General features: G+C 31.8%; 9 protein-coding genes and 2 long non-coding RNA genes across 14 annotated transcripts; 6 read left to right on the forward strand and 5 right to left on the reverse strand.

Moving 5' to 3' along the window:
• Nucleotides 1-1,203: 1,203 nt before the first annotated feature.
• On the forward strand, nucleotides 1,204-60,019 carry LOC115877749 (PDZ domain-containing protein GIPC3). 2 transcript variants are annotated; one of them, XM_030894052.1, is made up of 6 exons: nucleotides 1,204-1,491; nucleotides 21,879-22,126; nucleotides 40,360-40,456; nucleotides 48,076-48,209; nucleotides 52,565-52,813; nucleotides 58,946-60,019. In XM_030894052.1, the coding sequence occupies exons 2-6, from the start codon at nucleotides 21,893-21,895 to the stop codon at nucleotides 59,180-59,182; spliced, it is 951 nt and encodes a 316-aa protein (XP_030749912.1). In that variant the 5' UTR covers nucleotides 1,204-1,491; nucleotides 21,879-21,892; the 3' UTR covers nucleotides 59,183-60,019. The 2 variants fall into 2 exon arrangements, with proteins under 2 accessions (XP_030749912.1, XP_030749913.1); XM_030894053.1 differs by lacking the exon at nucleotides 1,204-1,491 and adding an exon at nucleotides 7,715-7,875.
• A 47-nt stretch (nucleotides 60,020-60,066) lies between these two features.
• LOC115877750 (putative leucine-rich repeat-containing protein DDB_G0290503) lies at nucleotides 60,067-66,931 on the reverse strand. The gene is made up of 17 exons (XM_030894054.1): nucleotides 66,691-66,931; nucleotides 66,479-66,639; nucleotides 66,179-66,419; nucleotides 65,934-66,119; nucleotides 65,703-65,874; nucleotides 65,580-65,641; nucleotides 65,444-65,526; nucleotides 65,309-65,391; nucleotides 64,990-65,255; nucleotides 64,755-64,940; nucleotides 64,361-64,697; nucleotides 62,430-62,699; nucleotides 62,049-62,333; nucleotides 61,453-61,624; nucleotides 61,080-61,269; nucleotides 60,891-61,013; nucleotides 60,067-60,266 (listed from the first exon to the last, which is right to left on the reverse strand). Exons 1-17 carry the CDS (start codon nucleotides 66,799-66,801, stop codon nucleotides 60,192-60,194), a joined length of 3,003 nt encoding a protein of 1,000 aa, XP_030749914.1. The 5' UTR covers nucleotides 66,802-66,931; the 3' UTR covers nucleotides 60,067-60,191.
• Nucleotides 66,932-67,133: 202 nt separating this feature from the next.
• Nucleotides 67,134-68,227, reverse strand: LOC115877751 (tetratricopeptide repeat protein 1). Its single transcript, XM_030894055.1, has 3 exons — nucleotides 67,681-68,227; nucleotides 67,382-67,630; nucleotides 67,134-67,324 (listed from the first exon to the last, which is right to left on the reverse strand). Exons 1-3 carry the CDS (start codon nucleotides 68,123-68,125, stop codon nucleotides 67,200-67,202), a joined length of 819 nt encoding a protein of 272 aa, XP_030749915.1. The 5' UTR covers nucleotides 68,126-68,227; the 3' UTR covers nucleotides 67,134-67,199.
• A 521-nt stretch (nucleotides 68,228-68,748) lies between these two features.
• On the forward strand, nucleotides 68,749-69,880 carry LOC115877752. 3 transcript variants are annotated; one of them, XM_030894057.1, is made up of 5 exons: nucleotides 68,749-69,008; nucleotides 69,087-69,324; nucleotides 69,387-69,457; nucleotides 69,523-69,648; nucleotides 69,701-69,880. In XM_030894057.1, exons 1-4 carry the CDS (start codon nucleotides 68,867-68,869, stop codon nucleotides 69,639-69,641), a joined length of 570 nt encoding a protein of 189 aa, XP_030749917.1. In that variant the 5' UTR covers nucleotides 68,749-68,866; the 3' UTR covers nucleotides 69,642-69,648; nucleotides 69,701-69,880. The 3 variants fall into 3 exon arrangements, 2 of the variants coding, with proteins under 2 accessions (XP_030749917.1, XP_030749916.1); XR_004049399.1 differs by having other exon boundaries at nucleotides 68,762-69,033; nucleotides 69,523-69,880; XM_030894056.1 differs by having other exon boundaries at nucleotides 68,762-69,008; nucleotides 69,523-69,880.
• LOC115877754 lies at nucleotides 69,459-70,278 on the reverse strand. Its single transcript, XR_004049400.1, has 3 exons — nucleotides 70,129-70,278; nucleotides 69,886-70,068; nucleotides 69,459-69,823 (listed from the first exon to the last, which is right to left on the reverse strand). It is a non-coding gene; the product is annotated as an uncharacterized LOC115877754 (long non-coding RNA).
• Nucleotides 70,279-72,480: 2,202 nt separating this feature from the next.
• On the forward strand, nucleotides 72,481-81,164 carry LOC115877786 (transient receptor potential cation channel subfamily V member 1). The gene is made up of 20 exons (XM_030894100.1): nucleotides 72,481-72,625; nucleotides 72,822-73,044; nucleotides 73,405-73,500; nucleotides 73,868-74,085; nucleotides 74,285-74,384; nucleotides 74,450-74,638; nucleotides 74,768-74,951; nucleotides 75,093-75,198; nucleotides 75,254-75,405; nucleotides 75,466-75,682; nucleotides 75,828-76,055; nucleotides 76,168-76,290; nucleotides 78,225-78,337; nucleotides 78,390-78,588; nucleotides 78,659-78,728; nucleotides 78,783-78,919; nucleotides 79,151-79,424; nucleotides 80,329-80,614; nucleotides 80,806-80,934; nucleotides 80,996-81,164. Exons 1-20 carry the CDS (start codon nucleotides 72,551-72,553, stop codon nucleotides 81,162-81,164), a joined length of 3,288 nt encoding a protein of 1,095 aa, XP_030749960.1. The 5' UTR covers nucleotides 72,481-72,550.
• Nucleotides 81,165-81,352: 188 nt separating this feature from the next.
• Nucleotides 81,353-136,587, forward strand: LOC115877755 (vacuolar protein sorting-associated protein 13D-like). The gene is given in 65 exon segments (XM_030894058.1): nucleotides 81,353-81,593; nucleotides 81,832-81,928; nucleotides 82,063-82,204; nucleotides 82,264-82,454; nucleotides 82,722-82,901; nucleotides 84,066-84,314; nucleotides 86,295-86,468; nucleotides 86,541-86,758; nucleotides 89,051-89,174; nucleotides 89,273-89,449; nucleotides 89,983-90,107; nucleotides 90,167-90,312; nucleotides 91,090-91,246; nucleotides 91,310-91,490; nucleotides 94,901-95,090; nucleotides 95,147-95,374; nucleotides 96,270-96,395; nucleotides 96,454-96,625; nucleotides 97,978-98,198; nucleotides 98,257-98,516; nucleotides 100,200-100,377; nucleotides 101,025-101,200; nucleotides 101,456-101,751; nucleotides 102,011-102,267; nucleotides 104,632-104,822; nucleotides 104,880-105,064; nucleotides 105,066-105,111; nucleotides 106,097-106,292; nucleotides 106,408-106,714; nucleotides 108,191-108,376; nucleotides 108,479-108,803; nucleotides 108,862-109,077; nucleotides 109,079-109,330; nucleotides 109,425-109,985; nucleotides 110,301-110,496; nucleotides 110,550-110,721; nucleotides 110,781-110,994; nucleotides 111,048-111,274; nucleotides 111,393-111,636; nucleotides 111,979-112,199; nucleotides 112,496-112,863; nucleotides 113,371-113,513; nucleotides 113,720-113,884; nucleotides 117,575-117,777; nucleotides 118,017-118,203; nucleotides 118,258-118,437; nucleotides 118,541-118,756; nucleotides 119,525-119,749; nucleotides 119,806-119,987; nucleotides 120,615-120,784; nucleotides 120,897-121,071; nucleotides 121,126-121,259; nucleotides 121,912-122,029; nucleotides 123,831-124,036; nucleotides 126,021-126,169; nucleotides 126,272-126,385; nucleotides 127,556-127,741; nucleotides 127,808-127,945; nucleotides 128,000-128,172; nucleotides 129,098-129,317; nucleotides 130,563-130,811; nucleotides 131,702-131,943; nucleotides 134,542-134,661; nucleotides 134,723-134,860; nucleotides 136,111-136,587. Coding segments are annotated over 63 exon segments (12,516 nt in total). The 5' UTR covers nucleotides 81,353-81,593; nucleotides 81,832-81,928; nucleotides 82,063-82,110; the 3' UTR covers nucleotides 136,367-136,587.
• Nucleotides 136,588-138,499: 1,912 nt separating this feature from the next.
• Nucleotides 138,500-199,432, reverse strand: LOC115877756 (hemocytin). The gene is made up of 71 exons (XM_030894060.1): nucleotides 199,322-199,432; nucleotides 196,764-196,826; nucleotides 196,530-196,702; nucleotides 196,032-196,217; nucleotides 194,818-194,977; nucleotides 194,361-194,488; nucleotides 194,174-194,269; nucleotides 193,785-193,976; nucleotides 192,110-192,291; nucleotides 190,946-191,106; nucleotides 190,704-190,870; nucleotides 190,459-190,619; nucleotides 190,232-190,376; nucleotides 189,188-189,318; nucleotides 188,957-189,125; nucleotides 188,776-188,904; nucleotides 187,745-187,887; nucleotides 187,450-187,642; nucleotides 186,556-186,716; nucleotides 185,277-185,596; nucleotides 184,458-184,579; nucleotides 183,439-183,615; nucleotides 182,820-183,033; nucleotides 182,547-182,722; nucleotides 174,947-174,976; nucleotides 174,645-174,897; nucleotides 174,096-174,250; nucleotides 171,846-171,996; nucleotides 171,633-171,788; nucleotides 170,708-171,063; nucleotides 166,385-166,581; nucleotides 165,127-165,375; nucleotides 164,829-164,933; nucleotides 164,009-164,264; nucleotides 163,525-163,810; nucleotides 163,116-163,272; nucleotides 162,841-163,018; nucleotides 162,422-162,710; nucleotides 162,103-162,206; nucleotides 161,313-161,478; nucleotides 161,083-161,259; nucleotides 160,734-160,918; nucleotides 160,445-160,591; nucleotides 160,224-160,391; nucleotides 159,676-159,952; nucleotides 159,167-159,308; nucleotides 158,785-158,990; nucleotides 158,450-158,620; nucleotides 158,289-158,384; nucleotides 157,942-158,156; nucleotides 155,327-155,464; nucleotides 154,979-155,160; nucleotides 151,280-151,516; nucleotides 151,145-151,217; nucleotides 150,998-151,091; nucleotides 150,795-150,924; nucleotides 150,567-150,728; nucleotides 149,541-149,690; nucleotides 149,310-149,485; nucleotides 147,421-147,479; nucleotides 147,161-147,364; nucleotides 145,177-145,378; nucleotides 145,032-145,120; nucleotides 142,307-142,563; nucleotides 141,384-141,554; nucleotides 141,163-141,309; nucleotides 140,683-140,808; nucleotides 140,407-140,548; nucleotides 140,231-140,350; nucleotides 138,909-139,058; nucleotides 138,500-138,794 (listed from the first exon to the last, which is right to left on the reverse strand). The coding sequence occupies exons 1-71, from the start codon at nucleotides 199,384-199,386 to the stop codon at nucleotides 138,625-138,627; spliced, it is 11,865 nt and encodes a 3,954-aa protein (XP_030749920.1). The 5' UTR covers nucleotides 199,387-199,432; the 3' UTR covers nucleotides 138,500-138,624.
• A 4,349-nt stretch (nucleotides 199,433-203,781) lies between these two features.
• LOC115877757 (nuclear pore complex protein Nup107) lies at nucleotides 203,782-210,755 on the forward strand. The gene is made up of 12 exons (XM_030894061.1): nucleotides 203,782-204,085; nucleotides 204,140-204,440; nucleotides 204,496-204,618; nucleotides 204,675-204,816; nucleotides 204,875-205,075; nucleotides 206,025-206,230; nucleotides 206,290-206,550; nucleotides 207,465-207,711; nucleotides 209,795-209,996; nucleotides 210,050-210,251; nucleotides 210,303-210,534; nucleotides 210,586-210,755. Exons 1-12 carry the CDS (start codon nucleotides 203,782-203,784, stop codon nucleotides 210,691-210,693), a joined length of 2,529 nt encoding a protein of 842 aa, XP_030749921.1. The 3' UTR covers nucleotides 210,694-210,755.
• On the reverse strand, nucleotides 210,690-211,548 carry LOC115877758 (selenoprotein M-like). Its single transcript, XM_030894062.1, has 2 exons — nucleotides 211,259-211,548; nucleotides 210,690-211,211 (listed from the first exon to the last, which is right to left on the reverse strand). The coding sequence occupies exons 1-2, from the start codon at nucleotides 211,349-211,351 to the stop codon at nucleotides 210,960-210,962; spliced, it is 345 nt and encodes a 114-aa protein (XP_030749922.1). The 5' UTR covers nucleotides 211,352-211,548; the 3' UTR covers nucleotides 210,690-210,959.
• Nucleotides 211,549-212,161: 613 nt separating this feature from the next.
• On the forward strand, nucleotides 212,162-213,974 carry LOC115877787. Its single transcript, XR_004049402.1, has 3 exons — nucleotides 212,162-212,280; nucleotides 212,769-212,885; nucleotides 213,057-213,974. It is a non-coding gene; the product is annotated as an uncharacterized LOC115877787 (long non-coding RNA).
• The last annotated feature ends 4,565 nt before the right edge of the window (nucleotides 213,975-218,539 follow it).

Below are 218,539 nucleotides of genomic sequence, written 5' to 3' on the forward strand. Positions count from 1 at the left end.
TTTTTTTCCATCCTAGATATACCTGCACTTCTTCTAAGGTAGTCCATTTCAACAACTTGGATTTAGCGCTTCGCGTCTGCACTCAGAGTCCATAGCTCTGAACCATAGCAAAGAACTGACTCCACCAACGTTCTTCCAAGTCTCTTTTTAGTTGTTGCAGATAAGTTTCGGTCCCACCAGAGGCTGTTAAGACATCCAATAACTTGTTTGCTCTTCTGAATTCGGGTTTGTATTTCTTCTTTTCCCAAACCCTCGTTGTTGATAGTAGCACCCAGGTATTTAAATTTGTCTACTTGTTGAATCTGGACGTTATCATTAATGAAGACTTCAAAACGAGCGTTGGAATTGACAGCTAAGTATTCGGTCTTCTTTAGACTAACCTGAAGTCCCCATTTGTTGTATTCTTGATAAAGCCTCTTAGTCATGAACTCTAGATCGTATGAGTCCTGCGCAATCACGACCTGATCGTCTGCAAAGCTCAGGGTAAATAGTTTGTTGTCCCCAATGAGTATTCCCATACCTTGACATTTCGTCTTCCATTCCCTAAGGGCTACTTCGACGTAAGCGTTGAAGATCAGAGGAGATAACACACCTTTTGTGGTGTTAATTGGATTAGATAGCCTGTGTCCTATCTTAACGTACGATTCATTTTCTTTATATAGCTCTTTTATTATCTTAAGCAAAGGTCTATCTACTTCTAAAATATTCAAGACTTCCCATATCTTGCTGCGGGGAATAGAGTCGTACGCTTTCTCTAAATCAATAAATGCTAGATGGACTTCTTGATCTACTGCTATCTTTTTTTCCATCACCTGCTGCAGGACAAAAAGGTTATCTGTGCAAGATATAAGGATTTGGGTGCTAATCGTAGAATCTAAAAATAGAATAATATACAGGGTGTTCCGTTTAAAAAAATACAACTATAATATTTTTTACTTATTTGGGACACTCTGTATCTTGTAAAATTATTCTTAAATTGTAGCTCTAATAGTCCTTTAACGAACCCAAAACTTAGAATTTGTAAAAATCTAATCGTTTCACTACAATACACCTTGTCGTATGTGGCGAACAACCCTGTATATTTTTATTCCTTCCGCGTACGCCACTGCCTCATCTATTCCACCTGATTCCTGCCCATGGACCGAACGACCTAATCCGCCGTAGCAGGAACTGTCGACGATTGTCGTACCGTCAGCAGCGCACCGCTGCAACCGCCTCAAATCGGTCAGTTAAAATAGTTAACCGCTCCGAACAGGTCGATCGCGCTACCTCTTACCACTCTTACCACGGTGATCGTCTATCGGTAACTATCCGATCGAAAATCACGCCTTTGCCGCCTCGAGAGAGCGACTCGCGCGATATGGACCCGCTTTGACGCGATTTTCGAGCGGTTGAAAGTCGACGCGAGTGAAAAATCCAGTTGTGTGTTATTAATTTATTTAACGTTTTATTTAGGAGTGCCTTGCTTGTTTATGTATTTATGATTTCCAGGTATGTCGTACGTTATCTTAGGACTTATTTTAATCCTAGTTTATTATTTTAAAAATAGATATAATTTTTTTCTAATTGTATCTAATAAATAACGTAGGTGTTATAAATTACAAGAATTGTTCTTGTAACGCTTATATTGAGTCATTTGTTACTATTAGAATGTGTGTCATGATTTGGATATTTTTGTGGTTTAAAAGAATTAAGTTATTGGGTTTTGAAAGTACCTACCTACTATCTAATTGTTATGAGCGCTATAGGTGCTAATATTTTCTTAAGAATTCTAAAAAGTTGAATTAAATTTTTCAAGTAGGTATTTATAGAATACACTTCTAAATACAGCCAGCAATAAAGTAGGAATCAAAATGAATTTAGCAAAAACTAAAGTAGTGTACGACGCACTAATAGACAGGAAAGACATTCTAATGAATAACACAACGCTGGAAATAGTAGAAGAATATAGGTATGTATATATTTGGGACAACTAGTACACAGCTCGGGATCTTTATTATTGGAAATCAACAGATGAATTAAGTTAGCATGGAGTACTTATGGAAGAATGTTTGGAGTGCTTCTTTTTGAAGAAAACATTCAACCAAGTCTTGACCTATGCATGCGAAACCTGGCGTCATTATAAGGAAACCTTCAGGTCGAACAACGCTCAATGGAACGAAATATGCTGGGAATAACCAAGAAAGACCGTAAAAGAATAGAGTGGGTACGACAAAAGACTCAGGTAATAGATGTCATCCACAGAATCAAATCAATGGGTCCAAATACAAAAAGAGTATCTAAATCAGAATAAGGCCAAAAAAAGTTGAACCAATAGTCCTACACGCTTTTCTTCATTTGAAAAACTCTTATTTACAATTTCTGTTTATTTTAATTCAAAAAGATTGAATGTGACAATTTCATATTTCTGAGAGCAACGACGATTGAACTTGTTTCCATGGCTAACTAAGTGAAATTAGTCAAGAAAGATAAGAATTGGCTATAACTCAGTAATTTTGTGAAAGAAACATATTATAGCTTATATCGCTGAAAAGCTTAAAAACGGCGCTTTTTATGAAGTCATGGCCAACTATGGTTTCCATTTAAAAAAACATATGTTTGTGACATATGTCAAAAATAACAGGCTTTAGAAAAAATCGGAGAACACAAACTCATTAAGAATGTGATTATCTACAACTTTTATCTGAACACTTTTTGTCTAAAATAGCTTATAATGGAATTAGGGACAATTTTTAAAATAGCCAAAATTTGTTTTTTTCGAAATATCTAGTAAGCCATGAACTTTTTCAAAAATCTGAAAGGCGCATATTTATGACCCCACAAAACTGCAATTCTTTCCCCATTTAACCGACTCTCTATCTCCAGTAGTTTCCGAGTTGCCCATAGAGAACATCGTAGGAATCTCACCCTGTATACTATGTGCGTCGGCGGACTCCAAGAAAATCTCCTCCTTGAAAACGATCAAAATATTAATGGCTACAAAAATTATATATACTTGGGAGTTAAAATTTCAAGGGATAACAATCTGGATAAAGCCATTAGAGACATAAACGCTCAGGGAAGAAAAGCAATCTCTATGTTAAATGGTGTCTTGTGGGATAGTAAATCAAATATACAGCAGAATGGTTAAAAGCATCGCTTGCTGTGGCAGCTAAAAAATAAGGCCGTGCCCACCCTGGAAGCGACAGAAATGTCGAATGACGAAACAATTATTATGGTACGGCCACGTACAAAGAATGTCAGAGGAGAGGCTTCCAAAACAGATCCTCAACTGGACACCAACGGGACGACGAAAAAGGGTAGACCACGCAAGAGCTGGAGAGAAGGAATAGACAATGAGCTAAAAGAACGAGAGCTCGAAGACGACCTCTGGCTAGATAGGGAGCAATGGCGACTGGGTATCGGAAGACATCGAAGAACGTTTTAAAACCGATTAGTATATATAAACAGAATATTTAAAACTCATTATTAATAGTAACTTTACTCATTTGTAATATATTTTTTCTACGAGTAGCCCAGGGGGGTGACAGTGAAATAGGAAAATTGGAAACAGTCATTAGTGTCATTCTTGTCATTCTCCTCACGACAAGTATGGCCGCCTAGACAAGGACAGCATTGTTTTTGTATAACTATTGTCTAACTTCACAGTTTAGAATTGACAGATTTCAGTTTCAGAGACAACTTCAGATTTGTTCTAGAACAAATTCGAAAATATTCGACGCCATTTTAATTCAATCCGTTTAGTTTCGTTTTGGAAGTTCAATTTAATATTTCGGCTGAAATTTATAAATATAAAGGTGATAAAGTATATAAAATATATATTACATGAAGAATCCTGGAGAACATGACGTTTCTGCAATAGTAGGTATGTCCTATGTATATGAAAAATAGGTAGTAAATAAACACTGTTTTTACAATTTTTAGATGCAAGAAAATGGTGTTATAATCTCTTTGATTGGCGATTTTTGTGAAAATGGAAACAATTTAGAGCAAGGTAAGATCATTTTTAACTATTGCCAACATTAGTTATCTCCAGTATGTGCGATTTATTGTCAATAATGCAATAAATCGGACTGATAATCTGATTATATTATCCGACTAAAAGTCTCTTTTTGCTTCTTTTTGATATATAAGCCAGGTCTCTTTGAGAATAATGGGCGCTTTTTTAAACAGTATATTTATATTTTATACCTATTGATATTTTTACATTGTTAATTTTAGTATAAAAAAATTTGTTTTTCTGTTTTCAGGTTTTTGTATAAGGCTCCCGTTTTCATGTTCCTGTGTCCGTTTTCTGTTCTTGAAGTCTGCGATACGTGTGTTTATTTACAAATTACTGTAAGTCATGCTTATACCTTAACTAATTTACGTTAAAAGTACATATAATTAACTAATTGGTATTGAAACAATACAATCCTCTATATTTTTATATTTATTTAGTCACGTTGTTCCATATTTCAAATAAATATATGTGAATAAATTATTTTTTGGTTTTATTTATGAAAAGAAAAAATACAAAATACATTTGAACTGAAAGAGGGCCCGCCATTGAATAACCGGAAACGGAAATGAAAATTAAGCCACCATGTCCTTATCATGTCAACCTGTCAATTGGAAAATTAGTTCTTCAGACGACAACGAAGGCTTTCGGTGGCGTATCGTGTTTCCACGATTTAACACAGAGTTGACACTTCTTTCTAGTTAATTATTTTATGGAGTAACCTAGAAAATGCAGTTTCAGACACGGAAAACTCGATCTGAAATTGGCGTTTTGCAAACTGTTGTGTGCTAAGGATTTAGCGCACGACATGTGTCATTTTGCACACGACATGTGCCAATTTTAACATTTTTAACCTCCAATGTTTAGCTGAAACGCCAAACGCAACGCATCCGTCAGAAAAGTGTCATCGTTACATCGCAAATTATTTCACAAAACTGGCAAAAACTGAGTGAGTCTACTGCTAATTTGTAGATTACAGTTGAGAGTTGGAACCTTTGGTGTTACACAGCAAAATAAAACACTAAATCACTACAATATACCAAAACAAAAAACAAAATGATTATAAACTGTTAAAATGTTTATAATCATCTGCTGATGATGCTAACATGGTTAGCGAAACGCGCGTCCAGTGTAAAAGTAAAAGTGTTTTGGTGTATTGTGGTGATTTAATGTTTTATTTTGCTGCTAATTTGTAGTCGTAGAAAAAAATTGCGTAAAAAACTCGTTCGAAAACCTCTTTGTACACTCGTACGACTTGTGGCTGGCTCTTGCCTGCGGCTCGAGCCAAACCAAAACAAACTGTCGAACGTCGTTTTCGAAACTCGTTGTTTAATATACCATTTTGTGACTGAAAACTGACTAACAATGTCAACAAACTCAATTACAATACAAATAAATCAAAGACATCATTCATTTGCACCACGCCAAAATTCAACGCCTATGCATTCTTCACGTGACAAAAATGAACGTATACATTCAAGAACACATAATTAGCTTTCAGTTCAACATATGTACGTATGTATTAGAGCGTAATTTAAATAGTTTACTGCCTCGCTACTCTACCGCGTGTCCTAGAAATATGAAAGTAAAGAAGATCGAAGCAAAGTCTTTGCTTAGATTGCGGACTTCAAGGTGAATTGGCCGCGTATTGTCATGGAAATAAGGAAACATAAACGTAGGTATCACCAGAACAATATTGTATTAAGTATTATTAATGCCAAACACGATGTTTTGTCAGTGCGGCCCGGAGTGTTTTTTTACATCAAACAAATATTTTTAAGATTTCTTCATATGCACTCACCGGCACGAAAAAGGGCACCTTAAAATTTTCATGTACCTCTTTTAAAGGTTTATACTCTGGTTTATATACAGGGCCCATCGAACAAAATCGACAACTATGAAACTATGAACCCTTCCCGTACACAAACGGTACATTTTGAGACAGGAAATTGTAGAGAGAAACAAACCCTATAACACAGGATACAACATTTTAATGAAAAGTGCTTTCCATAAAATCAATAAAATGAAAAATATAAAAAATAATATACATGTACTGATTTCTTTCGAAAATCGACAACTATGAAACTATGATCCCTTCCCCGACACAAACGGTACATTGTGAGATAGGAAATTGTAGAGAGAAACAAGCCCTATAACATAGGATACAACGTTTTAATGAACAGTGCTTTCCATATAATCAATAAAATGAAAAATATACGAAATAATATACATGAACTGATTTCCTTCGAAAATCGACAACTATGAAACTATGAACCCTTCCCGGACACAAACGGTACATTGTGAGACAGGAAATTGTAGAGAGAAACAAGCACTATAACACAGGATACAACATTTTAATGAACAGTGCTTTCCATATAATCAATAAAATGAAAAATATACGAAATAATATACATGAACTGATTTCCTTCGAAAATCGACAACTATGAAACTATGAACCCTTCCCGGACACAAACGGTACATTGTGAGACAGGAAATTGTAGAGAGAAACAAGCCCTATAACATAGGATACAACGTTTTAATGAACAGTGCTTTCCATATAATCAATAAAATGAAAAATATACGAAATAATATACATGAACTGATTTCCTTCGAAAATCGACAACTATGAAACTATGAACCCTTCCCGGACACAAACGGTACGTTGTGAGATAGGAAATTGTAGAGAGAAACAAGCCCTATAACACAGGATACAACATTTTAATGAACAGTGATTTCCATAAAATCAATAAAATGAAAAATACACGAAATAATATACATGTACTGATTTCTTTCGAAAATCGACAACTATGAAACTATGAACCCTTCCCGGGCAAAAACGGTACATTGTGAAACAGGAAACTGTAGACATAAACAAGCCCTATAACATAGGAGATAACATTTTAATGAACGGTGCTTTCCATAAAACAATAAAATAAAAAATATACGAAAAAAATAAACTATCTACAAATTGCTTAAATGTTTCTAACAAGAAAACTGACGCAATAATAAATTTTCAATAGTTTTATATGAATGTATAATTTTTTTACCTAAATAGGCCTGTCTCAGTTTTACACAATTTAAGATCGAATACTAATTCACCACAATACACCAGAACTCTTAATTTTACACTGGACACGCGTTTCGCTAACCATGTTAGCATCATCAGCAGATGATTAAAACTAGAATATTTTAGTTGCAATCTCTGACATTTTGATTTTTGACAAAATTTGCTTGGTCCGCCTTTTGAATTATTTCTAAGAAATTTCAAAAATCAATTTTGCTTATTTTACCACATGTCGTTTTCACTTTTTGTTCTAAAGATATTCGTTGTTAAAAGTTGTGGAAAACGGAAAATGCTCTCAAATTAGTGGAGATCTATTAAAGATACCATAAAATGGATTATATTTATTGACTATATTCTCGGGAATGATGAAACCAGTACATAGACATAGGACATAGACAGCATATTCCTGTATATCAAATATCAACCTGATATAATCTACGATGGCATTCTATTGTTTTAATTAAAAAATGTCTCGTTCATGCAAAAATCATTTATTTTATCTAGTTGGTCGTATCGCAAATGAATCAAGCCATATCTGAAAAATAGAATGTAAAAATAAAGTTTACATCTCTTATCACGAGAGGCTTATTATATCAGGTAGATAAGAACATTACATACGTAATTTAATTTTTTTATCTCGTATCTGCACCATTGTATTTGTGGTTCGATACAGTAAAGTCTGAAAGTGTATCTGATCAGTTTTTGTGAAAAATATTTCGAAAAAGTGTTTAGTGATTATTGCAAGAGTGTGAGTTTTTGTGATTAGAGACTTTGGAGAGGAAGCAATCGTCGTATAAACTTATTTTTTTGGGTATGTTACTGATACAGATGTTACGGCACTGTATAATACTATATCCAGTGAATTACGCACCATTAAATCTTGGCGCGATTCTAATCTCCTATGCCTCAACCTATCAAAAACTAAAGTTTTGTCATATAAAAGTAGTACAACCTTTTGTACTTAATAACACCGCTATTGATGTCGTGGAATCTGTGAAATTCTTAGGACTTGTAGACAACTCGTTAACATGGGACTTGCACATCGAAGCTTTATCAAAGAAATTAAGCGCTGCCTGTTTTGCGCTAAGATCAGTTTCTAAGGAACTTATCAACCTCTAGAATAGTCTATTATGCCCTTTTTGAGTCGCATCTTCTTGTTGCTGCGCGACAAAATTTAATCGTATTTTCCAACTTCAAAAGAGCGCAGTTCGATATTTATTGAGACTGAACAGTAGAACTCACTGCCAGAATTTCTTTAAAAATTTCAAAATACTGACTCTTCCTTCTTTATTCATTTTTGAATCCCTTTGCTTAATCCGCAAGCACATATTATCTGCTATTCCCGAAAGGCCACCTCACAACTATCCACTTAGGAATGCGGAGCACGATCTTTATCTGCCAAACTCCAGCTCAGAACTAGTTAAAAGCTCAATATTGTGATACAGGGTGAGTCAACGATAGAGTAAAGTCCATTATCTCATTTGTTTCGAGGTTTACAAAAAAATATTAAATATAAAAGTTACAGAGAGGGTTAAGATACACATTTTAAAATTATTATACAGTATACAGGGTGCTTCAAAAAAGCGTGGCGAATATAACATGTTTTTTTAAATGCAACACCCTATTTTTTATTTTATTTTTAGATTCTGCGTAAAATTCCATTACTTTTTTATATATAATGTTATATACCTAAAATTAATAGTTTTTGTTATATTTAAAGATTGCAGTGGGTTAAAAAATTGTCAATGATGGCATTGATTCTGAAGTTGGACAACTAAAATTTGGTAGGAGAATTTTATAGAGATATAGAAAAAGACCTATGTAAAGATATTTTAGTTAGATGTTACAGGGTGTTCAAAATATATTTAGGAATTTCAACTAATTAAAATTAAGGAATTTCAATTTTTTTTTCTGATAGATTTTACCAAACTCTTCAACTTTTGTTAAGAATGTCATATACCTATTTTTATTAGTTTGCGATTAATTCCAATTTTTTCTATTTTTACCCATATTTTTAATATAATTGCGCTATAACATCATAGTTGCCATGACAAAAAGTAATAATTATGACAATTTCATGTCTGTTAAGCAAGTTAAGAACAAAATTTGAATGTTAGTTTAATTTGTTGTAATAAGTATAAATGGTAGAGATAACAGATTTTCTTGAAATGAATTAGTCAATGTGATTGATATACACGGACAAACTTAGAAAACCACATTTTTTGGTTCAGTACTATATATTATATAGTACTTTGCTAACTACTATAAGGATAGATGTATATTATCTAGAAAACATCTTCAGTGTGTAATGGGACGGTTTCGCGGCAGTAGTAATATTGGCTTTACTAAATGAATTATAAACCAGAATTACTACGAGAAAAAAACTATACTGTATGTCGAAGAAAATTCATATATCAAAAGTCTTTAGCAATTAGGTAATCTAATATTACCCTAATCTGTGGCTATTCGCCCCGACAAAAAATCCCAAGTGTCATCTTTCATAATATAGAAATACACCAAGAAATTCACTACTGCGATTTAGTTTATTTGAGTAAAGTTAATTAATTTTAACTAATACCAGCAATTGTAACTAATTATGAAGCTACTTGTTAAAGGTAAGTAATAAATAGTTTTGTTTTGTCATGGCAACTATGATTTTGGGTAATTGTATTAAAAATATGGGTAAAAATAGAAAAAAATGGGAATAAATTGCAAGTTATTAAAAATAGGGATACGACATACTTAATAAAAGTTGAAGAATTTTGTCAAATCTATCAGAAAAAATGATATTATATAGGGTGTCCCATTTAAAAAATTGAGATTTTTTAATTTTAAGTAGTTGAAATTCATAAATATATTTTGAACACCCTGTATCATTTAACTAAAATATCTTTACATATATCTTTCTTTTTATCTCTACAAAACTCTCCTACCAAATTTTGGTACTCCAACTTCAGAAACAATGGCACCACTGACAATTTTTTACCACACTGCAATTTAACATTTGTTTAAATAAATTGAAATATTACAAAAACTAATAATTTTAGGTATATAATATTATATATAAAAAAGTTATGGAATTTTACGCAGAATCTAAAAATAAAATAAAAAATAGGGTATTGCATTTAAAAAAGCATATGTTATAGCCGCCACACTTTTTTGAAGCACCTTGTATACTCTATAATAATTTTAAAATGTGTATCTTAACCATCCCTATAACTTTTATATTAAACATTTTTTTGTAAACCTTGGAACAAATGAGATAATGGACTTTACTCTATCGTTGACTCACCCTGTACAATGCCAAAAAAATGGACAATCATCTGACTTTGGATATCAAGTCGCTTTCATTCTTTCCCGCATTTCGCAAAGCTCTGAAATCATACTTACTGGAGAGAGCCCTATATGCGGTAAACGACTTTTTTGTTGATGTTTAATCTTGAACAATTTTGAATTTTAAAATTTTGACCATCTCACACACTGGTTAAAGGTCTAGTATTTAATATTTAATAACTCTTAAATTATTATATCCATGTACAATTTTCCTATTGGAAAATTTTATTGATATGTTTTTTTTTATGTTCTGCAATGTCCATATATGTTCTATTTGTAATTTTAATGACGCAAATTTTTTTGAATTGTATGATTTGTATTGTATGATATTTTTTATTACTTGTATATTTTTTGTTTGTGTTTTGTTTGTTTTTAAATGCTTTGTCGATGAAGCTATTTTGGCTTTTTCTACAATAAAGCGTTATTTATTATTACCTTCCTAAAACGCAAATATCTTGAAAACCGTTCACCTTTTCGAACTAAACGAAGAGCACCTGTTTTGGGTAAAATAGTTCTACTAAAATACTACACGTACTTATCATTTTCTTTTATAAATTACATATTTTTGAATTGTTTTTGAGTTTTTCTCTGAATTTGATTCAGATAAGGGACTATTGTCGTATATTATCAGTGATTTTATATCGAATATGTCAATTTTTTCAAACTATCCGATTAATTTTCCATGTTCTAGACCTGTCACTTTACGCAAAACAATAAATCTAAATTTTGACATTGTTAAATATATCAATAATACTAATTTCTAAGTAGACATAATCGAATTGTGATTTAATCGAAAAATCACTTTCATAATTTCAGGAAAAGATTGATATTTATTATACCTATAAAAGTTTTATAACATAGTAGATGAATTTGGAAAGTATTTTCAATTCTTCCAATTTTTTGACATAGGTACTAGCTATCTACAGTTCATACCAAATAAACTTTTAATCACGTGATTAAGCTTGACCGGCACAGCGTTGCCCTCTTTTATGGATTTTCTTTTAGTCAAAATATTTTAGAAAACAAAAACAAATTAATTATAAATATATAAACAATAATTATTATTTATATTAACAAAACTCACCTTCTTAACAGCACTTAAGGGATATAAAAGGCCATTACTACCGCTTTCCCGTTCAAAATATTCTAATAAAGTTGCTATGAGGTTTTTACGGCTATTAAGTACACTTCGGCACCAAAGACATTATAAAGATAGACCGAACATCTCATTCATAAATACTCGTTGGTAGTGTATCAAACATTGCAATGTGTCAAACAAGGACAGAAGAGACAGAGAAGTCTAAAATTTCCGACCCCGGCAACTAGGAGCATTTGGGATTGTTCTAATGGCCAGTGGCGTATCGTTTTTTGGAACGAATTTAATTAGTAAAGTAAAAGTAAAGTAATTAGTAAAATTTTTACTCCATATTAATATACTACATTAACACTTTTTCGTCAGATGAGTTTTGTTATAAGGTCTAATATAATAATACAATTAATATCCCACATATACTTATGTTGAAACGTTAGTAGTTTTCGAAAATCACTCCAACGTCGATTTTCAATTTAAACTTTCAGTTACTTCTATATAAACTTTCAGTTACTTTTGAATATTTACAGGGTGACTCAGGCTTCCGAAACAGTTCTATATTAGGTTTGTGGTTGGTGACTTTTCTTTCAAGTTTTTTTCAGAATATGGAGGCATTTAGGCACATTTTAGACATTTTTGTAAACATAGGTGGCCGGAACATATTTTCAAACCAAAGTTGTAGATTTGCCATTAAATTTCCATTCCAGAAATACCTAGGGTTGCCACTTGTCCTTTTTGAAAAGGACAGTCCTTTTGGAATAACTTATCCTTTTGACTTTTTTTGACTTAAAAGTCATTTTTTATTTACGTATTTTCCCTGAGAAAATTACCTACAGCAAACAGAAATATTCTTTTCGCCCAAATTTAATTAGGAATGTTATAAAACTTAACTTATACATAAATTTGTCTTGTTTAGAATAGGCAACATTATTTAGAACTTCCCGTTTAATCTCAAATGATAGTTTAGGTTTTAGTTTTACCTTTTTTTATCTTAAAAAGAACTTTTCAAAATTAGTACCTAATTAGTAACGATTTAGTTAGTTCGCAATCGATAGCTTCCTGTGAAGTACAGTGTAATAGTTGTTTAATCTTGTATTATTAATAACTTCCTATACCTAAAATCAATATTTAATGAGAAAATTGTGTTTTTTTTGAAAATATAAGACAAGATTTGACTTTCGGTCTTCTTCTTGTATTATGATGGCTCTGATACGAGGCAATTGCCTTTTAGTCTCGCAATAGAAGGCATTTATCATTAAAAGTATAAAATCTGTGTGCTACAGTATGGGATTTCTGTCGCATAATAATGAATACCTATTACGTTTATTTACAAATCCATTACTTTTAAAGGTAGCTTCATCAGATAATCAAATTTTAGTTAAATGTCCTAATCTTCATGAACTGTATTAAGCATATGTATTGCGGTTTGAATCACTCTGTATGTTGACAAAAAAAAATTGAAAATGTGCGTTACAATGGCCCCCATCTTATGTAAAAAATTGAAATAAAAATCACAAACCAAAAACGTAATAGGTAAAAAGCTTTTTTTTGATATAGGTATGTATAAAACTAGTAGCCTAAGAATTATTTACAGTTCGTCCCATTCTAAAAAAAGTTAAACACACCATACAAATAACTCTAGGAAGATGTATTTGTACGGTGGTAAAAAATTGTCTAAACAAGGCCGAAGGGGCAGATATAATAAAGCAATAAAATGTAAAAAAGGTCGGGTAAACACCTTTGTTTATTTATTGAGCAAAATTCCTTTAGAATATCGTATATAATGACCAAAATAGGACGCAATTTTAAGAAAAAAATGTCACTTTCTGGCTTATAATAAAGTTTCAAATGTAACGTTTATAATGATCTACAACAGTTAGGTAGTAATTGAGACGAATTATAATTCAATTACCGGCTATTACGTTCTTGTTTTAATAGATCAAAATTCAACAAATATAATTAGAAATTATTTTAATTGTGAGACGCTCCCTTGTGGGACGCCTATGTACGATTACGGCGCGGCGGAAACAATACCTACCTGTGAAAAGACAAATTCGGGTAATCTGAGCTTATTTGTCCACACATTTGGCACTGTCGTACCATATTGAAAATTCGCAGATTCAAAAGTACATTAAACAAAAACAAAAACTACTGAAAAACACTGAAAAGTTCACTTCGGACTTGATTCCGACTTCAAACACACCGTAAGCTACAGTACGTCTGTCCGTTCTGTAGCTACGGGGTATCCGTGAGAGGGGAAACGAAATTCTCTGGATGTTTTTCGTAAAAAATTAGGCGACGCGTCCCATCAATAAAAATTCGACAATTTTGCAAGTAGCCAATAAAATGAGCGGGCGGAGCGATTTGCGGTGACGTACTCGTCAAGTCGACGTATAAAATATATTGCTGTTTATTTAAATATTTTTTGTCCGCATTCCTTTCATAGACACAGATCCAGCAGACGTACTTTAAACGTAGTACGTTATAACGGACCATGGGCCGTCGCGAGAGATGGTGGGACGGACGGCTGATTTCATTCTGGAAGACTAGCAGCGACGTTGCCAGTAGTTCTAGACGTTTCAGCACATTAAACAGTAAACATGTCTTTTAATAGTAACGCATATATCCTCTGGTTAATAACATATTATTACGCATGCTTCTTTAAAAATAAATTATTAATTTAATTAAGAAATTGAGATTTATTGATATCCGGTGAAGGTTTTAAAGTCAGTTTTTCTGCAAATCAAACTAAGTAGATAGGCGCAAATTTGATATGTGGCAATGTCGCCTTCTCTATCTCAGTTGATTTTTAAAGTACGTAGTCAACCTCCGAATGTTTGATCGGGTTAAAATTATAATAACTACCAATATACAATACTACTACTAATATACCAACGATCGGGTTAAAATGCATAATGTGATATCTGTTCTTCCTAAATCTATGCTTCGCACTAAAAGAGACAATGTTCGACTTCAAAGTCTGCTAGAAAAAATGTTTTAGCTTAAAATATCATATCACAAATTATTTAAACCAAAAACTAAAGTGTCAAAGCGAATGATAATGTCATGAAATAAATAAATAAATGTGGCAACTTGACATTTTTTACAGCAGAGCTACAACCTAAAACCCCAGCGGGAAATTTAAATTCCAATTAGCCAGCCCGGCGCCGAATATGTCCATGGTTGATTACGTAACTAAAAGTTTAATTGGTATCGAATACATAATTGTTTACTTCAAATATTTTACTATAAAACGTTAATATTAAACATTTAAACACAATTAACTATAGAAAATGTGTTTATCGTACTTTACTGCCAATGAGATTGGCATACTTTCCTGGAACTGAATCATGGAATTTATGAAGCTAAACAAAATAATAATCGCAATCAGCAATCGGAACTATAAAACTTTATAGCTGGTGAATAGTCACCATGTTTGTGATAACCTATTTAATTTTCAAAAATAAATTTGTCATCATGTTTATTTACCGTAAATGATGGATGAATGTCAGGTAAGCACTAGAAATGCACCAACGCAACGTCATCAGTATTAAAGAATGCAAATATACCGTAATTGTCAATTGTTTAGTTTAAGTGCTATTACACCTGTAATCAAATACTATAACGATATTGTACGAATAAACAGCATACGCTGAATGTATTCTACATATCTGATTTTTGATAGTTGGGGTATTTGGGGGTACACCCAAAGTAAATGACTCAGGATGAAATGATCTAGTGCAATTATTCTTGTTTGCATATTTTTCTTATTTTCTAGTTTAGGAAGTGCTTAATAAAATAAAAAGATTAAACAAATAAAAACCTTGTTCGGTTATGATACAAATTCCATTTAAAATAGTGGAAGAAAATACTAATTTAGTTTTGACTCGCCCTGTATACCGAGGTCGTCTCAAAAGTGGCTCACCCCTATAACTTTTTTATTTTTTAAACGAGATTTAGTATGTTAGTATATGCCATAAATTAGGATTGATTGACGTATTCAATGGTTTTTTGTCACTTCCTGTTTCACCGATATTGACTACAACTTTTGATTTTTAAATGACACCCTCGGTAGTTTTTTAATTTATTCGATAGAAAATGACATATCATTTATCAAAAGTTGACACTCTCGCTTAATAAAAAATCGTATTTTAAAATTCAATCTAGAGTGTCATGGCTACGTTAAAAACACTAATTCTTAATCAAGGAGCCTTGGAAAAATAGATTTGATCGTCTAATGTATTTATGTATTTATGCATATTTTTAATCATATCTCAATTTTTTCAAATGGAACGATGGTAGCTCATTAGCACATTTGGAAGTAGCATTCTTTTACAAATAATTTGATACCAAACACTTGGTATTTCGAGTCAAATTTTCATTACGAACCGCAAGTTATAATTTCAAATATACCATATGCGAAAATGTCTAAAGTTGACATAATATGATACGTCATTCTATTCAGAGTTTTATTTTCTATCGAATAAAGTAAAAAAATACCGAGAGTGCCATTTAAAAATCAAAAGTTATAGTCATTTCCGGTGAAACAGGGAGTGACCGAAAACAATTGAATACGTCAATCAATCCTAATTTATGTCATATACTAATATACCAAATCTCGTTTTTTTAACTGAAAAAATAAAAAAGTTATAGGGGTGAGCCACTTTTGAGACGCACCCGGTATATCAAACAACAAAAAGATTGCAAATTTTGGTTGACCGAATTTTGAAAAAAAACACAGATAGTAGACAGATAGTTTCTGTTAAAAAGAATTCTTCGAATTTAGAACACTAAGAGGCCTTTAAATGAGCAGTAAATTTAGTTTAAAAACGGTTATATTTCAAAAACCACTCGGTATAGTATAAGACATGATATATTTTAATGGTAAATCCACTAACTTAAAAAAGTATATAGTATTCCATTTAAAAATATACAACTTTGGTTTGAAAATATCTTTGAATCATCCTGTATCTTGACAAAAATATTTTCAAAATGTTATGTAAAAACCTAGTATAGAGCTTTTTCGGAAGCTTGAATCGCCCTGTAGAGACAGACAAAATTTTTCATAAAAGGTAAATGTTACAGTTTTTGGACATTTTTAATATAAATATTTATATTTTTATTTTGAAAGAGTTTGAAGAATATTCTCTAATTATTCTAAAACCAAAACAAATTTTATCTTATATTGTTACTATGTTAATTCTCTGGCATACAAAATATTTCATCTTTAACTTGATTATTTAAAACTGAATGAACATGAAGGCTGTGCTTTATTTAATATTTCCTTTGACTTAAATAATCTTAAATAATCGTAACGAGTGAGGAAAAGATGACGTATCTTTCTTTTATTGGTATTAACGTTTTACAACTGAATTAGCAACAATTCCTGTAATAACCGCTGACATTATTTAGTGCTATTGCCCCCTATTTGCGTTGTTCTGAGACAAAATTTACACGTAAATGATCACGGGTACTGTCAACTATTTAAATAAATTTTAAATTGTTGTTTGGCTTTACTATACATTTTTTGTTCATTAAAAGTTTTTTAGGAGCTAAATATTAATATAATAATTAATATACAGAAAAAAATCGTTAGCATATTCTGCAGATAAAAATAAGTAAAAAAGATCTAATCTACAATTACAATTACTAATCTACAAAAATTAATTTGGTGGTTCAAGTTATTTTCTGATGTAGGTACTTTGTTTTAAAAAAAATATATAAAATATTTTCCACTTTCTGGCATTTACGGTTACATCGCAAGTTGCTGTCAATTTGCATATTTATGTTTCTTAACTTTTGAATCAAAGGATAATCTAATTTAAAAAGTTTGTTTGTCTACTTTTTTTTGTTGCACCATATGTATTTCCTAAATTTTATTATTTTAATATACAGGGTGGCGCCTCTCATACGCGCGTTATATGGAACACCCAGTATATTATTCCGATATTCAACGGAGAATTCATGTCTCTTCAAAATACTATTAAGCTTGCCTACTCCTCAAACAAAGATTTTCCTAGATATTTTCATTTACATGATTTGATCTGAGTAGATCTTATTTATTTTCATTACTATTTGATAAAATCTAGGTGGCTGGTGATATATCTGACGTTACTTCAACTTGCTTCAACATAGCTGTCTAATTAAAACAAGAGTGTGTCAGTTAAAACAAAAACAATTCTCAGAAATTTGCCGAAAATGCAAACTTATCCTTCATCAGAGAGAATTGGTATTATGATACTTAAATGCTCCTTATTTTATCTAGTCTGTTTTTTTTATTCTAATATATGGGGATATGTTAAAGACAGTGTTACAATACTCGACCAACTATTGTCGACAACATGAGAGAAATTATTGTAGCTGCTTTTTGAGGTAGAACTGCACATATGCCTTTTAAAATGAAAAGATCCTTTTGAAAAGACAATCATTTTATGCAGTCAACAGGAAAGGAAGCATTTTGAGCATTTGATTTCATTTCATCTAGCTAATTTTTGTTACATAATTATAGGTTTATGTCTAGTTTTAATTCTGTAATAATTCAAATATGTTTTAAACGTGTATTTTTTTATTATCGTGGAGTATTTTACTCTACAATCTTTAATTTTTGTTAAATTATTTAAGTTTTCAAATAATAAAGATCTACTGACGCAAAATCATAAAAATTAAAATATCTAGGAAAATCTTTGTCTGAGGGTAGGCAACCTTAATAATAATTTGAAGATATATAAATTCCCCATTGAACACTGGAATAATATACTGGGTATTCCATTTAAAATAAAGGAGTAACTTGCTTTTAAAAGTGACTAATGTTCCATATTAATTTTGTCTCACCCTGTATAACTTTTCGGGTCAAACTTTAATTTGGTTTAACATACAATGGCTACTGTAATTAAATATCAGGCTATACAAGGTCAACTAAAATTTAGGTAGCTGTTATCGAAATTTAAAATTTACTCTTCATTTTCACAAAATGTGAAATATGTCAAAATCCTTAGATTTTAGGTATATGCTTCTTTAATAAAACTCACCTTTATTTTTTTCCTAGAAACCGAAAATCAATTAATATATAAGGTATTCCATTAGAAAAAATACAACTTTTTTTGGGACACCCTGTGTAATTCTATATATTTTTATAAAATACTTTCAGTTAACCTACATATGCTGCCAAAATTTAATTTCGGTATAAACTACCGAGCTTCCACGGCGTATGAGGCGCCACCCTGTACATATTTCATTCCATTCCATTAAAAGTAAAAGTTCTAACATTCTCTGTAGATACGTAAACTTTTAAAACAGGTATTTACTAATATAATTAGTGTTTAAATGATAAATATATGTTTCCTTCAAAAATTTATCAGTGCGTGATATATTTTTATAATTCTCTCAAAATTTATTATATCTGTGTAAGTGAAAACAATTTAGAAATATTTTATATTCTGAAATTTCACTTTTTTAGTTGTAATTTGAAAATTGTATGAAATAATTTTTTAAAAAATATGAATTATTTATTTATTTCCTTTCGATGTATGGTACTACAACAATAGAAAACAGTCCAAAAGTTTTTAAACTAGATTAAAAATAAAAAAAATATTAAGGTAAATCTAGACATAGTATTTGAAGATAAACTAAACTATTTTAAAATGGTTTTTTAATTCAATGCCATCTATTTGAACATTTTCTATTAATACTTGCACAAATATATTATAAAGATTAGATTACAAGCATAGACAAATTACTGAGCCATGTCATATATCTAATACCATTGATCAAAATTAATTGGTATTAGTAGGAAATAGATACGAGAGATTATAAAAACTAAATCTTTTATTAATTATTATAATTTATCCATTCTAAAACAGGATTTTCGAATTCTTATTTTTCTCGACAAAGTTTATACTCTTACAATATCAGAAAATATTTTTGGTTTTCACTCTAATCTTGTTCAGAAACGCTTCCACTCCACTTCTTCGATTCCTTTTTGGTTAGAAAGATGACTTAGTGCCTTCAAATTCTTCTTGAACGGTTTTGGACTAAAAATATCTGATCGTTAGATAAATACCTACAATCAGTTGTACATTACAAGTAGGAGAAAATAAGGTCACTACTAATTTATAATACTTTAGTTCAAAGAACGTAACCCTAATATGACCACACTATTTTGAATATTTCAAATTTATACACGTGAAATATTTTTGCTTGTTTTATTTCATCATCATCAACATCATCATCAGTTTCAGCTTATTCAACCATTTCCAATTATGGTGTAGCCTCCCTCACATATTTAGATACTCCCTTTGTACTTGGGCCCATTGTTGTCTATTGTTTGATATGTGGGCCCAAGTTATCCCTGCTAATTTCCTAACATCATGGTCCTATCTCAAGTTTGGTCTTCCTCTAGGTCTCTTGATTCCTCTATCTACATATCAATGTCAATAAATAAATCATTTAAGTATCATAATTATTATCCATAAGCGCTGTAGTACGTGCCGATATCAATACACAAATACATATTTTTAATAGTATTTACTATTTACTCGTACAACATTTATTGCTGCATTTAATAACAAATTTCCACATAGTGCTTATGGAATTTGAAAAGTTAAACAATATAAAATTGCAACAATAACGAACAGTCTACGTATAACCATTGAAGAATTTTATTTTTTTTTTTAGGTATTTTCTATGAATCATATACAGTGTGAGTCAACAATTATTGCATTAACTATACAGGGTCCGGCAATAGTGCGTCGGGCATCTGTAGCTCCTACAAAAAACTTGAGAATTTTGTTGAAGTGCAAACCTAAAGTATGTACCAGGATGTATTTCCGGAAAATATTTTAACTTCTATAGGGTGGCTCAAAAAAGTGTGAGTGGATCTGGATGACTTTTTTTATGGAACACCCTGTATATTATTGCATTTTTGGCTTCCTTTTAGATCACTTTACATAATCCTAAGACATGAGTAAATCTATTTCATTGGTTTCAGAGATATTAAAAAATAAATCAAAAATATTTATTTTTCAATCCTTCTTAAAAAAATATTAAAAATACAAAAACTGTTCTGAAATCAAAACTTACTTTGCTATAAATATGGTAATTGTAAATCATACAGGATGTTCAATATTTTACTCCAAACTTTCAAAAATATAAAATAATTTTACTTCGTTTTTTAAATGGAACACCCTGTATATTATTTTTTTATTTGATGGAGAATTAAAAAATCAACATTTTTGTATTTATAGTATTTCAAAATTTTTAATAGTTTTCCGGATACACGCAGTATTATTTCATATGGCGCTTTCAATGGTAAAATACCAGAGAAAAATCATTGGGTGGCTTTGATAAAAATTTACTGTGGGAAATGCCATATGAAATACAAAACCGGGAATATCTGCGAAACCGTTAAAAATATTAAAATACTGTAAATACAAAAAATGTTCATTTTTTAATTCTCCATCTATTGAAAAAATAATATACAGGGTGTCTCGTTTAAAAAAAACAAAGAAAAGTTATTGTATATTTTAGAAAGTTTGTCGTAGAATTTTGAACATCCTGTATGATTTACGATTTCCATATTTATAGCAAAGTAAGTACAGACCATCTAAAGTAAATATCTAATACAGTTTTGATTATAGGTACAGTTCTTGTATTATTAATATTTTTTTAAGGAACACTGAAAAATATATAATTTTTATTTATTTATTAATATCTCTGAAATCATCGAAATATATTTGCTTATGTCTTAGGTTTATGTAAAGTAACCTGAAAGGAAGCCAAAAATGCAATAATATACAGGGTGTTCCATTTAAAAAAAATCATCCCGATCCACTCACACTTTTTTGAGCCACCCTATAGAAGTTAAAATATTTTCCTGAAATACATCCTAGTACATACTTTAGGTTTGCACTTTCAACAAACAAAATTCCCAAGTTTTTTTATGCTAGGAGCTACAGATGCCCGACGCACTATTGCCGGACCCTGTGTTTCTGATCATATTATTGAAATCTATGAGGAACAGGTAAAATAATTTAAAGTAATTTAGTAACTGTCATTAAACTAGAGTTAGAAATATTTTATTTATGCAAATCTAACCTTCATTTAAAGAAGGCGTCCATTTTTCTCAAAGAGTCTTTGAGAACGTTGCTTAAACTGTTCGGGTCGCTCTCAGGGGTCGGGTAGAGCGGGTGTGTAGCCGAAGAAAATATATATAATATTTCAGAAATCTGCCTAAGGCTAAAGCCGGGTTGTCACTGCGCGAAACTGTTTCGCGAAACTAGCCTCGCTTCGTGTATACTTCGTACTCACCGAAAGGTTTGAATTTTGCTACTTTTTCGGACTAGTTAAATGGACTCTTAAGCTTAAAACTACTACATTCTATTTATTTGTTTCAGATAAAACCTCGAAAATGTTCAAAAAGCACCGTTCCAAGGCGGTACCGCCGCCTATCCACAACAACCACGAGCTGGAGAACAACAACGTGGTGTCCAACAGGACGGTCCCTGTATCGCCCGTGGCCAATTCCTTGCAATTTTACTGCCAGCTGGCCCACGGCAGTCCCACGGCCTTCGTATCTGGTTTCTCCAACGTCAGAGAGTTGTACGAGAAAATCGGAGAGGCCTTTGACATACCTGCAGCAGACGTAAGGAACATTTTTTGTTTAGTAAGATATTCCAAATGAAACGAATATGCACTGATCAATTTGTAGATCTCCAAAATACTTAAATATGCTTGATTTTTTACGAAAATGGCTAACAAGTGTGGTGGTAATTCTCACAATTTGTCAGAGAATATTTAGATTGTACTCGTTGAAATTTGAATGAAAATCATTATTACACATTGAAGCACTATATACTAACTATATTTTTTGACACAATTTGCTGTTACCAGGCACTATTGTAAACTGGGTAGGGAAGCAGAATTAAAAATGAAAGAATTGCAAGACTCTTGCAGCAAGACCAAGACCAACATTGCGTATTAACTGCAAGACCAAAGGAGTCTTGGTCTTGTATTTGCTTATCACTATATTTCATTAATAACAGCTAGATGAAGTAAGTTATTACGGTATTACATATACAACATACATACTCGTATTAAAACATGACTAAAAACCCTATATTTTGTATGTTCTAGCTTGATAAATAGGCTGTTAAATTATTATTAATTATATACAGGATTGTTCACCACATACGACACGGAGTATTGTAGCTAAACGATGAGATTTTTACAAATTGTAAGTTTTGGGTTCGATGAAGGACTATTAGAGGTACAATTTAAAAATAATTTTACAAGATACAGAGTGTCCCAAATAAGTAAAAAATATCAAAGTTGTATTTTTTTAAATGGAACACCCTGTATATTATTACATTTTTAGTTTCTACGATTAAAATAAAGGTAAATTTAATTAAGGTTTATTACACTTAAACCTTACCGTTTTTGAAATATTTTCAATTTTGTGAAATTGCAGTATAAATTTTAAGGCTTCATTTCTCCGAGGGTATCAAAGTTTTTAATACTAAATATTTACTGAAGTTTATATTATTGATCAGTTATTATGTTGCAATAATAAAAACTTTACTACCTTATACAGAGTGTCTAAAAATGTATTTTAAATAATTACTAGCTTTAAACGGCAATAACTTGTTTAATTTAAAGGGAACACCCTGTATATTTTATGAAAATCAGATGCACAATTTAATTGTCTATTAAATTGTATTATACCATTTTTACCTATCTATTCAAGTTTCCGTAGAAAATGCATTTTCTTGTAATTTAGAACTCATTTATCAATATACCCATGGAATACTGACATTTTAGATTATTTTTAAAGATGTACCAAATTTTTAAAGAGTACATATACTAATATTGTCGATATAATTCGTTTATTTTCATAGCAAAAATAAAGAAACTGTTTAAAAATTTGTTAAAGAGGACCAATTAATATGATTCTAGTATTCAAACTACATTAACTGACTGTTTGCGTTGATTAATAATAATTGCTCCAAATACTAAAAAAACTGAATTTTGTATGGGCAGTATTAGACAGTGTGATAAAAAGTAACACCTTAAAAATGATATTTCATTTTTTAATAAATGCTTATTTATAACAACAGAGACTTTAATTTGATAACTTATTATTATATTGATTTCTGACTCAAATCCACATTTATTTATAATAATTTATTAACGAACACAATTAAGTATGTAATTAATTAGTATATGGGCGGAAATAATGGTGTTATATTTAATTAATAGTACACTCTTTTATAAAGATTTAAATAGTTTTCTTTTTGCATACAAATGGGCTAGTAATATTATCATTTTGCTAAAAACGATAATATTACTAGTCTGTACATTTTGTACATTTGTTGCTTTAAAAACAATCTAAAATGTCAATATTCCATGGATATATTGATAAATGAGGTCTAAATTATAAGAAAATGCATTTTCTACGAAAACTTGAGGGGATATGTAAAAAATGGCATAATACAATTTGATAGACAATTTAATTGTGCATCTGATTCTTCTAAAATATACAGGGCATTCCATTTAAATTAAAGAAGTTATTGCCGTTTGAAGCTAATAATTATTTAAAATAAATTTTTAGACACTCTGTATAAGGTAGTATTATTTTTATTATTGCAACACAATAACTGATCAATAAATAAACTTCATTAAATATTTAGTATTAAAAACATTGATACCCTTGGAGAAATGAAGCTTTAAAATGTTTACTGCAATTTCACAAAAATTGAAAATATTTCAAAAACGGTCGGAATTAAGTATAATAAACCTTAATCAAATTTACCTTTATTTTAATCGTAGAAACTAAAAATGTAATAATATACAGGGTGTTCCATTTAAAAAAATACAACTTTGATATTTTTTATTTATTTGGGACACTCTGTATCTTGTAAAAATATTTTTAAATTGTAGCTCTAATAGTCCTTCAACGAACTCCAAACTTACAATTTGTAAAAATCTCATCGTTTAGCTACAATACTCCGTGTCGTATGTGGTGAACAACCCTGTATAGTAGGTAATTTATTTTAATTATATTACGATTTTTTTAAACATTTTTTTAAGACAAATAAAATATACAGGTAATAGTATTTCATAAACTAACGATTAATAAACACAAATCGATTATAAACAAATACTTATTTGTTTTTAATTCGAGTTCAGTCCACAAGCGTCGACGGAAAGAAAGTTAATTTAAATTTTAAATTACGTTAAATAACCGAATAACAGTATCATATTCGTTGGCATAAATTATATAAAGCAACACAAATTCCAATATGAGTAAGTAGTTCATTTTTACCAGCAAAACAAACAATTTTAAATAAAGATATATAGATAAATAGATAAAGATATATTTTAATCGACCAAGAACTCTTCTGCGGCGCTGCAGAAGCAGTGACAAGAATGGCCACAAAACGGTGGGTAGCCAACAAATCTCTAGGAAAACTGGAAATACCAGGGCAGAAACAGGCGAAAAAGTTCAGTGTAGAACATTCGCCAAAATTCACCAAACCCTGATAAGCAAAGACAAAAAGACAGTCAAAGCTGTAATTGGTCTACTATCAGTGGAAGCTGAATAGGCATCTAAATCTCGGATTTCTGAGTTCACTTGTTCTACCCTCTATACATTATCTACGATCTACCCTCGTACAGTTAATTTATTAATGCGATCAGCATTTTAACGTTAATGCGAAAGAAACCAGCTAACTGTTCGGTCTCGCCTGCTTCCTCAACTCTCATTTTTAAACGCTATTCTTTTACCTTTACCTACTTTTTCTTCGAGGTTTTTTCGCGTCCTGGCATCCAAACCGTTTTCTTTGTTCGCCAATCGAGTCGATTTAAACGTATCGCGTTTCGTAAGGGTACGCTCTTTTTGGTATGATTTTTTTCTGGTATTTGAAGCTTCCAATTGGAGTACCTAATTGAATAACATTATAAATTATAATACATGGACTTTGTTAAAAATAAATAACGTTGTGTGAATGATTTTGGTCTATTTTACACATTCTTTATTACTACTACTACTGCCATTACTCGCTGATGGGTATTTGACACGCATCAGAAAATGGTTACGCAAGGCGTTCTCTTTCATGAGCTTTTCTGTGACTGAAAAGCCCGATACGTGATGTTATCTCTCTTCCGCACTCCGGACATTCAAAAATCTCATTGCTCTGATGCCTCTTTACTGTTTGGTTGTCGCTGTTAGTTGAGTTGCTGGAGCAGGAATTTACTGCAGCAGTCCAAAGACTGAGATCTACTACAGTCTTGGAAAACACACCACGATCTTCCAAGCTGAGCTATATGCTATTGAAACCTGTGTGCAATTGCTGGTAGAACAGCAATACACCGGGAAAACAATATGCATATTTTCGGATAGTCAAGCCGCGCTGAAAGCACTTCTATGACGATTCTGAGACGAGGCAACGAGAAGCACGTCAACTGACGAGGCAACGAAAAGCACGTCTATGACGATTCTTCAATGTAAGAAACTACTCAATATACTGGGAGATAGGAACAAAGTGTCGCTAATATGGATACCGGGACATGTCGGCCTAGAGGGAAATGAACGTGCTGATTCCCTCGTCAAAATTGGTGCAGGCTCGCCATTCGTGGGCCCAGAACCGACACTTAGCGTTCCTAAAAATCTCGCAAGAGACAGGCTCTGTGAATGGGTTAGGAGTGCGACGTTCCGGGACTGGAATGACAGTCCCGGAATGGAACATGCCAAGAAAATCCTAGCAGGGCCATCCAAACATAGAACAGGAGAACTTCTAAAGGCCGGTAGGAATGGAACGCGTGTGCTCACTGCAGTGTACACGGGCCACTGCCGGCTGAGAACTCACCTACAGAGGACGGGACTGGTGGAAGACGCCGAATGCCGACTCTGTATGGAAGATGACGAAACAATGAAGCACGTTATGTGTAACTGCCCCGCTGGGAGCAGGACCAGGTTTGAGATGTTTGGCAAACCCATGCTAGACCTATCAGACCTAGGAGACATATCGCCCTCAGACATAACGGCCTATATTAGGAGGCTGGGTCTTGAGGGTGAACTTTGACGCTCTTGTAAATTAGAGCGTGTAGAAACTGAGCCGCAATAGGCCCTCGCGGCCTCAGTGGAGGGTCCCCCCCATGGGACCCACTCTTAGTCAATACAATACAATACAATACAAATAGTTGAGTTTACAATTCTTCTCCATTGCGTTCTATTGTGAACTGCTTCTTCCCACTCATTCTGCATGTTAATCCCCTTTATGTTTTTGTGGAAAATGTTCTTTACCTTTTGAGTCGTCCACCCGACCTCCTCTTACCGTCCACAAGCTCACCGTAAAGAAGAGATTTTGGTATGCGGTTTCCTTGCATTCTGCATACGTGACCAGCCCATCTTAAGCGAGACTTTGTAATCATGACTTCAATACTCTCGCAGTTAGCTTTTTCAAGGACCAATACGTTTGAGACATGATGGAACCACCGGATTCTTAAGAGTTGTCTAAGGTGTCTCTGTTGCAACTTGTTTAATGCGTTCATGTGTCGGCGGTACGACACCCAGGTTTCGCTTCCATATAACATGGTGGGAATTATTATTGCTCGGCACACTGCAAGTTTCGTTTTTGTGCTCAAGTCATGATTGCAGAAAAACCTGTCTTTTAATTTCCAAAATGTTCTTAAGGCGCTGCTAATCCTGTGCTGAATTTCAGAGTCTATATTGGTCTTGCTATTGGATCTACACATGACTTCGTATGTTAATCCACCAACTTAAAACAGAACTCAAGAACCTGGAAGGCTCCATCCGTAACCTGAAATGGGAATCCTCCAACGGTTTAAAACGCTTGATAAATTGATCCCCTCACAGCTGTAAAAGTTCATACATAAAGCCCCATACTCACACTTCGCTCCTTCCTCGCCTTACTTCCTCGCGTTTCTTCTTCGCGTTCCTTCGTCGCTTCGCTTCCTTCCTTCGTCCATTCGATGCTTGGAAATTAGTCAGTTATGCAACAACACACCACAAAATATTTTTAATATAGCAGCTACATGTTATACGAAATATCTAGTAACCTCTAAAATTTTTAAAAAATCCGAAAGGCGCATAATTTTTATTTTATAAAACTGCAATTCTTTGTCGTGTCAAAAATAAAAATTGAATTTTAATAATATATTTTTTTAATAAATCCGAATATTTCAGTATCATGTACAAGGTATATCAGTATGAATGTACAAGGCGAGTCAACAATAGAGTAAAGTTTATTATGTAATTTATATCGAAACCATGAAATATGACATACTAATTAAACGTTAATGATGTCAATCCCCATTTCTTCAGATATTTTTGTAAAGGCATCATGCACACTATTTCTATTTTTTTATTTTTGTCGCTACGATTACATAAATATGGACATGCATTTTTTCACAAATATGATTTTTTAGACTACCGTGTGTGAATTATTTTTATATCGACTGGCGATGGCTAGATGTACAGGATGTCCCATTTTTGTGTGTTTTATGGGGTTTCTGATTTATGAGTAGAGATATAAAGATGCTGTTTTCACATCATTGTTCTACTTATTATGAAACTAAATATGCTACACACATATTTATCCTAGCCTTCTTAGTTCTAAGTTATTTCTTATTTCTTTCTTTTATTTTTTATTTTTTAATTAGTAGAAATTTTTGCATTTTTCGATAACCTTTGTATCTCGATTATCTTATAACTTATCGAAAAGGTGAAAAGGGTCAGTGATGGGCGGTGGGTAAGTACCCAATTTGTAGATAAATAAAAATCTGGGTATATATGTATATACCTGTAGATTTAGATGAACATCCTAATTTTAATAAAAGGAGTTTCCGACGACCGCATAGTAAATACCCGGTATAATACTGGGAATAGAAATATACTAATATATAATATCTACAATATATATAAGAAATATTGTAGATATACTCGTATTCCTGATATTACTGGTATTATATCGGGTATTTACTATGCGGTCGTTGGAAATACCTTTTATAAAATTTGATTGTTCATCTAAATGTACAGGTATATACCGGATACCCTGATTTTTTGTTTTGTTCTACCCATTGAGTAGGTATTTACCCACCGCCCGTGTCTCGTTTTTCAGGTAGAATGGCAGTGACGAAAGTGGTGCTTCGTTGGGAGCTGTCTATTTCGAAAAATGACTCAAACTTATGTTCTTTTTTTAAACAGGACACTCTATATATTATTTTTTATTTTATTTGCCTTGTTATGAGCTTTCGAAAATTATAATATCATCTATATTTATTTATTTAGGTACTGCTAAACTGCTAAATAGCTCTTATTTTATTTAACTTAATTTTACCAGATAATTTTTCTTTGCATCGTGATATTTTGATAAACTACACGGAAACTGAACTTGTGCTGCTTTTAAATAACATGCCAATAACCAACATTTTACGACGAATAAATTAGTTGATTGTTTTGATTACCTAATTTAAACCGGCCGACTATGTAATAAAGTTAAATAATGCATTTTTACCCGTTTATGAAAATAAGTATTTTAGAAAGCTCGTTAACAAGGAAAATAAAATAATATACAAAATATTGTATTTAAAAAAACATATAAGTTTTAGTCAATTTAAAAAAACACAGATTCCAACGAAGAAATAGTTACGTCACTGCATTCTACGTGAAAAACTGTACGGGAGACCGTTTTCACCTTTTCGATAAGTTTGATACAAGGGGATCGAAAAATGCAATAATTTCAGATTCGCCCTATATTTTAGGAAGTAAGACAGCTAGGACATATCTGTATGTAGCATCTTTAGTTTCATAAAAAAGTAACAGCGTAATGTGAAAACCGCATCTTTGTATTTCGACTCATAAACGAGAAACCCTGCAAAACACACGAAAATGGGACACCCTGTACAGACGTACTGCCAAATCAAGAAATCAACTACGAATGAAATCCAAGATCGATTTATATATTTTATATATTTTAATAGTTTTTTGTGTTCGTGATAATTCCTTTGCTACTTCCGCGAAAAACCGACAGTACGTGGAAGGAGCGTTTCGAGGAAGTAAACGGACGAAGTAGCGTTTTGACGGAGGAAGGAACACACAGTCGCATAAAATCGACATTTTCCCATAGTAAATATATGATTTTTGGACGAAGGGACGCGAGGAAGGAACGAAGTGAAGTAGCGAAGTGTGAGTATGGGGCTTAACTCAATAAAAAAGAAAAAATCCCAAGAAATTTAAAAACTGGTCACTAAAAAAAACATGAAAAATACTACCTTATCATGTATAGGAAATATTTATAATTATCTTATAAGTATTTCTTTTTCTGACACATACCTACAAGTAACAAATTAACTAACCACTGGCGTGTAATCAAGGAAAATATACTTGACCCCATAATCATCCACATGGCAATTTATAATTAAAATAAGTTGAGAAATAGGCCTAGTTCAGTAGGAAAAAATTATAGGCAGATGCTATTTTGTATGTATGTATATATATATCCTGAACTGCAGTCGAGCGTATATCCCATGGTCGATGTCCACCGATAACTAGTTTTATAAACCCATATTGTACACACTACACACCGTTCTTTTTTTATTCAAATGCAGGCGCAAAGCTGTAATTTTTACCAAAGTAGCGACAATTAAAAAATATATTTTAGTTTAAAAATTAAAAAAAAATGTATTTTATATGTTACTGGTCTTAATTTTTATTTTTGGCTTATTACCCCAGTCAAATTAAAAAAACAAAAGTCCATCGGTGGGAGAAATTCCTACAATTCCTCTAGGCTTGGGCTGATTATATGTGTCAAAAGTCCCCAGAGATAGAGTTCGAATACTAAAATCGTTGCATCATAACTTTGAAACGCAAATATCTTAAAAACCGTTCACCGTTTAGAAGTACACGAAGAGTACCTTTTTTTACGTAAAAAGTCCTAACTAAGTAAGGAAAGTAGGTACCCTTTCAGGGCTGTTACGGAGTTTTAAGGCATTAAAATGTATAGAGTATATACCAAATTTCACGGTTTACCAATGTTCTTAAAAATAAACAAAATACATTATTTTTAATTATCCTTTCGACGACTCATAAACTAACCTCGGGAAGCATTTTAGGGTATACCGGGTGCATCTCAAAAGTGGCTCACTCTTATAACATTTTTATTTTTTCAGTTAAAAAAACAAGATTTGGTATGTTAGTATATGACATACATTAAGTTTGATTGACGTATTCAATTGTTTTCGGTCACTTCCTCTTTTACCGGAAATGACTACAACTTTTTATTTTTAAATGGCACCCTTAGTATTTTTTTACTTTATTCGATAGAAAATGACACTCTGAATAGAATGACATATTTTTTTGCATATGGTTTATTTGAAATTATAACATGCGGTTCATAACGAAAATTTGACTTGAAATACTAAGTGTGTGGTATCAAATTATTCGTAAAAAAATGCTTTTTCCGAATATGCTAATGAGCCACCCTCGTTCCATTTGAAAAAATTGAGATATGATTAAAAATACGATTTGGGAATCTTTTAACTGGCCAGGACAAGACACTAAAAACATTAGACGATCAAATCTATTTATCCAAGGCTCCTTGATTAAGAATTAGTGGTTTTAACATAGCCATGGCACTCTAGATTGAAATTTAAAATACGATTTTTTAATAAGCGAGAATGTCAAAAATTGGCATATGATATGTCATTCTATTCAGAATATCATATTCTATTGAATAAAGTAAAAAAATACCGATGGTGCCATTTAAAAATCAAAAGTTTTAGTCATTTCCGGTGAAACAGGAAGTGCCCAAAAACAATTGAATACGTCAATCAATCCTAATTTATGTCATATGCTAACACACCAAATCTCGTTTTTTTATTTAAAAAAATAAAAAAGTTATAGGGGTGAGCCACTCTTGAGACGCACCTGGTATGTTCATAGGAACTTTTTGTTGTATTTTTATCTGTGTAATCACTGTATCACCGAAGTTAGATATACTATTTTTTTGACACCTTGTATTGACATTTATTACAGTAATACCCTAGATCATAACATATGGCATTAAAAAAATATATTATTATATTTTAAATTAGCATTTAATGCCATTTCAAACTTTCTTTCTTGCACTTATGACACGTTCTATAGGTTTGTCTTCCCCGAGGACCTTGCTTTGCGCATACTAAAGGCACGTAAAATGGGGTTACTTGGGACGTCGGGGTTACTTGGGACGCAACTTAGGTTTTTCTAATTTAACTGGCGGGAACAACGCAAATATAAACAAACCCTTAATTTAATGTTTTGGTTCGTTAAAGAACAATGTGTTGATGATTTAATTAAACGAATTCTATATAAAGTGATAGTATTTTACTTATATAAAAAAAATAAATGGGTGGCGGGAAGCAAGCTAAAAATAAGTGGTCGAAAACTTTATCTGTAAGAGGCCGTCAAAAAGTAAACAGGTAAGTCCAATTACATTTCTTAGTTTGTTTTTTATGTTTCATAAATAATACCAATGTCATTGCTCGCGTTTAGATAATTTTTTAGATTGTAAAATATATTTTTTTAAAAAAGTCATGGTTTGGGGTAACTTGGGTCAACAATTGTCCCAAGTTAGCCGTTGGCCCAAGTTACCCCATGTTATTTAATCGATTTTGTTTTCAGTGCTCTCCACATGCCAAGAAAATATATTCGCAAAATTGGCTCTAAAAATATCACGACTTTGAAGAAAAAAAATATGGAAAGTGCCATAGAAGACATACAATCTGTAATGTCCTATAGAACAGCGGCAGACAAATGGAACCAAAACAACTTTACAGAGCAGTGTAAAAATCAGAATTTAAAAAGATAAGGAAGACCTACAGTTTTGAAAAAAGAGGAAGAAGACGAACTTATCAGAGACAGTTTTATGAGAAAATCTACGAAAAACAACAAACATTTTGTGTTCCCAGATTTAGCTCATGAGTACGATATCACAGAGGATAAAATTGTGAGAGTGTTAAAAGCAGAGGACGTGAGCATTACTAGAGGCCGCCATACATTTAATGGATTAAAAAATACTCGTTGGCTACAATAAAGCGAATGCAATCGATCTATTTTTCTTGTGTTTACAAAATGTTTTTTTTAGTTCCCTTTTGTCCTTACGATTCAAATCGTGACTTTGTTCCTATTATGTTTATTGAAGAAATTTTACATTTTCTAATGAATAAATAAATATTTCTAATAAGTTTACGCTAAATCGAGTTTTTCTTTCCTCTAAATAATTATCTGAGAAAAAAATTTCAACTCATGATGTGTGTTAGTGTATTTTTTTATTTTTTCTGCTGTCCCAAGTAACCCGTGAGTAGTTTAACATACATTTTCGGTATAAAACCGTTACAGTCCCATTTAACCCCAATGCGGGGAAACTTGGGACAGTAAATATGTTAGTTTTTTTTTATAAATATTCTTACATTAGGAGCCATTTATGATGCTTTATAGGTTAAATACATGTGAAGGAAATTTTCTACACATAAATTGTTGCTTTGTCTTCACAAAAACATTTATAAATTACCACATGACTAAAAAAATTATAGTGAATTTGTCGCAAGTAACCCCATTTTACGGCACTGTTTTTTTTTACACCCTCGCTATTCTAGAGATATAAGATAAAAATTTATAAAATCGACTTTTAACCTCTTTATTTTTTCAGTTTAAGTTTTTTTTTAACTTAAGGGTCTATTACGCTGTACTGTTCAGGTTGCTCAAAGGAGTCGGATAATATTGTTACGTTTTTCGTCGGTTCCGTGTGGATAGAAAGTCACAATTATTTTAACACTATTTATTTAACGCTAATTAACAAAAACAATAACGATAAAAGACTTATAGAACTATTTACAAACGATTTATAACTAAGAATTTATTTTGAACTTTAGCGCGTCAACTGTACTGTTTATTTATAACTGCCCCCTGTAGGCCACAGCCGCCGGCTTTTATACCGACAGGTAAAGAACTCTAGAATAGTCCATAGATCGTTAGGTGCGTAGAGAAGGTTTTCGAATGTTCTCGTATGTACTAGTCCATTCCAGTGGGTCTCGATTCTTCTCGAACGAATGAATCATTACGGTGTCTATTCTATAATGCGATGTTAAGGTCATCTGAGGGCGGGACATATAGTTAGGTTAGGTCGAGTCCACACGGGTCCGCAACAATATATTTCAGAAATCTGCCTAAAGCTTAGCCCGATCCTGTCGTGTTAAGCCATACCCAAAACTCCAAACATACGTGCTTTGATTCAGGCTTGCAGAGCTTCAGCGTTTGTCATAAAATAGCGAGCAATTTATTACAAAACCATATAAATTATATATCACTGTAATCACAAAACTTCAATCCATAGAATAACTAACTGAAAGAAATGAAAACTCCTATGTTAAAGCCTGGAAACACGCGCTCGACGCGATCCAAGCGGGCTACTGGCAGAACTAAAAGTTCGCGCCATATTTTTAAATGGACCTTTACTGCCAGTTCATAAGTTTTTACTTATATTTGGTAATTTCAATCTAGATTATGAACTTATTTGTAACAAAACATTTTACAAAATAAAAATAATGTATTTTGATACAAATAAATTAATAATCTAGGTTGAAATTGTCCCTGAAATTAGAATAAAACACGAAAAATTTGTAACTTGATTATTTTATTATAACATTGTTAATAAAATTACATATAACACATTCAACACTATACAAGTATATATAAAAGTTATCAGAATTTATACAATCAGTTATAAGTAATTATAAAAAAGGTTATAAATTATAAATAAATAATTCATTATATAAAAGACATATAGTTACCGTGAATATAATTTGGTATAACTTTAATCTCAACTTTAATGACCTATTCAAATAGAAACATCTTACAATTCACATTATATAATACACAAAGCCAAGGGACAAAATTGTTATTAAATCTATTCTCGATGACTCGAAGCATTTTTTTTTCAAATAAAACAGGACATATAGGGCTTATAAATAATACAAGGGTATAGAAAATATATAAATAAGTAAATACAAATATATTTTCAACCTAATGATTAATGATTATACTCGTTTAAATAAATAAATGATCTTTTTAAAATTACTTGTTTGTCTTTGCAAATTTGTATATTTAATATTTATCTAAAAGCGTACACTTACATAAATTACTGCACAACCTTTAAAATTAAGCTTTTAATATGTTATACAAATTCTTGATTCGATATAAATACACTTAAATAAAACTTTAAAATTAATGATCTTCCAAATTTCTGAGACAGCCATTTTGTTGAAAGAATTTGTTTTGATTATGAGAAATTTCATAAAAATTATCACAGGGATTAATTAATCTTATATATTAAACTACTTGGCTTTTAAATTTCACAATCCTATCGTCCAAAATACTCTAAATTCGCAAAAATCCGTAAAATATTCCCATAAAAACAAATCACAATTCACTTCCACTTCACAGAAACTGACAGACATTGCCAAATATGGAATGACGTTTAATTTTCAATTTATTTTACTGATCTAACTGATCCGGGTCACTTAGAAATTAAATTATTTAATTATAATTGTTTCTGGCGAAAGCAACTTCATATCAATGTTTATTCATAGGGTAACGAAGCACATCACTGTTAAATTATCAACATTTTATATAAATATTTATATTTTTCAACTACTCCAACTACTCCAATTACTCCACAGAGAATCAAACGAATTGTTAATTAAACTATACTCTGTGGATGACTTGATAAAATCATGATGAAATTAAAGTCCCTAGATGAATATCTAGGGACTTTAGATGAAATTTCTACGCAGCGCCATCTATCCCTCTACTGGCAGAAACTCCGCCGTGATTCCAAAATTCAAATGGCAGTTTCATCCGCCTGCTTCAATCTTTGTCGGTATTGTACGTGAATTTCAAATTATTTCTTTATTTTCAAGAAAATTTAGTCTAAACATAAGGTATATTTTGTTGATGTTTGACCATCAAAATCTTAAAAATACAGAAGTTATCTAAAAATGTGCTACAATACCGACACAGTATAATCCTTTATCTTTAATTTCCTTCCTAATTTGTTTAAAAATACCTAGCCAGTTTTACATAAAACGTTAAATGCCGAACGCTTATTTTTGCTACTTTTTCGGACTAGTGAAATGGGCTCTTAAGTTTAGAGATAATCTCAACTAAAACCAGGAAAACGCAAACAGCTGTCATTGGTTACGCATGAAATAACCCTATACAATCGATAGTTCGAAAAACAAAACCTAAATATCTGCCTGGCGTGCGATACCCTCCCGCGACAGAAAAAGGTAGAAAGTGAAAAATATTCCGCGTTTACTTAAATCGAATTATTTCTATCTTTGTTAGCTCCTGGTTTTATTTAAACGCTTTCACTTTTTCTTTTTTCATACTTTAGTTAATTCGCCTCGGCAGATGTTTGTTTGAGATAGTCATTAGCGGGAAAAAATCCTCTCAAACGTCAATTTAGATACGGTGTTCTAGTCAAGAGAGCGTAATAATATACCGGACATCGGCCATAACCGTTAGCAGATTATTTGGTGTAGATTTTACAAATGCCATATAATTAAAAATAAAGCATATTCTGCAGATAAAAATAAGTAAAAAAGTTCATATAAATGTATGCCCTAAAATGCTTAGTTTGGGAGATACAGGGTGAAGTACCATCAATAGTTGGATAAAAATTGGTGTCTGACAGTTTTTTTTGACATGAGAAATTTGATTTTGATATCAATACGACTCCTATTTGTACGGGGGGCGCCACCTACATGTGTTGTAATTGTTTTGAAGAGTAATAACTCTTCGTCCGTACCTGTATAAAACTACTGAGTAAAAAATATACATTTCCGTGATCTTTTACGTAAAAAATGTCTCTTGGTAAAAATCGCTACGAGCAACCGTTCTCAAGATATTAAGGATTGAAATAGTCAATACATGTACATATATTGACAAAAAATAAACGTTGAGTAGATAGTTATTTGACTAAAGTGATAAATTTGGTAACTTTTTATTTTTTTAAATTAATCATATACTTTTCTTCGAAAAAATGATGATAAAACAGTTTCTGTTGAACTTTTGGTACAAAAACATATCAAATTTATTATTTCAGTCTGATAAACTATTTAGTCAACCTGTTTAATTTATGTCAATGATGACAGGTATCGATAATTTGGATTCCAAATATCTCGAGAACCATTACTGGTAGCAATTTTTACCAATAGACTTTTTTTACGTAAAAACATCGTAGATGTATATTTTTTTACTCAGTTGTTTTATACAGGTACGGACAAAAAGTTATTACTTTTCAAACCAGTTAAAAAATATGTAGGTGGCGCCCTCTACAAGTAGGAGTCATATTGACATCAAAACCAAATTTTTCATGTCAAGAAACTCCCAGACACAAATTTTCATCTAAATATTGATGTTACTTCAGAAATTATTTGAAAAAAATTGAAATAAAAATGAAACTTCTACACCCTGTATCTCCGAAACTAAGCTTTTTAAGATATACATTTATACGAACTTTTTTACTTATTTTTATCTGCAGAATATGCTGCCGAAATTTCCGGGATACATTTCGGACCACCCTGTATAACAAATAATATGTGGTATGTGGGATACTTATATTCTACTTAACCCTACTAGTTGTAGGCTTAAGTAGAATAAGGGGAACCCACCGAAGAGGAACTCAAAAAATTGGAGCACACGCAACTCGCTCTATTTTAATATTGTTTCATTGTTGTTCTACAACAAACTAAAGTGATCATTTTTTAAATTCCCTGAAGTTTTATTTTAAAATTTAAAATGCATTTTTTTCTTGATTTTTATTGAGTTATGTATGAGCTCTTATAGCTGTAAGGGGATCAATTTATTTTATATAAGCAAGACGTCTAATTTGATAAGTCGTCCGTTTTAATAGGCATACGACAGTCTTAATTTAAATCCGTTACTGAATCAATTATACTTAATGATACATTACAAGAATGAATGAATATATTAGGTATATATCATCAGCTTTACAGTATTACTTTATAATCTTCTTCAGAGGATATACATTTAGTTGCAATTTAAATTATAACAGGAAACTGTGATAAAGCAATTTAGTTTAGCTTTTGTTTCAATGTCGTATTAATCCCAAGTAGCATTTTCACGACTTGCGACCACATGTTTACTAAACACAACGTTGGATTAGTTACAAAAAATAGTTAGCTCCCTACCTTGGGTATTAAAATAAATTTAAACGTTTTTATAACGTTGTGCCGACGTTGGACTAGTACTACAGCAAAGTAGAAGCTTCTGCGACGTCGAATAAACGTTGTCTTGTAACCTTTTTTGCTTAAGTGATCTTTGGGTGATTCGGACAACGTAGTTACAACGTTGGACAATATAGAGTTTTCCGACGTCAGTTTCAGGACCTATTCCAACGTTGTGCAAACGTCGTCTGTTTTACTAATTCCAACGTTGTTTAGATTTCCTTATTCTTACGTTGGTAGGACGTCGAGTCACTACCTTTTTTGCAACTGTATTGAACCATAACCTTAAATTTTAAATTTTCACTTCACTGTTCTGTTCAGTCAAACAGTTCAGTGCTGTTTTTGTTTTTATAAAAAAAACTTAATTAAAATGGGACATAAGAAAGGTACATATAAAACTAAATTTAAATAAACATCGACATATATTACCGATAGTTTATCCACTCCCTCGTTTATTTATATTATAGAGGGCGGCACAAGCTAGACTCTAGGATGACTAAATTAGGCAATCTTGCGACTATTATACTACTTGTTAAGGCCGAACTGCGACTTTATTAGTCCAGTATGCGACTACTCGAACTACTCCATCTTAATCTCCAATACAACAAAGTGAAAGCCGCCATGTTGTTAAATAAGAAAATGTTTCGTTCCTAAAATAGCAATTCCTGCTTTTTGAATACATTAACTTGAAATTTTTGACCCTAAAAAACACGCGGAAACAATTTTTTCGACTGCGAATAAATTATTCTCATTTTACTAAAAAAAAAATTGAAGAAAATTTTTAAAACTTCTTTAATTTTAAGGCCCATTAGTATTTTTCAAAGTAGAAACAATACATTTATCAATAAAGTTGTTTGCGTTTAACTCTTTTGCCTTGGGTAACGAGTTACAGAGTCGGTTAAAGTGTTTCAATAATTATGATCTTCAAACATCCTCCACACTTAAATACTTTTGTTTTGTTTTCCTTCACTGCCATCTGACATATGTCTCTAACTAAATCATAAAAATAATATTTTTACTATAATTATCCCAATTTAGGATAAAACGCGACTTAGACGCCATATTAGTTTTGTATTTCTGTGAATTAGGATTTTAAACAACGTTGCAGTTTGTACTAAATTAGGCTTCTAGCCAACGTCGGTATCCAACGTCGTTTCGACCCAAAAATTTTTCTCCAAACTAGTGCAGACTAGGGTTGGCACGAGGTTGTGCCGACGTTGCGCCCCGACGGTGGTCGCGTGACACAACGTTGTCCCGACGTCCAAATGCTGCTTGGGATGTTCGTATTAATTAATGTAAAGTAATGATGAATTATGAAAAAAGAATATCTACTTCTTGAAAATTAAAAAATGAACATTTTTTGTATTTAAAGTATTTCAAAATTTTTAATGGTTTCGCAGATACACGTAGTATTATTTCATATGGCTCTTTCAACGGTAAAATACGAGAGAAAAATCACTGGGTGTGGCTTTGATAAAAATTTACTATGGAAAATGTCATATAATATATAAAACCCCACATATCTGCGAAACTGTCAAACATTTTGAAATACTATAAATACAAAAAATGTTCATTTTTTAATTCTCCATCTATTGAAAAAATAATATATAGGGTGTTCCATATAAAAAAACGAAGAAAAATTATTTTATATTTTAGAAAGTTTGGCATAAAATTTTGAACATCCTGTATTACGATTACCATTATTTACAGCAAAGTAAGTACAGACAATCTAAAAGAAATACTTAATATAGTTTTGATTTCAGGACAGTTCTTGTATTTTTAATAAATTTTTTTCAGAAAGGCTGAAAAATGTATATTTTTATTTATTTATTAATATATCTGAAACTATCCAAATATATTTACTCATATCTTAGGATTATGTAAAGTGATCTGAAAAGAAGCCAAAAATGCAATAATATACAGGATCTTCCATTTAAAAAAAATTATCCCGATCCACTCACACTTTTTTGAGCCACCAGAAGTTAAAATATTTTCCTGAAATACATATTAGAACATACTTTACATCTGAACTTGAACAAAATTTCCAAATTTTTTATTCTAGGAGCTACAGATGCCCGACGCACTATTGCCGGACCCTGTATAGCGTAATTTGGCATAATTACTTTTTAAAATAAGACCATTATTAAAATACTTCCAATTTCCAATTAAAGAAACAGATTTTGCTATTTAAAAAATTTGCTATTCAAAAAACATTTTGCCATTTAATTTATTACAGTACCATGACAAAATTTCACAAGACTTTAACGTTTCATGAATTAATGAAAATCATTAATGAAAACTTAGCCAAAACTAAATGCCAATAACCCAAAAGAGAATTATAAGATATTTTTTTTTAATTTTTTAACAATTCACATTAATTACAAACTACGATTTTTTTGTTTTGTTTTCGAAACAAGGTCGCACGCACTTCTTTCGTCATATTTTTCGTCTATAAACAATACAAATTCGTGTGAAACTTCATGCTCTACATAGAATTAAAAAATAAATCAAAAGTAACGTTAAAGGTTTAGACTGAGCAATATAATTTTTACTTCATTTCGGTTTCAGATCTTGTTCTGCACGCTCAACACATTCAAACCCGACATGAAGAAACTTCTAGGCGGTCAAATTGGTTTAGAAGACTTTATTTTTGCACACAGAAAAGGTAAGTGACTAAAATTTATTATAATAATTAACTTAAAAATTAATTGAAAGTGTCAATTGGATTTCCAAGGCTTAACTGATATTGAACATATTTTTATAAACACATAATTTTCTAGAGATTTTGGATATACAGAGTGGTCCGAACTGTATTCCGGAAACTTTGGGAGCATATTCTGCAGATAAACAGAAGTAAAAAACTTCTTATAAATGTATCTCCTAAAATGCTTAGTTTCGGAGATACAGGGTGTAGAAGTTTCATTTTTATTTCGATTTTTTTCCAAATAATTTCTGAAGTAACGTCAATATTTGGATGAATATTGGTGTCTTATAGTTTTTTGGCATGAGAAATGTGATTTTGATGTCATTATGACTCCTATTTGTAGAGTGCGCCACCTACATGTGTTTTAACTGTTTTGAAGAGCAATAACATTTTGTCCATACCTGTATAGAACTGCTGAGTGAAAAAATATACATTTTCGTATTTTTTACATAAAAATTGTCTCCTGGTAAAACTCGTTACGAGCAACCCTTCTCGAGATATTTAGAATGGGAATAGTCAATACATGTCATTATTGACAAAAAATAAACATGTTGAGTAGATAGTTATTGGACTAAAAAGATAAATTTGGAAGATTTTTATTTTTTTAAATTAATCATAAATTTTTCTTCGAAGATATGATGATTGGTGATGATTTGGCACAAAAACATTTCAAATTTACGATTCCCGTCTATTAACTAATTAGTCAACATGTTTAATTTATTTATGTCAAAGATGACAGGTATTGATAATTTCGATTTGAAATATCTCGAGAACTATTACTCGTAGCGATTTTTATTAAGAGATCTTTTTTACGTTAAAAACGTCGTAAATGTATATTTTTTTACTTAGTAGTTTTATACAGGTACGGACGAAGAGTTATTACTCTTCAAACCAGTTAAAAATATGTAGGTGGCGCCCTCTACAAGTAGGACCCATATTCACCAAACCAAACTCTGTATACATGGAGTTATAAATTTGAGAACCCCTGACTCCTGATATAGATGCTTTAAAAACCCCTGTATATTACAGCTGTACTTCCAGCCAGCTATCAGATTGTTCCCCGGTACGACCTCTACGACAAAAACCGAGCAATTTCGTATCATAAAAATAAGCTCATGCTCGAACCCGGTGCGCTCGGTTCTTGTGGGAACCAAAAAAATCGATCGTTCGTACCGATCGATGGGTTCTCGGGTACCACCTCGTGCAGCCGATATTCCCGGCACGAAATCCGAGAAGAACTGGTAATTACGTAAGCAAGGTACCGTCCATTGGGTACCATCGCTCGGTCAGGTCGACGACGCGCTGTAACTTTCAATAATCGAGAAAATTGAATAATAAAGAAACGACATTGGGTGGAGATTGCTTTTGAGAGGTACTGATTGGACCTTTGTATTACTCTGTGTGATTATTTATTAGTAACATTTATTCATATAATAGAGGATTTGGTTTTATAACAGCAAAATAAAACACACGTTCACCACAAAAAACCAACAAAACTTTTTGGTTTTTATCACATCTTTATACATGACTATCGCGTACCCGCGACTTCGTTCGCGTCGAAAATCATTTGTAATGGTGATGATAAAGCAAAGCAAAAATTTCCATTAACATACAAACTGGATAAAATTTTCTCACATTTATGTCAGCACGAGAAAAACCAATATGGCGATATTATTATATAACTTGGTAATATTTGAGGGGTAGTTTCGTCTCGTTGGAATTTGACTTTCAAGAAATCCATTTGCCAAAAATAAGCTTTTTACGTCAAGCAGTTTAAGCAGAATCGTGATTAATCAATTATCCAACTTTTTGAAACACCCTGTATGATTTTTTAAAAAATTTCAAAATATATAAATAACAAAATAAATTATGCGTGTCCAAGCGTTTTCCCGAAAGACTAACCGTTTTTTAAATAACAAATATTGTAATATTTGAGGGGCGTTTTCACCCTCTTGGAATTTGAGATTCGAGAAACCCCTCCTTATCGAACCTCTACACCCCACAGTCAATCTGTTTGCCAAAAATCAGCTTTAAACGTCAAGCAATTTAAGCAGAATCGTGATTACTCAATGGTCATATTTTATGAAACACCCTGTATACATTTTTAAAAAATCTTAAAATATGTAAAACAACAAAATAAAATATACGTGTTTAAGAGTTTTTCCGAAAAACTCACCGGTTTTTAAATAAAAAATACTGTAATATTTGAGGGGTGGTTTCACCCCCTTGGAACTGGAATTTTGAAAAATCCCTTCTTATCGAACCTCTACACCCTAGAATCAACCTGTATGCCAAAATTGAGCTCCTTACGTTGAGTGGTTTGAGCAGGATCGTGATTAATCAGTGAGTCAGTCATTTAAGGATTTTATACATTAGTATAGATTAACAGTGAACATTGAATGAATTGAAATTTTTGATGAATTGAGTGAATCTATTGAAAGATACGTTCAATATATCTTAGATAGGAACTATCGGCGACAAGAAATAGCTATCTTATCCGATAGCCAAGCATCATTTAAGCTTGATTTTCATGCGTCCGTTATCCGTTGATACGATGGTCCGACGGCGCTCTGATTGGTCATAGCGTTTTTGCTCCACTTTTCATGTGTAATTTTTTTTACTCCAGCCCGTCAACGGCGAAAGATCGCACGATAACGGACGTTTCAACAATTTTTTGACAAATTTAATCTAATCTTAATAAAAATATAATAGTAATAGTACAAGAGCTAACACCGTCGGGAAAACGAGAATTTTAAGAAAGCTGGTTCTTTAATATATCTTTTGCTATGCTCTCCTGTGCTCTCCTGGCCACAGTGCGGGCCGTCTGGCTGCCCGTAGACTACTGGGCATCATATATGTACAGGGTATCCCATTTTCGTGTGTTTTATGGGATTTCTCGTTTATGAGTAGAGATACAATGATGCGATTTTCACATTACTTTGCTACTTTTTTATGAAACTAAATATGCTACACATATGTTTGTCCTAGCCTCCTTAGTTCCAGAAATACAGGGCGAATTTGTGATGCGCAGTACTGAACAGATGTTGAATACAGATATAATAGTGTATGTAGTGAATAAGTAATAGTAGTGAACGCAACGTCTACCGATAGCCAGACGGTCCGCACTCTGTTCAGGAGAGCATAACAAAAGATATATTAAAAAACCAGCTTTCCTTAAATTCTCTCTCGAAAACGTTGCTAGCTCTTAGACTATAAGTAAAACAGCGAAATCGTTATGGAAATGAAAATATAAAATGACACCAATCACAAGCAAATCGTATATCCGATGAACGGAGGCATGAAAATGCAATAAATTTGAAAACTGCCTAATTTTCTGACCAATCGAAGTCTTTAAATTCAACCAGTAAAATTAATATCGCATCATCGTATCGTCGGATTTACGGATGCATGAAAATCAAGCTTAACAGAGCCATTTTCAGTGTTAAAGACATCTACAAACTAGATATTAACATAACATTACAATACACTTACAAAAGAACCAACACACGCTCTTTTGAGTACCAAGTACCAACCAATGCGGGTACTCTAAGCAAACACAAAAATCGAATAGCAAATATAAAGTGTGCGACGAGAGTACGACTAAAATATTTCTCTCGAGTACCGCTAAACTTTCAGAACCTACTCGATACCAGTTGTACCGTTTTATTTTGATGCAATTGGAGTCAGTGTGGGAAAAATGCAGCGCATGAGGTACGGAAAGCCGGTATATAGAATCAATATCTTCTTTTATTTTATCGATTTGCTTGTTTTGTAATGGTAGTGGATTAGCTGAAATAAAGTGTATAGTACCTTGTACTTGTTTTTTATTATTATAATAGTTACTATATATATATTAATCTTTTTTATTATTATAATAGCGGTACAAAAGGCGGTACGAATCAGCTATTTTAGTTTTTTTTTATACAGGGTGGTCCGAACCGTATTTCGGAAACTTTGACAACATACTCTGCAGATAAAAATAAGTAAAAAAGTTCGTATAAATGTATGTTCTAAAATGTTTAGTTTCGGAGATACAGGGTGTAGAAATTTCTTTTATATTTCGATTGTTTCAAAATAATTTCTCAAATAACATCCATATTTGGATGAAAATTTGTGTCTGGGAGTTTTTTGACATGAGAAATTTGATTTTGATGTCGATATGACTCCTATTTGTAGGGGGCGCTACCTATATGTGTTTTAACTGTTTTGGAGAGTAATAACTTTTTGTCCGTACCTGTATAAAACTACCCAGTGAAAAAATATACATTTCCATGTTTTTTTTACGTAAAAAATGTCTCTTGGTAAAAATCTCCATGAACAACCGTTCTCGAGATATTTAGAATGGAAATAGTCAATACATGTCATTATTGACAAAAATTAAACACGTTGAGTAGATATATAGTTGTTTGACTGAAATGGTAAATTTGGGAACTTTTTTTTAAATTAATCATAATTTTTTCTTCGAAAAAATGATGATAAAACAGTTTCTGTTGAACTTTTGGCACAAAAACATTTCAAATTTATGATTTCAGGTTAATAACTATTTAGTCAATATGTTTAATTTATGTGAATGATGACAGGTATTGATAATTTCAATTCCAAATATCTCATGTTAAAAAACTCCCACACACCAATTTTCATTCAAATATTGACGTTACTTCAGAAATTATTTGGAAAAAATCCAAATAAAAATGAAACTTCAACACCCTGTATCTCCGAAACTAAGTATCGCATGATCGAGAAAAGACGGCGTCCAGTTGGCTGGGAAATGACGATCAATGACATCTCCCATATAAATTTACATATAAAATGACAGCGATCTTCATTTCATAGCCATCGCTGACGCCGTTTTTTCCCGATCATGCGGTATTTTAGGACATACGAGTACATTTATACGAACTTTTTTATTTATTATTATCTGCAGAATATAATGCCGAAGTTTCCGAAATACCTATAGTTCGCACCACCCTGTATAGTAGATTTTTAGTTTTTAGAATGTAATTACAGTCGTTAAAAAATCCAATAAAATGGTCATTTGAAAAAAAAATTACGGGCAAGCTGATTGTTTTAGGGTTTGTCAGCGACTGTCTTCTGAGTGTAAAATAAACAAAATCGGAAATTTTCCCCTTGCGGTTTTTGAGCAACGGGTGTTTTTTTTTTAAACTGTATTACAACAAAATAATTAGACGCAAATTGTACATAAGAACATTCTCTATAAGTTCGCCTAATGCATTTTTTATGAGTTTATTATTTCCGGACTTAGCGGCCGTTTCATGAGCCCTTTGGGGTTGTTTTCAAAAAGTTTGTTTTACAGCAAATTGACCCGTATAAAAGTTGTTCATAATAAATGGACAAGCAACATTTCCTCATGATTTTTTTTGTAGCTTGATTATTTTTGGAGATATCCATTTTACAATAGCACTTGTGAATTTCCTGAAAAAAAAAGACATTTAAAGCTACCACCACTTGTTCATGATCTGGGCGCTATCTCCAAAAATAGTGAAGTTCATAAAGCAAAGGTATAATATTTACTCTTATTTTGAACGAGTTTGAGAGTGAATTTGCTGAAAAAAGAGTAACATTGAAAACCACCCTAATTTGTTCATGAACTGGCTATCTCCAAAAATAATCAAGCTACAAAAAAAATTCATGAGGAAAAGTTGCTTGTCCATTTATTATGAACAACTTTCATACGGGTCAATTTGCTGTAAAACAAACTTTTTGAAAACCACCCCAAAGGGCTCATGAAACGGCCGCTAAGTCCGGAAATTATAAACTTATAAAAAAATGTATTAGGCGAACTTATAGAGAATGTTCTTATGTACAGGGTGGGTCAAATTCGACGCTTTTAAATGGAAACACCCTTTTCTATAGGAGATAGACGAAAACTAATATCGGTGTCTGGAGCTCAATTTTCATCAAAAATATGATGGTGAAAACCGCATATCAATATCTGTTACCGTTTCGGAGTTAAGGGGTGTTTTTCAAAAATGTGCATTTTTAACAAATCGCTGTAATTTTTTTGTTATGGAAAATTTTGTATTTCTATGAAAACATTTCCAAAGCACCTTTTTACGTAGAATTTGATGGTTTAAGTATAATTTTTTTAACATTAATAATTTAAGAGTTATGAACAGAAAAATTGATTTTTTATTTGGGACACCCTCTATATATTTAATTAACTGAAAAGAATTTAAAATTACCTTTCCAAAAATATAGCACACTTGATATTTTGTTATAATCCCCTTCGAAATACAGAATTTTTAAAAGTTCGCCACTTTTAATTAGTAGGCTTTGGACCCCTTATTGATGATATGACCTTAATGAAACTCGAAAACATATTTTTCCAGCAAGACGACGCACCGCCTCTGAACGCTGAAGTTATTAGCAAATTTTTGCAGCCAATTTCAAGAATAATTGGATAGCTAACCAAGATCCCAGCCGTTGGCCGTCGAGGCCGCCTGACTTAGAGCCCATGGATCTAATCCTATGGATATATTTGCGAATAAAGGTTCCTTATTCTTCCGTATAATCTAGACAAGAATTAAAAACACTTAGCAGTTATGAAAGGGTATCTTTCACCCCCACTGAGTCAATGAATTCCGCGAGAAATGTTCAAAAACTGCCCCGTCTGTCCATAACATATATAAGGTTGATATGTCGAACACCTGTAGCAAAATCTCATGTCTTGGTTTGCTATTTATGTTTATTGTTATTAGATATAGTTTAAATGTGTTGATGTTGGTTAAATATATTTTAAATTGTTATAAAATTCTGCATCTCTCATAGCAAATATTATTTTCGTTTTAATTGATGCTCACAGCTAGAATTTTTTTGCATTACAGCCGGTGCCGTTCAAAGCCTACTTATTTAAAGCGGGCGAATTTTGATATACTCTATATCTCGAAGAGGAATAGAGCAAAATATCAAGTGTGTTATATTTTTGGAAAGGTAATTTTAAATCCTTTTCAATAAATTAAAAATATTCAGGGTGTCCCATATAAAAAATCAAATTTTCTGTTGATAATTCTTAAATTATTAATTTTAAAAAAATTATACTTAAACCATTAAATTCTACGTAAAAAGGTGCTTTGGAAATGTTTTCATAAAAATACAAAATTTTCCATAGCAAAAAAGTTACAGTGATTTGTTAAAAATGCATATTTTTGAAAAACACCCTGTAACTCCGAAACGGTAACAGATATCGATATGCGGTTTTCACCATCATGTTTTTGACAAAAATTGAGCTCCAGACACCGATATTAGTTTTTGTCTATCTCCTATAGAAAAGGGTGTTTCCATTTAAAAGCGTCGAATTTGACCCACCCTGTACAATTTGCGTCTAATTATTTTGTTCTAGTACAGTTTTAAAAAACCACCCCAATTGCTCAAAAACCGCAAGGGGAAAATTTCCGATTTTGTTAAATTTACACTCAGAAGACAGTCGCTGACAAACTCTGAAAAAATCATTTTGCCCGTCATTTTTTTTTCACTCTCTATACGACGATACAATTTTATTGGATAATAAATGCTATCTAAAAATTCGAAATATTCTTCTAAATGAAATGATTTTGTTACAGGTCGGCCTAAAGAAGTAGAACTAGAAAAATCGGAAGATTCATTAGGATTAACGATAACAGACAACGGTGCAGGCTATTCGTTCATTAAGCGAATCAAAGAGGGCTCCGTTATACACAACATTCCCCATATCAAGGTAATTTATATCAAATTATATAGAGTCGATTGCGTGCGACATTTCAAGAATCCGACCTAATTTGAGAGTATTTAAGAAGAATGCATCAGCTGTCATTGCTGCTAAGTTTGATTTATAAATTACTGCTAATTTTGTATGTCTAGGTAATAAAATTTTTGTTGCATATTGACATGCAAATTGTCGAAAATTAACCGGGTGTTTTTCAAAAGTGTGCCACGAAAATAAATATAACGATGATTTAACTCGAAATACAAAGTATGTGGCACGAAATTATTCGTAAAAAATGATTTTTCCAAATATGCTAATGAGCCACGATGGTTCTATCTGAAAAAAAATGGCGCCGGGAAGCACGTATAGCCGCCGATACTAAAATATGTTAATAAAAAGTTGGTAGGCAGTTCTTTTAGTTTCAAAGTAAAGGAATTTTTCCAATTTTTTTTATCTCAAAAACTGCGACTTTGACTAATTTTGATGTTATTACAAATTTTGTTGCAAATATTATTCCTAATCTTAAATTGAAAACCGCGTTTCGCTAGCTACTGTAATTTTGGAGTTACGATTTTTTAAAATTTTTAATGAAAATTTCACACCTCTACTTTTCAACCAATAACATGCTTTAATGTTGACTAGTTACCATGGCAACTGAAAAAATTTCCGGAAATTTTTTCGAGGCGCCACGAAACTTTAGTGGAAATTTTTTGACAGTTGAAAAGGTAAACATAAGATCTACAATCATAATGTGAATGAACTACAATGTCTATATATTGAAATATTACCCATTTGAGTTTTAGCATTTGATGTAACTAAGGTTGGTAATATTTTTTATTTAAGGAAATATGTTAGATATACCTACATATGAATTTCTTCGAAATTGCCATGTTCTAAAAAATATAGTTCTGCCGCCTTTATTTAACTAAAGCTGGTATTTTTCTATTTAACGAAATATGATGGATATATCTATATGATTTTTTTAGAATTTATTTCATGTTGAATTATCTTCAATGCCAAATCTTTAATGATATCGACTAATATAGCAAAATAATAACGAAACACATTTAGTAATTATAGGTTTTATTAATATTAAAAACACAATTATTGTAACTGTTTGTAGGCTGGCTTGAATTGGTGGTTTGAATCTGGGTATTTTCTGTTTTATTTTGCATTGTGCTCTGATCATGATTGAACTGGCTAGTACTTGATGAAATGCTCCTCATGGATTCAATCATCTGTTGATGATGTTCAGCGTCCAACTGTAAGTAAGGTTTGATCGACTGACTATTACTATGTCCAGTAATTTTAATGAGCTGTTGTTCACCAACTCCTTTCTTGGCCAAATTCGAAACAGCTGTTGCTCTTGCAGAATGATTGGTTATTTTAACTTTTTAGTGTCAATTCCTATATCTGAAGCTGCTGATTTAAACCATGAAGATACAATGTTCTTACCAACTGGGCTATTCTTGTACCATCCTTTCGAATTGGGTTGATTCCAGTATGGGTTTGGTGTAAGAATAGTCTGTCGGTTTGAATAAGATTTCCCCTTTTTTCCATCAACTTTCTAAACAAGCGAACCGGACACATTTGTGGATTTTCGAAATTTCTAATCAACCATTTACTATCCGACAGTTTTTTAGAACCACCTTGTGTGGTTTTAGAGAAAATTGGATTATATTCTATCCGACCTTTTGGGTTTCCGAAATTATCAGTTTCTTCTTTGAAGTATTGGATACAAGCAGAATGTCCTTCCCCTCCTCTCCATGCCAGCTCATGTGAAACTATGTGAAAAAATTTACGCTGCAACCCATGGTACAAAGAAAACAAGGTATGATCGATAGCGGCTCCAATTTCGTTAAGTTTGCGCATACCACCTGTGACGTCATACACCATACAAAAAAATATCCATATTGTTCAATTGCCACTACTAAAAAAAGACCTAAAATAGGGAAGAATTAGGACATAACCCCAAAAGTTATGGCAATCATCGAGCTTGACATTTGAAAAATTATTTTCACATTTATTGTGTCATCTGTTTGACAATTTTTTGACAATTTGAAATTGGCGCGCGGAACTTGCTGACCAATGGTGCCGTTTATCACCTGTGACGTAGTGACCAACCTGCGCAATATCATACCTTGTATTCTTTGTATCATGGCTGCAACCCATCTGGAGTATTTTCATCCCACATTTCAATAATTTTTTTGTATTCGTCACTGGTTAAGGCTGAAGCACTCACTTTTCTTTTTGCTGAATCTCTCTGTAGTATTTTGCGCTTAGCATCGCGTGCAGCTCTGGCGGTCACAAATTCCACATCAGAAAACGGATTAAATTTTATTTTATATTTTTCGTAATAAATTTCTTGCAACTGCTTAGCAGTAGAGTTCCACATCACTTTGACCACACTTTCCTTATAATCTTCAAAAATTTTTCTTTTTCATATTAAATGCGTAGTCCTCCAGTATAGTAGCCAGCTGTACTACACTCATACACTCATGAATATTATACGACTTTTCATCACAAAATTCAACAAACTGTTTCCATACACTTGATTTTGATTTTCGGGTGTTATCTGGTTTTATATTTTCAATTTCTTCTTTAATGACTTGTTGGTTTACTTTTCCAAATCGCGACATTTCGCTATACACTTCTTACTCTACGTACAGACGTTTTAAAACTAGTAAGCTAGTAATAGCTTAATGACAGAATCGCAAACAAAAATGACAAAACACATAATATGTCAAAAACATCAATACCTTGGCCAACTTAACAAATTGAAATTATTTTAAAATGTCATGTTGGATTAATATTTTTTTTTTCAAATTTAGGTGTGAAATTTTCTTACCGAATACCACGCAAGCTTAAATTATTCCTGGAAATTTTCTTTCGGGCACGAATATTTTAGGAAAATTATCCCTCGTCTTCGACTCGGGATAATTTTCAAAATATTCGTGCCCTCAAAAAAAATTCCGAAAATATAATTTAAGCTCTTGTGATATTATAAGTGAAAAAAAGACTTAAATCTTTTCTAATAAGACTTAAGTCAGCTTTCGAAATATGACTTAAAATCAAATGATTTAAGTCATTAAAATGATTTAAGTCAAAAAAAGACTTATTCTATGAGTTTGCAGCTCTGCTAGTAACCAAGACGATATAAGCTTATATTAATTTAGTTTCAATAACTTTACAACCTAATGAAATCAGAGAGACTACAAAGTGGAATGATGCATAAGGTAGAACGTTTATACGTCTAATATGAAGAAATCATTTAAGTGCCAGAACAAATGTTTGAGATGAACTCTAACGACCTACACAGTTTGTGTTGTATTGCGGCTAATTAAACAACTAATTTACTTCGTTAATGTTTATTAACAAACGCCACTCGTAATATGTATGCTGAGACGGCCTTCAATAGGATTTATTACATAATAGAATTTAGGTTTATTTAAGAAAAAACGATAATAAATCCTCTAAACATGGTGTCGCCACCCATTAATTTTTGTTAAATTTACATCAGGCATGTCACAGTCATCTAGATTTTGTCATTATAAGGATCTATGACTGACATTAATTATAAAAATAAAAATATTTAGAAAAATGATTTCTGAAGATTCTGACTTTGACAAGAGAAAATTATTTCTGTTTTTGTTTGCCGTTGTTCTTAGCGACCGCTATAGCAGCGCCAGATCGCGTATAACGGTCGCGACTCAAAATAATTTCGCGACCTAAAATTTTTACGGGCTTTCCAATCTATATGTATGAACCAGAAACCAGACATACCCTAAAACTCATAATTGACAAATAATGATGACGTAACAGTGAAGTATAGCTGAACAGTCAACTACATGTCAGGCTATACAGGGTAAATTACAATTTAAGTAGCTTTTAATGAAATTTAAAATTTGTTAACGCTTAATCAGATTTATTAAACAATATTTCTTATTTTATTATAAATTGTCTTTTGAAATCTTGTAAATGTACTTATAACAATCACTTATACACGTTATGAAATTATTACTCATAATTAGTCAAAGGATAACATGCAAGAAATCTATAACTGGGTCATCGGCATGACCTAGAACCATATTGTTTATTCTGGCTTACCTCGTTACAAGTATTTAACATATTATTATGCAGTCATATTTTACTGCAATTGAATTATATTTGTACACGGTTTTTTTTTACCTACAAGACTATACCTATAGTATATATTATAATATACCACCCTGGACAATTCATCTGCGTGGTCTGTATTTTGATGCATACGACAGAAACAGATATCGGTTGACAGACAGAGAAACAACAAAAACCGGCATACAGTGTTGTTATTTGATGTTAATTACTCTTTATTTTTTCTTTTTTAGGTAGGAGATCACATCGAAAAACTAAACGGAGAGAATATGGTCGGAAAAAGGCATTTCGAGGTAGCCAAGGCACTGAAAGAAATCCCCTTGGGTGCCACGTTCACCATTCGATTGGTGGAACCCATGACGAGCGGATTCGGCCAAATAGCACCCAAAAATTCAACCAGGGGCACGAAAAAAGCAGGATATGGTTCGGGAAAAGAAACCTTAAGGTTTAAAGCTGGAGGAAAAGCAGAAATACAAGAACAGGTAATGATAATTATGTATTACAAATAGTTTACATTATTCTGTAACAAATAGTTTTTTACGTGTAACCAAAAAAAAACAGATTTCGTAATATAGTTTCTAAATATAAAAATAAAGTAATAAATACGATCGAAGACGGCCATGAAAGCGGGTTTTTTAAGGTTCAAGGCCGTAGGGAAAGCTTACACAGAACACAAAATCGACGAAAAAAAGCCAACAGGCCAACAGGTATATCAGCCTAACTGGTTTTCGGGAAACGTTAATTATATATGTCCAAGAAGCAATCAAAATGATAATCCTGTGACACACGAACCACTAATATCTAATGCAGATATCCAGTCCTGTCAATTAGTTTATGTCAAGTTTTTTGTTATACCGTCTCGGTTAATTTTCACTGATTCCTCTGTATACTCTCATGTAAATTTAAAAATAATTATAGATATTTTTAGCCGACCATACCAACAGGTATGGTAGAGGCTATTAAGATCGACAAAAAAAGTTTTTTTGATTTCACTCAAAATTATAATATAAAATTAATAGGTCATAAATGACCTAAATACAAAATATTTTCGTGGTGTCCGTCTGTCCGTCTGTCCATCTGTAACACGATAACTCAAAAACTACTAAACCGATTTTAACCAAATTTGGCACAAAAATACTGTGGCACCCGAAAATCTGGCCATTAGTTTTTGGTGGGGATGGGGGGTTAATAAGGGGGTATGGGAGGAGGATAAAAATTTTAAAAAATCGTAACTCCAAAATTACAGTAGCTAGCGAAACGCGGTTTTCAATTTAAGATTAAATAAATAAATAAATAAATAAATAACGTCTTTATTTTTTACTCGGTGAAATTCAGCAGAGCTGTTAAGTTAACCGAGCATATAAAAAAAAGTAAATAATATAATACATTCTTAAAAAATAACATTCAAAGAAAAAAGAATTAGTAAGAAAAATGAAAATTAACAATATACTTTAGATAAAGAAAAAAATTAGGAATAATATTTGCAACAAAAAATTTGTAATAACATCAAAATCAGTCAAGGCGCAGTTTTTGAGATATTCCGTGTTTCCGTAGTCCGTTTTTGAGAAAATCCGTGTGTAGAACTCCAAACTCCCATCGGACGCGACCCCAGGTGGCGGATAGGGGAAATAACCGCGGACCAAAATTGGAAAAATTCCTTTACTTTGAAACTAAAAGAACTGCCTACCAACTTTTTATTAACATTTTTTTTTAATTAAATTGAAATTTCCTGTCAAAACCGGTTAGGATAAGTATATAGTTTCTCTGATGAAAGTGTATATTATTTAGACAGTCAGAATCTAATAATGAGAGAAAAAAATTACTTTTTTCTATGACTGTTCAAAAAGTAGCTATTTTTTAAACTACCTACTGTATTAAAAGTCAAATTTTTTACACTAGTGCAAAAAAATAACTTATTATTAATAATGACGAGTTTAACTAAAGAGAAAAAATTTGTAAATTTTTAAATGAATTTTTCAAATCCTAAATAAATCAATAAATTTAACTAAATAGATAACGACTAGACAAATATTTGACTGACAAATGGGCTATCAAATCAGTTATTTTTGCTTCTTCCTCGAGAAACAGCTGCTATTGTTTAAAAAGTGAAAAAAAAATCATCTATATCATTAAAGGTTGCTTTTTATTTGTGTAAAATTAAAAAAATGGGTCACTAGTATTGTACCTGGAAAATACAGACACAGAATTGTAATTATTATATCAGACAATAAACTCAAGACCGCGTGTATATTCAATAAACAAAAATGTACAGTTGTACAAGAACAAGAAAAGAGATTATCTATACGTAGAAGGTTTAATGCACACGGAAATCGCTGAAGAACAAAACCAGTCTTTGGCCAGGTATCAACAAATAACCGAACAGCTATTTGTGTGTGTATATATACAGGGTGATCTTCGTTTGAGATTTTATATTTTTTATCACAAAATATGTGGGCAATGATATCTCAAAAGTGGCTCACCCCCAATAACCTTTTTATTTTTTCAGATAAAAAAAACAAAATTTGGTACGTTAGTATATGACATAAATTAGGATTGAATGACGCATTCAATTATTTTTGGTCACTTCCTGTTTCACCGGAAATGACTACAACTTTTCATTTTTAAATGGCACCCTCGGTATTTTTTTTACTTTATTCGATAGAACATGACACTCTCATGAACTTTTGACATTCTCGCTGAAAAAATTGTATTTTAAATTTCAATCTAGATAGCCATGGCTGTGTTAAAAATACTAATTTTTAGTCAAGGAGCCTTGGAAAAATAGATTTGATCGTCTAATGTTTTTCGTGTCTTGTCCTGGACGGTTAAAAGCAGATGCCCAATTCGTATTTCTAATCATATCTCAATTTTTTCAAATCAAACGAGGGTGGCTCATTAGCATATTTGGAAAAAGCTTTTTTAAAGAATATTTTGGTATCACACACTTGACATTTCGAGTCAAATTGTCGTTACATTTATGGCCATAGCACTCTAAATTAAAATTGAAAATGCTATTTTTTTAAATTGAAAATGTCAAAAGTTGACATAATAAAAATAAATTTTAGATAAAAATATTTTGAGATAAAATAATGTAATTCATGTTTGACATTCTCTAAAAATATGTATAACATTTTATTACATTAAAAAGAGCGCAATTTGAAATACTTACTAATCATATTTTGGAAAATCAAAACAAACATCTTTGAATTATTGAATTTATTTCTCCCATAAGTTAGAGAATCGCCCTGTATGCATGCCTCCATCTCTGCTAATTTAAAAAACAAATTCTTCGGTTGTCTTTACCGTTTTCCAACGAACGATTTGTGATGCAACGCGGCGACGTAAACACTCGGTATTCCGCGACGACCTTGTAAGAATTCTTCGATTTATTTCCTTAATAAATACTCCGTATAATAATATTCTTCTGTTTTATACGGCTTCGTGACTGGCTGATTGAATTACTCAGATTTTACAAACTTATATACGTGAGATATTACCACATATTTTACCTACCGCGTAATTTGAATTTTCATTGTTGCGAAAAAAATGCTCCCGATGTTTAGCCTTGGGCTTGAATTACAATGAAATATTAATTTTATTACTACATATTATTTTCTCGCCAGACTTTTGTTATATTAAATAAAAATGATAAGGTGGCATTGTAAGTTGATATTTTTTTTAAAAATGCCACTAAAATATTGTCGCTAAAGATTAGATAACCAGTATTACTCATACCGTGTATTTCTAGTTGCATAAGGCTTTATTTTCTATAAAATTACAATGTGGGAATATTATCATAAAAGATTATGGATCTTATTTTGTATCAGCCATTAAATATATGATTAAATATGAGAATATAACTACGTATTCAAGTAACTGGGTATTAAGAGTCTATTACGCTGTACTGTTCGGGTCGCTCTCAGGGGTCGGGTAAAACGGGTGTGTGGCCGAAGGAAATATATATTATATTTCAGAAATCTGCCTAAAGCCGGAGTCTCATGCATCCGAAATCCGATGGTACGACATCCGAAATTTGAAGTTATCGTGTGAAATAAAAAAAGCCTGTCACATACATCCGAAAGTTCGTTCCGAAATTTGACAGTTTTAACATTTTTCTGCTGCGCTGAATAGAGATTCATGTCATGTTTTATTGGAGAAACACTTATAAAAATAACTTCCTCGCCAAATATCCCGAAATTGCCCACTTCCCACTAAACTTGTTTTTAAAAACAAATGTTTTCAAAAAAAGTGAGGTTAAAAAACACACGATATCGTACAAAAGTTAAACAAAATTTAACTTTATACGACGTCGGATGATTAGTTAAAATTATCGGATAAAAATTGTTGTCAAAATATTTCGACCAATAGGAGCACCGTCGGATCGTCGTGTCATCGGATTTCGGATGCATGAGACTCCGGCTTAAGGTTTAGCCCGATCCTGTCGTGTCAAGCCACACCCAAAACTCAAAACACACGTGCTTTGATTAAGACTTGATTAAGGTTTGCAGAGCTTCAGCATTTGCCATAAAATAGCGAGCAATTTATTACAAAACCATGTAAATTATATATCACTGTAATCACCAAAGTTCAATCTATTTCCGTATTCTAACGGAATTTTAAATTATGTCTTTATTTTCGAGAAAATTTAGTCCAAACATAAGGAATATTTTGTTGATGTTTGATCATCAAAATCTTAAAAATAAAGAAGTTTTCTAAAAATGTGCTACAATACGGATATAGTATTATCCTTTATCTTTAATTTCCTTCTTCATTTGTGTAAAAATATCTAGCCAGTTTTACGTAAAACGTTAAATGCCGAACGCTTATTTTGCTACTTTTTCGGACTAGTGAAATGGACTTTTAAATATTTGTAGATATATGTTAATCTGAAATTTCTTTACAAGCTTTTATAATAATTTCCTAAATTTTACTAAAAACTGTCAATCGTTAAGCTTGGAATTTAAATAAAACCATAAAATTTTATTACCTAATTAAGAAAGTGTGACACTAACAACTAAATAAATTAAAGACATTATTTATATAGGTTTAAAAATAGAATTTCAGAAATGAACGGACATTTTACTTTGGTTGGTCCCTTTTAAAAATAACATCTGTTGTATTTACAGATTTCTCAATTCTAAAGTCCACTATTATGTCCCCAACACATTTCTGTTGAAAATAGCCAAAAATTATCTCAAGCAAAAGTAAAAAAGTGGGTAGTTAGTCAAAGAATACAGTGCGCATATTTTCAACATACAGTCATTTAGAGAAATTTAAGAAAAAGTGACTTAAAAATGATGAAAATATTTTTTGTATTTCTCTACGCATACTAGTCAGACCCTAGCGATCCACTTTCAAACTTTAAAACACTTTACCAGGATTTCTCTTGGTCGATTTACTTGCAAATATGTTTTTTTTGAAACGTCACAAAGTAGTGATTTTTGCGAAGTGATTGACAATTGACAATATAAAAAAGTCATTTTAATGCCTAGGCATAAAAGTAAAGCACTTTTACGCCTATGCACAAAAGTACGAAAATATATTATTAAACTTGACAGACTAGAACCTTTGAAATTCTTTAAAAATTATTTGTGGCGTTTGAAAAAAAATAGCATGTTCTATTCGGAGTAAAAATGACTCTTTGTGCCTCGCCTGTCTGTCGGGCCCTTGTTAAACGTACAACTTCGCCACAAGAAGTATTATTTTTACACCTAATAAAACAATATACTATATTATCTTCAAGTTCTAGCATTAACGGTTCACTAGTTCCTGCCGACGTCCTTTATTATTGGACCATCCTGTATACAGTAAAAAACCTTAAACAGTTTTTTTTATTTTTTAATGAAATAAACGAACTATATCGACAATATTAGTATCTGTACTCTTTAAAAATTTGTTACATCTGTTAAAAATAATCTAAAATGTCAATATTCCATCGGTATATTGATAAATGAGGTCTAAATTGTAAGAAAATGCATTTTCTACAAAAACTTGAAGAGATAGGTAAAAAATGATATAATTCAATTTGATAGACAATTAAATTGTGCATCTCATTCTCATAAAATATACAGGGTGTTCCATTTAAATTAAACAAATTATTCCCGTTTAAAGCTAGTAATTCCTTAAAATAATTTTTTAGATGCTATGTATAATATAGTATAATTTTTATTAGTGCAACACAAAATTAAGCAAATAGAAATACTTCAGTACAATATTTGGTTTTAAAAACTTAAATACGCCTAGAGAAATGAAGCATTAAAATTATTATTTGACAAAATTGTTATATTGACAAAAACCTTTTTTTAAGTATTTCAAATACGCTAAGATTAAAATGCGGTAAACCTTAATCAAATTTACCTTTATTTTAATCGTAGAAACTAAAAATGTAATAATATATAGGGTGTTCCGTTTAAAAAAACTTTGATATCTTTTTATTTATTTGGGACACCCTGTATCTTGTAAAATTATTTTTAAATTGTAGCTCTAATAGTGCTTCAACGAACCCAAAACTTACAATTTACAAAAATCTAATCGTTTAGCTACAATACTCCGTGTCGTATGTGGTGAACAACCCTATATGTTTAATTTTTTATTTATATATTTTTTTACTTCAGGACGATTCAATGGACGCTGGTATAGAAAAAATCAACCTGATCCTGGAATCTTTCATGGGCATCAACGATTCCGAACTCGCAACACAAATCTGGGAACTGAGCGAAGGCAAGAAAAACTCCATGGACTTCGCAGAAGCCATAGATGACTCCGATTTGGCAGCTTTCGGATTCTCCGATGACATCATCATCGAACTGTGGGGCTGTATAACCGATGCCAGGCAAGGAAGAATCAAATAAAAAAAGTGTTCTGTGTTTTGTGTTAAAAAAAAACGCCTTTACAATTTTAAAGTATCGTTTCATCAGAAAATGAAAGTGAAAGAAGACAATCAAAATCAGAACTTTGTTGGTGTCGCCATCTGTATCGTGACAATAGTGAATCCGAACATTTAAATGAGACAATAAACTGTATTCGACTTTTTTATGTTTAGTTTTGTTTGCAATACACCTACAAATGGCATATTCTGGCGTATTACGACATGTCAATATATAGGCTGTCAAACGAGAGGATATACGTCAGTGACAGTTGTGTCAGTCATTTTAATAGGTGTCGTCTGTTGAAATCTTTCCTGACTCATTGGGCAGGCTTTAAATCGGTAATATACCAGTTGTATGTGTTTTAAGGTTGTTATGCAGAGTGAGACATGTTTTTGAATGCGCATATTCGTATTATATCCAAACAGTATAGATCAGTTTCGTTTGAACTTAAGGAAATAAAATATTTAAATCTCTGTGCTATATTTACCAAAAAAAGGTGTTGAATGAATATTGTTCTGTATTTTTGTGAGGCATAGATCAAAAAATACTAAATTTCCTCTGTCCTTTCATTATAATAGAGTATCTATAATAAAAAAGCGTCATAGTGCCCTTTGAAATGGCAGCAATCAATGTTTAAACGAGTTTTTTTTTTCGTTAACCACAAATGACTGTTATGGAACTATTTATTATTTCAAAGATGATAAAATTAAAATATATCTTTTGAATACATTTTGTAACTTATTTACTGTTGTATGTTCGGAAAATTTGTACATTATTGTATGCTATATTTTATTTTTAAGTTAAATAAACGTCTCAAAAGAAACTTGTTTTATTTTTTGATAAATTCTAACCAAAAAAAAAGAAAATATTAGTACTTAAAACTATTTTATTTAAAAATATTTTTTCTCTTTGATACAATAAAAAAATAGACAACGTGTATAGATAACTATAGTGAATTAATAATTGAGCAAATTTAATAAATAAATTAAAGTTAGTCGATGCTGCGTTTTTTAGACGATTTCTTTTTTTCCATTTTTGCGTCAAAAGCTTTTTGTATTTCGGCGATCTAAAAAATCATTAATATGATTGATTACATATTATTATTCAGTTAAAACAACATAAATTTGTCTTTTCAAAATGAAAAAATCACTTGATAGAACACAAACTATAGACTGACCTAGAGAGAATAAGTTTAAATATAAATTTTTAAAGTCTTAGATGATAACTTAGAACAGATTTATATATGGCACAACTTAAATATAATAATAAATAATAACGTGCATTTGATTATTTCAAACAGCATTTGATTATACATACAAGCGCTCGAAAAAAAAAACAGCGTCACAATAGTCTTTGAAATTAAAATCGAGAACAATTTCTGTTACATCGACCTCTATATGAATTTATTAAAAATTGACATAAAAACCTGTCAAAAACTAAGATTTATATGAAAAAAAGTAAAAAAAAAACCATATAATTCACAACCACATCTATTCAGTATATTTTTTGAAAATTGGTTTGTTTTTGTCCGGATATTTTTTACTTTTTTTTAAATGAAATATTACTTTTAAATTTTTTTTAGTCAATTTTTGATAAACGATATAATGATTGAAATTATAATCGTTTGTAATTCCAAAGGTTACCTCGACGCCGTTTTTTTTTCGATCATAAAGTACGAATATCCACTTACCTCCTGATCATAGGCCTTCAAATTAGTCAAAACCTTATCTCGTACTTTTTTATTGGTAGCCTCAATATCTAGACAGCTGGTTACAACTTTTTTGGACCACTTTCTCCAAGCTTCGACTTTTTTCTATAAATTCCGATTAATTTAACAAAATTTAAAACTATTTTATTCAAAATTATATATTTATACTACCTCTGAGACTTTCTCCATCTGTTTCAGCAGTTTTACATATTTCTCCTCATTTCCCAAAACACTTGACTTGTAATTATCGAATTCTTCTTTTAACGATTTTAGTTGAGTGGTTAAATCAAGTTTTTCACTTTCAGTCTCTTTAGTGCATTTTTCGCATTCTTTTAAAATCATTTTCAAATATTCTTTGTACCTAGCACATACTTTTTATATATAAACCAATTTAATTTAAAAATATACAGCTATAGTCTGTCCAGCGAAAGAATATATGAGAGCGACAGTTGTATGGTATTTTCATTTTTATTCAAAGGTAAATTATATTTTCTGTCATTTTTAGATGTTCTCTGTCGAAATCCTATATTCTTTCGCTACTTACTGTTTTTCTTGTTGTTCTAATTTGTCTTCATATTGTTTAGACACTTCTTTGACGTCTTTACACATATTTTTATATCTTTTTTCGATTTCGTTTATGCGTTTTTGGTACTCTATTTGAATTTCGTCTCTTAGTTTTAATTCCGCATTCATTAGTTTGTTATTTATATCACATTCTAATAAAAAAAAGGGTAAAGGTAAGTATATTTGTAAGGAGAATGCCTAACCTAACTAAACGCTTTCACTGTTTAACTAATTTTTTTCTCTGTGTTTAATTGAATTTTACTAATTGATCTACAAAGGGTAAAAATATGACAATTAATACTTAAAAAACAGCCCATATTAAAATAACGGACTACTAGTTAAAGACTACTATACAAAACACACTTATGAGACCGGATATCACGTGAGTAAGAGTTGGTAGGCCATTGACCAAAATATGGCCTAGGACCGCGGTTCGGATTCCGCGTAAACAGAGTAGGCTCCGTCCAGATTAGCCTTAGCAGCAAAAAGGAGCCGTTTACTCATTATTTATTTTACTTTAGTAACATATAAAGATTTTAATATAAATTTTATAGTGTTAACTGGTTTTATACTTACCGTTTTCTTTATTCTTTGAACTATGTCGACCATTTTCTAACGACACTTGTGTTCCCGTCGTTTTAAGCGTCTTTTTACCTTTATTTTGTTCCTTTTTCAGCTCATTGTGCAATTTTATATTTTCGTTTCTCAGTTTATCCATTTCCGGTTTCAATTTGTCAAACCATTTTTTCATTTCCATTTTTTCTTGTTCTATCTGTATCATTTTATCTTTTCTCGCTTTAAGTTCTGTCTCTTTAGATTGTAGGTTTGATATTGTTTCGCCCAATTGATGATTCAAATCATCTTTAAAAAAATATTACTATACAGCAAACTTTTTTCAAAAACTCAAAAACTTTTTGACACACCCTGTATATTAAACTTTAATTTATAAGCACTTACCAATATTTTGACATTGTTCATCATATGCTACTTTCAACATCTTCAATTCATCAATTTCAAGCTCCAATTTTTTACAAAGTCTTTCAGCATTTTCCAGCCTTTTTACATTGTCATTTAGTTCACTACTAAGTCTTAATTTTTCATTTTCAACCACAGCTACAGTACTCTTCAGTTCCAAAACTGCATTTTCCAATTCTTTTAATTTCTTATTAGAAGAATGAAGATTTATTAGAGCCTCCTTGTAGTGTGATTTTAATACTTCGTCAGGTTCTACAATTTATTAACATTCAATAAGTACCATACAATATAAAACGGCGTCACAGTGGTCTTTGAAATGCCAATAGATGATAAGTACTTCGTATCGATCAGACCAACCCTTTCATATCATTTATTAAAAATTGGCATAAAACGTATCAAAAATTATTATTTAAATGATAAAAAATTGTCATTCCCAAAGCCATTTTGACGTCTTTTTTTTATTGTACAGTAGTTCAAATATCAGTTGTCATCTTTGAATAAGAAGACTAAGGAAGGAGCATATCAAAAATCTTAGGTCCACCGCGATGGGCCTCAAATATGGCCGACTTAAATTCCGGTTTATCAGTGCCGTTCTAATTTTATTTAAAAAATGTAAAACTATGATGTAGGGTAGACGTGGGGTAGACTCAATAATATGTTGTTTTATTTGACGTTGTGAATAAATGTTGGTAGTTATTAAAATTGTTATAAAAATATATAATTCTAATAAAAATAGATAAGTTATAATAAGTATTTATTAACACAAACATCCGATACGCTACTGAAGCAGGTAAGTCAAATTAACGTATCTAAATTCTTTGACATCTAATCTTTGACAAGTAATAAATAAAAGCTAAAATGCAAGAAAAATAGATAATTTAGTTAATTTAAGTGAATTTCATAAATGATCGGTTTACTACACGTATGTATATTATATAGTCACTTACTAGCGAAAAGTTGTTCCATTATTTCACTCAATTTTTGCCGAGATCTACCGCACGCTACACAACCAACTATTTTAGAGTCTTTTTCGATAAATCGCGATAGTGTCACTGTTAATTTAAGTTCTGCCACAATTTCCAACTAGATTTACTTCCTTTATACAACTATCAGTAGTAGAATAAATAATAAATAACATAAAATAAGCTCCGTAAAGACTGACAAATCCACAAAATTTCAAATCAAATTCAAATGTGTCAAATGAATCGTCAAACAGAACTGTCAAGGATCCCCACCCTAGAGAGCTTTTATGGTGGCTTTTCCGCCCACCTTGCATGAATACATGGATATAGGGTTCCCAACCGTCCCGGATTGACCGGGATTAACCAGGAATCAAAATCCCGGCGAAAATTTTGCCTTGGCCGGGACCAAAAAAATCACATTTACATATAATATATTTGAATTTCTAATATTTAATGTTTTTTTCAATTATTTAAAAACTTAAAAATAATTGTCCCGGAATCGCCGATGCTCAAGTTGGGAACCTTACATGGATAGCATTATGCTCCTTCCTTAGTCTTCTTATTCAAAGGTTATTCTCAATAACATCAAGCAAATTATTTTTCTATACCTACTGTAACTTAATTTTCATTGATTCTGGATACTATTTTATTTTTTTTGAAATTAAATATTAATATTTGAATAATTTTTATGTCAAATTTGAATAAATGATATAAAGAGATTGACATGAGAGAAATGATTAGCAAATGTCATTCCAAAAGCCAATTTCAACCCTTTTTTAGTACACAGTAGTTCAAATAACTTGGTATCATCTGTCTCTGCTATCATTCTCAATAACATCAAATATCTATGAGAATCTATCAAATATATGTTTCTATGACTAATGTGACTTCATTTTCATTCAAGCACACAGTAAATAACAGAATAAATTTCAAAAAGAAAGAAGTACAAACCTTTTGCTACAATATCATCAAGCAACTTCTTCCAAGAACAAATCTGCTCCTCTAAAACACCTTTCTCGACAATGTCATTCTCTAAATTTATTAAAAACAGATCCATTTGATGTTTTATTTCCTTCACAACACTAGAAGATTCTTTTTGATTCGATTTTATATTACTTTTTTCCAAATGTTGCATAACTTGCTTCAGCTGATCCTTTAACTGCTCATACTCTTTTTTTAAACTATCATCTTCAAGTTTTTTCTCGTTTTTATTTGAATTTTTTATATTTTCTTCTAATTTTTGGTTCTTTATTTTTAATTCTTCCATTTTAGTTTTTAGATTCATCACCTGAAAAAATAATTTAATACAACAGTGAATAGAAAATATAAATTAAACAAAAATTACTTCATTTTTAGTACATTCAAGTTCTTTAAAAATATCTCTATTTGTATTTTTTTCAATTTCAAGCAATTTGAGAGTTTCTTTAAGTTCATCCTGACACATTACTAATTCATTTTTAATCTCTGTTTCATTTTTTTCAGTATTACTTTGGAGTTTTTTTAATAAACTTAACCTCTGTATCTCTGATTCCTGTAATTTAAAAACTTAATAAAAATAAACAGAATATAAAAAAGGATACCTCTAATTTTTCACTTAATTCTTTCACAGTATCCTCTGCTTTTTCTAATTCTTTACTCATTACTTCCAATTTCGGTACATTATACTTGAAAGAGATATTTTGAATCTCATTTCGTGTCTGTAACAGCATTTCTTCAATTTTTTCTTTCAGATCCGTGTTATTCAAATTTAATGTTAGTATTTGCTGATCTTTATCGTCAATTATTCTCCTGTAGTTCTGGAGATCATTTTGTAATATCAACAAGTCCTTTGTATGACTTGAATTATCTTAAAGAAATACACATAAAAACAGTGCCTTTAATATTACACAAAATATTTACCACATTTTTGGAAGTCCTTATTGTATATGTCAGCTTTTAGTTGTCTATATTCTAGTAATTCCTTAGCATCTTGCTCATAACATCTAAAAAATGTATAAATTATAAAACAATAATAAATAATAATCAAATATCTACCTTAATTTTGTATTCAAAGTATCTAGTTCTATTGACTTATCTAATAACATTTTCTTTAGCTTCTCTTGATGAGTTGTATTATGCTAAAATACATAAAAACAATATTTTTTTCAAAATTACATACAAAAGAACTTACACCTGAGCTAACATCAAAATCAAAATTCTGAGATCCATTTTCACCTAGCTGTCTTATTCTTTCTAAAAATACATGCCAAAATATTAAATTTCTGTTTAAATAGTAAAAAAATAAAATATTTACCTTTGAAATGTTTATTTTCCTTTTGAAGTGATTCAATCAAACTTATCAAATCCTTGCACTGAGACTGGGCGCTATTAAAGTTGATTAATATGGCACCATTATCTTTCTCTAAATCCAGTTTTTCCACAACCAGTCTTTGAAGTTCCTCTTGTAATACTTCCCGCTCTTTAATCTAGTAATTAAACAGTATCATACCTACCTCAAAATATATAAAAGAATAAGATATATTACCCATTGCTCAGATTTCTGTCTTTCTTTTTCCAAACATGTTTCCAGTTTGCTTATTTTTTCCTGAAGAGATTTTCGATATTCTTCAGAAATAAATTTAGCATTTAAATTAAAAGGTCCTTTTTGGGAACTTAGTTTTAACTCTAGCTCTGTTAATTCTGATTTATAAGTGGCTAATTCTGTCTCATTCTATAATTTAAAGAAAAAATTATACTTAAAATTATATACTTCTTTCTGATAAAACTTACCTCCTTCAGAATGGCGGTTAAGTGTTCAATTTTCTTATCTCTTTCAGCTAAATTATTAGTTAAATTATTAATTGTTTGTGTCTTCTCAACCAGTAAAACTTCAGCATTGCTTAAAGAAACTTTTGTTTGTCTTAATTCAGCTTCTAATAAAATGTTTTTATGCTTTAAGGAGTCAATTTCTTCTTTTGATTTTTCTTTGTGTTTGTTGAATTCCTCCTTTAAACTTTGAATTTCCCTCACCCTGAATGGAAATCAATGAGTAACAAAGCTTTACAAATATATTTAACAAGTAAAATTTACCTCACTTGATATAAAACTTGCAACTGTTCATTTGGAGTAATTGCATCTTTATAGGTCTGTTCAAAATTGTCAACAGAAGCTAGTGAAATGTTGGCAGAAGAATTTATTGTGCTGTCATCGTATTTAAAATCATCTAAATTTGCTTGTATTAAATTTTGCAACTACAAAATTAGTTAAAGGGAGAACAAATAACAAATTAATTCAAAACAAACCTCTTCCTTTCGTCGAATTTGATCTTCCAAATCTTCCTCCTCTTCATTGTTTTGAGAGTTATTAATATTAATGTCTGCTCCTTGAAATAAACTTATTCCTGGATTATCCATTTGCCTTTTATCATCTAATCATTGTTTTGTAAATAAATACTTTTTCCAAATTTTTTAATGTTTTCAAATTTGGCCGATGTAGTTGACATTGACATTACCCTGAAGTTAGTCAATAAAATTTTGATCTAAGGGTATGACCAAAGAATATTTGGGTCTGTCATGTTTGGTGACTCCTAAAATTTGCCTAAATCATATATAAGTTCGAGCAAATATATATGATTAACGTTGATGACTAATAAAATAAGGAAAACTTTGGAAAAACACCAATATTTTTTTTTATAGCAGTATAGCAATAGATGTTATAAATCAATTATAAATAATAAAACGACTGATCATAAATTAACAAAATTAATAATATTATACAATAAAGTTACAAGTTTTAGTCAAAATATCTAATTTTATCCAGTTCCTTGTTTAAAATTTATAGAGTATCCGCCAGTATTAGGATCTTGTTGTAATTGAAAATTCTCTGTAGACAGTCCAAAAGGTCTTAATATAACATTGCCTAAATCTTTTAATTTTCCTAAAAAGTAAACAAATATAGTAAACAATTCCAGAAATACCTATACCGATTTAATACCTAACATTTCTGTTTTTAATTTTTCATTTCTCTCTTGGATTAATGGTGGCAATCTAATATTAGCAGCCGCAGCATCTTTATTTCCTGGATCAAACTCAAGAACTTTTTTATAATCCTCTAAGCTTTCATCAAACTTCTCAGTTTCTTCATAAAAATTTGCCCTTCTCAAATAAGCCTTGACGTATTTGATGTTAAGTTCTATGGCTTTAGAACAATCATCAATAGCACTTTGTTTTCTATCTAATTTTCCTATAAATAAAATTAAGTAATTTATTAAATTATGATTATTACTAGAGTACCTTTTGAAGCAGCTCTGTTTGCATATAGAACAGCTCTATCAGTATCATATTCAAGTGGGCATATTCTTAATCCTTCTGTATATAATAATACTGACTCCAAATAATTTTTATGTTTAAATTCATCGTTCCCTCGGTTTTTAAAGTCAAGAGCTTTTTCATGTCGTTCTTTCTTTTCCTCTGCGGTTAATTCAATTTCTAAATCTTTAAGCTTCTCTTCATCTACAAAATCATCAGGAATGGTATTTTCTAAGTTCTCTGAATCTTCCTGTTCGAAATCTGAAGGTATTTCTGAACTATTCGAAGGATTATCTGAGTTTCTAGATTGAAAGTCTTTGTTTTCTGATTTATTTGAATCGTCTACATTAAAATTATTGAAGTCTTTGGTTATTTCATTAATAATGTCTTCGTTACTTGGTATATCACTTGATTTAGGTAAATTAGACATTGTTAAAAAACAAACTAATCACTAATCACAATCACACAATAAATTTCTCAATAATTTTCAGAAAATCAAAAGCAGAAGATAAAAGATAACCTACCGAAAAATCAGACAGTCCAACTAGTGATGGGCTAATAAAAATTTACAGGTTATTTCTTTTCAAAAAGCTGATCCTTAATAATTTAATATAGAATAATGAGTATCAAAAATCTGATTACCTAGTTATTATTACGTGTAAGCGACATACACCTATTTAACTATTTATTAAAATCGTAAGATCTATTAATTTTTGTTATCAATCAATCATTATTTGTTTTTTATATGATTTGGAAAAATAACTGATTATGATTTTTTGCCCATCCCTATTATTCTTCTTTTCCTTTCTGCAAAAGACAATTAGCCAGTTCCAAAAAAGAAGACAAAATGATGATTTAAAGCCTTTTTTTAAAGAAGATATGCTGCTAACTTCACATCTTTTTTCCTCTTCTTTATTGTTTAACGGCTTTAAGCCTAATCATTTCTTCTTTAAAAAAAATGTTTCATTATCTGTCTTCTCTAAACTTTTTTTAAAGAAGAAAAGTCTATGATTTTAAGCCATCTTTTTTTAAAGAAGATATGTTGCCAACTTCATTACAAAACAAATTTAAAATTAATTTTGTAACGATCTGATTAAAACGGTATTGAAATTTTGAGAAAGTATTTACATCTGTTTCTATAAGAATTCTAATAAAGTAAATACCGTACGATATGGATAGTGATAATGATTTTACAAGTGCAACTGGAGCGATGATGGAAAGTATGAAATGCATTGTAGGCGAATTTAATGAACGATGTTCGAATATGTCGATTCTTTTTGATACCTTTTTATCAGAAACGTTAAATTATGGAGGTAATAGAATAAAATAGCTTAAAAAGTATTGTATAATATAAACCTAGCTGTATACGTAATTAATACAATAAAATTTAGGCATAGAGGAGGCGATTTTGCACGAAAAAAATCATGAACAGTCTAAACATAAATCTATTGAAAGTCGCATTAATAGAAATACTGAATATCTAAAAAAACGAGAAGTCGAATTAGAAAGAATAAAAGCAGAGAAGACTAACAAAGAAGAAGAATTATCAGAACTGGAGAGACAAGTAAAAAAACAACGAGAAAATATAGCATCCAGATTAGAACTGAAGGAACGTATTAAGGCGAAAAAGTATGATATCTATCAAGTATTTTATTAAATTGATTAAAATTATACTGAAATTTTTGTTCTAGAGATGAAATATTAACATACAAACTTCTAACAAGGACCAGTTTCGATTATTCAGGAAAAAAAGTTACAGGATGTATCCTTTTTTGTTATAATCTAGTTCTATATCAACTTATATATAATTTTCTTAATGTAAACTAGTGGTGTCTAATGAGAGATTGAAATATTTTAAGTTGGATCCTGAAAAGTTAAGTCAAGACGAAATAACTCAAGCTTTGTGGCAGTTGATTATTGACGATGAAGACAACACTAAAAAATAACATTTTGGTATTTTTAAGTTAAGTCTAATGTCATTAATATATTCAATTTTTTCTTTTAGAGCGATAGGAGTGAAATAAATTTGCACTTGTCACTGTTAAAAATGATACGGTAAATAATATACATAACACAACAACTAAGAACATTCCCTGGCCAAATATAGCACTGAAGATTGTAAATATTCCTAAAAAAACAAACAAACTAATGAAGTTTACAAATAAATGTTATATTAACGATTAAACTGACCTTTTGATTCTAAAAAATGTCCGATATTAAATATAGCTACTACAGGAAGTAATGATAGGGCACTGATGAATGGCAATATACTTCCCGTTATAATAATAACAATTACAAGGGCTAAAACAGGTCTCTGGGCTGCCCATTGCAGAGTATTTGATTTTATATTCCTCAAAAATAACAAACAAGGTTCTGAAATGAAACAAAAACTTGTCATTAAAATATCTTAGTGTCTTTGAAACCAGATTTTACCTACTAATGTTCCCATTTTTTACATTCAAGTAGAATAATAAGGATATATAAACAAAAACAACCTATATTTTGATATTAATAAGTTAATGTTAAAACTGTTGTAGTTAGTAATGTCAAATTATTAATCTTAGCCAAAACTTGTTTATATTTATTTATCTAGGGACTTTGAACTTTTGTACCGTTGTCCATCTTTGTTTATCAAATATCTAATTAAAACATAATTTGAGAATATTCATATTATAGAATATGAAATTATAATTATGAAAATAAAATAGATTTGTATATTTGCAATAATAAATGACAAATTATTTCTTAATGCATCAAAATTTTGAGAAATAACTTAAACAACTTCATTTTCTTATTATTAAAGATCCTTTTTAGTTATTCGTTTTCCTTATAAAGATACCATACGATTGAAAAAAAAATGCGTCAGACTAGACTTCGAAATGAAGATAACCGTTATTTTATATGCATGATTATATGGTAAATGTCATCAATCGTTTTTCCAAGCCCACTTGCGGCCGCTTTTTTTGTTCAATCATACGGTTGTTCTTCTAACGTTAATTTTCCCCCTTATCCTCCTACTTTTTAGAAAATACCGTATGATCGAAAAAAAACATCGTTAAGTTGGCATGGAATTATAAAATGACAACGCTCTTTGTTTCCAAGCCTACTCTGACGCCGTTTTTATTTCGATCGTATGGCACATTTAATTAGCACAGATAACATATATGTTATCTGTGATTTTACTAGCATTTGGAAAAGTAACAAAAATATAATTTACTAGTTGAAGCCTGGCGCATCCGCCACGACATCAGGAAAAAATACTTTTTATTTATTTTTTTTAAATTGAATGAAAAACAAAAAATCCGGCGACGACAGTTTTTAGAAGACCCAATTAGCTATCTTTTAGTAAAAAAAGCAACTTTCTACAGCAAGTCGTTACTTCAGTAGAGACGACACAGATAAACATTAGCATTTTATACCGTATGATCGAATAAAAACGGCGTCCAGTTGGCTTGGAAATGACGATCGATGGCATTTCCTATATAAATTTACATATAAAATGACAGCGATCTTCATTTCATAGCCATCGCTGACGCCGTTTTTATTCGATCATACGGTATAATTTAGATATTTTTTATTACATAATTGATCCAAATCAAGCTGTTTTTATTGTTTATACTCATATAAACAAATATTTTTAACTGACAAATACCAATTTTTATTACTTTTGATGAAATATTATTATTACGTATTGCTCTATTGGATAACTATATACAGGAAAAAATATAGGGAATAATACCGTAAGACTGAAAAAACGGCATCCAGTTGGCTTGGAAATGAGCATCGATGACATTCCCGGCATTCCCCCCATAAAAGTGTATATACAAAATGACAACAAACGATCTTCATCATTTCCAACCCATCTCCGATACCGTTTTTTTCAATCGTATGGTATAATTTAATATCAACAAAAATAATTGTTAACAAGAATTTATTTGGAATATTTTTTGTTATACACTTTTATAGAAGAATCATGCTTTTTAAGCTTTTACCGACTCGTACCATGCTGTACCAGTACCCGTTTTGCTACCCTTGACACAAAATTTCTTTACCCTGACCCCTTACTTATTGATTTGTATTGTGAATTTGGGCAAGCAGTGGTATATTTCACTGCATAATAATGAAGAAATAAATGATCAAACATATTAAAGAAAATGTCCTGGAAAAATTGACTTGGAATATCGTTATTTCTTGACGAAAAAATTCTTTAACAAACCAAAAATAATGGGGATATGCAGTTGTAAGCCTTGCAAGCGCAAAAGAAAGCATTATTCTGGTGGATCAATTTTGGATAGAGTAATCAGTCAAAGTTCCAATCAAGATCAATGTTTGCTATATCGTTTAGCCAATTATAAAAAAGGTATTTTATAATAATATTTGATTATATTTCTGATAGAGATTTTTTAAAAATAAAACACATCTATACAGTCCTCAGATTCACCGACTTTTTTAACAGCTATGACACACTTTTAATGTGTGTTTGCTCAGTATTGTCTTCGTTCATACATTCAAATACAGGACCTATTATAAAACATACAAATTTTCTGTAAAAATTAATTGACAATAAGGGCCAAATATGCCATTATTTCTTCGGATGAGTTTAAAATTTCAATTAAACAATAAGACATCCTATATTTCATATAATACTTATTAGCATGATGATGAAGTAATTACAGGACCTCGAAACTAGTTGCTTTGTTCATATAAATCTCTATCACAGATTATATATTTATAAGTTTTATCAAAATTTTATAGTGAGTTTTTTCTTTCATAAGGTGGTGAATTGATTGATGCTTATAACACTGGTGGCCAATCAGAATGTGAGAAGCTGATCAGAGAGCAATTTGGTCAGCTCATGTACCAGGAGGGTAAAGGACAGATTATCAACAGATCGGAATATTTAAGATGGAAATTTAGGGACTTGGATCAGGTTTGCAAACTTATTTCCATCAGGAAATAATGCAATTTTTTAAGAGAATAAATTATAAATAAAATGAAATATTCATCAAAACTATTTTTACCACAACCATTTACTATTATTTTGTCATAATCTAAAGAGTGGTCCACACGCAACGACTTACCGTACGACCTGGTTGGGATTAAGGTTTACTATAAATTATTTTTAGGTCATTTTACCTATTGAAGCATCATTGAGCCGTTACGATCCTTTGGGAAAATGGTCAGATCACGAGGCATGCTGGCAGATGCAATACAGAGGATCTTTGGGGGAGACTCTACTTCATGTTTTGATTATTTGCGATACTAAAATTCACACAAAACTTGCCAGAACTTTGATAAAATGTTTTCCAAAACTTGCGTTGGATGTTGTGGAAGGGGAAGAATATTTAGGTATTTACGTGCAGAGTCACACGTGTGTGATAAATGATCCGTTATCATTTCCTGTTTTAAAGTTTTAATTTAATTTTTTTACAGAATATACTCATTGTTTGTATCTTTTGTACTTATTATAAATTAACGGATAAAATATGTATAGCTTTCAATCACCCTGTATACGAGGTGTACTATAGAATGCACACTATAGGGATCTCATAAATCAGAAGAAGTACGAAGGTGATTAAATAAGAGAAAAGTTATAATTAACTTAGAGATACTAAATTAGAGATTATGGTTTAGGATATTCCTATAGTGAGCATTTTTATATGGGACACTCTGTATATTAACATTAATTGGTCATGTTATATTTTTAAGGTGCTGGAGCATTGCATCTGGCCATTGCTTACAATAACAACGAACTAGTCCAAGATCTAGTGGAAGCTGGTGCAAATGTTAACCAAAGAGCAATAGGTAACAATATAAGTATCTTCCCATTTTTTTTCTTAATATGTAAAAAAACTGTGTTCGGAAAGTCATTGAATAATTAGTAATAATGCAGAGTCATTTACAAAATATTTTTTTAAATAAGTTGGAAACTTTTTAAATTCTTAGTTAAAAAAACATAATATCTTGATAATATAACAACATAGTAGATGAAAATTACAAGAGAAAGAACCAAGAAAAAATCCAGTGGTTTCCAAAATTTAAACAAAAAATATATATTTTTTTAATTTCCAATGTACAATAACTCGGATATTTTGAATTTATTTGAAAAACGCCAAAAGAAAATGTGTTTCTTTTGTCGAGATCTACCAGCCCTGAAAATATTTGGTTTCAGGTAGCTTTTTCCTACCCAGAGATCAGCAAAAAACGCGACCTGCCAAACACACAGACTACGAGGGTCTGGCCTACTTAGGGGAATACCCGCTGGCGTGGGCAGCGTGTTGCGCAAACGAAAGCGTCTACAATCTATTGCTGGACAACGAAGCCCATCCTGATCTTCAAGATAGCTTTGGGAACATGATCTTACACATGGTAGTCGTCTGCGACAAATTGGTAAATGTATTTTCTCTTTAAACTCTGACTATCTCGCTGCAAACTATAGTCTGTCCAGCCAGAGAATGTATGAGAGTGACAGATATTGTGTGTGTGACCTTAATTCAAAAGTAGATTGTTTTTTTTACTGGTATGTTTGGATGTCGTCTGTCAGAGCTGCAGGCTTTTTTTATTTAAAACAAAATCTTCTCTGTTTTAGGATATGTTTGGATATGCTTTAAGACATCCAAAACTACCCGCTAGCAACGGTATAATCAACAAAGCTGGACTAACACCTCTTACATTAGCCTGCAAGCTAGGTAAGCAATGAAATTTGTAATATTTTTTCAAAAATAAACCTAATTTTGTATATACCTTTAATCAGGAAGAGCAGAAGTATTTAGAGAAATGTTAGAGCTCTCCTGCAAAGAATTCTGGAGGTACAGTAACATTACCTGTTCTGCTTATACTTTAAACGCTTTGGACACACTGCTACCCGATGGAAGGACCAACTGGAATTCTGCTCTTTTTATTATACTTAACGGAACTAAAGAAGAACATTTAGATATGTTAGGTAAATATTATTTAATAATAATAATTTAACTAAGTATAGTCTATATCGCGAGAAAATTCGGCAGATGACATTCATGCCTCATTTTTTCATTTCATTTTCGCTAGACATGTATTGTTTTATTTGTCTCAGATGGGGGGATAATACAAAGACTGTTAGAAGAAAAATGGAAAGCCTTTGCTAGAAATCAGTTTCTTAAGCGTTTGATAATTCTGATAGTTCATTTGGCAGTTATGTCACTTGCTGTCTACATGAGACCGGATGATCCCGACGAAAACTTGATGGAATGGTCAGAAGATCCCACTGTTGTAGTGAGGTAACTATTTTGTTATTATTTTTATTTAGTGTGGTCGCAAAATTACAAATAGTCAGCTAAAGACTAATAAGTTTGACTTTTTTCCTTTTGACATGAACTATACATATGTAATATAACTAATTATTATATTATGTTTTAAAGGATTGCAGCTGAAATAGGAACATTATTAAATGTTCTGAGTTATCTGATCTTTCAACAAGGGGACGAAATACGAAATCAAGGTTTCTGGTCATTTTTAAAACAACAAGTAATAACCGGTTAAATTAAACAATTAAAAAATTAATAAACCAAATGTTTTTTAGGTCAATTCTGCACCAAAATTGATATTTCTACTATCAAATTTGATGATCTTGGCTTGTATACCTTACAGACTTTCAGGAGATCGCGATACCGAAGAAACTATTTTGATTTTTGCTGTTCCCGGATCTTGGTTTCTTTTGATGTTCTTTGCTGGGTAAAACACTACCAAAACACTGTTTTTTTTTTAAATAATGTGTTGGGTTAACTATTTCAGAGCTGTGCGTTTGACAGGACCTTTTGTAACGATGATTTACAGTATGATCACTGGTGATATGATTACGTTTGGTATCATTTATTCCATAGTTTTGTTTGGGTTTTCACAATCATTCTTTTTCCTGTATAAGGGCAATCCCAGTGTAAATGGGACATTATATCATAGCTATAGTTCAACTTGGATGGCTTTGTTTCAAATAACATTGGGCAACTATGACGTGAGTAACTTTTAAACATTTTTTTTAATATTTCTGTTTTATGAATAAATACAATATTTCTATTTTATGAATAAATACAATATAGAACTTTTGGTAACCTTTAAAAATAATTTATATTTTCTGAATTTCTTTTTCTCTCTTACAGTATTCAGAATTAGCTATGACGACATATCCTGGTGTAGCAAAATCGGTTTTTGGACTTTTTATGGTTTTTGTGCCGATACTTCTTTTGAATATGTTAATCGCTATGATGGGCAACACTTACGCCCATGTCACTGAGCAAAGTGAAAAAGAATGGATGAAACAGTGGGCCAAAATCGTTATTTCACTCGAGCGGGCCATACCTCAAAAGGAAGCTCATAACTACTTGCAGGTAAACAAGGATTTTTTAAAGAATATCATGTGTATTATTTTAAATAAATTGTCACACTGATCTGGGTTTAAAAAACGGTTATTCAAATATAAAATTTTGTTTAAATACATAGGAATACAGCATCTCTTTGGGTCCTGCAGAGGATCCTGCTACAGAGCAGAGAGGTGTGATGGTGATAAAATCAAAGAACAAAACCAGAGCTAAACAAAGAAAAGGAGCTGTAGCCAACTGGAAGGTACAGCTTAAATATATGTTTGATCTATTGCAGATTTATTACAGAAATAACCACAAAAAATACTCATCTTAAGAATTAGAAAACATTAAAGTATAATTCAAAACTATATAGAGAAGACCAGGCTACTAGTAACATAGCAGGTTGCCGGACGAATTTACGTTTACCCGTTTACGTTCGTACTCGAGATTCACTGCCGGCTGAAGCGCAGAAGCGCCTCGTATCTAGTCGGCTGGTCACTGGTCAGGCAGTAAGCAGTTGCAGTTGTGCTTGGACGGGTCTGTCGTGACAGACTAGGAATACGACGCGAGGAGTGCCGGGTATTTATTATTTTCATTTTAAATGTTTACCTTCACTTAACATTTGTGTAACATTTAAAATAAAAATACTTAAATATTTATTATTTGAGTGTGTTTACAAGCCAAAACTTAAAATAAATAAATTCTCTAAACCCAAAACTCATTTCCAAAATTAAAAAATACATCAAAAAAATTAAAAAAAAAAACTAAAATATTACTCTAAATAAAAAAAAGTGATAACAAGTGTTCAAAAAGACCACCTTCTTCTGCTAGACAGAAGCCTAGGCGGTCGTAAAATCCCCGTCTGGCATTGGCTACCATATTGGGGCTAATAGTTTAGAAAGCCTATCGTATTTTTACTTGAAGCGCATCCAGTTTATTAGCCCTATTATGACCATACATTTTGGATTTTACATAACCCCACAAAAAGAAACCATTGAGAGAAAGATCTGGTGATCTAGCGGGCCACAAAATAGTTCCATGTGCACTAATTAAACGGTTGGGAAAAGTATTGTTCAAATATTCTTGAACAATACGGTGTGAGCAGGGCAACCATCTTGTTGAAACTAGACATTGTGGAATCTTTCTCCCAATAACTCACGAATTCTAGGGACAATCTGCTGCTGTAACAAGTCAATACTTTGCAACAGTTAAATTACCCTCTATAAAAAATGGACCAATCGTATGCTCCCCTACAAAACCACCGATACAAATTTTCCCGAGACCAATATCGTACTTTTGTGTAGAGTTATGACGACTCAATAAAGGAAAACTTGATTCGTCGGTGAAAACTATACACCGAATAAAATTTTCATCTAAATTGGCTTTTTCCATTACAGATTCACAAAACGCCATACGCCGAAATTGGTCTTCATGGAAAATTTCTTGAGTTTTGCGCGCTTTATACGATCGGTATCCATTCTTTTTAAGGACTCTTTTAACCGTGCTAGGTGAAGAATCTGTTACCTCAGCAATTTGATTACTTGAAAACGTGGGATTTTGATCCGCAGTAGCACAAATGAACACTTGCTTTAACTCCTGTTCTTCATTAATCAACACATCAGGCTTTTTGTGTTTTTGTGGGGACACGCACCCATGTGTTTCATAATTATTAATAACTCTTGATATAGTAGGTAAAGATGGAATTGGCCTGTTTACAAAAGTTTGTGGAAAAATTGTTTGTATATCTCGATAAAACCTATTTTGGAAATACCATTTTACAATTTGAATTTTCTCACGAACTTCGTAAACATCCATTATTTTGCTTAAAAAATAAATTTTACACGAGAGCTGTCGTGAGAATCTATGTATTCGTTTTGGCTATTAAAACACGAATAAATACAAATTCTGAAACATTGTTATCACATATCTACCTATTTTTATTTTATAGCATTTTTTCGCCTGCTTTTTATCCGGTGGACGGGTATACGCTAATTCGACCGAGTTCTGCCTATGTTACTACTACAGTGGTCCGGTCTGTATACAGTGTCACAGCTAAAGTCCACATCATTTGAGATTTTTTTTATTTATTCTCTTAGGGTGGCAGTATGATGCTGACTTTATTTGACACTCTATAGTATAGGTAGTAATTTTATGAGTATCAGGAGTAAAGAAAAAAATTAACCAACTTAATTTTAGAGGGTAGGAAAAGTGACTATAAACGCTTTAAAGAAAAAAGGTATGACTGGAGAGGAGATGAGATGCCTGATGTGGGGTAGAGAGTCTATAACAACCCCTATCAAGATCAAGGGGTAAATATAATATATATTTTTAAACTATTTTCTGAATATTTTTTTCTGCTAGGGCTAAAAAAGATCCTTTAAGCAAACCTCAAGGTACAGATTTGGGTAATGGCTTCGGAGGTGCCCTTACAGCAGCTTTAGATGTGATGTCGTTCAGCAATGACACTGATTCTAAGACACAAGGAAAAAATTTGACCAAAAATAATGTTCAAAATCCTACTGTTAATTACAGTGCACTGGATAATAATCAAATTAAACAGGTAGATATACTTAAAACAAGACATTAAGTATTTTTATAATCAGTATAAATGTATTATTAATTTTTTAAAGGTTACACCAAGCAATAGTAATGTACAGTTAAACAATCAAATAAATAAAGTTCTATGTGCGAATAATACAGGTAATTTTAAGTAAATTTATTATTTTTTTGGGGGTTTATTTTGATTTGTTTTAGATGTGTCCATGTTGAGCGCTTTTAACCAACTTGCTGCGTCTCAGGATATAAAAGATACAAGACTAAATACTACAGTAAATAATTTCAATATTATTAACCAAGGCAATGCTAACCTTACTATGGTTATATCAGCTTCCGTAAGTATGATCAGAATTAAATTCTCCCATTTTTTATTCCCAGTTACCCCAGTTCTCCCAGTTTTGGTTTAGCATAACTGACTAATGTATGATTATCCGTACATAGATTCTAAACATAATATATGAATGTATGATGGAACTATCTTTTTTAATAATGTCATTGAATAAAAAACTAAAAAAGGAACATATCAACAACAAGGAACATTTATATATTTATTTCTTATTTTTAAGGCAAATGTTGTACCGCAAGATCCTCTACGCGATCTAGTCTTACAATCTCTAGACCAACCACCAAAAAATCCGGAAAATTTGAAAAATCTAGCGATACAAGCAGCTAACATGCCGGAAACTACTGAAGAAATTCCAGTGCAGAGTAAGGCCACTGCATCTGTCAAAAATTTGGCTGGAATTTTTGCTGGAACTGAAAACTTCATCAAGAAAGTTGAAGAGAAAGTTAAAAAGAAATATTCGGTGTTAGAAACAAGCGATTGCGAAGGTTTTGGAGGTAAATATTTACTAGAAAATGTGCCCTATTTTTTCCCTATATTTAAAGACATTATAACATTAGATGATTTATTTAAATGACTAAAATCTACAGTACACTTAATAACACCATAAAAACTACTTTCATTTTTCATAATTTCTCTGTTATAGTTTCCTGTATCTATCTCTAGTAGTCTTTGAGAAAAAATAAATAAAATAATTGTAATACTGACAAAAACTTGATCTTGAATAAGTAAAATCTTGACTTCAGCATGTTTAAAGTTGGAATTTGAGTTGTACAGGGTGTTCCACTAAGAATAGCTCTCGGAAAGTATTAGCCGTAGAGCCTGAGGAAAAAATATTTATAACTAAGAGCTCATGAGAAATTGCTGGAAATTATTCTCAAGTTTGTAGAACGGCCGCTAGAGGGCGCAACTGCTATGGAAAATAAGAAAATGAGAATATTACAAAATTTTACCTAGATAAGGGGTATTATAAATAACAGCTTCACAATCTTCAGTAAATTTTGGATCTTTTTTGTCATAACCATTTTCCCTTATCTGCTAAAATAAAGTGGTGGGGGAAGGTTAGATTTGTTTTTATTTAAATGTTAATATAACATATAACTCCGGACTGGATGATCGGAATTCAACAAACTAGAACTCGTTTGAAAGAGCGTTTCTTAGTCTATATTATATCATATAAATAATTATAACTTTTTATAATTAATATCATATAAATAATTATAGCTTTTGAACGTAGACGCAAGGTGGCTGTCTTGCAATTTAACAAACATTGCGCGTTTTCTCAAAAAAATAAACACGATAGTATATGTAATTTTAGCTGAATTCTAATGATTCTCCACAAACTTCTAACCTATCATCGACAGTGAACCACCCTATTTATAGTATAATTTTGTTTTATAGAAGTGGTCCTTGGCAAAATATCCAGAATAAAGAGGGCAAAGTCAGCGCATCTTAGAAACTCAGCTTCGAAAAAAACACCCGTGGACAAGTACAAACTGATCGTATCCAGTAGTTCCAGTTCTTTGGAATCACCCACAGCAGATAACGCTTCAAATTTGGAATCCAGCAATCTGGAATACGCTGCTGAAAGAATGAAAGCTGTCAAGGAACAATTGAAGAACGATTCGTCTTCAAATGTCAGACCTATTAATATCGATGCTGCTATGAGAGAAGATGAACAAATAATGTAAGATAGGTATAATATATAGGGTAAAAAATTATTTAGTATAGTCCATAGATAAAGGAATAAAAAGTTTAGTCCAAACTATAGTCTGTCAGTTGACTGACAGTGGCAGTTGTGTCTGCCATTTTAATTCACAGGCGTCTGAAGGCTTTGGTGATTCCTTGTATATTTTTTTGACATGTAATAATTTACAGATTAGGAACTATCTCAGAAACTACATTGAAAATTGAAGGTTCCGGAGAAGGAGAAATCCCAGAATCCGCTAATATTAACCGTAAAAAAGAAAAGAAGAAAAAACGATCAAAAACTGCAAAAAATAACAGGTAAAATCTTATCACCTTGTCTGAAAAGCATAAAAGAATCAAATATTCCTTTTTATTACAGGGTTGAACCGGCAACTGTGGAAACAAGACCGTACAAGTCAGCCAGCAATGTAAAAACTGAACAGGAAGAACCATGTAGTTCCCCTGACCCACTTGAACCTTGGAGTACCAAAAATATCACAGATATGAACACAATTCTGGCATGGGAAAGAGAAGAAGACAGTATTTAATATGAATATTTATTTATTTATGAAATTGTTACTTTAAATCTCAATAAAAATCATAAAATAAAACTGTTTGTTTCTGTGTGGAAATAAGATATATCGTTGTAAGTAGGCAACCAGAAAAACACCAAATTAATATAGGTTATGAATGTTTACGTTTTTGAGACATCTGTCAGAAAATCTTTACCTATCTCAAAAAAAGGATAATTCCCAGTAGTTTTTTAAATTTAAAGATATTTGGTTAGGAATTATTTTTATGCTTATTCAACTTGTACTATTCCCAAACAATAACCATTTCGATCTAATCCTGTAAACGAATTTTTGAGGTTTGTTTCCCAATAATTTGAAGACTATTGCTCAACAATAACTGTAAAAGTAAAGGAAGTGTTGGAATCACAATTTAGGATAAAGTTCACGTGAATACTGTTTATTTTGGTATGTTGCACTTTCTCTATTACTCTAATTTGCTCGTTTTTTAGTGCGTAGAAAACTAATTATAGATTTAATTGAACTGTTAATACTTATAAATGTAAATTAGAACTATTTACATCAAATACAATATAGAAACATGCATTTTGTAAATTAACTAAACACCTAAAACATAGAGTAAACAAATTGTTTTAAATTGATGATATTTTTATCATTTGCAATTCATCACAATTTGATTTAATAGATTTTAAATGGTTTAACAAGGCTGTTATATAAGCATGTAATAAAGACATGAATATGGAAAACATGCAATCCTGATTAATATTCTATTTCATAAAAAGGTATTTATTACTGTTATGACTATAAAAAAGATATTCCCATGACTGTGATGATGAAAATATACATTCTTAGAATGTGATCAAACAGTAATTTTATTCTAGAAATAGGTTTTTAAAATTGTAATACTTAATTTTAGGTAATTATGGTCATAAATTTTTGCTGGTTTCAAATAAATAGATAGAAAATGCTTGAAGGTCTAGCGGCATGGATCTTAAATAACTATTTAGGGAAATATGTCTATTTAAATACAGATCAGCTGAGTATTGCACTCTTATCAGGTATTGTATTTATTTAATGTACTATTACAGTTAAAAGTGTTGACACTATTTTTTTTCAGGGAAAGTAGAGTTAGAGAATGTTCCCTTAAAAACTGATGCTTTGAGACACCTTGGTTTGCCTATTAGGATAAGGGCAGGTTTCATAGGAAAAGTAAAACTTCAGATTCCTGTAAGGCAGATCAGATCAGTGCCTTGGGTGATAGTTTTTGAGCAGTTGTATGTTGTTGCAAGTCCTCTACCCTTAGATGAGGTATATTTCTACTTTTATACTCTCTTAATAAATACAGTGACCCAAAAAACATCCATATCAGGTGTCCTATTTGAGATTTTTTTTAAATAAAATATAAAGGGTCATTAAAATACATTTTTTCTGCTAATTCTGCATATCTAATAATTAATTTATTTATTTTTATATATTAAGACACATTGAAATTTATCAAATGTTATCATAAATGGTGTGAGAATTTATTTGATTGATAACTACCTGTAGATAATAGGAAAAATGTTTGTGTTTTAGTGGGATTATGAAAGTGAACAGTCATTGCGTCACGATTTAAAAATAACGGCTCTAGATGATTTAGAAGCCAAGTGGCGTCTGGAGAAAGATTTACAGGGTACTAATTATTATGCATCCAGTTATTCGTCATGGTACAGCTCAGGGACAGGATTTGTGTCTGAAATCATTGAAAACTTACAAGTAAGAAATTATGTAATTATGATTATGTAGTTTTAATAGTGTATTTAGAACAAACAGAGGGATACAGAGCGGTAAGTATCTGTTTCCCGCCAATTTCTGGATAGTGGCGCCTCTCGCGGCAGAATGTCAAATTAAATTTTTTTTTTGCTACATAATAACAATAATAAAAGAACAGAATAAAATAACAATAAACAGCGTAATAGAGAGATATCGCTAAACCGAATAGCGTGCATGGACGTTAATAAGGCCAGGTGTTATTTCCTTTACTTGAGGTGGTATTAACTCTCTTCATTTATAGTTATTGGATAGGAAAGAATTCTGTTCGGGTCGTTTGTCTCGTCCACTATTTAAACTTAACCTAACTTTGAATTTAAAACTTTGAAATTGTTTTGTTTACTAGGTATTTTAAAACTAAAGGGCTAAAGTGCTTATTTCCAGTGCTTTATTGTTCAACGTCTGCCAGTGGGTTTAGGGCAACAAGCAACAAATTCTCTTAGAAGGGCTAAGTCGTCATCTGCTGTAAACCTAAGCCTCTTTATAGGTTCTTTAATATTGGAAGAGGTGGAATCCATATTTTGGGGCATATTTATTTAATTAAAACTAATCCCAGCTACTTAAATATCAAATTACCTAATAAAACTAAAGTAATAATTCAAAACAATTCAAACATAACTTAAAATAAAAGATCTCGCCGGCCGGCCCCAGTTGTCAAATACCCGCACATGCCCATTTAAGCAATTTTTAAACGTTATTTAGAAATAGCGCTTGGTGTAATTGATCCGCAAATTACGTCAGGTGGTAACGTTATTAGCGGGTGTTAAAAATTGACTCGCGCATATCGTAACCAGGATAAGGTACGCCAGGATAAGAAAAAACAAAGTTTATAATCTGTATAATCTGTGACCATACTCTTTGGTCAAACTGTATCTAATCAATTTATACAAAAATCAGGTATTTTAGCAGTGTTATTATGTTTATTAACTTATTTTTCCCTCAGTTAGTGCTTGGAACTAATTTGGTGGTAGTTAAATACAGAGCTCTAAAAAAGACTTTATATGTGCAGTGAACATATAGAATAACATATAGAACATAAGAATCCAATAATTTAGAGTGCCAATAATAAACTAAACATACTTTTTTTACATTGAACTAATATTATTTCAGCTTAAAATTCAAGATGTCCACATACGCTGCGAAGATTCCTTTAGCAATCCCGATAAAATCCTGGCATTTGGAATCACCATTGATTCCCTCACTGCCCAGAGTTGCGACGGGAATTGGCAACCTGGCTTCGTATCATCAGTCAAGGGAGACCATTCCTTTAAGTTATTGGAATTACAAAATTTTGCCATATACTGGACTACCATTAGTAAAGAAGAAACCTATGTTAACTTAACAGTGGCTGAACTTGCTGTAAGTGTATTTTTAAATGATATATTTTTTTGTATATACAGGGTTGTTCACCACATACGACGCGGAGTATTGTAGCTAAACGATTAGATTATTGCAAATTGTTGAAATTGTAAGTTTTGGGTTCGTTGAAGGACTATTAGAGCTACAATTTAAAAATAATTTTACAAGATACATAGTGTCCCAAATAAATAAAAATATCAAAGTTGTATTTTTTTAAATGGAACACCCTGTATATTCTTACATTACATTTTTAGTTTCTACGATTAAAATAAAGGTAAATTTGATACAGGTTTATTACATTTAAACCTTACCGTTTTTGAAATATTTTCAATTTTGTAAATTGCAGTTAAAATTTTAAGGCTTCATTTCTCCAAGGGTATCAAAGTTTTTAATGCTAAATATTTACCGAAGTTTGTTTATTGATCATTTATTGTTTTGCAATAATAAAAATTATACTACCTTATACAGAGTGTCTAAAATTTTATTTTAAATACTTACTAGCTTTAAGCGGCAATAACTTGTTTAATTTAAATGGAACACCCTGTATATTTTATGAGAATCAGATGCGCAATTTTATTGTCTATCAAATTGTATTATACCATTATTTCAAGTTTCTGTAGAAAATTAATTTTCTTGTAATTTAAAACTCATTTATCAATAGACCCATGGAATACTGACAGTTTAGATAATTTTTAAAGATGTACCAAATTTTTAGAGTACAGATACTAATATTGGCGATATAGTTTGTTTATTTCATTAAAAAATAAAAAAAACTGTTTAAATATTTGTTAAAGAGGACCAATTAATATTATTCCAGTATTTAAACTACATTAATTGACTGTTTGCGTTGATTAATAATAATTGCTCCAAATACTGAAAAACTGAATTTTGTATGTGTACTAGACAGTGTGGTAAAAAGTAACACCTTAAAAATGATATTTCATTTTTTGATAAATGCTTATTTATAACAACAGAGACATTGATTTTCATAATTTATTATTATATTCATTTCCGATTCAAATCCACATTTATTTAGAATAATTTATTAACGAACATAAGTATGTAATTAAGTAGTATTTGGGCGGAAATAATGGTGGTATATTTAATTAATGGTATACTCTTTTACAAAAAGATTTAAATAGTTTTCTTTTTGCATACAAATGGGCTAGTAATATTATTATTTTGCTAAAAACGATAATATTACTAGCCTGTGCAAATTTTAATTTTGTAGCTTTAAAAACAATTTAAAATGTCAATATTTCATGGGTATATTGATAAACGAAGTCTAAATTATAAGGAAATGCTTTTTCTACGAAAACTTGAAGGGATAGGTAAAAACTGGTATAATACAATTTGATAGACAATTAAATTGTGCATCTGATTCTCCTCTAAATATACAGGGCGTTCCATTTAAATTAAGCAAGTTATTGCCGTTTAAAGCTAGAAATAATTTAAAATAATTTTTTAGACACTCTGTATGAGGTAGTATTATTTTTATTATTGCAACACAATAACTGATCAATAAATAGACTTTAGTAAATATTTAGTATTAAAAACTTTGATACCCTTGTAGAAAATAAGCCATAAAATTTTTTCTGCAATCACAAAATTGAAAATATTTCAAAAACGGTAAGGTTTAAGTGCAATAAACTGTGCAAATCAAATTTACCTTTATTTTAATCGTAGAAACTAAAAATATAATTATATACAGGGTGTTCCATTTGAAAAAATACAACTTTGATATTTTTTATTTATTTGGGACACTCTGTATCTTGTAAAAATATTTTTAAATTGTGGCTCTAATAGTCCATCAACGAACCCAAAACTTACAATTTGTAAAAATCTAATCGTTTAGCTACAATACTCCTTGTCGTATGTGGTGAACAACCCTGTATAGTGATATTTTATTTGGCAGCATTTGTTTACAATCTAGTTTTTTCGTATTTCTTGAGATAATATAATATATAGATAATACTTTAGGAATCAATGAATACAGCGAAATCAAAAAAGACACTAAGACATTTCATATTACCATCAGTCAGTGCGCAAGCTCATTTGAAAAGAAACAGAAGTACTGAACCTTTAAGGTCGAATACAGAGCCAAGAATTATATGCGACTTATTGTTAGAAGAAGTGCCTCTTACCATTGTAGATGTAAGTGTCTTTTTATTCTGATATTTTCAGTATTATTGTTTGAATAGTTACTAATACGACTGTATTTTTTAGTGGCAATACAATCAAATGGTAACTTGTGTAAAAGGTTTAGAAAATATAGGTAAATTAAGAGCGTATCGACGATATAAACCTTGCTTGTCAGTTAAGGAAGATGCTAGGGCGTGGTGGTTGTATGCTATAAGTTGTTTTTACCCTGGAGGCCAACCGGCCATCTGTAGGCCAACACCAACGTGGGAAAGTTGTTCTAAAAAGGCCAAAGAAAATGTAAAGTAAGTGTTTTTAATTCTTTTATTTCATTTAATTACGTTATTATTTATTTTGTATTTATTTCTTGTTACCAGTTACCGCCATTTCTCGCTGACGAGTATTTGATACGCATCAGAAGATGGTCACGCAAGGCGTTTTCTTTCATGAGCTTTTCTGTGACTGAAAAGCCCGATACGTGATGTTATCTGTCTACCGCACTCCAGATATTCAAAAATCTCATTGCTTTGTTGCCTCTTTACTTTTTGGTTGTCGCTGTTAACTGACTTTACAATTGTTCTCCATTCCGTTCTATTGTGAGCTGCCTCTTCCCACTCATTCTGCTTGTTAATTCCTTTTAAGTTTTCGTGGAAAATATCCTTGAACCTTTTGAGTTGTCCACCCGGCCTCCTCTTGCCGTCTACAAGCTCACCGTAAACCAGAGATTTTGGTATGCGGTTTTCTTGCATTCTGCATACATGACCAGCCCATCTTAAGCGGGACTTTGTAATCATGACTTCAATATTCTCGCAGTTAGCTTTTTCAAGGACCGATACGTTTGAGACATGATGGAACCATTTTATTCTTAAGAGTTGTTTAAGATGTCTCTGTTGCAACTTGTTTAATGCGTTCATGTGTCGGCGGTACGGCACCCAGGTTTCGCTTCCATATAACATGGTGGGAATTATTATCGCTCGGTACACTGCAAGTTTCGTTTTTGTGCTCAAGTTATGATTGTAGAAAACCCTGTCTTTTAATTTCCAGAATGCTTTTGAGGTGCTGCTAATCCTGTGCTGAATTTCAGAGTCGATATTGGCTTTTGCCGAAATCAAACTGCCGAGGTAATTGAATTCCGCCACATATTCCAACAGCTCATCTCCGATTTTTATAGCATTGTTATGATCTTCCGGGGGAGTGCACATGATTTTAGTTTTATCGATGTTCAGCTTAAGTCCCAAGGCCTCGTATGCCCATATATATGTGTTCAACATTTCTTGCAATTGTTGTAACGTATTTGCAACTAGAGCACAGTCATCAGCGTATTGAAGTTCTGTGATGAATTTTGTACGTGTTTTTGCCCTGAGTCTTTTTATGTTAACAGACCGCCGTCGTATCTGTATCTAATGCCCAAACCTCTCTCCTGCAGTTTGATATCCACTATAATGGAGAGCGCTGCCATGAATATATTGAATAGAAGAGGCGCTAAGACACATCCCTGCCTAACGCCTGTGTTTGTTAGGAAGGGATCGCTCAGTGATCCATGATATGACACTCTTGATTTGTTGTTGTTATGGAGGCTTTTACACACTGTAAGAAATTTTATGGGTACTCCGAACTTTTTCATAATTGCCCAACGATGAATGCAACGTAAAGTTTAGACTGCTGCTCTTTTACTTTTTCCTGTAGTTGCCGGATGGAGAATATAGTATGGAGATGGAGAATCGACGGTACCGCGGTTGGTGCGAAAACCCGTTTCTTGTAAAATTTTACCAATTATAAAATAAACAAGAGATAACTTAAAATAAACTCACAAAACGCCACTAAACCTTCTTACATTCTAATCTTCCAAAACTAAAATATATCAAACAAAACTGACAAAAAAAGTATTTAAATGACGACGCCTCTATCTGCGTGAATATAAAAATGGTATTAGATACCTTCCTTCAATGACTAAAGAATACAAGGACCAATAACACCATAGACCAAATTGTTACCAATATCTCCAAACAGTGCCGTGCCACATATTTTTCTTAACTCAGCTACTTGATGTGATATTTATATTTTTGATAAATGTTTTGACTACGCTTATGGTGTATGATGCTTATTTAAGTAGTATCATACTAATTAATTACAAAAAAAAACGTATTAAAATGTTAACAGGAGGTACAGAACTAGTATCGACGTAAAGCACATATAAAGTACATATAATATCAGAAAAATAATTATCAAATTTAATAAGAAAACGCTAAAAAGGTGGAATGGACTGTTTATTTACCTATGAAACGTAACTTCTGGGACTTTCTTATAGTTGGGGCTTTTACATTTGAAAGCTGAACAAATTACCATTGTAATAAAGTTTATACAAAGTTCCCTACACTCAACAAACTATTAAAAATCGCTAAAATTGTCGCTGGTGATACATCCGTTCCTTAAAAAAAATGGCTTCTAACAACACAAATTCTGCTTCAGCCTGTATATAGGCATTATGTGTCCTTGTATTCTTAAGTGATTGCCTTTCTTATTAGTCTTTTATTCAGTGGAGAATACTGTTAACAGGATTTTTTTCTGAATTTATTATACAGATTTTTTTTTTGTAGATATGTTGAAATCTACAAAAAGTTATTGATGACACCAACAGTAGCTTTAACTCCCGACGAGAAAAAGATCAAAGATGATGTTGAATTGGACAGGGAGTATGAAGATTTGAAAATATTAAGAGAGGTGTGTATATTTTTAATAATTAATTAATTACTGTCAAATAAAATTAAAATATTATAAAACTATTAATAATAAAATAAAACATTGCCCATTATTACTAGGTGGCTATGAGTACGGTTGTTTTACCACAAGCCGACAGAGATAAAAGTTCCAGAGGACAAAGTATGCTGGAATCTTGGTTTCCACAGTGGATGGGCTGGTACTCTTCCCCAGCATCTAATGACAGTACTTCCACGTCTTCTGCCGAAGCTAAACAGCTAGAAGGAGAAATTTTACAAGTAAGTTTTAAAAATATATTATAATAATAAGACGCGGCTTATTATAAACTGAAATATTGAAAATACATTGCAATCTTAATGCGCATGCGCCTTTGTCATGCGCAAAGCAAGGTCCTCGAGAAAGAGAAACCTACTGAACGTTTTGTAAGTGCAATAAAGAAGGTTGGAAAATGGCATGTCGTGATGATATTGGAGACATATTTTTTAATGCTAATCGTATGGCGTTTTATGGCGTTTAAGGTTGGAAAATGGCATGTCGTGATGATGTTGGAGACATATTTTTTAATGCTAATCGTATGGCGTTTTATGGCGTTTATGTTATGATCTAGGGTATTACTGTAATATAGTATCTAGATATACAGGGTGTCAAAAAAATAGTATATCTAACTTCGATGGGCGATTCTACATATTAAAAAAAGTTTCTATGAACATATGCCATGCCCTAAAATGCTTCTCGCGGAATTCTCGCTTATTTCTTCTCACTTATTAGTTTGAATAATAATTGTTTGTTAAATTTGGGGAATTTATTTCAGGTTTTAGCCGATACTGCAGAAAATAACACAGTACTTAAACGGGATGCAGTGTTTGGGCAGTTTACGTTTTGTCTTAAAACAGGAACATTAAAGTTGTGTACTGTAGATCAGGATTCGAAAGAAACGCAAGTTTTCCTTTTTTTAGCCCAGACTAAATATGAAATTTATATATTTTAATTTTTAGAGCATCTATGCTGGAATTGGAATTCAAAAATTTGTCTTTAACGTTCGTGAGCAAACCTCGTACTTCGGCTCATACGGTCGAACTATCTTTGGACGCTCTGTATCTCAAAGACAAAATAACCAGAGACACTATGTTTCCTGTTTTAGGTAAATATATGAATTTTACTTTTAAATTACCAAAGAAGATTTAGTTTGTATACTTTTTCAAGAATTAATTACTATACAGGGTGGTCTGAACTGTATTCCGGAAATTTCGGCAGCATATCCTGCAGATAAAAATAAGTAAAAAAGTTCCTATAAATGTATGTCCTAAAATGCTTAGTTTCGTAGATACAGGGTGTAGAAGTTTCATTTTTGTTCCGATTTTTTTCATATAATTTCTGAAATAACGTCATTATTTGGATGGAAATTGTCGTCTTGGAGTTTTTTGACATGAGAAATTTGATTTTGACATCAATATGACTGCTACTTGTAGAGGGCGCCACCTACATTTTTTTTAACTGGTTTGAAGAGTAATAACTTTTCATCCGTACTTGTATAAAACAACTGAGCAAAAAAATGTGCATTTACGACGTTTTTCACGCAAAAAAAGTCTCTTGGTAAAAATCGCTACCAGTAATTAAATGCGTTACCTACATGTGACGCCCCCTACAAATCGCAGTCATATTGACATCAAAATCAAATTTCTCATGTCAAAAAACTGCCAGACAACAATTTTCATCCAAATATTGATGTTACTTCAGAAATTATTTGGAAAAAATCGAAATAAAAACGAAACTTCTACACCCTGTATCTCCGAAACTAAGCATTTTAGGACATAAATTTAAACGAACTTTTTTACTTATTTTTATCTGCAGAATATGCTGCCGAAGTTTCCGGAATACAATTCCGACCACCCTGCACATATTTTGTGATGTGTTTCAGTGGGGCCCCCAGGTCACGATAGGACTGCTATGGCTCGCAACAGAGCCGCGAATATTCCTAGTAGAGTTTTAAGTTCAGGCAAATTAGAAGAGTTGGAACAGCAACTCTTTTATTTGTCCTATGAGAAGAAACCTCTGAAATCTAGCTGTGATTATAGGTAGGGATCTGATTAGAAATCAAAGGAAATAAGTTTTTTTACTATTAATATGTTATATTATAGGTTAACTGTGAAAACGAAATGTTTAGATGTAGTTTACCAAGCGAACGCTGTTAAATGGTTGATGGACTTTATTTGTTTGCCTTATCAACGTGATATAACGCAATCGAGAATAGAGGCTATGAAATCTAGAACTAAGAAAGAATTTATTAAGAATTGGGAACAAATACTTGAAGGTCGCGCTGTAAGCATATCATTATATTATACCGATCTGGTCATCGAAACTGCGTCTGGATTTTAACGTGTAAGACAGTGATGTAGACAGGTTAATGACAAATCAAATGTATTAAAAAGAAATAAAAGTTTGGTTGAAACATTTCTTCTATGCGGTATTGCCGGATTTTGCATCAAAATTTCAAACCGCACAAATAGGCATTTATGAAAAATGTTGCATCTAGGATTGGAACTTAATTTTACTACAGCTGTAATTGATTATATTTAGCTTAGATATATTATCTTCTAGAGATGAGCAGAAAATCGCAAACTGCGATTTAATCGCAGCGATTGTAAATTCGCAATCGCAACCTGTGATTCCTTTCCATAGCAAACTGCGACTTGCGATTGAAACATATATCTGCCGATTTTCGATTTTTAGGCAACCAATATTACACCAGTTGCGATTTGCAATCGCAGTGGGCACGCGAACGAAAATCACAGCATTGCGATTTTCGTTCGCACCGGCATTGCATCGACACGGCACTGAGAAGCCGAACGATGAGCTGCGAACGAAAATCGCAATATTGCGATTCTCGTACGCCCCGGCCGCGGCGGCGGCGTCTTCAACACGGCAGTGGACAGGCGAACGAGGAGCTGAACGAAAATCGCAGCTCATCCCAGCATTGCGATTGCGATTTCGTTGGCACCGGCGCGGCATCGGGAGTGGGCACGCCAACGAAGAGCGGCGATTGCGATTTTCGTTCGCAGCTCCCAACACATCGGCCTAGACTAGATCGCAAAATCACATTCGCAATCAGGGCCCCGTAATTTTTATGAAGCGTTGGAAAATAGGCTTATATATGTTTATATACCGCATAATATATATAATTTATTAGTTTTAAATTTTGATAATAGTTTTAGATTTATAATATAATTATGGATTGAGAAGGTTAAAAAAATTCTTGTTTTCGGTTATGACTAATTATAGTTACAGTTGCTCCCAGGTAATGATTCAGGTAAAATGATTCATAAGGACAGTTTTGGATTCAAATTATAAAAAATTCTCTATTTTTATCCTTTATTTACTAGAAGATATAGAGCACGGAAAAGAAACAGCCCTTTTTATTTATTATATTTTGTTCTATATTATATTATTATAAACATTTTTATAACAATCCATAATATAATATAATTTTCTGAATATACTAACAGTTGTGGATCGGCTGCTATGTTAATTTAAATACATCCTTTACAATCAGTTTTTTTCATTTTAGAGAAATTTTAAATATAATAAAATGTGATATTGTCCTTTTATTTATCTAAAAGTTCGAAAGTTTGCACTTGCACTGGACGGGCCGTATCAAAGCCGTCGGCGTCGGCTTCTTTTGAGTTACATATATAAAGAAAATGTTTTTAAAAAGAAAACAAGATAAAATAAACAGTTTTTTTCTAGTTATCTGAATTAAGGTTGGCGGCAACCTTTTTTATAATAAATTTTTCGTTAGTATACCTACTGTCTAAAAGCACATTCGAATATTTTGAACATTTTATGTATTTTATTTCCCTTTTAAATTTATTTGGTCTGTTATAATCAAAAATGTTTAAAAAAAGAAACTAAGTTATTTGTGGATTTTTTTGGTAGGTAATTGATGAAAATTTTAAGTGCAATATGTGTGCAGCAAAATATCATAAAAAACACGCACTACAAATTTTAAAAGGCACATGGCATCGAAACACCCAACAGTTTCTTTGTAAGTTTTTATTAAAAAAAAATTATTCCGCTATTTATTCTGTTTTTTATTAGAAATTTTGGGATTGAGCTTCCCAGATTACAGCGTACCAATTTAAAAATATCAAAATCCCAATCGCAGGTTACAGTCGCAGCGATTTATATATCACAATCGCAGTTTCAACTGCGATTGGAAAATCGCAGTTTTGCTCATCTCTATTATCTTCCTTTCAATAGTATACACGGAAGTGTTTAAAATAGTTTATATTTTTCTACACACATTTTCCTACACATTTAGAAACCGGCAACACTGTGTGCCGCTTTTTATGTTGTCTCTCTGTCTGTCAACCGGTCATTTATAGTTTTATCTCTGTCGCATGCGTTAAAATACAGACCACGCAGATGAAGTGTGCCTTTAAAATGAAGATGATACAGATGAAGTGGATGGTATAAAAAATATTCTGCTGCTACAGTCTAAATTCTTGTACCAATATTGAAGGATAGATATGTAATATAAATGATTTTCTCACATAAGTCTATCTTTGGATTGTTTGAAATGAAAGGACGAACTTATGTTCCCAAACCATACAAACTCGATTTTCTCTCCTTTAGTACTGGAACATAAATCCTTTATACAGGGTCGCTTTTATGTATGGAAACGGTCGATTTATTAGGTAAAATATAGGAGGTGCTGCAAAAAGTTAAATACAAAAGTTATATGATTTTTAAATATCTATTAGTGATAAATACTTTTAAGTATACAGGGTCGTTCATAAAGTCGTGGCACATGAAAGTTTTATTTTTTTTTAAATAGAGCCCCCTGTATATTATTGCATATTTCAATTCTTCCTTCAATTCTAAGCAAAAATCGAAATACACACAATGTACCTTAAACCAACCGTTTCCGAGTTATTGACTTTTGAAAATATCACTTAAACAATTCGATTTAATTAATTTCGATGTGTTTGGCTTGATTTAATGATGCCATTCGGCCGAAACTGTGATACTGTTGTAAGGGGTTTTAAATTCCTCTTAGCTACTAGTAAATTTAAGTATACAGGGTCGGTCATAAAGTTGTGTCACATCAAACTTTATTATTTTTAAATGAAACCCCCTGTATATTATTACATATTTCAATTCTTTCTTCAATTTTAAACAATAATCGTTATACACAATGTACATAAATTGGAGAATTGAAATGTTAAATGAAAATTTTGTAATTTCCAGACTTGCTATACTCTCATTTTATACATCTATAAATGCTAACTTGAGAACTAATGTCATATATTATTAAGTATCATAATTTCGGCAGAATGGCATCGTTAAATGAAACTGAACAAATCGAAATTAATTAAATCAAATTGTTTAAGTGATATTTTCAAAAGTCAATAACTCGGAAACGGTTGGTATGAGATACATTGTGTGTATTTCGATTTTTGCTTAGAATTGAAGGAAGAACCGAAATATGCAATAATATACAGGGGGTTCCATTTTAAAAAAAATGAAATTTTGATGTGCCACGACTTTATGAACGACCCTGTATACTTAAATTTATTACCCGCTAATAGATATTTATAAACCCTATAACTTTTATATTTAACTTTTTGCGGTATATCCTATATTTTACCTAATAATAGACCGTTTCCATACATAAAAGCGACCCTGTATAGTTCTACTCTTCAAATCGTTATTTCTCTTGTAAATTTAAGGTTGCGCGAAGTACTTGGGATTTGGAATTGAATATTTCCGCCCCACAAATTATCTTTGTAGAAGACTTTACCGACCAAAATTCCGCAATGGCGGTAATAGATTTTGGTAGATTACAACTCAGGAACAATACTACAAATACTATACCTCAATCAAAACCCGAATTTATAGCAAAAGAAAGCGAAGATGATGGTTAGAACATACACAACTTTTTTACAAACATTTTAAAAGCCTCTGTACATTTTTAGAAACATTCTTGACTCCTTGTTCTACACCTCCTGTCAGCGAGGAGAACAGTCCAGATTCTGAAGAACTAACGTTGGAACAAATATCGCAAATTGAAGACTTTTTCGATCATAAACTAAACGAGAGCAACTTGCACAATAAATTGTATGATTGTTATAGCTTAGAAATGAACGATATGCAAGTTTTGATTGGGAAAGCCAAGGAGAACTGGAGATATGCTTTAAATAAAGGTAAGCCAAGGTTTATAAGTTTTAAAAATGAATTAAATGCACTGTGATTATTTGGTTAGACTTTTACTAACCCTTCTTTATATACTAAGGTCTTTATTCAGTTTTGTGACGTAAATATACAAACCTTCTACTACTACTACTGCCATTACTCGCTGACGAGTATTTGACACGCATCAGAAGATGGTTACGCAAGTCGTTTTCTTTCATGAGCTTTTCTGTGACTGAAAAGCCCGATACGTGATGTTATCTCTCTTCCTCACTCCGGATATTCAAAAATCTCTTTACTTTGTTGCCTCTTTACTGTTTGGTTGTCGCTGTTAATTGAGTTTACAATTCTTCTTCATTACGTTCTAGTGTGCGCTGCTTCTTCCCACTGAATCTGCATGCTTTATCCCCTTTAAGTTTTCGTGGAAAATATCCTTGTACCTTTTGAGTTGTCCACCCGGTTTCCTCTTACCGTCAAAACACATATTACATATATAATAATGACGTAACATTGAACTATAATTGTACAAGCTGTATTTTAATTAAGAGTGATACATTGGGAGTGTGTGTGGAATTCTCTTATAGTTTGTCCAACGAGATTATCCATGACAGTGACAGTTGTATCTGCCATTTTAATTCACAAGTAAGTAATTTTTCGAATGATATCTGTCGAAATCTTCCGACTCGTTTGACAGACTTTATACTTTTACAAGAAACGCACCCTGTTAAAAACTATTTTGGACAAAAATTGACTAGAAAAACATTCTTTACTGGGGCCTCATATTTTAGTAGGTGATTCTTTTGCATACTTCAAAAAACTTGGTAACTTAGAACGATAATACTTTTGAATTTTTAATAAAATATTTGTCAAAAGTTTGTTTAAAACATGGTTAACATGATATAATTTTAGGTTCTTCAACTCTTCACGTGTTAGATAGGTTCAACATTTCTTTACAAATAGAACGAAGAGTAGTTCATACAGTTGATCCGCTATATCCAAGTTTGACACTTAATGCCAACTTACCAAAATTAGTATGTGAGTAAAACTTAAATATTTTTAAATCAACAGGTTGTCTTTAACCGATTTTTTTTAGTTCATTTGAACGAAAATAAAATTAACTCTGCCAGGAACTTAATCCATCTTATCGTCTCCAATGGATTACCCAGTCCTTTTAACAACCCTGAAAGTTTTAATGGAGATATAGCTAATGGAAAGGATGAAAACGAAGATAGTATCAGTTACGATACGAATTTTGAGATGTCCAGGTAGGAAAACTGATATTTTTGACGACGATACACATACAATGAGTTGGTATGCTTTAGGAAAATCAACAAAAGCTGGCATTCGTTAATAATAAAAATATTTGACAAATGCTCGGCACAATGTTGGCACGATCTTTTTTTACTTCGATTTTTGACGTTTTGAAATGTCAAATAAAATTCGTAATTTCAGAATATAATTGAAAATGACAAGTATCAAATTTCCAAAGAAAAATCTCATGAGCCGGCAACAGTTGCCTATATTCTCTATACGTATACCGTGCTGGCAACTCTTGCTTTTGGGTCGGTATTTACATGTGTGGCAGTAAATCGCATAGGGATCTTATTAAGTCGGAGTGAGAGAAATACGACGGTGTGCTGTTGCGACGTTGCCACATTTCTCCGGTACGCCTTTCCCTATCAAGTAAAGTAAAATCACGATTGCAAACCGCTTATTTTTAAAAGACTTTTTTTCGAAAAGATAAAGAAAGATAAGCATATAAGCATCTGAAAAAAAAGTTAAGCATCTGAAATGGAATTTTAAGGATATCGTTAGGGTGTCCATTTTTTTATAACGGGAAAACATCAGTAATCGCGATAATTTAAAAACTCAAATTTTAACACATAACACGCGATAACTCAAGAACCACTTTAGATATTGAAACTTTTTTGTTATTTTATAGTTCGGATTTTTACAAGATATTTAAATAAGAAATATTCGATAGGATTGTTTTTTTGTTATTCAAAAATTAAAAAAAAACACCCATAGCAATTTTCAGCAGTCGTGTAACTTTTTTATTTATAAAGATTTTTATATACTGTCTGCGAAGAAAATATAGCAGAAATATTTAGAAAGTTTTTGAAGAAAACTACAATTAATTATTTCTAATAGATTCCGAGATATCGGTTTTTGAGTTCTACTAGCGACCAAAAGTGCCAGTGTTTCTAACTTGCACTTAAAAATTTACAAGCTATAGGGAAATTACATCGACTCGTTAATAAATAAACAAATAAAGTATCATGAGACGTAATTAAATCATGACGCGCATGACGTCCACCCTTTCCTAGAATTTTAAGTACTGATTGGGTCGACCGGTCGACCGCGACGAATCAGCTATACCCCTTCCACGTCTCTTAGCAATGTGCACAGTTTGTTGGTTTATTTCATCCGGTTGGCAACGTTTTTACTGTTCTCTCTTTGTTCAGTACATTATATACTCTTCTTACATACGGAAATCCCGACCCAAAACTAATCTTTGCCAGTCCTTAGAAGAAGCATAGAGTATTAGAGCATACCAGTTTATAAGTGTATCGAGTCTTTTTACATGAAACGTAATGATATCTATGTGCTGTTGTAGACTATTGATGATGCAGTTCACGGTAGATCATATGTCCCTTGAGCTACAAAGTCGAGGTAGATCAGTAGCCGAGTTACAAGTTGCCGGAGTTAAAATTGCATTTGCCAAAAAACCTCTTGACATGAACATAACACTAACAGTTCACAGTCTGCTTTTAGTAGATGCCTTACAGAATTTTGGACCTGATTTTGAACTACTTGTAGCCAGTCATAAGCACGTTGGTATGATCTAAAAACAAAAAAATATTTTTTATATTTTTTTATGATGTTTTTGCAATAGGTATGGATTCAATGTCCGGTAGTCTCCGTGACAGTGACCCTACTTCCCCCACCTCTCCGGCTAGCCCAGATCCAAACGTCACACGTCAGAGTGCTACGTCACCGGTAGCTCTGACGCAGGCGCTGAGCACTCTGTCTAGCGATCCTCCAAAATGGCCTAGTGTGTTAAGAAATGGGTTATTTGTTGATACTGAGGCTTTGATTACTATTGAAATTTGTTTAGTATCTGGTCCTGATCCAATTCACATAGCTTCTATTCAGGTAAGTCTTGAATGGCAACAGTCTTTCAAATAATGTCTGTACCTTTGTGACGTGTAAAAAACTATTTGTTACACGTAAAAAATATTTTTTTTAGTTTATTACTTTTTTAGCATTTAAAACTACACTTTTTCAAACATGTCCTTCTTAAATCCTTCAACATAAATAAAGGAAATAAATTTAGATTGGAAACCCCGTCAAAATATATAACTTCTTTTCGGTCGCGACCGTTTTTTGAATAAGAAGACTAAGGAAGGATCATAATGCTAACCATGTATTCATGCATGGTGAGCGGAAAAAGGACTCTAGGGTGGGGATCCTTGACAGTTCTGTTTGACGATTCATTTGACACATTTGAATTTGATTTGAACTTTTGTGGATTTGTCAGTCTTTACGGAGCTTATTTTATGTTATTTATTATTTATTCTGCTACTGATAGTTGTATAAAGGTAGTAAATTTAGATGGAAATTGTGGCAGAACTTAAATTAACAGTGACACTATTGCGATTTATCGAATAAGACTCTAAAATAGTTGGTTGTGTAGCGTGCGGTAGATCTCGGCAAAAATCGAGTGAAATAATGGAACAACTTTTCGCTAGTAAGTGACTATATGTAGTAAACCGATCATTTATGAAATTCACTTAAATTAAGCATTTTTGCTTTTATTTACTACTTGTCAAAGATTAGATCTCAAAGAATTTAGATACGTCAATTTGACTTACCTGCTTCAGTAGCGTATCGGATGTTTGTGTTAATAAATAATCATTAAAACTTATCTATTTTTATTATAATAATATGTTTTTATAACAATTTTAATAACTACCAACATTTATTCACAACGTAAAATAAAAAAAATATTGAGTCTGCCCCACGTCGACCCTACATCATAGTTTTACATTTTTTAAATAAAATTAGAACGGCACTGATAAACCGGAATTTAAGTCGGCCATATTTGAGTGAATCCATCGCGTTGGACCTAAGATTTTTGATATGCTCCTTCCTTAGTCTTCTTATTCAAAGCGACCGTTGCACGCGATCTGGTGCTGCTATAGCGGTTGCTAAGAACAACCGCAAACAATAACAGAAAAAAAAGTTGTTTAAAGCGCCATTCTCAAAGTGATTATTGCTATATTGTGAGTTTAGTTTAAATTTTACTTACTCAAACCCGTGATAATAATAAACCCGCAAAAGTAGCATTAAAAACTGTGTTGTCAACTGTGAACTGCAAAAACCATTGTGGATCGTGGCATAACGTCGGTTTCCAAGTTTCATAGGTATTTCACATACATGTTCTTATATAAAATAAAGTTTCTTGTATGCAACACACTGTATTTTATTTACAAAATTAAAAGAAAATAATAATAAATTTGAATAAATAATATTTGGCGACATAATTCCGGAAATATCCGAACCGATCCGAAGTTATCAAAAGCTTTGGGTCGCGACCGTTGCAAGAATAGCGCCAAATAGTGTTTACATTGACCTTATGGGCACTTTCCAATCTAAACTTGTTTCATTTATCTATGTCCTTCAATTTTAATAGAAGTTTCACTTCAAATATGTGACTTACGCATAATTTTTTTTATAAAAGAAAGGTATTTTGATTTTTAAATGTTTTGATTTAGTATTTTCATTACCAGAAGATTCTAGTTTTGAATTTGTTATAAAAGTACACATTTTTTTCAGTTTAACAACTTAGATATCATAGCAAACCAGGAAACCATAGTAGAACTAGTAGGTTTCGTGAAAAGGGTATTCCCAAAATCGCAAAGAACGTCTAACGTAAACTTAACCTCTGTTATACCAAGCAGTGTCAGAGAATCAGCAGAATCATTAGAAGAAGATACTTCCACATCCAGTATAGGTAAATTACTTTTTAGATTTCCGTACCCAAAGGGTAAAAACGGGAACCCTATTACTAAGACTTCGCTGTCCGTCCGTCTGTCACAAAGGTCTATCTTATGAACCGTTATAGCTAGACAGTTGAAATTTTTACAGATAATGTATCTATGTTGCCGCTATAAGAACAAATACTAAAAACAGAATTAAATAAATGTTTATAAATAAAAAAGTACTTTCACTAAACGTTATCTTTTAAGTAAGAATTTTACATAGAATCTTTCAAGTCCTCGGTGGCCGCGTGGTTAAAGCGTTAGGACTTTACGCTGCTCTGACGTTGGAGCTGTAGTAAGGCAGGTTCGAATCCTAGTCAAGGTGACTTTTTTTTTAATAATTTTTTTTTAATTTTTACATATTTATTTTTACTTTTTACATATTTATTATTGATTAATACAATTTTTAGTAATGTGTTTCTTTATTTTTTTTAAATTACTTATACGCACATTCAAAATTTCAGCTAAATCGGAAAAAAAGTTTATAATAATATAGTGCCTAATGTTGTATAGATAATGAATGGTACGGAACCCTTCGTGCGCGAGTCCGACTCGCGCTTGACCAATTTTTTTTTATAAATTTCCAGTTTTGAAGGCAACATTATTTATTTTATTTTAGGTTCTACTGAGCTAATTTTTGACTTTCATCGTCTGAATGTTTTACTTCTCAGAGGAGTTATCAAAGATGGCGTGCTTTATGGAAAGAAAATTTGTACTGCTACGATGTCTGGAGCTAAAATCAACGCTACAGTAGCTGATAAATTGGAAGTTGAAGGGTCTTTAGGAGGTTTACAGGTATGTATTTTCGTAGTAGTTCTTCTAATAATAATATAAAACAATTTTAAAAACATAAAAAATACTGTTAAATCAGTGGCATTCTTTAATATATACTGCAAAGATGTTGATTTAAAAACAGATCCTTCTGTTAAAAATAAAAAATTAATAGTTTTAAAGGTATAAACGTATAGCAATATGCCCTAACATTGATGAAAATATTTGTAGTCAAGAGAAAAGGCAAACAATCTTAAGAAAAATGTTTCCATGTTGCAGGTACTAGATTTAACACCAGAGGGCCAGATGCACTCCAGAATCATTAGCGTAGGAAGAGACTTGTTATTAGAAACACCCCATCCTATCTACGCCATGTCTATACCACCAGATGATGACAGGAAAGCTTTCAGTTTCAAGATTGTCAGAAATCTGAACAAGGCTAAAATTGACGGCAAGGACAACGCAGATGTTACTATTAGAATGGCTTCTTTGTGGTACACTCATTCTCCCAAGTTTGTTGTTGAATTACAGAGCTGTGCCACAGAGTTCAAACAATACTTGTCCAACTTAGCAAAGTAAGTAAATTTAGTTTATTTGTATCAATAAGATTTAAGATAAGTTATATAGTGACTTTTTGTTTAATCTATACTGCAGAGGCCACATTGTTCTCTATTGTTGGCTATGCGAGTCCAAGTTATTCCTGTAATTTCTTAATATAGGTCTCTAAATTCAACACAATTACAAATGTAAATGACCCTTAAACTAATCTCTCCACAGAAGTGAAACAGTACCCTACATAATATGTAATATTCCATTACTTGTTTTTTTTTTCAGGTCTATTCGAATGGCAGCTACGGATATGGCTTTGGGTCTTGTCCACGCTCGAGCTGAAGCCTTAGCTCAGTCTTTGAGTATGAATAAGCGCCTTCCTAGTTCAATTTACGGCAGCGCGTTGTCTTTTACGGACAGCGGTTCACCGGGTAGACGTAGGAGGCGGAGTAGTTCAAATGAACCGAGCGGTTTCGTGTCTGCCAGGGATACGATACCGCAGACACCTTATAGTCCGGTTGATGACGATGATTTTGTGATAGGTAGATTAACAACTTATTACTATAATTTATATATGAGGGGTTCAAAAGTGAACTGGATAAAGTCCTAGAAGAGAAAATGAGAGTTAAAGGTTTTCAATGTTACTTAATTAAAATAAAACAAGCTGGAGAAGAAAACTGGACACAATGCTTTATTATATTTTAAATTGAATAATTGCAAACTAAAGTAACTCAAAATACAACTGTGGTCATTTTTAAGAATTTTGGTTTATACTTTTTTGGACTTGAACCATTTTATCTCTGAAAATATTTGAAAATTTAGATATAAATTGGTTCATCGGTACATTCTTCTTTGTCATTAAGGGATTTATTGACTTCACATTGTCTATTAATAGTGTTTTTTTTTCGATTTTTATAAAAATTATGGTATACAGACCGGACCACCGTAGTAGTAACATAGGCAGAACCGGACGAATTAGCGTATACCCGTCTGCCGGATAAAAAGCAGGCGAAATAATGCGATAAAATAAAAATAGGTCGATATGTGATAAGAATGTTTCAGAATTTTTATTTATTCGTGTTTTAATAGCCAAAACGAATACATAGATTCTCGCGACAGTTCTTGTGTAAAATTTATTTTTTAAGTAAAATAAAATGGTATTTCCAAAATAGGTCTTATCGGGATATACAAACAATTTTTCCACAAACTCTTGTAGACAGGCCAATTCTATCTCTACCTACTGTATCAAGAGTTATTAATAATTTTGAAACACACGGGTGCGTGTTCCCACAAAAACAAAAAATGCCTGATGTGTTGATTAATGAAGAACAGGAGTTAAAGCAAGTGTTCATTTGTGCTACCGCGGATCAAAATCCCACGTTTTCAAGTAATCAAATTGCTGAGATGGTTGTCCTGCCCACAATGCCCGTATTGTTCACGAATATTTGAACAATACTTTTCCCAACCGTTTAATTAGTGGACATGGAACTATTTTGTGGCCCGCTAGATCACCAGATCTTTCTCCCAATGACTTATTTTTGTGGGGTTATGTAAAATCTAAAGTGTATGGTCATAATAGGGCTAATAATCCGGATGAGCTTCAAGTAAAAATATGAGAGGCTTTTCTATTAACCCTAATATGTTAGTCAATGTCAGACGAATTTTACGACCGCCTGGGCTTCTGTCTAGCACAAGAAGATGGTCTTTTTGAACACTTGTTATAATTTTTTTTATTTAGAGTAATATTTTAGTTTTTTTTGGGTTTAGAGAATTTATTTATTTTTAGTTTTGGCTTGTAAACACACTCAAATAATAAATATTTACTTATTTTCATTTCAAATGTGACCTTAAGTGAAGGTAAACACTTAAAATGAAAATAATAAATACTCGGCACTCCTCGAGTCGTATTCCTAGTCTGTCATGACCGCCCCGTCCAAGCACAACTGCAACTGCGTACTGCCTGACCAGCCGACCAGCCGGCAGTGACTCTCGAGTACGAACGCAAAACGGGTAAACGTAAATTCGTCCGGCAACTTGCTATGTTACTAGTAGCCTGGTCTTCTCTGTATAGGCGAGATAAAGAGAAGAAGATCTTTCATTCTTCGCCTTCTAGAGTGTGTTTACATTACGTCTATATGAAATGATAAGATTTTTCTTCCTCGTGCAGTTTTATTCAGATCAACAACATGTCAGATAAGTATTTGTAAGAAATTAAGTATTTGTAAGAAATTAAGTATTTGTAAGAAAAACAGCCTAACTTATGCAGTAATAGTGACAATAATGATAAATCAAACTATACTTTAAGAGTCGATAGAATCAAACCTTTCAGATGGCTGATAATCTGGTTCATTGCAAATGGTTCATTGCTTTGTTTCATTTGCTGTCCTCCTTTCACGCAGTTGAGCAGCTCTGAACTCTTCAAGAACGCGATACTCTCACTCCATTCAATTGAGTCATAAAGTTCCAGAACTGTTCCGCGCCGTATGGAGGCACCAGGCTATCGCTCACCGTTCCTTTTAGAACCGTTCTCGAGTAGCCCCAGGGCGTTAAGCCCGGAACTCGAAGTTCGCGAACGGAGGACAGCAATTGCCATCCACTTTATCAAAAAAATATTTTTTTAGCTCTAAACTTTAGCACGTTTGTTAAAATCGCGCACAGCGATGTATATTTTATGGATTTGATCCATTTCACTTCTGAAAGTAATCAACAGAATATTCAGAAACCAAACAGAAACAGGCTATAGCTGCTTAATGCGTGAAGTATGACTTTATTTCTCTACTAGAAAAAACAATATTTTATAAACGTATAAAAACGATTATCTTAAAATAGTAGGAAATTGGACTTGATCCGTTTTAATTCTGACCACTCAATGTATGAAGTGAATAAACTGATATAATTTTTTTTAGATGTTAATTTAGATATTGAACTGGACAGTCCCGTTTTGGTTTTACCTAGATCCCATGCCAGTACAGAGGTTTTTGTAGCTCATTTAGGTAAAATCAAGATAACTAACAGTTACAGCAATTCCAGCGATAGTATTAACGATGGATATTTCTATGATCCGTCTGAGAGTAGGAAAGAACATTACGATTTTGAGGTAAGAAAATTGCATTTTTTCAAAAAATCATGATTATGAAAAAATTGTAATTACTAGGTTAGAGATATGAATATATATTCGTTGAATATCAGTTCGAGAAGAGTTCCTGGTCCAATGATAAGCAAGCCTGAGATTTTATATAGCTGTAAAAATTTAGCCAAACCTATTCTGCATGACACCATGCTTCAATTGAATATAGATAGAGAAATAAGAAAATATAGTAAAGGAAAAATGGATGAGAGTATTATTTTTAGACAACGAAGAAGATTATGATGCATTATTAGAGAAGGTATATTTGAATTTTTTTATTAATATACAGGGTGGTTCGAACTGTATTTCGAAACTTCGGCAGCATGTTCTGCAGATAAAAATATGTAAAAATGTTCTTATAAATTTATGTCCTAAAATGCTTAGTTTTAGGTATTATTTTTTATTTCGATTTTTTCCAAATAATTTATGAAGTAACGGGCGCCACCTACATGTGTTTTTAACTGTTTTGAAGAGTAATAACTTTGCCCGTATCTGTATAAATCTACAGAGTGAAAAAAATATACATTTCTAACCTAACCTAACTGTTCTCAAGACATTTAGAATAGAAATAGTCAATACATGTCATTATTGACAAAAAAATAAACACGTTGATAGTTATTTGACTGAAATAATTTGGGAAATTTTTAATTTTTTAAATTAATCATAAATTTTTCTGCGAAAAAATGATGACAAAACAGTTTCTGTTGAACTTTTGGCACAAACACATTTCAAATTTATGATTTCAGTCTAATAACTATTTAGTCAACATGTTTAATCTATGTCAATGATGATAGGTATTAATAATTTCGATTCCAAATATCTCGAGAAACGAGAGTATATACATTTGCGCGTAAAAACGTCGCAAATGTATATTTTTTTCCTCAGTAGTTTTATACAGATACGGACGAAAAGTTATTACTCTACAAACCAGTTAAAAAATATGTAGGTGGCGCCCTCTATATGTAGGAGTTACATTGACATCAAAATCAAATTTTTCATGTCAAAAAACTTCCAGACACCAATTTTCATCGAAATATTGACGTTACTAATAAATTATTTGGAAAAAATCGAAATAAAAATAGAAAGACAGAAAAGAAATTTCTACACCCTGTATCTCCGAAACTTAGCATTTTAGAACATTTATACAAACTTTTTTACTTATTTTCATCTGCAGAATATGCTGAGGAATTTTCCGGAATATAGTTCGGACCACCCTGTATAACATATTTTATTAATAATTTTAGCCGCCTAACGTTATTGAAGTGTCGGGAAGTATAGTGACAGCTTTAAAAGTGTCATTGTCAAGGTCGCAGTATGAACAGGTTTTGGATACAGTACAGTGGCTTACTTCCTCCCCTACTTTGAATGATTCACAGGGTGTTTCTAGGACTAATATCAGGTCTCAGCCGATACTTAGCGATATTACAGAGGAAGATACGGGTAAATTATTCGTAAATATTCGAACAATTATTTTTTTTTCTTACCGAGAATGACATTAAAATAATTCCAAGATATTTGGATGTATGTATCTCTGGAATAAATTATATATTTTTAGGTGTAACGACACTGAATATGGATCCCCACATCAGAGCAAAACTCTTCTCCCCTAGCTCCACCTCTTTACAAAAAAATACGAAAAACACATCACAAAATATTAATCTTTTAATAAAAGTAAACTTTGAACTGCCCATATTTACCATAGAACTGAGAGGTGATGGGCCCAACGGAGAGCAAGGATTGGTCGATTTAAGTTTTCAGGATTTTAAATTTAACTACGAAAAATCTCACAAATACGAGACAAACGTCTTGATATCTCTGAGGTCGATTTTTATGGAGGATTTGCTTCAACCCGAAGGATCAAGGTATTGTTACGTTTTTCGTCGGTTCCGTGTGGATAGAAAGTCACAATATATTTAAACACTATTTATTTAACACTAATTAACAAAAACAGTAACGATAAAAGACTTATAGAACTATTTACAAACGATTTATAACTAAGAATTTATTTTGAATTTTTGCGCGTCAACTGCCCTCTTTAGGCCACAGCCGCCGGCTTTTGTTCCTACAGCTAAAGGTCTCTAGAATAGTCCATAGATCGTTAGGTGCATAGAAAAGGTTTTGAATGTTCTCGTATGTACTACTCCATTCCAGTGGGACTCGATTCTTCTCTCGAATCTTCGAATGAATCATTACGGTGTCTATTCTTTAATGCGATGTTAAGGTCATCCGAGGGCGGGCCATATAGTTAGGTTAGGTCGAGTCCACACCGGTCCGCAACACTGCCCCTGAATGAAGGTATTTGCAAAGCTGGCCCCTGGTACATTGCGAAGTCTGGTAGAAATAGCAGTCTACAGTTTTCTCTCCCGATCTCAGCTTTGGGTTGTAGCAGCAAACAAGGATCTAGGATTCCCGTAAATCTGAACAAGACTTCAATCATGTTCCGGATTGTACGCCAACTCAAACCATCGAGTCCTCATGCCAGCTTCGGAATGGCTAATCGTGCAATGTTGTTGTTTAGCAGGGCTTCTCTCAGTTCAATCAGGGTTTTCCATAGATTGAGATAAGTCGGCTTACTCGGGGACCATTTCTTGGTGACCAGGTAAAAGATGTGTCTTGCTTGACCATGTGCATTGTCGGTTAGCCTCAAGACGCATCCAACCTCTGGATCCTGTCGGCGTAGTTCTCCGACACGCCCAAACTTCTCATTGAATGTCGCAGCGATTCCTCTGGACATCCGCAAATCTCGGGCCATACAATGAGCGAGCGAATAATCAGGCACGGAAAAGAGGTGTCGTTGATCTTCTTTGGTTACACCATAGCGAGCCTTCTCACTGCTGTTGTATCGGGCCATGAAATCGTCAAAGGACATCTCCGAATCAGGGGGATCAAAGCTGCAGGTTCTCACGGTCCCAGCACGATCTTCTATTTCGCCTTGGTAGGGGCTCAAACGGTTGAAATGGACTACCCTCGGTTTTCCTTTTGGCAATTTTCTGATACGGTATACGACGTCATTAATCCTATCCATGACTTCGTATGGCCCTTCCCACGAGGATTGTAGCTTCGGAGATAACCCACGACGTCTCTGCGGGTTGTATAGCCACACCAACTTCCCTGGTTGGTGTCCTCCATGCTCAGCTTGAATGTCGTAGTGTTCCTTCATTCGGTCACTAGCACTTTGAATATTTAGGCGGACTCGCTGATGGATGTCGTTAGGCCAGAAATGCCAACCCAAATATATTCTTTATGAAATACAAAGCGGCTTACCAACATTATTATCCCTTTACTAACACCTTTGGTGTATAAATAACTATTATTTACTTTAATAAAGTATTTTTTAGGCAACGTTCCATGGTTATATCTTCAAACGGATCGGATCCACCACCAAACACGACTTGCGTGTCAAGATCCTGCCCTGATATAACCTCACATCCTCACATTTCCGGTGTGATGCATGGATCTTTGCCCGATCACTTAGAAACGGGCAACGTCTTCGGGACGGTGCATATTCCCCAAAAAAATACAGAGTAAGTATCATATTATAACTGTGTAATTTTAATTATATAAAAGACACATTTACCGATACTTTTTGCTTTGAAAATTTAGGTGATTAAAAACCATATTTTTAGGAATTTCAGACCTGAAACATCTAATTATCCATCAACACCACCTCCAAGCCCCACTCATGGTCGTACGAGACTAGAAAAGAATCTTGTTCTTGTTTCTTCAATTATCGTGGATCCAGCTGCACCAAATTTCGACACCCAGTATAATTCCACCCACCGATCGACATCTGTGGACTTCAGTTGTCTGGATTTGGTGATAAGCGTTCCGTCTTGGGTTGTGGTTATAGATTTTTTTAGTGGTTCCAATTCATCCAGCAAATATTCTTCTAACACTAATCTGAGCAGCAGCACTGAAGAGAGAAAAGCAAGTTTAGAAAATAAACATAAAGTAAGTATACTCTTTTTTCTTCTAATGGTTTTAACTATTCTTTATTTCTTTTTTTCAGGCCTTGACAGATATTACAGTGTGCTCTCTGACAGTGGTTTTAGTCAAGCCAGACATGGAAATAGCCAGAGCGAACATATCCAGCGTTGAAATTCTAATAAACACTCGAGGATTATACAAAGAAGTCACTGGAAAATTAGGTTCTATGTCGCTGTTAGACATGACATTACACGGTCAAATCTATCGTGAAAGGTTCCTTACATCTGGGAAAGAAGCTTTTGCAGTTTCAATATATACGGTATAATATAAAGATTTATTCTTTAAACAGGGTAGGAATTAAAAATATGATTGTTGCAGGCATGCCAAGCGCTGAAAAAGAATATGATGCGCTATTGAAGTTGGATATGGCGTCAGTTATGTACGTTCACACTAAGCGGTTTGTAGCGGAAATACAGGCGTTTTTTAACAAGTTTATTGAAAGGCAGGCAACAGTGATGAAGGGTATACATGCAGCTACCAGTGGAAAATTAGTAAGTACTGAAACAATTTAGACACTTTGATTCAAACAAATTATAATTATAATGGTTCAACACACTGCTCACAATAGAAAATTATTTTTTGTAGGTTTCAAGTGAACCTTTCCGGTTGTCACTCAATCTCAAGGTTGGTTATCCAATAATCCTACTTCCTGTAAGCTCAAAATCTACCAGTTTACTCATCATTGACCTAGGACAACTCGTGATCACAAACACTTTCAAACTTTCTGGTGACGAAGGCACTATAAGCGTCTTATCCGATACAGAATCCAAAAAGAAGTGTCTCCTTGAGGTGATGCACATTGACTTAGAAAACATGGACCTGTACACAGGTATCAAAGAGAGTGAACTCAGTCCTTTAAAGAAATCTTCAGATAACAGCTTTAAATTTGGTTCGTCGTTTATTATGAGAAAAGGACCGTCTTTGTTAACGAAAAAGTTTGAACTAAAACTTCAGTATGAAAGGAACTTGTACAAAAACTTCTGTCACATCGTTGCTGATTCGAGTATATATGGAAATTTGTCTACTCTAGACGGAGCATTGGACTTACAACAGTACAAATTAATAAGAGGTTTATTGACTTATAATTTGGGTGAAGATACGGAAAGAATATTTCCTTCGGTCTATTTGAGGAGTGCTAGCATTGAGGTTATTGTTTTAATAGTATACATTTAACTCGAATTAAAAGAAAATAACATTACATTTGCATTTTTTGAACTACTCAATCGAATTTAATTATATTTTTTGGTCTTGGCTTGCAGAAGCAATCTAATATTTTTCGTTTGAGCCAAAGCTTTACCTTACACAATGTTAAATGTTTGGTTTAAACGAAATGTTATGTGTAAAAACATGCCATTTAAATCAATAGAGATAATATGAATTACTGGATTTAGGTTTATTTTAATAAATATTTGTTAATTTTGACGACAAATTTATCAATATATTATACTTTATATATTTTAGATGGAATCCAGAGAAGAATGGATTATATCATCCATAAAATTGAGCATGCAAAACGTTTCTTTACGTCTGGTAATGTCTCATGGATACCACTCACCATTAACATGTATCAATTTTATAAAATCTCATTTAACAGTTGAGACATTCAGTAATCTAAGTCAAGATGTTGACCTAGTTTCACAAGAAATTCTAGTTCTTGGTAAAATAAATCGAATACCAAACGTTATTTTGATAATACGCTTTTTCTTACAGATACAAGGTTTGAAGGTTCAGAACACGAGTCTAAAAACAATAATAACGTATTTACGAATATCCTGCAGCCTATAAAGAACTCTACAGGGTCCAGTGATCTTGTCCAAGCCGAAATACACAGCAGGAGACGGCAGGATCACATAAAAGTGACGATTTTACTGAATAACATGAGGTAAACGAAAGTAGTTCAAATGTACCGTTCTATATAATTCAATATTTCGATTGTTTTAGACTGATGGCGATATTTGATTGGTGGGAATCAGTGAGGGAGTTTATTTTCCAGGAGTTTGAGATTATTTATACCAGTCCTGAGCATCAGAAAATAACGAAAACTCTGAGTACTGGTCGAGATATTTCTTTTGAACTTAAACTAAACGTTACCGATTCTGAACTGGTAGTTGTTGAAGATTCATCTCAGTGGGATAGTAACGCAGTTATTTTAAAGGTAAAGCAATTTGAAAACACTAAATGTATTATGATACTGAGTGTTTTTTTTAGAGTACGACAGTGGTAAAATACCGACCAAACCATTTAGAAAAGCCGTTGTCCTGTAGCTTAAATAACTGTGAAATGTTTTCGTGTATATTGGGAATTGAAGATGAAACAGCCTTATCTATTATTGACCCGATCACTCTGAACATTGAAGTGGTTAAAGATGGTCTTATGGAAATACAGTTACAGTTTTTGACAGTTCGATTGTCTTACCATGACATGTGCATGTTCAAGTATGTTTATAACAGATAAAACATGTAATATACATTGACAAGATTTTCTCCTGATTATTGTTTCAAAGTTATAGTATCACCCTGTAGATAGTTTTCTAATAATTTATAAATTTTCTAGACAAATGTTGGACTCTTTACCAAAACAATTCATGACTGGACAGGAAAAAGAAATAGAAGAATCTCCTAAATTAAGAAATAAATTAAAGGTATTAATGGCGCTGGGTTTTAGCAACGAAGATTGTTTGAAAGCCTTGGAAATATGTGAAAATAGACTGGACGACGCAGCAATTTGGCTGACTCAGCATGCCAAAGTTAATTATAACATTAAACAGAAGAAAACTTTAGATATAAAAACCATTGAAGTAAGGACACACAATTATTGCACTTCTAGATGTTGTCTGTCAAAAGCATCTTTCTCCTTTGACAGACAGTTATTATATCATGTGAAATTCAACTAATCTGAACTTAGCAAACAAGAAAAAAAATATATAAATAACAGAAACCCGTTATTTTTAAATAATAGTAACAGTTCCAATACCAAATGTTATTTAGGAACAACAGCTGAGACTGTTATTTCTATAAAATATTGTTTTTAGATAACTTTTTGCTTCCCTTTAGTATCAATGCAGTTGTATGTGTATTGTGACTATTTGAAACACTTTTTGCATTGTATTAAATAATATTTGTTTTATTTTTATTTTTAGCTTAAAGCTAGTTGTATTTCCATCTGTATCATCGACGATTGTGGTGATTCTGATGTGCCCTTAATAGAACTATTGTTCTCTGATTTGGAATTCGTACAAACGTTGCCTGATATAAATTTTACAAATCCGGTTGGTTCTAATGGTTATATACACTGTTCTCTGGCTAGCGATTATTACAACAGGGTTCTTTCTGGATGGGAACCAATCATTGAACCTTGGATGTAAGTAAAATAAATATAAAACAGTAATTCAGAAAAAGTGTTTTTCTTTTATTATTTAGTTATCAAAAAAATATGTTGTACTTGGAAGTGTACACTTGAATGCTACCATATGAATGTACTTTACTTGTATCGTATTATCTGTTTTATCCAAGTTAAGTTGGAAGGCTTTATAACATACAAGTATACAGTATGGCTGCGTCCAAGTACACTTGGACCATGTCAACCAGGCTTAACCCACAACAAACAATTATTATAGTAACCACTGTATAATATTACTATTTTTTTCACAATTTTAGCTGTAAAATATCATGGGAGAAAAACATGCCACAAATGTTAAAGACCCGCCTCAAGCTAAAGGTCCAATCAGATCACACGTTAAACTTCAACATGACCTCCACCTTTATGGACTTGTACAGACAAGTTAAAGAAAACTGGATTAATGATTTCATGAAGAAGTCCAGTGTCGCGCAGAAAGGCACAATGAGTTTCAGAAGAAGGTCTCCTTTTATACCTTTTGCTTTAAAGAACGACACGGGTAGCAGTTTGAAGTTTACCTTGCTCTTGAGCAACTTGAATACTCCAAAACCTCTGATACCGAATAATGAGGATAACTGGATTATTGCGGAAGCTGGGGACACGATACCGTTTTCTTTTACTAACAGAGGTATGTTAAGAGGACACCTTAAAATTTTTATATATTTTAAAGTTCAATATACAAGGTGTTTTTTCAAAGTGTTTCCCTTATAACTTTCTTATTTTTTCAGATAAAAAAACGAGATTTGGTATGTATGTATATGACAAATCAGGATTGATTGACGTATTCAATTATTAGTTTTGGTCATCTACTGTTTCACCGGAAATTACTACAAATTTTGATTTTTAAATAGAACTCTCGATATTTTTTATTTTATTCGATAGAAAATGACATTCTGAATAGAATGACATTTTAAACGTCAACCTTTGACATATTTGCTTAAAAAATAGTATTTTAAAGTGCCATCTAAAGTGCCATGACTGTGATAAAACTACTAATTTTTAATTTCAGTCATTTCCGGTGAAACAGGAAGTGACCGAAAAGAATTGAGATCAATCCAAATTTATGTCCTATACTAACATACTAATTATCGTTTTTTTGTTTGAGAAAACATATTTTTTTTTTGTATTTTCATAGATAAATCAAGGTATCAAAATTCTCATAAATTGGAGCTGCACTATTTGACAGTCAAAATAGATGGATGGCACCCAGTTGAACCTATAACTATCGATAAAGTTGGCACGTATTTTAGGGATACTCCAGCAGATGTTCTTAATAGGGTATGTTTGATACTTCGATATAAAGAGTGTTTCATAAAAATCGTTCATTAAATGATGATTCTTTGATTTTATACAACGTTGAACTATGGTATATTATTTTTGAAATAAACCAATAAAACTGCGTATAAACAATGACACTTAATTTGTGCATGTAAATCCACAGTTTGTCCACATTATTCTTTGTAAATCTTAATATATTTCTGTAGAATATCGATATTCCACCTGGCAGAGTTGTTTTCGATGTGGCCTTGGAAGGATCAGCAAGAAAATTAGTTACAGTGAGGTCCGGACTAAGAATTACCAATAATTTACCTCACGCCATCGAAATGAAGTTGGAAAGTAGATTACCTCATGATTTCATTCCATTATGGGTAAGTATACGCGATCTCATCATATTGTTACGGATTCCGTGGGTCCACTAATTTAAACTCACGATAAAATACTTAACGAATTTATTTTCTCACTTTATACACAATTACTAACTTATAACACACAACAAACTAACTATTTATAAGATTCTTTCACCAAATTGTCCGATTTTCAATTTCCACGCGGTATATTCAAATTTCAAAAACTGTCTCAGTTGTCGATGGCTCCGGCTTATATACTCTAGCTGCGTTCGACATTACAAATCGCAGATGAGGGCGGGCAGAGGCCGAGTTAAATCACGTGATTGCGGAGTACGGAGCAGTGACGGAAGACGAACGTTTTCGAGCTGTCAGAGCCTTCTGTTCAAAAAAAAAAAAAATACTATAAATATAACCTATTTTCTGTGTGGTTCGGTGATATAACTTCAATTAAGAAAAAAGAAAAAGACTTTCCATTTAAATCTGCCTAAAATGGATATAAACACAGACCAGGCAATAGGTCTGATGTTAAATTTTGCGAACAGTATATTTTTTGACAGCAGTGATAGTGAAACAGAAGTAGAAAGAGCTCCAAGGGTACAACAATATGCTGAAGAAATTGTGCCACGACTTTCAGATAAAACATTTAAATCTCATTTTAAAATAAACCTTTGTACATTTGAAGACTTACTTGGCAAGTTATATAGCGTTTCTGACTCCACAGTTCATTGTGGAACAGTGCCTGTGCCACTTGATAAGCAACTTATGGTTACAATTTGGTGTTTGGCAAACTTAGAGTGTTTTCGGTGAGTTCTATTCTCAGAGTTATATCAGAGGCAATATGCAACTTTTATTAACCATGGTAAAATTCAAACCTTGTTTTAGATCTGTAGCTGATCGTTTTGGGATCAGTAGGAGTACTTGTTGGAGCATTTTATACAGAGTTTGTAATCTACTGCTAAAAGTAAATAAGAAATTTAAAATTATTTCTTGGCCAAGTCAAGTAAGGGCAGAAGAAATTGAAAGGGAGTTTAGGGCCATTAATGGATTTCCAGGTAATGTTAATTTCTGTTACAAATAAGCATTTGTGAAAAAATGAAATATCATTTTTAAGGTGTTACTTTTTACCACACTGTCTAATACACATAAAAAATTCAGTTTTTTAGTTTTTGGAGCAATTATTATTAATCAACGCAAACAGTCAATCAATGTAGTTTGAATACTGGAATCATATTAATTGGTCCTCTTTAACAAATATTTAAACAGTTTTTTTTTTTATTTTTTAATGAAGTAAACAAACTACATCGACAATATTAGTATCTGTACTCTTTAAAAATTTGGTACATCTTTAAAAATAATCTCCATGGGTATATTGATAAATGAATTTAAAATTACAAGAAAATGCATTTTCTACAGAAACTTGAAGTTATAGGTAAAAAATGGTATAATACAATTTGATAGACAATTAAATTGTGCATCTGATTCTCATAAAATATACAGGGTGTTCCGTTTAAATTAAACAAATTATTGCCGTTTAAAGCTAGTAATTGTTTAAAATAAAATTTTAGACACTCTGTATAAGGTAGTATAATTTTAATTATTGCAACACAATAACTCATCAATAAATAAACTTCAGTAAATATTTAGTATTAAAAACTTTGATATTCTTGGAGAAATGAAGCCTTAAAATTTTGACTGCAATTTCACAAAATTGAAAATATTTCAAAAACTGTAAGGTTTAAGTGTAATAAACCTTTATCAAATTTACCTTTATTTTAATCGTAGAAACTAAAAATGTAATAATATACAAGGTGATCCATTTAAAAAAATACAACTTTGATATTTTTTATTTATTTGGGACACTCTGTATCTTGTAAAAATATTTTTAAATTGTAGCTCTAATAGTCCTTCAACGAACCCAAAATTTACAATTTTTAAAAATCTAATCGTTTAGCTACAATACTCCGTGTCGTCTGTGGTCAACAACCCTGTATATCGAGAATCTATGGTTACTCTCGTTGAATTTGACACTTTATGCCAGTTTAATAATATATTTTCGTACTTTTATGCTAGGCATAAAAGTGCTTTACTCTTATGCCTAGGCGTTAAGATGACTTTTTTATATTGTCAATCACGTCGCAAAAGTTAATACTTTTATGACGTTTGAAAAATATGTACTTTTTTTGTACGTTTTGTACTCAACCTCACCACAAAAAGTATCATTTTTACTCCTAATAAAACAATATACAATTTTTTCATAATTTTAGCTGTAAAATATCGTGGGAGAAAAACATGCCACAAATGTTAAAGACCCGCCTCAAGCTAAAGGTCCAATCAGATCACACGTTAAACTTCAACATGACCTCCACCTTTATGGACTTGTACAGACAAGTTAAAGAAAACTGGATTAATGATTTCATGAAGAAGTCCAGTGTCGCGCAGAAAGGCACAATGAGTTTCAGAAGAAGGTCTCCTTTTATACCTTTTGCTTTAAAGAACGACACGGGTAGCAGTTTGAAGTTTACCTTGCTCTTGAGCAACTTGAATACTCCAAAACCTCTGATACCGAATAATGAGGATAACTGGATTATTGCGGAAGCTGGGGACACGATACCGTTTTCTTTTACTAACAGAGGTATGTTAAGAGGACACCTTAAAATTTTTTATATATTTTAAAGTTCAATATACAAGGTGTTTTTTTCAAAGTGTTTCCTTTATAACTTTCTTATTTTTTCAGATAAAAAAACGAGATTTGGTATGTATGTATATGACAAATCAGGATTGATTGACGTATTCAATTATTAGTTTTGGTCATCTACTGTTTCACCGGAAATTACTACAAATTTTGATTTTTAAATAGAACTCTCGATATTTTTTTTATTTTATTCGATAGAAAATGACATTCTGAATAGAATGACATTTTAAATGTCAACCTTTGACATATTTGCTTAAAAAATAGTATTTTAAAGTGCCATCTAAAGTGCCATGACTGTGATAAAACTACTAATTTTTAATTTCAGTCATTTCCGGTGAAACAGGAAGTGACCGAAAAGAATTGAGATCAATCCAAATTTATGTCGTCTACTAACATACTAATTATCATTTTTTTTGTTTGAGAAAACAGATTTTTTTTGTATTTTTACAGATAAATCAAGGTATCAAAATTCTCATAAATTGGAACTGCACTATTTGACAGTCAAAATAGATGGATGGCACCCAGTTGAACCTATAACTATTGATAAAGTTGGCACGTATTTTAGGGATACTCCAGCTGATGTTCTTAATAGGGTAAGTCTGATACTTCGATATAAAGGGTGTTTCATACAAACCATTCATCAAATGATGATTCGTTGATTCGATTAGACAACGTTGAACTGTGGTATGTTATTTTTGAAATAAACCAATAAAACTGCGTAAAAACAATGACGCTTCATTGGTTCATGTAAATCCATAGTTCGTCTACATGATTCTTTGTAAATCTTAATATATTTCTGTAGAATATCGATATTCCACCTGGCAGAGTTGTTTTCGATGTGGCCTTGGAAGGATCAGCAAGAAAATTAGTTACAGTGAGGTCCGGACTAAGAATTACCAATAATTTACCTCACGCCATCGAAATGAAGTTGGAAAGTAGATTACCTCACGATTTCATTCCATTATGGGTAAATATAAGCAACCTCATCATATTTTATGATATACTTTGTTTTTTTTTAGTTACCAACAAAAAATTGTACACTAGAACCTAAAGGGTGTCTGGCTTTACCTATAGCGCATGCCCATTCTTTGATAAACATTAGACCAACAGGACTAGCTCATCAATATACGTTTTCTAATACTACCCTGATGTGGAACGAATCTTTGAGTAGTCAAAGAATACAAAGTGGAGCCTGTCATACACACAAGGGAGACAACTACAGGTTATAATTTAAACATTAAATCTGTGGTTATAGATTATATCTTGTTAAGCATAAAGTCTGTCCAACGAGTCAGGAAACATTTTGACAGATGACAGTCCGTAACTGTCATTTTACGACGTCATCTGTCAAAAATTACTGTCAGTCGTGTATTCTTTCGATGGAAAGACTTTGTAACAATTTATTCTTGCTGACCAGAGAAAATCTTCAGTTTTTAATGTTCATTTCATTTAATATTCTAGATTTTGCGCTCAATCGTTGCGGGAAAAAGTCTTGGTTGAAAGAAACATGAAAATTGAACAGCCTATGCACCAGATTGTTTTAATGCCACCACTGATGTTGGTGAATCTTTTACCACTAGATTTACAGTATGCATTAGCTGGAGATAGCAATGTTATTAAACCAGGATGTAGCGCAGCATTGACACATGTAACTCCTATTGAAAATGAAACATTCTTTGTTTTGATTGAGTATAATTTTTAGGTTGATCTAGAGCAAGATATGTATTTAGAAATTAGGTTGGAAAATTTCAAGATGAGTAGTCATTTTGTTATAGTCCCGGGAATAACGCAACAAGCCTATAAAATCAAATTGGAGGATTCTAAACAAAGAAAATTGTATCTAACAGCTGAAGTTTCATTAAATAGGGACGCAAAGATCAAGGTATATCTTATAAATTTTTATACAAACATGTTAAATAAAAAAGAATTACCTTATATTTTTATAACTAAGTTAGTCGCGATATATAAGCGATATATTTTTTTAGATATCCATTCTGGCCTCGTATTGGATTGTAAATAGAACAGGACTTCCGATCGTTTTTAAACAGTCGGGAACCTCCATGGAAGCTGCAGGACAGTTTGATGAGCACGAGCAAGCCAGAATGGTCTCGCCTTTGCTTTTTAGTTTTTTGGAACACGATACTAGTCAAACCATAAATGCTAGAGTCGGTAAAAGAGTCGTCTGGGATGGGACACCACAAGTAAGTGTCATATTCGAAGAATATTTGCAGATAAAGCATTTTTTAAATGTGGTACATTTGAACTACTAGGCTTGAAGTATTTTCTACATTAGTTTGTCACTGCCATATCTTCTGTCTTTAGAAAGACTATTTCTAATAATACACTCACCGGCAAAAAAAAAACGGCCACTAAAAACTAGTCCCAATTTCAAAGTCGGATTTCTCGCGAACCACTCATTAGATTTTGATGATTTTTTTTTTAAATTGTAAATTAATTTCTTCTTAACGGATGCTACGTCAGAAATTTTGATTCCGAATTTATTTTGAGCATATATATATTTACTACCGCTGCTGCACCCTACAGGGTGTTACAAAGTTCGGGCAAAAAACTTCGTCTTATTGTTGTGCTCTGTATATCCTCAAAATAAATTCGGAATAAAAATTTCTGACGTAGCATCCGTTAAGAAGGAATTAATTTACAATTTAAAAAAAATCATCAAAATCTAATGAGTGGTTCGCGAGAAATCCAACTTTGAAATTGGGATTAGTTTTTAGTGGCCGGGTTTTTTTGCCGGAGGGTTTATATTATTTTGTATTTTAATGATACATTTGAACTATTATGCTTGAATTAATAATATAGAAGCAGACTATATCTAATAATAGATTGTTTTGTATTTAATAGTACATTTGAACTACTATGTTTGAAGTATTTTCTATGTTAATTTGTCAGTGTTATACCTTCTTTCTATGGAAAGACTATATCCAGTAACAGAGAGTTTTGAATTTTAGTGGTGTTCAAATTTTCATGTAAGAAAAGGCACACAATATCGCAAGTTATACGTAACTATACGCGAGGATAGGTCAGATAGAGTCTTCATCATAGGAATCGAAGTACGATTTGGTAGAGGCAAATACAGAAATACCACGATCATATTCATATCGCCCAGATTTCAACTACACAACAAAAGTTCCTATAAGTTAGCCTTTGCACAGTCGCATATGGTCAAAAATTCAGTAAGTATTTTTGTAGTTTTTTTTCCTACGAATTACACATCTTTAATTAATTTTAGATCAACAGCCCACAGAGTAGAAAAGCTTTTATGAAAGCTGTGCCAAATTCTCATTTGCCTTTCCATTGGTCTGTCCTAGACAAGCCTTTGCTTCTCAGCGTTTCGATTGAAGATATTCCTGATTGTGGATGGTCAGGAGGATTCCAAATCGACACAGACAATTCAATGCATATAAATATAAGGTATAGTCAGACCATTTTTAGGGTTCCGTACCCAAAGGGTAAAAACGGGAACCCTATTACTAAGACTTCGCTGTCCGTCCGTCCGTCTGTCACAAAGGTCTATCTTATGAACCGTTATAGCTAGATAGTTGATATTTTCACAGATAATGTATCTATGTTGCCGCTATAAGAACAAATACTAAAAACAGAATTAAATAAATGTTTATAAACAAAAAAGTACTTTCACTAAACATTATCTTTTAAGTAAGAATTTTACATAGAATCTTTCAAGTCCTCGGTGGCCGCGTAGTTAAAGCGTTAGGACTTTACGCTGCTATGACGTTGGAGCCGTAATAAGGCAGGTTCGAATCCTAGTCAAGGCGAGTTTTTTTAATCGTTTTTTTTTTAATTTTTACATATTTTTACATATATATTTTTACTTTTTACATATTTATTTTTGATTATATTGACAATTTTTAGTAATGTGTTTCTTCATTTTTTTTAAATTACTTATACGCGCATTCAAAATTTCAGCTAAATCGGAAAAAAAGTTCATAATAATATAGTGCCTAATGTTGTATAGATAATGAATGGTACGGAACCCTTCGTGCGCGAGTCCGACTCGCACTTGACCAATTTTTTTTATAGAGATGCCAATTCGAGAGTATACTTTCTTCGTCTCGAAGTTGTTCTACAGGGTGCTACATATTATGTGGTGTTTACTGATGCTGACACCATGCCGCCTCCTATAAGAGTAGATAATTTTTCCGAAGTGTCTATTATATTTGGACAGAGTGGTTGTGAATTGCTTAGTACAGGTAGATATATTTACAGTCTGTTCAGCAAGAGAATATCACTCTTGACACTTCAGAGAATGCCACGTTATATTATGTTAACCTAAAAAAACACTATATCTCTACCATTTTTTAGCAAGAGCGCATTCTAGTGTGCCTTACGCTCTGGATGAACCCACCAAAGCGAATTACATAAAACTGATAGCTCCAGGAGGCGTAACCCATGCGTATAATCTCAACAACTTAGGCCCGACGGAGGAATTAACCTACGAAAATTTCATATATATTGCTTTCGTGGGAACGTTTAAAAAGTAAATATATCTGTTGTTTAAATAATGTCTAAATTAAAGGTGGGTGTGTTTCAGTCATCAGAAGGTGAAAGATCCTCAAGAAGTGGAATGCCAGGAATTGGTGTTGGATATAGGACGAAACAATAAAGTTATTTTGGCTAGGAAGATACCTGGGCAAAGATCTCAGCTGTGGAAATTTACATCCGAAGGTAAATTTTTGAAATATACCATTCGAAAAAAAAAACGGCATCAAAGACGGCTGGGGAATAATAATCGATGATAATTCTGGCGAGGCTAAGCCCTAGAAGTGATTTACCCCATACTCTTATTTATTTTTTCATGGCGCTTACTGCCAGTTGGCCTTAAGAAGGTTGTAATTTATTTTTATATTGAGTAAAAAGATTTTTAAATGGTCTAATTTAAAATTTGGGAAAACAAATCTTTGGAAATAGATTTGTATCTCTGGAAACGTTCTATCCTTTTTTAATATTTCTATAATTAGTGTTCATTTTTGGCAAGTTTTATATCAATTTTTTGTTAATCACGTCCAGAGATTGACCTCGCCAAAATTATCATCGATTGTCATGCCCAGCCGCCTTTGACGCCGTTTTTTTTTTTCGATCATACGGTAGATTTGGAGCATATTGCAACACTATCTAAAGTATGTCCAGAGAGACATGGGACGCTTTATGCAGACAAATCCAAAAATTGAAGAAAATAAAGTCTAGTCTTTTGAGTTAAAATGACTATAACTGTTGACTGTCATATATTCTCTCATTTGTAAGACTATAGTCATTTACTACTGTTAAAGTCTGCAAAGTCATCGTTCAAACTATATCTTTATTTTTCACTGTTTTCCAGGTTATCTGCAACATGAAGGAAGTAGTCCTCCTACACATCCGAATTCTCCAGTATCCCAGAGCAACATCTTAGTGTTAGATATAGCGGATACTGCTCCACAACCCAGCTTTCTTACGAGGTAACATGTCTGTGCTTTTAAGATCATATTATGACGAGAGATACATATAATATGCTTTCATTTCTTTTACAAATTCGTATTTTAAATTACTACATAACTGCTACTTAAAGACTACTATATTATAATTACTACTACTGTATGATCGAATAAATAAAAAAAAAACGGCGTCAGCGATAGCTATTATATGAAGATCGCTGTCATTTTATATGTAAAATTATATGGAGAATGTCGTTGATGTTCATTCCCAAGCCAACTGGACGCCAGTTTTTTTCGATCATGCTGTATATTGTAATATACTACTATATTATTCAAATATGCTAATGAGCCACCCTCGTTCCATTTGAAAAAATTGAGATATGATTAAAAATATGATTTGGCCATCTTTTAACCGGCCAGGATAAGACACGAAAAACATTAGACAATCAAATCAATTTTTCCGAGGTTCCTTGATTAAAAACTAGTGTTTTTAACACAACCATGGTACTCTAGATTGAAATTTAAAATAAGGGTTTTTAAGCGAAAATGTCAAAAGTTTACATATTGTCATTCTACTTAGAATGCAATTTTCTATCGAATTGTGTATCCATTTTGTGCTCGGATTTGTTCCTTTATTCTCGTTCGTTCTCTGAGAACGTTATACAAAAATAAAATTTTCAGCATTTTATAAAACTATGGTAATCGCAAAACAATTTCCGATGCACGTGATCAAGTTTGAGTGACAAGCTATGGCGACAGCGCTGCCAGATTGTGATGGATTTATGAGATGAATCTTAATTTAAAATTCACAAACATATTATATCATTTTTTAAAGAGTTTTACGTTCTGTTTTTAATTTAATAACTAATATTTTAGTGATTAATTGATTTATCTGTTTTATAACTTTTTTTACTTATTACATATTGGCAAAAACTAGTCCATTATGAAGATTACTATAAGCGTTAATATATTTATTGATGTACATCTTACAACGCCATAAATAACAAGTAAGAGGGTGCTATTAATGCACAAACTAATAATCACAAAATTTAATAAAAACTAACTTTGAAAGTGGTATAATGTGCTTATCAATCAAACTTACTTTTCTGACTGCAGTCAAGGGTAATAAAGAACCTTTATTGTCACGTTCTCGTTCAAAATAGTTTTAAAAAACAGGGAAGCTACAAGCTCTTTGCTTCGGCATATTTTCAACACACAATTTCAAGAAATGCAATACAGAAACTCGAAAATTTAGTTCTTAAAAGAACTGTTTCTGCTTAAAAGTGCAATTTTAAAAAAAAATACTATGAAAATAGGCAAAAAACCACACGATATTATACAAAATAATGACTGACACTAGGATAATTGTCAAATAATAAAGGACAACGTTGCTGAACACGGCGCAATGTGACCAACATAGCGATAATAAAATTCGGTTTAAACTAATTTTTGCAGCTTTAATCTAAATAAAATAAATCTGTATAAAGTAAAATGAAGAGCTGCTCGGTGTCTTAAATTATACAACACATTTAAACATTTTTGCCAAAATTTCATTTAGTCAGGTTGATAGACTTTAGTGTCAATGTCGATATGATTGATGGCGTGCATCGGAAAATGTTTTGCGATTACAATAACTAAACTTTTCAATAAAGTCTATTATAATTATATTTATCGCTCGTCACATGCTATTAAGCTTCATCTAACGCTATATCTGTCTGTGTATACCATCAGACCTGCGCTTGTTCTAACCTACACCGGTGCAGGGTTCGTTCGCAATGTCAGAAAACTAAACCCGCATTGTCCAAGGCGTTTTCTCTGATTTCAGCCATGTTAATTTTAATTCTGGTACTAGTAGTAGTAGGAGATTCCATAGGAAAATGTCTAATTCTGTTAGCAGACTCGCTTTGCGAAAAATAGATCGCAGAAGGTTGTCGACGCAGAGATGGCGCTTTACCGGCGAAGGGAGGTTATGTTGCGACCACTACAACATGTGCGTGCAGTCGGAGGATGGATTCTTCGGACTCAGAGAAGGTAAAGTCTGACTATTTAGAAATCGGTCTAAAACGATCTATTAGAAATATAGTTCATGTCAAATAAACTGTTACGTTAGTTACGTGGTTATGCTTGACCGGCACAGCGTTGCCCACTTTTTCATATTTTCTTTTAATCAAAATATTTTAGGAAACAAAAATAACTTAATTACAAATTATATTATTATTTACATCAACAAAACTCACCTCCTTAACAGAACTTAAGGGACACAAAGGGCCATTACTACTGCTTTCCTGTTCAAAGGGGCCATTTCCTGTGTTTCCTGTGTACACCATAAAATAATTAACTAGAAAGAAGTGTCAACTCTGTGTTAAATCGTGGAAACACGATACGCCACCAAAAGCCTTCGTTGTCGTCTGGAGAACTAATTTTCCAATTGACAGGTTGACATGATGGCTTCATTTTTATTTCCCTTTCCGGTTATTCAATGGCGGGCCCTCTTTCAGTTTAAATGTATTTTGTACACTTTCTTATCATAAATAAAACAAAATAAAAATTTATTCAAACATATTTATTTGAAATATGAGACAACGTGACTAATAAATATAAAAATAAAGAATTGAATGATTTCAGTTTTAACGTAAATTAGTACGGTATAAGCATGACTTACAGTAATTTGTAAATAAATACACGTATTCAGGAACATGAAAACGGGAGCCTTAGTATACAAAACCCTGAAAACAGAAAAACAAACTTTTTTATACTAAAATTAACAATGTAAAAATATCACTAGGTATAAATAAATAATTATTCCCAAAGAGACCTGGTTTATAAATCCAAAAGAAGCAAAAAGAGACTTTTAGTCGGATAACAATCATATTGTATCAGTCAGATTTACTGTATTATTGACAATAAATCGCACATACTCACACATACTGGAGATAACTAATGTTGGCTATAGTTAAAAATGATCTTACCTTGCTGTAAATTGTTTCCATTTTCCAAAAAATCGCCGATTATAAACATATAACAAAATTTTCTTGCATCTAAAAAATATAGAAATAGTGTTTATTTACTACCTATTTTTAATATACATGGGACATACCTAGTACTGCAGAAACGTTTTTTTCTCCAGGATTTTTCATGTAATATATATTTTATATGCTTTATTACCTTTATATTTATAAATTTCGGCCGAAATATCAAATTGAATTTACAAAACAAAAACTAAACGGAGAGAATTAAAATTTGTTCTAGAACAAATCTGTCAATTCTAAACTGTGGAGTTAGACAATAGTTAGACAGAAACATTGCTGTCCTTGTCTAGGCGGCCATACTTCCGGCCATACTAAACTTTTCACTTGCTGTCCTCCATTCACGTAGTAGTGCAGCTCTGAACTGTTCAAGAACGCGATACTCTCACTCCATTCAATTGAGTCATAAAGTTCAGAACTGTTCCGCGCCATATGAAGGCACCAGGCTATCGCGCACAGCTCCTTTCAGAACCGTTCTGAGTAGCCCAGGACGTAAAGCTCTGGAACTTGAAATTTGCGAATGGAGGACAGCAACTGTCACCCCCCTGGTGTACACTTCGCACTAAAAGAGGTTCTAAAAAGAACAATGTTCGACTGCAAGGTCTGATCTCTAAAATTTTTATATGATAACACAATTTATTTAAACCAAAAACTCGTAATACAATACTAAAGTGTCAAAACGAATGACAATGTCAGGAAATAAATAAATAAACCTGGCAATTTTACAATTTTTACAGCAGAGCTACCACCTGAATCCCCAGCGGGAAATTTAAATTCCAGTTAGTCAGTCCGGCGCCGAATATGTCCATGGTTGGCAACAATGAATTTAAAAATCGCGCTCTCAATTACGTAACTAAAAGTATAATTGGTATCGCTTATAGATGCGTTAAGGCTAGAGTTTTCTAAATGTTTGAATTAATTAAGTTATTTATATTATCGGAGTATTAGAATATTAGAATGATTATTATATTTGTATATTATCTCATTAGGTTCTGCGGCGGTTTTGGGTCTACCTCAGCCTGTCTGTCATAAGTTGACGGACAAAGGAATACCAATTGAACAAGCAGTGGAGCCGCAAAGACTGAGGCCTGGTTCTGGCGTCTTGACAATAAACATTAATATGGATGGTCCCACCCAGGTAGTTTTTTAATTATATATCTAACTCTCTCTAAACTTCCAATTTATATTGTTGCTATTATTAACAATATTTTTGTCTCAACTAACTGGATATTATTTGAAGGTGATTACTATCATGGATGTCAAAGAAAAGAGAGTCTATGCTCTGTCCGATGACAGAGAGTGGGGAACTATATCTCAGAGACCAAGATTAACTGTAGGAGAGGACGAAGACACTGTAAGTAAACTTTTAACTTGCTGTGACAATGAAACCTATTCTAGGGAAATAACTGTTAAATAAATTCGGTCCAACAAAGAGGATACATGACAGTGACAGTGCTGTCATTTTAGTTTATAAGTAAATTGTATTTCCTGTCATTTTCTGGATGTCGTCTGTCTAAATCTTTTCTAACTTTTTTGGATAGACTTTATTCATTTCAAGGAGTTTATTTAGAACTGGTGTCATCGCAAAATGACATTTAGATTTAGTTTACTGAGACACAGTTTGTAAATATGCCTTCTTTGTATTACTTCCGACATTATTGATATGGTAATCAACTTTTACACTATATCAACAAATAAATTAAAGTTTATACCGGGTGCGCCTCAAAAGTGTCTCACCTCTATAACATTTTTATTTTTTTATTTAAAAAAGCAAGATTTGGTATGTTACTATGTGACATAAATTAGGATTGATTGACGTATTCAGTTGTTGTGTTGGTCACTTCCTGTTTCACCGGAAATTACTACAACTTTTGATAGAAAATGACACCTGAGTACAATGACATATCATATGTCAACTTTTGACATTTTCGCTTTAAAAAAAATCGTATTTTAAATTTCAATCTAGAGTGCCACGGCTGTGTTAAAAACACTAATTTTTAATTAAGGAGACTTGGAAAAATAGATTTGATCGTCTGTTTTTAGCGTCTTATCCTGACCGGTTAAAAGATGCCCAAATCGTATTTTAAATCATCTCAATTTTTTCAAATGGAACAAGGGTGGCTCATTAGCATATTTAAAAAAAGCATTTTTTACAAATAATTTGGTACCCCACACTTGGTATTTCGAGTCAAATTATCGTTATGATCCGCATTTTACAATTTCAAATAAACCATATGCGAAAATGTCAAAAGTTGACATATGATATGTCATTCTATTCAGAGTGTCATTTTCTAAGGAATAAAGTAAAAAAATACCAAGGGTGTCATTTAAAAATCAAAAGTTGTAGTAATTTCCGGTGAAACAGGAAGCGATCAAAAACATTTGAATACGTCAATCAATCCTAATTTATGTCATATACTAACATACGAAATCTTGTTTTTTTATCTGGAAAAATCAAAAAGTTATGGAGGTGAGCCACTTTTGAGACGCACATGGTCTAGCTAAGCTGAACGATTATTTGCAGAAAAAGGACAACAGCGAGTTACAGTTCAACCTGAATTTGAAGGGCATCGGAATCAGCGTTGTTTCCCGCCAAATTCCAGAAGAGCTGATCTACGCCCATTTTTCGAATATCATAGGCGAAACTGTCATTACACCCCGTAATAAACAGTTTTGTATCAGCGTCAAAGATTTACAAATCGATAATCAGGTAAGGCCCAAGAGAAATAAGTTAACCTAGAGTAGTTCTAACATAATGAAACAACTATATGTTTAGCTATTAGACGCACCTGTACCTGTTGTCTTATACGTCACACCACCAAGAACCACTGAAGAAGCAGAAGATCATCTACCAGCGATAGATTTGAAGTCAGAAATACAAGAGCAACAGAATAACAACGCTGTGATATTTAAAGTAATCTTAATCTCTATTTTTTTTAAATAACTTTCTTAACATATATTTTTTTAGTATTTTATTTTGAGTCTTCAAAAAATCACCGCTATAATCGAGGAAAAGCTTTTATTAAAGCTGTTCGCTTTTGTTGGATTGCATATCGATCAAGAGGAAGTCATAAATAGGGATGAAAATGACTATGAAACTCAGAGGTTGTTATCGGAAGTTTCAGCTGCCAGTGCTAAAAGGTGAATGAAGTATAGACATTTGTTATAATCTGTTTTATTATGAAAAACATAGCAAATTAACTTATTTTTAAAAACAAGTCAAACACAAAATAGTCCAAGAAAATAGGCCTTGAAATAGGAAGATTTGGTAAAAACTTGAATTTTCGAAATTTCGGAGAAATGACTAGGAAAAAAGTTCAAATTGTAGAGCGTTCAATTTTATATAAAAATGGTCTCTATACTTTTTTTTGTTCAAATCAAAATTAACCGAGATAGGGTGGCTAAAAGCTAGGAGACAACTTTCATTGAAACATTTTTAGACGACCATACCAAATTGGAAAAATTCCTTTACTTGTATGGGCGGCTATACGTGCCTCGCGGCGCCAATTTTTTTCAAAGTCCCTACCGTATCTCTGAAATTTGGAAAAAAACACTTTATTTTTATTTTTCACTCCTGCTCGGGGTGAATTTAAAAAAATCTTAATTGGAATTTATAATTTCCCGAACAAATTGAATAAAAATGTTAAATACATGAATTTTTCAGCGACTTATATATATTTTTTTAAATTTAATAATCATCCCCTAGCTTCCAGCCACCCTATCTCTGTTAATTTTCATCTGAGCAAAAAAAGGATAGAGATCAATTCTATGTAAAATCCGACGCTCCATAAATTTTATTTGAACTTTTTTTTTCTAGTTCATACCGTTTCTCCGAAATTTCGAAAAAATAATTTTATTTATTTATTTCACCCCTTCTCGTGGATGAATTGAAAAAGTCTTTCGCAATTCGTTTTTAGATCTTTCAAAGTAACTTATAGAAAAATTAAAGTTTTTACACCAAAGGCCTATTTTCTCGGACTAAAAAACAGTTTACAGCACTTGAACTTATTTATTGTTATCTTCGCTACAACATTTACATTTTAACATGTTTTTTTTACATTTTCAGGTATTATTTTGGTGTATTGCAGCTTAAACCAGGCGAGATAAGGTTAAGTGTGAGAACAGCAGGTAAACTATCCGGTAGTTTACACAAAATCAAGAAAAAACTGGGGCTAACCCTCATAAACTTTGAGGACGCCACTATCACCTTGGACTCTTTCGAGAGAAAGCATCCGTTCGAGACCAGCCAGTTCTTGTACAACAGCATTATCAAGCATTTCAAAGTCGTAAGTAGAGCTGGGAATTCTAGTTCCTTGGGAGGAACTAGTTCCTTAGTTCTAGTTCCTCCAGAGGAATCGTTCCTCGAACTAGACCTTTAGTTCACAATAGTTCCCGACTAACATTGACATCCCCCTTGCTTGCTAATGCGTTTCGTTGTCAGTCAGAACTATTCACAGTATAATCTGTATAATTTTTATAATGTACGGAGATATAACGAGACGTGTAATTGTGTATGTTAAAAACATATATAGGTAAGTTTTATTGCAGATAAAAAAATAAAAAAGAAACTCAAATCAGAGTTTAAAAAACTAAATCACAAATCAATTGGAGCAAATATTACAAAAACTTTACGAAAAATTGCATTTTTCCTCACTTCAAGCTTTTTGTTTTTGTCTAAAAATTCAGAATATCTACTTCGTTTTATAAGATATTTCTTAATTTTAGGGACCTAAAGTGAAACATTCCCATAAAATATTTAAAAACAAACTAAAAATCAAAAACAGTATCCACGACAATTTTCTGTGTGGCGATAGACAAGGCCGAATCCATCGTCGTCGCCTTGTATTATATCTCGGATCTGCCGATTGAATAGATTCCCGTGAACTAGTCTTTTAATTAGTTCCTCTATGCCCGGATCCGATAACATACGGCTGGCACTCCCCACGTCTGCCTAGCATCAATCGCGCTGGCTGATCCATACGTAAACTAGTCTTTTATTTAGTTCCTTTAGGTCCGGATCCGATACCATACGGCTGGCACTCCCCACTCCTGCCTAGCATCGATCGCGCTGGCCCGATCCGTACGTACGTAAACTACTCTTTTATTTAGTTCCTCTAGGTCCGGATCCGATAAGGTACGGCTGGCACTCCCCACAGCTGCCTACCATCGGGCTACGCGCGCTGGCCGATCCGTCGCCGTCGCATATTATTATATATCGGTCACAGTCTCGATCCCGGAATAGGTCCTGAGGAACTAGTTCATTGAAAAACCAGGAACTAGTTCCTTTCATTCCGGGATCGGAATAGTTCATTCGAACTAGTTCGTTCTCGAATTACACACCTCTAGTCGTAAGTACCATACAATCGAAAAAAAAACGGCTGATCGTTTTTGACGTCGTTTTTTTTCGCTCATACGGTAGAAACTCTGATTTATGCATGTCTTTCTCATAGATACAAAAAAAAATTGTGTAATAACTTTATCCACGAAGTTTATAGGCTCTAGATTGACGCTTGTATTTGATACAATTTCAGGAACTAGTATGGCAAGCAGCCGTCATTCTCGGTTCAGTGGATTTTATCGGCAACCCTATGGGCCTGATGAATGACGTTTCTGAAGGTTTTTCCGGTCTAATTTACGACCGCAATGTCGGGGCATTGGTTAAAAACGTCACTCACGGCCTGTCAAACACCGCTGCCAAAGTAACCGAGTCTCTGAGTGACGGTTTAGGGAAAATCGCCATGGACGACTATCACGAGGAAATGAGACACAAAATAAGACAGGTAAGATATTTAAAGTTATTTCTATACAAGTATCGTTTCTGCAAAAAATAAAATGACTAATAACAACCATAGATAAAGGAAACAAGTTTAGATTGGAATGTTCGGGTTGCCACCAAAACTTATAATTGTTTTGTGGTGCATACGTTGTAGGGCGCTGCTATAGCGGTCGCTAAGAACAACCGCAAACAAAAACAGAAATAATTTTCTCTTCTCAAAGCCAGAATCTTAAAAAATATATAAGATATTTCAAAATTTAAACTGCCCTCATTGAAAAACACCGAAAAGTGTTTAAAGCGTCCATTTTCAAAGTAATTATTGCTATCTTGTGAGTTTAATTTAAATTTTATTTACTCAAACCCGTAATAATTGTGAAAAAGTGGCATTAAAAACTTATAAAAGCTGTGTGAACTGTGAACTGCAAAAACCATCGTGGATCGTGGCATAACGTCGGTTTCCAATATTTAATAGATATTTTATATATGTCCTTATATAAAATAAAGTTTCTTATATGTAACGTACTGTATTTTATTTAAAAAATTAAAATAAAATAATAATAAATTTGAATAAATAATATTTGGCGACATAATTCCGGAAAAAGCCGAACCGCTCCGAAATTATCAAAAACTTTGGGTCGCGACCGTTGGAAGAATAGCGCCAAATAATATTTACATTGTCCTTATGGGCACTTTCCAATCTAAACTTGTTTCTTTTATCTATGATAACAACTGTCACTGTCATGTATCTTTTCAATGGACAGGCTTTGTATTACAAGCTTTATAATAAAGATGTGAGAGCGTGAACCATTTGTCAGAAATTTTTAGGAAAATTAACACGCTACAAACAAATAGTTATTACTTCAATATAAAGTTATTTAAACTAAACGTTTACAGGTTGCGACTGTGGGCAGATCTTCTGATCATATTCTGGCTGGCCTCAAGGGTTTCGGTTTCGGAATACTGGGTGGCGCTACTGGTATATTCAAGCAAGTGTATGAGGGCGCTTCTAACGAGGGCCTTCCTGGTGTCTTCTATGGTTTAGGCAAAGGAGTGGTGGGAGCCGTCACCAAACCGGTCGTAGGTGTCCTGGACCTGGCCTCGGAGACGGCGAGAGCAGTTAGAGACTCCAGCAGAAGGTATGATGAACTATACTCTGTTCTATGTGTATTGAGAATGCTCGAAATCACACCATACAACAAAGTACTGTTTTTATTATTTGACCTGAATTATTTTTGGCGAATATATTAGTACTTTTTATATATAGAAACCTGGACATACGGGATACTAATAAGCAGTCGCGGCTCGTGGTTATTATTGTAGGGAGGTCACTATCTAAAAATATTGCGTCGATTTTTTTTAAGACGCGACCAAATTTAATTGGTTTCTTACAAGTTACTTGTACGTTTAGTTAAACGAAAATAAATACAAATTATGTTAAAATGAAACCTACCCTTACATTTTTAAACAGGTGGTCTAGTGCCATTTCACTAAAAATCCAGTCAATGTTCTTTACACAAATTTTCCACGGTATGATTTAAAAGACACTTAAATAATAATAAAATAGAAAACAAATTTCTTGCAGTATAGGTATATAATAAAATTATATAAGGATTCTTGTCACTTAACTGCTTATATAGTGTTTGTCATAATGTGGATCGACCTGCTCTCACTGCCGGTTTCGGAGCCCTACTCCATCATCAGGTGAGCTTGGGCAGATCCACAAAATGACAACCACAGCGCAGAGACAGTTAATTCCGACTTGTCGGAAAGTGTCGGTTAGATATTAAGTCCCGAACGGGAGATAGCGGCCTGCGTGCAATGGTAGTACTTTCGTACCACCGGGGCGCAACTATCGATAGTAAAAGGATGGCAAAAGGCTTTTTTTCAAGCAAGCCATATAGGTATTTATAGGTATATAAAAAAATTATATAAGGATTCTTGCCACTTAACTGCTTATATAGAAATTTAATTCTACGCTGTGTTTGTCATAATGTGGATCAACCTGCTCTCACTACCGGTTTCGGTACCCGGTGGCATGAAAGTACTACCATTGCACACAGGCCGCTATCTCCTGTTTGGGACTTAATATCTAACCGACACTTTCCGACGAGTCGGAATTAACTATCTCTGCGCTGTGGTTGTCATTTTGTGGATCTGCCCAAGCTCACCTGATGATGGAGTAGGGCTCCGAAACCGGTAGTGGGAACCGGTTGATCCACATTATGACAAACACAGCGTAGAATTAAATTTCTATATAAGCAGTTAAGTAGCAAGAATCCTTATATAATTTTATTAAATAATAATGTCACAAAAATATAAATACATATATACACATGCACATTTCTAAAAGTTTTATTTCACATTTTTTTATATTTTAAGTCAATTCTTTCTCTAAACGTTTTTCGAAATTTAAGCAATTGTTTTCTTTTAACCGCACGATTTTACAAACTAGACACCATATGTTGTCTGTTTGAAAATATCTATTCCAGAATCAGTCAACAAGAGTTCATCATTTATCCAGAACCAGAAATTTATGAATTATTACCTACACAAATTTCGCGCTGCATGTCAACCCCTCGGCTACGACAAAGCTACGGCAACTAAAACTAAACATTTTTTCGATATTGAAAATTTAAATATTGATTTATATTGACTAAACCAAACATTATACGCGATACGCGATAAACGATACAAAAACCTAGGTTGTTTTATTATTTGAGTTTTTATAAACACCCAAACTGCACAAACGGCGAAATTTTTCCAGCGATATGACTGAAATCCTGTAATATATTTATATAGAAATACTGCACTCGATATTTCTTAATCAACTATATTGATTCTTAACTAATAAAAAATATTACAAATTACAATAATAACACGCTGGTTTTTCTAGACAAAAACAAAAACCGTCACTTTTTATATCGGTAGTAAACTACCAAATACAAGTGTATATAAAATTGCATACCTTACAAATCCTTTTATAATGACACGGGGAATGGCCAATATAAACTATATCTATCGCACCTTAACCCATTATATTTTCTATACGTAGTATACCTTACCTTGTTGGCGTCACGAGCCGCGGCACTTGGAGTTTAATACGTGTAAAACATAGCGGGAACGAAGGACAAAATGAAATTTTGACCGGCAATATTATGTCATGGATTGCAGTTGGAGAGTTGGAACCTTTGGTGTTACAACAGCAAAATAAATCACTAATTCACCACAATACACCAAAACACTTCACTTTTGCACTGGACGCGCGTTTCGCTAACTATGTTAGCATCATCAGCAAATGATTACAACTGTTGAGTTATTATTAAAAAAAACTTAATGTTAAAATTGAAAACAAAGTCCAAACCACTATCAAAAAAAAATTTTTTGGCAGAGATTTTTATTTTTTTTTATTTTTATAATGAACTGCCAAAAATGTATCCATTACCATTTTATCATTAAGTTTTTTTACCATAGGCCACCACTTTGTGAGATAGAACAAACTTTATAACTTATTATTAAAACTCAATAGTTTTAATCACTCATGTTGATGCTATTGTTACTATATTACTATATTAGAGTAGGTTCTTACTTGATAACGGTCGGTGGTACTTCTGACCGAAACGTTGTGTAAAATTTCATAATTCAGGACAATGTCAGTTCAAGAAGATATTTTATTTCAGAATTATATTGTTGTGTTACTTATTTTATATTGTTAGTTACTTGATTTTGTGTTTTAGTAAGCTGATAAAAGAGCGTAAGAGGTTACCTAGATGTGTCCATGGTCCTGGGAGTTTACTACCAAGATACGACGCGCTTCAAAGCCAAGGCCAACAATATTTGTACATTATCAATGACAAGTAAATCAATCATTTAAATAAGCACAGCTCTTTGTTCATGATTGAAATATATTTTTTTTAGAAATTATGAAGAGAAATTGTTAGCTTACCAAGTGCTTCGCAGCGGACCAGAAGATCTGCTTTGTATAGTGTCAGATAAAATGGTTAGAATAGTGACTGGACCACCAGATCTAACCACCATCATACCGTGTCATTTAAGGTAAGATTTTCTCTAACTCTCTGTCCAGGATTATGTAAATTTATTACAGTTTATTGTAATACAGGGTGGTCCGATCTGTATTCCGGAATCTTCGGCAGCATATTCTGCAGATAAAAATACTTTCGTATAAATGTATGTTCTAGAATGCTTAGTTTTGGAAATACAGGATGTAGAAGTTTAATTTTTCCAAATAATTTATGAAGTAACGTCAATATTTTGATGTCAATATGACTCCTACTTGTAGAGGGCGCCACCTACATATTTTTTAACTGGTTCGAAGAGTAATAACTTTTCGTACGTACCTGTATAAAACGACTGAGCAAAAAAATACATTTACGACGTTTTTTACGTAAAAGGTCTCTTGGTAAAAATCACTACGAGTAATGGTTCTTGAGATATTTGGAATCGAAATTATCAATACCTGTCATCTTTGACATAAATTAATAATGTTGAAAATAGTTATTAAACTGAAATCATAAATTTGAAATGTTTTTGCGCCAAAGTTCAACAGAAACTGTTTTATCATCATTTTTCTTAGAAAAATTTATGATGAATTTAAAAAATTAAAATTTCCCAAATTTATTATTTCGGTCAAATAACTATCTAGTCAACAGTTAATTTTTGTCAATGATGATATGTATTGACTGTTTCGATTTCAAATATATTGAGAACAGTTGCTCGTAGCGATTTTTACCAAGAGACATTTTTTTACGTAAAAAGTCACGGAAATGTATATTTTTTCACTCAGTAGTTTTATACAGGTACAAACGAAATTTATTGCTCTTTAAAACAGTTAAAACACATGTAGGTGGCGCCCTCTACAAGTAAGACTCATATTGACATCAAAATTAAATTTCTCATGTCAAAAAACTCCCAGACATCAATTTTCATCCAAATATTGACGTAACTTCAGAAATTATTTGGAAAAAATCGAAATAAAAATGAAACTTCTACACCCTGTATCTCCGAAACTTAGCATTTTAGAACATACATTTATATGAACTTATTTACTTATTTTTATCTGCAGAATATGCCGCCCAAGTTTCCGGAATACAGTTCGGACCACCCTGTACAAAGATTAAATTATAATATGTTTTTAACATTCATATTAATTGATATAGTCTGTAGAACCATCGTTCAACGTTACATCATATATTGTTGTGTTCTTTTTAGTCCTTCTGTGGTTTTATCGTTACTAAAATGAAAATCAAGAAGATTTTGATAAATTTCTTATCTTTTGACAATTTTAGCGACCTAGAATCCTGTAACGTGATCAAAGACTCCGAAAAGAACGAGACCAAGTACTACATAGAAATAGTGATGCACCACGCAGGTCTGAACGCTGCGGTTTTGAATCCCGACCCGATCAAAAGGCCGAAGGTGCGCTGCAACACCGCAGAAACGGCCGTTACTACCGCGCAGCAAATCAACTGCGCCAGAACGCTGTACATCGAGAACCTGTACACGCTGATCGGCGAGGAGAACAATGCAACATTGGAAGACTGAAGAGGCGAAAGTCACCAAACACGAAACGTAATTGTACATATTTATTTTTATTAAAAATAAGCGGACAAATCTATAAAAAGACGTAACAACGAATGTGATAAAGTACTTGTTATTTTTTAGTTGATTAACGTTTTTTACGCGTTAAAAAACGAGTTACCAACGCACTCAGTCAAAGAAAAAAGTTTGATTTTACTTATATTCACAGTTAAGCTGAAAAAATCTTCACGGATTCGTTTATTTATCTTTGTTTTGCTGTATACCGGGTGCGTCTCAAAAGTGGCTCACTCCTAAACGAGATATTGTATGTTAGTAAATGACTAATGAATGAATAAATTAGGATTGATTGACGTATTCAATTGGTTTTGGTCATTTTTAAATGACACCCACTTTATTTTTTTACTTTATTCCATAGAAAATGACACTCTGAGTGAAATGACATAGCATGTGTCAGCTTTTGACATTTTCGAATATGGTTTATTTGAAATTGTAACATGCAGTTCATAACGACAACTTGACTCGAAATACCAAGTGTGTGGTACCAAATTATTCGTAAAAAATACTTTTTTTCGAATATGCTAATGAGCCACGCTTGTGCCATTTGAAAATATTGAGATATGATTAAAAATACAATTTGGGCATCTTTTAACCGGCCCGTACAAGACACCAAAACTTTTAGACGATCAAATCTATTTTTCCACGGCTCCTTGATTAAAAATTAGTGTTTTTAACACACCCATGGCTCTCTAGATTGAAATTTAAAATACGATTTTTAAGCAAAAATGTCAAAAGTTGGCATATGATAAATATGTCATTCTATTCAGAGTGTCATTTCCTATCGAGTAAAGTAAAAAATACAGAGACCGTGCCATTTAAAAAATCAAAAGTTGTAGTAATTTCCGGTAAAACAGGAAGTGACCAAAAGCAATTGAATACGTCAATCAATCCTAATTTATGTCATATACTAACGTACCAATCTCGTTTTTTTATCTGAAAAAATAAACAAATTATTGGGGGGTTCATTTTTCAGACGCACCCGGTATATATTTAACTTATTCTTTTCCAATATGGGCGTTCATGTTGCATTTGTTCGAAACAAAACTCTTAAAGCATTTTTTTGTATTTCTTTTTTCCAAGCGTATGGTTTTTCAATCGCAAAGCAATAAGCTCCGTTGTTATTTATTTCGAGTTGTTTTGTATTTTATATGTGTTGTTTTTATTTGAAAGTTTACACGTACAGCAAAAAAAAACCGTCATGGAAACTGTATAAATATTTTTTTTACTTTAGTGATTATACAGTATTACAAACCAAGACAGATTTTCCTAAGTGTTATTATTTATTATTCGAGGATTGTAGGTATACAGAAAATAGTTTTTTTACCAAAGATGAGGTTAATAAAGGAAAGATATGAAATAGTGATTTTTTTTTATTTATATTAGTTAGCAAAGTAACCAATTATACAAAAACGGCGTTACGGTAGCTTTTGAAATTACTATCATGATACTTTTTATAGCTGTCCAATGAGTCAGGGAAGTTTTTGACAGATGACATCCAAAAAATGACAGATAATACAATTTATCAGTGAATTAAAATGAATTGGGTATGTAGAATTTTTTAATAATGAACCTTGCCTTGGAAGCAGTTGACACAGCAGTAATAATTCTGGCTATACCAGTTATTTTTATTTTTTCTCTTTTTAATGGAAAATTGTATATAAACTGGAAAGAGAATAACCATTTCCCGATAGGGGGCGTTAAATGCCATTTAAATGCCCCAAATTTGTCAGCAAAAAGTAAGGTTAGATTACAGTTGAAGGGTCCAGGGGAAAAACATGATAAGCGCCATTTTACTAATTTTACAGGAGAGCACTGGACGGCTGGTGGTTATCAAGTTCTTTACGTGTATCCTATATTTTTACTAGGCATATATCATAGGATTTAGCAACTTATTGTCCTGCAGAGTTTATACATTTTGTAGGGACCAGTTAAACCTACTATAATATTGTAAAATCAGTTGTCAAAACATCATCAATGGTCATTGTCATGTCATCGTATCAACGGATGATGGATATATGAAAATCTACCTTAACAGACATGGAAAATTGAAAAAATAGCTTTATTTAAACAAAAAAAAAATAACTTGTTAGCAAAATATATTTGACTTTATGCATACAGTTATATAACAAAGAAAATATACAGTTATATACAACTTACGGTTAATATCACTTGGACTTAGTAGTATATAGAGCGATAGGTATGTCTTACTGCGGCGTATAAGGAGATTTTTCTCCACAAGCTACACAACTGCATTTTGAAGGAACGGCTACTTTTTTCTTGAATTTCGAACCATCGTCGCAGTCTAATTCTATTTCTAACGACTGATAGTCGGTTGCTTGGCAACAGGAGCATACTGATTCGTGCAAACCTGTCTCTGTATAAAGGAGATATAAAATTAGAGTTTTTATTAAAAATATAACATCTGATTGCGCGAAAACCGCGTCATAATAATCACTTAATCAGTGAAATTGAACGAAGGTAGACTTACTGATGTTAAAGTATGTGGAGGAATGACACGTTCCGATACATTCGGTAAAATCGTTTAGCTCGTGTTTGTTCACACATTTGCGACCTTCACGTGATACTTCGATCATTCCTACAGTTTTTTTGAGAGGCATCGGTTGTGGACTGCACAGAGCTGAAATAATGTTTAACAAATATAATCATATTATACCGTATAGAAAATATTTTTTCTCATATTTAAATAAAGGTTAAATATGATTACTTAAAATTAATAAAATTGGAACTTAGCGGAAGTTCGTAGACAGAAATTGGAAATTATAAACTGATCTCAGACATACCTTAAAATTATTGATATAAATGATGATGGCATAACATTGAATGATCATTGTACAACCTAGATCATATACATAACTCGTGGATAAGTAAATCGCTATGGAAATTGTCGCAAACATATCAACGACTTCAATTTATCTTCTTTCTTTGTTGCACACGCGGTGTTTCTACTCTATCTATCCTTGTCGAGGACCTAGCGTCCACGCGCCAAATTTGAACATTAATTTTAAAAATTTAATTTGTAAAATGCATATATTTGAACATTAAATTGAATATGCTTGCTTCATCCACGTTACCGTAGATGGAGCTAAGAAGGCTTAGGTAGGGTATATATAATAAATGAAGAAAAATACAAGTAGCGGAAAAAGAGGCCAAAAAACACTACATATTTGCTTATTCTCTGCATTAAGTTCATCAGACCGAAGGGAACAGCCATTCGACGACCGGTTTCGGAGATTTTTCTCCATCAATAAATTGAATGTTTACTGTCACAAATATTATATATCTTTATAATAATTTTAATAACTACCAACATTTATTCACAACGTAAAATAAAACAACAAATTATTGAGTCTACCCCACGTCTACCCTACATCATAGTTTTACATTTTTTAAATAAAATTAGAACGACACTGATAACCGGAATTTAACCGGATCCGAAACCGGAATTTAAATCGGCCATATTTGCGGCCCATCGCGGTGTACCTAAGATTTTTGATATGCTCCTTCCTTAGTCTTCTTATTCAAAGGCATGCGCAAAGTAAGGTCCTCGGAAAAGACAAACCTATTGAACGTTTCATAAGTGCAATAAAGAAGGTTTGAAAATGGCATGTCGTGATGTTGGAGACATATTTTTTAATGCTAAACTTATGGCGATGATTTATCCACGTAAGTATATATGATCTAAGTTGTACACACTATTGATTTTGCGATGTTGAATGTTTAAATGATGAGAAGTATAGGTGAGAAGAACTTTAGTTCAACGGTATAATATTGTAAAAATATTAAACTTACTCATTGCTTCTATAGTAACATTGCAATATTTACAACATCCTTTAGTATAAACATTTTCAGCTGGACAATCCTCTATATATGGACAAGCTTCGTGATTACTTGAAACCAGCAATTGTCCGCCTGGATATTATTTTTGTTAGTAATAACTCAATTTTATTCATTTAACGTTATTTTACCTAAATTATCACACGAATATGTAACACATCCGTCCTCAGACTTCCAGGTTTCTTCAGGCTTCTTCAATTCATCGTTTACCACGCAAGATGTTTGAACACATTCGCCGCAACATTGTGTTTTGGATTCTTTATATTCCCATCCCTGTAAATTTTTGCAAAAGGTATTATAATTAATGTTAATAAAATATAAACAACTATATTATACCAAACCAAAGTTTACAGAATAATTTTATTCTGTAAACTTTGACCAAACCATATTTTAAAAATATAGTATACCTTAGAACAGTCTTTTTTACATGTTTCTATTGATTCCTGTTTCACCAGTTCGTGACTGTTAGGTTTCTTTACGCAAGTTACGTTTTTACATTTATCTCCGTCTGGTGATGGCCATATATCTCCAATCTAAAAAGATAATTAAACATTAATTAATAAACAACATAAAGTAAGCTATGAAAAGCCCAACAAATCAGGAAAATTTCAAATAAAATTTAAAAGTGTCAATTGTAATATCAAACTGAACCGTAAAAAATTACGCTTATGATGTATATTCCGTCTTCAATGCATGAATACGTGGATAGAATTTAGCATTATACTCCTTTTTTAATCTTTTATTCATAGATATGAACCTGGCTTTATCGTTAAGTGATATATTAGAACTACCTGTCAACGTTAAGTAAAACATTTGAACTATTATCTATTGACGTTAAGTAATACATTTAATCTACCTAATGACGTTAAGTAATGCATTCCATTTACCTTATGAACTTTATCTCCTACTTTGCAAGCCACAATTTTCTGATCTTTACAACACTGACCCTCCACGGGAATGAATTCGTAAACGAAGTCTTTCAGGTTCTCCTCAGATACCACAGAGCAAGATACTTTTACTGCTTCAACTTGCAACTAAAAAATATAAATTACACAAAATTAGTATTGGCATTTTTGGCATGTGTTTAAAAAATAAGGATGGTACTTACAGAATCATTTAAGTTCAAACAGAAGTAGTTCGTACAATGGTCTGATGAACTCCATTCATCACCAACTTGGTGAACTATATCGTCAACCACGCAAGCCACTTGCTTGCAAGTTCCACAACATTTTTTGGATTCTTTCTCGGGTTCTTCGTATTGATATCCAAGTTTACACTCCTAAAATATGAAGTTTTTATGTATTATTTAATACATACCAAAAAATAATTTAATATATAGGCTGTCTCTTAAATAAAGCCTGATTTTCATGCATCCGTTGTCCGACGATACGATGATATGATATTAATTTTATTGGTTGAATTTAAAGACTTCGATTGGTTAGAAAATTACGCAGTTTTTAAATTTATTGCATTTTCATGCCTCCGTTCATCGGATATACGATTTGCTTGTGATTGGTGTCATTTTATAGTTTCACTTCCATAACGATTTCGCTGTTTTGCTTATAGTCTAAGAGCTAGCAACTTTTTCGAGAGATAATTTTAAGAAAGCTGGTTCTTTAATATATATTTCGCTTCTATGCTCTCCTGAACAGAGTGCGGACCGTCTGGCTGCCGGTAGACGTTGCGTTCATTACTCCGCATCGTATCTGTATTCAACATCTGTTCATTACTGCGCATCACAAATTCGCCCTGTATTTCAGGAACTAGGGAGGCTAGGACAAACATATGTGTAGTATATTTAGTTTCATAAAAAAGTAGCAAAGTAATATGAAAATCCCGTCATTGTATCTCTACTCATAAACTAGAAATCCTATAAACCACACGAAAATGGGATACCCTGCACAGATGTGATGCGCAGTCGTGAACCGAGTATTCTACCGGCAGCTAGACGACCCGCACTTTAGTCAGGAGAGCATAGTGTCTTTTATTTTTCTGGTAACCACTTTGAAATGAATTAAATTTTTGCAGTACCTTATTACAAGTTTGAACTGTTGTCTGCTTCTGTACAGTATCCGTCTCCACACACTCGAAATGAACACATCTGTCACCTTCTTTATCCCATTTTTCACCGATTTTGTATGTTTTTCCCTCGTACTTGCAGGCGCTGCGTTTGATTTTCGGGCAACACTGTCCCGGAACCAGGACCGGAGTCAGTTCGTATTCGGAGTAGTCATCTTGGCTCTCAATCGATGGGCAATCGGTTTGAGAGCAAGCCGCCTGATACGTCCCTGTAAGAATAAAAATAAGTTGATTTCAAAGAAATTTAATCAAAAACTAACTTGTTTTTGGGACTCTAGAACACTTTAGTTTTATTTTTAAAAGGATGGCAATGAAAAAAGGACTATAAAGGTTTTATATTCTAAAAGTAAAAGTAAAGATTTCAGTTAACGTCTCCTTTTTGCTGCAGGGCTAATCTGGACGGGGCCTACTTTGTTTACGCGGAATCCGAACCGCGGTCCTCGGCCATATCATGGTCAATGGCCTACCGACTTGGTAAGTTTAGTGTCTAAATCGACTCTTACTCACGAGATATCCGATCTCATCCGGCCTCGAACCGACGCACAGTGGCTCTTGCATAAGTTAAAGAGCGGTCATAAGTGATTTTGGAAAAATTAAACAATATGATACACTGTTAAACTTTTTGAATAGTAGTAGCATTGGTTTAAAAAAATCAACAACAATTTTTTTGAATAAAATTTGTAACAATGTTTTTTTTCTCTTAAACCCATCACATTTAATTGTCTTTTTCGCTTAGTGATAAGCAAATAAGAATCTAAATATTTCTGGAGGCTTTAAAAAACCCGAGATGATTATTATTTTTTATATTTTAAAGAAAAGGTTTTCTCTACTTTTGAACTATTACTAAGAAAGTTCTGAAATTATTATTATGTATTAATTTTTCATGTTTTTTTAAACGTCGTTTTTATCCATATTTTTATAGTTTTCAAAATACCAAAAAAAATACTATCGACGCTTATCGACGTTTCCTCTTATCGCAAATAATATTGTTTGAGGAATGTATTTGTTTATAAACAAAAAAATGGTTTGCCGATTTCTGCCTATTCATGCGATATATTTATTTGAAGTAGTCCGTGTTTCTCAATAGACCGCAACACAATTTTAAGTTATATTTTTTCAGAAAAGACAATAGTCGAAAATGTTCACGGTATGTCACAAATCAAGATGTTTTTAATTGTCTCCTAATATCCTCTGACCCTTATTTGGCTGCTTTTCGGCATATATGGAAGAAAAGTGAATGTTTAGAGCTGGATGATGAAGCGAAAGAACTCCTTTTATAGAACATATTACTGAGTTAGTTGAGAATATGTTTTCTTAAATAAATATTATTTTCTACTTTTACGTTCAGAGTTGTAATGGTGGTTTAGTTTTTTTGTTTTGTGAAATGTATATGTTTTTAATTTTATACTTCAGGTTTAGTTTGGATTGTTTAAAGTTTCTTTTAAGTATGGAAATCACTTGATTTATAAAATAAAACTTTTTTACAAACATAATTAAATTATAAACACTTCTTCGTCTGCACGGATATAATATATTTTTTGGATCCCATTGTTAAATTAGTATCTTGTTATTTTATTTTTTCACAGGGGAACTTGAATTTTTTTATTAAGAAAGGTCTAAACAAACAGCTAGTGATACAAGAAGTGATTTTTAAAGAATTTATAAACTTATCTCTTTCACCTTTCACTTGCTCACCCAATCCAAACATTTCCCGAAACCCATCCCCCACGTTCACCCTTTAAAGGAGGGGGCGGGCGCGGGCGTGGGGCTCTTAATGTAAGAAAAACATTTTTTGGAGTTCACCAGAAATCATTACTAAGCGATAACAGTAAATCTACAGGTGTGTATCTTTACCGATATTATTAAGTGACACGCTTTACAAAAAAAATAATTTTTGCAGTCATAATTAGACCGGTGTTTTGCTAAAATTCAATTAAAATTATAAAAAAAATCTATAGATATTTTTCTTTTCACCATAAATAAAGCAGCTGGGCTACAAATTACTTATTAAAGTATTTTTTTCTATTTATGACTGCTATATCCCTATACCTCGATCCACTGTGCGGCGTGAATGAGCAGTGTGTGTCAATAGATTTTACACCTTTGCATTTTTTTGGACAACAGCACGCTATAGAGTTTCGAACCGGGCACCCGTCCATCCACTAGCAACGCCTTACGTCGCTTAACATCGGTGTTCTAATGGGAACCGGCGTTTCGACGTAGCTGGGCCGTTGCCCTTTTCCATTCTATATCCATTCCATATCCGTTCCGTATTTTTTATTGTATTTACGCTATACGTAAGCTTCCGTTCCGTATCAGTTCCATACTTTTTATTGTACAATTTATTTCATTACGAAAGCTTTATTTTAAAAATTTGTATCTTTTGAAAAAGGTAATAGATTTAATTAAGAGGTGAAAAAATAAATAAATATCAGCAAAATGTTAACAGAGCTGGTACAAAATATAAGAACTTGACAACGCTGTTTCCGATACGCTTCCGTCCGCCAAAAAAATGTATGGAAGGAAAGGATATGGAACGGAAGGGAAACGGAACGGATAGTGTGTATTGTCCTATCATTTACATAATATAATATTTTATGTAAACGGACGGGAAACGGAAAGTAGCTGGTACGAATGGTATAGTGAGAATTAACCTTAAGTCTTAAAAATACTATACCTATGCTTGTTAGTGAACATTTGCAATCTCTGCAAGGACCGTCATTCCAAGTGTCATTAGCATTCTTCAATATCTTCTGTTTTTCAAACCTATCAAAAAAATATATTATTTAAAATTATTTAAAGCAAAACAAATCTTCTATTACTTGGTAACAGATCTTTCGCCACCTTCTTTAGCCTCTGTATATTCAGTTTCGAAAATACATTTATTTTTGGGAGCTTCACAGGAATAAACAGGACAACATTTTCCTTCAATCTCTTCTTTCTTCAGCGTGTGGTACTGAGGACACTCTTTAGGATCTGGACACTTCTCCTTTTTGCATATCAGTTTTACCACAGGACAGCAACCTTAAATTTTTAAGAAATTAATTTAAAAAGTAAAGCATTAATTTTTTTGTCATATTTTTTTTACTTATTAACAGATAGACAGATTCGCCAGGGACGTGCATATGGGTTATAACTGGAATATGTTTCTAAAAGAAACTGTACATCACTGACTTTTTTGTCTTGTTAGCAAACCTTGTGTAGGCTGTTTAATGGCGATTAAAAGTCATCTCTTCATATTTTGTCGTTTTTGATCTCCTTGATGAGATAAACGCAATTTCGATACAACCAATGATATCAGAAGTGGGATACAACTTTTAGTCGCCATTAAACGGCCTACACAATTTTGCAAACAAGAGAAAATAGTCAGTGGCGCACATGTTTTTTTTTTAGAAAATTATTCCAGTGATAGCCCATATGCAAGTCCCTGACGAATCTGTGGGAAATTTTTAACATTAAGTTATGTAATACTTAAAGTAACTTTTAACCCCAAAATATCATTCGAATCGCTAAAGGCGCTTGAAAGCTTGAAGACTTTAACCCCGTGTAGCTACGAAACAAAACAGAATACGACCTATATTGATATAAAAAATAAATATTATTTTTACATGAGGAATCTACCCACGAGAGATGTCACATCTTTTTGAAGCACCCTGTATACTGATCACCATCATGACGGAAAAAAGATCGGACTTCCTTGTCTAATATGCACCAATCTTTGAATAAGAAGACTAAAGGAAGGAGCATATAAAAAATCTTAGGTCCACCGCGATGGGACTCAAATATGGCCGACTTAAATTCCGGTTTATCAATGTCGTTCTAATTTTATTTAAAAAAATGTAAAACTATGATGTAGGATAGACGTGGGGTAGACTCAATAATTTTTATTTATTTTACGTTGTGAATAAATGTTGGTAGTTATTAAAATTGTTATAAAAACATATTATTATAATAAAAATAGATAAGTTATAATAAGTATTTATTAACACAAACATCCGATACGCTACTGAAGCAGGTAAGTCAAATTAACGTATCTAAATTCTTTGACATCTAATCTTTGACAAGTAGTAAATAAAAGCAAAAATGCAAGAAAAAATATATAAGTAATTAGTTAATTTAAGTGAATTTCATAAATGATCGGTTTACTACACGTATGTATATTATATAGTCACTTACTAGCGAAAAGTTATTCTATTATTTCACTCGATTTTTGCCGAGATCTACCACACGCCACACAACCAACTATTTTAGCGTCTTTTTCGATAAATCGCGATAGTGTCACTGTTAATTTAAGTTCTGCCACAATTTCCATCTAGATTTACTACCTTTATACAACTATCAGTAGTAGAATAAATAATAAATAACATAAAATAAGCTCCGTAAAGACTGAGAAATCCACAAAATTTCAAATCAAATTGAAATCTGTCAAATGAATCGTCAAACAGAACTGTCAATAAGGATCCCCACCCTAGAGTCCTTTTTCCGCCCACCATGCATGAATACATGGATAGCCATTATGCTCCTTCCTTAGTCTTCTTATTCAAAGGCACCAATAGAAAAAGTCGAACATCTCGTTTTTGTATTAACAGCTGAAAACTTATGGACCAATTCAAGAAATACGTGAAAACCAATATGGCATCGAAAATGGTGACGTAACTGTCAAAGATCGAAAATCAAACCGTATATATTGATAAATAAAAATCTAAAAATGTTTAAATAGAAAGTGTGGCGTAAAAATCTTTATAATTTAATGAAATACTACTCTCGCAGAACAGACTATATCTGTTAAATACATAAATTTGGTACCTTCTTCGTCAATTTTTCTTATATAACCAGGCTCCAAAGGTTTATCGCTTTGAATATCAACCTTTTCGCATTCGTCTGCAGGTTGGCATTCACAAATAAAGGTCTGACAGCCATTTGGTTTTGTATCAAGTTTCAAAATTTGATCTGGTCCACAAACCAGTTTTTGTGGAGGTTCGCAAGTAGGTCCAGCGGTCGGTTCGGGAACTAAAATTGACATTAAATGATTGTTTTGTTTATATTTTTATCTTGGAAAATATTACCGCAGGCGTATTTGTCGCAACATTCGTCTTCTTTGCTCGATATTTTAATAGCGTTAAATCTAAAACAAAATAAAATTCGGTATATCCCAATTAATTATATTTAGGAGCAATCGTTTTTTTTTAGACTGTTTTCCGTTGCAAAACCAGGCGAACCAGACCGGTAAACTACGGTAAAGAGCGGTTCCTGAAAAACATCGGTTTGATACGGAACGGTTTGGTAAAATACTGGAAACGTCAAATGTTGACGTTTTCTAAATTCCAATACCTCTACTATAAATTTTATCTTTTATGCATTTTTAATGTACCTATTCTCTGCTTTTACGTTTGCTTCTTCTTTTCAATGGAGTTTAATATTAATAAAAGTACTTTATTAATAAACTGTTAAACTCGTTAGACAGCTCAAGTGAAGATTTGCAGATCCAATATTAAAACAGATCAATAATAAATAAACAAATCTAATCAATATTTATATTTTTAGAGCTTACAAAACATTCACGATTACTTGTCTTGTTTTTCATGTTTTCTTTAAATGTTCCTGACTTTAAGAAACAATGGCTGCGTGATAAGTTTAAATGGTCCTAAAAAGTCATTCTATTTAGTTAATGAAATTTATTTACCTTTACTGCCTACCTCCATTGTTTTAGGATGTAAATACAAAATATTACAGTTGAGGGTTGGAACCTTTGGTGTTACACAGCAAAATAAAAACACTAAATCACCACAATACACCAAAACACTTTTACTTTTACACTGGACGCGCGTTTCGCTAACCATGTTAGCATCATCAGCAGATGATTATAAACTAAAGTACAATTTACAAGTTGAGCGTTTATATACTCGCTCAGTGGGCCCCGAGTGGGCGTGGTAAAATCTAGCCAACCGAGTCAATTACAACAATTATTAGGTAATCCAAAAGATAAAACACCTCCACTGGAAGGGTCGGGTATTTATGAAATTTCTTGTAAAGATTGTAATCAGAAATATGTTGGGCAAACTAGAAGATCAATATTAACTAGATTTAAAGAACATTTAGCTCAGATAAGATATGGTAGACCGGATAAATCTTGCGTTGCCGAACATATTGTTGATAATGAACATTGTATAGATCTTAATAATTTAAAATTAATTAAACAAGTCTCAAATTACAGGCAATTAGATGCATATGAAAGCATCAGAATTAATAAATGTAAAGATAGTATGAACAGAGTCAACGGTCCAATTCCTTCAAGTTCTTTGTTCCTACTACTCTAGTGGCGGAAATCTAACTGTTACGCTCAGTTGGCTCTGACTCGGTTGGCTAGATTTTACCACGCCCACTCGGGGCCCACTGAGCGAGTATATAAACGCTCAACTTGTAAATTGTACTTTAGTTTATAATCATCTGCTGATGATGCTAACATGGTTAGCGAAACGCGCGTCCAGTGTAAAAGTAAAAGTGTTTTGGTGTATTGTGGTGATTTAGTGTTTTTATTTTGCTACAAAATATTATTACAAATTTTAGAAATTAAATGAGAATTTCACTCGAACTTCCAATATTTGCTTTATTTCTGTCACATAAATGACATTGATTGACAAACAAAATCAGAAAAACCAGCCTTCTCGCGCTGGTTAGTTTGGTGACAGTTATAACCGAATTTTTCAGGAACCGTGTTCCGTAATAAGAAAACTTTCAGGAAACCGATAGAAACGGAACATAAAACCATAACCAAGGTAAGCAACGGAATACACCCCTATGATACACCTTTAGATTTCGAAATATGACGTTGTAGGGTTCAGCAATTTTTCTCTAATTTAATCATCTTTGTATATCTTCTAGTTTACGAGGTCCCCGTAGAGTGCATTCTTATATGGAACACCGTGTATATGACCAAAAAATATATATTTCTTACCCTCTCTCACAGATGGTTTCTTTGCCAGGACAGTACTGCGTATCACATTTCAGCGATGTTCCTTCACATTTACAAGTAGTACACTTATCTTTCTTCCATGTCTCTCCAGGATGGTGACCTTCAGCATCGCATACTTCACAGTCTTTTGGTAAAACACAGGTATCGTTAAGCAGTACCTAGAACATATTTTTTTATCCAATAAACTTATTTAGAATGAACATAAATAACTACTTTTCCTTCAGGACAGAAGCATCCTTCAATAACACCACTTTTTTTCGGAGTTGTGCTTGCTTTAGTCTTCTGGCTCTTGGCTTTGACGTCATCACAAGTAGCTTGTTTAGACGTGGCACAAGGTTCGTAGTGTTGATCAGACGGGCAGTTCTAAAATAAATCACACCTATAAGTTTAAAAATGGTTTGAAATTCAAAAGAAATTAAAAAAGACGAGCGAGATAAACAGAACATGGAAGCATAGATAAATGAAACAAGTTTAGATTGGAAAGTGCCCATAAGGCCAATGTAAACACTATTTGGCGCTATTGTAGCAACGGTCGCGACCCAAAGCTTTTGAAAATTTCAGAGCGGTTCGGCTTTTTCCGGAATTATATCGCCAAATATTATTTATTCAAATTTATTATTATTTTCTTTTAATTTTATAAATAAAATACAGTGTATTGCATACAAGAAACTTTATTTTATATAAGGACATTTATGAAATACCTATGAAACATTGGAAACCGACGTTATGCCACGATCCACGATGGTTTTTGCAGTTCACAGTTCACAGCACAGCTTTTTAAGTTTTTTAATGCCACTTTTCACAATTATCACGGGTTTGAGTAAATAAAACTTAAATTAAACTCACAAGATAGCAATAATTACTTTGAAAATGGACGCTTTAAACACTTTTCGGAATTTTTTCAATGAGAGCGGTTTAGATTTTGAAAGATTTTATAATTTTTGAAGATTCTGACTTTAACAAGGGATATGGACAAGAGAAAATTATTTCTGTTTTTGTTTGTGGTTGTTCTTAGCAACCGCTATAGCAGCGCCAGATCGCGCACAATGGTCGCGACCCAAAAATTTGACGGGCATTCCAATCTAAATTTATTTCCTTTATCTATGCAGGGAAGTAAAGATAGATGATGATGTGACACTCTCAACATTTTAAAAAGTCAGTAATGCCAATATTATATAAATGTGGTTCTAAATAAAAATGTTTTTCTTGTTTGTTGTTCAATAACTGATTATTGCTTACCTCTGCTGGGCAGTATTCGTTCCTCCAATTGACACAAAATCCTGCAGAAGCACAGTCTCTTGCGTAAGCTTCAATCGCAGAGCACGACAGCTCTGGATGGTTTCCACAAGTATCTTTCTTACACCAATCCAGGAAAAGAGATGGATCTTGTACGTTCAAACACTGAAAACAGAAATATTCAATTTAATGAACAGAGTTGTCTTCATTTGATGGATCTCCTTTATTTACTTGTCCAAACTTCACACCATCTAACAGCTGCATGCAAGGATCGTCACTTTGAGGAATTTCTGGACACTGTTCTTCGGGTTGGTTTCCGCATTGTTCTCGACTTTGACCACCCGGTAAATGTTCGTAAAGCCTTTAAAATAAACCATAATAACATGGTTAATATGATAATAATAGAAATAAAAGAAGAATTAATTTAATCATACCAGTTCAAGGTAAAGTCATTGATATCTTTCGGTTTACTACCATCCGGGTTTCTGATATCGTCAGAAGGGTTCTTGTTACAATCTCCACACAATCCTAACAAAAAATATATCTTACATATTGTATTTTGCTAAAATTAACATACCCACCTTCTAATTTTCCGCCATACTTGTGTGATGGCGCCTTAACAGACACTCCTAGCGAAGGATAGTAAACAGAAACCTACAAATTTTTGCATTTTCAGCTTACAAACTTAATTTTACTGTAAGGGACAAAAGTCTTACCTCCACTTGATCGTCTGTCAGTAATATCTTAAAATGTTTTGACCCTGTTTCACGTACTTTGGCCCAATCTTCTATTTCCTCAAAATCGTCAATTCGTTCACTGTCTACGATAAGTTTTAGTTTGTTTCTGAAATAGTCCACCAGGATGTGGACTTTGTGGCCTTTGTACAAGATGGTCACTTTACCCACACACATTTTGTCCGGTTTTGTTTTACAGGGGTGATTAGTTATTAGAACCTGTAAAAAAAAAATAATATTTTGTTAAACAAAAATTTAGTGATATAGTATCAGCCCATCATAGCAGATCCTTCTTACTGACTATTCCCTGATAAAAAAAAACCAAATAAGCAACTTGCAGTAAAGTTTTCTATTAACAGGCTATTTAAGTGGAGAAACAGTAAGAGGGTAGAGAAATCTATACTAATATATAAAATCCTTAAGTGACCGACTCACTGATTAATCACGATCCTGCTCAAACCACTCAACGTAAGAAGCTCAGTTTTGGCATACAGGTTGATTCTAGGGTGTAGAGATTCGATAAGAAGGGCTTTTTCCATAGACTTAAAATAAAATATAGACTACACTATTTACATCTCAACGCGGACAGACAATATTTTTTGTACACATGTTTACTTCTGGGTACAGTCGACCGAGCCTTCCTCATCCAGCCTATGTTGTCACGTCTTTAATATTATCAATATTTTTTTTCTTGTTATACACATATATTGAGATATTAATACTACAGTTTAATAAAGTAGGTTTTAATATTCCAGAGATGTATTAAATAGTCCTTATACTACTAAATTATAAGTCGGATACTGTTTAAAAAGGATAAGTTCTTTACAATATGACAACACCGATTAGAGGCGAGGGAGCCTATTCATTCATTTATTACCTTGTAGTACGTGTCGCACGTGTGCGGTAAAGCTTTGTTGCCGCTATCTCCCCGGCTGTATTAACGCATTTTCTTAGCTTGTAGTGCTTAAGTGTTTATTTTATTGACTTTTTCTGTTCAAGAACTATAAAATATGGTTCGCCAGTGCCAAATTTGCAAGAAATTTGACTTAAATAATCCATTTAAGTCTTGAAACGACTTTTGACCGGTAGGCAACTCTCAATTTACCCATTGGGAGTCAGTGGCGTTGTTGTAGAAAGGCGCTTATTTAGATAATATTTTAGTAAAATGTAAAATCTGAATTTTTTCTCTTACATTACATTATTTACTTACTTACATTGTAACAAAATCATAATTATAACCCTGTTAATTATTAATAATGTTTTTATTAAAAATATATTCCGGTTTATTCTAAAATTATCTTCAGAATCTAAAATAACATACAAGAATTTTAAAATGATATTACATTATGAAACAATATTTTTTAATATACCGGGTCGTCCCAAAAGTGGCTCACCCCTATAACTTTTTTATTTTTTCAGATAAATAAAAACAGATTTGTATGTTAGTAGGTATATGACATAAATTAGGATTTATTGACGTATTCAATTGTTTTTGGTCTCTTCCTGTTTCACCGAAATGATTACATCTTTTGATTTTTAAAGGCACCCTCGGTATATTGCTTCTTTATTCGATAAAAAATGATACTCTGAATAGAATGACATATCATATGTCAACTTTTGACATTGTCGCTTAAAAACAAATCCTGTTTTAAATTTCAATCCAGAGTGCCATGGTGTTGTTAAAAACACTAAGTTTTAATGAAGGAGCCTTGGAAAAATAGTTTTGATCGTCTAATGGGTTTCGTGTCTTGTCTAGGCCGGTTAAAGGATGTACAAATCGTATTTTTAATCATATATATGTCAATTTTTTCAAATGGAACAAGGGTTACTCATTAGCATATTTGGAAAAAGCATTTTTTTTATGAATATATTGATACCACACATTTGGTATTTCGAGTCAAATTGTCGTTATGAACCGCGTGTTACAATTACAATTAAACCATATGCGAGAATGTCAAAAGTTGACATATGATGTGTCATTCTATTCAGAGTGTCATTTTCTATCGAATAAAGTAGAAATATACCAAGGGTGTCGTTTAAAAATTAAAAGTTATAGTCATTTCCGGTGAAACAGGAAGTGACCAAAAACAATTGAATGCGTCAATCAATCCTAATTTATGTCATGTACTAACATACTAAATCTTGTTTTTATTTGAAAATATAAAAAATTATGGGGATGAGCCACTTTGGGACGCACCCGGTATAATAAAGACAGTACCGAGTTAAATAAATGTAGTTTTCATTTATCCACTTCCTATCACCTTCCTTGCTTTAATGGAACAGATTTATGTTTTCTCTAATTTACATAAGACATCACTTAACCAGAAAAAAATTACAACAATCATATTTTTTTTCTCTCCCTGTCGCCGATTCTATTATATCTGTGGAATAGATCCTGTTTTGATTAATATTAGGGGTTGTAAATGTTTGACTAAAATTAATAATTTATTATATTAATTTCAAAAATTACGTAATTTCGATTATAAAATTTCTTCTATAACGTGTATTTTATTATTTTTATCCTTTTTGGACTCTAAGACGTTTTTTTCTAAACTTTTATTTAAAAAACCTGTCCTAAATCTTAATAAAATATAAAAAAAAGTTTAAATACGATATATTTTTAATTTAATTATAGCTTCATTAAAATAAAAAAAAATACCCGGCTATGATACGGAGAGTTCAGGTGTACTTGAGAAACGAAAGACAGTGTTGTGTTTCTCGGCAGAGTCGTCAGGGAACGACCGTTACGACAGAGACAACCTATCTATCGCTCGTGTCGCACTCGTTATAACCTAAAACAATAACACAACAATAACAAGACAGTGTCTGACCGCATGTTCCAGCTATTTATGAATGAGATGCTCAGTCTATATTTTATTTTAAGTCTATGGATTTTTCGAAATTCCAGATCCAAGGGGGCGAAACCACCCCTCAAATATTACAATATTTTTTATTTAAAAAACGGTCAAGGTGCCGAAAAAACGCTTAAACACGTATATTTTATTTTGTTTTTTTACATATTTTAAGATTTTTTAAAAACGTATACAGGGTGTTGTAAACGTATATAAAAATCTGGTCATTGATTAATCACGATCCTACTTAAACCGCTTGACGTAAAAAGCTGATTCTTGGAAAACGGATTGACTTTAGGGTGTAGAGGTTCGATAAGAAGGGATTTTTCGAAACTCGAATTCTGAGGAGGTGAAACCACCCCTCAAATATTAGAATATATTTTTTTTAAAAACCGGTGAGTTTTTCCGAAAACTCTTAAACACGTATTATATTTTATTTTGTTGTTTTACATATTTTAAGATTTTTTAAAAATTTATACAGGGTGTTTCATAAAATATGACCATTGAGTAATCACGATTCGGCTTAAACTGCTTGATGTTTAAAGCTGATTTTTGGTTTGTATGTTAGTGGAAATTCTTGCTTTATCATCACCATTACAAATGATTAATTCGACGCGAACGAAGTCGCAAGTACACGCTAGTAACATATAAGAGAGTAGCAGAAATAGAGAAACAAAAATAGTAAGACTCATGTTATGGACCTGTAAATCGGGACTACAAAGAAATCAAGCGTAGATCCACTGTAATTTGTAATAACAGTTCAGTTAAAGGTTTTGAGTTAAAGGGTAAAAAAAAGAATGTGAAGTTGCAATTTGGTTAACAAACTCACCTGCCATTTGTGTGTTTCTTCGTCTCCAATCAGAGCATCTCTAGACATGACGTAGACACAATTCCCACTAACTGTAAAGTTACTTTCGTCATAAGTGACGTATTGCAAGTGAGGCAGAACATTGCATTCGCAATCTCTGCAACTAGATGGCTTAATGCAAGTGTCATCCTTCCTCACGTGTCCTATAAACCAGAATATGTAAAATTATAACTGTATGGTAATAATAATTATGATTTTTTACTATTATTTTAATATATACAGGGAGTAACGCAGAAGTCAATAATAGATTTTAGTAGAAATAAAGTATCTCTGAAACGTTTAGTAATATAATTATGAAAAACAATTTACCTGCTGGGCAATAACATCCCGGGAAACACATATTATTAATTTTGGGACAGACGTTGGGATCTGCAATAGATTTGCAAGTGGGTTCGCATTTTCTTTGGTAGCAGTCGTGATAAACCAGCGGTGCATCGCATGTAGCAGCTAAAAAGTTGGTATAATATAGTATCAACAGGGTGGTTCGAACTGTATTCCGGAAACTTTGGCAGCATATTCTGCAGATGATAAAAATAAGTAAAAAAGATCGTATAAATGTATGTCCTAAAATGCTTAGTTTCGGAGATACAGGGCGTAGAATTTTTATTTTTATTACGATTTTTTCCAAATTACTTCTGAAGTAACGTCAATATTTGGATAAAAATTGGTGTCTGGAAGTTTTTTGATATGAGAAATTTGATTTTGATGTCAATATGACTCCTACTTGTAGAGGGCGCCACCTACATAATTTTTCACTGGTTTGAAGAGTAATAACTTTTCGTCCGTACCTGTATAAAACTACTGAGTGAAAAAATATACATTTCCGTCATTTTTTTCGTAAAAAATGTCATTATCAAGATATTTAGAATGGAAATAATCAATACATCATTATTGACAAAAATAAACACGTCGAGTAGATAGTTATTTGACTGAAATAATAATTTTGGGAAATTTTTATTTTTTTCTAAACATAAATTTTTCTTATAATTTTTGAAATAATGATAAAACAGTTTCTGTTGAACTGTTGGCACAAAAACATTTAAAATTTATGATTTTAGTGTAATAACTATTTGGTCAACATGTTTAATTTATGTCAATGATGATAGGTATTGATAATTTCGATCCCAAATATCTCGAGAACCATTACTCGTAACGATTTTTACCAAGAGACATTTTGTACGTAAAAAGTCGCGGGGATATGTATTTTTTTACTCAGTAGTTTTATACAGGTAAGGACGAAAAGTTTGGTTTGGTTTGGATTACTCTTTAAAACAGTTAAAGCACATGTAGGTGGCGCCCTCAACAAATAGGAGTCACATTGACATCAAAATCAAATGTCAAAATACTACCAGGGCAAAAAAAAATATACCCAGGCACAAATTTTCATCCATATTTAATAATTTGGAAAGAATCGAAATAAAAATGAAACTTCTTCACCCTGTATCTCCGAAACTAAGCCACTTTAGGACATATTTTTATACAAACTTTTTTACTTATTTTCATCTTCAGAACATGCTGCCGAAATTTACGGAATACAGTTCGGACCACCCTGTATATTGGTAACTAGTTTGTAGTCATTTGTCGTAAGACTATTTTTTGTAAGTTTTTGGTAATATTGTTCCTAAAACAAGTATGTGAAATAAAAATAATAAACTCATTATTACAACATTAATAAATGATATTTTATTTAATAAAAAATGAGACTCAGTATACTCTGTTTTTTTTCTCAGGTAAGATTTCGGCAGACGATGACAGAAGAAAAGCAGATGACATCCCATACCAATCTATTTATTTTACTAAAAAAAGTTTCTAATAATTTTTAAGTTAACTATGGATGGGTTTAAATATAAATTCGTCATGCGTCGTCACTTGTTGTTTTTAACCAGTTTTATTGGTTTATTTCAAAAATGACAGATCGTATTTCAATTTTATTGGTTTGACGGAACGATGAACGACAAACGGACGCCAATGCGTATGAACTCGCCTTTAAATTTTTGACGTTTGTCAAAGTCTTGCCAAATTATAGGTTATAATTTTCTGACAACTTTTGTCAAATACCCTGCGTTTTGGAAGATGATGCATTTTGATTTGTGTTATTACGAGTGTTTTGTGTCTTTTGAAATCAAGTGGAGGAAAAATCGAGTAAAAATTAACTCTAGAACCCAGAGCACAGGTTTTGGTTAATAGTCGCTGCCCAGGCAGAAAGTCTTATACAGATACACCAATAAAGTTACTATCAATAAAGTTCGTATACCATCTCGTCGTAGATAAGTGCATCTCGAATATGGTAGAAGGACCATACTAAACACATACTAAAAACTGGAGTAGCTGTAAAATATCGACATCACACGATAGCTAAATAATGGATTTTAGTACTGCAGAAAAATAATGTCAAAAGGTACTAGTTTAAAAAAATTAAGATTAAAGTTAATTAATCAACCTGTGAAGTATAAAATTTGGTAAGTGTTATTATTAATAAAATAGTTTGTTTTATTTATGTTGTTTTATTTATTCCTGCGGAATGTTACAAATTTGTATTTGTACATAAGTTATATTGATAAAATATAATCATAAATGCGGGAAGTTTCATAAAGCTTGAAAGTAAGAAATAGTTCTTTTTTATATTTTTTGGTATGTGGTTCCACACCATGTTGGTATTTTTTGGTATTAACACATACCGTTTTTTATTAAATAAAATAACTCGATTACATTTTTTCAGTTTTATGCAGTTTTATTCACAATATTTTGAGGTTACTTGTCAGTCAAATTTTAAATACATATATTAATTTCCTGCTATGCGTTCCAGTTGTACCAACTTATTTCTTTGTAAAATAAAATAAACTACTTTGAAATTAAAATGACAGACACATCTATCCCTGTCAAGGATCTTCTCGTTGGACAGACTATAAAACAAAAAAGCTTACGGCAATCTTGCAGCACTCTCCAATCAGATAAATCCACAGATGAATCAGTCGAAAGACAATCGATTACAAAGGTCTGCATAGCGTTGCATCTGCATTCTTCGGCTGCAGTATGATTATCTGGAGACTTTTCCAGACAACTGCATGTCGTTTCCAGACATCTCGAAATAAAACCCTCTATATCGAGAACTTTCGCGCATTGGCCCAAAGGTTGTTCTCTGAAAATCGTAAAAATATAGCTTGTTACGTTTAAATATTAATGGTTTGTAAATTAAGTAATGTAAAATTACCTCTAAAGACAAGACCTTTTTAAAAATAACCCTGTATATCCAAGTCATCTATATACTTACTTGACCTTTGTACATATATCCCATGCTTGATTTTGAATATGTAAAGGACAAGCCTTGGCTTCGCACCATTCTGGTTGTTCTTTATCCAATATCCAACTAAAAAACATCATTACGTTTTAAGTCATAAAACAATTTTGTTTACTGATATAAAGAATGTGTACCTATCGCCAAATTCAGCAGTGGTTCTGGCCAACGTTCCATCAGGTTTTCGCTTGTCATCATCAGGATCATCGTTGAAATACCCGCACAGTCCGTCAACTTTGCCTTCCAGTTTGTGCACCACTCCAAACTTGACGTTTGCCAACTTGTTCCAGATTATCCAGAATCCAAATCTAGACAAAAAATATTATATAGCATATTGCAATGAATCTGAAATAATAATAATTGAATTTTAAAATATAAATACTTTAAAAATCGTTATTTGGCAGTTGTCTGTTGTTTTAATTCGAAGGTAAATTGAATTGTTCTGTCAATTTTTAAATGACGTTATTATTACCTATTTGAAATAAAAAGTACTGTGCTGCCGAGTTGCATGACAGAAAATCCTTTATCTGGACCTCCGATGTTCTTAATTTGCTCCATAGAATACTCGTATCCATCATATTGTATACTTAAATCTGATCGAATGATGACTTCGTGATCGTGATGTTTGATTATCAGATCTCTTGAGCAAATCTGGCTACAGTTCTTCTTCAGTGAAACCTAGCAAAAAAAAGATAACAACAGACTAAGTCAACATATTTTATTTTTGTAATAGATTTATTAAAATATCAAAACATCAACAAACATTGTGGTTACTATAAAAACCATAATGAAAAAGTGCAATATTCTAAAAACTGAAAACTATAAAAGAGTATAGAATTTCGGTGGTATCTTACCTCCCAATCTTCGTATTCTAAATCTCGACCAATGACATGGTTACAAATGTCGTACTTCAGTTCGGTGTTGTCAAATGTATTGAAAGTACGGCCAGTTATATTGCAGATCGCATCAGGTTGTGGTTGAGGATAGCAAGAGTAACTAATTAAAAGAAACCGACATATAAATACAAAATTGAGAGTTCATAGAGAATAATCTCGTAGCGCCCTATTTTATTAACATCTACGAACTCCGACCACCCGGCTGTTAAAATTAAAAAGCTAGTGACCTCTACGTAACTCATTCTGAATTAACTATTCTTGGTGTTTATTGAACTTTGAATTTAAAAAGGTGCCACAATTTTTGGCGCCCAACGTGGGACTGATTTATTGGATAATTATTCCAAAAAAACTCGTAAAAGGCAGGCAGAAAAATGCATGGTTCATTTAGAAATATGTAATAATTACTTTTATTCAAATATGCGATAATTATTTTGAGTAGTGTATTTCATTTACACAATTTTACTTACGTTGGACAAGTTTTTGTACCATAGTCATCAGAATAATCCAACACAGGTATGAAATTAGCTTGACATATGATAGGGGGACACTCCTCTACAGTGTGAATATAGTCAGTACGTGGTTTATTAAGAACACACTTGTACTGAGGACAAATAATTTCTTCTACAACTTCCGAAGGCTTGGGTTTGGGTAGAGTGTATTTTTTTTGAGTAGTCTTTACACTGGTTTTTGTTGGAGATTTTGCTCCGTAAGAATTTACCTGTTTTCTTTTGGTTTTTGTAAAAGCTGTAAAAAAGATGAAACCCTGTGTTAAAATAAAAAAAAAATGGTTAATATAAAAATTTTGATTTAAGAGATATTACGAAATGATCCATCAATTATTTAACAGAAGAAAAACAATAATAATATAGTTTTTCATCAATTTGGCACAGCTTATTTAGTACAAGCTGGTCATCTTTCCCCAATGCATGCTCGTTTCTTTTTAAAGATTTTGATTTTATTTTGATTACGTTAATTGACCTTTACAATAAAAATAAGTAAGATTAAATTCTTGTACCTTGACTGACTATCATGGGTGATAAATAAGCTTTGTGAGCTTCAGTTCTTGACATTTCTTGGACAACCTTTTTGTATCCAGGTTGGCATTCGACCACTGGACAAGTTTTCGGCTTTTTCGTGGTTGTTGTTGGTGCTCTAGTTGTAGGTTTCACAGTAGTAACAACGCCTGAAATAATATACAAATGACAATAAAATGTCTACCTAAAAAAAGGTACTTACAGTTCAACTCATCATCTGGACAGTCTTGAATGCCGTTACACCAGAGCGTCGAATTGATGCATATGTTACTTGTCCGACATAAAGTCGTACCTTCTGGGCACGGTTGACAAGTGCAATGGCAAGTACTGGTTACTGTACTTCTGAGTCCTGAAAATAACGACCTTTAATTATACTTTCGTACATACCGCTACGCCAAAATGTTTCATTAATAATATTATATTCTAATTACTATTTTTATATTTTCTATCATCTAGTAAATACATTATAATATATATCAAATTCAAATTACCTTCTTTGCAAGAGCCACACTCTTTTGGTGTACAATACGAGACTCCTCCCAATTTGCAGATACATTCTGAGCAATCTTCTTTCTCGAAAGCTGTTCCCACCTCGTAGGATATGTGGCCAACCATACAAGGACACTGGGTACGATTCACGCACTTCAAACCATCAAACCATAGATCAACAGCACACCTATACAAATTTGTATAGTAAAATAACCTAAATAATCACTATAGTCTAGATTGATAGTTGTTTCGTGTCTTTTTTTGAATGTTCTCTGTCGAAATCATATATTCTTCTCTCGCTGGGTTGTCTATACCTAAGAAGATACTTAAAGGAACACCCTGTATATTCACCTGCAGGCCTCCATTTCTAATGTCGAAGCTTTCACTCCAGGACAGTTGTTACAGGGTAACGAAGATTCAGTGGTAGTTGATGGTATTTCTAAAATAGGGTATGGTTTAAAACAGCCATGAAGTTCTACCCTCAACTGAATTTTATTCTTCCATTTTAAGGGAATCAGCTTTATATACCTTTAAACAAGTAACATTAGTATTCTGTCATAATATAGGTGGATATGATTCACCTGGCATTTATTGGTAAGGCAAAATTATTGACTTGGGGTGAGTTTTCATCGAAGTTCCCCGGGAATATTTTTTCTTTTTCAGTTTCATCGTCGAGAATAGGATTCCAGTCAAGTTCGTTATGAGAATATTTAACAGAATAAGCTGTTACCCAGCCATCACTTCCACCTGAAGTAATAAAATCATCAATAATAATGTAATAGTAATTAATAGACATAATAAAGGCACCATAAAATTTTTATGTATTTTAAAGTTTTATATAGTGTGTTCTAGTGGACCGATTGTGATGATTTTTTAAGCAATTTGTAGCTAAATTATTTGAATTTTTAGTATATCTTTCTAAATTAAAAATGAAAGTTGTCATCCGTCAATTATACGAGGGAAAACAAAATGTTGACATTTTGGTGAAAGTTTGAAACACCCTGTGGAATATGTTAACAAAGCAAGGAATTTAAAAATAATTTTATCATCTAGGTACGTCTTTTTTCGATAGTTTGTTTTTTGATTCATCACAATAGCTTTATTTTTATTGGAGATATTCGCTTTTGAATAAGACAGTAACATTTACAGCAATTTTAGCATTGATTTTGGGTCCTCATCAACACATAAAATAGTGTTTATTGTTTTTGTAATGTCACTATCATTAAAATTCATATTATTATTGTTTATTGACGGTTACTCTAGTGGAGATAGTTAACTAACCTCGCTAAAATTACCATCCATTATCATTCCCCAGCCGTCTTTGACACCGTTTTTTTTTCTATCGTAGGGTATTAGTAAATATATATTTACCTTTAGTAACAACACCAGTGATATCCCGTGGTTCTAAGAAATCAAACTGAACCCACTCTGTTGGTGAATCACTCAACGGTTGCCAGAAGTTCAAATTATTCAGTCTATAATAAAAAAAAATTCACATGTATATTAGTTTGAAGGAAATAAAGTATGTTCAACGAGAAAATACTTGACAGTGACAGTTGTTCTCTGTCTTTTTAGTTCTATAATTGTTATTATTGTCAAATATTGGATGTCGATGTCAAAATATTCCCCGTCTTGTAGAACAGACTTAGGTATATAATGTTTAATTTGAAAAAAAATCTGTTTATTTTACCTAATGTATTTTTTGCTGAATTGGCTGGACAATTCAGAACTAACTTTGATTTGTTGATTGACAAGTGACCCGTTGGACAACCCCATTTCATCATCACATAGCGATGGATGGTCAGGAGGTAAGGTTACAAAAACTTCAGAAACTGTGGTACTAATCAGTTCTGAGCATCCGATAATTTCAACTCGCAAAGAAATTCCGTTGTTCCATGTTTGGGGTTTGATTCGCACTATGGAAGCTTCAAAAGGTTTGTTGAATATTTGTTTTACTGGAGTATTACCATCAATTGATCCTACAAGAATAAAACGAATCAGTCAGAAAAAACTGTATACTTTTTAAATTTTTGTTTTTAAGAGTTTTTCTTTTGGGGAGACTTCCAAAAGTATCATCATAAAATATAGCTTTAAAAACAAAGTACTAACCTCGGAAAATTTGAGGTCTTGGTGGAGATTCCTCGTTCAAAACGTAGTAAAAATCGAAACCGTCAGGACTGTAAAGTACCATGTAACTTGTGACGTACTCATCGTACAGCGGACTTCCCTGTACTATAACTCCATAAACTGGTTCTTGTTGGCCTAGGTCTACTTCAAGATATTGTTCCTAAGCAGTTATAAATTAAAAAAAATAAATTAAATATTTTTTCTTTGAATAACTTATTTATTTTCAAAATAATCTAAATTTTGTTTATTGATATTACCTGATTAGTATATTGAGGTGCCCAACTTCCTCCAGATTTTTCTGTAATTTTGGTGTTCAATTTTCCATATTTAGGGGCAAATGACGCACTAAGAACACTACTAGCACTGAAAGCACTGTCTGGTAGTGGTTGGTCTCCTTGTATCAGATTAATATATCTAAAAAATGTATATTATTGAGTAACAGTAAATTTAAAGGAAAAAAAAAAGAATCAGGAAAGAGTATATCAGCAAAAAAATTATCTGACATTTGTCATTTTCAAGAATCGTTGGCAAAATTACAAATTTTATTCGACATTTGTCAAAGAGTCAAAGTAAAAAAAGTAGCCGTGGCAACATTGCGACGTACATTCGTACGTCAAATATTTTGATGACGTGCATGCCAAGTTATACTGATTCCCCTATGCATACCTATCCTCTGTACATAGTGGTGGAGGTGACACCGATGGTACCAAGTAACCTTGAGTGGTGGGTGGTTCTTTGTACAGTTCGGACACGACAACTTTCTCGAACCATGTTTCTGTGGTGGCAACATTTTGACAGTTGTCGTGACAGGAATAGAAGTTGTCTACGCATTGGCATTCCATACAGACGCCTTCGTAGACGATTTCTCCAGGTTTGACAGGTCTACCTTCGTTACTAATGCACATACAGTCCGCTTTTGAAACGCACGTGTTTTCATTTAACCAGAAATAACCTAAAATATCAGGATTAATAGTTGAAATACTATTAGAATAATATAAATAATATAATCCAAAGAACTGTAAATATATCATGGATTTTTTGATAAAATTCAAAACGCTTTCTAGGTCTACTTATTTCTCTGAGGTTAAATATCTATAATTTTATGAATTTATATTCATAAAATTATAGATATCAAATTCTCAACACTAACCTTCTTGACATTTAACCCTGTTGCTAGCAGAAACGCATCCTGCTTCACATTTAGTGCCTTCTTTGCACATGCCTTCTTCGCGAGTCACCGACAAGTAGTTTGCGCAGAGCCTGTCGCATCGTACTGCGCAGTTCTCTTTGATAGTACCGGGCGGACAGTTGCCGCATGTCGGTTTGATTTTGATGACGTTGTCCTCCCAATCGCAAGTCATCGATTCCGGATTGTAGAACATGTCAGGACCGCAAGTTTTCTCCACCTGGTATATAACAGGATATACAGGATGTTTCAAAAAACATGTACTATTTCTCGTGGGGAGATTCCTCACGTACAATCTTAGTTTTTTTTTACTTTTTTCTTAATTTTCTTCCAAGTTCTTTTACCGATTCAAATGAAATTTTGAGGGTAAAAGTTACTATAAGTGGGACATATTTGAATGCTAAACACGTGTCCACACATTCACCAGGGACGTGCAAATGAATTATTACTGGAATATTGTTCTAAAACATGTGCGCCACTGACTTTTTCTCTTGTTAGCAAAATTGTGTGTTTAATATGTCTCACTAGTAACCTTTACCATCAAAATTTCATTCGAATCGTTAAAAGCACTTGGAAGAAAATTATAATAGATTTAAAAAAATAAGGTTTTAACCCCCTGTCGCTACGAAACCAAGCAGAACATATGATGATATAAAAAATAAATCTTGTTTTTACTTGTTTTTGAAACACCCTATATATCAGATATATGTTAGTTTTTATCCCTATGGGTGTTTTTTACATAAAAACTATTTAATTATAATCAAAAATTAGTAAGTTTACTTACAAATTTTCCATGATCACATTGCAAGAATTTGCGACAATCTGTTGGATGCTCTTTATTTGGTGAATTAACATCACATTCCGAAGAAGAATTACAGGAACACAATACCTAGAAAATAAGTGCCTATGTTACAGTATGTTATATAATATTACATCCAGTATATGATACAGAGTGATTCTCTAACTTGGAGTAAATTCTGTAATGTAAAATATGACGACATCTCGAGATTTTTAAGATTTTTTAATTGGCAACCTTGTAATAGTGGCTCAAATAAAGTCATAGGAAAAGAAGTCTTGCTTACTCGTATTTTAAAATCGGGGCAAGGATTTTTCTTATCAGAAGATCGACAAATCAATCCATTTTCTAAACTGCATTCCACATCTAATTCTAGTTCTTTAGGATGACGTCCGTCGGTTGTCAAACATTCTATATCTGTCATCTCTTCTAATGTACACTTGCTGGAATTCTTCAATTGGTTCAAAATGATTGGGGTGGGGACAGGTTCTACGTCGTTTAGTTTCTTCTGTTTTCTACCCTTGACAACTTTTACCTGCAAAAATAAATATAATATAAAAAATATCAGAATGATGTTTTGAATCAATGTGCAGTAAAACTCTGGATCAGGGAAAAATAGACTGTACATTGGAGAAACAGTTCGATATTTATTGGGACTGAACAGTAGAACTCACTGCCAGGATTTCTTTAAAAATTTCAAAATACTGACTCTTCTTTCTTTATTCGTTTTTGAATCCGTTTGCTTAATCCGCAAGCACATATCTGCTATTCCCGAAAGGCCATCTCATAACTATCCACTCAGGAATGCGGAGCACGATCTTTATCTGCCAACCCCGAGCTCAGAACTAGTTAAAAGTTCAATACTGTACATTGCCAAAAAAATGTACAATCATCTGCCTTTGAATATCAAGTCGCTTTCATTCTTTCCCGCATTTCGCAAAGCTCTGAAATCATACTTACTGGAGAGAGCCCTATATGCGGTGAACGACTTAAGGGTCAAGTATTTAATATTTTATAACTCTTAAGATTGTATCTATTTACAATCTTCCTATTGTAAAACTTTATTGATACGCCTTTTTTCCTGTTCTGAAATAATTGTCCATGTCTATTTGTAATTTTGATGACATAATTTTTTTTTGAATTGTATGATTTGTATTGTGTATGTTTTATTATTTGTACGTTTTTTGTGCTTTTCTTTGTTGTGTAAATGCTTTGTCGATGAAGCTATTTTGGCTTTTTGCACAATAAAGCGTTATTTATTAATTTATTTATTATTTGGGAAACGCTATAGAGAGGCTAGAACCGGAGGAACTATGCTTCCTTTCTATCAAGGACCTGCACAAACTGATGCAGACAGAGAAAGGTAACAAACCCCATAGATCTTAAACATCGCAGTGTTTCTGACAAATGAACTCCCTTAATATTGAAGAAAAAGAACAAATGATGTACATAGTAGTATAAATTAATTTGGTTTGGTTTTAAACAACCTATCCATAAATGTCTCTATCCATAAAACTATTCGAGAATATTCAAAAAATACTTGCTTTATCTTGATTGAGCCAACTGGTCCATCCTGATGTACATTGCACGGTTTGTTCGTTTTGTTCTGTGGTGTATTCTAGAAATTCTGTGGTACTGCAAGGTTGTCCTTTGCATATTTTCTCGCCTCTGGAACAGTAACAGCTGTGACAATCATCCTCTTCAACCAGGTCCCCTTCGTAGTATGTAACTCCGTCTAACTCTGCATTTTTTATTGAACAAAAAGATAAAACAAATGAAATAATGTTGATGCATAGTAAAACAAACAATAGTATTTATTTTAGCGTGATATAAAAGCGTTAAAAATTTATTTTTACTTTTAAAGATCCTGTATCTGGACATATAAACAAAAAAAACTATCAAGATATACATTTATTAAGACAGCTTTAACAATTTTAATATTGACAAAAATACAAAAATTTAGCCTTATTTTAAATTTTATAGAAGGATCATAATATTAGCCACATCATGGAGATAATACGATGAGTACTATTAACCCTAGATAAGCAATAAGATTTTTAAATATAATTATTTTTTAATATTCTTAATTTAAGTTCAACTTAATATAACAACCTTAAAGTTTTTCGCACTTGTTCTGGAACATCCTGTATATAATGATTAGCGATGGGAACTATCGAATGAATTAGACTATCGAATGGTTACTGAATGAATGATTTCAACTATCGAATGATTATTCGAATAAAATCATTCATTCATTTGTATACTAAAGCATATGTGACAACCTCGCCGTGCGACTAAATAGTTATCGTTGAGCTACGACTATCGAATGTTTTTAATAAATTAAATTTAGTATTCGTTTGATTTTTGTGTGCGTCAGTGCATTATTAGTTCTTCCAAATTTTTATAACTTGCCTTCTAAATACTGTGCTATTTTTGTGTTTATTAAAATATTTAAAATACTAAAATAGTAGTTTTTTTTTAATAATTGACGATTGTGTGCGTGTGCAGGTGTCAAAATTTTTCCGAAAATTTGTGTGATTTTCCGTAGCCCGATCTTTCAATTATTTTATTTTATATGGTATATGGTCTATTTTTTAATGGGGAATTTTGAGAAGTAGCAATTATTAAGAGAGATGAGATGAACTTAGAATTAATTTTAAAAATACATATTTGTATTTTAGATATTTCAATAATATGAATTAGTTGAACTTAATAAACTTAATAATCACATTTAAGTAATGTGGTTAAGTAAATGGTTATCGAACTCAAACTATGGGGTGAGAAAATTAAATTGAAAGTTTTACACGTGCCAATTTAAAAAAAAAGTTAACGATGTTTGTATTTTGTTTATGCTAATTCTCTTACATGTAGTTTTTGTAAAAGAAATATTGCATTTATTTTTTAAAGTAAATGCCAGTAAAAGTAAATATTATTTTTAAATAGTAATATAAAGTACCTAATATAAATAATTTTGATTTCTAATTTTTTATTTATATTTTCCTTCCATTACACTGCATGCTTAGGAAATTAATAAATGTTTATATTTCATGATTTTAAAGTTTGTTTTTAATATAACAAATTAGTTCTGTAATTATTATTAGTTAATAAACCAACGTTGCCAAAAAATTTAAAGACTATATTATTTTTAAATAGGATCTAATATAAATAATTTTCACATCTAATTTGTTCTTTATATTTTGCTACTACGTAAAAAATGTTTATATTAAATTATTTTAAATTTTGTTGTTAATAGGTATAACAAATTAATACTGTTGTTATTATTTTCATTAAACCAGTCTTTGCTTAAAAACATTAAAAATCGTTTTCCTACATCCAAAATAACAAGTATTATTGCAGTGTAACAACAGAATATTAATAAAAAAATGCAAAATATATAGACATACTATCCCTAACTAACTAAAGCCAAACAATAATATTCTTTGCTAATATGGCTAATATCAACTAATACCAATATATGGCAACAGCGCCCTTCATAATGTATTTTCTGTGTAAATACTAGCACCTCAATAAAAAAAATAATGTGTCCTTATCTTTATATGACTCCGCAAAAAATCAAAGATGCCGGCTTCTTTCATAGCATTGCCACCGACCGCTGTCGGGTTTCTCGGAAAGAAATCTACGTCGCCGGGCGACAACTAAAATCCAGTTAATATTTTATTATGATCGATCCTGACGAATAAATGAATGAATTTTATAAATGAATGGTTTTGCTGCCGAATTACTAGAATACAATATTTCAAGGCAGATGACGCATCTATTCGATAATTTTTATTCGAATAGTTTTCAACGAATGTTTTCTAACTAGCTATCGAATTATTCGAATGAATTGCAACTATCGAATGTTTCGATAGTATTCATTCGATAGTTCCCACTACTAATAATGATACTGTATGTGACACGTAAATAAAGGAAACAAGTTTAGATTGGAATGCTCGGCTTGCCGCCAAAACTTATAATTGTGGTAAATAAATATAATAAAACTTATAATTGTTGTATAATTGTGTTTCATATGTCCTTATATAAAATAAAGTTTGTTTTTTATATGCTGTAGTGTATAAATATTATTACACCCTGTACATAATAGTTTAGATATAAGTATTTCTTAAGTTAAGTTAATTAAGGCCAGTTATATTACATGTTTAGAATTAGTTGTTTATATAATATTAGGAATGCAACTATGCATTATTGGATGTCGCGCGATATGCTAATTAGGGTTAACCGAATTCAATTACTATTAAGACATACACAAGAACATATTGTAATAGTTATTCGAAATAAAGTTGGTTTTTTTATATAGTCTTAAAGTTTCCTTCAGAGCATGTAATTGCGAACCCAAATAAGAACATTACATGGCGACCCTGCCATTGCATGCTTTGGGGATATTTTAGGAAGACTATGGTATAAAAGAATGGGGCATAATCAATCCAAAGAGGAAGTATTTATTAACCAAGCCGGCAACAGTGGTGGCGTTAGCAATGGTATGGCGTGGTTTTCACTAAGTTGGAGTGAAATTTTAGGAATCATCTCCTTCTGTCTAGTTTTGGCAGTAGTTTTTGCGTATGGATACCAAAAATTAAAGAAAACTTTGGAGAGGAAAATAAGATCCGAAATTAGAAGAAGTCAAGAGCTAGTTTAGTTTAGTAAGTAGTAATACGGGATTTAAAGTTAGTTATTATGAGTTGATTTTAGATTTTTATGAGTAGTGTAAATTTAGAAGGAGTTAAGGAATTGTACGTGATCGTCAAAAAGTTTCTTGAAAAAGTTACTAAGGAACCGGAAGAGAGACGGGGAAATTTAGAAAGAAATAATAAAATATTATCTGAATAAGAATTATTAGAAAAGCAATTTAGTAAATTAAAAGAAGGCTGCAGTCCAGAAAATATTGACAAAAAATTTAAAGAATATTTTGAGGCAACAAATCAAACTCTTTTTCGAGCCCGTACAATCCTAACTACTAGAATAAAAAATTGTGTAGTTATTAAGAATAGTAGTGTTAGAAATATTGAAAATATGGGTGAAAAATTTGATTTACGCACAGCAGCGTCCTTGTTACCCTCTATGAATGGGCCTGAGGAGGCTACTAAACAATTAATTGATGCCATCGAATTATATAGCGAACTTTTAGATCAATCCAGTAAACCTTTGCTAGTTAAATATATTTTAAAGGCCAAGTTAAACCAAAACGCTAAGTGCAGGTTAAATAAAGCTTATAATAGTGTTGTTGATTTAATTGAAGACATGAAACGTTTCTTACTTGCTAAAAAATCTGTACCGGCTTTATCCACCCAATTGCATTATGCGAAACAAGACGGCAAATCTATCGATGAGTAAGCGGAGTCTATCGAGAAGCTTATGGTTGACTTAACTTTAACTCAGGCAAATAATGACGATGATGCTTTGTCAGTCTTACGAGGAGTAAATGAGAAAATCGCTATCAGTACATTTGCAAATGGTCCTAGAAACGCAGAATTAAGAACAATTATTAAGTCGCGAAATTACCAAACTTTAAATGATGCTATTGTCGGGGCTAAGGAAGAAACCTGTTCAAATAACGTTAGTTCTTCAGTTTATCATATTAAAAATAAGCAAAATTATAATAGGGGATATTACCAGGATAATCGTGACACACTGTATTTTATTTAAAAATTAAAAAAAAATAATAAATTTGAATAAATAATATTTGGTGACATAATTCCGGAAAAAGCCGAACCGCTCCGAAATTATCTAAAGCTTTGGAGAACAACCGTTGTAAGAATAGCGCCAAATAGTATTTACATTGTCCTTATGGGCACTTTCCAATCTAAACTTGCTTCTTTTATCTACGATGGTGACATAATGAAACGTACCTAAGCATACTGGTTTGCATGTATTTCTAGGAACGCAATCTGTATAAGATTCGTTCAAGTAAACATGATCTGGTGGACACGGCTTGGGATTACAGCCTTCCACACAAGTATCCTCTCCACAATTTTTAGTCAGTTTACTATTGGTCAGCAAGTTGTCACAAGTCTCATGAGGACAGGTGCTCATACAGGGAGTGTACGTGGAACACCGCTCGTCACATTGGACAGGACACAGTTGCTGACTTCTCCATTTAACAGGAGCACCTCTGTTGTTACATTCCTGAGCATATGCTGCGAGTGCTGTGCAGAGACATTGGCAGTCACCTCCTTGGTCGCAAGCGCATGCGTCAAATACACATCTGAAAAAATAGTCATATAGAGTCAAGTGGTGTAAAAATTAAATATTTTCCAAAATTTTTAGTTGTTTTCTTAGTTACAACCATTTAAATACAAAAGTTACCCCTAAAAAAGTCAATATGCAGAAAAAAAGTGTCATATTTAGCAGATAAAAATTCTACAAATGAGACATGGTTGGTTAAATATGATGAAATATGTCACAAAATGCACGTTTAAAGGTCCTGCTATCGTTTATATTAAATGCTGCAGTAAAGATGAGACTAAGGATAGAAATTAAACATAGAAATTTATATTTTTTATTAGTCGAACTCAAATAAAAACTCTAAATTAATCAAGAACACCTGCATATATTTCAAATCAAAATACAGTAAAATTACACCGTAGCAAAAAATTGATAAACTAAAAGTGTAAAACAATTACCATTTTGAAAAAAAAAAACAAGTTAAAATCTCAAATTGTACTCACAAAACTGTTAATATAAGTTAAACTCTCAAAACATAGGCACAAAAAAATTACAAGTAGGCCATAAAAACAATATTTTACAATATGAAACTTATCTAGCTAAACTCACCTATCGAAATACGCATCCAATGGTACTTCTGAATGACAGGGTGCAAACAGAGAACTCTTTAACACTCCACATTTCTTCAAAGCCCACACTTTTCTATCAGGACGTTCAGCGCAAGTGTCCTCCACTTCCAGAGCCTCAGGACAGTAGTTTTGCAATCTAAATACATTTTTACCATTATTTTCCTAAAATAATTAAATTTTAGCATAATCTGACCTCCAGGAGTCCCCGAAAATTTTGGCAGATGCTTCAGAAAGGCCGCCAGAGGGAGTTTGGAAGTCGTCTTCTTCGTTATCGTTGTAGTTGCCACACAGTCCTTTAATTTTGTTTTTCCATCTTGGATCCACTTTTACGTATACTCTGGTACCTTAAACGTTTTATAAAAAATATATCTATATTGTCTTTTTACAAAGAAAAGTGTTTCATGACATAAAAAATTATGCAAATAATGATAAAGTAATATAGTTTGCAAATGCGAGAATGCATGACAATGACAGTTATTGTTTCTCATTTTAGTTCACAGTAGGTGTATTCCGTTGCTAACCTTAGTTATGGTTTTATGTTCCGATTCTATCGGTTTCCTGAAAGTTTTCTTATTACGGAACACGGTTCCTGAAAAATTCGGTTATAACCTATGGTTATAACTGTCACCAAACTAACCAGCGCGAGAAGGCTAGTTTTTCTGGTTTTATTTGTCAATCAATGTCATTTATGTGACAGAAATCAAGCTAATATTGGAAGTTCGAGTGAAATACTCATTTAATTTCTAAAATTTGTAATATTATTTTGTATTTACATCAAAAAGCAATGGATGTAAGCAGTAAAGGTAAATAAATTTCATTAACTAAATGAAATGACTTTTTAGGACCATTTAAGCTTATCATGCAGCCATTGTTTCTTAAAGTCAGGAACATTTAAAGAAAACATGAAAAACAAGACAACAATTAATCGTGAATGTTTTGTAAGCTATAAAAATATAAATATTGATTAGATTTGTTTATTTATTATTGATCTGTTTTAATATTGAACCTGCAAATCTTCACTTGAACTGTTTAACGAGTTTAACAGTTTATTAATAAAGTACTTTTCAATATTAAACTCCACTGAAAAGAAGAAGCAAACGTAAAAGCATAGTATAAGTACGTTAAAAATGCATAAAAGATAAATTGAAATTCGAGAGGTATTGAAATTTAGAAAACGTCAACATTTGACGTTTTCAGTATTTTACCAAACTGTTCCGTATCAAACCGATGTTTTTCAGGAACCGCTCTTTACCGTAGTTTACCGGTCTGGTTCGCCTGGTTTTGCAACGAAATACAGCCTAAATTGCTTGCTTAATTTTTTGTTCTAACATTCTTTGGATCTCACAGGTCAAAATATTTTTTTGTTCCTTTTTAGTTCCTTATGTATAGTCGTGCAAACCAGAGGATATATGATTTATTTTCATTTTTATTCTTCCGCCTTAGAGACACTTGCCCTGTATACAAATTACCCTGGTACTTTAAACATATAAAAAGATTTTTAAATAATAAGATAAAAATATAATATCTAAATTGTTTTAATAAATAAAAGTTAATCCTGACATGACAAATTGTGTAAATTATTATAAAAGTAATATACAGGGTGTCCCAATATGCCGTGGACATAAAACTACTCGTATTTTTGGAATCAAAATAAGTTCATTGCATACAATTTACCTCTATAAAAAAGTGCTTCGTTTGTCCGCTAGAGGGCAACAAAATTTAAAAAAATAAAAAATATTTCAGATATTTTAAGAACGTTATTCCGATTTGAATGATATTTTGAATGTCTATGTTTTGTTAAGTGCTTTAACATTTGACTTTCACAAAAATTAAGAAAAAGTACGGGAAGGGTGAAAACTACTCCCACCCCTGCATAAATTTTAGTACTATAAATATTTTCCAATTCCACCGATGACAGTGTTACGGTTATATATTTTAAAGGGGAGTTAATTTTCTTATATTTATTTTAATCATACATCTTGACAAAATGGTGAATGTGGTGATTTATTATTTTTAATTATATCCTTGAAGATGACACGTTAATAAAATATAACAATACATTTCTTAATACATATTAATTATTTATTTATTTTCTATTTATCGGGGGTTTTCCTGCTCGGGCGCCATTTGCTACCTTCCGGTTTGGGAGGTGGGTTCAAAACAGATTTTTCTTTCACAGATTTTCTTTTCGTTTTAATTTTTTTTTTCGTTTAATTTCACAGAATTTCTTTTCGTAAAATGGTCCCTCTAGTATTTATTACATTTTTCGTCATTTGTAAAAAAACGATACATCGCATAGTTTTTGTGACAAAAAATTTGGAGAATTTATTTTTCCAAAGTAGGCCTACAAAATATACAGGGAGTTCCAATATTTCGGTAACAATATAAACAGAAAAAATCAATTTTAATCGCAACTGAGAATATAAAATATACTTAATAGTACCTTTGTCCCAATGAACTACCAAACCCAAATCAGGTGCTTCTACAATCACAAATAATCCTATTTCTCTTATGGTGACGTGTTTTTTGGTAACGAATTTGGGAACAGATTTGTCCTTGGTCAGTGTTATTACTTCATTATCGTCTCCAGAAATGATCCTGGAATTTTTACAAATAAATAAAATAAGTATATTAGAATTAAGTAACGAATCAGAAAAATCTATTTGAAAAAATATTATTATTAAAAGATTATTTTAAAACTAGTTGAAGCCTGGCGCATCCGCCACGACGCGACGTCAGAAAGAAAATACTTTTTATTTTTTTAATTAAATGAAAAACAAAAAATCCGGCGACGACAGTTTTTAGAAGAGCCAATTTACTAAAAGCTATCTTTTAGTAAAAAAAGCAACTTTCTAGAGCAAGTCGTTACTTCAGTAGAGACGACACAGATAAACATTAGCATTTTATATATGTAAATTAGTCATGGATTAAAATATGTAAGTATAATACGCTTATGTAGCAATGAAATAAAATAAATAAATGTATTAGATACCTGATAGTCACACTTTTAGAGCAACTGGTACCCAAAGATCCACAAGGTACGTTCTGAATAGTGACATCGAAAGTATCAGATTCCAAGTTTCCTTTGGCCAAAACATAGTCGCATTGTCCCTGATAGTCAAAATGCTTCCCATCGAAAGTTTTGTAGTGCGAATCACCCCAAGCACTGCACTCTGCCGTGCACTGCCTATCAGTGCATGACCATTTGCCGTTTTTGCACGTGCACGTGTTGCATTCGTTTTGAACTAAGTTGCTCACACTGTATATAATAAGAGTACCCAACGAGAGTCTTACCTATGGATTTCTCCTTATAACTTCTACCACCATGCTGACAGGGACAATCAGTCGGTTTGACACATATCTTGTTTCTGGAGTCCAACGCAGTGTTTCTGACAAATGAACTCCCTTAATATTGAAGAAAAAGAACAAATGATGTACATAGTAGTATAAATTAATTTGGTTTGGTTTTAAACAACCTATCCATAAATGTCTCTATCCATAAAACTATTCGAGAATATTCAAAAAATACTTGCTTTATCTTGATTGAGCCAACTGGTCCATCCTGATGTACATTGTACGGTTTGTTCGTTTTGTTCTGTGGTGTATTCTAGAAATTCTGTGGTACTGCAAGGTTGTCCTTTGCATATTTTCTCGCCTCTGGAACAGTAACAGCTGTGACAATCATCCTCTTCAACCAGGTCACCTTCGTAGTATGTTACTCCGTCTAACTCTGCATTTTTTATTGAACAAGGAGATAAAACAACATGAAATAATGTTGATGCATAGTAAAACAAACAATAGTATATATTTTAGCGTGATATAAAAGCGTTAAAAATTTATTTTTATTTTTAAAGATCCTGTATCCGGACATATAAACAAAAAAACTATTAAGATATACATTTATTAAGACAGGTTTAACAATTTTAATATTGACAAAAATACAAAAATTTAGCCTTATTTTAAATTTTATAGAAGGATCATAATATTAGCCACATCATGGAGATAATACGATGAGTACTATTAACCCTAGATAAGCAATAAGATTTTTAAATATAATTATTTTTTAATATTCTTAATTTAAGTTCAACTTAATATAACAACCTTAAAGTTTTTCGCACTTGTTCTGGAACATCCTGTATATAATGATACTGTATGTGACACGTAGATAAAGGAAACAAGTTTAGATTGGAATGCTCGGCTTGCCGCCAAAACTTATAATTGTTGTAAATAAATATAATAAAACTTATAATTGTTGTATAATTGTGTTTCATACAAGTCCTTATATAAAATAAAGTTTGTTTCTTATATGCTGTAGTGTATAAATATTATTACACCCTGTACATAATAGTTTAGATATAAGTATTTCTTAAGTTAAGTTAATTAAGGCCAGTTATATTATATGTTTAGAATTAGTTGTTTATATAATATTAGGAATGCAACTATGCATTATTGGATGTCGCGCGATATGCGAATTAGGGTTAACCGAATTCAATTACTATTAAGATTTACACAAGAACATATTGTAATAGTTATTCGAAATAAAGTTGGTTTTTTTATATAGTCTTAAAGTTTCCTTCAGAGCATGTAATTGCGAACCCAAATAAGAACATTACATGGCGACCCCAAGCTACTGCATGCTTTGGGATATTTTAGGAAGACTATGGTAAAAGAATGGGGGCATAATCAATCCAAGGAGGAAGTATTTATTAACTGCCGGCAACAGTGGTGGCGTTAGCAATGGTATGGTGGTTTTCACTCAGTTGGAGTGAAATTTTAGGAATCATCTCCTTCTGTCTAGTTTTGGCAGTAGTTTTTGCGTATGGATACCAAAAATTAAAGAAAACTTTGGAGAGGAAAATAAGATCCGAAATTAGAAGAAGTCAAGAGCTAGTTTAGTTTAGTAAGTAGTAATACGGGATTTAAAGTTAGTTATTATGAGTTGATTTTAGATTTTTATGAGTAGTGTAAATTTAGAAGTAGTTAAGGAATTGTACGTGATCGTCAAAAAGTTTCTTGAAAAAGTTACTAAGGAACCGGAAGAGAGACGGGGAAATTTAGAAAGAAATAATAAAATATTATCTGAATTAGAATTATTAGAAAAGCAATTTAGTAAATTAAAAGAAGGCTGCAGTCCAGAAAATATTGACAAAAAATTTAAAGAATATTTTGAGGCAACAAATCAAACTCTTTTTCGAGCCCGTACAATCCTAACTAGTAGAATAAAAAATTGTGTAGTTATTAAGAATAGTAGTGTTAGAAATATTGAAAATGCGGGTGAAAAATTGATTTACGCACAGCAGCGTCCTTGTTACCCATGAATGGGTCTGAGGAGGCTACTAAACAATTACTTGATGCCATCGAATTATATAGCGAACATTTAGATCAATCCAGTAAACCTTTGCTAGTTAAATATATTTTAAAGGCCAAGTTAAACCAAAACGCTAAGTGCAGGTTAAATAAAGCTTATAATAGTGTTGTTGATTTAATTGAAGACATGAAACGTTTCTTACTTGCTAAAAAATCTGTATCGGCTTTATCCACTCAATTGCATTATGCGTAACAAGACGGCAAATCTATCGATGAGTACGCGGAGTCTATCGAGAATGTTATGGTTGACTTAACTTTAACTCAGGCAAATAATGACGATGATGCTTTGTCAGTCTTACGAGGAGTAAATGAGAAAATCGCTATCAGTACATTTGCAAATGGTCTTAGAAACGCAGAATTAAGAACAATTATTAAGTCGCGAAATTACCAAACTTTAAATGATGCTATTGTCGGGGCTAAGGAAGAAACCTGTTCAAATAACGTTAGTTCTTCTTCAGTTTATCATATTAAAATAAGCAAAATTATAATAGGGGGATATTACTAGGTATCAGACACTGTATTTTATTTAAAATTTAAAAAAATAATAAATTTGAATAAATATTTACATAATTTTGAAAACCGAACCGTCTGAAATTATCTTAAAGCTTTGGAGAACAAATCCCGCTGTAAGAATAAGCCAAATAGTATTTACATTGTCCTTATGGGCACTTTCCAATCTAAACTTGCTTTTTATCTACGATGGTGACAATGAAACGTACCTGCTATTTTGTTTGTATGTATTTCTAGGAACACAATCTGTATAAGATTCATTCAGGGTAACATGATCTATGCTTGGGATTACAGCCTTCCACACAAGTATCCTCTCCACAATTTTAGTCAGTTTACTATTGGTCAGGAAGTTGTCACAAGTCTCATGAGGACAGGTGCTCATACAGTGAGTGTACGTGGAACAACGCCTCGTCACATTGGACAGACAAAGTTGCTGGACTTCTCCATTTAACAGGGAGCACCTCTGTTGTTACATTCCTGAGCATATGCTGCGAGTGCTGTGCAGACATTGGCAGTCACCTCCCTTGGTCGCAAGCGCATGCGTCAAATACACATCTGAAAAAATAAGTTATATAGGATTCATGTATAAAATGAGACATTTTCCAAAAATTTTTAGTTGTTTTCTTAGTTACAATCATTTAAATACAAAGTTAACCCAAAGTCAATATGCAGTCATATTTGTAATATGTATTCTACAAATGAGACATGCTTGGTTAAATATGATGAAATATGTCACAAAATGCACGTTTAAAGGTCCTTGCTATCGTTTATATTAAAATGGGTAAAGATGAAATTAAGGATAGAAATTAAACATAGAAATTTATATTTTTGTTAGTCGAATCCCTAAATAAAAACTCTAAATTAATCAAGAACACCTGCATATAATTCAAATCAAAATACAGTAAAATTACACCGTAGCAAAAATTGATAAACTAAAAGTGTAAAACAATTACCATTTTGAAAAACAAGTTAAAATCTCAAATTGTAATTACAAACTGTTAATATAAGTTAAACTCTCAAACATAGGCACAAAAATTACAAGTAGGCCATAAAAAACAATATTTTTACAATATGAAACTTATCTAGCTAAACTCACCTATCGAAATACGCATCCAATGGTACTTCTGAATGACAAACAGAACTCTTTAACACCCACATTTCTTCAAAGCCCACACTTTTCTATCAGGACGTTCAGCGCAAGTGTCCTCCACTTCCAGCCTCAGGACAGTACTCCTGCAATCTAAATACATTTTACCATTATTTTCCTAAAATACAGAAGCATAATCTGACCTGTGAGTCCCCGAAATTTTGGCAGATGCTTCAGAAAGGCCGCCAGAGGGAGTTTGGAAGCTTTCGTTATCGTTGTAGCTACACAGTCCTTTAATTTTGTTTTTCCATCTTGATCCACTTTTACGTATACTCTGGTACCTTAAACGTTTTATAAAAATATATCTATATTGTCTTTACAAAGAAAGTGTTTCCATAAAAAAGTATGCAAAATAATGATAAAAGTAATATAGTTTGCAAATGCGAGAATGCATGACAATGACAGTTATTGTTTCTCATTTAGTTCACAGTAGGTGTATTCTGTTGTTTACCTTTAGTTATGGTTTTATGTTCCGATTCTATCGGTTTCCTGAAAGTTTTTCTTTATTACGGAACACGGTTCCTTGAAAAATCGGTTATAACCTATGGTTATAACTGTACCAAACTAACCAGCGCGAGAAGGCTGGTTTTTCTGGTTTTGTTTGTCAGAAATCAAGCAAATATTAGATTAGTGAAATTCTCATTTAATTTCTAAAATTTGTAATAATATTTTGTATACATCCAAAAGTAATGGAGGTAGGCAGTAAAGGTAAATAAATTTCATTAACTAAATAGAATGATTTTTTAGGACCATTTAAACTTATCATGCAGCCATTATTGTTTGTTAAAGTCAGGAACATTTAAAAACCAAACCAAATCAAACAACAAGACAACAAGTAATCGTGAATGTTTTGTAAGCTATAAAAATATAAATATTGATTAGATTTGTTTATTTATTATTCATCTATTTTAATATTGGACCTGCAAATCTTCACTTGAGCTGTCTAACGGGCTTAACAGTTTATTAATAAAGTACTTTTCAATATTAAACTCCATTGAAAAGAAGAAGCAAACGTAAAAGCAGAGAACAGGTACATTAAAAATGCATAAAAGATAAATTTTATGAGACATTGAAATTTAGAAAACGTCAACATTTGACGTTTCCAGTATTTTACCAAACTGTTCCGTATCAAACCGATGCTTTTCAGGAACCGCTCTTTACCGTAGTTTACCGGTCTGGTTCACCTTTCGGTTTTGCAACGAAATACAGCCTGTCTGCTTTTTGCTTTTAATTTTTGTTCTAACATTCTTGGATCCTCACAGGTCAAAATATTTTTTGTTCCTTTTAGTTCCTTATGTATAGTCGTGCAAAACCAGAGGATATATGATTTATTTCTTCATTTTTATTCTTCCGCCTTAGAGACACTTGCCCTTGTATACAAATTCAATTCTGGTACTTTAAACATATAAAAGATTTTTAAATAATAAGATAAAATATAATATCTAAATTGTTTTAATAAATAAAAAGTTAATCCTGACATGACAAATTGTGTAAATTATTATAAAAGTAAGGACAGGGTGTCCCAATATGCCGTGGACATAAAACTACTCGTATTTTTTGGAATCAAAAATAAGTTCATTGCATACAATTTACCTCTATAAAAAGTGCTTCGTTTGTCCGCTGTGAGGGCAACAAAATTTTAAAAAAATAAAAATATTTCAGATATTTTAAGAACGTTATTCCGATTTGAATGGATATTTTGAATGTCTATGTTTTGGTTAAGTGCTTTTAACATTTGACTTTCACAAAATTAAGAAAAGTACGGGAAGGGTGAAACTACTCCCCACCCCTGCATAAATTTTAGTACTATAAATATTTTTCCAATTCCACCGATGACAGTGTTACGGTTATATATTTTAAAGGGAGTTAATTTTCTATATTTATTTTAATCATACATCTTGACAAAATGGTGAATGGTGATTTATTATTTTTAATTATAACCTTGAAGATATGACACGTTAATAAAATATAACAATACATTTCTTAATACATATTAATTATTTATTTATTTTCTATTTATCGGGGGGTTTTCCCAGCTCAAGTGCCATTTGCTACCTTCCTTGGGAGGTGGGTTCAAAAACAGATTTTCTTTCACAGATTTTCTTTTCGTTTTAATTTTTGTTTCCTTGTTTAATTTCACAGATTTTCTTTTCGTAAAATGGTCCCTCTAGTATTTATTACATTTTTCGTCATTTGTAAAAAAAACGATACATCGCATAGTTTTTGTGACAAAAAATTTGGAGAATTTATTTTTCCAAAGTAGGCCTACAAAATATACAGAGAGTTCCAATATTTCGGTAACAATACAAACAGAAAAAATCAATTTTAATCGCAACTGAGAATATAAAATATACTTAATAGTACCTTTGTCCCAATGAACTACCAAACCCAAATCAGGTGCTTCTACAATCACAAATAATCCTATTTCTCTTATGGTGACGTGTTTTTTGGTGACGAATTTGGGAACAGATTTGTCCTTGGTCAGTGTTATTACTTCATTATCGTCTCCAGAAATGATCCTGGAATTTTTACAAATAAATAAAATAAGTACCGTATGATCGAAAAAAAACTACGTCAGCGATGACTATTAAATGAAGATCGCATAGCTTTTGTATGTAAAATTATATGGGGAATGTCATCGATCGTCATTCCCAAGCCAACTGGACGCCGTTTTTTTTTCGATCATCCCGTATGATTTCCCAACAAATTTGATCTCTTGACTTTTTTTGGTACGACGCACCGTTTTCGCGTAAAAAAATAAAAACCATTTTCATACATGACCAAATCGCTAAAATTTTAATGTAAATTTTCATAGTAAAATTTAAAAAAACGGCAATTTAGATTTTTGGGCATTTTGGTTCGCACTTAGGTAATAAAAACAGGATTTTGGAAAATAAAAAATTATTTTAAACTTAAGTTTGCCATTGAAATTTACGGTAAAATTTTAGCGATTTAGTCATGTACGAAAATGGTTTTTATTTTTTTACGCGAAAACGGTGCGTCATCCCAAAAAAAAGTTAAGAAATAAAATTTGTTCCAAATTTAATGTAGATTTTAAAAATAATTTTTATTTTAGAAAAAAACAGTGGCATACCATTTTTTTCTTCAATAATATTTAGTTTAAATACCGTAGGCACGCCACTGATGAAAATAAAAAAAAGTTAATAGCATAAAAAAATGTAATTTTATGGTAAAACAACGTGTACCAAATTTAGTGATTTTCGTCCAATAGGGCGCTGAGATATTAAAAATAAAACCTTTTTAGGGGCGAAATTCAGGGGGCTGTAAATCCTAAAAGGGGGGCCACTCGCCAAAATACGGTAAAAAAATACGGGTCACCTATTTTTTTTCAAGAATCTATGACAAAATTTTGTTGCATTAATTTCCGGACACCCTGTATAAGTATAATACGCTTATTTAGTAATGAAATAAAATAAATAAATGTATTAGATACCTGATAGTCACACTTTTAGAGCAACTGGTACCTAAAGATCCACAAGGTACGTTCTGAATAGTGACATCGAAAGTATCAGATTCTAAGTTTCCTTTGGCCAAAACATAGTCGCATTGTCCCTGATAGTCAAAATGCTTCCCATCGAAGGTTTTGTAGTGCGAATCGCCCCAAGCACTGCATTCTGCCGTGCACTGTCTATCAGTGCAAGACCATTTGCCGTTTTTGCACGTGCACGTGTTGCATTCGTTTTGAACTAAAATTATAATCCAAATTTTATTTATCATTAGAAGGTATAATTTTTCACCGGTAATTAAAATAAACAGTACAAAATTAAAGAAGATTTTGCTCACACTGTATATAATACGAGTACCCAACGAGAGTCTTACCTATGGATTTCTCCTTATAACTTCTACCACCATGCTGACAGGGACAATCAGTCGGTTTGACACATATCTTGTTTCTGGAGTCCAACACATATCCTTCTTTGCACTTGCACCCAGCATGACAGACAGTTGGTGAAAAATGATCATTCTTGTGCATGTTTTTGCAGGTCACTGGTTCAACATCTTCGCATGTAGTAAATTCAAAATTCCTTGTAACGAAACATTAAAAATAAATAAAATTAAGTCATGATATTTTATTGTGATTTTTTTCTCATTCATTTCAGTCATTTATTTCACTGTTTTTACCTTGAGGAGTCACATTTGGCTTTGAGATCATTGGCTCTAGGAAAATCTTGGATTTCTGCTATTGTAGCCAGTTTACATTGCCAAATAGCATGTAGACATGTGCATAGTTCAAGCCCTTTAGTTCCTGGTCGTATTTCTTTATATCCAGCTGGAAAATCTAGTCCTTCATGTTGACATTTGCACTGACCAATCGGAATACATTCGCCATTGTCATCTAAAAAATATAAATAGAAACAAAAATAAATACCAGTTTTCAAAATGAAGCTTACATTGAATAAAAAACTAGGGAAAGAGTATACCTAATCAATAACATTAGCGAGACTTCGAAGGGGGTTTAATATGGCTGAAATAAATTCTGGTTTATCAGTGGCGTTCTAATTTTGTTTAAAATGTGTTAAAATATAAAGTAGGGTAATAGACTCAACAAAAATACAGTTAGGCTACTGGAATAACTAAGTAAAATTCATAAAATTGACTTATCTTAAATTGTTTTTACCAGAAGTAATAGATTCAAAAATGCTGACGCAATATCTTTCTAGATTTTGACATTTTGCATAAAGTGATAAAACCAATAACAAAATTAAAAAGAAATCATTTTTATTCGACGGAATTTTATTACCTAAGGCTTCTCCTTCTGGACAGTTACAACCCTCAACGCACTGTCTCTTACAGTCTGGTCTTAGAGAAATCTCATTGCAAGTTCTTGTACAGGCATTGCCACAAACTTGGTATTTTTGGCCGCCAGGACAGTGAATTCCACACTCTCTTACTTCGTTTCTCCAGTCAATTTTGACTCCTATCAAAAAGAAAATTTAACTGTATTAAAGTATATAGCACATTACACTTTAGTTAATATATTTATTTTTATAGTTCATATATACGATCTAAAATTAAATATAGCCTAATTAGCGAAAGAATATATGACCAGTAATTGTCTATTATTTTTTCATTTTAATTTAAAAGTATATTTGATATCAACTAAACTTTTTGTTACGTAATCGAGGGCGCCTTTTTTAAATTCATTGTTGCCAACCATGGACATATTCGGCGCCGGGCTGACTAACTGGAATTTAAATTTCCCGCTAGGGATTACCAGCTCTGCTGTAAAAAATGTCAAGTTGTCATATTTATTTATTTATTTCCTAACATTGTCATTCGTTTTGACACTTTAGTTTTGTATTAAGAGTTTTTGGTTTAAATAAATAGTGTTGTGATAATTTAAGCTTAAAAATGTTTACTAGCAGACCTTGCAGTCGAACATTGTTCTTTTTAGAATCTGTTTTAGTGCGAAGTGTACAAGATAGATTAATAGCCGTAAAAAAATCATCGCAACATTATTAGAATATTTTGAACGGGAAAGCGGTAGTAATAGCTCCTTATTTCTATTAAATGCTGTTAAGAAGGTAAGCTTTATTAATGTAAATAATAACTGTTTATATATTTATAATTAATTTATTTTTATTTCCTTAAATATTTTGATTGAAAGAAAATATGTAAAAGTACCGGTCAAGCTTAATCACGTGACTAAAAGTTTATTTGATATAAACTATAGATTGATTTTCCTGTCTATTTTTTGAACATATATTGATGAAAGTAATATGTTCTTTCGTTAGATACGCTGATTATACGGTAAGCTACCTTTGCTAGAACATTCTAGAGCATATGCGGACAACGTGGGGCACAAGCACTTTGAAATTTTAAATTCGCAAGAGCACATATCGTACATACAGTCTTGATAAAACTGTTCTGGATCAACATACCTGAAATAGAAAAAATATTTTTGTGTAATTGCATATATTAATTGCATAATATCCAATTTTATTAATATTTACAATCTATAGTCTGTCCGACGAGAGAATCCATGACAGTGACAGTTGGGTCTGTCTTTATTAGAAGTCGTATGTCGAAATCTTCCCTCACTTGTTGGACAGACTATACTATGATCCGAACATACTATAATACCGCAAGATAAAAAAACGGCGTCAAAGACTGCTGGGAAATGACAATCGATGATAATTTTGGCGAGGTCAAGCCCTAGATGTTATTTACTTGGCCCGTACTCTTCTTTATTTTTTAATGGCGCTTACAGCCAGTTGGCTTTTACAAAGTCGTAATTTATTTTTATATTGAGTAAAAATTATTTTAAAATTCGAGAAAAAATATTTTTTTAGAAATAGATATGTGTGTCTGGAAACGTTTTATCCTTTTTTAATATTTCTTTCTTCGTTTTCTTCTTTTTTCGTTTTCTTTGTTTTTTTTTCTTTTTCTTTCTATTTTCTTGACAAGTTTTATGTTAATTTTTAGTAAATGTTATGTACAGATTGACCTCGGCAAAATTATTATCGATTGTCATTCCCCAGCTGTCTTTGACGCTGTTTTTTTTTCGATCTTATGATCTTTTCGATAAATTTTAGATAATTTTTAGATATATTTCAAAACACAAATCATACACATTACCAGTGACAATCTTTGAACAGGTCTGATCTGAGTTTTGAACAGTGCTTCTCAGCTGCGACTTTCTTATGTAGATTGACATCACACGGATGGTTAGACAACACTTCTGGAACATCGTTACACATTTCTTCTGTTTTCCATTTATTGGCAAAAGCGATAACAGATTGTTCAATATCATCATCAGGTGTTAAAAAGTCGTCTTTTTGGTTGCTGTTAAATGTCCCACAAAGACCTCTGGTTTTGTCTTTGAAATTTGCTGGAAGGTCAATGTAAACTCGAGTCATTCCGTCCCACCAAACTTCAATTCCGTTAGGAAGTTCTGTCTAAAATCAGTAAAAATAGGTTTGTTTTTTATTACAAAACATTTTATCACAGCCTGTAAAACTTGTAACCAGCTTGCCGACTTGTAGAATATTTACTTAAATATTCGCCTATCGTATGTTAATCACCGCGACCTTATAGATCTATCTAACTCATCAAACAATCTCAGAGCTTTGAGAAAAACCAGTATCTGAGACGGTTTTACTGAGGTTAGTTCTCTATCTCCGATGTCAGTCGTACCCAAGTTTATGGCACGAATGGTTGTCATCTCGGCGCACTCAGTGATGAGGTGTTTTGGTGTTTTCCCAATTTCCCCACCGAATCTGTATTCTCCGTTGTTTCTTAGCTTCAATCTACTGAGGTGTTCACTGAGGAGACAGTTGTTAAAAACTTGTTAAAAACCCCGTGACAATTCGGAGATTGTTTTACTTGTATGCTGTATAACAAATAAGATTTAGCACTACGTTAAAGCTTCGTTTAAAAAAACGATCAAGATTGGTGCTCTGACTGCTGTCATGTGTATAAAAATTGACAGAAACAAGCGAAGATGGCCAGCTGGTACTATATAAGCTGTGATTTTTCCCCAAAATATTTATTTCTATTTTACATAAACCAAATTTTTAAATATAAAGTTATAGGGTTTATAAATATCTATTAGCGGGTAATAAATTTAAGTATACAAGGTCGGTCATAAAGACGAGGCATATCAAAGTTTCATTTTTTTTAAATGGGACTCCCTGTATATTATTGCATATTTCGGTTCTTCCTTCAATTGTAAGCAAAAATCGAAATACACACAATGTCATACCAACCGTTTCCGAGTTATTGACTTTTTAAAATATCACTTTAACAATATGATTTAATTATTTTCGATATGTTCATATGGTATAATAAATATACAGAGTGTCCCATTTATAAACCCTAAGCATTGGTAAATTTTTAAGTAATATTCAATATAAACCTGTAAGAATATCGAAGATACTGCTCTAATGTTAACTCCAGCCACATTATGAGGAATCTTCGTTATATCTATGCCATTCACAACAACATCGTGATTTTGTTTCAGTTTTATGACTTGTCCGTTAATTCTTATTGTCACAGTTTTGGTACAAGATGGTAAACCTAAAAAAAGAAATAATTATAAAGTAAGCAGCTAAGCAATCTCAATTAAATATATATATATATATATATATATATATATATATATATATATATATATATATATATATATATATATATATATATATATATATATATATATATATATATATATATATATATATATATATATATATATAGATACAAGGCATTTAAGTTTCTAAGGTTCATACTAGGGCTGATTTTTTATACAGGATGAGTCTTAAATAAGTGCCACTATTTTAGGGGTAGTACATTACGACCCCAGGAACACGATTATGAGGTTTTTTTTGCGTATTTTTTTTTTGAAAATTTGGTATTATATTATCAGAGTCTTATCAGAGTTAAAAAACATAATTTCTTAATAATATGACAACATAGGTAGTACAAGAATTTCACAGAAAAGAAAACTCAGAAAAGATCCAGTGGTTCTCAAAATTTAAGCAACAAATAATTTTTTTGATATTTTTAAAGTAAAAAAATATTTCGGTTGTTTTGGACTTATTTGAAAAACGGTAAAGAGAAAATATATTTCTTTTATCGAGATCTACCAGCCCTGAAAATATTTGCACATATTTAGGACTCAACCTGTATGCATAATTTTATAAGAAAAATCATATTTCATTGATATTTAATTGAATATGAAAATATAAAAAATAAATAAGTAAATTATACTTATCTTAGTAAACACCCTGTATAAGCGGTTAATTTGACTTACCTGCAGATACGCTAACGGGGAAGTTCATAGCTTCGGATATAGCTCCTGCACAAGCAACATTTTCAGCTTCAATACTGAAGTTGTCAGTTTTCATGAGATAATACGAACACTGACCCATAAAATCAAAACGTTTACCATCAAAGGTGATGTAATGAGGATCCCCAACTGCACCACACCTAGCACCACAAGAAACCTAGAAATTACCAAAAAATACAAAAAAATTAAAATATGAATACTCTAATTGTATCAAATGTGTTGTAGAAAAATAGAATTTTTTGGTAAAACTGCTTCTTACTTGGGTACATTCCCATTCTCCGTTATTGCAAGTGCAAGTGTTACAGTCTTTTGGAATTGAAGATCCAGGAGAAAAACTTTTTCCCCTAAGTTTACAAGGACACTGGTCTCTGGTAATGCATTTGTTGTCATGTAAAACAGTACCTAAAATATACAGGGTGAGCTTTTTAAAATGTTACAAGGTTATATTCTTATTTCCTTTTTTTAGAACGTATTAAAATTTAAAGTAGGTAGACACAATAATTTGCTAGTTTTATCTTTCGTTGAGTCAATATACCGGGTGTGTCTCAAAAATGGCTCACCCCTATAACATTTTTAGTTTTTCAGATAAAAAAACGAGATTTGATATGTTAGTATATGACATAAATTAGGATTGATTGACGTATTCAATTGTTTTTGGTCACTTCCTGGTTCACCGAAAATGACTACAACTTTTGATTTTTAAATGGCACCCCAGGTATTTTTTTACTTTATTTGATAGAAAATAACACTCTGAATAGAATGTCATATCATAGGTCAACTTTTTACATTTTCGCATATGCATTATTTGAAATTGTAACATGGCGTTTGTACAACAATTTGACTTGAAATACCAAGTGTTCCAAATTATTCATAAAAAAATGCTTTTTCTAAATAATATGCTAATGAGCCACTCTTGTTCCATTTGTAAAAAATTGTGATATGATTAAAAATACGATTTGTGCAGCTTTTAACCGTTCAGGAAAAGACACGAAAAACATTACAAGATTAAATTAATTTTTCCAAGGCTCCTTGATTAAAAATTAGTGTTTTTAGCACAGCCAATGGACTCTAGATTGAAATTTAAAATACGATCTTTTCTTAAAGCGAAAATGTCAATAGTTGATATATGATATGTCATTCTATTCAGAGAGTGTCATTTTCTATCGAATAAAGTAAAAATATACCGAGGATGCCATTTAAAAATCAAAAGTTGTTGTCATTTCCGGTGAAACAGAAAGTGACCAAAAACAATTTTTGAGACGCACCCGGTATAAATAAAAAAAAGTATACCTTCTGGACAATAACATCCTTCAATACAAGTATCTCCCACTTCTGGAAGAATAGAGACAGCCCCACACATAGCCTGTCCTTTTTTAGGTCCGCAGTTCATATAAACCTTACCGCCAGTACATTTCATAGCTAAAAATCAAATAAAATAAAAAAATTATAAAAAAAGATTTAGAACACATACGGCAAGTATTTTCATCTCTCCATTGGGTCAGGCCTTTAACACCTTTATGTGTACAGTCCCTAATATAAACCTCCAAAGTTTCGCATGTACACTCGGAAGGATCGTTGTGATGAGGGCAGTTACAGTAGTCCCATCTGCATGATTCTAATAAAGATGTGATATCAACAGCCTGAAAATGGTAAAATATTTGATCAAAATGGGTGAATTTTAAGAAAATGGAGTGGTTGTTACATTTGAGCAAGCTGAAAACCTGGAGTCTGAGAGTATTTTTGTACAAAAATGAGTAGCATCTCTGCCTAGTTCGCCATTTATGCTGTTGACGTTGCAACTGTGTTCGTCGACGAGTGTATCGATACAGGGCTCTACAAAAAAATGTTAAATATACAGGGTATTTCATGGAAGTAGTTTATTAAAGGGAAAAAATAAACAAATTTGCATGTTTCAAGATAAGGATATTTCCAGATGTTTGAAGCATTTTCCACTTTCTAGCACTATTTTTTTTTCTAGCACCGATTTATCCGTAAGTAGCTGATAACTTCCATTTTTTTAATAGAAACACCTACACAAGGTGTAGCACTGGCTCATTCCTATAACGTTTTTATTTTTTCAGATAAAACAACGAGATTTGGTATGTTAGTATATGACATAAATCATGATTGACTGATGTATTCAAATAGTTTCGGTCTTCTTGTTTCAACGGAAATGTCTACAACTTTTGATTTTTAAATGGTACTTTCAGTATTTTTTTACTTTATTTGATAGAAAATGACATTCTGAGTAGAATGACATAGCACATGTCAATTTCTGGACATTTTCAGTTAAAAAATAGTATTTTAAATTTCAATCTAGACTGCAATGGCTTTGTTCATATATGAACACCGCCATTGCACACTTTTTTTAAGCGACAATGTCAAAAGTTGTAATCATTTCCGGTGAAACAGGAAGTAACCAAAACAAATTTATGTCAATAAATTCTGATATACATATGTGTTATTATACATATGTGTTGTGTTATACTAATATGCCAAATCCCGTTTTTTATCTAAAAAAATAAAAAAGTTATGGGGGCAAGTAATTTTTGAAAAATACCCGGTATATTAAATTCCATTTGGAAAACTACAAAAAATCAACTAAAAATAAATAAAGAAAAGAAGGGGGAAATAAGAAAAAAAAAGAAAACTACAAAAATCAGTTAAAAATAAATAAAGAAAAATAAAGAGGAATAAGAAAAAAGAAACAAAAAAAATAAGAATAATAAAAAAAAATAGAACTAACCTTCCAAATCATCTATTTTCCAGCTGGACGCCATGGTGATTACTGATTTGGCAACATGCCCTTCTTTGGTTAACATATCGTTCTCAATATCACCATCCATTCTGCCACAGAGACCTTCAGTCCTATTCCACATACTTTCTTTTACCTGGAATCATATTTCAACTGGTAGCAAATTTAATTGAAAACAATTATTAGAATCTGCAATTAATTGACAATATTTAGTATACCTCAGCATGTACTAATTGTTGACCATCCCACTTGATCGTTACACCAATAGAATCCAACGACAAAACTATATAGTTAGCGGCCATTGTCACTCTGATTCCTGGCAACTGTCCAGGAATAGGCAAGACTTTCTTGGTCGAGGCAAAAATAGGCAATCCTTCATCTAAAACATTTATACATAATAATTAATAACAATTAATTTAGTGCACTATATAAGTTTAAGATTTTCATTTTCAATGAAAACTACCTGATCTTTTTAAGAAATATTCTTTATCTTGATAATATATCTTAATAATCTTAGAGCATCCCATAGATGAAGGGCCTTTATAGCATTCTGGGTGGTTTTGAACGATTACACTGAATGTTCCATCTATGGCGTCTTTAAAGAAGATATGGGGACATTTGGAATCAAAACTGCAACAATAAATTTGTATTTGCGATATAACTATAAAAATTATTGGACAATTATTTGAAATAATAAAGACGTACCTGTAAACTTTGCCATCAAAGGTTTTAAAATGGCTGCCAGACCACGTGAAGCAAGATCCAGGTTTAGGAACTAGGTCTACAATTTCGTTGGAAATTTCACCATATGATAAAGTGGGAAATACACCTTGGTGGGATTCATTTAAAAGTTGTTCAGGAATATTCTGAAAGAAGATGAAATAAAAAAAATAATTATTTTTGCATAAAATTTGAATCTCTCTTTGGTTTAGATAAGAAAAATATAATATAATAGGTAGATAAGAAAAATATAATATAATAAATGAAAAAATGACAATAAAATGATATAGGGTTTTGACACACTGTATATTTATTCAAAAAACTGTTGCTGTTGCTAATTATGTATGTATTTTGTCAAATTAAAATAAAACAACACAAAAAATTGTGAATTTATCTTAGCGTAGTGTAAGAGGTGTATCATGTCCAACTCAGTTATGTATAAAAATTATAATCAACAAAACTAAATTAATAAACATCGTGAACAGCTAATTTTAACCACAAACTCAAATAAAAATAAAATTTTGTATTTATTAAATATTAAAAATTACAAAATAAATTTGGTATATTTTGTGTTAATATTTTACCAATGTTAAAATTAAATTCATTTTTATATAAATAGGCTTAATTTCTAAATTAACAAAACCTCCTTGTTTACGTGAGTCTCAAACCTAAATCACCAGCACAAGTACCCAACTACTACCTACTAATAACTACTAATAATTTACATTATACAACATTTACATTTATTTTGTATAATGTAAATTTTGAATGAATGTTTTACTAAAATTCTATTGTGTATAGTAAACTTTGTATAAACTTTATTACAATGGTGATTAGTTGTTCAGCTTTCAAGTGTAAAAGCAGCAGCGATAAGAAAGAGCCAGGAGTTACGTTTCATAGGTAAATAATCAGCCGACTCCACTTTTTTAGCGTTTTTTTTATTGAAATCTAAGTTGTTCTAAGTCTCGAACTTCAGTCATCAGCACAACTAGCCTACCTTCTAACTAAATTTACCTTTAATAATTATAAAATTTCTTTTTCGTTTTATATATGTAGATTGGTCTTCAATAAAATTTATATAACGTTTTATGTATGCAATAAAATAAATAAATTAATTATTATAAAGAAAATAAAAAAATATAAACTTACTATTTGATACTGAGGCTTCAAGTGTTTGTTTCTGTTTATTTCAAATAAAGCTTCTTCATCTTCCTGAGGAGAAAAAGTTGAAAAGGAATGATGTTTTGGAAAATATTCGTGAATAAAAGAATGAACATTTGATTGCATGCTGTTTGAGCTGGATCCCTGAGATACTATATTGTAATTTGATGCTGAAAAAAATATAAATTAAATCATTCCAATAATTTTAATAAACTACACCTCGAAGAACAAATCATATAATAAAGTACATACAAGGTGGCGCCTCTCATACGCCGCTGAAGTTCCAAGGAAAACGGTAGTTTATATCGAAATGAAATTTTGGCAGCATATGTAGGTTAACTGAAAGCATTTTATAAAAATATATAGAACTATGCAGAGTGTCCCCAAAAAAAGTTACACATTAAAGTTGTGTTTTTTCTAATGGAACACTCTATATATTAATTGATTTTCGGATTCTAGGAAAAAAATAAAGGTGAGTTTTATTAAAGAAGCATATACCTAAAATCTAAGGATTTTGACATATTTCACATTTTGTGAAAATGAAGAGTAAATTTTAAAGTTCGATAAAAACTACCTAAATTTTAGTTGACCTTGTATAGCCTGATATTTAATTACAGTAACCATTGTATGTTAAACTAAATTGAATTTTTACCCGAAAAGTTATACAGGGTGAGACAAAATTAATATAAAACATTAGTCACTTTAAAAAGCAAGTTACTCCTTTATTTTAAACGGAACATCCAGTATATTTTTCCGGTGTTCAATGTGGAATTTATATATCTTCAAAATATTATTAAGGTTGCCTACCCGTCAGATAAAGATTTTCCTAGATATTTTAATTTTTATGATTTTGCGTCTGTAGATCTTTATTATTTGAAAAAATCTAGGTGGCTGTGTGATATACCTTTTGTTAACTGACACAAAATGATAACTGTAATTGGTCTAATTAGACAGCTATGTTGAAGTAACGTCAAACATATCACAGCCACCTAGATTTTATCAAATAATAGATATATACTCAGATCGAATCATGTGAATCAAATCACATATTCCTTAATCTACGAAAATCTTTGTTTGAGGGGTAGACAACCTTAATAATATTTTGAAGAGACATGAATTCTCCATTGAATATCGGAATAATATACTGGGTGTTCCATTTAAAATAAAAGAGTAACATGCTTTTAAAGGTGACCAATTTTTAATATTAATTTTGTCTCACCCTGTATAACTTTTTGGATCAAGTTTTAATTTGATTTAAAGTACAAGAGTTAGTTTAACTATATATTAGGCTATACCGGGTAAATTCCAATTTAGGTAGCTTTTATTGCAATTTAAAAATTGTTCTTTATTTCTAGAAAATGTTAAATATGTCAAAAACCTTACATTTTAGTCATATACTTCTGTTATAAAACTCACCTTTATTTTTCTCCCAGAATCCAAAAATCAATTAATATATATATATTACAAAAAACACAACTTTGATATGTAACTTTTTTTGGAGACACCCTGTAGAACTCTCTATATTTTTAAAAAGTGCTCTGAATTAAACCACATGTTTTTAGAAAATTTAATTTCAATACAAACTGTCGTTCTCCTTGGAGCCTCCGCGACGTATGAGAGGCGCCACCCTGTATATTAGAGAAACCATAGTTTTAAAACTTACGATAAACACACTGGGGTATAGGACTAGGCTGGAATTCTCCAGTAGAATACAGACAAGTATAAACTGGTTCAGGCTCAAACTGGAAAGCTATCCCTTCTGGACAGGATAAACTACAACCAAACGAGGTCATATCGCCAGAACAATTATATCCTCCATTGAATTGTAGTTTTTTAACGCTACACACATCGATACCTGTAAAAATTAATTTTAATAAATCGTATGATCGAATAAAAACGACATCAGAGTAAGCAGAAGAGTTAAAAGATTTACTATGTCTATTACTGAAGTGTTTTTAACTTAAATTCCGATTCTAGGCTTACTGTGACTTCAGTTTTATGTGATCACAGCTTATAAATAAGTTAAGAAATATTTTTAAAATTTGATCTTACTATATTGACATTGAGGTCCTCGAAAATCTTGAGGGCATTGACAGTAGTTGAAGGAAAGGCAGTTTCCTCCATTTAGGCATGGTGGTGAACAAGTAGCTACATAAAAAATGTAACATTTAAGTAAAAAAGACAGAAAAAAAGAAATGTTGCCATAATTTTAATACTATTATTATTGTTTATTTTGTACCTTGGCAATCGGGAACAGTAATCCACTGATTTTTCATAGGAACCCACAAACCATTTTTACACGTCATGGTTGTGATGGTTGAACCATCTGGGAACTGGTAGTTTGGCATACACTCTATAGTGCATTGGCTAAAATTTGAAGAAAACATGTTTTAAGGGGCTTTAGATATATAGAAAATTTAATCAAGCATAAAATTTTTATGACAAATCTACTGATTAAACAACACAACTTAACACAAATTTAGTGTAAAAATATTTTTAATTCACCCTGTATATCTATGAAGATATTTTTAAGTATGATTCCTTTATTTTGTTCACACATAAAATAATTAAGCTTGTATATAAAACTAATGAAAAATTAAGAAATATAAACCATTATGTAACTATGTTGTTAATGATCTTTATTATGAAGAATTTACTTATATGTATGCATATGTGATTACAGAAATAATACTTACGTGGATCTACATGATCTTCTGGAATTTTTAGGCAAAATAGGGTAATTCAGGCAAGGTTTGTTCTCAAACTGGCACTGAGGACCTGAAAAACTTTCAGGGCATTGACACTGGTTCGGCTCAATACAAATTCCATTGTTCTGGCATTCGGGTAAACAAATTGCTGAAAATTAACATATAATCTATCTCAAAGCATTCTTCGATTTGACTGCATACTAAACAAATACAGAAAAAAAATCTTAAATATATTTATCAGACTATTCAAACTATTTTTTTACACTCTTTGATTCAAACAGCACTTTTATCGGCACCTTGACAATAAATAATTTTGTTATAACAATATGATAACAATTTGACAGAATATCAAGCATGGCCACCTAATAAAATTATTGCCGATGTCTTAATTTAATTTCAACAAATGAATCATGCCGTTTTCATTTCAACTCTCAGTGAAAGAAAAGCGGCATCGAGACAGCTTGGAGAAGACGTTCGATGACATTTCCAAAATAATTGTACACATAAAATGTCAACGATCTTCATTTTCACGTCATTATAGACCAATAAATTTAGATTTTTTCAACAAAAAAATACAGACTCGAAACTTTTGACACCTTTTGATACAATAATTAGTTTCTATTAGATAAGTAGATAACAAAATCACAGTCTTGCTCATATATTTGATATGGTAAGTGTCCCCCATTTTAGATTTAATGTTTTTTTTAGGATTTCCGCGTTCTCTGCATTTTCGAACAAAAAAGTTTATAACTTTTGTATAAATAATTTTGTAAACATTATTTATTTGTTTAAAGTGTCAAAAATTATAACATAAACGTGTTTTTTTCAACTTTCCAATCATTTATTATAAAAATAAGGGACATGTTTAAATAGCAAAGTTGAAAAAAAGCTGAAAACTAAGGTCGATTGTGTAGAAATTTAGTTGATAGAAAAAGTTTCTTACTTTTTATTGAAAAAAAAACACCTACACACCAACCATATTTAAAACATGGTATAAATAATTGTAAACAAATATTTAAAGCAAGTTTAAAAGAAGTAATAGTATTTTAAACAGGTTTACACTTATTTTTAAAATGTTTAAAACATAACGACTTTATTGCGATCCATATGTGTAGTAGTACCGTATGATCGAAAAAAAAACGGCGTTAAATAGGGCTAGGGAATGACAATTGTTGATAATTCTAAACGATGTTCCAACTTACGTTGACATGAAGGTACGGCTTCCCAACTTTCATCCACTGGTTTCCATTGACCACCGACACACTTGAGCATTAAATCGTTTTTTCCATTTGGAAATTGATAATTGGACTCGCATTCTACTTTACATCGGCCATGGGATGAACATCTCATGCCAGCGTTCATAACAGGCTCAGGAGTACCGGTACAACCTATTTAACATCAAAAATAAAGATGCTTTAGTTTAATTCCTTCTAAAACATCAACCTGGTAAGTTATTAAAGAAATACTTGAAACAATACTGTCATTGAATTGATACCTGGCATTGTGATACACAAATAAATATACGTCTAACAAAATTTTAAGACAGCAAAATACCGTAAAATACTAGTAAACACACTAGCCAGCATAAAAAAGGACATACTTTTTAAGTTCGATATATTTTGTTCCAGTGTGTCGATTTTCTTGATTTTTTAAGCAATTTGTATTGGCCAATCAGTGATAAATAACGTTGTTTATTATACCTCCAGAATATGATCCAAACTTGGTCTTAGTTTTGGTTTTAAATTTTGTTTTCGTCTTGGTCAAACCTAGTGCCCCTCCATAAGGGTCAGGTTGATTATCGTAAACACCACTTCCAAAATTATAACCTCCGCTGCTATAGGATGATTTAGTTTTGGTACTAGACAAGGTACTTCTAAAAATATAAATTTTCACTATAAGAAAAAGTGGGAAAAGGTAAAAAGTATGTGGTTTACCCTCCGAAGGAATCCAGACCACCGTATTTTGTTTTCAAAAATTGGGGAATATAACCCTCTGACCTGTAAAATAAAATTATTATACATACTGTATATGATCAAAAATAAAACGGCGTTAAGTTATCTTACTTATCTACTATCAATAATATTTTATATGTAACATTATATGGAGAATGTTATTGATTGTGAGTGCTAAGGTAAGTTGACGCCGTTTTTTTTTTCGATGTTACTGTATGGTTATGTTTTTTAATGAAAAAAACTTGACTACAATTAGTTTTGATTTTCAAATTTGATACACCTAATGTAATAATGTTGTAAAGATTCACAATTTTATTAAAGAATATTTAAACAGCATAGTACCGTATGATCGAAAAAAAACGGCGTCCGGTTGGCTAGAAAATGACGATCGATGACATTTCCCAATAAATTTACATATAAAATAACAGCAGTCTTCATTTCATAGCCATCGCTGACGACCCGTTTTTTTTCGATCATACGGTTTTATTTGAATAGAAATTTGTTAGTAAATATACTGAAAACATATACTGGGTGTGCGAAAATTACATGGCCAAATTTTAGGGGGTGGTTCTTCATTAAAAAATATGAAAAAAAGGTTCTATAAACATGGGCCCGGAAATGCATAGCTTTGAAGATTCAGCATATTAAAACTTTTTAAACAATAAGTTCATTATTTTTCTGAATTTGCTATACGTTATAAGTAGCATTGAAACAAAAAAAATATTTTTTTTAAAGTTTAACATCTCGTATCGATAAAAGTCTCCATTTCCAGGTCTATGTTTAGAGGAACTTTTTAGAGGAATTCTTTTTAATGAGGAATCAAACTCCCTTAAATTTGGCTGTATTTTTTGAAGACTGTGTATAGTATACAGGAGGGCTTTAAAATGTGAAATTCACTTAACAGTGTGAAAAAATTAGTATCAGAAATAAATTCAGAGATGTATAGTAACACCCTGTATAGTAGGTATTTTATAATAAATAATTTAATAAAACTATTAGTGGAGGTAAAAGTAAATTTAGATATGATTGCAGGGGGATACAGGGTGAGTCTTAATTAAGTGCAAATATTTTTAGAGGTGGAATATTTCGACTCCAGGAACATATTACAGAATTTGAAATTTTTATTACACGGTTTTTTTCGCAAAAAAAAGATGCTAAAAATCGTACATTTTCTTTTAAATTTTCCTGTATATTTTAAAAAACTTTTTGGAACTGCCTATTCACCGGAAATTTTACCACGTTATAATTTCATAATCTCTGATATTACCATGGTTATGGCACTAAAAGGGATGCAGAAAAAATCCGGTAGCCTTCAAAATTTTTAAATATAAATCATTTTTTTTAAATCTTGAAACTTGAATTACTCGGTTATTTTGAACTTATTTGAAAAACTGTACAGAGAAAATATGTGTCTATTATCGAGATCTACCAGCCTTGACAATATTTGTACTTATTTAAGACTCATCCTGTAGAGGTATATACCGGGTGCGTCTCAAAAGTAGCTCAACCCTATAACTTTTTTATTTCTTCGGTTAAAAATACGAGATAGGGTATGCTAATATATGACATAAATTAGGATTGATTGACGTATTCAACTGTTTTCGGTCACTTCCTGTTTCACCGGAAATGACTACAACTTTTGATTTTTAAATGGCACCCTCGGTATATTTTTTTTACTTTATTTGATAGAAAATGACACTCTGAATAGAATGACATATCATATGCCAATTTTTTACATTTTCGCATATGGTTTATTTGAAATTATTGTCAAATGCGGTTCATAACGACAATTTGACTCGAAATACCAATTGTTTAGTACCAAATTATTCATAAAAAATTGCTTTTTCTAAATATGCTAATAAGCAAATTTGAAAAAATTGAGATTTGATTAAAAATACAAGTTGAGTATTTTCTGACTGGCCAGGACAAGACACTAAAAACATTAGACGATTAAATATATTTTTCCAAGGCTCCTTGATTAAGAATTAGTGTTTTTAACATAGCCATGGCACTCTAGATTGAATTTTAAAATACGATTTTTTATTAAACGAGAATGTCAAAAGTTGACTATTCTATTCAGAACGTCATTTTCTATCGAATAAAGTAAAAAAATACCGGAGCTGCCATTTAAAAATCAAAAGTTGTAGTCATTTCCGGTGAAACAGGAAGTAACCAAAAACAATCGAATATGTCAATCACTCCTAATTTATGTCATATACTAATATACTAAATATCGTTTTTTTATCTGAAAAAATTAAAAAGTTATAGGGGTGAGCCACTTTTGAGACGCACCCGGTATATTAATAAAAAAATAAAATAATAGTATAAAAATTAAAATTAGTTAAAAAATGAATTTTTCAGAACAGCGGTTCATATGATCGAAAAAAAACGACGTTAGTTGACTTTGAAATGACGATCGACGACATTCCCCATATAATTTTCCGCTGACGCCATTTAGTTCGATCATATTGTACTACGAAAGTTATATACGAAAAAGAATTATAGAAAGCAATATAAAATTAATTAAAAAAAGCTCTTACCTGATTCTCTGTATAAATATAACAATAACAAACACTACAACTTTCAGAAAATTAAACTTCTCCATTTTGTTGCCGCTTCTGTCGGACAACTTCCTGGAGAATACTCCAAAAGTGAATATTGCAAATTAATTTATCTCGTTCGGACGGACACCGGGACTGTCCCCTCCCCCGCCCGTCCTTTTTTCTCTATGTTACGCAGGATATTTTCAACGGTTTATATATTTTTATACTTTTTATCTGGAGATGATAGCGAGTTGTGTCGCAAATTATACGTTTAGTTTTTTATACTTATTATATTTATGCAATTTTATACCGAAGAATTATATTGAAGCTTAAAAATTTAACTGATCACTTAAATAGACCCAAATTTTAACCCCAAATTTAATTCTTGAGGTACATTCATATACAAGAGTGTGATCGAATTCTAAACAAGCTCCGCATAATGTCTGATTCTATCTGAGATTTTCACTCCAGTTTTTGACAACCTTTGCTGGCAATTATTATCTACATTTTAAAACCATGTTCCTAAATACAGTGTTTTTCAGACAAATGGTTAATTTTTAAAAGTTTTTTTTTTAATATTTTCCACTTTCAGCCCAATTTGGTTATTTTAAAAAAACTCCCTATATATATATATATATATATATATATATATATATATATATATATATATATATATATATATATATATATATATATATATATATATATATATATATACTATATATATATATATATATATATATATATATATATATATATTATATTATATATACTTTTTCCGAGACTGCCGTCTCGGAAAAAGTCTTAATGCACTAGCTATTCATTTTCAGAACCAAGATCATCAATTTGATTACGACAGTGCATCTATACTGGAACAGGAAGGCAATTTCGAAAAAGAATTTTTTGGAAATGGTTCACATTAATAACAACAAAAACTCTATAAATTCAAGATCGGATATTGACAGCCTTAGTTCCATATATTGTAATTTATTAAGGGAATTATAAATTAATTAAATAAAATAACACACATACATTTAAATATAGCAGCAAAAATAAGATGGGATGCGATGCCTGCAAATATGCAGTTTACAATCTTTTTATAGTTTTTTTAGTTGTTTGTTTCTTGGAGCGTTCGCTCTTCACTAAAGCGAAAGAATTTGATATTAATACACTTCATGTTTATTTTATATACGTACGTTGTCAATGGTGGTTTGTAGAGCAAAGTAGTTTAGTTTATTTTACATTATTGTATGTTTTTTTTTTGTAAAATTTGACTCTAATTGTAAGTAGTATTTTTGTTTTGTTTTATTAATTTGTTGCAACGTATTTTAATGAAAAAACTTTTATTCCTAAGTTACAATTGTAATGACTATTGTTTTTAGCTGACGCTCCTGATGAAGAACATAAATGATGTCGAAATATAGAGCTATTTAGATTAAAGTGAGTTTAATTGAAACAGACCGCTTCCCGATATTATACCACATTTATTAAATCGTACGGTCGAGAATAATCAACAAATATATATATATATATATATATATATATATATATATATATATATATATATATATATATATATATATATATATATATATATATATATATATATATATATATATAATAAATATTATTGATTATTAGAATTGTATTTAAATTCTTTTGTATTTAAATTCTAAATACATATTCTATGTACCATACGATCGAAAAAACGGCGTCAAAGACGGCTGGGGAATGACAATCGATGATATATTTTGCCGAGGTCAAGCCCTAGACTGCCAGTTGGCCTTAAAAAGGTTCTAATTTATTTTTATATTGAGAAAAGATTGTTTTTAAATATTATAGTTTAAAATTCGAGAAACAAACTTTAAATGTTTAGAAATTTTGATCTAAAAATGATCATATTTCAAAAACCACTCGGTCGTGTAGGTGATGAAATATTTTTATTTTTTCTAACGTCACAAAAGTATTATTTTTTTCGACGTGATTGACAATTAAAAAAGTCATTTTAACGCCTAGGCATAAAAGTAAAGCACTTTTATGCCTAAGCATAAAAATATGAAAATATATTATTAAACTGACATAAAGTATCAAATTCAACGAGCGTAACCATAGTTTCTCGATTTATCATTACATACAAGGTATTACTTTTAAATATTTTTATATTATTTGGAACATTTGAAGTTGTTTAAAAATTATTTGTGGCTTGTGAAAAAAAATAGCATGTTCTAGTCGGAGTTATTGGAAAAATGATTTTTTGTGCCTCGCCTGTATGTCGAACTTACATTAGCCTCGCCACAAAAGTGTCATTTTTACTCTAAGTTTTTACTCCTAATAAAACAATATACTATTTCTTGCAATGAGAAACGTTGTAACAAATTTGCAAAGCGAAGAAATATACAACTTCACTAAAACATTTTAATTGTACATTTAAAAAATACTTTCTATAAAAATATTTTTAAAATGTGCAGTATTATTGTCAAAATTCTTCGTCAAAATTTCAAATAAAAAAACTTGATATGGACCTTTTGCAAAACGCTGGGTCACCTTGTATATTACTACACGTTACTGTACGAGCGAAAAAAAACGGCGTCAAAGATGGCTTAGAAATGAAGATCGCTGTCATTTCATATGTAAAATTATATGGGGAATATCATCGATCGTTATTTCCAATTTCCAAGCCAACTGGACGCCGATTTTTCGATCATAGGGTATATATTATAGGGTTTGATAAAAAAAAACATCAAGCTACCTTAGAAATGACAATCGATGACATTTACCATTCAATTTGACGTATAAAATAACTCGTCGCTGTTTTTTTAATAATATTGAATTTTTAATAGTGAAACATATTAGTTGATCCAAGGACTGTTCACAAGCAAAATAAAATAATAGAAATATCTTAATTTAGGTAGAAATCTCTTAAAATATAATATTTTTATCAACTATTTGAGTAACACGTTTTGGAAAAATGAAGACATACAGCGCGGTAGCAGCAAACGTCAAAAGAAAAAAATCAAAATTAGAATGATGTTTTCCTGCTATCTTTTGTCGTCTACAAAATTATATATTTGTTCTATTGCCCTGACATTCTATATTATATACTCTACCGAATATAATAATTATTGTTAACCACCCCCACAAAAAAAAAACAGTTGCGTCAGTAGTATCTATCAACGCATAATTTTTTAGCTGTGTTATGCACTTGGCATTGACATGTTTTAAATTGGCGATATAAAATTACATTTTAGAAAGAATAAAGATAATATTAATATTTAATTATATTCTTTCAGACTTAAATTTTTACTAATCTCTGTTCTAAACTTGTCGCATTGACTGAAAAACAATTGATGTACTAAAATAAACACCGACAAAGAGCAATTTATTGAATATGGTCATTAAAATATTGATAAATCTAGTGGGTGCAGCATCAAAACAGAGGAAGAGGAAATGAGTATCAAATGCTCGCGTGTTTTGCATGTACCGATAATTGTGTCAAGGATAAGGAAAATACACACGTTTAACAATAATAAGCGTATCCCTGTAATTTGATAAAATGTCTGGTTTTTCTGCAAACCGAAAAGAGGACATGTAGGTATGCTGATAACTCAAACAGGCGAGTATGTGTGATAAAAATAAGTATTTTTTTTATTGCGAGCTCTATATGATATAATAAGAGTAAATAATAAATATTTAACAAATAATTAACAATTTTAAAATTATTTTACAACAATACAATTTTTTTGTTGCGATTTTCATACAAATGATCGAAAGTCGGCAGGCTGGGTATAAATTCGTTGTGGTTATAACAAAATATTTATTATATTATACCACTTTAATGAAATCTCATCTACTATTTTGTAATAACTAATTAGTAAATTTAGTCCAATCAAAATTAATTTAAAATAGTCAGAAGATAAAACTAAGTAAAATATTGTCATTAGGAATATCTGTTTGAACATCCGGTATGTGCCTACTTAATAATAATAATATTAATAAAGTCTTCAAATTAAGTGCTAGATTTTTTAGTTTTAAAATTGGTAGGAAAATAAAAGAATCTAGTAAAATATTTCAAATAAAATCACTGTTTGAACACCTATAACTATCTAAAAACGACTTGATTTTAATAAACACAGTAAATTTCGATTTTTCAGTGTAATCTTTTTTAAGTAGACATAATTTTGTGATTTTGGGTCACTGGTCACTCTATACAAAGAAATAACTTTATGAGAATGGGCATATCGAAAAATTTCATAAAAAAAGTCACATCTCTAATTTTTTTCCTAAATTTCATTTAAATATTTAACTTTTAACTATTGGTACCCCTGGTTCATTTTTTCAGATAGCCACAGATCAAAAATATAAAAACGTCAGAAATATTTCAAAAAAACTGAGGTTAAGTTTTTAGCAGTTTACGCTGCTTGTGTTTGTTTTTGTGATATTTTCGAGCCCCACAAATCATGGACAACGATTTAAATCGGTCCGTGCGTCTCCTAGAAGATGCTCTATCCACCCCCAGCCGAGGCCTATTCAAAAAATCCCTATCTCAACATTTCAACGAGTCGAAAGATCTTACTTTAATGCTTGCACCCCACGAATTACAAAAGCTCAAAAGCGATCACTATCTATACAACGAAACTATGGCCGATTTACTGCATGGAGATACTACCTTAACGGGGAGTGTTATACAGAATGAGGCTCCATGGAAAGGCACAGTCGATAATTTGTATATGGAGTTTTTCGAGGCACTCCAAGGAGATTCAGGTACAATATAACAACCGAAAGACTGAATTATATTCTAACAAGTTTACGTTTTAGCAAGTAAAGATGTTCTGGAAATATTAGCAGAGCTGGCACGTTGTTGCTCAGACACATTGAAAGTTGTGCGAAGTCTTCATTCTAAAGTTGCTCTAAGTAGTATAGATGAAGAGAATTGGCTTGAAAAAGAAAGGGACACTTGGAAACTGTTGTATATTTTATATCAAGATAGGTTCATGGCCCAAAACTTGGTAGATGAAGATATGCCAATACAGTATTTTGGAAAATCTGAGAAAAATTGTATGGAAAGCTTATTCAAAAGGGAAAGCTTAGTCAGAGAATGCCAGCTAGTTATTGATTGGTACTATAAGTCTTGTTTAATATTTAATTATATTTTAATTGGCCATATTTTGTAGGCTAGAATCACAAACTTGTGAAAAAGATGACAAAGTTCTACATTTTTCGGATTCAACAGTCGGCTGGGAAAATACACTGCACCAATTACAGTCTTCTGATACTATTGCTTTTGGTAGTTCAAGGTCAGTTTTTTCTTATAGTACAATCACAGTATATTTAATTTTGGCGTGTATTTCAGACAAATAGTCTATAAATTAGACCCAGATGCTCCACACTATCAAAAAAAGCCACTTCATGATTTGGATAACGATGATGAACAAAGACTGAACAGGCATCTTTTCGAACAAATAAGATATGGGAAACTAGAAGAGGCTGAAAAAGTATGTTTAATTGTTTGTTTTACCTAATTATTTTATACTGATAATAATAATTTAATAGTTGGCAAGGCAATGTGGGCATGGATGGAAAGCTGCTATTTTGGAAGGATGGCGTTTATTTCACAATCCAAATATCAAGGAAGAGACTGATAATGAGGTTGATGATGGTTATGAAGAGATGGAATTAAATGAATTGAAAGATATTGAAGGGAATAGTAACAGAGATGCTTGGAAAATAATGGCGATTAGATACTGTAAACAGGTATGTTTTATATATTGTAAAATGAGACTACGGGGGATTGTTTATATTGTTATTCCATGCCAACATGTCTAATACAATGTTTCCAGTTCTACTTTATTTTCAAGATTTTTATACCTATTATCTATTATTTAGTGAAATATAACAAATAATAATGTAGTTAGTTGGCAACTGTTGATTTCATATATTGTACTTTTATTTAGTACTTAAAATAAGAATCATAGAGACTATGCGGCTAATTTTTTTGACCTTGAAATCACATGTTAGGACAATTAATCACATTCGTATACTGAAAAAAATGTCTAGAATCTTATTGAAAGAAATTACAAATATACTGAGACAAATTATTTCTTTATTAAGGTATTATATAATTATGTGGCATTAAAAAATACATATAACCCTAAATTTTTACCCTTTTACCATCAACCCCTATTTTTTAATAGCGATCATATAACCCTAAATTTTCACCCTTTTACCATCAACCCCTATTTTTTAAGAGCGATATTAGTAATTCGATAATTTTAATTTAACAACAAATTGTTTTTAAAAATTGTTAGAGTACCTTAAATTAAAAACGTAAGTATGATTGGGTATATACCCAATCCATACTTACTTGAGTAAATACCATTATACCCGGTATATACCGGGTATAATGGTATTTACTCAAATTTCAATAAATGCTGGGTACTTGCCCATCACTGACCTTAACCACAGCAACGCGTGGCAGGGTCTGCTAGTTTATTTGTAAAATATAATTTAAAATAAAATTATAAACGTCATTACAAGGGACCAAAGGGGAAATATTAATCAGGGATGGGAATTTAAGCGTCTATCCTAAAAAAATACAGGTAAAAAATGTAAAAAAATTAAAATAGGAACAAATGGCACTTAAACAATGACAAATTTTTTATTGACACGTTCAAGCCAATAGAAATGTATATGAATTTTATAGGACTGGATAAGTAAATACGAAAAAGCTTCCATAGGCGTTTTTTGTGGTTACATAAACTCCATTTTACCTGTATGTAACACATGGGAAGATTTTCTATGGGCCTATATGAAATGCATGGTCGATATTAGAGTAGAATCAGAAATAAGAGACTGTTGTACAAAAGACAATGGATATTTACCTCTTCCTGATGAATATTGGATACAAAGGTACATTAATAACATGTTTTTACTTTTATTTCAACTAATTCTTACAAAATTTTATACAGAACGTCATTAAATGATGTTTTTACAACCCTGGAATCGTCTAAAAATAAAACGGTGCGTGAACAAGCCAAAGAACGCGAACGTATCATCCAGAAATATATAATTCTGGATGAAATACCGGCTCTTTTAAGGGATTTAGAAGAATGGGTTGAAGGAACTAATGTTTCCACTCAGTTTCTGAGATTCGCAGCCCATTTGGTGTTATTTCTTGACCAGATCGGGCAAGGACACAAACAAGTTGGAATAGAAAAAGTTATTGAAGCGTATGTATAGTGTATGATTAAAAAACGGCGTCATAGTAGCCTTGAAACGGCAGTCGATAATATACCCCCTATAACTTTTTTATTTTTTCAGAGAAAAAAACGAGATTTGGTATGTTAGTATATGACATAAATTAGGATTGACTGACGTATTCAATTGTTTTTGGTCACCTCCTGTTTCATCGGAAATGGCTACAACTTTTGATTTTTAAATGACACCCTCGGTATTTTTTTACTTTATTCGATAGAAAATGATACTCCGAATAGAATGATATATCATATGTCAACTTTTGACATTTTCTCATATGGTAACGTGCGGTTTATAACGATAATTTGACTTAAAATTCCAAGTGTGTGGTATCAAATTATTCGTAAAAAATGATTTTTCCAAATATGCTAATGAGCCACCCTTGTTCCGTTTTAAAAAATTGAGATATGATTAAAAATACGATTTGGGCATTTTTTAACCTTCCAGAACAAGGCACGAAAAACATTAGCCATGTACACAGCCATGGCACCCTAGATTGACATTTAAAATACTATTTTTTTAGCGAAAATGTCAAAAATTGACATTTGATATGTTATTCTATTCGGAGTGTCATTTTATATTGAATATCTATATTTCTAGGTCATTTCCGGTGAAACAGGAAGTGATCAAATACAATTGAATACGTCAATCAATCCTAATTTATGTCATATACTAACATACCAAATCTGGTATTTTATCTGAAAAAATAAAATAAAAAATTATAGGGGTGAACCACTTTTGAGACGCACCCGGTATATTCATCTAGTAGAAATTGACATAAAAATGTGTCAAATTAATATTTAACTTAGGCAAAAGGTCACTGTGACACTGTTTTTTTTCGATCACGTTCGATATTTCTATAAAATAATCATGAAAATATTATTTGTAGTTATATAAAACGTTTAATGCAAATGAAAGAGACACAGTTAATTGCTTTTTATGTAAACAAACTGAGCCCTAGCAAGCAAGTGCACATGTACGCCCAATATTTAGAAAATATAATCGATTATGAAGAAAGAAAAATATCTTTGGAATATGCCGATGAATGTGGTTTGGATGTCATGAGTGTGGCCAGACAAGTTGTGGAAAATATAAGAAAAAGACCGGAGGAGGTGGACAAATCTGGAAATCTACAGGTATAGGAAAAATGTTTTTATTTTATATATTTTTTTTTCGTCCAATATACATTATTTCTTGTTTATGTTATAATTGATTTTATGCATTCGCTTAAATCTGGGAAAACATTGTACCAGGACTTGAATTATAGTGATATTATCGTGAATTTTATAAATAGTTTCAAAAATGGTTACTGCAGTTCTTTTGATGTACAGGGTGTCCCACTAAGAATAGCACTCGGCTGTATCTCGGAAAGTATTAGCCGTAGGGCCAGCGGAAAAAAATATTAATAACTAAAGAGGCTATGAGAAATTGCTGGAAATGATTTTCAAGTATGTAGAACGGTCGCTAGAAGGCGCAACTGCTATAAAAATAAGAAGACGGAGTTTTTACACAATTTTGTCTAGATAACGGGTACTATAAATGATTATTATCAGCTTATTATAAGCTTCATAATCTTCACAAAACTTTGAACATTTTTTGTTAAAACCATTTTCCAGTATCTGCCAAAATAAAGTGGTGGGGGAAGATTAGATCTGTTTTTATTTAAATATTAATAACCCCGGACTGGATCAATGGAACCCAACAAACAGGAGTCGTTTAAAAGAGCGTTTCTTACTCTATATTATATAGTATAAACAATAATAATAAGCTTTTGAATGTAGACGTTAGGGGGCGCTGTCTTATAATTTAACAAACCGCGCGTTTTTTTTTCAAAAAAATTAAAGGCGATAGTATATGTAATTTTAGCTGATAGTAAAGAGTAATAAAATTTTAAAAAGTCAGCGAAAACCGCATCTTGATATCCTGTTTCAAACCGAAGATATTAGCAAAATTATAATAAATGCGAAAAAATGATATTTAAAAAACACTTTTAATTATGACAATTCTAATAAAAAATAAAATAGAAACGATTAGTTTATTCTAAAATCTACAAATACCAAAATACCATGTCAGATGTATTAATATCTAATAATTAGGTATCAATGACAATGAATAAGAAATGACTCCTCAGTGAAGTCATGATAGGCTGTGGAAAAAAGTTGTTTTTGACGTAATAATATAAACGTCAAAGTATTATTAGATCAACATGTTGATAGTCTTAGAAGCGTTTTTTCTCTTTTGAAAAAAGGAATTTGTAGAAAAGGAATCAAAAAATAAAAACGCTGCTGAGACTATCAAAATGTTGATATAATAATATATAATATTTTGATGTTTAAACTATCTCTTTAAAAGCAACTTTTTTCCAAAGCCTACCTTGAATTCACTGAGGCGTCGTTTCTTGTTCACTGTAATTAATATCTTAATTATTAGATATTAATACACCTAGTATTATGGTATTCTGGTACATTATCGATTTTTTGAATAAAATAACCTTTTTTATCGTATTTTTTATTAGAATGGGCATAATCAAGAGGGCTAGTGATATCATGTTAGAAAAATAAGCTAATTAAGGTCTTATTTTTTTGTATTTATTATAAATTTGCTAATAACTTTGGTTTGAAAAAAGATATCAAAATGCGGTTTTCGCTGACTTCTTAGGCTTTTATTGCTCTTTAGTATCAGCTAAAATTATATATACTATCGTATTTAATATTTTTGAAAAAACGCGTAATGTTTGTTAAATTGGAAGACAGCGCCCCCTAGCGTCTACGTTCAAAAGCTTATTTTTATTGTTTATGTGGTATAATATAGAGTAAGAAACGCTCTTTTAAACGAGCTTTCACTTATTGGATTTCGATCATCCAGTCCGGAGTTATTAACATTTAAACAAAAAGAGATCTAACCTTCCCCCACCACTTCATTTTAGCAGATAGGGGAAAATTGTTTTAACAAAAAAGGTCATAAATTTACTGAAGATTATGAAGCTATTATTTATAGTACATCATATCTAGGCAAAATTTCTTTAAAATACCATTTTGTTATTTTCCATAGCAGTTGCGCCCTCTAGCGGCCGTTCAACAAACTTGAAAATAATTTCCAGCAATTTCTCATAGTCTCTTTAGCTATAAATATTTTTCCGAGATACAGCCGAGAGCCATTCTTAGTGGGACACCCTGTACTTATTTTTGTATTTTGTTTTTTTATGTTGTCATATTTTAGCAAAAAATAACGGAGACAGACAAATTCAAAATATCAGCTATAGATTGGTTAATATTCTATGAAAGTCAACGTATCGAAGCTTTAGCACAAACCAATGCCATTATTTTCAATTTCTTAACAGTAGGAAAATTAGATGCTGCACAATTGGCTTTCAATAAAATTCCTAGCGATTCTGTCAAAACTATTCAGTCAGAGATTTCAGGTAAAATATACCATATTTTAAGAAAATATTAATTAATTTAGATTATATTTCAGAAAGCAATGAAGAGTTAAACCTAATAGTAAAAGAATACTTAAGTTACAAGGCCTATTTAGAAGCTTACGAAACATTTAACGAATGGTTTAAACAAATTAAAAACAAACCAAGCGAGCCAGAAAAATTACCTGAAACCGCCCATTTTCCGGAAAAAGTCGCACATGAACATAGGGTATCCCAATTTAAAGCTGAACTCGAAAGGTAACATGAAAAAACACAGTGGTTTATTTGAACTACTTTTTTTAATTTTAGATGGAAATTAACAACTAATCATTTAGCTAAGTCTGCCAAAGGGCATTTATACAATGTATTACTCTTTCCTGATGGTTGGTTATCAGGAACAAAAGATGCAGAGAGCTTAAGAAAAGTGATACTACCTGAAGTCACTTTGTTGCTATACTCAGTATTATCTGAGACAAAACTATATCAAGAATGTGTTCAGTTAGCTGATATTTTAGCTACGGAAGCTCATGGTCTATATAAGGTAATTTTATAAGCTTTTTTTTATGGATTAGTACAATTTTTGTGATTTTAGGAATTCACGAAAGATCAGCTTGGAAGTTTTTTGATTAAAATCGGAGAAAGTGCGGCACTATTGACTGAAATGGACAAAGACCCATTTGGTAATGAAATAACGGCTTGAGTGGTATTTTTTACGTTTATTTTAGTGTTATTTTTATAAATAAATTATTACATTTTGTAAAATTGCCCTTTTTTTCTCTAGGTATACTATATATTATCTTGTCAAGATTACATCAGTTTTTGATACTATTAGTTTCAATAGTTTAGACTCTAGGTGGACTATAGTCTCGACTATTGACACTAATTAAGACAAATATTGAGTATAACACAAATATTTATTATATTTTTATGTTTTATTATAAGCTTATTTATTTTATATAGACTAATTTAAAGTTCTTTTCCAATTTCATTGGAATCCTTCAATTTGAAACCCCTCTTTTCCAGTAACTTGTTACAAGCTTGCCTATTTAACTTTTCCAGTAAGTGCCTCTCTACTTCTTCATCGGCTTCATTGAAGAAAATCAGTTCTGGAGGGTGACCCTGAATCTTCTTCCATTCTACGTTTTCGTATTTGGGAATATCTTCATAGATAAAAGCTCGGACTTCTGCAAGACGGTTCAGTTGGCATCCAGCACAGCTCTAATGAATAGATTTAGTATATTACTGGTATAAAAAACGGTACTTACATCAACTCTAGCTCTAACAATGCTTTTACTCTGGTCAGAAGTGCTCGAATGTATGATTAAAACAAAAAGGACAGAAACCAAATACGCCTTCATTTTATACAGGAATAGTATTGATTATAATGTTAAATACTACGGTATCACACTACAGTTATCACGTATAATACTGAAGAGGTACTTGAAATTGTTTGTTTTTATGAAATATACAGGATACAGAATAAAAATGCATAAACAAATTTTGATTAAGAAATCCTTGAAAAGTGTTTGGTTAGGTTACATTAGGTTATTTGAACTACTAAATAGAGATGGCAGCGATATATGGATATGCAAAATTATATCGATATGTTCATCTTGTTTATTTTTGTTTTCTTTCTCCAATAATTAATCATAGATTACAATTTGATCTCTCTCCTTTTGATTATTTTTTTGGAGAATGGCCAGATGACCTATATAAGTTCAAGCCATGTAAAAATAAAGAAGAAAAAAATATATGCTAAATCTGTGGCTGCTTATGTTTAGAGCCATAAATATAGAAAAGAAGAAGAACCTTACTTTTATTCTGTGGTTACGGTTCTTTTAAGGCCTGAAATACGAAAAAGAAGAAGAATACTGGTGGCGCCATCGTGAAAAAAGTGAGAGAATTTTGAACTAAAATGTTTCCAAGGTTGCCAAGATATTAGGAAAATCCTGAAACTAATCTAAATCGATATTTTTGTAGGTCTAAAATGAATTAAACCGTTACAAAATCATCATAAATCTAATAAAAATATAATACAAACTTTGTTTCAGTAGAATAAATAATATAATTTTCTTTTAGAAACAGCATTATTTATGCAGCAAAAAAATGAGCATTCTGTTTTACATGTGTTCAATCTGACAACGTTGACGTACGACATTTTCCGTTGTTAATAGCAAGTCGTTATGTTGCTCTTACAATTTTTCTGATTTTTTATAGAAAAAGTGATTTTTCTATGCACTATTGGAGTTTATTCTGTTCCTTAAGGCCTGTTTAATCTCCCGAAGATGTAAGTACCCATTATTTTGCCTGTTTTCTATAGATTTTTTCACTTTCAAATATTTCAGTTACATCATCATTAAAAGTTTATGTATTTTTCCAATTTTTATAATTTCCGTTTTCAAAATCGAGTATATCGAAATATAGATACATTCCTTGATGTCTCTATTGTAGAATAAAAATAAAGTTACTTAGAATATTACTTCATATCTAAAAACAGTTGGTATTTTTTCGGCCATTTTTTTTTTGGTAGTGTTTAAAGATATTTTTTTATTCCTAAAGATAATTTTTTAGGTGTTTGTTTATACAAGTAATCAAGTATTTTCTACGTCTTTCAGAATAAATCAAGTGTTAGTATACCCAAAGGTTTCTCCACAATTACATAATACTTTTGTATTAAAAAAACGTTTTTTTATGTAAACATATACGCTGTCGTCATACGTTGGTCAAATTTGCATTGTTTCAATATAATGCTTTAATAATAATTTTCTTTTTTAGGAGTGCTATTTTAATAATACACACTCAGCAAAGAAGAGGCCTGGGTTACCCCTTATATAATTCTGTTGTTGGGCATCATTCTGGCTTACGAGATTGATTTTCTCTAATCACAAAAAAGTAAGTTTATTTTATTATTTAAAAATAAATTTAATAAACTTATTAAATATTTATTAACAGACTAACCATATGTCTTAAGGTATATTTAATATTATTACAAAATGAAAATAATAAACAGGATTAGAATAGCATAATTAAAAAAATGTAATATTATTTATTTATTTTTTACAGATTTTATACAACAAATCGATGGATGTATACATTTCTGGGCAGTACAAGTATCCTTTTGATTAATATTACCAATAACAATCGTTATCTTTTGGTTAAATATGTATATTTTTTCTCGTTTTTAATGTTCATCAGTGGATTCTAACATTTTTAAATTTACTTATGTAAGAAAAAATTTCCAATGAGTGTCTGAGTTACATTTTTACGATTTCTTATTTTCATAGACAAATTCAACCTGTCTGTTTTTATTTTGGGTCAATTTTTGGCTGTTGGTCACTTCTCTTTTTTTTTAGCAGAATACCATCTACTTAGAATTTTACTTCATGTTGTTTTTGGTTTACTTTCATGTCTCTGTAATAGCTACACTTGCATATTTTCTTGATTGTGGAAATAATATCAATTCTATACAATATTCCATTGACTATATTTCTGTAGTTCTTATTAATTTGGTAAAATATACCATGTAATATACCTTGCCTCCTATATTTTATTGTTTATTTTGTTGTTACTGTAAAAATATTCCATTGATTTTAAGTATTTTTTTATTTGTATTATTTTTCTTGTGGTGTCATTCTTCTAACACTTGTAATTTCTTGTACAGATATTCAGTTTTGATGGATTCATTTTTATCTCATTTTTACAGATGATATAGCATGAATTGCTGTAATTTTACAGATTCTGTTGGTTTGGTTTGCCTGTGTTTTCAAATTTCAAAATAACGAATTTCCATTCAGTTCCTGGCGCATTCGCCATTTATTCAAAAAACCTGTTTTGTCCATAGCTTGACACTTCTGACTGCTTCTGACTTTCGGCGTTATTTCCAATGTATTTTCCTAAGTAACATCGACTCCGGAGCATCATAGCTAGCCTCCCCTAAGAGGAGGAGACCCGGGTCACCCCCTAACCCTGATGTTCGGCCATCGATGACCTATGTAGCATGCATAGGTACCCAAGGGAGTCACCACCCTCTGGTTTACGAGCTAGGTGTTCTAACGCTAGAGGCTTCGGCCGGATACGACCTGGCACCCAAGCTACGAGACTTCTTCGTGCACGTATCCCGTGACGTCTCGACAGTAGAGGGGGCGGGATATCGGACACATTGAAGATGATGAGGGGGGTCCGCCTGTAGGGGGTCCCGGTGGATGTCTGCTCGATGGGTGACGAGGGTGACCTGAGACGAGGCTGCTTAGCTGGGATGGGAACTGACTGGTGATGCTTAATCGTCGGCCAAGGGTTAAATCTGATGAAGGGGGGCGAACTTGTATGCTCTGGCCTGGAGGACTTTTCTTTATGTGCTTGATGTCATGTTTTGACTAGGTATTTTTGAGAGGAGGCTAAGCATAATTTTTGGTAAAAAAACCGCTCTTTTTCAGATACATCTTTATTTGTTTTTAATATCCAAAACTTTTGCCCATCTTGCTTTTGACCTACCTCTAACTTTTTTGGTCTGCCATTTTTTTATCATTGGAATATTATCATTCATCAATTTTATAAATTCCTTCAATGATTTTTTTCTAAGACTTCTAAGTTATATTTCGGCCTGTGTAGAATTATAACTTTTTTATTAATTTTTATGCCATTTTTCCCAATTCATCCCTCATTTTCATGCCATTTTTTTCAATATATCATATCTCTATTTCTTTATTTGTCTCTTGTATTTATTATTGAATTATCATCATTTGTCAATTCTATAAACTCTCCTATTCTATCTGTGCATTTTTTTGTGACTTTGACTTCGTGTCTTTTCTGTGTTAGACATAATATTTCAACATTTTTATTGCCTGTATAGGAATTATATCTCTTATTTTAATAATCTAATTATGAGTGAGTTGAATTGTGTTATCAGCAATCATTTACTGGTATATTTTTTCTATTGTGTCATTTTTTAAATAAGGTATTTTATTTCAATTGTCTATATAAAGTTCTAATTTTGTAATTACTTTTATGACTTGTTCAATTCATCATACCATACAGAGTACTTCATTTAATTTTTCTTAAATGTAATTTATTATATTTCTTCTGTATTGATTGTATTTCTAAATCTCTGCTTTTGTGTGTATTATTGTTTATACTACTTGTATAGTTTTGGATTCTTTTTCAATTTTTTTTTCCGTTTCTAATTCTCGAGTTTTTTTAATGAGATATTGTACTGCTTTGGAACAAGGATTTTTTGGAACAACTGCACTTCAACCACCCGTTTCAAGATGACATTAGGTTGAATAAATTCAACCTTCAACAGTGAACTGAGAATGAAATTCATCATTGAAGATTAAGCTAAATTATTTTAGGTAAATTAAACTAAAAGGTGCATTTTTTAATGGGATATGTTTAATCAATAACCAACATTATTATATTTTGTAAAATGTATAGATATATTATAAACCTTGTACAAATAAATAAATTCAAATAATATTTTGGCGCACAATTCACCACATAGGCAACTAAAAATACAACAGAAATTTAAATGATTTTTGATTTAGGCAACTAGAAATACACTTAAGTGTATATAGAGTTGCCTATATACATATACAGAATTTGAATTTATATTTAGTTTTTCAGGCTTTTTTAATTATTATAATTAAAATATTTCTCAATTACAGGTACAGGTAACTTAACAATGTTATTTCCATGTATTACTATTAAAAAAGATCCTTATTACGAAGATTCTGATATATATTTTGATATTTTATGTACCCTCTCAATATATTGATAATTTAATGTATGATCGAAAAAAAACGGCATCCAGTTGGCTTAGAAATGAACATCGAAGACATTCTCCATATAACTTTACATATAAAATGACAGCGACCTTCATTTCTTAGGCATCGCTGACGCCGTTTTTTTTTCGATCATATGGTACTTTTAATCAAGCTTTTTAATGAACAAATAATTATTTCTTTATATTTTTATTACAGATCTAATACTTTCCAGAAGGGTAGCCAGAAGATTTATTTACTACAACATAGAGATCAACTTGTCCATCAACACCTTTTATTTTAATACACTTTTTATATTACTCTTGTTTCTGTTAATAAAATATGATATGTTAATAAATAATAATTAATAATAAATGAGTTTTATTGAATCAAAATATACATAGTAAAAAATACTGTCCAATTGTGAACAAAAAGAAAGTCAAGTAATTATTACAAAAACAATATATTCTGATACTAAACAACTTAACAAGTTGTTCTGAAATAGACAGTATTTTATATAAAAATAATAATTACGATTACCTCCTCGCTTTTATGTACTCCTGATACAAATCTCTGATGATTCTGCTATATAATTCCTGCACGAAAATTATTAAATCTGGTCAAAAATCACTGATTTTTATTAGGAATACATAAAAGTGAAAAGTGAGGTATAAATTCAATACCACATGTAAATATAGCATTCATCAACGATATTTCTGCTATCTCTAGCACTTTGACCTCGTTTCCAAAATTCAACCCCTAATATTTTTGAAACTATAAGGGGTAGAAAGGAACGGAAGTCGGCATTCGATAGGCATTTCAACCCTCTATAAGGACGCAAAACCAGGGCGCGATCGGAGACAAAAAAAAATTCTTGGCAAAAATGAGGTAAGGGGTTAACCTTTCTTCACTTTTGCCAAAAAATTTTTTTTGTCTCCGATCATTCCCTAAATTTGCACCCTTATAGAGAATTGAATTTCCTATCGATTGCCGACTTTCGTTCCTCGATATCTCTTATAGTTTCGCCGTAATTTACGTTTTTCGAAAAAATCTAACTCATTCGAACTCGTTGGTCGGGTTGGTCATTTTTTGCCAGGTTGAAATTATTTTTGACAGCTTTTGTTAAAAATGAGAAATCTTAGAAAGATCTTGGAGGAGGAAATCATATCCGGAGTATTCAGTTACATTCACCATTTAGTCAAGAAAATTTAAATGTCAGATAAGAGTTAGGATTATTAAATTTGTATCAGATTTGTATATATAAGAGCGAAGAGGTATTTTTTGATACCAGGAGTTAAGCAGCTGCATTGGTCATTTAAAATTTAACGTGACAGTAGTAGGAAGCACAATGTACAATTTACCTCCTCGTCAAAAATCACCTATTTCTAACAGGAACATATAAGTGTAAAGAGGTAAGGAGTAAATTGTATCCACCTATCTAGGGATTTTTTGATTAAGCTAAAGTATTGCACATTATATACGATGGCAAATGTCAAGAGAAGGAACTTTCAGGTGGGAAAAACTATATACTATACCCAAAGATTTTTTTAAATAATACAACTTTGTAATGGCATTATACTTTATTATTTTACTTTTTATAAAATCACAAACGTTAACATCCTTTACATAACAAGTTCACACAGCAAACTCAAGAACTTGGCTTGATTTGTTCCTAATAAATATCTTCGTAACAACGATTTAGGTATAAATAAACATCCTGATAAAATAACAATGTCCTCAAAGATATAGTCGAGATACAGGATGAGTTTCTTAACAAGAAATGTACATTCTCCTTTAGGAAGCACCAACAATGAATATAATAAATTAAGGGTAACGACTAGATACATTTTTATTTTTGTAAATATAATATGTATATCATATAGAAAAAAAATATTATATGTATATCTGATTATCATACAGATAACAAATTCAAATAAATTAATACTATTTATTAACTTACACATCCTACTATAAAATTCAATGTTTAAATTGTACCAGATCAAAAAAAATGTATCTAGACATTTTACTACTTTTTAGTTATTCGTGAATGAACAAGTTTCATGAAAAAAAAATTGTATAAATATAATAAATAGCGAAAAAAGAAACATTATAGAGCATTAAATCTATATACTATAAACTAAAAAAAAAATGATAACTATAATAACAATCACACAAGAGTCGAAGTCGTTTCATCTTAATAATAAATACTACAAATAAAATGTCATATCATACCATCGAAAAAAAAACGGCGTCTGGGCGACCTTCGAAATTAGAATCGATTTATCCAAAGACCACCGCGACGCCTTTTTTTCGATGGTATGACGTCATATACCTATTTTTATATATTTTTTCGATTTTTTATACAAACATAAGTCGACTAATTTTCGTTAAAGCAAAAAAATAATAAATAAAAATGTACAAAGAGTTTAGCTACCTTTTGCCTTGACTATCGTAATTTTTCAGTGAAAACTACTGTATATCTAACACAATTAAAAAAACCTTAATTCAACAATATTTGAGCCTTAAAAACCAATCGTAAAGGGTCTGAATTTTTCCCGTATATATTGTCTTTTCACTCCCACGTTAAGACTAATTTTGATTAAAATATCACTTGAACAAGACTTGTTTCTTGTCTTTTAGCCTCTCCTTCTGAATTGAACTAGGCGTATACAATATTCGATAAATTAATTGACATTTTTTTTGTTGAAACCACGACACACGTACTTCCGGAATGCTCTTGCGCAGGTTGTGACGTCACATGGTGTAATGACGTAGCTTGTGCTACAACAT

Source organism: Sitophilus oryzae, unplaced genomic scaffold (genome assembly GCF_002938485.1).
Source record: "Sitophilus oryzae breed Bouriz unplaced genomic scaffold, Soryzae_2.0 scaffold_1498_pilon_pilon, whole genome shotgun sequence".
Classification (NCBI taxonomy): domain Eukaryota; kingdom Metazoa; phylum Arthropoda; class Insecta; order Coleoptera; family Curculionidae; genus Sitophilus; species Sitophilus oryzae.

Coding starts and splice junctions, on each gene's coding strand:
- LOC115877758 (XM_030894062.1), bottom strand. CDS start 211,351: ATGAAGGCGTATTTGGTTTCTGTCCTTTTTGTTTTAATCATACATTCG. Junction 211,212..211,258: donor TTGTTAGAGCTAGAGTTGAT/GTAAGTACCGTT, acceptor TCTATTCATTAG/AGCTGTGCTGGATGCCAACT.
- LOC115877757 (XM_030894061.1), top strand. CDS start 203,782: ATGGACAACGATTTAAATCGGTCCGTGCGTCTCCTAGAAGATGCTCTA. Junction 205,076..206,024: donor CGATTAGATACTGTAAACAG/GTATGTTTTATA, acceptor TGAATTTTATAG/GACTGGATAAGTAAATACGA. Junction 206,551..207,464: donor ATAGAAAAAGTTATTGAAGC/GTATGTATAGTG, acceptor TATTATTTGTAG/TTATATAAAACGTTTAATGC.
- LOC115877750 (XM_030894054.1), bottom strand. CDS start 66,801: ATGGATAATCCAGGAATAAGTTTATTTCAAGGAGCAGACATTAATATT. Junction 64,941..64,989: donor AATTAAGTGAAAAATTAGAG/GTATCCTTTTTT, acceptor TTTAAATTACAG/GAATCAGAGATACAGAGGTT. Junction 61,270..61,452: donor TTAGAACAACAAGAAAAACA/GTAAGTAGCGAA, acceptor AGTATGTGCTAG/GTACAAAGAATATTTGAAAA.
- LOC115877786 (XM_030894100.1), top strand. CDS start 72,551: ATGTACCAGGAGGGTAAAGGACAGATTATCAACAGATCGGAATATTTA. Junction 72,626..72,821: donor AATTTAGGGACTTGGATCAG/GTTTGCAAACTT, acceptor AATTATTTTTAG/GTCATTTTACCTATTGAAGC. Junction 75,683..75,827: donor TAACATTGGGCAACTATGAC/GTGAGTAACTTT, acceptor TCTCTCTTACAG/TATTCAGAATTAGCTATGAC.
- LOC115877751 (XM_030894055.1), bottom strand. CDS start 68,125: ATGTCTAATTTACCTAAATCAAGTGATATACCAAGTAACGAAGACATT. Junction 67,631..67,680: donor AAACAGAGCTGCTTCAAAAG/GTACTCTAGTAA, acceptor TTTTATTTATAG/GAAAATTAGATAGAAAACAA. Junction 67,325..67,381: donor ATTAAAAACAGAAATGTTAG/GTATTAAATCGG, acceptor TTTACTTTTTAG/GAAAATTAAAAGATTTAGGC.
- LOC115877756 (XM_030894060.1), bottom strand. CDS start 199,386: ATGGAGAAGTTTAATTTTCTGAAAGTTGTAGTGTTTGTTATTGTTATA. Junction 196,218..196,529: donor GTTTGGATCATATTCTGGAG/GTATAATAAACA, acceptor GATGTTAAATAG/GTTGTACCGGTACTCCTGAG. Junction 140,809..141,162: donor TAGGAGATAAAGTTCATAAG/GTAAATGGAATG, acceptor TTATCTTTTTAG/ATTGGAGATATATGGCCATC.
- LOC115877749 (XM_030894052.1), top strand. CDS start 21,893: ATGTTCAAAAAGCACCGTTCCAAGGCGGTACCGCCGCCTATCCACAAC. Junction 48,210..52,564: donor ACAACATTCCCCATATCAAG/GTAATTTATATC, acceptor TTTCTTTTTTAG/GTAGGAGATCACATCGAAAA. Junction 52,814..58,945: donor AAGCAGAAATACAAGAACAG/GTAATGATAATT, acceptor TTTTTACTTCAG/GACGATTCAATGGACGCTGG.
- LOC115877752 (XM_030894057.1), top strand. CDS start 68,867: ATGGATAGTGATAATGATTTTACAAGTGCAACTGGAGCGATGATGGAA. Junction 69,325..69,386: donor GAACGTATTAAGGCGAAAAA/GTATGATATCTA, acceptor TTTTTGTTCTAG/AGATGAAATATTAACATACA. Junction 69,458..69,522: donor AGGAAAAAAAGTTACAGGAT/GTATCCTTTTTT, acceptor AATGTAAACTAG/TGGTGTCTAATGAGAGATTG.